Here is a 245,000-nt window from a genome sequence, read left to right on the forward strand (position 1 = left end):
ATGACTGTCATTGGTTGGTGTCTTACATGGGTAAGGCATCCTGAACCAGGGCGACAGTGTCATGATGTCCCCTCGGGCATCAGTGCGACCTTTGTGTCCATAGCGATCAGGGTCTCTTGGCAACAGGTCGGTCAGAGTGAGGACATAACAGACGAACCACACCAACATGATGGCAAGGATGATCTGAAAGAGGGCGGAGCAAAGATTCAAATTACGTCATCACTGACATCATCATCGATTTGTGTTTATCTTTATTTACAGGAAACATCTTGAAGATCTGCACTCTGGTGGCCCTCAGGCCTTTCTTCCTGCTATACACAGGAACAGGAAGTGATGTCGTCCTTAGGTACTGAGCAAACAGCACCATCAGCAAAATACACCTGCAGAGAGAGAGAGAGACAACTGTTTGTCCCCCCAGTGTGCTATATTCATGGATATGTAGTTCACTACAGCAGAACAGATACAGGCGTGTCCACATATCTCACAGTGCTGAGAGGCCCCAGTGGGACCCAGCTCGGTCTCCAGCAGTTGTGAAGACTGAGAGGCCGATCAGTGAGATGGTCGGCGTGATGGTGAGCGGGCCGATGTACTCCAGCAGTAACCCAGGTAACCCACACAGACCAATCACGAGCTCCACCAGGCTGGACATAATGATGGCACCCTGAATCTGCGAACAAATAACTCTGTCATAAAGCAAGTAAACAAAAAAAATCCACTCCACAGACATGACAACTTGGATCCAACCACGAGGTGCTGCTACTGATGAGTCCTAGAGGACTCTGAAACAGGTGGTACCTGCAGGTGTGGCTCTGGGTTCTCAGGAAGTAAGTGCTTTAATTTCATAGCGAAGCCTGTGAAGTAAAATACATCCTGGATTTGTAGAAATGGTCCAAGACCAAGTGCAGAGTCCTCCTGAACAAGGTTCCACCTGATTCAGGGGTCTGACTTTAGCCAAAATCAGAAACTTTCTCTGAGCTGGAAGTTCACAGGATTCTGACAGACCAGCACTGTCCAGACTGCTGGTGTCTTCCAGGAACCAGTTCAGGTTTAGGTCTGGCCTCTCACCGTCCTCAACCCACTGTGCCCACTGGAAACTACCTGCTGAGGAGCAGTGATCGTACCTCTCTGATTCGAGGCTTCCAGATGTGTGAGGTGTTCAGGGGAAGACTCCAGTTCCCATAAATCTCCTCTGTAAAGGAAAAAACAAATCACATGAGAGCATGTTGTTTATTTACAAAAACCAGTAACAATCAGAGAGACTTCCACCTTCACTGGGACACCTCCACCTGTCCAGACTGAGGATTGCCTGAGCAGGAATGAGGAACGCAAACGCACTTGCCTGAAAGAGAGGAAGTCTACACACAAACACACATAACTGTCAGACTCCGCCCACTCGCCTGACTCCTTAAGTCTTACCTGACTCCCTCAGACTCACCTGACACCCACGGTGGTCTGGATGAGAGTCGTGATTCCAACAGTCGTGAAAATGGTTCCAATCAGCTGACTGATGGTGCTTTGGTCTCCACCAACACACATGGCCTCAGCCAGAAGAAACGGCACAGCCACTGTACCACTGAAGCACGTCAGGTAATGCTGCACAAGGTAAAGCAGGTAACATTCACCTGTTACAAACTTCAGACTGGAGTCAACAAGGTAGCTATCCTAAAAATTTTTCCTCTAACCACCACCAAACCTGCACCAGTGATCAAACTACAAACAACCCCATCCAGTATTCCAGTTTAAACCAGTTTAGAAACAGTTTTGCTTTCTTTCCTTTTTCTGGTTTCCTTTTCACTGAATGGTACAGCAAATAATTCAGTTGTGCTTTTGGCATAATGACAATAAAACATTCTTATTCTTACTGTTTAAACCAGTATAATCCCAGGTTAAACCCAGTAATCATTGTTTAAACCAGTATAATCCCAGTTAAACCCATTTTAAACCAGTATAACCCCAGGTTAAATCAGTATAATCACAGGTTAATCACAGTAATCCCAGTTTAAACCAGTATAGTCCCCGGTTAAACCAGTATAATCCCAGGTTAAACCCAGTAATCCCAAATTAAACCAGTATAACCCACGGTTAAACTAGTATAATACCAGTTTGAACCTAGTAATCCAGTCTAAATCAATAATTCATGTTGAAATGTCTTAATCCCACAGTAGTCACATTTTCTTCTGTAATTCCAGTCTCACCTGTAATCCCAGTAGAATACACAGGTACCATGGTGGGACATCTTCAATGGTGTAAATCATGTCTGACCCCACCCTCTGCGCATCCATTGGTTGCCTCTTTTTGCTCTTTTCTGTCCTTGGCAGGTTAGGTTTATTGGGTTTGTAGCCCCTCCCCTCATGACTCTGATTGGACAGACAGAAACACCTGGTTATCAGGTGCAGCAAACATCATGATTCACTTATTAACCATTATCGATTATATATTTGTTGCTATCATTAAACAGATGTCAGAAGTCAAAACAACACTAAAGAAGAAGAAAGAACAGAAGATGTCCTTTCTCTGCATATCACTCCAGGTCCCCACATGGAAGTCAAAGGAACACACACATGTTCTATCTGAGACAGGTCACAGTGACCCTGATTAACCTGTAGACACAAAAACACCCAGTAAATTAGTCTGAAAGGATCCAGGTGTTTCCAGGTGTGCGTCAGTACTTGTAGTTGTACGGAGGTCAGTTTACCACACCTGTTGTTTGTAGGTCAGTGCTCACTGTGTGTTATCACAGTTCAGTATACCCTTTCTTTAGCAAACCTGCCCTGCTATACTTGTCCTACACCCCACCTGCTAAACTCAGTAAAACAAAACTGATCAGTAATGACTTTACCTGAATGTCGGCTTCCATTTCACCTGCGGCTGTTTGACTTCGAGCAGCAAACAGAGAAAGAAAGTTCAGTTTTAGAGTCTCAGGTGAAAGTCCACACAGATTAACAGGAATTATTAACCATCACACACACACACGAGGACTCCTGTCTGTGTGAGAGCCCCGACCTGAGCATAAACCTGTCTGTGTGTGGACCCCCACCTGATTATACACCTGTCTGTGTGTGGACCCCCAACCTGATTATACACCTGTCTGTGTGTGGACCCCGACCTGATTATACACCTGTCTGTGAGTGGACCCCCACCTGATAATAAACCTGTCTGTGTGTGGACCCCCACCTGATTATACACCTGTCTGTGTGAGAGCCCCGACCTGATTATACACCTGTCTGTGTGTGGACCCCAACCTGATTATAAACCTGTCTGTGTGTGGACCCCGACCTGAGCATAAACCTGTCTGTGTGTGGACCCCCACCTGATTATACACCTGTCTGTGTGAGAGCCCCGACCTGATTATAAACCATTCTGTGTGTGGACCCCAAACTGATAATAAACCTGCCTGTGTGTGGACACCCCCCCCCCCCCCCCCCACCTGATTATACACCTGTCTGTGTGTGGACCCCCACCTGATTACAGCCCAGACCTATAAAACTGGTCTGGCAGAAGACAAACAGAGTCATAGAACCACATGCACCCAGTATAAACAGTAAAACAAGCAGTATAACAAGTACGTTACTTAACATAACCAGTAACAACTGATAACTAGATATTCTTCAGCTAACGTATAGGTAAGACACCCAGTATAACCATTAATTATAACTACCTGTACAACTTCAGACTCACCTGTATAGCTGCTGCTGCTCAGCTGTAGGTTTGAATGTTTCACATTAATGGTAAATGGCCTGTATTTATATAGCGCTTTACTAGTCCCTAAGGACCCCAAAGCGCTTTACATATCCAGTCACCCACCCATTCACACACACATTCACACACTGGTGATGGCAGCTACATTGTAACCACAGCCACCCTGGGGCGCACTGACAGAGGCGAGGCTGCCGGACACTGGCGCCACCGGGCCCTCTGACCACCACCAGTAGGCAACGGGTGAAGTGTCTTGCCCAAGGACACAACGACCGAGACTGTCTAAGCCGGGGCTCGAACCGGCAACCTTCCAATTACAAGGCGAACTCCTAACTCTTGAGCCACGATCGCTTGCATTGATGAAATGTGGCATTTACTTTGAAAAAAAAGGCACTTCCTGCAGATTGCGTCCAATAACCCAGTGAGAGCAGTTTGACACATGCAACCTTTTATTGCATCTTGTTTACAACTTTACAAGAAGAAGAATTTCCTGTTTGCATCATTTTAAAGACATAAAAACATGTGAGAAGCAAACTTCCAGGTAAAACACAGGTGTACCTGTGGTTGTCGTGGAGACGCTGTCACAGCATAACACTGTTTCCAATCAAAACTGAGCACACCACCTGTTACAGCTGCTATGTTAGCAGTGTCCATCTGCTTGCAGCCTCTGTGGCAAGCTAAGCTAACACATCTCTGCTTCAGGTGTGTGGAGGGGTGGAGCCTCAATGCCAGGTGAGTCTTCAAGAGGACAGTGCATTCACGTGCAGCAGTAAAGTCTGTAAATCTCGGTGACATCACTCCTTAAGCTACGAGCTGATTAGTTATTGGCTGATTGTGGAATGACAGCTGATTGGAGGACGCAAATTATAGCATTTAATGTCACTGATCCAAACCAGGTATCCATGGAAACGGGCAGTGTTCAGACCAGATCAATACATTTCTTATAAATATAAACTCTTTACTTAAATAATTATTGATTATTAATCATCTGTATCCATGTGACGATCCAGGCCCGCCCACAGACTCTCAGCCAATCACAGCGCAGGATACTCAGTGTCAGCAGCTCTTCAGCGTTGTGCTGCAGAGAGAGAGAGAGAGAGTATTGATTAGGATCACCTACTCAGACAGGGCAGCTCCCCTGTGATGTTAAGCAGGTGTTACACATCTGTGCTGATTGGCAACCAGCATGGACACGCCCGCCAAACGCTTTTAGCAGCGGTATCACATTCTCAGGTGATCAGGTGAGTGCCTGACACAGGAGATCATCAGCCTCACTGACCTGTGATACTTGCTACTGATTAACTATTCGGACAGAAGGCACTCGTTTTTGACTTCCTGTTAATAAACCTGGATTCACAAACAGGAAGTGACCTCATCGTTATGACCATTTTCACTTATTGCATGGATCAATATGTTAATGATCAGTGATTGGCTGAGTGGCACGTTAACGACATGTAGTGACTGAGAGTCACCTGCAGGTGGCGCCTCCTCGTTGTGGCAAGTCAGGCACAAAATGACAAATTTATTCCAGCAGAGCTGATCTCTGAGTAAAGTCACATCTGGATCTCGTGTTTTAGTCACAATAGCACAGAAAACACGTCCGAGGTGTAAAGTGAGGACATTTTAATAGAACTGTGGAGGCAGGACAGTCCGTGCGTCCCCGCTAACATCAGCCTGTGAGCCGAGGACAGCGGCTGGTCTGGTCTGAGGGTTCCAGCTGCTCAGCAGGCCTGATGCTGCAGCTGGACTCTTTGGATAGATGCAGTCGGCAGGTTAGCATCGTCCTGCTGTTTTTATTGTGAATAAAATATGAGTCCATGAGACTCTATTTAACTGACATTTTACTCAGAGAACTCTGGTTCTACATAAAAAAAAACAGTCCCGGTGTGTCTGTGGGAACCAGTTTTTACTGGTTAACCAGCTCTGGGCTTTAGATAATAGATAATAATGCAAATCATGTGATCAAACTGAGACAGGTGAGCTGAAACCTGCAGAGTCAGAGGACGTGGACACAGATGAAGAGTGAGCCTACCTATGTTTTCTTTCAATCAAGAATAATGATTCAAATCAATAACAGTTATTAATCTCTGATAACAGCTAACACTAGCAACACACATCAGCTTGAGTAGCGGTTGTAGTTTTTGACAGGATCAGAAATAAGACCATCAGAGGGACGGCTCCGAGTGAGAGAAGCTGATGGTCTGAGCATGTGCAGAGGAGGGAGGGTGGAGGATGAAGGTGGAGCTGCAGGCAGGAGGAGGAGCTCAGAGGAGGATCATGGATGCAGTGAAGAAGGACATGCAGAGCGGCGGTGTGACAGAGGAGGTGGATGAGCCTCTTATCCTGTGAACTAAAGGAATTAACCACCACCACCTGACCAGCGAACCGACCAATCAGCCAGAGGCAGATTAGAAAACGAGAGGCAAATGTGGGCAGAGTCTAGGGGCACCTGAAGGACGAAGAATAATGAGGAGGAGATCAAAGAATCAGCTGATTAGTTTACCATAGTGTAGCCGGACCCACCTCTCCAGCATTTAGCCTGAGCCTGGCCTGTCACTCTGCTTATTGATCAGTGGTTTCGTCTGTTGATTGGTTGATTTATCAGTTTATTGATTGGAGTATCTGCTGTGGTCCCAAAGCTGACCCTGACCACACAGGTGTGTTTTTAAATGTGACTGTGGTTTTTCAACCTGCTGGCACCGTCTGTGGTGATGATGCGATACTGTTGGTTGTCATGGTGAAGCTAGGGGTCTGTGTTCTACCCTGGTCTGTGAGGGGTGGGTGCTGACTGACAGAAGACTGACACACTGTGACCCCTGACCTCTCCGGGAGCAGCGAGCGTCACAGATTTATCAGAACAGCGCCCTCTCACGGGGTCAAAGGTGGACGTGGCTTCAGTGACATCACCTGGCGGTCTCTGAAGTCCTGTCAGAGGCGTGCTCAGTGTCACCATCTTCATTTTTAAAACTGAACGGATGTGACACTGCTCGCTGATTGGCTAATGATTCGTCAATTACATTGTCTTAAAAGGCTGAAGGAAAGCAACTGGACTATTATTAATAATTTGTTACTATTATTAGCATCAATACTAATATTAAGATGATAGTGGATGAACAACCTGCCTAAGGGACCAGCCCCAGAGCTTTACACGCTTAAAGAAGTCCAGTCTCCTCCTTTGACGCTCTTACACCAACAGGAACCCGCCCAGCCACACGCCATCCACATCGTTAGCCAATGAGCTTTCCACAGATAATCCTTTTTAAACATAGTGATACTAACCCCCATAAACTGAGCCGGCAAGAGTTCACAGAGGTCAGAAAGCTGTTTACCCCCAGATGTAACGTCCTTAGCTGTTTCCAGGTCCAACCTCCGCTGCAGGTCCCAAAGTCAAACGAACACAGCAGCATCACTGAGAGTTACAAACTGTCTAAATTCTTTCCTCTGTAATAAAATCATCAGCATTGCTGCTTTACCAGGTGTAACAGTTAAGTTTAACGTCCATGAAAACAGAATGTATTAAATTTAACAGAGTTAGAAGTTAGCAGGAAGTTAGCTCGCTAGTTTCCACATAAACATAAAAAATAAAACGTACAGCTCTGCTATCACTTCCAACATAAATGAAGACAGAAAACTAAACAGCAGTGATGTTTGTAGGGTTACTGAAGTTGGGCTAGCTGGTATATAATGATGTGCTACGTGATCGCTAGCTACACAGCTATGTTAGCATGATAAACACAGTGAAACTGGAGGATGAACGCTAACTTTTTTCCACTCAATGGGTCAGGAACAAATGCAATCGCATGGCAGGATGCTGTAAACAGACCAAACTTCAGTCAGGAGAACTGAGATAATCCATCCACAATACGAGGTTAGTCATTCATATACTGCTGCATGGGCTGCAGTTACATCAGAGGGGTTTAAACGGAGCTTTAGAATGAACAGCGGTAATAAAAATCGAGAGAGGCCGACAGTGATCACTGACTGTTTTTAGGGGCTTGTTCAGATTAAACAGAACAAAATACAAAGCACATTAAAAACACAACAGGCTTAATAAACGCAGAGGAGTTTGGACCCGGAGTTCATACATCACCACGTAAAGACCGGATAAGTGATGACGTATGAACCATGAATCGTTTTGTAACCATGGCTGTCACCATCAGGTGGGCTCCAGAAGAAACGCGGGTTGAAGAACTTCGTCGCTGACGTTGTTTTTCAGTGGCGGAGCTCAGTGATTGGATGCTACAGGTAACTGTGCCGACCTCTCAAACACTGACCCAGACCAGAACCAGGACGCCGATCAGCTTTATCTACACTGAGTCTGACTGATAACAGCTGATGGTAATAACACGTGAGGACGCTGTGTTCACCTGCTGCTACCTGCTTCACCAGCCGGGCTGGTCCAGCCTCAGGTTTGATCTAGAGGCACCTGCGACGAAGCTAACGGACCTGAGCGGCACACTCACTGGAACAAGGGCGTTTAGGATATCAGTCCTGGATTTTTGTTTCAGGGTCTGCGGGATCTGTGAACTAAAGGAATTAACCACCACCACCTGACCGGCGAACGGACCAATCAGCCACAAGAGGCAAATGTGGGAGCAGCTGTGGAGACCCGTTTACCAAACATCTGTTTGCAGGTGAGAAAGTCCAAGGTCTCCGCCAGAGAAACACCACAGAAGAAGAGTGGAAATGATGAGGCGAAGGTCAGAGAAGTTTGAGCGTTTATTCAGATTCAAACAGGAAGCAACACATGTACACACTGTTCCCGTTATTTTGTCCAGCAGGACTCTCTGATCTGCAAACAGACGGTAAACAGTCTGACAGCAGAGAACCTTCATCACCATCATCACCATCATCATCAGAGAGCGTTGGGCCGCCCGAGCAGCCCGGGGCCTCGAACGCACCGTCCTGACAGCGGCTCAGCACGGCCACGTCTGGGGCCCCGGGCTGTGGGTTGGACCTCACTTTGTTCACAGTTTATTCAATTCTGTACGGAAACGAAGTTTCTAGAAAAAAAAAACAAGTTTTCAGTCTATTTTATCAACAGGAAGTGACATCACACCGCCAGCCACTCAGATCAGTCAATCACTACGAGGAACTTAATTAGTGTTTATTAATACTGTGACATCATCGCTCTGTCAGCCAACCATCAGGCTAAATTATCTACATAACATTTCCCACGGTGCGGAAAACTGAAACGCCGCCAGTGACTGAAGATAGCCCCGCCCCTGACAGATCCCCCTCCCCCCATAAATGTGAAACACACTCATCATTGTCCATCAGTCATTTTTAGCTCCTCCCACCTCCTCTGAAAGGGCGGGGCCTGTCTGAAAGGGGTGGGCAGTGAGGATGGGGCGAGTGGGCGGCGGCCGATGCTACGTCTCAAACTGGGTAAGCAGCGCCCGCACCTCCGGTGTGAGCTGCTTGGCAGCGCTGGCGGCCTCAGCGATGGCGCGGCGGTACGGGCCCTTCCGCTTCCTGTCGAAACGCGACTGGAACGTCTCCAGGAAGGGCGACAGCTGTGCGAGCGGCAGGAAGGACGTGGTGGGCGAGCCGAACCACGACACACGCGCCTCCTGCTGCACCGCCAGCCCCGTATCGCCACGCCGCGACACCGTAATGCCGAGCACGCGCGCCGGCCACCACGGGAAGCCGTAGATCTTCGCCCACACAATATCGCCGACGCACACGGTGCGGCCGTCCGGGAGCGGACATTTTGAAACGGCCTTGGAGAAGACGGAGGATGACGATGACGAGGAGGAGGAGGAAGACGACGTGGAAGACTTACGGCGCCTCTTCAGGTCGTTGCCCTCCTCCCCAACGCCACACTGCACTTCCTCACCATTAGCTCTGAGGGGAGGGCCAGTTGGCGGAGAGGAGGGTGGGCACCGTGGAGCTGAGGAGGGGGAGTTATGGGAGGGAGAAGAGGAAGAGGGAGGATCTCCGGGTGGGGGGAGTTCAAAATTGTCTGTGGAGCTACACTCTGAGGGGGTGGAGTCTAGAGAAGAGGAGGAGGGAGGACCTCCTACTCTCCCCTCAGACGCTGCCTGCATCTCCGCGGCAACGCTTCCCATACAGGATGGCGTTGGGGGAGGAGCAGTTACTTGAAGTGGGGGCGTGGCTGTGGATGGGTTGGGTGTTGAGGCGGGGCTTAGTTCTGGTTTGGGAGGTGATGAGCGAGCGCTGAGTTTGGGCGGGGACGAGGAGGAGGAGGAGCTCTGTGCCTGGCTGTCGTCGGTACGATACCTTTGGGGTTTGAGGCGCATTCTGGGTGGAAGCGGCGTGCTGGCGGCAGCGCTGAGGTGCTGCAGGCGCCGGGTGAAGTGGACCTTCTGGTTGTGGTTCTGCAGGGTGGCGGCTCGGGTCACAGCCTTGGGGCGGTCCTGGTCCTGGTCTTTGTGCCGGCGCGGCGGCGGCGTTTGCGAGCTCCTCACCAACGTCTTGAGCACCTGCCGCGCCTTGGAGCGGTCAGCTGACCCTTTGGTCAGAACCTTCTTAGAGTTCAGCTTCAGGCGCATGCGGCTCGAGGTCGCCGAGGATGAGGATGAGGCCACTCCCCTCAAAACGCGGCGGGAAGAGGATTGTGACGAAGATGACACACGTATCCCTGATGACGAGCGCCGGTCGGCAGCCGGGGGCCGTCCTTTGTCGTCACTCCTCAGACGCTTGACCTCAGCAGAGATCGGTCCTTCTGCTACCTTCCGCCGCCGCGAAGTCTCGTCGCCCCTCAGGTCCACCGGCCCCCGCCGTGTCTCCCGGTGCCCGCCTGACGCCACCACCCCTTTGCATTTGTCGCAGAGTACCTGTCGGGGGCGGAGCTTGATGGCGTTCATGATGGAAGTGGGCTCTTCGCAGCGGTAGCGCCTCTTTGGCCGTTTAATCTTGCGCGGCGGCGGCTGAGGTAAGGCCTGGTTGTAGGTGTCCCTGATGAACAAAGGAGGTGGGTACGGTGCCCCCTCCTGAAACAGCGGTGGCGGTTTAGAGGTGCAGTCCTGAGGAGGGGGCGGAGCAGCGTTCTCTTCCTTTTTGATGGCCGGAAAGTCGTTGCTAACCGGCAGTGGCTGCTGGAGAGACGTGGGAGGTCGACTCCGGTCGTCCCGGCGTGGGAACACGGTGATGGGAATCCCGTACGGACCGAACCTGGAAGCAAACATGGCGAGCATGAGACTCTGATGCAGCCAGCGCATCACATATGGAAAACACCCGGCAGTAATCGGTCACATGTGTAATTACTGCTCGTACACATGCAGTACTGTGCAAAAGTCGTGAGTCACCCTCATTTCCTCATATTCAGACCCCGCCCCCCCAGTGTTGAGTAAGAATAAACAAACAGTAACTGACAACAATGATTTTTAAGTAATGATGCAGACAAATCTCTGCAGCACAACGCTCAGCAAAACGCAACGAAAAGTGATTCAAGACTTTTGCACAACGAAAACAACACTGTATGTGTTTATACATAAGAAACCACTGTGAAAACACCACTGTGTAACTGTGTATCTGTGGCTATGAAGGTTATGGGTGGGTGATTATGCATCAGTACTCACTACACGGATGAAAAAGTGATGTCAGAGGTCTGTGTTTTATCACCTGGTGACCTGTCTTAGTCTCCCCCCCCCCCCCCCCCCCCCCACTGAGCAGCAGAGCGCTGTAAAGACACTCTCATTCTTGCTTCTGTCCTATATCCATCACCAACCAGGTCAAAGGTCAGCAGGTAATGATGCTCAGGTGTGTCTGGCTAACACTGCAGCCTAATCAATCCCCGCAGCCGTTTAACGAGGAGCAGGACGCTCCTGCAGGGCTGTTTACCTGACCAATAACCTGTTCATACAGGTGAGCTGGACACATTTAAATCCTTAAAACAATGACAAATAGAAATACTAATCATTTTTGATTGTTTCTAAACTACCTCATAGTTCAGGATCAATCACTAATCAATCACATCCATCCTCTGCTGCTAATAAAGTTTCACCTTTTTGAAACGTCCATCAGGACCCCGGAGAACACCTTCTCTCCCAGCCGGAAAGACACCACCAGCGCGTCATCGATGACGTGGTCCAGGCAGACACGAACCTCGGACCCGAGACTGAGGTCCAGCACAGAGTCAGCTACGACTCGATCCTCGGCGGCAGGCTCGGTCAGCAGCCGCCGTTTCGGTGAGCGGCAGGGCGGGGAAGAATCCCTCGGGCCTCGGGCAGCCAGCTCCTCGGGCCCCGCTGGGTCCGGGTCCGGACCGTCCGCCGTCTCGTCCAGCACAGTGTCCGTCGCGGGCCTCCGCTCCGCCTGCTCCAGGCTCGTGTAACCCCGGCCCGCGGTCTCGGCTCGGTCCGTGGTCTCGTTGGTGGTGGGTTCGGCAGGTTCGGCCAGAGACAGGCCGGCCTCGGTGACGGGCGGCGCGGCCGGGAATGAGTGCAAGAACACGGCTGAGGGCTGCGGGTCCGGGCCGCGGTACGCCTCCTGCGCAGACACGTCTCCGCCGCCCTCCGGGTCCGCGGGCAGTCCGGGGGAGAAGCGGTCCGCGTTGACCCGCTCCGGCGGCCCGGAGCCGCTAGCTTCGTCGCTCTCCGGATGCGCGTTTCCCGCCGCGGGCTCCAGCTCCGGCCTGACATGGCGGCCCTCCGCGTCCCCTCCGTCCTCCGCCCGCATCGCGCCTAGGTCCAATGCCGGCCCGGTCTCCTGCAGTCCCTCGCACTCCGATCGGGCTCCCGGGAGACCCGGTCCCGCCGGGCCCTGCGCTGGCGGGCCCTCGTCGGTCGCTGTTGTTGTCGGAACCGCCGCAGCTCCTGGCTCTGCAGCCACGGCCGCCATTTTCTTCCGCTGTGCTGCCGAGCGGAGCGGAGCCCCTCCCTCCCGCAACACAGGCCAACGGCGCAGGCGCACCGCCATTCGCCGACACCCCTGTCAATCAAATGGGACGGGGCAAAACTTCGTCTCTGATTGGCTGATTATGTCAGAGCGTGGTAAGGCTGTCAGAGGCCGCCAGGGGGCGTGTATCTTTGACGAAACAAAAACATGAGGAATAACCAACGCAGAGCGGATCGATGTGTGACCACAGAGGCAGAAAAAGGAGCAGAGACAGCATCACGGAGGTGTCAGTAATCACAACACCGAAACCTGTGATCGACAAGCACCTGATCAGCGGGCTCTCTGCTCTGCGTCAGTGGCAAACATGACCGTATAGGATCACATCAAACACATTCCTATACTTTAAAGCTCTGAACAACAAGTAGCCCTATACGTTTCTGAGGGTAAACGTCTGCCCTCTCTGAAATAAAACTTTCTGTTTGTACGTCCGGAGCCAATCACAGCCCTGATCTAAACACAGTAATCTGCTTTCATGATCCTGAATAACAGCGCCACCGCGTGGCTGCTCAAAGTCTCCCTGAATGCTTGAAAACACAATCACGAACTCTTCAACCTTCCTCCAGCTGTCTCTATACTAAAACTGACGTTTCCTGCCTTTTGTGACTTTATATGACTTCTTTGTTCTACTGTGAGTGAAAAAGAAGTTTACCAGACTCTGTTGTTATTTACATTTTGATTCAATTCAGTGAAACTTTATTTATATAGAACCAAATAACCACAGCAGTTGGCTGAGAGTGCTTTATACTGTGGGGTAAAGACACAGAGTAACCCCAACCATCATACAAGCCCCTGTGAGCGACTGTCGGATTAAACAGATTCATATTAAGTGAAACTAACATGAGAGCGTGAAGAAGACACACTCTGAGCATCACACACTGTGACAGTTTCACACTAGGACCGTTGATGTGAAGTCTGTCAGATAACCTTTGGTCCTAAATGACTGTAACATTTATCTTTCGGGGTCAATTCTACTCAGTTTAGTGTTAAAATTAACAATGAAATATGTGAAAATATTACATATTGACACTGTTCCGAGTAATCTGATTACACGTTGCTTGTCTTGTGTTTCTATGGTGTATTGATAGTCATGTGCTTTTGTGCTGAGGTGTTTTTTCTGTTATCAAACTGTTCTCCCACTAGGAGCTCAGTCTGAGTGGAGTTTTTTTTCTCCTCCTCTTACCTCATGTAGTGTATTTTCGTTGTTTTTTCCTATCAGCCTACCTTCTGACATGTCTGCCCAATGTGATGTTTGTGTAAAGTTGGTCAGAAGGTTCCTTTGTAAGTGCGCATGCGCCATTAGCGTGCTGCCTGCTGTAACCCTAATTTCCCTCGGGATGAATAAAGTATTCTGATTCTGATTCTTTAATACTTCATTTTTATTTCTCTGGGGTGTCAAGTTTTCATATTGATCCTGTGATAAATCTGTGCTCTAACCCAGCGGTCCCCAACCCCCGGGCCTCAGACCGGTACCGGTCCGTGAGTCGTTTGGTACCGGGCCGCGAGAGTTGAGGCTCAGGTGTGAAATATGTGGTTTTCAGGGTTTTATCGGTTTTCAGCGTTATTTTGTTATCGTTTTTATCGTTAACTCGGTTTTCCTGGGTCTTTTCACGTGTGTTATGAATAAATCTTCTTTTTTTCGGTACCGGTACTAGTTTTATTTTGTTGTATTTATCCGCGACACCTTAAAGGCCGGTCCGTGAAAATATTGTCGGGCATAAACCGGTCCGTGGCGCAAAAAAGGTTGGAGACCGCTGCTCTAACCTATATGATGGGAGGAAACCCAAAGCTACAGGTTACAGTAGCAGCATTTATCGTGTCATCTAATGAACAAAGCAGTAATTTAGCTGTTAAAACTATGCCATTGGACATGTGGAAATAATATTATGTCAGCAGCATTTAGAATAAATACATAGATAACATTTAAAAGGTGAAACTGAATGAAAAGATAAACATCTGAACTGTTAGAAACAGTCAGCATGTAGCTACTCGACAATATCTTTAAACTGATGAGTATATGCTGCTAACATGTTCTCACACGACATCAGTGAAACTATAAAGAGCTATTTAGTGGAAAAATACCTATTAAACGATGTTACCAGTATGGGAATGTTAACTTACCTGACTGTGACACCTCACCAGGGAAAAGTCCACGTGGGTCACAGCTCTGAGCCTGCCCACACCTGTAGACTGGTACTAATCATAATACTGTGTGGAATTAAATCTTCACTTTACACTGACTTTTAACTTCACTATTAGAGCTGATTTACTCCTGAGTTTTAAGTGCTCTATCGAGGTTAAAATAGGTTTCCTCTAAAATACTGACATTCCATTTTTTACTGTGTAGGAAGACCCCAGTAGCCTAGAGCTACTGCAGCATAACTAAAGGAGGATTCAGGGTCACCTGATCCAGCCCTAACTATATGCTTTAGCAAAAAGGAAAGTTTGAAGCCCAATTTTAAATGTAGAGATAGTGTCTGTCTCCTGAATCCAAACTTATGTTATGCCTCCTGATGATACTGCCTAGGGTAAGCATGTATAATGTAAACAGAATTGGTCCTAGCACTGAACCCAGTGAAACTCCATAATTAACCTCAGTGTGTGAAGAGGACTCTCCATTTACATGCACAAACTGGAGTCTATTAGATAGATATGATACAAACCACTGCAGCACAGTACCTGTAATACCTACAGCATGTTCTAATCGCGCTAATAGGATATTATGGTCAACACTCCAAAGGTTGATTCTGTTCATCTGGACGTAGCGTTTTCAGTGGGAGAAACGTTTCGTCACTCATCCAGGTGACTTCTTCAGTCTCAGCTGACTGCAGGGTTCCAATCTTATAAACAGTACATTTCCAAAATTACTGAAACCAGCCCCACTGATGGAACAATGGGCTGGGAGGTCAGTTCCTTGATCATTAGTATGCAAATTCTCATGACCATTGATCAACAACCACTGATCAATGGCCATGAGTACCATTCACCCACAATAATTATTTTATCTGAGCTGAGCACTAAATCAGATAAAAAGTCTGAGAAATCAGACAGAGACTGTGTAAGGCCCAGGTGGACAATAAATGATAACGAATAAGACTGGTTTTTGAGTTTTACAGCTGGGATGGACAAGGCTAAGCATCAGGCTTTCAAATGAGTTAAACGTCTGTCTGGGTGTTTGGTTGATTGATAGGCTGGTGTGGAATTATTCAATTCAGTTTTATTTACACAGCGCCAAACCCCACAACAGTCGCCTCAAGACGCTTTATATTGTAAGGTAGACCCTACAATAACACATACAGAGAAAAACCCAACAATCATATGACCCCCTATGAGCAGCACTTTGGCGACAGTGGGAAGGAAAAACTCCCTTTTAACAGGAAGAAACCTCCAGCAGAACCAGGCTCAGGGAGGGGCGGGGCCATCTGCTGTGATTGGTTGGGGTGAGAGAAGGAAGACAGGATACAGACATGCTGTGGAAGAGAGACAGAGGTTAATAACAGATATGATTCAGTGCAGAGAGGTCTGTTAACACATAGTGAGTGAATAAGAAACACCCAGTGCATCATGGGAATCCCCAGCAGCCTACGTCTATTGCAGCATAACTAAGCGAGGATTCAGGGTCACCTGGTCCAGCCCTAACTATATGCTTTAGCAAAAATGGTAAATGGCCTGTATTTATATAGCGCTTTACACATCCAGTCACCCACCAATTCACACACTGGTGATGGCAGCTACATTGTAGCCACAGCCACCCTGGGGCGCACTGACAGAGGCGAGGCTGCCGGACACTGGCGCCACCGGGCCCTCTGACCACCACCAGTAGGCAACGGGTGAAGTGTCTTGCCCAAGGACACAACGACCGAGACTGTCCAAGCCGGGGCTCGAACCGGCAACCTTCCGATTACAAGGCGAACTCCTAACTCTTGAGCCACGATCGCCCTTTCAAAGGAAAGTTTGAAGCCTAATCTTGAAAGTAGAGATAGTGTCTGTCTCCTGAATCCAAACTGGAAGCTGGTTCCACAGAAGAGGGGCCTGAAAACTGAAGGCTCTGCCTCCCATTCTACTTTTAAATACTCTAGGAACAACAAGTAGGCCTGCAGAGCGAGAGCGAAGTGCTCTAATAGGGTGATATGGTACTACAAGGTCATTAAGATAAGATGGGGCCTGATTATTTAAGACCTTGTATGTGAGGAGCAGGATTTTGAATTCTGGATTTAACAGGAAGCCAAAACAGGAGAAATCTGCTCTCTTTCTAGTCCCTGTCAGGACTAGAATCGATTCTCACATTAAAATATCGATATTTTAGTAATTTAGGGTAAATTTGTAGTTTATCATTAACAGGAACACAGTGGAAAGAACCTATTTCATTCGGATTGTCTACATTGGAAGGAACTACTTCCTCTTCCGCCTTTCATAGACATGTGCGAAATGTATAAATGTGTCGCAGCCCCTTGGTGTGCGCACTCACAACAATGGCTGAGCGTAAATGGAGTCATGTGCGGACGTATTTTACATCCACAAACGTAGTTTGTGATACATGTGGCAAGAAAGTGAGATGTTGTGGCAACACCACAAATTTGTCAGACACAGAGTAAATCATATCACAGAATATGACGAGCTTATGTTGAGGCGAACTGAAGAGGAGGAGAAGGACAGGTGCTGCTGGGGCGAGACAGACGTCTCTCACGGAGTCCTTTAGTGCTGCAGGCAGGCAAGGTGTTCAAATAGGCACAACTTCAGGTTTTTTATTTCTATATGATGAACTTTGCATTATTAAGTGATAAGAACAAGTAATCTGATGTCCTGTAATCATTATGATGCTATAATTTGAGATACAATAACTAAAATAAGTTTTTGTACAAAGTATCAGTATCGGATCAGTATCGTCGATGCCACCCTGAATATTACTTGGTATCGGATCAGAAAAGAAATCAGTGGTATCACACATCACTACCGGTCTCCCTGTTGGAGCTCAGTCTGGGGGGAGTTATTTTTTCTCCTTATCTTTCCTCGTGTGGTGCATTTTCCATTGTTATACCTCTCTGACCTGTCTTCCCCATGTGATGTTTTGTGTCATGTATGTGTGTATGTGTGGTCGGAGGGTAAGATGGCGCCGCCATTGCGTGCAATAGGTCGGCAGCCTCATGAAATTATGGCTAATTATGAAATTTCCCCTTGCGGGACTAATAAAGGTATCTTATCTTATCTTTATCAACCCTAAGCTTTTAAAACAGCTGCAGACAAGTCTGAAAGTAATCTGATTACATTCGATTATGATTTCACACATTGAGATTCAGCCAGTACACTTTTAAAAGGTACAGTTTGAACCTGACCACCTGACTCAGTCTCAGGGGGTCTGACCAACACCTCCACCACCCTCATCACCTGCCTGTTGCACACTTTTCAGGGGTGTTTTGTCCAGTCAGGTTAAACTCAATGAATGTCACGGTTTGACGTCTTCATGGACACTTTGCTCTTTGTTTACCTGTTGCCATGCTGACCTGTGCTATCACAGCTCCACTGATGATGGCTTTTGTGGTTGTAGCTCAGGAAGTAGAGCAGGTCATCAACTAATTAGGAGGTTTGTGTGTTGATCTTTGATTGCTCAAGTCTGCATGCCAAATATCTTTGGGCAAGATCCTAACCCCGGGTTTCTCTGCGATGGATGCATCACAGTGTCACTGTTACATAGAGAACACGTAAGCATAGAAAAAGAGCTTGAGGTTGAATAAGTTGAATAAAGCTTCTTACACTATATAAGAACCACTTCCATTTCCAAATTAGTTTAGCTCAGGTGAGCAGTCAGAGTGGATCAAATGGATCTTTTTTTGCCCTGTAGTAAAAACTTTATCTTACCCAGCAGTGCTGGTGTACAAAGCTGGCAGCTTTCTTCCTGAGTGCCAGCTAATCAATATTCTTATATTAAATTTATATTGATGAGGAAGAGCTTCCCACACAGGAGCTCATTCCTGAAGCCTGATAGTCAAAACTCAGGAGCAGATTAACATCTTTATTAATGATGGTTCAATACAACAGTAATGAGAGTGTTATTAATTATTGATCATTATCACTGTCTGCTGTTCTGATCTGATCAATTACATGAGATCAATCAATAATCACCAGTTAATTTACTCTAGATATCTTCATTGGTCTGTATCTTAAAAACACCTGATTGGTCAACAGTCAGTCCCCTTTTGATTGGTCCTGATGGTGTGATGTGGCAGCGTCTTGTTGGTCAGAGCGCATTGAGGCCACTTTCTTCTGCTTCCTTGAGCTCCTTTAAAGCCACGCACTCCTGCTGTGAGGCGCTGCGTCTGCCAGACCTTTACAAAGACAGACATGTGATTACTCATCTTTAATTATCAGGTGATCGATCAGTCTATGAGAGAGCAACAGTAGGATGTTAGCATCGCAGCTAATTAACCTAACACAGCTAGTGATGCTAACACAGCCACTGAAGCTAATTTAGGTACCAGAACTGGAATGTACTTTTTCACACAAGTTCGCGTTAATAATGGAGTAAATGGAGAGAGATGGTCCTTTGGGTTTGAAAACTCATCAGATTGACCTCTATCATTGCGTCCCTAACCTAACCTGTTCCACAGGGCTCAGTTTTGGGTCCATTATTGTTTTCTTTTTACACGCTTCCTTTAGCTGGCATCATTCAATCTTTTAGTGACATTATTTCATTTCTATCCCGATGACATTCAGCTGCATATGTCCTTTAAGCCTCATCAGCTGGGTAGGCTGTCCAATCTAGTCTAGTGCTTAACCCAGGCTTCTGATTGGCTTTCTAGCATCTACTGTTTCTTTCATTTAAGGAACATTCTGAAGACTAAAGGGGGCGGAGCCTTTAAGTCTGTGGAACAGTCTACCACCACAACTACATTTGGTTGACAATGTGGATTCTTTTAAAAAGCAATTAAAACTTTTCTGTTTAAACAGGCCTTCTGTTGATCAATGCTTGTTTTGTTTTTTTAAGCTTACATTTTTATCCACGTGTCACCTTTTGTATTGTCTGTGTCAGGGGCCACGACTGGCCCCCGCCTTAATATGCAAATTTAATGTTAGTGCGGCCCACGAGTTTGATATGTAAGACACTTTACAGTGTTGTGTGTGGAGCTGAACGAACCTACCAATCACGGTGGGATATGGATCTCGGGGGCGGGACATCGGCGGGACTTGATGCAAGCAGAGAAACATTTCTCATTGAGTGAAACGTACAACAGCGTTGCCCTGGACTGTTTTCTTTTCTGTGCCTGGCTGACTGCCTCGTTTCGGCACACGCGGACATTCGCCCCAGCGTGCTGCGTTCACAACACTTCAAAAAAGTTGTTTTTCAAGTTGCTGCCCGGCGGGATATTGTACATATATATATTTATATAAGTAAGCTGCGCCATAAAAGAAAAGTAAGGATGCAGCCTAATTTACTCTGCAGTCACATAGCGACGCGGTAACCCGGACTAATTATAGGGTCGTACCGTAATGTGTGGGTCGATGTTTTTTATTTACATCACTCTGTTTACATTGCCTCACACATGAACATTACATATATTGCAATATAATGTAAAAGTAGTCAAAACAAAAAACATCAACAACACCCCTCCCTGAGCCTGGTTCTGCCGGAGGTTTCTTCCTGTTAAAAGGGAGTTTTTCCTTCCCACTGTTGCCAAAGTGCTTGCTCATAGGGGGTCATATGATTGTTGGGCTTTTCTCTGTATCTATGAAGCGCCTTGAGGCGACTTATGTTGTGATTTGGCGCTATATAAATAAAATTGAATTGAACAACAGCTGATTTGTTATGTGTCACAGTGTCATTTCTGCTTCTTTCTCCTGTAACAACAGGATAACAGTCCATGAGCAGCCTTTTTTGCGCTCGCTATCATGTAGTTGCCCTCTGTGTCTCCCTTTGTGTAACTGTGTTTATATTGTGATGTTAGTTCTGGTACCCTGCGCTCCGTGTTTTCCTCACCCCGTCATGTGCTGCTCCTTGTTCTCTCTCCCTCTCCAGGTTGCCTCTGTGTACGTCCCGTGTTGTGTTGAAGGTTTGTGTCTGGTGTCAGCACCTTCACTTTGTGTCTTTCCCGTCCTGTCGCGTGTAATTATCCTCAGCTGTGATCCCCGTGTGCTTCCACTTCCCTCATCACCTTCTGTGTATTGATGTCAAAGCCTCCCTCTCTTCCGTGTCGCATCATCCCATGTGTGTGATTCTCCCTGTGTCTCCTTGTGCACATTATAATTAGTTTTTCCCAGTTTAGTTTTGTATTGTTTGTATGATCTGTTTCCCACCGTAAAAGCTGTGCTTTTGAGTTTAAGTTCCATTCCTGTGAGTTTGCGTTTAGGTCCATTCCTGCCTGCCACACAGCCCAAACATGACAGAAAGGTTGGTGATGAGCACCAACAATTTCAGGAAAAGTGGGAAATGCAATGTTTCTTTGAGTTCAGGGGCACCCCGACGTGTCTTATTTGCACAGAGAAAGTTGCGCTGCACAAGGAATACAGTTTGAAATGTCATCACACAACTAGACATGCTGAGGTGGATGCAAAATACCAGGGAGATGAGAGAGCGAACCGGGTTGCCAGTCTTAAAACAGATCTACTGAGGCAGCAAGATTTCTTCAAGAAAGCAACCAAAGAGAATAATGCAGCAGTCGGAGCCACGTGGTCAGTAAGATGATTGCTAAAGCAGGAAAGCCATTCACAGAAGGGGGATTTGTCTAAAAGTGCATATTGCAGGCTGCAAATATAGTCTGTCCGGGAAAGAAAGGTCAGCTTAGCAACATCAGCCTTTCTGCCAACACCGCAGCAGATCGCATTTCTGACCTGTCAAGTGACATTTATGACCAACTGTGTGAGAAAGCCAAATGCTTCAGTGTATACTCAGTTGCTCTTGATGAGACCACAGACATCACCGACACTGCCCAGCTCCCAATGTATGTCCGTGGTGTTGATGACAGCTTTGAAGTGATGGAGGAGCTGCTCACAGTAATTCCAATGCATGGCCAGACCACCGCTCAGCAGATATTTACAAGCTGTGTGATGCCATTGAGATTTGCCATGGAAGAGGTTTGTTGGAATAACAACAGATGGAGCGCCATCAATGACAGGGAGGAAACATGGACTGGTGGCACTTCAAATAAAACTGGAAGAGTTAAAACTGTTGTGAAATGCATCAACCAAATCAGATCCAGGGGCTTACAGCACCAAAGGTTCTGTGCTTTTTTAGAGGAAATGGAGTCAGAATATGGGGATGTGCTCGACTTCACTGAGGTACGTTGGCTCAGCAGGGGAAATGTATTAAAGAGACTTTTTGAGTTGAGAGCAGAAGTGAAGCCTTCATGGAGAAGGATGGAGTTAGTGTTCCTGTGCTAACTGATCCCAAATGGCTCATGGACTCAGCTTTTCTTGTTGATATGACACATGAGCTTAATGCACTGAACAAGACGTTACAAGGCCAGGGGCAACTCGTCAGTGTTGCCTATGACAACGTGAGAGCATTCTCCACAAAACTGCGCTCTGGAAAGCTCAGCTCTCTCAGACAAACCTTTGCCATCTCCCAGCATGCAAGGCACTCGTGGATGCAGGAAAAAAAGTATGTTGATGTCATTTTGAGGCTACAGGAGGAATTTGATCACAGATTTGCTGACTTCAAGACAAACAGAGCCACATTTCACATTTTTGCGGACCCCTTCTCCTTTGATGTGCAAGATGCCCCTTCTGTTCTTCAAATGGAGGAATCATTGAGCTGCAGTGCAACTCTGAACTCAAAGTGAAGTTCAGGGAGGTGAGTGGAAAAGCAGCTTGGGCAACCTTTGAGAGGATTGAGCCCTAGTTTCCCTCGGCTTTCCCGAATATTCAAGCAGACCATGTGCCTTTTTGGGAGCACATACTTGTGCGAAAAGCTCTTCTCCACCTTGTACTTCAGTAAGTCCAAGTACAGGTCCAGAACTACTGATGATCATCTTCAAGACATACTGAGGGTCTCAGCTGCTTCTTCCCTCGGGCCAAATCTGGCTCGGCTATGCAAAGAGCTGCCAGGTCTCTAGCAGCGAGGAGTAGGCAAGAGAAGCCAGAAGAGCAGTTCATGTTCTCCATGTTCCATTCATGCAAAATACAACGACTAGTGACATAAATGGTTTTAATTACTTTTTTCTTGATGTTGGCCCTGGCTTGGCTAAAGAAACTTTAAAAACTGGACACCCTCCTAAAACTATTAATGTAGCAAACTCAATGTTAATGAGGGGTGTAGATGAAGAGCAAATTATTGATATAGTTACATCTTTTAACTCCAAGAAATCGACTGTGGTGGTATTAATATGGACTTAATTAAAGATATTATTGGATGTATTGTGAAACCATTTACCTACATTTGTAATCTGCCATTACAAAGTGGCTTATTCCCTGATAAGATGAAAATCGCAAAGGTAGCATATAATATATAAAGCTGGAGATAAACATCTTCTCACAAACTATCGGCCCATCTCTCTACTACTGCAGTTCTCTAAGATACTGGAAAAAATATTTTACAATAGATTATATGACTTTATCAAAAAAACAATGCACTATATGAACAGCAGTATGGATTCTGACCCAAAAGGACCACAACACGTTCCTTAATGCAGTTTATACATACAGTAACAATTGCTATTGGAAACAAAGAATATGCTGTCAGAATTTTTTAGATTTAAAAAAAGCATTTGATACCGTTGATCACAATCTTTAACTTAAACTATGTACATGTGGGGTCAGTGAGGGGGCATTATCATGGGTTACCTTAAAAACCGTAAACAATTTACCCAAATAAATGCCATAAAGTCAAAATTGTGTGCGGGGTTCCACAAGGATCAGTTTGGGGGCCGCTGCTATTCATGTTGTACATTAAAATTTAAACTTTTTCAAACTATGCAAAATTGCAGAATATTTTTAAGGTTATCTGCTATAAAAATCCAGGCCAGGAAAATCTGCTTCATGTTTTTCTGTTTTATTCTCAGTTACTTTGACACAAAGGCCTCTGCTGTGATGCTCACGCCTCTGATGAAGTCTCACATGTATCAGTGCTCATAAATGATCAGAATATTAATATTTCTGACTGTCTGAGGCAAAACTGAATCGAATCAAATGGATTGTAGAAATCAGTGATGGTACCCAGCCCCAGTGAGCAGCCTAGGCCTGACAGAGTGGATGTAGCTGTGGGTAATAAGAGAAGATGAAAAGAACGATTGATAACTTTTTTGTTAAGGCCTGATCCGTCTGAAGTTCACAGCCAGCTCTGACACAGAGCCATCAATCTTTGAACGCTGAAAAAGCAGCAGTGTGTCCAGAAACACATTATATGCTGCGATGAATGCCCAAGTGTCCCCTCCCCCCGCTGCCTTTCAGCGGCAGGCAGCAGCAAACAGGTCGTCAGAGGAGCCGATGTGATCATTAAGAGAGCCAAAGCACTTTAAGCACAAGCACTTTTTAACTTATCTGTCTGGTAGAAATGTGCTCCAAATAAAGAACTTTGTGTTGACAAGATTGTTAGTGAATCATTTATAAATCAGTATTGTCTGTATGGACAGCAATTCCCCCAATAAAGTGCACATGTAAAACTGCGGTGTAAAGAGATGCGGTTTAAAAATTTGGGTGCGCCTAACTTTTGTGCCGGTGCGCCTAAGAAAAAAGTTAGGCGCACCAGTGCAACTGTGGCAAGCCCTGATTCTGCAAAAGAGAGTAATAGGGATGAAAAATAAAACTACTGCAAGAGAACCATCAAATCCACTTTTTGTCAAATTAGATATTCTCAAATTTAAAGATTTGGTCGCCCTCAGAACTGCACAGTGTACAAAGCAGCAAATAAGTCTTTGCCCCACAATGAGACCGAATACTCCTGACCTGAAGGACAAATGTAAAATATCACAGTATCAGAGGAGTTAGTGTGTGCAACACCTGCACAGGTGAGATCAAGAAAAGTACATAAAACTCACACGCCTGTTTAAAAAGAATAAATGCATGAATATAGGAAATCTTCCTGTCAGTGACTGAGTCGTCTCATTGTGTCCTCATTTTTATAGGTCATTGTCAGAGTACTCCAGGATGAAGTGTTCATTCAGGTGTTTGTCACATATATGTGAAATACGCTCAGAGATTAAGTTAAACACAGGGCGCTTAGTTGATGTAAACATGTAGTTTGTTGTTGTTTTTGTTTACGTGCTGAAAATTGTTTTATTTGTGTATGTTCATGTGTTGCACTTGTACATAGTGAAACATGTATGGATCCATTAATGTTAATTATGGATTTGAAAGCAATGAAATTTGAAATAGGGGGTGGGAACAGGAAAAGTGTAAACTTCATCCTGCTGCTTTTATGTGCAGACATAGATATATACATGAAAACTTGATTTGTTTTTCCTCTTGTTATTTCACTTATATTTGCATGTCTGAAATAATAACTGTGTTCAGGAGAAGGTTAAAGAACTGTTAATACAAACATTTGAATGTGAACAGCAGATATAGAAGACTGAAGAATTGGTCATGGTTCCTGTGACTCAGTGTTTGAGTTTGGTGGGTTTGTGATTTATTTTGGGTTTATGAAGGGATTTAAGTTCTAGGTCTGTCACCTTTAAGTACATTTCTATGTTTCTAGCTCTGTTCTGTGGTTAATCTTAGCTCCCTTCTGTTAGATTGAAATTGTTAAATGTTGCCATTGTTGCACTTAAACGTGTAAACCGTGCCTTAAACTGCGTGGTTAGATATTCTTCTGTTCGTCTGACACATCTATGATGCTGGAGGAGGTAATCAGCTGTAGCTGTTTAACTACAGGCACATTCTGAGGGATGGTCACTCCCAGCTATTTAGGGGCTCGCCTACGCTTGTATATGATGAACCATTAAAGTTAAGCCGTATACGGGTGTGGGGAGATGGCCTTTGGATAACCAGGAAATGTGGTTAACAGTTGTGAGCATATATTGTGTGGCAGGAAGACACACACACAGAATACAGACACTGATGTTGTTCAGATATGCCTGCTCAGGAATGTCACATGTAGTTGTAAAATGCATACTCATGAGCGTAACCAATAAAAGCAGCCTGCAGAGGGAAGCTAGTTGAAGTAGTTCGGAGGCAGCTACTTCCCTTGCGGCAAGTGCAACAAAGAGCGCTGTGCGATCTCGTTCTTGAGTGAGTGCCTGTTTATCCAGCAGTTTCAGGAAAATATCCCTGACACTTTCTGTGATCCCTGAAGGTGGCTCTGGTAAAGCTAGCAGATAGCCGGTAGCTTACCACCTGGCCTCCACGTCCTCGATGGTGTCAGGCAGCGGCACGTTGAGCGTCTCTGGCAGGAAGCAGGCGAAGCAGCCGGCGAGCACGGCCGAGCCACCGTACACCAAGCTAGGCAGAGCAGGGAGTACCTGGGAAATGTCGTCCCATCAGTAAAGTGTTTGCCTGTATTGATGACCTCGATCATATTCAAAGGACGGTTAGATTAGTGACATTACTTCATCTAGGATGAGGACGGCGGGCGCTGCCATGCTGCCAATTCTTGCCATGGTGGAGACGAAGCCCATTCCCGTCTGCCTGAAAGCACAGGCACACATCACATGATCTAAATGTTTTTACGTATGACATAAAACAGACATGCAAACAGGAAATGACATGATGTAGCAAGGAAACAAATCATTTAGCTTATCAGAGTAAGAAGAATTCTGATAAGCTTCTTATGTTTGGCATTATGCTAACAGAGGAGAGTCGCTCTGAGAGACTGCTATGACACCACAGACTGGGATGTGCTCCTGAGCCCACATGGTGAGGACATAGAGGGGGCGACACACTGTCTTACAGACTACCTCAACTTTTGTGTGGACACAGTCGCCCCTGCTAAGACGGTACGGTGTTATCCTAATAACAAACCGTGGGTAACACAGGAAGTCAAAGCTGTCCTCAACATGAAGAAGAAGGCTTTCAGGAGCAAAGTGAAGGAGGAGATGAAAGCAGCACAGCGGGAGGTGAAACGCTGCCTGAGGGAAGCAAAGGACACCTACAGGAGGAAGGTGGAGCAGAAGTTGGAGAGGAACAATATGAGGGAGGTCTGGAATGGTGTGAAAACCATCACAGGCCACAACACCAAGAAAAGCACAGTGGGGGGGACTGTGGAGAAGGCAAACGAACTCAACAACTTCTTCAACAGGTTTGACCAGCCCACAACCCCCCCACCCTCACCCCCACCTTCACTACAGAGTCCTCTCCCCACTCTCCTGCCTCCCTCGCTTCCCCCCCTTCCTGACACCATGACACCCCCCTCCTCCAATCCCTCTCTCAGCAGCAAGACATCTCCCCCCCTCCCCTCCTCCCAAACATCTCCCAGTGTCACAGTGGATCAGGTCAGGAGACAACTGAGGAAGCTTCGCCCCAGAAAGGCAGCAGGCCCAGACAAGGTGTGTCCTAGGATGCTAAAGGCGTGTGCTGCTGAACTTGGGGAGCCGCTACAACGAGTCTTCAACCTCAGTCTGCGACTGGGGAGAGTGCCCGCCCTATGGAAGACATCCTGCATCGTCCCGGTCCCCAAAAGGAACCGGCCCAATGAGCTGAATGACTTCCGACCGGTGGCACTGACGTCACATCTTATGAAGACTCTAGAGCGACTCTTCCTCAACCTCCTCCGACCACAGGTACAACATGCCCAGGACCCACTACAGTTTGCATACAAGGCGGGTGTCGGAGTGGAGGATGCCATCCTGTACCTCCTACACAGAGCCCACTCACACCTGGATGGGGGAAAAGGCACGGTCAGGATACTGTTTCTTGACTTTTCCAGTGCCTTTAATACCATCCGGCCCTGTTTGCTTCAGGAAAAACTGAACAGGATGGAGGTGGACCCCCGCCTGGTGGCTTGGATCTCTGACTACCTCACCGACAGACCACAGTACGTCAGGCTGAAGGACATCACGTCTGACACTGTGGTCAGCAGCACAGGAGCACCACAGGGAACTGTGCTGTCCCCTCTTCTCTTCACCCTGTACACCTCTGACTTCTGCTACAACTCTGAATTATGCCATATTCAGAAGTTTGCAGACGACACAGCCATCATGGGGTGTATCTGGGATGATCAGGAAGAGGAGTACAGAAGTCTGGTGAGGAACTTTGTCGCATGGAGTCACACAAACCACCTGCAACTCAACACCTCAAAGACTAAGGAACTGGTTGTGGACTTCGGGAGGTCCAGAGAAGGTCCACTGCCGGTTCAGATAAAGGGGGAGGAGGTGGAGGTGGTCAACAAGTACCTCGGGCTGTGGGTGGACAATAAACTGGACTGGTCATGCAACACAGAGCACCTGTTTAAAAAAGGCCAAAGCCGACTGTACTTCCTCAGGAGGCTGAGGTCTTTTAACATCTGCAGGAAGCTCCTGAGGATGTTTTACCAGTCGGTGGTTGCTGGAGTACTTTTCTATGCTGTGGTGTGCTGGGGGAGCAGCACAGCAAAGAAGGACTCATCCAGGCTGGAGAAACTGATCAGGAAGGCTGGCTCTGTGGTCGGCATGAAGCTGAACACTCTGGTGACAGTGGCAGAGAAAAGGACATTAAAGAAACTGATGGACATTATGGACAATGCTGGGCATCCTCTGCACACGGCCATAAACAATCAGAAGAGTCTGTTCAGTGACAGGTTGCTTCTCCCCAAGACAAGAACTAACAGACTTAAAAACTCCTTTGTCCCACACGCCATCAGACTGTTTAACTCCTCTCTGGAGGGGAGAGGGAGGGGAAACAGGAAACAGGAGGACAAAGGAGGGGGGGGACAACTAAGCTCACTGTACAATACCTTGTGCAATACTTTTTGTAAATAGTCAACAGTGCAATAGACTCAATACTTGAAGTGTGTGTGTGTTCGTGTGTGTTCGTGTGTGTTCGTGTGTGTTCGTGTGTGTTCGTATTTCCCAGAGGACCCACCCGAGGGATTAATAAAGTTCTATCTTATCTTCACACACTGAGGTGAATTATGGAGGTCCACGCGGTTCTGAGCGTCACCATCTGCAGGGTTTGTTCACCTGCGTAAGCTAATGCTAGCTCTGCTCCATGCTAATCCCAAAAGCTAACCAGCATTAGACTCATAAACACACGTTGGCCGTTGGTAATTACAGCTCAGTGCACTCATCTTTAACGTGCTGATGTTTATTTTTAACCAATCACCACGTTACGCAGATAGTGTGAAAACGTTTATATAAAGTTTGTGACTGAACAGGCTGCAACACTTACGCCGTGTTCTCATTATTAAAGCAACTCTACCCTCCACAACAGAAAAAACAACAACAAACTAAACAGCAAACAAACAAACATGTAACTTCATAAAAACTGATACCACATCCATTTAAAAACCAAAAGAGAATTACACATTTTCATACTTAGTACTCTGCCGTTCAAGCCCAACAACAGAAACACATTTTTGTCTGATTCCTGCACTGAAAAAACAAACTTTATACACAGTTTAGACTGTGTCATTTTCACTGTGCTTTAGAGATAATAGTAATAATAACTCATTTAAGTTTCATAATGTGGACTATGGAAACAGTGTGATGGTAACAGCCAGCAGGTTAATAATTTGTATTGCCCTTGTTTGTAACATAACTTTGAATTATTATTCAAAATGTCAAAGTTCCACACAGTAAGAAAAATAAGGAAGCATAGGTCAGCATTAAATAATAATAAAACAACAGTGCTCTCCCCCCGTCAGCTGGTAATTTAGTTTATAGAGTGCAAGGCAACATGTCTGAAGGTTCTCAGCCATCAGGTCATCGCAGTCTGGACTTCTTTAAGTTGCTTGAAGATCTTTCAACTGAGAAGCTTCTTCAATTCTCAGATGAAATGTTAGAGAATCCCAGTTTTTAAGCCCCGTGGGAGTGTCCCCTAAGATGGTCCTGGACCCACTATTGATCAGCGTGCGGCCCTTCAGTCTTTATACAGGGAGTGCAGAATTATTAGGCAACTTGTATTTTTGAGGAATAATGTTATTATTGAACAACAACCATGTTCTCAATGAACCCAAAAAACTCATTAATATCAAAGCTGAATGTTTGTGGAAGTAGTTTTTAGTTTGTTTTTAGTTTGAGCTATTTTAGGGGGATATCTGTGTGTGCAGGTGACTATTACTGTGCATAATTATTAGGCAACTTAACAAAAAACAAATATATACCCATTTCAATGATTTATTTTTACCAGTGAAACCAATATAACATCTCCACATTCACAAATATACATTTCTGACATTCAAAAACAAAACAAAAACAAATCAGCGACCAATATAGCCACCTTTCTTTGCAAGGACGCTCAAAAGCCTGCCATCCATGGATTCTGTCAGTGTTTTGATCTGTTCACCATCAACATTGCGTGCAGCAGCAACCACAGCCTCCCAGACACTGTTCAGAGAGGAGTACTGTTTTCCCTCCTTGTAAATCTCACATTTGATGATGGACCACAGGTTCTCAATGGGGTTCAGATCAGGTGAACAAGGAGGCCATGTCGTTAGTTTTTCTTCTTTTATACCCTTTCTTGCAGCCACGCTGTGGAGTACTTGGACGCGTGTGATGGAGCATTGTCCTGCATGAAAATCATGTTTTTCTTGAAGGATGCAGACTTCTTCCTGTACCACTGCTTGAAGAAGGTGTCTTCCAGAAACTGGCAGTAGGACTGGGAGTTGAGCTTGACTCCATCCTCAACCCGAAAAGGCCCCACAAGCTCATCTTTGATGATACCAGCCCAAACCAGTACTCCACCTCCACCTTGCTGGCGTCTGAGTGGGACTGGAGCTCTCTGACCTTTACCAATCCAGCCACGGGCCCATCCATCTGGCCCATCAAGACTCACTCTCATTTCATCAGTCCATAAAACCTTAGAAAAACTAGTCTTGAGATATTTCTTGGCCCAGTCTTGACGTTTCAGCTTGTGTGTCTTGTTCAGTGGTGGTCGTCTTTCAGCCTTTCTTACCTTGGCCATGTCTCTGAGTATTGCACACCTTGTGCTTTTGGGCACTCCAGTGATGTTGCAGCTCTGAAATATGGCCAAACTGGTGGCAAGTGGCATCTTGGCAGCTGCACACTTGACTTTTCTCAGTTCATGGGCAGTTATTTTGCGCCTTGGTTTTTCCACACGCTTCTTGCGACCCTGTTGACTATTTTGAATGAAACGCTTGATTGTTCGATGATCACGCTTCAGAAGCTTTGCAGTTTTGAGACTGCTGCATCCCTCTGCAAGATATCTCACTATTTTTGACTTTTCTGAGCCTGTCAAGTCCTTCTTTTGACCCATTTTGCCAAAGGAAAGGACGTTGCCTAATAATTATGCACACCTGATATAGGGTGTTGATGTCATTAGACCACACCCCTTCTCATTACAGAGATGCACATCACCTAATATGCTTAATTGGTAGTAGGCAGCACGGTGGCACGGTGGTTAGCACTGTTGCTGCACAGCAAGAAGGTCCTGAGTTCAATTCCAACATCAGGCCGGGGTCTTTCTGTGTGGAGTTTGCATGTTCTCCCCGTGTTTGCGTGGGTTCCCTCCGGGTACTCCGGCTTCCTCCCACCGTCCAAAGACATGCAGCTTGTGGGGATAGGTTAATTGGATAATCCAAATTGTCACTAGGTGTGAATGTGCGAATGAATGTGAGTGTGAATGGTTGTCTGTCCCTGTGTGTTGGCCCTGCGACAGACTGGCGACCTGTCCAGGGTGTACCCCGCCTCTCGCCCTATGACAGCTGGGATAGGCTCCAGCGCCCCCCGCGACCCTGAAAAGGATAAGTGGAAGCGAATGGATGGATGGATGGATGGATGGTAGTAGGCTTTCGAGCCTACACAGTTTGGAGTAAGACAACATGCATGAAGAGGATGATGTGGACAAAATACTCATTTGCCTAATAATTCTGGACTCCCTGTACTGCGGCTCCGTGGTTTGGGAAAATAAATTATAAGTATTTAGCTGAAGTGTATTTTATTTGAGTTCGTTCTTTTTTTAACTTGTAGTTCTACATTGGAAGATTATCGTGATCTTGAAATATAAAAATAAAATGATATTTTATTATTTTTCATTGCTCAAAATTAGAGTCACACTCGCAGAAGCTGGTATATCTGCCGAAACGCCGTGCATTTATCGAGGTAGCCCAAGTATGGAGAAATGTAAGAAAAGAAAAATATCTGAGGAAAATAGAACATTTAATGATGCCTGGGCAGATTCATTTGCATTTACTTCTGACGAGAACGGCCTACCAGTATGTTCAGAGGTTCAGGAGTAGAAGTCCCATTGAAAAGTGCTATAGAAATGCAATCCATTATTATTATTATTATTATTATTATTATTATTATTATATCACGGCAGACCCAACGATGTTTACATGAACATGCTTTACAGCTTCTCTTTATTGGCCACTTTTCACACGCGGTTGCTGTGCGCATGCAGCTGGTCTTATTTCCAGCACACAGTCCGACACATAACACAACAGCAGAGAGAGCACCGACTTTAAGGCAGGTGTGACCACCTCTCTTGCAGCAGCACTGCAGACCACGCCCCACCATACACATTAACCAGGCAAAATAAATATTTATGCAGGTATTTTGCAAATATTTATTATTCATTTTTTAGGAGCATAGTGCTTTTTTCCAATTATTTTTAAAATTCAGGTCAAAGCCCAAAAAGGATACAAGGATGACGGCTCAGTCTTTGTTTGCTAAATTTAAGTTCATCTTTTTAATTAATTTAAAAGAGACCTTCCCCTGGATGTTTTTCTTTTTTGTTATAATTTTTTAAGAGTTCAAAATGTGTTCATTACATAAATAAAATTTTATTTTCTTTGTAGCACTTCATGGATTTCATAAGCAACACACTATAGTTGTTTAGCATAACGGTAAAAAACAATGTAAGATAAGATAGAACTTTATTATCTTATCTTATCTTATCTTACATTGTTTTTTACATGTGTGCAGTGTTATCTTTGTTTTAGATGTCAAAAAGTATTTGCGGCTCCCAGTTTTCTTTTCCGTGTAAACCGGGTCCAAAAGGCTCTTTGGGTCTTAAAGCTTGCTGACCCCCGAGTCAAGGTGTGAAAAAGGGTTTCGGGTGAAACCGTTGTGAGACCCTGCCTCATCCTATCAGTGAGTTATTGAGATGAGTCACATGACCCTGGCCTAGCTGTGATGTTTAGTATTCAGACCAGTGGTTATGAAGTCATCAGAACAGGAATATTACTCAAACTCATTAATCATTTGTTTCAGCAATTTGATCCTGTAGATATGCGTTTTTTGTTAGGTAAATTAACATTATTTAATATTAAATATGAGCCATTGGTTTTATTTAATCACCTGATAACAGTTGGGTACAGCTCACCGGTGTACAGGTAAACGGTGGTGAAGGAGGCTGAGGTGAAAGCTTTACCCAGGCAGGCCAGCGTGGTCCTCAGAGTCTGCATGTCTGTGGGGTTAGAAACGGGATTGGGAATAGGACCAGGATCAGAATTCAAGGCAGGGTCAGGATTTTGTTCAGGTTCACGACAGGACATAGGGTCAGAATTAGGGTTAGGATTAAAGACCTAGATCAGTGCCAGAATCAAAGATTTGGGTAGGAATTAGAATTAGTATTGAAATTAGAATTGGGATCATGGTCCACATTAGGATCGGGGTCAAAATCAAGACCCAGACTTCAATAGAGATTGGGACTTAGATCAGGATAAAGATCAGAATCCAAAATTAGACTCTGGGTCGGAGTCAGGTTCATGTTCAGGATCAGAAATAGGATCTGGATTAGAATCAGTTTCAGACCAGGATCAGAATCTGAACTGAAATCAGAGTCAGCATTAGGATTGTGACTGGGATCCTAATTAAGATCAGGGTCATGATCAAATCCAGGACAGGGTATAGGAATGGATTGGGGTTATGTTCATATCAGGGTCGAATCACGATTCAGATTGGGTCGTTGTCAGAATCCAGGACCATGATTTGAATTAGGATTCTTTTAAAAAATTCAAATTGGAATTAGAATCGGGATCTAAATTAGAATCAGGAACAGGGCAGTATCACAGTCGGGATTAAGATTACAGTTCAGATTGCATCAGGATCAGATTCTGGATCAGGATCAGGGTTGAATCAGAATGAGATTTGGGATCACAATCCTAAATCAGTGTTATGATAAATTTGGGGATATGGAATAGGATCTAAATCAAGATTGTGATCAGAATACGGATTGGGATCAGTTTCCGAATTAGAATCAGGGCCAGGGTCTCAAATAGATTCAGAATGGGGATCAGGATTAGGATGTACCTGTGGGGACAAAGATGTTGGCAAAGATGATGGCGGCAGAGAAGAAGAGACAAACTGCCTGAGAGACCCGCCTCCCCAGGTAACTGAGTATTCCCAATGCAAACAGTTTGGCGGGAATATCTACAGCTCCAAAGATGATCTGCATCAGGTAAATACTCACCTGCAACAACAAACAACCAATAGGAAGGAAGTACAGTAGATCCAACCAATAGGATGGGAGAAGAAGTTTAAACAGGTGTACTGAAACTTCAGCAGGTAAGTAGGAAGACAGGTATCGGGTTGCTCACCCCAAACTTCTGGAGGTCCATCGCCAGGCCATAGTATGCAAAACTAGTAGAGAACCTGCACAGAGGTGAGTACACAGGTGTACAGGTGGATACAGGAGCTTCATTTTATTTAATAAAAAAAACATAAAACAGATAGAAGAAGCAGGTAAACAGAAGAGCAGGTAAATGGGTAAACAGGTAAGCAGGTGAGACAGGTGAGCATATGAGCAGGTGTATGTCTGACCAGACGGCCATCAGACAAATGGAGATGCGTCTCATCCCCGGGGTCCTCAGCAGGTCGAACACCGTGAATGTTGAACGAGCCGACTCAATCTCTTTGTTCATGTGAGAGTGGAGCACCTGCAGTCACATGGGACAGAGCTCAGCATCTGATTGGAGAAATTGCACTTTTACACAGGTGGCCAGGTTACCTCAACAGTGATCTTATCGATCATCTCTGATTTCCCGTTGATCCGAGCAACTCGGTGAAGACTCTTCAATGCGTCCTCAGAGCGCTGGTTCAAAACAAGCCATCGAGCTGACTCTGAGTACCACCTGACCAATCAGAGCACAGAGAGAACTACCTGACCAATCGGAGAGCAGAGAGAAACACCTGACCAATCACTGTCCTTTTTTTAAGTCTGACTGACCAGCTGTAGGCGAAGAACAGGAAGTTAGGTGCACAGACAACCATCTGCAGCTTCCTCCAGTCTCTCAGCCAATATGCAAGCCCAGCCAGGACCATTTGACCAAAGGTGAAGAAGAAGGAACTGAGTGTGCCGACTACTGTCCTCGTCTTGGTTGTGATCCACTCAACCTCTGAGGAGACACTCAGTTAGGAAGACAGACAAGTGCCCAGGTGGACAGTTAAATAAGGAACCAGGTAGACGGGTACTTAGGGAAACTCCGTTAATGATGATCCCAGACACCGCCATCCCACTCAGAAACCTGAAGATGCAGTAGGTGGAGTATGTGGGGGAAAGGGCGGAGCTACAGCCAAGCACAGCAAGTTGCAGGTATGACCAAATCAGAACGGACCGCCTCCCAAACCTGAGAGATAGACAGAAGGAGTCGGATTGCACTGCTAACCTGAGACAATGAACAGGTATACACAGGTAACTCTCACCTGTCAGATAAGCTGCCGTAGACTATGGCTCCCGTTAAAACTCCACCCATATAAATGGTTTGAATCATTTGTTTGAGAGGACGGAGGGAGCAGACCAGACTCCACTGTGACACACACAGGTGAGAGATTGATAGGTAAGAGACAAGTGACCTCATTAACATATCTGTGGCAATGCGCGCTAATAGGCTCGCCGTGTGCCTGCCGCTACCTCGGAGACGGTGGTGGCGAGAAAGTCTGATTGCTCAAAGGTCCATCCGTCAATGCAGTCTTCGGTCTCTAGGTGGCTAACATTAGTGGAACTGTTAGCAGCTAACAGCTGCCACTGAGGATTTGCATACCTGGACAACAGGTGCAACAGGAAATGATGTGACGGTCAGGTTAATTATTTAAACAACTGAGGAGAAGGAAGAAAACCTTACCTCCTGCAGCGGGCCAGTCTATTTCCTGAAGAATCAGGAGGGATAAACATTTTCAGCAGCTGCTTCTCATCCACCTGAAACAACCAATCACATTCATCCATCCAGATTTATTGATTTAAGGAAGTAAAATTGAGAAAACTAAAGAAATGGGATCATAGTGCCTGCACTAAAATGCCCAGACAGGTAGACAGTCAGGCTGACAGGTCACCTGGTGAAGGTGCGACAGGTTGCTCAAGCTGTGATTGGCTGGTATGCTGCAGTAGTGAGTGGGGACTCCAGAGACAAAGTTGTTTAGCAGGTTCTGACTCGCCATCAGCAAACCAGGTAAACTGATCAGGGTCACATGGATCCACTGGTACCTGCCAAACCCACCAACCTTGCCATAACAACAGGAAACACATTAACCCTAACCCTACACACCTGTATGACACACCTGGACAGTGAAGTTATTTCTTGCATAGGAGGAATTTAAGTGTCTCACCTCATCCAGCAGCTCAGCGAATCCCATCTCAGCAACAACAACAAATAGCAGCAGGTATCTTCAGGGGCTTCCAGGTGTTCTCAGGATCTGAACTTTTGTTCCATCAGAACAAACCTGACAAGAAACCAAACAGCAGACCTGAGCAGGTGTTTGGGTCAAAGGTCAAAGAGTGAAAAACATGAAAACAACTGCTCCGAGTTTCTTCTCGAGTTTAAAATTGTGAAATATTTGCATGGAGTCTGGTAAGAGCTCTTAAAGGATTACAGTCTGCAGCTGAGGAGAATGCAGAGGCAGAAAGAGGATTTACTCAGAGTACTTACAGAGGCTGCCGGACGGCCCGCTGCCGGACGGCCCGCTGACGGAGGGGCGACTGACGGAGCAGGCAGAAGACAGACTGAGAGGAAATGAGTGACTGGACATTAATCAGTGACTTTAGGACACTGTCTATTTTCCTAACTTTGTGTTTGTGTTAATGTTTGTGAGACACTGGCGACATCGTCAAAGTCACCACCAACATCACCACCAACCAAATAGACACCTTCAGCAGGGAGGAAACGATCACACTGTAGCACTCCATCAGAGAACTAATGCGGTCTGTGCTCTGACAGCGACCCGAGTATTTTAATAAAGAACAGGAAGACTGGAGCAGAAGATCAGGAACAGGAACATAATCATGTATCAGTAATAATACGTTTGTATCTCAACGAGTCGAGAAAGAAAAACTGGATAGAACACAAAAATTAGACAACAATTAGAAGGATTAGACATTTAGATTTTCAAAATAAAATACTTTATTGGGGCTCTTAGTCATACTGTTGTGATTTCAAAATAAAAGTCCATAACAGTTCATCAGGAAGTGTTCAAAACATCTGAAAACTGTGGAAACTTGTCCCCCCCCCCGTGGAGTCATCTGTTTTCGTGTCCTCGCTCCTCACTGAGCTTCTCGCTGGAATTTGTCCAGCAGTTTTTGCAAACAATCATCTCAGCAGGTTTCCGAATGGTGGCGGCAGCAACTCATGAACACGCTGTGACACGTGTGTCAGTGTCCCAATCAGGGCGCAGCAGAGCAGGCGACTTTACAGTGTTTATGAAGCTGCAGAAAGACTGACACAGGTCAGAGGTCACAGCGTGAGATGTTTCTTCAGTCACACAAAAACTCTTGAAACTCTTACTGCTACAACTACACGTTTCTTTTCCAGCTATTTATTAATGAGTGACTTATATATATATATATATATATATATATATATATATATATATATATATATATATATATATATATACACGTGTGTATATATATATATATATATATATATATATACACGTGTGTATATATTGTACTATTCTTAGTTAGCGTATTGTCTGTCTCTTTAATGTTGGTTTATAATGGAGCACTGTAACAAAAAGATAATTTCCCCCAGGGATCAATAAAGTATTCTGATTCTGAAAAGCCTTAAAATGAAACCGTCAGTATGCCACACCAGACTCCATTTAAAAACTGTCTGATTTTAGATTTTATTCAAGCTCAAACTGCTCCTTCCCGTCAGTCTTAGTTCACATTCAGGCTCTGATCAAACAGACCAGACTCCATTTAAAATCTGTCTGATTTTAGACTTTGAATTGAAAATAAACTGAATTGTTCAGTTCATGTTTGGCTGTTTCTTTCTGTGACAAAGTTTCTCTTTGGAAATACAAAATGTCTCAAACATGAAACTGTTTCTACCGAGTTTCTACTGATCAACAAATCAACCAACCAATCATAAATCAGTCTGTGAGCTACGGGACAAAAGAAATGTTTAGTGAACATCCCAGTCTGTGTATAGGTCATTAGTGAATCTGCCTTGTTCACGATGACTCGACGTTGTTCCCGTCACGCTTCGCCGTCTCTCAGTTGATCATTACCGACCTCTGTAATCATCCATCACACTCAGTCTGAGTAACCCTCAGAGGTCAAACATACGTGTTCAGGTTGGTTTCCAGCAAAGAGCCCTACTTTGACACCGTCACAGGTTTATCTGTGGCACGGCCTTTAAAGGAGTGTCCATAGTGCCATCCTGTGCCTGTACAAAACATGACGTCACCTGGTTGGCGCTAACTAACGACTGAACCAATAACTGAGAGGTAAATAAGAACTGTAGAGGCTCGTCGTTGTGTCTCTCTGATGCTGTCGGCGGTTTCTCGCTGTGGCGAGCTGCAGTGAAACACGTGAATCCACTCATTAGCTGTGATGTTCGGGTCTGTAGACTGAATGAATCAGTGTGGAGGGGAGCCTGTTTGAGTCAGGTGGCCCGCTGGTTAACCTGACTACACTGTCACGTCCTTTACCGCCACAAGACAGCGCTAAACATGCTCCAATAACTAGTTAGTTATTTCTTAAATCCAGCTTCACAGAGTTAAACCTCTGAGCTGTGAGCGAGCCTGAACACACACACACACACACACGTTTCACTGACATGTTGGACTTTGGTCTTTAAAAGAACTAGGCGTGCTCATTCAGTTTGACTTTATTCACACAGAAACCAGAACACCAACGGTCCCTGAAGGCATCGTGGTGGCTTCAACAACACCTCATTGTCAGGACAAACAGGAATGATCAGACTGAAGGATAAATATGAAGCTAAGAGCAAGTAAATATATCATGGACACACACACACACACACACACACACACACACACACACACACACACACACACACACACACACACACTTAAACTACAAAAATATAAAAACAAGTTAAAGAAACAAAACAACAACAAAAAAACAAACACATCAGTCTTCCAATCAGACGCGCCACCACTTCTCCCAGCACCTCTCATTGGTGGATGAGCTTCACAGTGTGGTGAGAAACTCTCTGACCTGCAGACAAAAATTAAGTCCTGTTACCAGATTACAAAAGCCTTTCAAAATAAAACCACCAGGTGAAAGTTAAATGAGAATTAAATACAAGCACAGAAAGATGGAAGCAGCACATACATGAACAAACAGCCAAACATGGAAGAATCTGACATATTTTACTGTCACTTCAAAGTATACAAACTTTTGCGCAGGTCACAGAGTTTACACAGTTTATTCAGTTACTCTCAGGAACGATGTTCAAAAACAGATTAAACACATGTTAGGCGTGTTGCTTTATATAAACAGGCACACGTCAGAATATAAAATGCAGCAAAGACTGAGATTTCTATTAAGAATTAAGATACTGATTGTTAAAAACCCCAATAAAAGCTTGATGGTCTTTCCTCTCGTGGCGATCGTTGGGTCTGCGCTTCAGCAGGCCCGCTAGTTCAGAGACGCATCACCCCCCACTGTTTGCTAGCCAACTTCCAAGAAACAGCCTTCCCTGCAGCCTTTTATTCAGTGAATGCAAGCACCACCCATTGTAACACCCACAAATGGTTAAAATCACCGCATGCGTCTGTGTGTGTGTCTTCTTGCCACACAATATATGCTCACAACTGTTAACCACATTTCCTGGTTATCCAAAGGCCATCTCCCCACCCCCGTATATGGCTTAACATTAATGGTTCACCATATGCAAGCATAGGCGAGCCCCTAAATGGCCGGGAGTGGACATCCTTCACAAGATAAGGAAACCAGAATCTCACATGAAACCTGGCTGTAGTTAAACAGCTACAGCTGATTACCTCCTCCAGCATCATAGATGTGTCGGACGAACAGAAGAGTATCTAACCACGCAGTTTAAGGCACGTTTTACACATTTAAGTGCAACAATGGCAACATTTAACAATTTACCCTGACAGTGACGGTACTCCTGACAAACAGAGTCACTCGTTATACAGACGAGGAGTCAATGACTTCTACATAAAAGCAAACAAGAAGTGGTTCACTGGTTGTTTGTAACCAAGAGAAGAAACAGAGCGGTTTGGGACGTGTATGAAAAACAAATAAAACCACCATCATCAGAAGGAAAACCTTCAAAATAAAAGCTCAGACTGACCTTGTCGATGATGGCTTCCTGTTTGATGCGGTCGTTCTTGAAGTCGTCGTTGACGTCCAGGACGAGAACAGGAAGTTCGCTCAAATAATCAAAGTCCAACCTTAATGCAAACACAGGTTAAAAAGGCGCTCCTGAACGCACCGCTGAGGCTCTGAGCACGCTCAGTGGCATATAGTTACCTGAGGTTCCTGTGGTAGAGCCAGGCTTCATGTTTGAAGTGCAGCTGCTCAAGGTACTCCAGAGGAATTTCCTGCTCTTCTTGCCGGCCGCGATGAAGCAGCCGCTGCATGCAGCGCTGAAAAATACACACACAAACACGGCACCTGAAGGCAACCGAAGGAAGGAGAGCCCATCACAGAGGGCGATGCGTTTACCCTGAGGTGGCAGGACTCTCCAGGTTCTCCTGTACGTCTTTACCTGTGGCGGGGCTCTGAGGTAGATGATGGCATCGAGAGCGATGTCGGACTCAAACTGGTTCATTAACCAGGTGTGCCAGTCCTGATACACACTCCACTCCGTCTCCGACAGGTCGCCACTCTCAAACAGGTTTGACGCAAACACGTACCTGTACACACAGGAGTTACATGTCTCACACCTGTGTCTGTGTTAAATGCGTGCGAGTTACCTGTCAGGTGATCAATGGTCATGAGAATTTACATAATTAAGATTAAGGAACTGACCTCCCAGCCCATTGTTCCCTCAGTGGGCTGGTTTCAGTCATTATGTTTATAAGATTGAAACCTGCAGTCAGCTGAGACTGAAGACGTCACCTGATGATGATGAAATGCTACGTGCAGATGAACAGAAGCAACCTTTTGGAGACCTGTCAGGTAAGTTACCTGTCGGAGTAGACGGAGCGCTCGTAGAACTGGACGGGGTTTTCTGCCTGCTGAAGTTTGATTGATGGCGACTGAAGCTGAGCTCGAACTCTGCTCAGACACGCGTAGCTCTGCACACAGGTGAGACTCACTTGAGACAGGTACACATAGTCTGACACACAGTGCTGCTATGGTAGGGGATGGAGCCAGGTGTGTTACCTGGAAGGTGTAGGACCAGCGGCTGGGTTTATCGTACAGCATCTGCAGCAGGTTTCCTCCACTCTTTTGAGATGAGCTCAGCTCCTGCAGGTAAACAAGCAGGTAAACAAGCAAGTAAACACAGACTTTAGAGAATGTGTGCTGCATTCAGGCTCACCAGGTAAACGTCATCGCTGTCATTCTGCACGTTGCACCACTTGCCAATGGGTTCAGGGATGACCTCCCAGTCCTCTGATGCTGCCTGAAGGAGGCGCACAAATGTCGACTTTCCTGCAGCTGGAGGCACACGGGTGAGACACACGGGTGAGACACACGGGTGAGACACAGAAATGTGACAGATCTCTGGTCCTGCCTGATTGGAGGAATCACACCTGTTCAGGTAACCCTGACATGACATGAGCTACTGATGCTCCACACACTAATACAGGAAATCAGCATTAATGCTGATGCCGTAGGACTTCCTGTGTGGGTGGGGCTTAAGAAAAGGACCGAAACAGCTGACTTTTGCAGGACGTCATGTGACCGCAGGATCAAGTAAAACCATGGCAACCATGAGCAGCTGATTCAACCTCTGATTGTCTCTGCTCACACTCCTCACGCTGTCACCTGACCCCAACCTCAGTGATGAGGTCACGTCCTCGCTCTGGAGATCAAAACTCTGACCTGAGACTGAAGAAGTCACCTGGATGAGTGACAGAACGTTTCTCCACAAAACGCTGCGTCCAGATGAACAGAATCAACCTTTGGAGGTCTGACCTCGACTTGCAAACCTCCATCAGTCTGGCTCACCTGAGCCCCGCCCACAGACTCCACATGACCAGCGTTCACCTTCAAACACCTAAAGGAGCAAGCTCCACCTATTTAACACCCAAATTTAAACCTCCGCCTTCTAACCCCAGCAGCACAGCTCCATTAAAAACTGCTGATTATTGATCACAAACAGCTGATTTTCAAAGACAAACAGCTTATAATTGAGTTCAAACAGCTGATGATCAATCGATTATCGTAAGAAATCACTCGGTTGATGGAAACGTCCAGATGATTACTGACTGTTGACAGCAAATTTTGACTATAAACAGCTGGTTATTGAACACAGGGCTGAGTATTGACTACAAACAATTGATTTGCGATATAAACAGCAATTGACCATGGACAGCTAACTGTGACTAGAAACAGCTATTTATCGATCACAAACAGCTGATTATTGACGATAAGCGGGCGGTTTTGGCGCCACTTGTTTCCGTGAAGGCGGGAGGCTCACGGACTTACAGACCCGGGCCTGAGAGCTCGTTAACCGGCGGTCCGGGTCGGTCCCCCGGCTCCGTTTGCCCCGGTCGGTCCGGGTCAGTCGGGGTCCGTGAGCGTCCAGCCGGTCCGGGGGGCGCGCGCCCCGGTGAGCTCACCTATGTTTCCTTCGATGGAGATCTTCTTCTCCTTCCTTTGACGGGAAAAGCTGCCGTTCAGCGGCGGGCTGCGGGGAGGGGGGCACGGCCTCTTCGGGGGGGTCGCCATGTTCACGGATCGATCGCTGATTATCGATTATTGCTCGCTGCTGTTTTGAAACCCACTGACCGGCGCGCGAGATGCTGCTCAAATTAAACTCCGCGCGCATACAGACTTCCGTTTCCGGGGGCGGAGTCACGCATGAGCAGAGGAGGAGGAGTGCAGACTTCCTTCAGTTTCCTTCATGTCCAACATCACACCTGCCTCACTCCACCTGCCTGGCTCTACCTTCTGTTACCTGTGTTCACAGCAGCCTTTCATCTCATCCACAGAAGAGAGAAACACAGTGGGTGGAAACAGTAGCGGTTTTTGAGCGGGGGATTCTCTGGCTGGCTGGAGCAGCATCTAATCACCAACCCGCAAAATAAAAACAAACCAACAAACACGAAAACACCAGACATCATGATACAGACTTATAATTTGCACCGATGTTTTTTCGAAATTTTATACGCGAAAAGTGAGCGCGAGAGCCCTCGGTGCGCCTGCTCGCTGCTGAAGTCAAAGTAAACTTTATTGTCATCTCCGCTACAGACAGTCCAGCATATAGAGACGAGACGACGAGGCTGCAGCTACAGCAGTGCAAGTAAACAAACAATAAATATAAGAAGAGTAAGAGAATAAATATACACTTGAGGACCAGGAGTAAAGGATCAATAACAATTCAAAATCTATGATTTACAGTTTGATGATTTAACCCTTTAAGACCTACCATAGAACCAAGTCTGCCAGAGCTTACTTTATATTTTTACATGGTGTAGTAGCATTTCAAGTTGCTATACATCAATACAACCGTTATAGCCCAAATTTTAATAATATGTCTGCATTAAGTCCATAGTAATTACATAAATTGCAAAAATGTGCAATAAACTACAAGAAAATTTAAAATCTTTTTTTTTACATATATTTCTACTTAGAGAAATTCAAGAGGCTTATCCCTGAAAACTTTAAAAAGAAAAACATTGAAAAAATAAAACTTCAAGTAAAACACAAGCACTTCTGTTAAATTATTGCAGAGTGTCCACATTGTAATTCAACAAAATATCAGTGAACTATTTGGCACTGTCTCCAGCTTTCAGAATAATAAATAAACACTTCTGTTTGGAATAAAGTAAATAAAAATTAGGTTTCAGAATGAAATAAACAATGGACACAGAATGTCCATATTGTTTGTTTGTTAATTTATTTCAAACATGTAAACAATATACAGGTACATTTAGTATGTGGAGTATGTGGCAGGGACTAAACACGATCACAGACTTTAGAGGGAAAACCAGCACACCGCAGACCACGGCCTCTCTGTGTGAGGATCTAAACGTATTCTACGCTAGATTCGACACAGCGAACACCATGAGACCGGACAGTGTGCGCACCGCGGATGACGTCAGTGCGCACACTGTGTCTGAGGAGGATGTGCGAGGTGCTTCAGGAAGGTGAACGCACGCAAAGCTACTGGTCCGGACGGGATTCCCGGCCGCGTCCTCAAGTCATGCGCGGCTCAGCTGGCTGGAGTGTTCACGCACATCTTCAACCTTTCCCTCTCTCTGTCTGTAGTCCCAGCCTGCTTCAAAATGGCCACCATCGTCCCTGTACCCAAATCCTCCACCATCTCCTCATTGAACGACTGGCGACCTGTAGCCCTGACCCCCATCGTAAGCAAATGCTTCGAGAAGCTGGTCAGAGACTTCATCTGCTCTGCACTACCCGACTCACTGGACCCTCTACAGTTTGCATACCGCCACAACAGGTCCACTGATGATGCCATAGCCCTGACACTACACACTGCCCTGTCACACCTGGAGAAGAGAGACACGTATGTGAGAATGCTGTTTGTAGATTACAGCTCAGCATTCAATACCATCGTTCCCTCGAAGCTGGACAGGAAACTGCAGGATCTAGGACTGAGCAGCTCCCTCTGCAGCTGGATCCTTAGCTTCCTCTCTGACAGACGCCAAGTGGTCAGACTGGGCAGCATCACCTCATCCCCCATCACACTGAACACTGGTGCTCCACAGGGGTGTGTACTGAGCCCTCTCCTGTACTCACTCTACACCTACGACTGCACGGCCACTAACAGCTCCAACATCATTGTGAAGTTTGCGGACGACACTACAGTGGTGGGTCTTATCACCAACGGTGATGAGACGGCTTACAGGGAGGAGGTCAGCGCCCTGACCCACTGGTGTCAAGACAACCATCTCACCCTCAACGTCGCAAAGACAAAGGAGTTGATAGTGGACTTCCAGAGGTGCAGAGAACTACACACCCCCATCACCATCAACGGCGCTGCTGTGGAGAGAGTGAGCAGCTTCCGGTTCCTTGGTGTACATCTGGCTGAGGATCTCACGTGGTCAGTACACACAAACAAAACAGTGAAGAAGGCGCAGCAGCGCCTCTTCTTTCTCAGGAGACTGAAAAGATTCGGCATGAGCCCCCGCATCCTCAGGACCTTCTATCACTGTGCCATTGAGAGCATCCTCACTGGATGCATCACCACCTGGTATGGCAACAGCACCGCCTACAACTGCAAAGCTCTCCAGCGAGTAGTGCGGTGCTCTGAACGGATAATTGGAGGTGAGCTTCCCTCCCTCCAAGACATCTACAGGAAGCGCTGCCTGAGGAAAGCGGGGAGGATCATCAAGGACTCCAGTCACCCCAGCCATAAACTGTTCAGACTGCTTCCATCAGGAAGGAGGTTCTGCAGCATCCGGTCCCATACCAGCAGACTGAGAGACAGCTTCTTCCACCAGGCCATCAGACTGCTGAACACGTCATAGACACCTCAGCTTCACTACGGGAACTTTAACATTATGCACTCCATACTGTACAGTAACGCCACTGTTTTGCACATATTCAACTCTGTATATTTTATATATTTTATTTATTGTTGACTCTATTTAATTTGTAAAATATGTGTACACACACACACACACACACACACACACACGTAGAAAAACATTTAGTATACACATCCAGAAATGATTATTATTTTTTTTGCATATACTATTATATATTGTACATATATTTATTAGTTTCAGATTTAGCCATTCGTATATTTTGCCTGTTTATGTTATTGTATTTTGCACAACTCTGTTGCTTGTGAAGCTCGCACACAAGAATTTCACTCGAATGTGCTGTACCAATGTACCTGCACATGTGATGTGACAATAAAAGTGATTTGATTTGAGTAAAGAAAATAAGAGAGAGAAAGTTATACTATACAAAAGTCAATGCATTTCAATATCGCTGCTGTTCTGATTCGTTTACACGTTGAAAGGAAGTGGGAAGAAGTACACACCGATTTAATCCCATAAGTTATCAGTTAATATTTAGTTGCGGTGCGTTGGTGGTTCTTTGTGTCTGGGGATGGGCGTCCAGGTACACACCGGCTCACTCCTTGGCGGCCGCTTATCGGGGCCTGGAGCCTGGGGCTCGCTCGGGCCACTTCGGAGGTGGGGTGCTCCCGGCCTCTCGGCCTGGGGCTCGGTCACTCAGGCACAGCTGGCTGCCGGCGGAGCTCACGGGCGCGTCACTGCAACTCCCCCTGGCTTCTGCTCCGCGACTCCTGAGTGAGCCCTCATCTGGGACTCTCCTCAGCTCTTTCTGGGACAGTGGCACAGCTGCCCCTCTGTTGGTCTTCCTTGGTCTCTTGTGTTCTGGGGGCCTCTGGATGTCTGGAGTCTTGATCTCCTCCATACCTGCTTCATGCCCTGGAGGACGGGGCTGTGGCCCCCCCACACCCTCTAGCAGATCATTACATGAAGGAACCTTTTAAAAAAAACAAGCGCGTCCATGCTCACAGGTGTGCACACGGGTGATCACACCCACAAACTACACCCTTTTTGGCTCCTACCTCAAAGCACACTGTGTTCTGTTGATCTTATGTGCTGCACAATAATGTTTAACATTTAGTATTTACTGTCATATTCCCATATATCATTGTGATGTTGTTTATTCTATTACTCTTGTTCTCTTCTGCTTGTTTTCTTTTTTCTTTCTCAGCAGGTGACCCAGGTGATCGATATATGTGGTTTTTTTTCTGCCCATTCTGTTGGTTTTTGTTTTTTGCCCTTCTCCCCCGTCCCTCTTCTCAGCTGTTTCTCTTTCCCTCTAAAAGAAGAAGAAAAAAAAATATTTAGTTGCTTCCTCATTGATATAATCTGTAATAAAAATAGTGAACAACTATATACTATAATATCACATCATGACATTTTTAAAATAGAGATTCACTTAATTTCAATATTTTCCTTTTCTTTATAGTTTGAGAAGATCATATTTTTATAACTCTTTTTGAACTGTTCTATGTTTTGACGTTGCTTTCATTCCATATTCAGACTGTTCCACAGTTTCACTCCATGCACAGAAACACAAAAGCTTTTCCTTTTAGTACGAACCTTCCCTGTTGTGAAGTGACAAAAAGCCCTTAAATTATAGCTTCCTTCTTTCAACAAGAAAAAACGTACTCTGAATATTACCTGCCAGTTCCTTATTTTTTTCTTTGATTAGAATTTGTGCTGTTTGGAATTTTACTAGATTGGCGATTTTCAATATTTCAGTGCAAAAATAGTGAGTTTGTACGATCCTGTAACCTGCACTGTGGATGATTCGAACTGCTTTTTTTTTTGAAGAGTACAAAGTGAGTGTAATGTGGTTTTATAGTTGTTGCCCCAGACCTCTGCACAATAGCTTAAGTAAGGTGAAACCAGTGAACAGTAGAGAATATGAAGGGATGTTTGTCTAATACCTGCTTTGCCTTGTTTAGTGTTGCAATGCTTCGTGATACGTTGGAATGAATATATCTTACGTGAGCTCCCAGTTAAGTTTTTCATCTGTTATTACCCCCAGAAATTTATTTTCACTGACTCTTTCAATATCAACACCATTTATTTGAATCTCAGCATTTGTATTTAAACTACTATTTCCAAATAACATAAGTTTAGATTTATTCAAATTTAATGATAATTTGTTTTTATCAAGCCAGAACTTCACTTTACTTATTTCATATCCTCCAATAAATTCTGCAGATCATCACCAGAGCAGAAGATGTTTGTATCATCAGCAAAGAGAACCACTTTTAATACTTTGGACACTTTACAGATGTTGTTAATGTACAAGTTGAAGAATTTTGGACCCAAAACTGACCCTTGGGGTACACCACAAGCAATGTGCATACATAAGGAGCAACCACCATATAATTTCACAAACTGCTTCCTGTCACCTAAATAACTCCGGGCCCAATCTAGAGCGACCCCTCTGACACCATAACGTTCCAGATTTCTTATTAATATATCAGGATCTATAGAGTCAAATGCCTTCGTCAAGTCTCTGAATAACCCAGCCACATGTTGCTTTTTGTCTGTAGTATTTGTGATGTATTCTATTGAATCTAATAGTGCCGATGATGTTGGTCTGCTCGATCTGAATCCGTACTGACTCTCGCATCCCCCGGGTGGTTTTCACACAGCTGAATAAACGTCAAACAGAAAACTGATTAAACAGAAGTGTGAGATGGTCGAGTTTACTCCAGTGTCCTGTTATATTTTAGACAGCAAGGAGCAGACGGCCGAGTTTATTAAACTCCACCGAGACAGCGGTGACGCAGATCTGAAGGCTGGACCGTCTTATTTCACAGCCTCGCACTTCCGGCCTTCTCGGTCTTTGGAGGACCTGGCCCACGTAGACCGCGAAGGCCGGGGTCCTCCGAAAGACGTTTTGGGACACAGCTAATAAGAATCAGAATACTTTATTGATCGCTGGGGGAAATTATTTTTTGTTACAGTGCTCCATTATAAGCAAACATTAACAAGACAGACACTCCAGTCCAGCAGGTGGCGGTAGTGCACTTGACGCTCTTTGCTACGCCCATAAAAAGATAAAGGAAGAAGAAGAAGGCTCTTACGCATGCGCAGTGTGTCCTCAGAGTCGGGAGCAGAAAGAAGATGGCGGCGCCCGTAGATCTGGAGCTGAAAAAGGTAGGAGCTCCTCACCTGTGTGTGACTAGCGCGGCTGTTTCACACGTGGTCGAGTGTTTTTTTTCCAGTTTCCGATTTAAACTGCCTACGACCTCGTCTGTGTCCGCGGGACACCGAGACCGTCACGCTCGTGACTTTAACACAGCTGCGCTCAGGCCTTGTGTCGTCACCGTGAGGTAGTTAGAGCCCCTAATGTCATACTGACGCAGCGGAATCATGTGCGAGTGGGTTGTGGGTCTCTGGTGAGACGCCGTGACGTAGGGCTAAAGGGGGCGGGTACTTCACAGTGGGCAGGCTCTGTTACCATGGGGACTAACCCAGGTGCGCTCCGCAGGCCTTCTCCGAGCTGCAGGTGAAGATGATTGACACGCAGCAGAAAGTCAAGATGGCCGATCTGCAGATCGATCAGCTGACGCGCGTTCAGAAGCACGCCAAACTGACGCACGCCGAGATCGCCACGCTGCCCGACAACACGCGACTCTATGAGGGTGTGGGGCGCATGTGAGTCACCTACCTTCAACCTTAACACACCTGAACGTCACGCAGGTGTCAGCCAATCACATTGGTTCAATCATGATGTGTTTCAGGTTCATCCTGCAGTCCAAGGAGGAGATCAACAACCTGCTGACAGACAAACAGAAGACGGCTGACGAGAAGATCAAAGAGTTGGAGGTGCGCATGCACACGCCTCTTCTCATTGGCTAACTACTGATTGACATCACGCGTGTGGGCGTGTTCTGCGTGGGGTTAGGGAAACGTAGTTTTGTCAGGAGAGACGGCATCCATCCCACTTTGGTTGGAGCAGCTCTCAAAATAGGACTATCCAGAGTTGGGACCTGTTTCACCTTAAACTTACTGAACACGGTTGTCAGAAGGGAGTTTTTCCTTCTCACTGTTGCCAGGTGCTTATAGAGGGGCCCTTGGCAACAATCTCAACTATCATGTGACCCCCCTCACACACACACAGAGGGTCACATGATAGTTGGGGTTAGAGTCTTTACTTTAAAAATGAAACACGTTGATGTAACTGTTGTTGTGATTTACACAAAAAAAGGAATGAATTGTCCTGCAGTCTGATTTCAGGAGGTTGGAACAGCGTTGGTGTGCGACACACACACACACACACACACACACACAGAGCTAAGCACTGACAGTATGTTTGTGCTTGTGATTTCCAGCAGAGGAAGGTGTACCTTGAACGCAGCGTGAAGGAAGCTGAGGACAACATAAGAGAGATGCTGCTGTCCAGGAGAGCCCACTGACCATCATCATCACACACACACTATAATTACACTGTAATACACACACACACGCTGTTTCCCGTGTGAGTTTTCCACAATAAAAACTTGAAGACGCTCTGCCTGCTGGTGGGTTTTTTTAGTCTGTGATTTAAATCTTTACTTTGAATTTGATGATGATGAAGAGGAAGACAACCCTGTTCTCAGTGGGTGATCTGATGATTAAAACCAGCAGACGATCATGTGACTGTATGGAACTACGTTTGCCCAAAGGAGGCGGGGTCATAATGTGATCGGTCACTTTGAATCCATTGAAACAGAAGGATTCAAAGAGCTGACCTGAGGTCTGTGCCCTGAGGTCGATCAGGACATGAAGCGATTATATTAAGCAATTATAACTTACCAGATATTTAAAGCTGCATGTCTAACACATGCTTAACACACATGTGTAACTGCACCATGAGTGGATGCAGCGCTAAGCACAGGCCCTGTATTTCTCTGGTTTTATGATGTTCTCAGTGTTCAGGTGATAAATCAGCACATAACTGAGCAGCAGCAGAAATAACAGCTGCAGGTAAACAGCAGCGACCTGATTCATTTGGTCAGAGATTCATCCAAACAGTGAAGATCCTCTGAACGTCGAAGGTCAAAGGTGTTACGAAATCAGTTTTACCCCGGTTCTTTTATTCGTCGAAAGTTGTCATTTCACAAAACCTTTATTCATCTTCATTTAAGCATGCACTTCTAGAAGGGAAGACGAGGCCGGTGTGTCCCTCTGCAAAAAATCTTCACTGCTTTGTCTGTGAAACACAGTTTTGTAGGGGCGACCCCATCATAAAACCCCCCACGGTGTGCTGCAAACTCTGTGTCTATGTGCACGAGCACATGAATGCCTACATGTGCGCGTTCCCACGTGTCCCATGTGAGTGCTTGTGAGTGACTGTGTACGCATACCTGTGTGTATGTGTGTGCACATGAGTGAGTGTGCGTGTGGATGTGTGTGCGTGACAGTTAAAACACTGTGGGTGTAGGTGACTCCCTAGGTCATAAAACCCATCTCCCTTCCAGACCACAGTTATCCAGTTACAAATGTTGAGACCCCCACCCAAACATCCTCTGGGGAATTTCCACTCAGCATTAACGCCTCTCTGTTTTACTTTCACAGTTCAAGTGGGGGAGGGGTCTCCTACAATCTACTCCTAAGTTCACGACACAGTGAGGCCTTTATTATATTAAGGGCAGTGTCTCTACAATAATTCTACATTCTATGTTAACACATTTCTAAACTCTAAAATCAGCTAAACACTCCTACAAAGGTCAGATAAGCTGCCGGTGTAAGATGAAGCTGAAAGAAACGCACATTTACCTGGACAGGTGAGTGACATCAGAGCCCCGACTGCATGAAACTTTCTGAGAGCCAGCCCACTTGTTCATGTACGTGTCACCTGTGTATCCTCGGACTGTGACGCCCACCCAGCCCACATCCTGGGCTTTCCACTTATGTCATGTGACCAGTTTACCACCTCCTTTCAATCAAAACCGCCGACACACCAACAAGAGGAGAGGTTAGCAAAATACTCTCCCTCTACTACTATTGTTACCATAGTAACTACATGTAGTGGTGTTTATTACATGGTTATTACCTGTGAAATTGTCTTTCTTTGAATGTGAGCTGCAGCGGACACCAGGACAGGTTCAGTGCTGCTGTTGGAGTACAAAGGTGAAGCAGAGGGTTTTGTACACCGCAGCAGAGGGAGGTTCAGACTGGATGAAGAGGAGGAGTAACGCCTGGTCTAGGAGAACACGACGAAGAGGAGGAAGACACAGGACTACCTGACGAGGAGATTGACTCGGGCGGGGCGGTGCTCGGTGGGCCAGCACGAACTGTGTGCATCATTTAGTTCCAGGATAATGTATCCAGCGTAGTATCACATTAGATTACTGTGTTGAGAGTATCCGGTACTTCAGTACTCGTGTGAGCCTGAAGTCCGAGAACACTGGAGTCCGATTAAGCACATGGATGATAAACTGAAGGTTTGGCAGCTGCTCCTCAGACCCCGCTGTCAACAACAAACACCACCTGCCAACACAAAGGTTTTCTTTGCCACGTCAGTACATGTGGTTGCCTCCACTGACCAGAATTATCAGCAGGACAACGATGGTAGGTTAGCAGGCAAAACCTCCTTGCCTACAAGTCTCTGCCCCCACTGCTGCTAATGGTCTGGGGCTGGATTGTCTGTGGAGTGACCAGAGACTGGTGCTGCAGTCGACTTGTGATTGGTTGGATCGGTTCCCACAGGAACTCACATAAGCTTTGATCTATATTTCACAGCCATCGATCTCAGAGTCTTCTAACAACTGGAACCACAGTGAAGGACCAAGTGTCACAGCCAATGAGGCGCCAGGAGAGGAGCATCAGTGATGGTGGAAGAACTACGTCTGTTCAGCTAAATATACAGGTTAATATCGTCCTGGTAGCAAACAGCAGAAAACAAGAATAATGAAGATTTTTGTTTTTTCATCTAATTAAAGGTTTTTAATGACACCCTAACACGGGTGGGGAACTCCAGGCCTCGAGGGCCGGTGTCCTGCAGGTTTTAGATGTGTCCTTGATCCAACACAGCTGATTTAAATGGATAAATGACCTCCTCAACATGTCTTGAAGTTCTCCAGAGGCCTGGTAATGTGATTCAGGTGTGTTGACCCAGGGTGAGATCTAAAACCTGCAGGACACCGACCCTCGAGGTCTGGAGTTCCCCACCTCTGCTCTAAAGCTGTAAAGTGGTCCAGTTTGATTTTCTAAATTCAGCTGTAATTTCAAACCAAAGTTGTCCTTTTGTTGTTGTCCACTATAGTCCTGTGTGTTTAAAAAACACATTATAAGTAGTTTTTAGGCTCAAAAAGAAATCACACACAAAAAAAGTGGAAGGTACTCTTCTTCTTTGGTTTCCAGGAGCTAATACCGCTGTTAGAGGCGGGGCTTGATGTCAGACAGGAAGTCACCTGCTGTCAGGATAATTAAGTCTAATCAGGTTATTGTGTCACAAACAGCTGATCCATCAGAGCGCTGACACTGAGGTCAGCGAGTGCTCTGTACCTGTCTTCATGACCTCAGTCTGTGGCCACGCCCCTCTGCAGGACATGTATAGGAATTTCTTTTATTTATGTATTAATCACATTACTTTATTGTATGATACCTTGGTGCCACTGGATTTTAGCATGTCTCACACTCATGCAGTTAGACAAATGGTGGGGGTGTAGTAAGGAAGTTGGTGGGAGCAGACGACTCCACAGGAAGAATCCTTTGTGTCTTCGAGGACTCTGGGAGGCAGCAAGGGAGTGTGACCCTTAAGGTGTGAAACAGCTGTGTACTGCATTTTGTTCCTGGAGAAGGCATTTAACTGAGGTCAAAGGAGCTTGCAAAGAAAAGCGTCTGGACTTCTTTAAGTTACTTGAAGACGTTTCACCTCTCATCCGAGAAGCTTCTTCAGTTCTAAGGTCAAATGGTGGAGAGTCCCAGATATAAACCTAGTGGGAGTGACCCCCCACAGAGGGACAAAAGGACCCCCTGATGATCCTCTAATCGCCTGAGCCAAGGTGGGAAACTGGGTGTGGGTCCCAATCAGCCAGAGTTTCGGGTGAGCTCATTGTGAAACCTGGCCCCACCTTATCATGTGATTTCCTGAGGTCAGATGGCCCAGGATGTGAGTGGGCGTTAAGGCGTCCGGGGAGGATCTCAAAACTGGATTATAGATGGCAGAGAGTTTGTGTCGTAAACCCCGCCTCTGTTCAAAGATGGTCGCTCACAGTGGACATAGATGGCTTCTTTCACTCCTCTCAAACCATCTGTCCTCTCTGATGCAGATGGACTGCTGAGTCTTGTCCTGTGGAGGTGTGGATTATTGACCGCCTTACATATCACCGCCTTTACCCAGGGGATGCCATACCCTGCATTTACGGACTTCCTAAAATCCACAAGGAAGCTGTCCCACTCAGACCCATAGTCAGTAGCATAAACTCAGCCACTTACAACATTGCTAAACACCTTGCTACCATCCTTGCACCTCTCGTGGGGAACACCCCACACCACATCAAGAACTCCACTGACTTCACCGACAAGGTCCAGAAACTTACCCTGGATCCAGATGAAACCATGGTGTCCTTTGATGTAGTCTCTCTCTTCACCTGCATACCCACCACGGAGGCCGTGGAGACTATCAGAAAACGACTACAAGAAGACAGCTCGTTGGAAGACAGGACCAACTTCAACCCCGATCAGACCTGCACACTGTTAGACCTCTGCCTCACCACTACATATTCAAATACAACGAAGGCTTCTACAGACAAAAACATGGCTGTGCCATGGGCTCCCCCGTGTCACCTATTGTAGCTAACCTTTACATGGAGGAAGTGGAAAGGAAGGCTCTTGGCTCTTTCAAAGGAAGAGTACCCAGCCACTGGTACAGATATGTGGACGACACCTGGGTCAAAATCAAGACACAAGAAGTGGAATCCTTCACTGCGCACATTAATGCTGTGGATAAAAACATCAAGTTCACCAGGGAAGACACAAAGGACGACTGTTTGCCTTTCCTGGACTGCGCCGTGCACATTGAAGAGAACGGCAAACTCAACATCGAAGTTTACCGGAAGCCCACACACACGGACCAGTACCTCCTCTTTGACTCCCATCACCCTCTGGAACACAAACTTGGAGTAATTAGGACCCTACACCACCGGGCAGAACGTGTTCCCTCTAAGCCTGAAGGAAAAAAGAAGGAACACACACATGTAAAGGAAGCACTCAAAATGTGCGGCTATCCTAAATGGGCGTTCTTAAAGTCAGCAAAGAGGCACAGAAAAGAAGACCAGACACCAGCGAGGGAGGATAAGAAGGACAGACGCAACAACATTGTCATCCCCTATGTAGCCGGTGTATCAGAGGAACTCAGGAGAGTTTTCTCCAAGCATGACATCCCGGTGCATTTCAGACCCAGCAACACACTCAGACACAAACTGGTTCACCCGAAAGACAAAACGCCAAAACACAAACTTAACAATGTGGTGTTTGCTGTACAGTGCAGCGGGGAATGCTCAGACCTCTACATCGGAGAGACCAAACAGCCACTTCACAAGCGCATGGCACAACACAGAAGAGCCACCTCCACAGGACAAGACTCAGCAGTCCATCTGCATCTAAAGGTCAAAGGTCACTCTTTCGAGCATTTTTGGACAGAGAGGACAGATGGTTTGAAAGAGGAGTGAAAGAAGCATCTATGTCCACTGTGAGCGACCATCTTTGAACAGAGGCGGGGGTTTACGACACCAACTCTCTGCCATCTATAATCCAGTTTTGAGATCCTTCCCAGACGCCTTAACGCCCACTCACATCCTGGGCCATCTGACCTCAGGAATTCACATGATAGGGTGGGGCCAGGTTTCACAATGAACTCACCCGAAACTCTGGCTGATTGGGACCCACACCCAGTTTCACACCTTGGCTCAGGCGATTAGAGGATCATCAGGGGGTCCTTTTGTCCCTCTGTGGGGGGAAACTCCCACTAGGTTTATATCTGGACTCTCCACCATTTGACCTTAGAACTGAAGAAGCCTCTCGGATGAGAGGTGAAACGTCTTCAAGCAACTTAAAGAAGTCCAGATGCTTTTCTTTGCAAGCTCCTTTGACTACGATGACCTGGATGACTGAGAACCTTCACAGACGCATTTAACTGAGAGCCATGCTAGGCTCAGAGAGACTCTGCTGACCTGCCCTGCGGTCATGCAGGGACTTCATCAAGCTTGTTTTTTTCTGTTCTTTGTGTTTGATTAAAGAATGTTAGCTACTGCTCACCGCTCGTCTGCAGGCTTTATTTAAACGGAAAACTTCCACAACAGACAACAGCCTGTCTGCTTACTTTATTAATAAAGACTCACAGCTGGAACTGCTTCAGCACAGAGGAGGGCCTAATCCAGCTCAACACCGTCAGAGGTAACTGCGGTGACGCATAGAAGCTCCAAGTTAAGAGTTTCATCAGAGCAGCTTAAATCAGACAGAAAATGAATGGAGTCTGGTTGGAACAGATTACCTTTCAGAGGTTTTTTATTCCTCTTCATTAAGAGTCAATCACCAATCAATAACCAGTCCGTACTGGCTTCTTCATGATCAGTAACTAAACTGATCAGCAGACAGGTGAACCGCTGCTCTGTGGTGTGATGTCACAGCTGTGAGCAACGACATCACTGTGACATCATCACCTGTTGTTGTTGTTGGGGTTCTGGATGAAGTTGATGGAGTAGGCGCCGCTGGCGGCGTCCTGGTTCACCTGGAAGTTGTTGGTGGAGAGTCCGAACGGCCGCAGGACCATGTTACCTAGGTCCTTCAGCTTACCTGTGGGTCAGAGGTCACAGAGATCACAGCTCCATTGTATGTCTAATGTATGGCTTTTATTGTGAAAGGACTCCAGGCCCTGAGCTATCAGGCTGCAGGCTTTTATTGTTTAAGTCGCATCTCTGTAATGTGAACAATCAGAGCCAACAGCTGATCAGAGTTCATGTCTGATCTGTGTGTGCCTTTAAAATCATGTGGATTGATCATGTGATTTCATTTCAGTCTTGTCACCGATTGGCTCCTCTCACCTGTCACAGGTGATGTTATGGCTGAAAAACACTGTCTCCACCTGAACAAGTACCAAGCTGCATGTCGCACCGACAGGTACGTACCAGACAATCATGGATGATTGATTAATGGTGTGTTCAGGTGCAATACGTACTAAGCATCTCCTCCTTCAGCTTCTCGTTCCTCTCCTGGATCTGTAGAGGCAGCCTCTGATAGAGACACACAGGTGGACACAGGGTGGGAGACACAGGTGGAGGGAGAGAGAGAGAGAGGTCAGCTGTGTAAGTCTGTTTTTCGTCCCTTTCACGCCTCCTTAGCGCTGACCCCTGACCTCAGAGGGGGCTGAACCTGAATAAGCACAGGAGGCCCTGGTAAACCCTACTGGTCGCTCTGCACGCCACTGTGACACCATCAGACTGGCACAGGAAGCTGCTGTAGTCGCCACGTTAGACGGAGGAGAAGAAGAAGTCAGAACTAGAAGCAAAGTTTGAAGATCTGAGACACTGTCGAGTGTTTGTTTCAACGATTTTTCCACAGACTGCTGCAGCAGCTCTGACCGTGTAGGAAACGAGGAGGCGTTTCTCTTTTACTGGCTGAGGTGTTTTTGCAGGAGGTGGCGCAGAGCCATTGCAGGGGGGGTCGTGGTATGAATGAAAACAAAACAAAACAAACAAACAAAACAATGTTTGGACGCAGCGAGCATAATGAACATTGTTTTGATGGGGCTCCCACACAAACACAAAGCAGAGGATGAAGCATCACCAGATATGCTTCCAAACCAGCTTCCTTCCAGGCCAAAGACTAGAACGTGTGATGAAGCATATCTCGCTTTAATACAGATTTTACTTGCTGTCAAATCTTGTTTATTTTAGGTTGTTTTGTTTTGACCCGTTGTTTTCTGTCTGTCACTGACAGTAAACTGCAATGAAGTTTGAAAACAAAATATGTGCGTGTGATAGGAGGATGTGTTTGTGCAGGGGGCCTAGCAAAAAAAGTTTGGGAACCACTGTTTTACTGAGTGAGGAAGCTCTGAGAGTTGTGACTGTCTTTAACAGGGACGGATCAGAGGTCATGCACGGTGATGTAAACATGCCAGACTCAAGTAAAAGTGACCAGGTGCGCCTGCAGCCCCAGCGGATACACTCATCAAATAAACTGTGTTTGAGACGTGTAGCAGCTGCTTCAGTTTAACCAAAAGGCATTTCCAGTGGAAACTGGCCGACGTATCCCCACCATAACCATGTATAATATCCACAAAACTTAAAAAGCAAAGTCGAACTAAAACGTACTAAAAATGTCCTCTGTACCTCAAGATGGCGCTGGTGTACGTGGCTGCTCGTCTGTCGCTGTCAGTTTTGTTTGTTTTTATATTGCTCCTGTCGTGTGTTACTCAAGAAATCGGGTCATTACTGGTGTACGATCGCCAATCGCTTCTGAACCTCCGAAGTTCTGGACAAAATACAGCTCCATTTTCTAACGGAGGTCAGAATTCATGGTGTCCGCTGCTGTCACATATCCCAACTTGCCTATGCCGTGCTGTCATGCTACCTCCCCGGCGAAGCGTCGGGGTAGGCGCAGTGGTCGGCTGGTCAAACTCAAGATCTCTTTGGTGCACCATCTCACTACCGTCAAAGATTATTTCCTGGAGTTTTTGTGCACCGACGTTTCCTGGACCCCGTGGGTTCCTGCCTCATCCCTGTGGTCTGCCAGGATGATGCGCCGCTCCTCCGTGACCCCTGTCCTCCTCGGCTCAACGTGCGCCGGGCGAACCTCGACAATCTGAGGCCGCTGTGTCGGACTCCCTGTGCCGCTGGGGCTTTTACCTCATCCCCGGCGCCTGTCAGGATTGGGCTGGTAAACGCCAGATCACTCGTGAACAAATCTTTTATTCTGAATGAGTCCGTCATCTCCTGGAAATTGGACTTCATGTGTGTCACGGAGACTTGGCTTAACACTGGTGAGTCCAGTATTTTATCCGAACTTTTACCAGCGGGTTGTTCCTATTTTAACACACCAAGGACATCAGGGAGAGGAGGAGGTACGGCGGTTGTTTTTAAAAAGGATTTTAAATGTAAACAGTGTGTTTTACAGCCCTCGTCTTCCAGTTCTGAGCTCACGTGTTTTGAAGTTCTAACTCTGTGCTCTTTGCTGTTATTTCTCGTCCCCCTAAATACAATAAGAATTTCATTAATGACTTTTCAGAATTTCTAGCTGGGATTCTGCCCAACTATGATCATGTTCTTATTGTGGGAGATTTTAATATCCATGTCTGCTGTCCTGACAAACCTCTGGTGAAGGAGTTTTTAAGCCTCATTGACTCTTTTAATCTGGTCCAGTCCGTACCTGGTCCCACACATGAACACGGACACACACTAGACCTGGTCTTGTCACACAGTCTACCTGTGTCTAATGTGGAAGTGACTGACACTGCTTTCCATATGGCTGTATTATTTGATGATGTGTTTTCACACACTACAGCTCAAACCGGTGCTCCTGTTCACCGCTGTCAGATTATTAACCCTTCCACTGCTGCCCAGTTCTCCTCTGCTTTTAACCAGCTGTCTATCCCTGCCGATCGTACTCCCTTGGACACAGAGAACCTCAGCTCCTGGTTTCAATCTTCTTGCCTAACCATTCTGGACTCTGTGGCACCATTAAAAACCAGGAAGCCCAAGGCTAAAACCGATCCTTGGTTTAATGACGCCACTCGGGCTGTGAGGAGGGAGTGTCGTAGAGCTGAACGCAGATGGAAGAGGGACAAACTGCAGGTGTCTCTGCAAATCCTAAAGGACTGCTGGCGCCTCTATCAGGATACGGTCAAAGAGGCTAAAAGAAAATACTTCTCTAAGATCATTTCCTCCAACAGTCACAATCCACGTGTTATTTAACTCTACTGACTTAGTCTTAAATGCTCCACAAAGTGGCTGCTTGGAGGCCTCTCATAAACTAATGATTTTATGTGTTTTTCATTGAGAAGGTTGCAGCCACGCGGGCACTCATGAGTCCGACCCCTCTGTCTCGATCCCTTGCTCTGCTGTTTTTAACCAGTTTGAGCCTGTGACTCTTTCTTATTTAGAGGATGTGGTCGGCCACCTGAGGCCCTCTGGTTCCCCAAATGATCCTGTCCCACCACAATTTTTTAAGGAGATTTTTCCTAGCATAGGCCAGGCTGTTCTTACTGTTATAAACAGCAGTTTAATATCTGGTGTAGCCCCTGCTCATTTTAAGCATGCAGTAGTACAACCCTTGCTTAAGAAACCTGCCCTGGACCACACTGTGTTGGCTAACTACAGGCCTCTCTCCAAGTTGTCTTTTATGTCTAAAATCTTAGAGAAAATTGTTTTTTTTTAAAGGAGAATGGTGTCCTAGAGGTCTTTCAATCAGGTTTTAAAAACTTACATAGCACGGAGTCAGCACTCTTAAAGGTTTTTAATGATATCCTCCTTTCCTGTGACTCTGGTAATCATGATGTTCTTGTCCTCCTTGACCTAACAGCTGCCTTTGACACTGTAGACCACCGCATTTTACTGACTCGCTTGCACCATCTTGCAGACATTCGTGGTACTGCTTTGAAATGGTTTAGGTCTTATCTTTCTGACAGAACTATTAGTGTTAACTTTTCTCAATTTTAGGGCCTCTACTTTTTTCATTATATTTACAGCCCCTGGGAACCATCCTCAGAAGGCATGGAATATCCTTCCACTGCTATTAAGCCACTTCTAGCATCTCTAGAAGACATTAAATCTTGGATGTCCCTAAACTTTCTAAGATGTAATTCAAGCAAAACTGAGGTGATTCTGTTTGGTCCTAGTGGACCTTGTGAACCCTCCGCTATTGATTTGAGACCCCTGGCAGAGTATTTTAAATCTGTTGTTACTAACCTGGGTTTTAAGATGGACAGTGATTTTAAATTAGACAGTCAAATTAGGGCTATTGTCAAGTCCAGTTTTTATCATTTAAGGCGTTTGGCAAAGAGAAGACCTATTTTATCCAGGCTGCATTTTGAAACAGTAATCCATGCTTTTATTCCATCTCGTTTGGCTTACTGTAATGTGCTGTATTTTGGAGTTAGTCAGCGTCTTCTCTCTCGTCTGCAGCTGGTCCAAAATTCTGCTGCACGACTTTTAACCAGAACTCGTAAAAGAGAGCAAATAACTTCCATCCTGGCTTCACTCCATTGGCTGCCTGTATATCTTAGAGTTCATTTTAAAATTCTCATGTTTGTTTTTAAATGCTTAAACCAGGGCTGCCCAATCCCAGTCCTCGAGAGCTACTATCCTGCAGCTTTTAGATGCATCCCTACTCCAACACAGCTGAATCAAATGGTTTGATTACCTCTTCAGCATGCCATCATGTTTGGCAAAGGCCTGATAACAAGCCATTCATTTGATTCGGGTGTGTGGGAACAAGGATGCATCTAAAAGCTGCAGGACGGTAGCTCTCGAGGACCGGGATTGGGCACCCCTGGCTTAAACGGTCTTTCCCCAACTTACCTCTCTGAGCTTCTTCGTCCTTACCTACCCCCCAGGTCTGCTCCTGGAGGTACCCAGGTCCAAGAGGAAGCTCAGAGGGGGCGGGGCCTTCTCTGCCCCAGCACATTAGAGAGGCCCCCTCACTGTCCACTTTTAATGTAAAACCCGTTTTTACTTCTTGGCTTATGACACAGTCAGACCCTGATTTTATTGATTTAATTCTTATGTGATGATTTTATTGTTTTAAACGTTTTTATATTGTCATCCGATATATATCGTTATATCGAACAGCCCTACGGACTCGCGTACTTGAGAATTGAGAAAGGGCCATTGTACCGGTATTACCGTGAACTGTATAATATAGCCCAGTCCTAGCAGGGAGGCAGTTTATGTAAGGTGTGGTTACAGGGGGCGGGAGCCTGCAGTACAGGGAAGGCGATGTGACGCCATACATACGTACACATTTCTTTCTAAACACGACTGAATCCACAGAGGAACATCCTCACAAAAACAAGCTGAGTTAGAGAATGACTGATGGTGTCAAACAGATGGTGCAGGTGATTCCAGCTGTTCTCCCTCACAGCAGGTGTTTGATTTCACTTCCTGACAGCGCCCACATCGTCTGAGGCCTGCCCAGAGTCTGTGTGTTCTCCAAGCATCAAACCGGGGACCCTTCACATGTAAGAGTTAAGCTGTTAATCACCACAGGAAGTCTATAAGATCTGCACCAACACGAGCGCTCTTCTTCTACAGAGAAGTAACCTCAGCAGGGCTCTGAGAACACTCTGACCTGGCGCCGTCATGAACACACTACAGCAGTTACCATGGTGACCTGCCTACACGACAGACAAACTGCATCAGCCCACAGACATCCTTAGTTTGAGAACTTTCAGTGAATTTACATTCATCATGATTTCACCTACAGAGTACTCCATCAGCCGGTCATCTCTTTAACGGGTTCACTTCCTGTTTCTAAAACTCCGCTAACTGGCATCACAATTTAAAGACTGATAAATTATACAAATGAAATGGAGATTTCATGTAAACTCCAGCTTCTTTGGCTTTTAGCCCACATTTTAGGTTTTAACATTGAACAGAGCTTGCCTGGTTCTGCTTTGTCCCACAGTCAGTGAACTCACCATGGCCGCCTGCCTGGCAGCAACATTATTTGGGTCTCGTTCCAGAACCTTCTGGTAGTCCTCCAGAGCCTCGTCCAGCTTTTCTGTCTGCTCGTAAAGCTCCGCCCTCCTCAGCAGCGCCCGCAGGTAGTCAGGATCCAGCGCTATTGCTATGGGAACCACAAAGCCAATCAGTCAGTACAATGAATAATTATTACACAGCCGCTGCTACCCAGGAGGGGTGTGATGTCATCGCTCACCTCTGCTGCAGTCTGAGATCGCCTGCTCCTTCAGATCCTGACAGAGACACACACTGTAAGCACGCCGCTAACCTGTTAGCACGCAGCTAATGGCATTACTGATAACTGATCATTGCTAACATGCAGTGTTTTGCACGTTTCAAACTTTTGCTCTCATTGGTCGATCAGGAGGAAACGCCCACCTGCTGCAGCACGAACCTGGTGACTCGAGCAAACTGCAGTCGCAACATTAAATGTCCAGCGGCCTAATTTGGGGCTGTGTGATGCCCACGCACAGGGCATCACACAGGAAGTGACACAGGAAGTAGAAAACGTTAGGGGGGTACCCAAGTTTCAGAGGGAAACGAGCGATGTTTACAGCGTGTGGACGCTTCCTCCTGATTGGATGAGGTGTATCTGTGTGCAGAGCCACAAAAGGACTAACCAACACAAAGCTGTGTTAGAGGTGAAGCAGGTACTCATAGAACCAGACTTCTGTCACACCGACGGCTCTACATCCTTCATGTTAGCAACGATACTGGCATAGAGCTAGCGTGTTTATAGCATGTTACCAGGTGCAGCCTTGCGGCGGCTCTGTTGGAGAACAGCACAGCTCGCTCTCTGCTGAAACAGACGGGGCACACAGACAGCGCATCCGTGTAGTTTCGCCCCGCCTCCGCCCAGTCTGTGGGAACAACAAGCAAATGTTACACACAGAGCCCAGAGCAGGTCACCACGGTAACAGATCAACATGTATGACATCACCATTTCTGAAGACGGCTCAGTTTCCTGATGAGCAACAGTAATAAATAATATTGATTGCTCCAGCAGGTCAGACTGAAAGTGATCATGTGATCAAGTCTCTGTCATTCAGCTGCAAACACAGAGCACACACCTGAACACGTGTTCATCCAATCACATTCATTCACCCTAATCTGATTTCACGTCTCCTTCATCAGGCCGTGGGAGAGGAATCTTTCACGTTTCCATGGATACAGGTTAAAGTCTCACAGTGCAGGCGGCAGTGCTGAGCATGCTCAGACACAAAATCGTTCACGGCAATCAAAATTTATTTTCCCGCCACAGATCACCAGATTCTGCTGGTCTGAGTCAGAGGTCGTTCAGGGTCAGAGGTCACACAGACTCTCACCTGTGGTTTAGGCGGCTCTCAGGGTTCGTGTTTGTGTGAGATGAGTCACATAATCCATACTGCCCTTTTTAAATGGGTCAGAAGCAGCCAGCCCCGCCCCTTTCATTTGACCGTGTACGGGAAACCCTGATAGTGTGACCTCTGACCCCTTGCAGTATGCAGGAGCTCCACAGTGCTGATCTCACAGACTCACCTCCCCTCTTAAAGTGGGCGTTTCCCGCCTCCTTCAGACTGATGCTCTGCTGCCGTCGACTCTGAAAAAGAAGAACTCTGATTTACCACCGTGTGCCGACACCTAAATGTCTCTCAATGCAGGTACTGGTCAGCAGGTATTACCTCCTTCTCCTCCTCGGTCAGCTCCTTTTCCACCTCCCTCAGGTAATCATCATCAAACTCTACGGCTGGGCTCACCTCCTCCTTCAGCTCCGTGTCAGAGTCATGCAGGGAGTCTCCATCTTGTTGCTCCTTCACCTCCTCCTCTTCCTTCACCCCGTCTACCCCCTCCTCCCCCTGCTCCACATCCTCTGTCTCCAGTGGAGCTTTCACCTCCTTCTCGTCCTCCTCTTCCTTCAGTCTGTCTCCCCGCTCCTCTCCCCGGTGTCCTTCTGCTGCCTCCCTCTCTGTGTCTCCTCGTTCAGTCTGTGTGTGTTTAAAATGAACGTCCTGCTGGCTCTCCTCTCCTCCTGCAGTGGGGTCAGGAGGCTCCAGCGTGTCCGGACAGTCATAGAAGTCCTCCTCGTGCTCCTCCTCCTCGGCCCTGCTGTGTCTCTGTATGCCTCCTCCGCTCATTCTGAAACTCTGAGCTAAAATAAAAATTTAACAAACTGATTAGAGGCCTGACCTTTGACGTCACACAGAGCCAGTGTTAGCCAGCTAGCTGCACTGAGCTAACAGCTTCAGTTCCTGCTGAGCCTCACTCTTCTTCTGTGGCGATCAGCTGATCAGCTATTGAAGGATCGGCGCGATTCGCGTCTGCGTCACTTCCTGTTGATCAGCCGGTATCGATCACTGGTCAGGTTTCTGTTTGTTTACTAAGGAGCTACATGCTAACAGCTAAGCTAACGGTCAGCTGGGACTCTACACGCACGTGTCAGTCGTAACTATGTCACGGCTCTGCCTGACGTCATCGAGGTGACAGTCCGTTGCATATCGATAACCACAGAAACGTTAAAATCAGCTGCTTTTCGGTCTCACCTGTAAACACCGGTGAATCTGCGCGACCACGCTCACTGACGTCATTTCCTATACGAGGAACGCTTCCGTTTCCTATTTAAAGTGTCCTGTAGGTACCGCCCCCTGCCGGAGGAGTAGTTTGGTCTTTTTTATTTTGATATGAACTTTATTTGACTATCCAGAGTTGGGACCAGGAAGCAGAGTTGCAGTCTTACACGCCTCTCTGCAGCTTCTCTCCTCCTGCTACCCCCCAAAAACCCATCTCCATAGAGACTGTGTCAGCTCCCAAACAGACAAAAAACAAACTAAAAACCAGCAAAAAACAACTTAAACATAAAAATTCACAAAGAAAGAACAATACAGTATCCACATCTGAACCAAAGAGTAGAACAGTGAAATGTGGATTATTAAATATTAGGTCACAAATGTGTTTAAATCCTGCCTGTTGATTTAAACAGGCAGGAGAAGGTACAGAGGGTCGGAGTAAAAGACGAGGACACTCTTCATGTCTGTCTCCACGTTGGTTGAGTGTGGAGTAAGTGCATATGAGAGCATGAGGGTGGGAATGATGTTTGTATCTGTGTGTGCCTGTATGTCTGTGTCTATATGTCAGGTTGGGTATCAGGCGCCACCTCTCTGGGGACATCTCAGGCCCTCCAAGGTTTGGAGGTTTATCTCCCCCCACCACCACTTCCCCTGCCAGTGGCGGACTCCCTCAGGTGTCGGTGCGTTGGTGGTTCTTTGTGTCTGGGGATGGGCGTCCAGGTACACACCGGCTCACTCCTTGGTGGCTGCTTATCGGGGCCTGGAGCCTGGGGCTCGCTCGGGCCACTTCGGAGGTGGGGTGCCCCCGGCCTCTCGGCCTGGGGCTCGGTCACTCAGGCGCAGCTGGCTGCCGGCGGAGCTCACGGGCGCGTCACTGCAACTCCCCCTGGCTTCTGCTCCGCGGCTGCTGAGTGAGCCCTCATCTGGGACTCTCCTCAGCTCTTTCCGGGACAGTGGCGCAGCTGCCCCTCTGTTGGTCTTCCTTGGTCTCTTGTGTTCTGGGGGCCTCTGGATGTCTGGAGTTTTGATCTCCTCCATACCTGCTTCATGCCCTGGAGGACGGGGCTGTGGCCCCCCCACACCCTCTAGCAGATCATCACATGAAGGAACCTTTTAAAAAAACAAGCGCGTCCATGCTCACAGGTGTACACACGGGTGATCACACCCACAAACTACACCCTTTTTGGCTCCTACCTCAAAGCACACTGTGTTCTGTTGATCTTATGTGCTGCACAATAATGTTTAACATTTAGTATTTACTGTCATATTCCCATATATCATTGTGATGTTGTTTATTCTGTTACTCTTGTTCTCTTCTGCTTGTTTTCTTTTTTCTTTCTCAGCAGGTGATCCAGGTGATCGATAGATGTATTTTTTTTTTCTGCTCGTTCTGTTAGTTTTTGTTTTTTGCCCTTCTCCCCCGTCCCTCTTCTCAGCTGTTTCTCTTTCTTTCCCCCAGTCAAGTCTGTCCCGTATTCAGTAAGTGAAAATAAAATAAACAATAAAAGGTGAATCAAATGGACCATTACGGCAAGGCTGGGATGATCAATTTGGTAAAGTAAATCCGTTGGGCATCTTTCTTTGCCTTTAGACAATAATTCTGATGCAAAAGAGCCAAACGGGACAGGCAAAAAAAAAAAAGAAAAAAAAAAAGAGGAGGACACTGGGACAGGAGGAGGTGCAGAGGGTCGGAGTAACAGAGGAGGACGCTGGGACAGGAGGAGGTGCAGAGGGTCCTAGTAACAGAGGAGGTGCAGAGGATTTGAGTAACAGAGGAGGACGCTGGGACAGGAGGAGGTGCAGAGGGTTGGAGTAACAGAGGAGGACGCTGGGACAGGAGGAGGTGCGGAGGGTCTTAGTAACAGAGGAGGTGCAGAAGGTCGGAGTAACAGAGGAGGACGCTGTGACAGGAGGAGGTGCGGAGGGTCTTAGTAACAGAAACTAAGCATACCAAACCAGTTATTGTCATTCATCACAAGGATTCAATTTGTTGAATTTCATTTATTTTGTTTAGACTGATACAAACAGAGAAGAGATTTTAGAATCACAGATTTGATATTTTCTCTGCATTCAACACATTTCTGTTCTGGTTGTTACTGATAAACATAAAAAGTTGAACGCATCTTTTTGGTCACTGTGTTCTGCTGCCACCTGCTGACAGAGTTGGATATTACGCCATAATGAAAGTTTTAGAATAAAATCTTTATTTCATAGACTTGATTAATCAGATCTTTATTTGAAACAATCAAACTTGATTGATTTCTCTTTGGAAATGTATTTCCATCTAGTCAGCTGTTAGTGTGTCATGTGACTCTTTTATAATCGGAACACGTGGAAGGTCACAGTGGATCTTTAAAGTGTGATGAAGAGGAGGAACGTCGGGTCTGAGCGACCCAGGAAGCAAAGGCTGAGACTCGAGCATAGACTCCGGGTTTCTGAGGAAGTCCACAGCCTGCGCCAAATGAGGTCACGCCTGTGAGGAACCAATCAGAGAGCAGCGTTCCGTCAAACCTAATGTGAGGCTTATATCTATATTCTGTGTGTGTGTGCGTGTCTGTGTGTGAGACACCAACCAATCAGAGTCCAGCTTCCATCATCCAGACACATCAGAGGACCACCAGAGTCGCCCTGAAAACACCACATTTAAACTTACACACTTACAGCTTACAGACCATCAGCACTGAGAGCACAGCCTGAGAGTCACATCCATGTTACAGGTTCATCCTTTACTCAGTACGACATGCAAAAGAATCAGAATCTGAACACTTTATTAATCCCTGAAGAAATGATGTGTTTACAGTCACTCTGAGACGATAAGAGGAACAGGCTGAATTATATAATACAATGTGTTATAGCGTTACAAAATATAAGAAAGAGCTCTAATATATACAAATAAGTCAATTATAAATATCCAGAATATTACTGTGTGACTGACATTTGACTCTAACCTGTAAAACTTTGTTATTTTACTGTGGAGCGTGTGCAGATAGTGAGGTTGTAACTACTGCACTGTGTGCTGTGCATTAGATGGAGGAGTTGTACAGCCACTGGCAGGAATGATTTCCTGTGTTGTTTAGTAGTGTATTATGGGTAATCTCAGTCTCCCACTGAGCGTGCTCCTGTGAGTGGCCAGCATGTGGGTGGGAGGTCCAGCATTGTCCTTATCTTGGACAATATCCACCTCTTAGACACCACCCTAAGGGAGTCTGGCCCCACAACATTACTAGGTTTGTGATCAGTTTATTGAGCCTGTTGGCATCGGCGACCCCCAACTTGCTGCTCCAGCATGCAACAGCAGAGAGGATAGCACTGGCCCCAACAGACTCATAGAAAATCCTGAGCATTGTCAGACAGATGTTGAAGGACTTCAGAGAGTCTGGCCCTTCCTGTATAGTGCAACGGTGTTTTAAACCCAGTACAGTTTGTTATCTACATGTGCTCTAAGGTATTTATAGTCCTCCACCATAAAAGGGGGTCATACGTTTGCTTGTCCTCCAAAGACTGAACTATACAAACTGAAGTGAATGCTGCAGTACTTCTATATAAAGAACTGCCGTTAGGTTCAGACGCTGCACATGTACCTTCATCTGTCCCTGCAGTCTAAAGAAGAGCTGAGGAGGTGACATGCAGAGTGTGTTGTTCAGATATGAATGGTGTCCTCCTTCGGTGTACAGTAACCTGATGACATAGGGTGGATGTTTAAGGGTTTCTGACTCAGCCCAGCACAGAGTAACCACCATTCGGGTGGATACAGTGGGTGAGAGTGTGTAAACATCTGCATGAGCTGAATAATGAATTTGATATTGTAGGAAAGTTTTTTTTGCATGAGTTTGAACTATCTGAACGGTAAGTACTGGGTAACACCTTCTCCTCTGTCAGTAAGTTTTCGTCAGTGAGCTGAGAGTTATTCAGGGTCTGTTTGGAGGGCTCCGGTTGGTTCTTCCTGATAAAGGCTCTGAGTTCTGGTCACTGATTAAATTGATGATGTTTAGTTCAGGACCTCTGAGGGTAAAACCTTCATTCTTTTAGCTGGTTCACCTCAGAGGTTCTTCTCACCTGTCTAACAGCCCTCCACCTTATTCTCTGTCTCCACCTGTCTACTGAGGTGATGAAAACTCTTTTTAAAGTTTTTACAGCTTCTCCTACTCTGCGACACTGAGTTGAATGTTTGTGCTGTTGTTGGAGTCAGAGGATCTAGAACGTTCCTAGTTTTGAATAAGCTGAAGCTTTAGGCCTAAGACTTTAAGCTCTGATCTTTTGGTGCCCAAACGTTAGCATTACCCTGTCTGTGTTATGGTGGATGTTTGGAGTCCAGGTGAGAGGTTACCTGACAGGAGTCGACCCCTCCCTCTTGGTATCCGGCACAGAGCATGCTGGAGGTGATGGTGTACTCGGGTAGCTGCTGTTGACACAGATCCTGATCCACCAGTGGAATCTCGGCTTCCTGGAGAACATTGGGGAGAGAACCTGAGAGAGAGAGATAGGAAGTGAGAGTGACTGCTAACATGGACTCTACAATAAAGATGACTGCAGTGGTGTCATCCAGTGGTTTTCAAAGTGCAACAGCCCCAACATTTTGGGGCTTTTTTGCTTCAGAGAGCAGACATATTTGTACAAGAGGGTAGCGTGTGTTACGGAATAAATATATATTCTTAGTGCTTATTTTCTGTTTATATTGTTTTATAGAGCACAGTATAGAAGAAACGGCACTTTGAGTTATAATGTGTGGTAAAGGTCACAGAGTACTGTGTAAGACAGGAAACTCTGCACGCTTTGTGCAGGCCTGCAGAGTACAGGAAGTGAAACTAGGTAGAGTGCAGAGCAGGAGTTGTTTTGATCGAAACTATGTGTGACTATGTGTGACGTATAACAGAACTATATTATACGCATTTGGCTTGTAATGCTATAGATTTGCTCAGGATTTGGCCTGTGCTCATCCCTTTCCGGAAAGTAATGCTTGAATAAAATAATAATTATTTTTGACCACACTGAGTCGGAGTCTTTCTCTGTCAGTAAAAGAATATCAAAGAACCGAATTTGATAATTGGTGCTGTGAACCTGGATTCTTTTATGGCAGAGAGGACAAATTTGGTCCAAGGTGGGATCGTGAAATGAGGCGAACAGAGGACCGGTCCAAATTTAAAGGTAGGTAATGTAATTAATATTTTAATTAATTAATATTTGTTTTAAAAAAAAAAAAGCAAAGTGTGCGTATTGGATGAATTCTAAATTATCTGTTCGCCGAGTTAATGATCTTCACCATTAAATTGGCTCGGTAGTGGTGAAATTAAACTAAATTATAAAATTGTTTCAGTAGATTTCTGGTAAATGTCCATGGTGATTTTGGGGTAATTTGTGACAATAAAAGTAAAGTCTGGGGAAATATCTAATGAAAATTTATTGCTGTTAATTTGGGGTAAATTTTAAAGTTGATGGGTTGTGTGTAATGTGAATTGTGTTGTGTCAGCCAAGAAAAACAGATTAGAGTAGGGAATTGAGCATTTGTTTCAGGGTTGGTCCCTTTTGGTCAGAAGGCTAGGCCTGGACATCAGTAAACTGGTGGTTAGAGTCCCAGTTAAATTAATTTCAGGACTGGAGTGGGACTCCTAAGAGTGCACACAAGTTCAGGGGTGAGAACCCCCCCCCCTTGTTTTGGATGCAGGGCAAGGTCCCGCAGTGTCAGGTCATCTCAGTTAGCCACTGCCAAGACTTGGGACTTTGGTTAACGGCCAGTGGTCAGGGACCACTTTCTGTGCATTGTTTGAGTGAAGAGGCCGGGCCTCAGGCGTGACCACCTCAATGTAGAGTGGCGGGTGAAGCGAAGAGAGCCGAGAAAGTAAAGCTTCCGGTCAAGCTGCGGGAAACGCTTTTAAATTAATATAGGACTTAGAAATCTGACAGAAACGGGTTAATTGATCAGCAAGGTGAGACCTGGGCGTATAGGCTTTTAAAGTTGTCGAAATTGTGTAGGAAAACTGGTACCAGGGAAGATGATGTAAAGTGTGTTATGGAAATGGAAATAATGTATCTTGGCATTTGGTGTCTTTATAAACGTGTGAATATATGAGGGAAGTGTAAAATTGTTCTTTGGATGAATGGTCAGAAGTGCATGTTGTTTTGAAAGTGTGATAGAAAAGGGTGTGGCGTGTGTGTGAGAAGATTTGTTAAATGAGTTGAGTGAAGTGTGCTAAAATGCTGCTGAAAGGATTGTGTGAATTGTGCTGCAGAGCTGCGCTAAGAGAATGTTGACGTGTGTTGACAAACTGTTAATTGTGCTGAAGATTTATGCTAAAGGAATTCTGCTAATTATGCTGAGGACTTTGATGCGAAGGATTTCTCTTGGTTAATGCTTGCAAATGTAAAGAGCTTAGTATATATATGTGTGAAGCTGTTCAGCTTGCGTGTGTGGCTGAGGGTGCATTCTTTTTATATAAAAATGAGTAGAATTACAGAGGGTACAGTATATAGAGTGTGAACATAAAACAAGAGTTCGATTAGGCTGTAGAAATTGATGAAAATGCAGTGAAGTGTGTGTGTGTCTGTAAGAAGCACAGAAGCACTGGGAGAGTGTGTGTGTCTCTGACAGGAAGTGAAATGTTTGTAGGCAGTGTGCAGGAAATTGCCTGATGTGTGTGCAACGTGAGAGAGAGAAAGATGTCTTAAAATCTAGATAGAAGAATTAGAGAAATGAAAGGAAATGATATTAAATAAATGTCTTAGTGTGTTAATACAGGTGCCCATGGACTTGGCTCAGCCTCGTGGAACAGTACAGCGGCCAGAACAAAATCATAGTTTAACTTAATTGGGACGACAAACAGTCCAGGCTTTGGCTGAAATTTCACAGCTTCACCGCTCATCCTGTCCTTATCCTGAGAAGAAGCTTAAAGGATGGTCAATCTCTTCCTGAAGACAGACAGAGCAACACCGTGAACTTGAAGAATTAACAGCAGGCAACAAACAGACAGCAGGACTGACCTAAAACACTGAAGGGTCCAGCAGAAAGTAATGCTTGAATAAAATAATAATTATTTTTGACCACACTGAGTCGGAGTCTTTCTCTGTCAGTAAAAGAATATCAAAGAACCGAATTTGATATGTGCTAACTTATCAGCTGCTAACTTAGTTATAAGACTGTAGGTGAGCATGATATCACTTGCTCAGCAGCAACATCCATTGCTTCAGTCTTAGCTGCTGCAGGTTAAACCACTCCAGCTCCTTTTTGCTTGTGTTAATGCTAGCACCATTTTGCTGTATCAACCTGCCTTTACCATACTATAAGACTATTCCTTATTCAATTCAATTTTATTTATATAGCGCCAAATCACAACAAAAGTCGCCTCAAGGCGCTTCATAGGTACAGACCCAACAATCATATGACCGCCTATGAGCAGCACTTTGGCGACAGTGGGAAGGAAAAACTCCCTTTTAACAGGAAGAAACCTCCAGCAGAACCAGGCTCAGGGAAGGGCGGGGCCATCTGCTGTGATTGGTTGGGGTGAGAGAAGGAAGACAGGATAAAGACATGCTGTGGAAGAGAGACAGAGGTTAATAACAGATATGATTCAATGGAGAGAGGTCTGTTAATACATAGTGAGTGAGAAAGGTGACTGGAAAGGAAAAACTCTCTCCTATAATAACACTTAGTTCACAGGTGACCCCTTTCACTCCGCCCACCACCTGTTTGACCTGCTGGTTGGTGCCTCAGGTCAATCAGCTCATGTCCCTCCAGACTCACTAACAGCTTCTTCCCCTGAGCCATTCGGACTGTTAACAAACACTATTCCCCACACCTTCTCCTGCCCACCTGCCCACCAATCTGAGCCATGGTCTGAGTAACTCTCATCACTCAGGCCACTAAGTGGTTAGGGCAAGTCCTTTTGCACTACTTTCAAGCACTTTGCAACTTGTTCTGTATTTTGTACCTTTCAATTGTTTTTTTTTCTCTTTTTTTTAGGAAATATATTTCTCTTGATTGTTCCCTAATCCTGATTGGATCTATTTTGAATTGTCGGAATTACATCTTGTTATAATAACCAGTACAGTTCTGTTTCATTCATTCCTATTAAATATTATCTGTAGGGAGAATATTGGAGAATATGTAATTCAAAATACTATCTTCCAAGCAGAGACAGAATTTACAATTAACCTGAATAAAGCGTTTGTTTAGAGTTTGTGCTGCAGATGTGGAAGCATTGTACATCCCAATCCAGTATCATAACAAAACTACATTATTTTAGCAAAGAATTATAAGAATTATAATGTTACTGAATTTACGTTTACCCTTAGCCAGCAGTTTTAAATTTCCCTCAATGTCGCCCGCTCTGGCCCCTGGAGGACGATTGACTATGGTTGCCGGTGTCTCTAGCTTCACATGTCTGAGAACAGAATGACCAATTACCAGAGTCAGTACGCTACCTTCGGCTGCATCAGCTACAGGGGCTAGCTACGGGTGAATGAAGGGTGCGAAGCCGAGTCTCCAATTCAGTAATCCTGGCCTCCAGAGCTGCAAATATGCTACATTTGTTACAGGTATCATTACTGCCAAAGGAGGCCGAGGTGTAACTGACACAATGAGCAGGAAAGTGCAGGAGGGACAGGTGAAGAGGCCATGCTGCTAGCGAGTCGGCTACGAGCTAAGCTAAGATAGAGAATCAGTAAAGACACAGTGAGTGAATACTTTGGCTATAAATTAGGGAGTGAGTACACAGAGAGTGTGCTTCGGATGAAGCACGTGAAGATTATACTATGAAATAATTTATCTATAAGTTTTTAATTAAATTGCTACACAGACAAGCTACACAAAAACACCACTGTGTGTTGGAACCAATGACTGTATAAAACCAATGACTTTTATACAGTCACTGGTTGGAACAGAAACAGGAAGTGATACTCTACCGCAGAGAGCGAGAAACCAAGTAACAGCGCCACCCAAAAAGGTAATCATAATAATAAGCCTTAATTTAATTTAAATACGCAAGTTATAAAAGCATCCTCCCCCTGTACAGGTGTTATGAAGAAGTTCATTGGTAATGAACTTTATGATAGAGAACAGGTGGACCTGTACAGGACGAGACTGTGGAGGTCAAAGGTTGTGCAACCTGGTGCTTGGTTACCGTCAGTGTTTCGGCCCCAGCCAGCGATGAAACATTTTCTTCCTGCTGTGAAATTCTGACCTTCAGGTGGTAAACACACTGGCTGGACCCACTCTGAAACACACACGCACATTTATCAGCGCCCTGCAGCCTGCCTCCACCCATACCTGTGTTTTTGTGCCGTTACTGACGGGTGAAGTTGATTGGCTGCTGTAGATGCATCATGGCGATGTCGGCCTGTTTGGTCCGTCTGTTGTACTGCTCATTGAAGATGATGCGATCGACTTGTCGGGTCTGAACAGCCTCTGAGGTTTGATCATTCTGAGCGTGAAGACCGAGAACCGCCGACCATGATTGGAGGTCAACGTTCTTCCTGCAGAGACAGACGTGCACCTATGTCTTCATGTCCAACATCAACATTAACACTTGTTAGCGCCCCATGCAGGCAGCAGCTGTGAGCCTCTCACCCATAAACGCAGTGAGCCGCAGTCAGCAGCCAGTCACTGCCAATCACTGAGGCTCCACAGGCATGACGTCCCTTCCACTGAAGAGACACTATCCACGGCCATGCACCCTCCTCAGCATTAACCCCGCCCACCACTCGGCCAGCACCTGACAGTTAGAACAATGTGACTACAGTCAGGCTGAAACACGATCAGGATCATGGGTTCAGGTCATTCATACTCTCACCTTCATCACCAGGTGTCCTGTGCTCTGATTGGTCTGCCTCCCTTGAGACATTTGTGACCTGACGGACTCCACACGCTGAAACACGTTTCATTTCATACATAAACATAAATTCACTGAGCCTGAAACATGTCTGCATTTCTGAGAGTACTCACGCTGGTTATTACAGGCCAGTGACATCACTTCCTCTCTGTGGCAAGTTTCACTGTAACACAACAAGCATTAACATCCACAAAGAAGGTCATGAAAAAGACCTGACCCAAGAGCATGTTTTGTGAGGTCAAAGGTTAGGGAAAAGTGGCAGAGTCCTGTACATCATATTTCTTGAAAAAGTTGTCGCCCCCCCAGCTTCAGTTACACCTCAATGACCATAATCTCTATGAACAATTTCAGTCTGGTTTCCACCCCAATCATAGCACAGAAACTGCTTTGTTAAGGATTACCTATGACCTTCTGATGGCAGCTGATTCTGATCTCCTATCCATCCTCATTTTTCCTGGTCTTAGTGCGGCGTTTGATACCATTTCTCACAATATCCTGCTGAACCGGTTAGCATCCATTAGCATTAGTCATACCCCCCTTGCCTGGTTTGCCTCATATCTCTCAGACCGCACTCAGTTTATCCAATTGAAATTACACTCTTCATGTCTCTGTCCTGTCTCTGCTGGTGTGCCACAGGGTTCAGTATTAGGGCCTCTTTTATTCATCATCTACATGCTCCCTCTTGGTCATATATTCCAAAAATATAATATCAATTTTCATTGTTATGCTGATGACACCCAGATCTACATTTCTTCTAAACCCGATTCATCCCTCCCACCTACCTCCCTCTCAAACTGTCTTATTGAGATTAGATCATTGTTCTCCTCCCATTTTCCTAAACCCAACAGTAATAAAACAGGTTTTACTTGTTGGCACAGCCTCTATCTTAACCAAATCCCACAGTTTTTCCATTAACACTGAAAATACTTCCACTTACATAATATTAACTGACTCCGTCCCTTCCTTCCTCCCCATACTGCTGCCATCCTCGTCCATAGTCTTAGTACTTCCTGGACTGATTACTGTTGTTCCCTCTTATTTGGTCTCCCTAATAAATCCCTTCATAAACTTCAACTTCTTCAAAATTGTGCAGCTCAGGTCTATTACCCCAATTCTTCAGCAGCTTCACTGGTTATCCATAGAAGCCAGGATAAACTTTAAAATCTTACTTCTCACATACATTTAGGAAAACTCACCTAAATGTTCATCTCCTCTACCTAAAGGACCTTTTAGCTTCTTTTAATAATGCTATCAGAGATGCGAGGGCTGCCTATTTCTTACATTTGGTTACAAAGAGCAGAGGTAATCCTAAGGTGCTTTTTAACACCATTAGTGACATTGTTACTCCTGCTCTACCTGTGGCTCCTATTTCATCTAATGAAGACTGAACATTTTCTTTATTTTCTGCTTGCAAAGATTAATAACATAGGAATAACTTCTTGTCATTCAGCACCTGTTATCTCAATCTCCACCCCATCTTGGCCCGTCATCTTGGATACTTTCTCTCCTGTTTCACTACCTGAGCTGGTAAAACTAGTGAATTCAGTGGAAGCATCCTCTTGTCCTCTTGACACTGTACCTGCATCATTATTCAAAAATGTCTTCTGGTTATTGGTCCATCTGTGCTCACTCTAATCAACTCTTTACTGGCGTCTGGTATAGTTCCAGTTTATTTAAAAAAATGCTGCTATTCTCCTGCTTTAAAAAAGACCTCAGCTAGACCCCTCTGTTTGGAGCAGCTACAGACCAATCTCCAAAGTACCGTTAATCACTAAGCTTCTAGAAAAGGTTGTGGCTAAGAAACTTATAGCGGCTCTGGACAAACATAGCATTTTTGATAAGTTTCAGTCCGGCTTTCCATGAGCTCACTCCACAGAAACAGCTCTTCTTTGGGTCTGTAGTGACATTTTGATGAGTAATGATGCAGGAAAATACTTGGTCCTCCTAATGTTGGACCTCACATCGGCTTTTGACAATGTTGACCATCACATTCTCCTCGAAAGGCTTAAACACTGGGTTGGTGTATAGGGTACTGCCTTGGAGTGGTTCTCCTCATATCTACGTGACCGATCTTTTTCTGTGGTGGTCTCCGGTTTTAGGTCATCCTCTACCTCCCTTACTTATGGTGTCCCTCAGGGTTCGGTTTTGAGGCCTTTATTGTTTTTAATATATCTTCTCCCCCTCCAGCACATAATGGGCTCTTTTGAGGACATGTCTTATCACTGTTATGCTGATGATATTCAGTTGTACATCTCTTTTAAGCCCCAGGATTTATCTAAGCTTCAGCTTCTGAATGATTGCTTAGATTCCATCAAACGTTGGATGGCTGCAAATTTCCTCCAATTCACTGAGGGGAAAACTGAAGTCCTCATATGCGCTCCGGACAGATTTTTATCCCAGATAGTGAAAGCCCTTGGTCCTCTCTCAGTGTATGTTAAATCCTCTATCAGGAATTTAGGTGTCACTTTTGACTCGACTCTCACATTGGATGGGCATGTGAAATCTCTGGTTTGTTTTTATCTTGTTTTTATCACTTAAGAAATGTGGCTAAGTTAAGCCCTATTTTAACTTGCCCTGAACTGGAGATAGCTATACATGCATTTATTTCCTCATGCTTGGATTATTGTAACTCTTTGTTAATGTGTCTAAGCAAAGGTTCTCTGGATCGTCTGCAGGTTGTGCAAAACGCTGCAGCTAGGCTCCTGACAAAATCCTCCAAGTATTCACATGTGACACCATTGCTATTTCAGCTACACTGGCTTCCTGTTAAATTTAGAGTACATTTTAAGATCCTGGTCTTGACATTTAGAGCCTTGCATGGACTGGCACCAGCCTACATCTCTGATCTGCTACAGCCCGATGTCCCTAGCAGGTCCCTGAGGTCATCTGATCAGGGCTTACTTGCTATAAAACAGACTAAGATGAGAACTAAGGGTGATATGGCTGATTGTGACCCACACCCATTTTCACACCTTGGCTCTCATCAGGGGGTCCTTTTGTCCCTCTGTGGGGGGAAACTCCCACTAGGTTTAAATCTGGGACTCTCCACTATTTGACCTTAGAACTGAAGAAGCTTCTCGGATGAGAGGTGAAACGTCTTCAAGCAACTCAAAGAAGTCCAGGCGCTTTTCTTTCCAAGCTCCTTAGACTACGATGACCTGGATGACTGAGAACCTTCACAGACATATGGGTGATAGAGCTTCTGCCACTGTGGCCTCAAGACTCTGGAACTTTCTCCCTCATACATTAATAACTGTGGACTCTGTAGTTTTTTTTAAAAAACAACTAAAAACTCACCTTTTTAACAGTTTTTGGTTAAATTTCTGCCTGCTTTATATTGAGTGTTTTACCTTTTGATATATTTGTTATCTTATGTGCAGCACTTTGTGATTCTGTCTAGAAAGGTGCTATATAAATAAAAAATTATTTATTATTTATTTATTATTTATAAGTGTATCCAAAGCTTGTCCTGATCTGCTTCATATCACCACTGTTTCCCGCCCTCTCAGATCCTCACCTCCTATTCATCTTGTGGTTCCTGCTGCTTGTCTTACCACGATGGGGAACAGAGCCTTCGGTTCAGCTCCCCAGCTCTAGAACTCTCTTCCACCAGCCTCAAGAAATGCAGACTCTCTTCCCTTATCTACAGCTCAAAACACATGTGTTCAAGCCTGCTTATTCGCTTTAGTGCTGATTTTGTCTGTTGTCAAGCAATTTTAACTTATTTTATGTATTTTAATAACTATTTTCCTTTTTAGTTTTTCTTTTGTAAGGTAACCTTGGGTTTCTGAAAGGCGCCCTAGTTCTGGTTTGGTTCTGGTACCTGATGTTGGTTTTCAGTGTCCCATCATTGCTGATTGTGATGAGAGCAAACGGCGAGTCTTGTGGCCGAGCCGGCAGGAACGAGGCCTTCCCGGACCTGCAACAAATACCAGATCTGAGTCTACGGGCCTCTTCAACATTTCCTGTTTCTGTTGGAACCTTCAGTCCAGCTGGAACAATCAGGCTCACCTGACAGACAGATGTAAGAAAAAATTAGCTGTTCTTCAAAGTTTCCAGGATTTCTGTATTTAAAAATCAAACTGTTTAACACTCAAACAGTTTGACTAAAGTCCTCAAGTTTCCAGAGAGAAGTAGTTACCTGTATCCGAGGTACTGACAGGTGAAGTTAGACAGTTGAGAGCTCCAGGTGTCAGTGCACACCGTGAACAGAGAAGAGACAATTTGAACCTGAAGCCGACTGGAACCATTTACCTGCAACATAACTGATACACAAATTTCTTAAAACCTGAAGCAGAACAGGTGCTGTGGACAAACTGGGGTCACGTGACTAATTTAAGATGTTAGAGAACTTCCTTGTCACTGTCTTTAGTGAACATCTGCTCGATGAGCTCATCCACCAACACCCACCAACACCAACCCACAAACACAAAAAACTCCTACCGACATTAAACTATATAAAATATTTACAGATGATTAGATTCTGTTTTGATTCACACACTTTGGGGGCAGCATGAAATCAAAATGACCTGATACTGTGTATTTATTATCAGTATTGATTATGAGTGACTTACCACATTTGGCTTCATCAGAGCTGTCGGGACAGTCGACCACACCATCACACTGATTGTTACCATGGATGCAACTTCCTGTCTGACACTGGAACTGACCATCAGCACACGGAGCTGTTCAAACGTCACATGAGCTGTCAGTAATCAATCAGTACATCTTTTGTCATGTTTACGTACCGGCAGGCAAGGAGAGAAGGACCCAAAATGCAGGTTTCAGTGAGGCGAAGTAGAACTCAAAATAACCGCTTTATTAGCAGGTAAACAGCGGACCAACTAAACTGGGAAAATACAAACTAACAGGCAGATACACACGGACGGAAAACAGAGTACAGAATGAAGGTGAGTAGACATTAACGATGCGACAGAGAACAAAGGTAACACAGGGCTAATATACATACGGCAGTAATCAAGGGATGAGGCAGAGGAGGGGAACACACCTGGGAGAAATCACAGCTGACGAGACAGGGGAATAGTAAACTGAGCACACTCACATAAGACACAGACCTTCACAATAAAACAGGAAACCCAGACACAGGGAACCAGACAAGATGCTGAACTGAACAGACAGATTCGCAAACAGACGGGGTGACGCCATAGACAGACAGAGATACAGACGCAGACTCAGAGGCAGACCAAAGAGAACTCAAACAATAATAATCATCATAATAATAAACTAGAAAATGATAATAATAAACTTAAAGCGCTGGGTCACCGACCCAGGACCATGACATCTTTGCTGTCTCTTCACGTGTGATGAGCTCACCTGGTGACCCCAGGTTGACCCCAGAGGTGAAGTTGGCTCTGAATCCTTTCCCAGAAACTGAACTGTCTGTATAGAACCACACTGTAACTTGATTGGCTGTTGAGAAGAAGTCATGGGTGGGGCCATTTCCTGTGAGGACAGCTGGGTAAGACAAAAAGAGAGAAGTTATCACTTGGGTCAGCGTAAAATTCACTTGGACGTCTTCTGGTGAGGATAAAGCTGCAGAGGATTGTGGGTAAACACAACCTCACCCAGTAAGGTGGAGTTAGGCCCCGCCCCATCCCGCACTTCCACCATATCACTGGATGCTTCAATGTCAAAGTCCAGGAAGTGGAGCTGAATATTGTGACCTTCCCCAGCATGCAGAGTCCACAGACCTGCAACAGAACAGCATTATGAGTAATTACAACCTGCTGCCAGGTAAAAACGTCACACGTTCTCAAGTGAAACCAGTGATCATGTGTAAATACAGGTAGGCTGAAAGCAGACAGGTTTACTCACACTCTGCCCCATTCCCATAGGATTCTGGGTAGTTTGGTGTGTTGAATGTAGAGTTTGGCTCCCAGAGGTCAAACGGGCCTCCACAGTCAGCTGGACCGATCAGAGAACAGAGGTAGCAGAGTATCAGCATCACAGGTGTGTCATTTGATTGTTGGTTTTTTCTCTGTGTGTATTACTGTAGGGTCTACCTTACAATATAAAGCGCCTTGAGGTGACTGTTATGATTTTGTGCTGTATAAATAAAATTGAATTGAATTGACTGGTACAAAGGACAATTGCTGACATCATTAAATTATCAGGCAAAAGATTCAGTTTACCTGCTATATCTTATCTGTATGGAAGTATGGTTATTTCTCACCTAGTCTGTGGTGGGGGTTCTCAGCTGGTATGTGGGTGGGGTTTGTTTCTCACTGCAAGCTCTGCATGCAGCGCTGCGGGGGCTTTTTGTTTTCCTCTGCTGGGATAACTTGTTTGGACACACCTTCTCATTTAATAGTTTTTCTTTATTTTCATGACTGTCTACATTGTAGATTCTCACTGAAGGCATTAAAACTATGAATGAACACATATGGAATTATGTAGTAAACAAAAGTATGAAGTAACTCCAAACATGTTTTATGTTTTAGATTCCTCCAAATAGCCACCCTTTGCTTTGATTACTGCTTTGCACACTCTTTGGCATTATCTCAAGGAACTTGAGGTGACTGTATATCAAAAAAAAATTCTGGTACTCTACCAGAGGCCTGAGAGCTTCAGGGTCCTGCAGTATCTTACCTGTTCCTAGGACGGAGATCTCTGATGTTGTTTCTGGGATCTGTTGGAGCCACTCGCCCAGTTTGGGGATCACTGAATGGTCTGATAACCACTGGGACCACTGTTACCTTCACCCTCCACATCTTCTCGAGCTCTTCTCTGAGCCCTTGGTACTTCTCCAGCTTCTGGTGTTCCTTTTTCGTGACGTTGCTAAAATTTGGTATAGCTACATCTATCACTTGGGATGTCTTCCTCTGCATGTCTACCACCACTATGTCCGGTTGGTTAGCCATCACCATTTTGTCCGCCTGTATCTGGAAGTCCCACAGGATCTTAGCTCGGTCATTCTCCACCACCCTTGGGGGCGTCTTCTGGACCTCCAGACCATATTCGGCATAGATGTTCCTGTACACTATGCCGGCCACTTGGTTATGGCGTTCCATGTATGCCCCGCCTGCTAGCATCTTACACCCTGCTGTTATGTGCTGGATTGCCTCAGGGGCATCTTTACACAGCCTGCACCTGGGGTCTTGCCTGGTGTGATAGACCCCAGCCTCTATGGATCTTGTGCTCAGAGCTTGTTCTTGTGCTGCCATGATTAGTGCCTCTGTGCTGTCTTTCAGTCCGACTTTGTCCAGTCACTTTTAGAATTTCTGGATATCAGCCATCTCCGCTATCTGCTGGTGGTACATACTATGCAGGGGCCTGTCCTTCCATGAAGGCGCCTCCTCATCCTCCTCAGTCTTGGGTTTCTACAGCCTGAGGTATTCACTGAGCACGGCTGGGGCCATCTTACTGATGTATTTGTGGATGTTTGTTGTCTCATCCTGGACCGTGGTGCTGACACTCACCAGTCCCGGCCTCCTTCCTTCCGCTTAGCGTACAGCCTCGGGGTGCTGAACTTGGGGTGAAACCCTCCATGCATGGTAAGGAGCTTTCTTGTCTTGATGTCAGTGGCTTCTATCTCCTCCTTTGGCCAACTTATTATCTCAGCAGGGTACCTGATCACGGGCAGGGCGTAGGTGTGCTGACTTCTTAGGACTTGCCTGACCCTCTGCATGTGTCTGTTCATCTTAGCCGCTATGACACGAGCTTCCACGTGGTACTGAGGCAGGTTATTGGTCGGTAGTTGGAGGGGACCGATCCCTTCTTGGGGTCCTTGAGGATCAGGACTGTCTGGCCTTTGGTTAGCCATTCTGGGTGTCTCTTGTCAACTAGCAGCTGGTTCATTTGTGCTGCCAGGTGCTCGTGGAGTGCAGTCAGCTTCTTTAGCCAGTAGGTGTGAATCATGTCATGGCCTGGTGCTGTCCAACTCTTCATACTGGAGACCCTTTCTTGGATATCTGCCACTGTGATGGTTACTGGACCCTGTTCAGGGAGGTTGCTGTGGTCTGCCCTCAGTTCCACTAGCCACGGAGCATTGCTGTTATGGGTTACGTCCTTCTCCCATATGCTCTTCCAGTATTGTTCCGTCTCCAGCATGGTGGTGCTGTTCTCATATTGTTCCCCTGCAAATGAGAGTACACCTTGGCTGGTTCTGTGGAGAACAGCTGGTTTATTCTCCTGCCTTCGATCTCTCTGGTGTACCTCTTCAAGTGGGTGGCCAAGGCTGTGAGTCATTGCTTGGCAGTTTCCAAGGCCTCAGGTATGGACAGCTTGCTGTACTTCTTAGGCACCTTCTTCATCGCACTTTTCTGCAGCTCCGATAGTTGGCTAACCTCCCTCTGTGCTACCTTGATCTTAGCCTCTAGCCTCCTTCTCCATGCTGCCCCATGTGGCTGTTCAACTTATATCCAAGCATCTCATTGATCACTGTTGCCGTGGTGTAGATCAGCTTGTTAGTGTTGATAATCGTGGCTGTAGGTATCATCCGTAGTGCTGCATTAACATCATCTAGCAGACCTTCTGAGGGCACTTCATGTAGTCTTGGTAACTGGCTATGGGGGGGCCGTGGTTTCAAGCTTGGCCATGATCTTTCAGGTCAGTTCCTCTCACACTCAACGATCCTTCTTTTGTCGCAATTGGGGCTTAGTACCCAATCTCGGGTGGGGGTGATGATATCTCCCCCCTGACCTGGCATCCTGACTCCTCCTTGCCGTAGCATTTGTGTTGTACCTCGCCAATCTCTAGCTGTGAGAGCAGTCCCTTCTTTCGAATGTTGGAACACCAAGCTAATAGTCTATCTATCTATCATCCATATGTTAGATTATAATATTATTTTATGCCATGTTATACCCCTAATTAAAGATTGTGAATTATTATGTAGTTTTAGTTTGCATTATTCTCCTGAATTAGAAGAAGCTGATAACTATTGCATTAGTTAAACTGATTTGCATTACATTAAACTGCTGACTTGTTGTGAATGAATGATATTGTTTTATGATGCATTATACTGCTGAGTTATAAGAAATCTAATTTGTCTGAGTAGAAGAGAACAGAGTGTGCTGGAGTTTTCTGCCCCATTTCAGCAGGAGCAGATAAACAGGGAGCCAAGGTCGTAGCTTAGGCGCTGTGTGAGAGAAAGCATGTGAATGTTTAGGCTTTGTATGATAAGGTGGAGGCACCAGAGGCTATAAAAGTTTGAGCAATGCTCCACCATTTTGAGATTTTGAGGCTGTCTGCATCAGTGTCCATCTCCCACGTGTGTGATCATTAAATCATCGTTTGACTCAACCCGACCGGACCAGTGTTGTTATTGTGGTTTTTTCTCTTGTCTCCATCCCCAATATTTTGAACCTTAACAATAACTATAGATAGATAAATACACACGCCATCAAACGATTTAACTCCCTGCTGCAGGTGCGGGGGAGGGGAAACAGGAGGACAGAGGGGGGCGGGACCAACTAAGCTGCAGTGTTTTTTGACTTACAATAGTTGAAATGTGCAACAAACTTTGGCTGTCTGCATCTCATCAATGAGTATATTTCACTAGTATTCTGATTTATTCTTATTATATATTCTGTATTTATATATGTGTGTGTGTATATATGCTATAGTTTTATGCTAATGTTCGTACTCTCTCATTCCCCTTTATTTGATATTCTAACTCTGCAACTTCTGTCGGTGTTCTGCTAATCTAATCTAATCTGATCTAATCTGATCTAATTTGATCTAATCTGATCTAATCTACTTGGTATGGGGAGGGGGGGATTTTTTTCTCACCTGGTATGGGGGATGTGGTTGTTGGAGGTGGTACATTGGTGGGTTCAGGGGGGGCGGGCCCACAGGCATCAGAGGTCAGTGTGATGTCATCCAGAGCAATGTCATTCAACATCCCTCCTTTCTTCAGAGCTTCAAACGCCACCTTCAGAGGTCAGAGGTCATGCCAATGAATCACTTATTGATCACCTGACTGATCTGTGGACTTCCTGTGTGATTTCACTGACCATAGCCTCTGATGTCAGGTTAAGGGTCACCTGGCCATAGTTCCAGGTGTCGCCATAGTCACCATCTTTCTGGAATATGGTAACATCAGATTCCATCAGCAGCCGGACTCTGAGCTGGTGAACATCCTGTCCAAACATGTGGTACCTGCCCACAGAGTTATTCACCATAATCAGATCACATCTGTACGCTGATTGTGCAGTTTAATTCAGAGCAGCTTAAAATACCATGTAAGGCTGCCACTAAATTAACAGATTGCTTGGACAGGTTGAACACTTAGAAATGTAAAAATACATAAAAATGTTATGTAGAACTGTGAGGATCACTCTTCAAACCTTTGATCTGATTTAAATAAACACAAGGTAATTAGGAAGATAGAACCTAGCTGGGGAAAACAAAGCACAGGTGAACTAAATCAGACTAATGAGATAGGGGAAGGAAAGCGGAACACAATGCACACTGGACAAGAGACTATCAAAATAAGACAGGAAGTAATGAACACAGTGACCCAGGCCTAGAGACACAAACTTGACCAGAGACAGAAGCCAAAAACACAGAGACAAGACTGAGGGTACGGAATAGGAATACAAAGGACCATGACAATGCCAGCCCACTCAGCTGAACCCACTCACCTGATACCCTATTATTAGCAATCAAGAGGCGCTCTATCTTCAACCGGGTCAAGTTGAACTACAAACACCACCAAGTGTGGTTCAATTTCTTACTCTTAAAACCCCCAAATTACTATCCAAAATATACAGAATGCTTTCTAAAACAGATGAATCAATATCACTTCCTATTGCAAAATGGGAAGCGGATTTATCAGTTAACTTAGACCTAAACTTCTGGTCTCAGATTTGCCTAAAAACCTTTCATCTAATTAGAAATCCCAGTCTTCAATTAATTCAATAAAAAATACTACATAGAGTGCACTATACAGGTTATCGGATGTTCAAGATGGGTTATACGTCTACCAACAACTGCTCACACTGCCAAACCAATACACCGGACAATTATATCCACGCTCTTTGGTTCTGTCCACCAGTTCAGAAGTTTTGGCGCGAGATATGTGAAGACTTATCAAGAACACACATGCATCAACACTACAATGTCAAGGGAAAATCCACGGGCGTTCAAAATAACATAGGCTCTGACTCAGTTTATCGCTCTGGATGATCAGCCACTGTCAGTCGTGGAAAACATAGGATTTTGCCGTCTTCTCAGCATACTCGAGACGCAATATGAGATTCCCAGCCACCCATACATCACGGGCATAATGGTGCCAACACATTTTGAAAAGGTAAAAAAAACACATGCATAATCTCATGCATCAGGTTTCAGCCTTAAGTTTCACTACAGACATTTGGACAGGCAGTGTGCGCTCGATGTCACGCCTCAGTTTAACGGCGCAGTGGATTGATGAGGAGTTTGTTCGTCATCAAGTCACACTACATGCAAAGTCGTTCAGGGGCTCGCACACTAGCTAAACCATCGCAGCTGCTTTTCAATAGCATGCCCCAGATGTGGGATATACTGAAGACGTCCATCCACATAGTGCTCCGGGACACCGCAAAAAATGTGATAAAGGCCATGAGTGATGGTGAGCTGCCCAGCCTACCTTGTACTGCTCACACTCTCCAGCTGGTTGTTCATGAGGGCCTTCTGTCACTGAAGAGTGTTGCTGATGTGGTGGCAGTTTGCCGCAAAATAGTTGGACATTTTAAACATTCTGCTCTGGCCAGCTCCCGTCTCAAATACATTCAATTACAGATCAACCAGCCTGAGAAACGGCTCCAGCAAGCTGTTCAGACCCACTGGAACAGCACGTTTTATATGATACAATCATTGATTGAGCAGAAACGGGCTCTGGGAATATTCGTGTCTGAATATGGACTCCCTGATACGCTCATGACTCACCAGTGGACATTACTGGAGAAAGTGATATCTGTTCTGGGTCCATTCGAGGAGTTAACTTGAAAAGTCAGCTCTGCAGATGCAGACATCACTCCAGCAGTCACAGTGCTCCACAGATTTCTAACAAGGAAGACTGATGAGGACCATGGGATCAAAGCAATGAAAGGAACCTTGGCTGCAGCTGTCAGGACGCGGCTCACTGATGTGGAGGAAAACCCACTCTATAGCATCGCCACTCGACTCAATCCCAGGTGAGTGTGTGCCTGTGTGTTTACCTTTGACTGTGTGTGACTGTAATTGTGTGACTGTGTGTGAATATGACTCTATGCAACTGTGTGTATCTGTGACTGTGTAGTTAACTGTGTGAGACTCCAGCGTTCAGATTGGCTATCTATATGTGAATATGAGTGTGTATGTATCTGTGTGTGACTGCAAAAAAATAGGATGCTAACCTATTGTCAGCTAACTTTTTTCTTTCTCTGTTTTAAATATAAACATCGTTTTTTTTTCCAGCACCATAGCTGCTGGAAATGCCAAAGAGATTCTGCAACTTGAGCTGCTAAGGTTGCCTGGAGACAAGCAGGAACATCATGACCTGAATGAACCACCTTCAAGAAAAGCACGCAGTAACCAGCCCACTACTAGTCTGGACAGCATGTTTGATGAAATTGCTGATTAGGCACCAGCATCGGTGGGCAGAGTTGTGGTAGGTTCTAGTGTAGACTTGGAGACGTATCTTGGAGAGGCCGCAATTTTACGAGAAGACAAATCACAACAATAAAAAATGTTATGTGAATCTGAAAGCTGTAGACAGCACTAAATTGTTCACTGTTATTTTGTTTGGATATATGATGGATATTCTGCAATCATTTAACAGAAGTGTTTATTTTATTCTGAAACATAATTTTTATTTATTTTATTCTGAACAGAAGTGTTTATTTTTCAATCTGAAAGCTGGAGACAGTCCGATATAGTTCACTGATATTTGTTGTTTAAAATGTGGATACTCTGCAATAGGTTCATTAATGTTATGTCTGAAAGCTGGAGACAGTTCAAAATACTTTAGTTATTTTGTTTGTTTGTTTACAATATGGACATTTTGCAATAATTTAACAGAAGTGTTTATTTTTTAATTGAAATTTTATTTTTCTGGTCATTTTTATTAATGTTTTATTTTTTATCAGCAGAGAATAAAATAAAACCTGTCCTCCAATTCACTGAATTTTTTTTCATGTGTGTGGTGGAAGTATTGGTTTTTGTACTTGTTTTTGGCAAGTAGTCAGATCCAATTTTCGCTATTGTATGGGTTTAAAAAGATTTGTACTTTTTTTCTACAGTTCATCCTGGCTTTTTTAGTTTTTCAAAATGAAGCTTTAATGTGCTTCTGTTGTGTAAAAGGTCTCTTTGTAGTCAACAGGTTGCCTTTGCAAGCGGTGTCATGTTTGCTGGAGTTAGATGACACATTTAAAGTCTGCATTTTTCTCTCTGAAGTTTGGCATTTGCGGGGCAAGACTAAAGCTAGGAAGATTATGATGGACCTCTCCCATCCCAACAATGGACTCTTCTCACTGTTGAGGTCTGGGAAGCGCTTCCGCTCCCTCAAGGCCAAAACAGAGAGAATGAGGAGGAGCTTCTTCCCCCAGGCTATTCGGGCCTGAACCAGGTGTAGGACTGGACTCTCCCACACATCACATGACCACACGCACTCTGGTTTTTCTTCATGCACACTTCCTATAATTTATAATCTCTTTCTGCTATTTGCACATTTTTTTTTACTGTAAATTTCTAAGTTAAATCTGTAAATTTTGGATAACCTGTAAATTGTAAATACTGTAAAACCACTGTCATTTAATGGTCGGGTATTGCATTCCACAGCTACAAGCATTTCACCTCATGTCATACTGTGTATGGTTGTGTGTGTGACAAATAAAATTTGAATTTGAAAAAACTCGTTTGAATTACTTGTTCTCTTTTAAAGAACTGTCATCCTTGCAGGCTGATTCTACATAAATAGATGATATCACATGAGTGCCCAGTGGTGTAATTTAACAATGATATTTTGTTACCAGAAGCTCAGACACATGGGCTGCATGGATGGAGTCAGAGGAAGGCTGTCGAGCCTGAAGCTCTTCTCCCATTGGCCAGGACTCTTAGAAGTGACAATGTAGAAACCTGATGGCATTCAATACAAACTGATTAATTGGAGTCAATCTTTAAATCATACTGACTGATGATTCAGTAGTAATGATCTCCACGTGAAACTCACCTGAGCTGTTACCCAGCGTGTGGTCGACACTTGGGCCAGTTAAAGTCGGAAAAGTGGGGCCTCTGATTCGAAACCAGTCCCCGTTATCATCTTGCTGCTGCCTCCAGAAACACATGCCCTGCTCGAAGTTGCAGGTGAGCTTCTCCTCGTCTACACACAAAAACACATCAGGTAAAGGGAACGCTCAGAGAACTTGTAATAGTCTGTTTATCACATCTTACTTGACAGCGTGGAAATGTTGGCTGCACTGTACGTGGCTATGAACCCTGACAGATTGTTGATATCATCAGAGGTGAACTCCACAGTTGATTGGTCGGTCAGCAGCCACACATTTCCAGGAGAGGTGGAGCCTGAGAACTGAGCTGCCAATCATTAAAACAGGAGGTGAGCCATAGGGTTAAGGATAGCAGTTGTGGTCTGTTCAGACTGACTGTGGGATTCACCTGTGAAGACTTTGTTTGGTCCCACACCTTCATAAAGCCTCAGAGTGTCGCTGTTTTCTTCAGTTTCAAAATGAGGGAAGGTAACCTGAACTGAAAGTCCGTCATCAACCCTGAAAACAACACAACTCTTTATTAGTGAATGAAAGAGCTTGTTTTAATGTCTGTTTTACAAAGAACTCACCATTCATGTGTTGGGGTGTGTCTGTTACACTGAGTGTTATTCAAATTCAAATCAAATTCAAATTTTATTTGTCACACACACACAACCATACACAGTATGACATGGGGGTGAAATGCTTGTAGCTGTACAATGCCCGACCATTAAATGACAGAAGAAAAGTTTTACAATATTTACAATTTACTACAAAAATTTACAAATTAACTTAGGAATTTACAGTAAAGAATGTGCAAATAGCAGAAGAGATTATAAAGATTATAAATTATAGGAATTATAGGATTATAGGAAATGTGTGGTGGTGCGTGTGGTGACGTGTGTGAGAGTCCAGTCTTATAGTGACGTGTTTGGGAGAGTCCAGTCCTACACCTGGTTCAGGCCCCGAATAGCCTGGGGGAAGAAGCTCCTCCTCATTCTCTCTGTTTTGGCCTTAAGCGCTTCCCAGACCTCAACAGTGAGAAGAGTCCATTGTTGGGATGGGAGAGGTCCATCATAATCTTCCTAGCTTTGGACTTGCACCGCTTGGTGTAGATGGACAGCAGGTCAGGGAGCTCTGATTGAATGATGCGTTCGGCTGAGCGTACCACCCTTTGCAGATCTCGTCTGTCCTGCTTGGTGCTGTTCCCAAACCAGGTGCAGATGTTTGCCGTCAGGACGCTCTCGATGGTGCAGGAGTAGAAGTTCTTGAGCACCTTCAGTGGCAGATGGAAGTCTCTAAGTCTTCTGAGGAAGAAGAGACGCTGCCGGGCTTTCTTAACCAGGGTGTTGATGTGACAGGACCATGACAGGTCCTGAGTGATGTGGACACCCAGGTATCGGAAACTGTCCACTCTCTCCACTGGCGTGCCACTGATGATGAGGGGTTTGTAATTCCTCGCCTGCTTTGTAGTGAAGTCCACGATCAGCTCCTTAGTCTTGCTGATGTTTAGGAGGAGGTTATTCTCCTGGCACCAGGTCTCCAGGTTCCTAATCTCCTCCAGGTAGGCCGTCTCGATGTTGTCGGAGATCAGGCCCACAACAGCAGTGTCGTCAGCAAACTTGACAATGGAGGTGGTGTCGGATGTGGCTACACAGTCATAAGTGTACAGTGAGTACAGCAGGGGGCTTAAAACACAGCCCTGAGGAACTCCAGTGCTGAGTGAGATGGAGGGGGAGACTTGTTTTCCCACCCTCACTGATTGGGGTCTGTCTGTGAGGAAGTTGAGGATCCACTGACACAGTGATGAGCTGAGTCCTAGATCCGTCAACTTGGTGAAAAGCTTAGAGGGAATTATTGTGTTGAATGCTGAACTGTAGTCCACGAACAGCATCCTAACATAATTCCCTCTGCCAGTGTCCAGGTGACTCAGGGATGTGTGGAGCAGGTGAGATATGGCATCGTCTGTGGAACGATTAGTCCGGTAAGCAAACTGAAGTGAGTCGATGGTGGCAGGAAGTGAAGAAGTGATGTGATCTCTCATCAGTCTTTCAAAACACTTCATCACAATTGAAGTCAGTGCTACTGGACGGTAGTCATTGTGGCAAGCGGGCTGTTGTTTCTTTGAAACAGGGACAATAATGGACTGTTTGAAGCACGTGGGAACCACAGCTTGGGCCAGGGAGAGGTTGAAGATCTCCGTGAACACCGGTGCTAGTTGATCAGCGCAGGCTCTAAGGACCCGGCCAGGGATTGCATCTGGTCCTGCTGCCTTCCTGGTGTTCACCCTCCTGAAGGTGTTCCTCACGGCATGCTCTGTGATGACGAATGCATTTTCTTCACTGGTGCACTCCGAGCGCGCGCAGCCGTTTGTTGTTTTAATTGCTGCGGCGTCGAAGCGAGCATAAAACGTGTTCAGCTCATCAGCCAGTGAAGCATCTGCATTCATCATTGAAGAAGCTGGTCGTTTATAGTCCGTTATAGTCCGCAGTCCTTTCCACAGGCTCCTAGAGTCGCACTGTCGTAGCTGTGACTCTAGTTTTTCCCCGTAGCTCCGCTTTGCCTTTCGGACCGCGCTGCGCACGTTGTAGGACGCAGCCTTGTATAGGTCCATATTACCGGAGACGAGCCCTTCATTGTAGGCAGCGGTGCGTGATCTCAGAGCGTCGCGGATGTTTTTATCCACCCACGGCTTCTGGTTGGGAAACGTTCGGATGATAGTTCTTTCTGCTGTGTCGTCCGCTAGTTTCCCGATAAATCCCACAACCGCTTCCGTAAACATGTTGATGTCATCAGAGCTGCGCCGAAACATGTCCCAGTCTGCGTCATCCAGTGCGTCCTGCAGCGCGGCCACCGATTGGTCCGTCCAGCGAGCGACCTCCCTCCTGATTGGTGGTTGCTGCTTTAGCCTTTGTTTGTAAGCAGGTATGAGGAAGATGGCGGAATGGTCCGATTTTCCAAATGCCGGCAGGGGCTGAGCCTTGTAACAGTTCTTGAACAGGGTCTAGCAGTGGTCTAATGTCCTCGTGGGGCAGTTGATGTGCTGGTGAAGGTTGTGAAATGTCCGTTTGAGATTCACTCTGTTAAAATCTCCCATAACAATGAGTGTGGCATCTCGGTGAAGTGTTTGTTGATGTGTGAGAGCCTCATGTAGCTCACATAAGGCATGTTACTGTGTGTGTGTGTAACCCATGTGAAATACAGGGCTTCAAAATCCCTTTTTGTAATCTAAGGCTATAGCCTGTTATTGTCACAAGGGGGCGCTGTGATGCAGTCTTGTGTTCTGATGACCTTGCGTCTAGTGCGCAGGAAGTATTACCTCTCTCTTCCTGTGAGATTTTCCCTCTGATGGCGGTCAAGTACGTGTCGGAGCGCATGGAAAAAGTATCTTGGTGTGCAATACTGCAACCCGGTTAATGAGACCAGATTGTTTTACGTATAAATGCTAATAAGGTACTCTTTTATTAGGCCCCGAACTCTGACCACAAAGGGAATAACGTCTGTCAAGTTATTTGTGTCTGAAAATCCCGGTGAGTCACGTGCTTTCGTTAGCTACCTGTTAAGTTAGATAATGTATTTCACTAGCCGATTCAGCTCAGAAACCTTTGAACAAAAACCAATCGGGAGCTATGAGAATCTGGCGTGTTGTTTCACTTCTCCTGTTGTTCTTTACAGTGTGTTATAAGTGTTGAATGCTTTGAGCTAAACGATGCCGATGCTAGATGCGATGCTAGCTGCTAATAGCTGTTAGCCACCCCACCCCACTGAAGCCATATTCCGATCGGGGAGGTATTCAAGTAGAAGCAATAGCTCTGTTTATATTAGAATGGTTATGTCTTAATAGATATGAGCATATTTCAAGTTTAATAGTATTTGCACTGAATTAAGTTACATTTTCTTGTAAGCCTTAAGGATGAATGTCACTTTCATTGCTATGACTGTTTACATTACTGTTTAAGCTGCTGATGTTCAAAGTCAAAGTCAAAGTCAAAGTCAACTTTATTTGTCGATTCTGCCACATGTACAGGACATACGGAGAATAGAAATTGCGTTACTCTTCAATCCCTAGATAAATAGCAAATGAACATTTAAATATATTTAAATATAAAAGTGATTAAAAAATGCAAGTAAAATAATTAAAAAGTAAAAATTTAAATAAATACAATTTTACATATAACAAGAAAGCTATATAATATACAATATAATGGGTAAGTGACATTGAGTGTAAACCAGGCAGAGTAGTGCAAATAGGCAAATAGTGCAAATGGAGATTTAGTAGTGTACGGTAAGAGAAAGTGTAACAACAAAGTCTTATGAGGTAATGGCAGTCCAATGCTCCACAGAGTGACTGGTAACTGGTGCAGGCCAGTGAGTGAGTCAGAGAGTGTGCGTGTTTGTGTGTGTGTGACAGAGTTCAGTGAGACCGTGGAGGAGAGAGGGGAGAGGGGGCAGAATCGGGAGGGAGTTAAGCTTCCTGACAGCCTGATGGATGAAGCTGTCCTTCAGCCTGCTGGTCCTGGCCTGGAGACTCCGCAGTCTCCTCCCCGACGGCAGCAGCTTGAAGAAGCTTTGCATTGGGTGTGTGGGATCAGCCGCTATGCAAAGGGCTTTTTTAGTGAGACGGGTGCTGTAAATGTCCTGGAGGGAGGGGAGAGAGACACCAATGATCCTCTCTGCAGCTCTCACTATGCGTTGGAGGGTTCTATGACAGGACGCATTGCAGGCTCCAAACCACACAGTGATGCAGCTCGACAGGATGCTCTCGATGGTGCCTCTGTAGAAAGTGTACATGATGGGGGCTGGTGCTCCTGCTCTTCTTAGTTTGCGGAGAAAGAAGAGACGCTGCTGTGATTTCTTGGCCAGTGCTGTGGTGTTGTACGTCCAGGAGAGATCCTCTGTGATGTGCACACCCAAGAACTTGGTGCTGCTCACTCTCTCCACAGACGCTCCGTCAATGGTCAGAGGAGCATGTTGGGTGTGCATTCTCCTGAAGTCCACAACAATCTCCTTCGTCTTCTCCACGTTCAGAGAGAGATTGTTGTCAGCACACCACGTGGCCAGGCGTCTCACCTCACTTCTGTAGTCGGTCTCATCCCTGTTGCTAATGAGACCCACCACCGTTGTGTCGTCCGCAAACTTGATGAAGAGGTTGGAGCTGTATGATGGAGTGCAGTCATGGGTCAGCAGAGTGAAGAGGAGGGGGCTCAGCACACATCCCTGCGGGGCCCCCGTGTTTAAAATGATGGTGCTGGATGTATTACTGCCAACCCGTACTGCTTGAGGTCTTCCGGTGAGGAAATCCAACAGCCAGTTGCACAGTGAGGTGTTGAGCCCCAGCTGGACCAGTTTTTGAATGAGCTGTTGGGGGATTATGGTGTTGAATGCTGAACTGAAATCTATGAACAGCATTCGAACATATGAGTCATTTTTGTCCAGGTGTGTGAGTGCCGAGTGGAGTGCAGTGGAGATGGCATCATCGGTTGAGCGGTTGGGCCGATAGGCAAACTGGAAGGGATCCAGGGAGGGGGGCAGGACAGTCTTGATGTGTTGCATGACTAGTCGTTCGAAGCACTTCATCAGGATGGGAGTAAGTGCAACAGGACGGTAGTCATTAAAGCAGGAGGGAGATGACTTTTTTGGAACCGGAATGATTGTGGTGGCTTTAAAACATGTGGGGACGACAGCCTGGATGAGTGATATGTTGAAGATGTCTGTGAAGACATCAGTGAGTTCCACTGCACAGTCTCTCAGTACACGACCAGGAATGTTGTCAGGACCCGGAGCTTTACGTGCATTGATCCTGCTGAGGGATCTCCTCACGCTGTCCGGTGACAGAGTCATCACCTGGTCACCAGGAGGGGGTGGGGTCTTCTGTGCAGTGGTGCTGTTTTGGACTTCAAAGCGAGCAAAGAAAGTGTTCAGCTCGTTCAGCAGGGGGATAGTGCTATCACAGGTCTGTGGTGGGGGCTTGTAATCTGTGATGGTCTGAATGCCCCGCCACAGGCTCCGTGAGTCTCTGCTGTCTTTGAAGTGATGAGATATTTTCCTGGAGTACTGTCTCTTAGCCTCTCTGATGCCACGGGAAAGGTTGGCCCTAGCTGTCCTCAGGCTTGCCTCGTCTCCAACTCTGAAGGCAACATTCCGAGCTTTCAGCAGCCTGTAGACCTCTCCTGTCATCCATGGTTTTTGATTGGCCCGGACAGTTATGGTTTTCGTGACTGTTACATCCTCAATACACTTGTTGATGTAGGCAGTAACAGTCTCTGCGTACTCCTGGAGGTCAGTGGTGTTGTTGTAGGTGGCAGCCTGCTTAAACATGTTCCAGTCTGTAGTATTAAAGCAGTCCTGTAGAGCCTCTGAAGACCCCTCTGGCCACACTTGTATCCGCTTACGAACCGGTTTGGTCACTTTAACGAGCGGTCTGTAAGCAGGCATTAGCATGACAGTGATATGGTCTGAGGCGCCGAGGTGGGGGAGGGGAAAAGCTTTGTAAGCTCCTCTCTGGGTGGTGTAAACAAAGTCCAGTGTGTTATTTCCCCTTGTTGGAAAGTCTATGTGTTGTTGTATTTTTGGAAACACGCACTTTAAGTCTGCATGATTGAAATCCCCAGCCAGGATGAGAAAAGCATCAGGATGGGCTGTCTGCTGCTCACTGATGTGCTGGTACAGTTCATTCAGTGCCTCACTCCTGTTGTTGACATTGGAGGAGGGAGGGATGTACACAGCGCACAGGAGTATGGCTGTATATTCCCTCGGTAGATAGAATGGCCGGCACTTAATAACCATTAACTCCAGCACTGGTGAGCAGTGTTTGCAGACCGCAACAGCATCGCGACACCAGGCATCATTGATGTAAACACAAAGCCCTCCCCCGCGGGTCTTACCTCCCGCGACGATGACTCTGTCAGCACGGTAGCATGTTAGCTGGTCGAGCTGAATGGCGCGGTCCGGGACACTGTCGCTGAGCCATGTTTCCGTGAACACAAAAGCACAGCAGTCCTTTACATTCCTTTGAGATGAATGTAGCAGTCGGATGTCGTCCAGTTTATTTTCTAGCGAGCGTACGTTGGCCAGAACGATAGAGGGGATGGCGGGTTTGTGTGGGCTAGCCGCTAGCCTAGCTCGGATGCCACCGCGCTTACCCCTCTTCTGCTTCCTCTCACACCGCTTGAGGCGCATCCATTGTGGGCGAAGTGCGGGAGTGGGGGTCGGTGATTGAGTAGGCCTTCGGAGCAGACCCAGATCTTTCAGCTTCTCGGTGTCCACAGAGTTTAACTTAAAAAGTTTGTTTCTGCCGATGTCGAGAAGAAGTGTTCGGGCATATCCTCGCTTGCACACAGATAGACGCGACAAAGACTTACAAAAACACTGCAACTTACAGGACGAAAAACACGAAAAAGTAGTTTGTTCGGGAGAGAGAGAAGCCGCTGCGTGTGCACGCGCCGCCATGTTGTTGTTGTAGAAGATGTTCTTTGTTGTGATATAATAATATCACAACAAAGAACATGATACTGGTACAAACAAGTTACTGTAACTCGTGTAACTTGGTAAAGCTAAAGGGAATGCCATTTGTGATTAATACATTTGGAAAAGAAGTTAATGAGCTCATGTTAAGAACACAAAATGGGAAAAGAAATTGATTGTTCTGCACTGTTTGTGTAGATTGGTTTTTTTGAATACTAGAAGGATTCTGGAGAACCACTGACGGCGAGAACAGCCCAAATGAGATCCTGGATGATCGTGAAATGGTGTGGCCAGCCATGCGATCGGATTGTGGGATTTGCCTGAGAAACTGATTCAAGCAACCCTGGATTACAGATAAGCCCTATGCACTACTTTTCCTACCCGGATAATAGGGTTTGCACACTGACAATTCCCCTACAATACACCTGTTTGGGTTTTCAACGACTTTAAAGGACAATTCAGACTGGACAATTCAAACTTCACAACAGGAACACTTTAATCTGTTTCATTCATTCCCAAGAGCTCTGATACTGTTCAGTATAAATCTTCCATTTAAATGTCTTTATTTTGTTTTGTTTTACATGTATTCACCTTTAAAATGCACTATTAGTGTGCAATTTGGGTTATTGTGTTGTATATGTATATAAATGGTACTGAGGCAATAAAGGTCCCAGTTATTCACTTCCAAGCCAACTCCTTTTGTGAGTCCCCAAAACAAAACCTCCTCCTGAACCTAGTAAGATGTCTAGGGTCTCTATTTGAAGTGAGAGTGTACTGGTCCTGAGTAGAGGCGCTACACAAAACGTGGCGAGCCAGCCAGGAGGTTTAATTCCTTTTATTTTGGAAGTTGAGCAACTGGTGCTTTCATGCCTTTTGGGTCAAATCATTACAATTGTCCATGACATTCTGGGTTGGAGCAATAAGACAACATGGATGTAATCCAAAGTGAAGGTGTCAAAGTACCTAACTCTGTCCTAGTAGGAGGGTTAACAGGCGATGAGGTTGACAATGAGGTTATTGATTACTTAGGGCAGTTTGGTTCTATTGGAAGAGTAATCAAAGTAACTAGCACAGAGGCACAGTTTAAAAACACAGCCATTGTGGAGTTCCAATCAGGTGAACCAGTCCAGTTCCTTAAGGATAGCTTGCCTTGCAAAAGACAAAGCCGTAACCCAAGTGTTGTCCATCATATCCAGCTTCTGTCTGCGCTGTATGCTGCAGACAGGGGTTCATGTTTAACCCATTCTTACCTAACTGAACTGAAAGGGCTTGCTAAACTGAGTGGTGCAGATTTTGAGAAGGTTTTACTAGATGAGCTGGCCAGAATGAAGAAGTCCACTGAGAGTGATCCCGCAGTTGGACCAAATGTAACAGTGCCTAATCAGAATCTGCAGCTCACTAGTGACACAGACCAAGATGAACCAGCCATCATAGAGCATCAAAGTCCTCTTAAACTGGGCAGTGATTTAACCCACTTGCCTGAGCATGACTCTCACTCATCCTCTCCAAGTGTAGAAGTGACTCCCTCGCACAGAAAAACCACTATCTACTTACCACCTGAACAGCTCACTACACCTGAAGTACAGAGAGTAGTAGTTGAGCATGTCATTAAGAACAATGAAATGCCTTCTCAAGGTCATGCAAAGCTCAGGCCCTTCTCGGGGAAAACCCCTTGCTCTACTTTCGAAGCTGATTATGATACGTGGCGCAACAATGTTGAATTCCACCTCATAGATTGTACCATATCTGACAAACATATGGTAAGGAAAATAGTTGAGAGCCTTCTTCCACCAGCTGCTAACATTGTAAAGCACCTTGGTCCTAACGCTTCTCCCCATGACTATCTCAGCCTTCTTGACTCAGCGTATGGTACTGTTGATGATGGGGATGAGCTTTTTGCCAAATTCCTGAGCACAAACCAGAACTCAGGTGAAAAGCCTTCTGCCTATTTACAGCGGTTGCAGATAACCCTGAGTAAAGTCATTAAAAGAGGTGGCATCACTACAAATGATTCAGATCGCCAACTGCTTAAACAGTTTTGTAGAGGTTCCTGGAACAACAGCTTGATCACAACCTTGCAGCTTGAGCAGAAGAAGGACAAGCCACCTTCATTTCCAGAGTTGCTCCTCATGCTACGTACTGAGGAGGACCGGCAAGCGGCAAAGTCCAGCCGAATGAAACAGCACTTAGGCATTTCTAAACCTAAGGCACATTTGAACTCCCTTGAAGTAGGAGAGTATGTCACTGATGATACAGACGTATCAGCTGTTAATGATAGGCTAGTGCCTTTTGATGCACATAAGTTAGAAAGGAAACTTGCAAAGCTACAAGCCCAAGTGGCTTCACTGAAAGCATCAGCTATTGACAGTTCAAGCCAGAACTCTGACAAGCCAAATAAGAAAACCAAACCTAAGTTCAAGATTCTTCCTAAAGAGAAATCTGACCCAAGCGAGACTAAGCTCACTAAGAAGCCACGCCCATGGTACTGCTTCAGGTGCGGCGAGGATGGTCATATTGCTGCCTCTTGCAGCAATGAACCAAACCCTGAACTAGTTGAAATGAAACGTAAGGAGTTCAACCAAAAACTACAAGTCTGGGAGGAACAGAATATGTCAGCTTTAAACTAAAATCAGTTTCTGGGGAGGGACTACCAGGAACTGAAAGTAATCATGAAAGTCCCAAACTGGAACCTCAGAGCAAAGCATCTTCTCTCTCTCGTGCAGCACGACCCCAGATTAGGTTACCCAAGGGACTTGTAGGACAGAAATGTACAGCAAATGTTACCGTGTCGGGAGTCAATTGCAGTTGTCTCCTTGACACTGGGTCTCAGGTGACCACAGTATCCGCTTCATTTTACAACACCAATCTTTCAGAACATCCCATTCAGCCTATCAGTGGCCTGGATGTTGAGGCTGCTAGTGGCCAAAATGTTCCTTACTTGGGATACATACCCATCAGCCTTAAGTTTCCAAAAAGCTTTATTGAAACTGAGCCTGAGGTTTCTAGCCTTGCTTTAGTAGTACCTGACTTACGCTCTAACTGTGACTTGCCTGTGCTGATTGGGACAAATGCACTTGATGTTCTGTACGACGAATATTGTCAAGGTAAAGATCCCAATGATTTGTCGTCGGTCTATGGTTACAGGCAGATCCTCCGTACACTCAAGGTCAGGAGAGAGATAAACCTAGCCAGAAACGATGGCTTTGTAACTCTTAAGGGCAAGGTGCAACATGTAGTACCAGCTCAAGGGAGGGTCCTCCTTGAAGGCTGTGTCAGATCCAGCAGTGCTGGTGAATGTGCCATTGTTGAACAGCCAACGACATCCACCTTACCAGGGGGAATTTTTGTGGAGTGCTGTCTTGTCACTTTGCCCAAGAAGCATCCTCATAGGTTACCTATATGGGTGAGAAATGAAACTGAGCATGACGTAACACTGCCTTCTAGATGTGTCATTGCAGAGCTCCATAGTCCTGCAAAGATATATGACGAATCACCCATTTCAACCAAAAATGATGACACTGTGAAATGTTGTAATGTTACTGCACAGCCAGTTGATGAACCTGCTCACCCAGATTTGACATTTGACTTTGGCAATTCTCCCCTCCCGCAGGAGTGGAAAGAGAGGGTTACCCAGCGTCTAAGTGCCTATGCTGATGTTTTTGCCCAGCATGATTTGGATCTTGGACATGTATCTAAAGTCAAACATCACATAAACTTAAAGGACGAAGCACCCTTTAAGCAAAAGTCCAGGCCAATCCACCCAAATGATTATGAAGCTGTGAGGAAGCACTTGCAAGCACTCCTTGATGCAGGAGTAATCCGTGAATCAGAGTCCCCTTATGCTTCACCGATTGTGGTGGTTAAAAAGAAGAATGGAGAGGTCCGTCTTTGTATTGATTATCATAAGCTCAATGCGTTAACAATACGAGATGCGTACGCACTTCCAAACCTTGAAGAGGCTTTCTCAGCCCTTGCTGGATCCAAATGGTTTTCAGTAATGGATCTCAAGTCTGGTTATTACCAGATTGAGATGGAGGAATGTGATAAGCCCAAGACAGCTTTTGTGTGCCCCTTGGGATTTTACGAGTTTAACCGTATGCCCCAGGGGATCACCAACGCTCCCAGCACCTTCCAGCGCTTAATGGAACGGTGTGTGGGCAGCCTCAATCTGAAAGAAGTTCTGGTGTTCATAGATGACATCATCGTGTTCTCCAGCACTTTGGAGGAACATGAAACCAGGCTTCTACGTGTCCTTCAGCAACTGAGAGAATATGGGTTGAAACTTTCTCCCAAAAAATGCTCCTTCTTCCAAAGTTCTGTGCGATACCTAGGACACATCGTGTCTACCAAAGGTGTAGAGACCGATCCTGAGAAGGTCAGAGCTCTCAAAACCTGGCCAAGACCCCAGACGCTCAGTGACCTCAAGTCTTTCCTAGGCTTTGCAGGGTACTATCGATGGTTTGTGAAGGACTATTCAAAAATTGTCAAACCCCTGAATGATCTTACCAAAGGCTACCCACCATACAGGAAGGGCAGAAAGGTGACACCCGGTCCTAGCGGATACTTGAACCCTAAAGAGCCTCTTTCCAGCCGTTGGACACCTGCTTGTCAGGAAGCTTTTGAGGTAATCATAGAGAAACTGACATCAGCTCCAGTGCTTGGATATGCTAACCCAAAATTACCATACGTCCTCCATACTGATGCGAGCACCTCTGGGTTAGGGGCAGCCTTGTATCAAGAACAGGATGGTGAAGTGAGGGTTATTGCCTACGCAAGTAGAGGACTTTCACCCAGTGAAAAGCGGTATCCAGCTCATAAACTGGAATTTCTTGCATTAAAGTGGTCCATTGTAGAGAAGTTCCAAGATTATCTCTACGGGAACACATTCACGGTTTTAACGGACAACAACCCATTGACCTATGTTTTGAAGTCAGCCAAGCTTGATGCTGCCAGCTATCGCTGGTTGGCCGCTCTCTCCACCTTCGACTTTAATATTAAGTATCATGCTGGTAAGAGCAATCAAGATGCAGATGGCCTCTCTAGGCGGCCACATGATACTGTGGATGATGACTATGCTTCTCTTGAAGAAAAAGAGCGAATGAAACAATTCGCTTCCCATCATCTCTCTTCATCTCCCAACAGACAAGATGTGACAGCTGACACATTCAGTGTCTTGTGCCACCGTCATCTCTTAGGTGAATCTGACAATAGCCTACCTTCTATCACTTTGGTAGAGTCCCTTGCTCTACATACCGATGCGGTGCCAGACGTCTACGCAGATGATGGAACATTAGGTTGTTCTGTCATACCTACCTATAGTGAGGTAGAACTCCAACAGCATCAGAGGTCTGACCCAATTATTGGGTATGTGGTCAACATGTTAGAAAATGGAGGTGAAGCAAATTCCAATCCTAACTCTGCATCCTTAGAGCTTAAACTAATGCTCAAAGAGTGGAAACGTTTGGAACTGAAAAATGGTCTCCTCTACAGAACCCGCAAATCAGGTGAAAATGTCACCTTTCAGCTTGTCGTCCCTGAGTCTTTAAGGTCCACCATTCTCACTTGCCTTCATGACGACATGGGGCATATGGGTTTGGAAAGAACCCTCGACTTGGTTAGGTCAAGATTTTATTGGCCTAAAATGGCAACTGATGTAGAGAGAAAGATTAAGTCTTGCGGACGTTGTGTTAGAAGGAAGACCCTTCCTGAAAGAGCAGCACCTCTTGTGAGTATCCAAACAACCCGTCCCATGGAACTCGTATGCATGGACTATTTATCCTTGGAGCCTGACAGTCACAACACCAAAGACATTCTGGTCATAACTGATCATTTCACCAAATACGCTGTTGCTATGCCAACAAAAGACCAAAAGGCTACAACAGTTGCGAAGTGTCTTTGGGAGCAGTTTCTGGTGCATTATGGTTTTCCTGAGCGCCTGCTTAGTGATCAGGGCAGGGATTTTGAGTCCCAACTCATTAAAGAGCTCTGTGCCCTAGCTGGTATCACGAAGGTGCGCACCAGTCCTTATCATCCACGGGGAAACCCAGTTGAACGGTTCAACCGAACTCTTCTTGGCATGTTAGGAACTCTACGAGACAAAGAGAAAACTCATTGGCGCGATTATGTGAAACCACTAACTCACGCCTATAATTGCACCAAGAACGAGACCATACGAGTTAATGTTTGGTCGCCAGCCAAGGCTTCCCGTGGATATTGCATTCTGCCTGCCAGTTAAAGATGGCTCTCCTACATCTCACTCTCAGTATGTGAGAGCTCTGAAGGCTCGCCTTCAAGAGAGCTATCAGATCGCTGCCAAAAACTCTCAGAAGGTTGCTGAACGGAATAAACGCCGTTTTGACAAAACTGTCAGGGAGTCAACTTTGGAGAAAGGTGATCAAGTGCTAGTGCGGAACCTGCGACTTCGGAATAAACACAAACTTGCAGATAAGTGGGAGTCAACCATGTACAGAGTGGTGGAAAAGATGGTAGACCTACCTGTGTATGTTGTACAGTCTATGAATGGAGATGGTCCTATTCGAACTCTTCACAGGGATCTCTTACTCCCTTGTGGTGACTTATCTGAAGCTGAGGAAGTTGACCAGGTCAAGCCAAAGAGTTGCAGGCCAAGAACGAGGCGCAGTCAGCCTCTGTTACTGGAGGAGCAATCAGAATCTGAAGATGACTCACCTGTCTATCCTAGGCAGTCTTCTGTCATTCCTGGAAAGTTGGTTCAGGTGTTTGAAATCCCGAAGAGACGACAGCAAACAGGAAAAACAGTACCGGAGGGTAGCTGTATACCAGCTATGCCAGCAGACTGTGTAAACCCTCAGCCTCAGGATGGGCCTTGCAGAGGCAGCTCCCCTTTGCTGCCTGCAGAGCCTGTAGGGGTACCTCCTGAAGTAGCTGAAGGAGAGGAGCCAGATGTTGTGGCTGAGCAACACCCTACTGAAGACGATGTAACTTTACCAACTATGACTAATCAAAAATCAGCTGTGGCCGAAGACAGCATTGATGTACCGTCCATTGATGTAGAGGCTCCTATAGCTATGGAAACCATTGATCTGAACCCACAAACCCCTGAGGTAGCTCTGGAGCATAAGGAAACTGTTGACAGTGGAGAAAAAAATAACCATGTTCGTAAGTCAGAAAGGACACGTCGACCACCAAGGCGCTTCCATTATCCTGAGTTGGGAAATCCCTTAATTTCCTTTGCGCAGAGCCCCATAGAGAGCTTTAACCAAGCACTTTATACGATAGGTGACTATGAGAGTTCATCTGTAGACCACAGCGTGACGCATGAAGGGGCTCATGCTGGGTCAAAGGGGGAGGGTGTAACCCATGTGAAATACAGGGCTTCAAAATCCCTTTTTGTAATCTAAGGCTATAGCCTGTTATTGTCACAAGGGGGCGCTGTGATGCAGTCTTGTGTTCTGATGACCTTGCGTCTAGTGCGCAGGAAGTATTACCTCTCTCTTCCTGTGAGATTTTCCCTCTGATGGCGGTCAAGTACGTGTCGGAGCGCATGGAAAAAGTATCTTGGTATGCAATACTGCAACCCGGTTAATGAGACCAGATTGTTTTACGTATAAATGCTAATAAGGTACTCTTTTATTAGGCCCCGAACTCTGACCACAAAGGGAATAACGTCTGTCAAGTTATTTGTGTCTGAAAATCCCGGTGAGTCACGTGCTTTCGTTAGCTACCTGTTAAGTTAGATAATGTATTTCACTAGCTGATTCAGCTCAGAAACCTTTGAACAAAAACCAATCGGGAGCTATGAGAATCTGGCGTGTTGTTTCACTTCTCCTGTTGTTCTTTACAGTGTGTTATAAGTGTTGAATGCTTTGAGCTAAACGATGCCGATGCTAGATGCGATGCTAGCTGCTAATAGCTGTTAGCCACCCCACCCCGCTGAAGCCATATTCCGATCGGGGAGGTATTCAAGTAGAAGCAATAGCTCTGTTTATATTAGAATGGTTATGTCTTAATAGATATGAGCATATTTCAAGTTTAATAGTATTTGCACTGAATTAAGTTACATTTTCTTGTAAGCCTTAAGGATGAATGTCACTTTCATTGCTATGACTGTTTACATTACTGTTTAAGCTGCTGATGTTCTTTGTTGTGATATAATTTTGATAAAATTGTTGATACTGGTACAAACAAGTTACTGTAACTCTTGTAACTTGGTAAAGCTAAAGGGAATGCCATTTGTGATTAATACATTTGGAAAAGAAGTTAATGAGCTCATGTTAAGAACACAAAATGGGAAAAGAAATTGATTGTTCTGCACTGTTTGTGTAGATTGGTTTTTTTGAACTACTAGAAGAATTCTGGAGAACCACTGACGGCGAGAACAGCCCAAATGAGATCCTGGATGATCGTGAAATGGTGTGGCCAGCCATGCGATCGGATTGTGGGATTTGCCTGAGAAACTGATTCAAGCAACCCTGGATTACAGATAAGCCCTATGCACTACTTTTCCTACCCGGATAATAGGGTTTGCACACTGACAATTCCCCTACAATACACCTGTTTGGGTTTTCAACGACTTTAAAGGACAATTCAAACTTCACAACAGGAACACTTTAATCTGTTTCATTCATTCCCAAGAGCTCTGATACTGTTCAGTATAAATCTTCCATTTAAATGTCTTTATTTTGTTTTGTTTTACATGTATTCACCTTTAAAATGCACTATTAGTGTGCAATTTGGGTTATTGTGTTGTATATGTATATAAATGGTACTGAGGCAATAAAGGTCCCAGTTATTCATTTCCAAGCCAACTCCTTTTGTGAGTCCCCAAAACAAAACCTCCTCCTGAACCTAGTAAGATGTCTAGGGTCTCTATTTGAAGTGAGAGTGTACTGGTCCTGAGTAGAGGCGCTACATGTGTTACAGGGACCTATTAGGACATCCTGATATTAATGAATTACAGTAAATGGCCTGTATTTATATAGTACTTTACTTAGTCCCTATGGACCCCAAAGCGCTTTACACATTCAGTCATCCACCCATTCACACACACTGGTGATGGCAAGCTACACTGTAGCCAGAGCTGCCCTGGGGTGCACTGACAGAGGCGAGGCTGCCGGACACTGGCGCCACCGGGCCCTCTGACCAGTAGGCAGTGTTGGGGAGTAACTGAATACATGTACCGCCGTTACGTATTTAAAATACAAAATATGAGTAACTGTATTCCGTTACAGTTACCGTTTAAAAAGGTGGTATTCAGAATACAGTTACTTTGTTGAAATAAATGGATTACACTGCGGTACTTTCCTGTTTCATATTGTCGCGGGTCAGGACTGTTTGGGTTTTGTTTGACAGCTACGTTCTGTTGTTCCAGGCGGCAGCGTTACGGTTGCCATGGTTACAGGGCGATGCTCTCTCTCTCTGCGACTGTGTGTTTCCTGGGTGAGAGAGTGCCTTTTCGTTGTTGTTGTTGTTGTGCTAAGCTAACAGGCAGAATGCTACAAGCATAGCTCTAAAGAATGTAGCATCATGGGCAGTGTAGTCCGTGCTGCAGGGAGAAGGGACTGCCATACACGTTATGTGTCTGTGAGCGCGAGGAGGGAGAAAAAGGGGAGTGGAAAGGTACGAGTTGTCATCGAGCAAAAACGGGAGCTGGAAGCATGTAAATATAATAATAACCACTTCAGCCAAGAAGAGTGCCTGACGAGCCCAGTTGTAAGTAAGCTATTAAGACTCGACTGTACACCGTGTTCCTGTTTTCCTCCGAAAACAATAAGTTCCGTTGGAGCCTTTCAACGCCTCTCTGTCTCTCGCAAGAAAAGTTGACCCACACAACAAAGTAAAGCTATTTTTCGGCTACGAGCCGACAGGGACCCCGCCGTATTAGTCAGAGGTCCCTTTACTACAGTTTGGAGTCGCGGACCTTCAGTAATAGTAATAAATCACACAGCAATAGTACATTCATGTTGTTGTAAAAAGCATGGTAATATATTAAGTAATCCAAAGTATTCAGAATACGTTACTGTCATTGAGTAACGTAACGGAATACGTTACAGAATACATTTTGGGGCATGTATTCTGTATTCTGTAATGGAATACATTTTAAAAGTAACCTTCCCAACCCTGCCAGTAGGCAACAGATGAAGTGTCTTGCCAGTGGTTTGTATCATATCTATCTAATAGACTCCAGTTTGTGCATGTAAATGGAGAGTCCTCTTCACACACTGAGGTTAATTATGGAGTTCCACAGGGTTCAGTGCTAGGACCAATTCTGTTTACATTATACATGCTTCCCTTAGGCAGCATCATTAGAAGACATAGCATACATTTACACTGCTATGCAGATGACACCCAGCTCTATCTGTCCATGAAGCCAGATAACACACACCAATGAGTTAAACTGCAGGAATGTCTTAAAGACATAAAGACCTGGATGGCCGCTAACTTTCTGCTTCTTTTTTTTTTTTTTTTTTTTTCTTCTTAAATGACATCAGAAACAGCAGTATGCGACATTACGTGATGGAAGAGCTTCAGTTCATCCTTTGTCTTTTTTTTTTTTTTTTTTTTTTTTTTTTTTTTTAATAAATAGGACAGGGGGAATGAATGAGAGAAAGAGGGGGAGAGAAAGAAAGAAAACCAAAGGGGAGAAGAGACGGTGAGAAGGGGGGGGAAGAGAGAGAGAAAAAAAAAGAACTCCTGGGTCACCTGTATGGAGAAAAAAAAAAAACAAAACAAAAAAAACAAACAGAGGAGACAGCAAACAACAAAGAGCAACATAATAATAGAGAAAACAAAGCACCATCACAATAAACTAGCTAGCCATAGATATCAATATTACTAAATAATAAACGATATTGTGCAGCACGCAAGATAGACAGCGCACAGTGTGCTTTGAGGTAGCAGCCAAGAAAGCTTTAGTCCGCGTCTGTGAATACCCATGTGTGCATACCTGTGTGGATCAGCATGCTTGCATTCCAAAGGTTTTTCCATGTAATGATCTGCTAGGGAGTGTGGGGGGGCCACAGCCCCGTCCTCCAGGGTGTGAACTTTCTGCTTCTTAATTCAGATCAAACTGAGGTTATTGTACTCGTCCCTAAAAAGCTTAGAGATATGGTATCTAACCAGATTCTTACTCTGGATGGCATTACCTTGGCCTCCAGTAACGCTGTGAGGAACCTTGGAGTCATTTTTGACCAGGACGTGTCCTTCAACGCACATATTAAACAAATATGTAAGACTGCTTTCTTCCATTTATGCAGTGACGCTGAAAAACTAGTTCATCCCTCTAGCAGATCATTACATGAAGGAACCTTTTAAAAAAACAAGCGCGTACATGCTCACAGGTGTACACACGGGTGCTCACACACACAAACTACACCCTTTTTGGCTCCTACCTCAAAGCACACTGTGTGCTGTTGATCTTATGTGCTGCACAATAATGTTTAATATTTAGTATTTACTGTCATATTCCCATATTCAAATTCAAATTGAAATTCAAATTTTATTTGTCACACACACACACAACCATACACAGTATGACATGGGGGTGAAATGCTTGTAGTTGTACAATGCCCGACCATTAAATGACAGAAGAAAGTTTTACAATATTTACAATTTACTACAAAAATTTACAAATTAACTTAGGAAATTACAGTAAAGAATGTGCAAATAGCAGAAGAGATTATAAAGATAAGGATTATAAATTATAGGAATTATAGGATTATAGGAAATGTGTGGTGGTGCGTGTGGTGACATGTGTGAGAGTCCAGTCTTATAGTGACGTGTTTGGGAGAGTCCAGTCCTACACCTGGTTCAGGGCCCGAATAGCCTGGGGGAAGAAGCTCCTCCTCATTCTCTCTGTTTTGGCCTTAAGGGAGCGGAAGCGCTTCCCAGACCTCAACAGTGAGAAGAGCCCATTGTTGGGATGGGAGAGGTCCATCATAATCTTCCTAGCTTTGGACTTGCACCGCTTGGTGTAGATGGACAGCAGGTCAGGGAGCTCTGATTGAATGATGCGTTCGGCCGAGCGCACCACCCTTTGCAGATCTCGTCTGTCCTGCTTGGTGCTGTTCCCAAACCAAACCATATATCATTGTGATGTTGTTTATTCTATTACTCTTGTTCTCTTCTGCTTGTTTTCTTTTTTCTTTCTCAACAGGTGATCCAGGTGATCGATAGATGCATTTTTTTTCTCTGCCCATTCTGTTGGTTTTTGTTTTTTGCCCTTCTCCCCCGCCCCTCTTCTCAGCTGTTTCTCTTTCCCTCTTTCTTTCTCCCCAGTCAAGTCTGTCCCGTATTCAGCAAGTGAAAATAAAATAAACAATAAAAAGTGAATCAAATGGACCATTACGGCAAGGCTGGGATGGTCAATTTGGTAAAGTAAATCCGTTGGGCATCTTTCTTTGCCTTTAGACAACAATTCTGATGCAAAAGAGCCAAACGGGACAGGCAAAAAAAAAAAAAGAAAAAAGAAAAAGAAAAACTAGTTCATGCATTTATTACTTCCAGGCTGGACGACTGTAATTCATTATTATCAGGATGTCCTAAAAACTCCCTGAAAAGCCTTCAGCTAATCCAAAATGCTGCAGCAAGAGTCCTGACAGGGACTAGAAAGAGAGAGCAGATTTCTCCTGTTTTGGCTTCCTGTTAAATCCAGAATTCAAAATCCTGCTCCTCACATACAAGGTCTTAAATAATCAGGCCCCATCTTATCTTAATGACCTTGTAGTACCATATCACCCTATTAGAGCACTTCGCTCTCGCTCTGCAGGCCTACTTGTTGTTCCTAGAGTATTTAAAAGTAGAATGGGAGGCAGAGCCTTCAGTTTTCAGGCCCCTCTTCTGTGGAACCAGCTTCCAGTTTGGATTCAGGAGACAGACAGTATCTCTACTTTCAAGATTAGGCTTCAAACTTTCCTTTTTGCTAAAGCATATAGTTAGGGCTGGACCAGGTGACCCTGAATCCTCCCTTAGTTATGCTGCAATAGACGTAGGCTGCCGGGGATTCCCATCATGCATTGAGTTTTTCCTTTCCAGTCACCTTTCTCACTCACTATGTGTTAACAGACCTCTCTGCATTGAATCATATCTGTTATTAACCTCTGTCTCTCTTCCACAGCATGTCTTTATCCTGTCTTCCTTCTTTCACCCCAACCAATCACAGCAGATGGCCCCGCCCCTCCCTGAGCCTGGTTCTGCTGGAGGTTTCTTCCTGTTAAAAGGGAGTTTTTCCTTCCCACTGTTGTCAAAGTGCTGCTCATAGGGGGTCATATGATTGTTGGGTTTTTCTCTGTATCTATGAAGCGCCTTGAGGCGACTTTTGTTGTGATTTGGTGCTATATAAATAAAATTGAATTGAATTATCCCAGTTTTAATCTCTTTACATTTCCTACCAGTACATTTTAGAATTTATTTTAAAAATGTAATCCTTGGAGTTCAAGCTCCAGCCTGTATTTCTGAACTTCAAGGACCCTACATCTCTTGCAGTTTTAGATCTTCCAGTCAGAAACTGTTACAAGGTGTGAAAAAAAGTCATTATCAGCAGAGGTTTCAGGTAAAACCATTGTGAGACCCTGCCTCACCCTATCATGAAACTTATGATAGTGTCTGGGATGGCATCTCAAAACCGGATTGTAGGAGGCAGACCTCTTTCAATCCATCTGTCTTCTCTGTCCAAAATCTTTTCCTGTTGATGTGGCTCTTCTATCTTGTGACTGTTTGGTTTCTCCAATGTAGAGTTCTGAGCATTCCTCGCTGCACTGCACATACACTGTGTTGTTAGGTTTGTGTTTGGGATGAACCAGTTTGTGTCTGAGTGTGTGGCTAGGTCTGAAGTACAGTGGGATGTCGTGCTTGGAGAAGACTCTCCTGAGTTTCTCTGATAAACTTGCTACATCAGGGATGATGATGTTGTTCTGTTTGTCCTTCTGATCCTCCCTCGTTGGTGTCTGATGTTCTTTTCTGTGCATCATTGCTGATTTGAATGCCTTGGAATGCCTTGCCTCAAGGCTTAGAGTGAACATTTTCTGCCCGGTGGTGTAGGGTCCTGATTATTCCAAGTTTGTGTTCCAGAGGGTGGTGGGAGTCAAAGAGGAGGCACTAGTCTGTGTGTGGGCTTCCGGTAAACTTCGGTGTTGAGGTTTCCATTCTCCTCAATGTGCATGGCACAGTCCAGAAACAGCAATCAGTTATCCTTTGTGTCTCACCTGGTGAACTTTATGTTTTTATCCACTGAGTTGATGTGAGCAGTGAAGGATTCCACTTCTTGGGTTTTGATTTTGACCCAGGTTTAAAAGGGAGTTTTTCCTTCCCACTGTCACTGAAATGCTTGCTCATAGGGGGTCATATGTTTGTTGGGTTTTTCTCTGTATGTATTATTGTAGGGTCTAACTTACAATATAAAGTGCCTTGAGGTGACTGTTGCTGTGATTTGGTGCTGTATAAATAAAGATAAATTTCATTGAAAAAGTTGATTTGAATAAGGGCTCGGAAATGTTGTAGGTGGCTGAGTTTATACTGGTAGAAATGGGTCTGAGTGGGACTCCTTTGTGGAGCTTCAACTTACATGTTATAGCATAGTATGTAGGGTGGCTGTTGGAATTTATTTTTTTATCTTTAAGGCTAATATCTAACAATTAGCATCCCATATTTTGTGCTTTTCCCCCCCACTGCACACAGTGTATAGTAGAATAGTTTTGGAATCATTCTCATACTAACAGACAGGGAGAGGGCCATTCTTTGGGCCATAAACCTACTGAAATACGCTCTACTCCCATTCTTTAACTGTACAGGCATGACCGGATGACAAGAGGTGGTTGTCATGGTAATGGGAGTGTTGCCTGTAGAATGGTCATCTCAAAATAAGGAGATGTCGGGAAAGTTGCAGAAGAAGAAACATGAGCCGACATCAGACCTAAGGCCACCCTCAACTCTTTTGATCAACCATGTTAACACTTTGTTTTTTTGACCTGCAATAAAAAGTGTTTACTGCATGGGGGCGGCAGCTTTTTGTCTCTGAGCCAGAGAGGACATCCATGGCTCCATGTAAAACAATTTAAAATTCTAACAATTTTCATACTAAGTTGTGAAAATAATTGGAGCATATTTTTCTTCGCTATCATAAAAAGCCTAACACGGTCAATGCCTTTATCTTCTTCAAGTTGTTGTAGGCAACTGATGACTGTCTTTTTGTGGGATGCTGTTTTAAGGCTTCATAGGTATGTTTGTCACTGGGGAGTGTAGTATTTTCTGTGTGATTATCAGATTTGTTTGGTGCACCTCCCACGCTCAGGGAAGTGACAGCCTTCTTTTCTTGAATTGTGAAGTTAGACAGAGGAATTATTGCAGTGGAGAGAGTAGCTGAAACCTTCATCGTGATTTGCTCTGTTCAGGTTGTGTTCATTTATTATTCCCTATGGTTTGATGAGATCCACTCTGACCAACTGTTTTTGTTTGCAGTGTATAACATTTCCAAAGTTGCCCTTCTTTTCCTTTAATGTCTTGGACCATCCAAGCCTTGATCCGAACTCTTCCACGGCATGCATTTTTTATTTCTCTTTGATATTTGGGCATATTGGGACCCGATGAATGTAAAAACAAAGAATTACCAGATGTTTTTTTTACCTTGTTTGTGTTTTTAAGAAAAATAAGAGCCACATATGAGGATATTCGTTTAAAATTTTGATAGAACAGTAGCAGTATAATGTCCTCGTAACCAAAATGTGATATCCACATATGTGGACGCCAGGTCCTAGGAGGTTAAAAAAGTAGGGGAGGAGTGTTTTAAGGCTGATTTATCTTGTTCTGGAGTACATCTATTTGTTAGGTGTGGCTGTGTGCAGACAGGAATAGGACCCAAGGTGCAGACTCCGGAGACAGTCGTGAACTCAAAAAGGCTTTAATTTGGTACTCAAAATATAACATAACTGAAAAAACTCAAAACAAACTTAAACTGGAGGAATGACAGAACACACAGCTAGGAAAACGGTAGATCGCGACACGGACACAGAGAAACACTGGGCTTAAATACACAGAGGGAGCAATCAGGGAATGGGTAACAGGAGGGAAACACAGCTGGGACAAATCAGAACTGACGAGACCAAAGAAGCGTAAACTGAACACACTGAGATAAGACACAGACCTTCAAAGTAAAACAGGAAACGCATAACACAGACTGAACAAAGACACAGACTCACATGCAGGCACTACAAAGGGAACAGAGACGTGGGAACAGGGCAGACACAAACACTGACTGAACACGGGGATATAGGAACTTAAGATACACATAGACGCGAACTAGACAAGGGGATGCAGGTGATAGGGGAGACAGAGCAACTAAAGACGACAGAGACATAAGCCATAAGACAGAACTCAAAGAAACCAAAAACTAGAAATTATAAATAATAACATAAACTCAAAAACCCTGGGTCGACGACCCAGGCATCCTAACACTATTGTGAAATGGGCCTGTCTTATCCTTTTTCTGAAACCTGACTGAAACTTTTCAAATAAGCCATTCCTCTGCAAATGACCTGTTAGCAATTACCCTTTCAAGAATGTTTGATATGAAAGGAAGGTTGGAGGTTGGCCTGTAATTAGCTAATAATTATAATTGGTATAATTGCCGGGTCTGGAGATGGTTTTTTTAAGTAACGGTTTAACTACTGCCAACTTGAAGGCCTGTGGTACATAACCGATTATTAGAGATAGGTTGATCATATTTAAGATTGAAGAATTAATTAATGGCAGGACTTCTCTGAGACCCAGACCGAGGACATGCTGGAGAGATTGTATGTGTCGGCTGGCCTGAGAACGCCTCGGTGTGTGTTACAATGTGTGTGTTACAGTGCGTGTTACAAAGTGCGTTATAGAGTGTGCGTTATAGTGTGTGTTACAGAGTGTGTTACAGTGTGTGTATACCAGTCTAACCTGATGATCCAGCGACAGAAGCTGCTGCTGTTGTATTTGTCTGCCTTTGATGAACTGAACAACCCGCTCGGGCCCCTCAGCACAAACTGTCCGTCACATGCTGTTGCTATAAAGACAAGAGTGATGACATCATCACAGGAAGTTAAATGTTTTTAATGAACACTGTGCCCAACCACGTCTATCCCATGTGTACTGTGCCCAACCACGTCTATCCCATGTGTACAGGAAAGCATTTGTGGAGATGTTTCTTTAAGAGAGCTTCTGCTTGTGCTGTTTACTGTTTGGGATTAAACTGGGTAGTTTCAATCAGAGAGCCATGGTTACAGTGTAACAGCACAGTCTATTCTACGCTCTGGAAACAAGTGGACCTTTTACATCAACACAACAGACACTAAACTGACCAAAGAGACAGCAAACACAGGAAAAGTGCCCAGTGACATACTGATGAGTTATACACAGCTGCTGTTATTAAACCAGTGAGGCAACCTGGTCTCAGAGCTAAAGCACAGGAGGCGCTGATGGTCTTTATAACAGCGCTCTGAATGCACCACAGCAAAGCCCAGTGCTACTCATCCTCCTGATCATCTCCAGACCATCACACAGACACACACACTCACTCTCAGTGATTCTGCACAGGAGCTCTACAGGTAAACCTCACCACAAACGTCAGATATAAAGAGAAATCGTCACTGACCACAGAGAGCATCAGTTTCATCAGAGGCATCAGGACAGTCGTCCACTCCATCACATAGCTGACTAGTCAGAATACACGTCATCTCATCAGCACAGGAAGTTTGATAAGGGCCACACGTTCCTACAGACATGAGCAGAAAAATGTTAAAATGTCTGCATGAACATCTGGAAGGATGCAGCTGAAGGGGCATCACCTCCTGTAGGGTTGATGCTGGTCCCTGCAGAGGCTGTTGTTCCAGATGTTCGAGATGCAGTTATAGCTGCAGATGTTGTTGCTGCAGATGTTGTTCCAGATGCAGATGTTGTTTCAGATGCCGTTATTTCTGTAGATGTTGTTCCAGATGGAAAAGAATAAAATACAATAGAATAGCACTGTATTGCCAACAAAATTATGGTTGCTCCACACTAATTGTGCTGGAGTAAAGTATAAATAGGAGACAGGAGAAATATATTCTATCAAGAGAAAGGCACACATTGCAGAACAAAGTGCGTGGAAGCAGCATGGAGAAAAGACTTCGACTGAGTACCAAGTCTGTGTGTGTTTCCTGAGTGATGAGGGTTACACAGACCAAATTCAAATCAAATTCAAATTTTATTTGTCACACACACACAACCATACACAGTATGACATGGGGGTGAAATGCTTGTAGCTGTACAATGCCCGACCATTAAATGACAGAAGAAAAGTTTTACAATATTTACAATTTACAGGTTACTACAGAATTTACAAATTAACTTAGGAATTTACAGTAAAGAATGTGCAAATAGCAGAAGAGATTATAAAGATTATAAATTATAGGAATTATAGGATTATAGGAAATGTGTGGTGGTGCGTGTGGTGACGTGTGTGAGAGTCCAGTCTTATAGTGACGTGTTTGGGAGAGTCCAGTCCTACACCTGGTTCAGGCCCCGAATAGCCTGGGGGAAGAAGCTCCTCCTCATTCTCTCTGTTTTGGCCTTAAGCGCTTCCCAGACCTCAACAGTGAGAAGAGTCCATTGTTGGGATGGGAGAGGTCCATCATAATCTTCCTAGCTTTGGACTTGCACCGCTTGGTGTAGATGGACAGCAGGTCAGGGAGCTCTGATTGAATGATGCGTTCGGCCGAGCGTACCACCCTTTGCAGATCTCGTCTGTCCTGCTTGGTGCTGTTCCCAAACCAGGTGCAGATGTTTGCCGTCAGGATGCTCTTGATGGTGCAGGAGTAGAAGTTCTTGAGCACCTTCAGTGGCAGATGGAAGTCTCTAAGTCTTCTGAGGAAGAAGAGACGCTGACGGGCTTTCTTAACCAGGGTGTTGATGTGACAGGACCATGACAGGTCCTGAGTGATGTGGACACCCAGGTATCGGAAACTGTCCACTCTCTCCACTGGCGTGCCACTGATGATGAGGGGTTTGTAATTCCTCGCCTGCTTTGTAGTGAAGTCCACGATCAGCTCCTTAGTCTTGCTGATGTTTAGGAGGAGGTTATTCTCCTGGCACCAGGTCTCCAGGTTCCTAATCTCCTCCAGGTAGGCCGTCTCGATGTTGTCGGAGATCAGGCCCACAACAGCAGTGTCGTCAGCAAACTTGACAATGGAGGTGGTGTCGGATGTGGCTACACAGTCATAAGTGTACAGTGAGTACAGCAGGGGGCTTAAAACACAGCCCTGAGGAACTCCAGTGCTGAGTGAGATGGAGGGGGAGACTTGTTTTCCCACCCTCACTGATTGGGGTCTGTCTGTGAGGAAGTTGAGGATCCACTGACACAGTGATGAGCTGAGTCCTAGATCTGTCAACTTGGTGAAAAGCTTAGAGGGGATTATTGTGTTGAATGCTGAACTGTAGTCCACGAACAGCATCCTAACATAATTCCCTCTGCCAGTGTCCAGGTGACTCAGGGATGTGTGGAGCAGGTGAGATATGGCATCGTCTGTGGAACGATTAGTCCGGTAAGCAAACTGAAGTGAGTCGATGGTGGCAGGAAGTGAAGAAGTGATGTGATCTCTCATCAGTCTTTCAAAACACTTCATCACAATTGAAGTCAGTGCTACTGGACGGTAGTCATTGTGGCAAGCGGGCTGTTGTTTCTTTGGAACAGGAACAATAATGGACTGTTTGAAGCACGTGGGAACCACAGCTTGGGCCAGGGAGAGGTTGAAGATCTCCGTGAACACCGGTGCTAGTTGATCAGCGCAGGCTCTAAGGACCCGGCCAGGGATTGCATCTGGTCCTGCTGCCTTCCTGGTGTTCACCCTCCTGAAGGTGTTCCTCACGTCATGCTCTGTGATGACGAATGCATTTTCTTCACTGGTGCACTCCGACCATGGCTCAGATCGGTGGTGGGTTTGACAGGGGTGCGGTGTGGGGAGGTAGTGCTTGTTAACAGTCTGAATGGCTCAGGGTAAGAAGCTATTTGAGTCTGGCGGTGTGGGACTTGACTGACATGAGGCACCAACCGGAGGGCAGTGGGTCAAACAGGTGGTAGACGGGGTGTGAGGGGTCACCTCTGATGGCCCTGGTTTTCCTGAGAAAGGAGGCTCTGGGGTGTTTGAGGGCAGCCAGGGAATTTTTAGGCAGTGTTATGACCCTCTGCACTACCTTTCTGTTCTCAGTCGAGGCCACTGAGTACCAAACACCAGGCAGGAGGAGAGCATGCTCTCCACTGAGGAGCAGAAGGCCAGCAGCAGCTCCTGGTTATTCTTCCTCGGGACACGGAGGAGGTGCAGCTGCTGCTGGGCCTTCTTCACCAGGGCGATGGTGTTGTGGGTCCAGGTGAGATCGGCAGGGAAGTGGGTGCCCAGAAACCTGAAGGTTCAATTTAATTGTATTTATACAGCGCCAACTCACAATACCAGTCGCCTCAAGGCACTTTATATTGTAAGGTAGACCCTACAATAATAAATACAGAGAGTTTGAAGTTTGCAGCTGCTGTTGGGTGTTGGGGGGGCTCTGGGCGTTGTATTGTATTTAGTGAGGGCTTGGATGCCTCTCCACCCTGGCAGAGGTTGTTATCAGTCAGGAAGCACTTGTCATCCACAGTTTTCAGTTAGGATAAACCCAGATGACTTGGTCGCTGTTACATTTTCTAAACAACACTTCATGGAGAAGAACAGACCAAGTGAAGGTCTCCAGGTCCTGCTCCTGAGATCATCATCTGGCCATGATTTAATGACCTGGGTGCTGGGAGAAGTCTGTTTCCTGAGGGGGGTGTAGGCAGGGATGAGGAGCAGAGAGAGGTGGTCAGATTGTCCCACGTGGGGAGGGATGTCGCTCTGTAGGCTTTGTTGCTCTGCATTGCTTCGTAGATGCAGATGTTGTGTTGTCAGGGCTCTCTGTAGAGACAGTCAGAGCTTTACTCTGAAATCACTTTGTTTGAATGTGAATCAGAACCTGGTTCAAAGTCTAATTTGAGCAGCTGAAGAGGAATAACCCATGACTCAGGAGGAATAAACACATGAAGCCGTCCCCACCAGACTGAGACTTTTCTCTGCAGAATCCCGAACATGAACCTGTGAGAACCTGTGAGAACCTGTGCAGGTGAGTCGTGCTGTCAGTGTTTTAGTTTAATGTGTCTGAATGTGAACATGGGTACAGCATTATTACCCTTCCTGTGAGAAATGTTGGGTGGGGGGGGGTGGAGCCTATCACAGCTGTCACAGGGAAGGAAGCAGGTCATAACAATCCACTGCATAATAATCATCATTAAAAAAAGTAAACTTAAAGTTAACCTTCAGTTATTTACTGGTAAAAAAACAATAAAATAATCCTTATTGGAGACATGTGTGTCAGGTTTGTTTGGGTTAAAGTATGATGGATATCATCTCAGTGGAAGCATCACAGGGCGGGTGCCAAGCACGCTGAAGTCTCCAGTACAATAAAAAATATTGGTATTATACAAACTAATGACATAAACAAAAACATCAGCAAACATCACTCACACGTGTCCCGTTTAACTCGCTGTTGGGTTGTTTTTGTTGCCTTAAAGCTCAGACCTGCACAGGTTCTGTTTTTATCTTTTATGTTCAGCACGTTGAGTGTTTGCATCTCTACTTTCAAGATTAGGCTTCAAACTTTCCTTTTTGCTAAAGCATATAGTTAGGGCTGGACCAGGTGACCCTGAATCCTCCCTTAGTTATGCTGCAATAGACGTAGGCTGCCGGGGATTCCCATGATGCATTGAGTTTTTCCTTTCCAGTCACCTTTCTCACTCACTATGTGTTAACAGACCTCTCTGCATTGAATCATATCTGTTATTAACCTCTGTCTCTCTTCCACAGCATGTCTTTATCCTGTCTTCCTTCTCTCACCCCAACCAATCACAGCAGATGGCCCCGCCCCTCCCTGAGCCTGGTTCTGCTGGAGGTTTCTTCCTGTTAAAAGGGAGTTTTTCCTTCCCACTGTCGCCAAAGTGCTGCTCATAGGGGGTCATATGATTGTTGGGCTTTTCTCTGTATCTATTTTTGTACAATCTACTGTACAATATAAAGCACCTTGAGGCGACTGTTGTTGTGATTTGGCGCTATATAAATAAAATTGAATTGAAAATTGAATTGAATTGAAATTGAGTGTGATGGAATAAAACTGATATGAAATGTTTGGAGGTCTGTGAAACCACCAGAACATGTAAACTTAGGCTTCACATCTTTCACCTCCAAATTAACAGCTGTTATCTCTGTGACATCACACTGTCATGGTTTCGGCTGTGTGGCAGCCAGGAATTGGACCCAAACGCAAACTCACGGGGACACGGGGGATAAACTCAAAAAGCACAGCTTTATTGCTGGAAAAACAGTTCATAAGTTATAGAAAACTAAACTGGGAAAAACTAAATATAACGCTCACCAGAAAACACAGGGAGAATCACACACAGCATGAGGGAGATGTGGACATAAATACACAGTGGGTTAACGAGGGAAGTGGGAGCACACGGGGAACACAGCTGACACAGATAATCGTAACGAGACAGGGCAGGAGGGAACACAACATGAGGCATACTGACGAGAGACTGTCAAAGTAAAACAGGAAGTACACAGAGGTTCAGACAGGAGGAGAGAGAGAGAGCACAGACATAATGGGCTGGGGAAAACATTGAATGAAACACAAGGAGGGGAGACGAGGGCTCACAGATACAGAGGGGCAGACAGGGGGTAAAAGTCACAAGGGGAAATCAACATTAGGAACAACTTAACAGAGCAAATGAAGAACAAAATACAAGAATACATGAAAACTAAGAATGCTGGGCCAGCATGGCCCAGGATCATGACACACACACTCACCTGTGATGCTGATACTCTTTGTGTCGATAACCAAAACTCCACCTTCGATCCCCTGAAGCCCTGCCCCCAGCTGCTGCTCCGCCTCCTTCACATCAATCAGCTGACTGAACCGGAGGGAGAAGGTCACGACCACGCTGCCCCGACTGACGACACAGATCAATAACGAGCATCAATAAACTCGTCATCAGATTTATTAACAGCAGATTAAAGGAACTGATCGATAAAATCAGTTGGGTTGATCAGACATCTGACCTGAAGTCCTGAATCCAACACGACTCATACAGCTGCTGGAGCTCGCTGGTGCTGAACGCCTCAGACACCTGCCGACCAATCAGAGGTGTGTGTTACTTTTCAAGCTAAAACACAATAGCTGCTCCATGAACCTGCTGTCTTTCCACAATACACGCCACTGGCATCTGATTTTTCAGGAAAAAACCGACTGACAACTGTTTTTTCAAAATAAAAGCCTGGGGTCTGACCAGCTGCTGCACGTCGTAGGCCAGAGATTTGAACTGCGGGCTGCTGGAGTTCTTCAACTCTTCGGAGAACACGGCTCCCTCCACGATCGCCATCCGTCCCATCAGCTGCACGGGCTTGGTGGCGCCTTTGCACACAAACAGGAACATCATCGTTATAAAACTTCTGGAGTGATCAGCTGGTTCAAAGCAGACTGCGAGTTTACCTTTGGGCTTCAGGCTCAGCGATGAGACCACGGCCAGGCCAATGCAACAGATGAGCAGAAGTGACGAAACGACGATGAGGAGAATCTCCAGAGATAACAGGCGCCTCTTCATCCTGCATGATCGATACACAATCAATACTCGATCAAACCTATCGATATAATGCCCACCAGGTCACGAGCCACCTCTCTGAGCTCAAGTGTTTCACACTAAAAATGAAGACTTTCCTTTCAAATTAAAACTCCTGCATTTGTCCGCAGACTCACACAGAACCATATTATTCCCACCGTGTACACACAGGAAACACAGAAAACAGAGTAGTGCGCTGCGGCCTGGCCCACAGGATATTACAGCATACATATTTATACACAGAATAAGCTGCATATAACCTGTGCTGCTGTCTGCTGATGGGTTTTATCGTTTTAAACTTCCTGGTTCAGGCTCTCTGGTGTTATCAGCTGCCGTGTTCACTGTTTGAATGAGTGACGCTGTGACTCATTCAACTAAATTCACACTGACAGTAAAGACCGAGATCTGTGTCTGCTACTCTTTGTGCGTAGTACATGTCAGAAACACAGATTCATGGGTATGAAGTTCCCGCGGTCACATTTTAAACTGTTTAGAGGTAAAAGATCTCACCTGCTGCAGACCTCAGATCAGCTGCTCCTTCTCTTTTTCTTCAGGCGTGCAATGACTCGGAATCACAGTGAACGTCTGACTGTAAATCTGATCTGTGATCAGCTTTTATCCAGCTGGAAATGACTAATGACTCATTATCAATACGACAGCTGATAATTAATGATCAACAACACGGGTGCTGTTTGGAGTGCAGAGCCAAAGGAGAAAACACACACACACACTCTCACACACACACACACACACACACGCACTCTCACACACACACACACACACACACACTCTCACACACACACACACACACGCACGCACGCACACACACACACACTCTCACACACACACACACACACACACAAGCACAGTCTCACACACACAGACACACACACGCTCACACACACACACACACACGCACGCGCACACACACACGCACAGTCTCACACACACACGCTCACACACGCACGCACGCACACACACACGCACGCACACACACACACGCACAGTCTCACACACACATGCTCACACACACACACACAAAGAGTGTGACCTCTGCTAACCCTGGACTCAGGCATTCTAGGTTATTACTGTACTCCGGTTCTCTGAAGCAGAGGGGCTGCTGTGGACCTTTACAGCTTCCACAGGCCTCAGGCGAACAACATGAACCTGCAACATGATCAGTGAAGAACAGAGCTTCATTAGTGAGACCCTGTCTGTAGGTGGATGAGATGAAATGGAAGAAACAGTCCTGAAACAGTCCTGAAACAGCTAATAACATAAGAAAAACAGTTTGTGTGTCCATTGTAAGAGAAAGAAGAATGATGTTAATAAAGGCACAACACAAAGGAGGCACTGCAGCATGAATCAGGCTTTGGAAGAGGCCAAAAGAGGCTCTGCACACCAACACCTGAAGTAGCTGGATGCTACCTAGCTGACTTCACAGCTGACCAGGAGAAGAGAGGTCAACTAACTCTGACACAGCACCACAAAGAGCCAAAGGTCACAAACCAATGACAGGAAGAAGTTCATGCAGAGATCTGACTTTAATGACCCCGCAGAGGGCTGATCCACCAATCAGCTCACAAACACTAATGAAGTTTGTAGTAGGCAGACTTCATCATCATCATCATCATCATCATCATCAGGAAACGTGTGAGGTCTGAAGGAGCTTCAGGAGTTTCTTCCTCCTGACACAGATAACTCAGAGGACGCTGACACTGGCTCCTTCCTCCTGTGACTTTATCACAGTCTAAAGTCCAGCTGCTGTAAACCTGTCAGGTAATCTACCTTAATCTGGCCCCGCCCCCGCACTTACCTGACAGCTGGAACAGAGACTCATTAATCACCAGCAAATAAAGATGTAATTAATGAAAGCGGTGTGATGAAGCTGTTCAACGACTGTTAAAGTTTTACTTTATTGTTCGTTACCTGTTCATACAATAGGCTCTGCCCATCAACACTGAACACTGTGTCTGTGCTTATCACAGGTAAAAACAGGTAAACAGAATCACTGACGGCACTCGTGTGTGTTTCCTCCTCTTGCTGCTCCTTGTGAAATCATCCAGAGCAGGTGACAGGTGAACCAAATCATCACAGAAACTTTATTGTTACACAAACATCATACGAGCATCGGCAGGTTTACCACAAAATACACAGCGAGCACTCAGAATGCGCATGGAAGCAGCAAACAACCCAACACGCTTAGAAACGTGGCTCACGTTACACACAGCTGTGAGGTTGGACGAGAAAACAAATGAAAGCAAAACTAATTTTAGATATTTTACAGCCAGAAACATCAGAAGAATCAGAAACAGGACGGTTTGCAGAAAAATGATCATCCACCGTCACGACTCGACTCTCAGCATCAGAGATAAAAAACGCCCACATCTGGAAACGTTCAATGTAAGTTTAAAAAACAAAATCAGAATCAGAAGATCACACAGAGTTTAAAGCTTTGATCCGCTGGTGTGACACAGAGTTTGGTTGGTGCTGCAGTTTGTCCATAAAGTTTTCAGCAGTGAGGATGAGTGTCCTCAGCCAGGAGATATGACCGGGTTCTCAGTTCTGATTGGACGAGAGGTTCAGGACAGCTGGTAGATGTTCGGCATCTTTGATTCCTTCTCCTCGTCGTCGTCCTGCTCTGAAATCGGGACATTTTATTGTGATGTCATGGTTTCATCTCAGAGTCACACACAGTTCAACCAATCAGGACAGACTGTGACTGAAATCCAGAGGGAGAAGTCAGAGGTCATGGCGTGGTCTCATCAGAGGTGAAGGTGTTTCTGACATTAAAACTCAGTCATCCTATCAAATATGTGAACACCTGATTCACAAGTTCAACAGTCAGGAGTCATTTTACTGACACAACTCGTGAAGGAAACTTAAGAGACCTCTCTCTCATCCCTTCATTAACCAGGAGACAGTCTGAGCAGATCTCAGATCTGCCGAATTAAAACCTGTTTGGAGCTGCATCATAATGTTCCCATAACTTTATTTATTATTATTTAGTGTATTATTTAGTATACGTTTTCATGAAAGCCAAAGGAAAGCCTGGGTTCAGACTTTATTCTTATTTCTGTTTTACAGGCGCTTCAGATCCTCCATGCCTTTACTGGTAATAATACACACACAGCTCAGATTAATTTATTTATACAGAGCCAGCTCACCTCAAGCTGCTCAACCCTGGGAAGACCCAACAATCAGCTGATCCCTATCAGCTCTGAGCCTCCATGTTAGCATCAAAACATCAGCATGACTGAGGACCACAAACACACGGCTCACGTATCACAGATAAGCTCCAGTAAAGAGCCGCAGGACAGACCTGAAGCCTGGAGCACAACACCAGGGTCTGTAGTTTGAAACTCACAGCTTCTCCGAGGGTACCATGAAGGCACCGCAGGTGTGTGTGAAACCTTTATTTACCTTCTGATGGAGAAGGTGATCTGACTGAACACAGAGAGGACTGTGACATTTACTGCCTCTCTTATCATCACAGCAGTTCTTAGCTGAGCTAACATAAAAAGGGTTTTCCTAATAACCTGATACACCTGTGTCAGGTAACAACACAATGAGGCTCTGACTCACTACAAACACACACACTGTTAATGATTAATGACTGCATTAATCACAACATTTCTGATTGACTTCAGTTCTACAAACTCATCTCTATAAACACATAACAGTCCCAGAAGGCTTTGTTTGTGGTCTTTGGACCAATCAGGCTTTGGCTTCAAACCTGTGAGAAGCTCAAAAGTCATTAATGCGCCCAAACTCATCTGACTGGGACTCAGCTTTTTACTCGCTAAACACTGATCACGTGATTACATCTGCACCCCAGGCGACTTCATGATGGTTAAAGACTCTGACCCTGCAACTCTATCACAGAAACAGGTGAGCTCACCTGGCTTCTCATCCTCTCTCTTCATTGTTTCTTCTTCTTCTTCTTCTTCTTCTCTGCACTCGTCGATGTTCCTGTAAGTCGGCTGAGGACACAAGAAGAAGAAAGATGATGAGGCACAGCCTGTCAGACGACACAGAGGGCTCGTAGGCCCTTCACATCCTCACCTGGTCGCTGTAACGTGATGACATATCATTGGTGGAGGGGAGAAGTCTGCTGATAAGCTGACCAATGGTTTTGAAGGTGGGTCTGTGGGTGGGCTCAAGGCTCCAGCAGAGCTTCATCAGCTGATACCTGCAGAGACAGGTGAGCGTCACTTTCAAAACAACTTTATGAGCACTGACACGAGCATCTGTGAACTCACATCTCCGCCGGGGCGAAGTCAGGCTGCTCCATGTGGCCGCCATCTTTGATCATCTTGTAGAAGTTGGTGTCCACGGCAATGTTTGGGTATGGGCTCTTTCCTGGACAGGTGAACAGAAGACTGTCTCAGAGAATGGCTGCTGAATGTCACGTACTGCTCATCACCAGAGCTGAAATGTGGTGAGGTGGTGCGTGGTGTTGCCATGGTTACCCAGAGAGAAGATCTCCCAGAGTAAGACTCCGTAGGACCAGACGTCGCTCTGCACTGTGTAGACGCACTGAAAGATGCTCTCTGGAGCCATCCACTTCACTGGGAGGCGGGCCTGTCAAAATAAAACAGCGAGTATCAAAATAAAACACAGTGATTGTTAAAATAAACAGCAACGAGTATCAAAATAAAATATGAAGACTGACATTTCCTTGAACGATGTAACTGTCATCATTGCGAATGTCTCGGGCCAAACCGAAGTCGCAGATCTTTGCAACATGACGATCAGTCAACAGGACATTCCTCGCTGCTACGTCTCTGTGGATACACTGAACCACACAGGTGAGGCGCACAGGTGAAACAATGGTGATTGTTGTGAAAAATGATCCCATGTGAGTGTTTCCTTACATTCCTGGTGGACAGGAAGTCCAGACCCTGAGACACCTGGTAGGAAAAACTCATGAGGTCACTGACTGAAAGACCATCTGTCTGCACACCTGTGAGAAAGACAGTGAGATGAGTTCTTTAATTGCCATAAATGTAAATTATGTCAATTTGTTTAATTTATTGTCATTATGTATGTTATTTATTTCCTTTATTTATTGTTGTTCCTTTTTGGGTAAGAACCATGTTACATTCTATGTTGCGCACAGGCCCCTTTAAGTGGCACTAAGGGAAGTTAAGAAAGCATGTACAAAGAAGCTAAGTTGTAAGTTAAATAAGTCACAAGAAGGATTAAATAAGCTGTTTCAAAGTGAAAGGCAGCTGTAAAGAAGAGAAAAAGAAGTCTGGAAGTGTTTTGTTCAGTTTTTGTTCCTGAAGCGGACTCATTCCCTCATGGTTGCATGATTGTGCATTTGTTAACTTTGGTTTAAATCTTTACTTACAATATTTATGTTTGATCATTCAGTGCATTTATGTAATGACAGTTTGATGGTAGATTTTATGGTGGTTTGGAGGAGAAGTGTGACTGAAGAATACATCCATCTGTGAACGAAGAACCGTGGTGCCGTGTATTACCTGGAGGTAAGTTCAGGTTCTTACCCTGGTGTGTTTGCCCCGGACTCAGAATTGGCTGCATCTCCTGATACTCCGAGCAGCATGAGATCCCGCTGTCACTGCAACACATATTGGATGTTACACATCAGCTGGGGTTTGAACAGGTAATGGTGGGGCTGCAATGAAACCTAACCTGAACTTCTCAACAAGCATACCTGCCAAATACGGAATACACTAACCCTAGAGCGTACAGGTGTTAGAGCTGGCTGATCTGTCAGTGTGAAGCAGCGTGATCTGCCTCCGACTGTTTGCTTTACTGTTTACTTTGGTATTAACATCTGATCTGTTCTAAGTGATTCACAATCAGTAACTGTAGGTGTGCTGAGGCACACTCAGCCTTTCCTTTCCTCTAAAAGGCTGTGATGATAATAAAGTGCACAGGTGTGAGCAGCATGAAAGACAGATGCTCTGAAACTGAGAGGCGTCACACCTGCGGAGCCTGGCGTGCTGGGCCGCCATGTTCTTATAGAAAGCCTCTTCCTGTACTTCATCCACAGTCACCATGGATGCCACGATGTCCTGAGCCCGACCCCGCAGGAAGTTGAGCAGGTCGCCATGGCTACAGTACTCTGTGATCATCAGCATAGGCCCTGGATAGTCAAAGGTCAGAAAACCACAAGTTGAAATGACTGTCTTTTATTCAGGCTTTTCTTTTTCTTCTTTGAGTCTAACAGCTGAAATGATGTCCACGTGATAGACCCCCCAGGAACTAGGCGCTTCATTTGAAGCACACTTTGGCTTAAGTTGATGAGCGGCTTATTTCCAGACTGCAGAGGACGGCAACCACACAGCAGGGAGTGCTATATTTTTAGTGTAATACAGAGCATCAGCCTCTGAGATGGAAATCAAACCAAACCTGCAGTTCCTCTGGCATCCGGCAGAAGCAGCAGTGAGTCACTCCCCATAGACTCACATGTTAAAATTTTACAGCAGAAATAAACATGTTTACAGCCTGATACACAGAAGTCATAACACCTGTATGAGGGCAGATTGTTTCTATAACTCACCTGTTTTAACTGTATTCAGACCTTAAGTTTGCAAATTTTCACAATGAATCTTTGACCTACAGTCTACAATCAGTATTTAATAAACATCATCATCACCCCCACGAGTACAGGCTCCCAGCAGGTTAACGATGTTGTCATGGTAGCCGAGATGGCTGAGAATCTTAAGCTCAGACATCAAAGCCTCCCGTTCCTCCGAGTGAGCGCTTGCTGTGGACAAACAGGTGATACATTGGATCATACAACACGAACAATACGATGATGATAATGATGATAATGATGAGGATTGTGATTATGAAACTCTGCATACTAACGTTTAAGCATCTTGACAGCGACTCTGGTGATCTTGTTGTCAGTTTCCAAACCATACGCCGTGGCCTCAACAACCTTCCCGAAAGCCCCAGAGCCCAGGATGGGACCTGAAAGACAGAAAGTCGAGAACATGAAGAAGAAGCCGGAGAGAGGAAGGCTGAGGAGTCAGATCCTCAGTTTGAAGGTTAAAGTGAGCGTGAGCCTGATTCTGTTTGAACTTTCTTCGTGTTAAAAAGGGGGTTCTCCTTTCCCACTGTCACCGAATGCTTCACATTACAATACAAAACCTCAAGACGGCCATCATTGTGAATGCTCCCTGATTAAAACCCAATGTTTCGTACCGAGGCGGAGTTTGTCTCGGGGAAACTCCCACTTCTGATTGTATGGCAGCTGGGTGGGGTCAACAAAGGTGTAGTTGTTTCCATCAGTGCTTTCGATGATCTTCCAGCGGATCTCATACTTGGGTTTCTGGCAGAAGAAGAACAGCAGGTGAAGATTGTTTATTAGTCATCAAGCTGTCAGTCCAACAAGCCTCTGATAGGCTTCACCCACTCACCCACCTCCCTGCTTAGCTACAACAAAAATGACTGATCTCTGACCTGGTGAGCTCTACAGGAGGATCAGTAAATTTACCTGTCTGCACTTGTAGAAGAGGACCAATAGGAGCAGGAAGAGGACAGCGGTGGCACTCAGAACTCCAATCAGAGGCGGAGTGAAGATGATTGGATTCCCTGTAGAAAAGAGGAACTCAGATGAATCTTTATTTAAACCAGTTTGATAATGAAAGAGATTTAACTGCTACCCGTCTGATTAATCCAGTTTTATTCCCCCACACTTACGATGATGGAAGACCCGCAGAGACTCTCCCATGAGGTTGGAGGCAACACACTCCACAGTGACATCATCATCAGCTGACAGGAGGAAGTGGGACCTCACCTCCTCACCGTCCTGTGAGGTCACACTGGCCTGAGAAACCTCATTGGTAGCAATGTGTGCACACCTGTAAGAGAAGCAACATTTTTATTTTTAAAACAGCGCCTCCCTCAGGACAGATTTCACATGATTCTGCAGCCTGTAGCTGGCAGCGCCAGCATACGTACGAGGGCTGGATGCCAGGACAGGTGAACCAGAGAATTGTGGGTAGTGGATATCCTGAGCTGTTGCATGTCAGAGTACTGTTCTCCAAAGTGATATCAGTAGTCGGAAAACCTAAAATAACAAAACTGTTTTCTCAGACTTCAGAAAAGACAAAAACAGAGGTATAAACATCAGCTGAGAGCTTCTTTCGGGATCATGTGATCAGAAGAGGATGAGAAAACAGCACAGACCGTGCCATCTGGAACGTTTCAGACATTCAGCGACTTCTGTTAAAGTAGATTAGACTGCCCTCAACATCAGAAAATACCACTAAAAGGAGAAACTGTGTATTCAGGTGTCTTATAGTATAGCATGCGACTAGATGTCAGACTGTGAGAAGCTTGCGGTGAGGAAGAACGTGATTACAAAAGCTTTCTTACGGTAGACCTTGAGGTCGATGGTGTGTGAGCCACTGAAGAAGGAGTTAGAGAAATGAAACAAGTATTGCCCCCGATCCTCCGGACGCATGCGATGCAGCAGCAGGGTGGCTTCCGAGCTGCAACATCAAAAATACTGCCTTAAAAAATGTTTACACCATCACTACCAACTTAACAAGCCCTTGTACAAACACTACCACCTCAAAGGAACACAGAATATTCCACCTAGGAAATACCACCTTAAAACACTGAGGCACTCCTGACAATAGAGTGGGAGTAGCCTGTAGCCATTGCTCACCTGTAGCTGTTAGCAGCGTAGCTCTCCTGGTACACCGTACTGTCATTGTTGATGAGGTGTGTGGGTGTGGTCCAGCGCTGGCTTGTGATTGGAGGATAGGCCTTCAGCAGGAAGGTGAGGGCCACATCACGACCTTCGTGAGCCTCCACCCTGCTGCTGCCATTAACTTTAGCGCTGCTAGCTCTGTAAGCACTAACATTAGTGATGGGTTCCAGTGACCCACCACTAACGTTAACCTGTATTTCATCTGCTGCAGGCAGGTGTCCTCTGACCTGTACGTGCTCACTTGTCTGAAGGTAGATTCTTAGGTAAGGGCGTTCTGAGGAAGAGGAGATACTGTTGGTGGATGTGTGTGACTTTGAACCTGCATTCTCATTCTAAGGCAATGAGTGTACAAACATTAGGTTAGAAACGGTGCAACCAAAATGATCAAAAGTGTCCCCCCCAAACTTTGTTTGCTAGGGCCCGCTATGTTTTACAAGAATACTACCCCCCCAACCCCCGCACAAATACATCCTCCAACCACACACACACATATTTAGTTTTCAAACTCCATTGCAGTTTATTTCACACCTCAAACCTTTTGTAAACAATTAAACCAGTGCTGTCAGCGTTAATCTTGTTAAAATTACGCTAATGTCATAACCACATTAACGCGTCAAATCTCCGTTAGCAAGTTAATGCGGATCACTCCGTGTGTGGGGCTGCACGGCATCAAAGCGTTAGCACGGTTAGCTCATTAACGCGTTGGCGCACGGGGTGATCTGTGTTAACTCGCTAATGGAGATTTGCCACGTTAATGTGGCCATGGCGTTAACGTAATTTTAACAAGATTAACACTGACAGCACTAAATTAGTAAGTAAAAGTAAACTGCAATAAATTACAGGTTGTAATTAAATACACCACTACCTCTTTTGAAAACAGAAAAACAAACCATCTTTAATTATTTTACGTATAGTTGTTGTTTTTTGTTTTGTTTAGTTTTTGTTTTTTACTGTGTAAGAATATTCAACACTGCTATCAATACATTTCTGTGCAAAATGGGTTCAAAAACATAAACAACTGTAGGATACTGTTTGTCTGTGATTTGAAGCGGGGGAACAAACTGTGGCAGGATCAGTTTACTCCATTAGACATGGAAGTAGTGATGTTTTAGTTTATCAGTAAATGTCTTAACTTACCTAGCACCTTGAGCTGGATGGTTGCTGTGGCGACCCCGGCCTCGTTAATTGCCGTACACATGTACTGTCCATTGTCCGTTTGGGTGACCTCAGAGATGCTCAGAGTGCTGTTGATGTACAGCCGCCTGTTACCATAGTAACGACTGTTAGTGGCTTCCAGTTTCTGAAATGAACCAAACAACCAGTCAGCACTTGGAATATTAGGACTGAAAACGCACAGGTGACCTCTGATCTCTCACCTGCTTTCTTGGGTCTGTCCAGGTAACATTATAGAAGTGGGTGGGGTTACTGCAGAGACAGGTAACCTCAAAACGCTCTCCTACCAGACGGACAAATTCATCCTGACTAACAGACAGGGAGGGGGGGTGGCGCAACACTGCATACAGACAGGTGAAGTCAAACAGGTAATCAGATAGGTATACAGACAGACAGGTGTATAGATAAACAAGTGTAGAGATAGACAGGTGTTACCAGGGAGCACCAGCAGGTTCACGGGCCTGGATTTGAACTGTCTGCCATCCTTCCAGCCTGAACACACGTAGCGGCCATTGAACAAAGCCTTCAGGTCTCGGATTAGGGCTCCTCTTCGAGGATCAAAGGTCACGTTCATGGCGGTTGGCAGGTTCCTCCCGTCCTCTGATTGAAGGGTGAGATTTGTTACCAAGGGGTCAGTCAGTAGACACTTGAACAGGAAGTCCTCACCCTCCTTGAGATGGGGGATGCTTCGACGGGTTTCAAACACTTTGGAGAGATCTGCTGGGTCTGAGAGAGGGGGATTATGGAAAACTGGAGGTCATTCTATGAATGAGTTCAGTCTGGTCACATTTGTATTAAAAGTATAAGGAAAAACCAATATCACTAACTAAAGGAACTTCAGGAGGACTACTGATCTTACCTGTGACATACAGGTGGATCCAGCTGTTCAGGTGCGCCAGGCTCTCGTTGGTGTATCTGCAGGTGTATGTTCCAGTGTGCCTGGGTGTAGCACGTTTGACCTCCACAGGGTCTGGTAGGTTGCCCCGATACACCAGTGGAAATGCAGTGCTGGTCCAGTGAACTGACCCGTTACCATGGCAACTGAGGCTGAAATTGGTGCCAGCAGTAAGAACTCGATCAGATTTACTTGGAAGGAAGTCAGAATTTAGACGGATCGATGGTGGATCAGGAGGTTCTGAAACAAACAGAAAGACAACTGAACCCATCAAACACAGCGGTCACAGAGCACACACCTGAATATACCTGAATAGTACAGGGTGGGCCATTTATATGGATACACCGTAATAACATGGGAATGGTTGGTGATATTAAAGTCCTGTTTGTGGCACATTATATGTGAGGGGGCAAACTCCTCAAGATGGGTGGTGACCATGGTGGCCATTTAGAAGTCGGCCATCTTGGATACAACTTTTGTTTTTTCAATAGGAAGAGGGCCATGTGACACATCAAACTTATTGGTAATGTCACAAGAAAAACAATGTCCTAACCTAATGTCCTAACCTAATCCTGATGTCCTAACTCTTAACCTGTAATTTTCAATTTTGTATATTTATATTAATCTGTAAATTAGCAACTTTTGTACATATCTTTACATAAACACCTTGATTTTGCATACTCTGTATATATTATTACTGTGACAGTGTTGAAACCACTTGCACTTTAAACTCTGATTACACCCACACATAAGCACTGCTTTACTTATTTATTACTTTCTTTTTAGTTGTGTGAAGGGAACCTGCAAAGTAAGAATTTCATTCCTCTGCATAACCATCTGTGTTTTGTGGTGTACATGACAAAAACTTTTTCAATCTTGAATCAGAGCTGAGTCACCTGATTGGACCTTTGTGTCTTTTAAGAGATTGGCCACCCAGCAGGTGAGTTTGGACACTAACACTTCCAGTCCGCGGTTTGTTTGAAAACAGAGTTCCAGTCCTGACATTCGTCAAACACAGACGAGGGAACACAGATGCCTCAGACAGTCGATACGGAAATGAACACGCAACTTCTGTGAAACATCATTTACAGCTCGGGGATGGGAACAGCAGAGCTTACGGATTCCACGTGGATTTATCCCTAATCCTTTATTGGTCAGATTTTGTGTGTCAGCTCCCATAACCTGGAACATCTAGCTCTGTGTCACCTAGTCACATTCACGCAGTTTTTCATTGGTGAGACGAACGTGTTACGGTTTGATGAGTTATGTGTATAAACTGACCTGCTTGACATTAACATGTAAATAAAACCAGAGTGAAACCCTGAGAAACGTTTATGAGACGACGATGCACTTCTGAGTCTCTTCAGGGCGGGCAGATGTTATAGATGTTAGCAACATCAGTTTAAAGTGGGTCTCAATAAAAGTACAAACACTGAGAAGAGGATACAACACAACTTTATTTAAAATCAGAGAGGAAACCACTGAAATCATCTGATTTAACACACAGGAGGTCTGTTAGCTGACTGATCCACTGATTAACTGACAGCAGGTTTGTTAGAGCGTTACTGGTTAATATGTGATGTTGTTCAGCTAGAACAAAAATCATTTGTTGTTTGATAGGACTCTTATTGGCTGGTTAACAATGTGTAATTTCATCAGAAAAGATGATATCAAAAAGGGTCAGAGAATCTCATTTGCTGGCTGGTGTCTTGGTGGTCTCCTGCAGGTGTGTGGCGATGCGAGATGTCTGCAGCAGTAAAGCTTGATGGTTTTCAACCAGCAGGCTCTGGTGACGAGCCAGGTTCTGCAGATCCTGGATCTGCTGCAACCCCTGAGACATGCAGACAAGGTTAGACTGATCTCCTCAGCAGATACTGAGATTAAAAATGGCTAATCAATGCTTCTGAATGACTTAATCTGGGTGGCTCTTTGCATACTTGGTCTGTAAATCTTAAACAATGCAGAACCAGAACTTCCAGCACTCAGACAAGCTGTATTAATTTAGTTTAAACTAATATTAATAAGAATGCATCTGAACTAAATCTGAGATATGCTCATCTAAAATCAGCTAAACCTGAGTTAGAACTGTGATGACGTATCTGTAAAAATCCTTGGCTAAATTTATGATATACCAAACGTGCGCTAATCTCATCTCAAATAAACTCAACAACATTAAGTCCAAGATAAATTGAACTAAAGCCGGGCTAAAGCTGGACTCGCCTGAGTTCCCAGGGTGCCAAGCTGATCGACCACCTGGGCCTGCTGTTTGGCCGCCTCCGTCTGGATCTGGACCAGTTGGGTCAGCAGATTCAGGACCTCCTTCCTCCACGTGTCCTCATGTTGCTGAGTCTGGATTAACTCCAGCAGTCTTGAGGTGGAGCCCGGACCGGCAGGGTCAGTGTCTGATTGGCCAGGAGACTGGGCTGCGCCCATCATGATACCAGCGGGTGGGATGTCATGGAGATCACCTGGAGTGAAGACGCCTGAAGTCAAAACTTCAGTTTTTTTGTAGAGCAATCCTATTCCTGTGACTTTCAAAATAAAAGCCCTATTTTATTAAAAGTTAAAGTGTGAGAAAAAGTTGGAGGACACGCTGCTCGTCCTGTGATGACCCCCCCGACACTACACCATATATTTTCAACCGGAACATTATGGTTAACAGGTGGATAGCTGCACAGCAAACAGCCACTTACTGGTAAAGACGAAGTGGTCAGTATATCCTGGTTTAACATGAACTCACTGCTGCAGCACTACAGTGATGGCCATTCACTAGTTAGTTTCAGTGTCCTTATTTTCCTCTGAGGTATCAATTCTGTCACTAGTAACAAGAGGTGGGCAGAATCTTACTTTACTCATTATTCAAGTAACGAGTAAAGATTCAAGACTCACAGCGTTTATTGTCATGTGTACAAAGAAAAGCATTTGTCTGTACAATGAAATTCTCTGCTGTCCACACACAGATCCCGGTTAATATGTACAATAGGACTAGGACAGATAAAATACAAATAGTATAAATAAATAAATGGAGACAAAAAATTGAAGTATTAAAAAGATTTGTGTGCAAAAAGAGCTATGTAAGGCATTACTATTGCAAAAAAGTAATTAGATTACTATTTTTTTCCCCATAAGAGCACTGCGTTACTGCGTTACTAAACCGGGATTTTGTTAGTGAGAGTGTCTCATGACAATGATGTACAAGCATGTGACGTTTGTGGCAGCAACAGACGTGTGCAGATCAACAATGGATAATATGGAGTGCAGGAGAGAGTACGACCATGCAGCGTTTAAAGCGTGGATTTACTCACATTACTTTGAGTTTGATTCTGTAAAAAGTGAGAAAAACATTAGCGTCCACTGTACACTCTGCATGGGAAGAAAACTTCTTTCTACAGCAAAAAGTTAAACTTCAAATCTGAGCAAGTACTGAGCATGCTGCCACGGGAATGTGAAATTCACAGAGAGATCCCCCCACTGACATGACCGCTGTGGTACTGCTGTGGCAAACCTCCACCCGCCCCACTCCTGCTAAACAGGTGACAATAGATTTCGGAGTTGCTGAATCGTTGATTTTATTTATTTTTATTATTATTTATTATTATTATTAAATGTGTAATACAAAAGGATAATACAGGAATGCACAGATATCAACACACCATAGCACAATAAACACAGACAGCAACATGGGAAAGAGTTCCAGTGTGTACATCTGATCTGGGACCGCTGCAATCTTTCGACTGCACCTCCAACTGACCTGATGTCCACATCAGAGGGGAGGTAAGCGTTGGAGGTGGCGTTGGATCCGGGGTAGGGAGGGTGATGCGTCAGTGAGTGCTTATCAGTATCAGTATATATATGTGTGTCCATAGTTCAGCTGAGACAGTGTCCTTCGCCCTGCCAGGCTAAGTAAACAGTCTTCCAGCCAACCCAGGTGAACAGCTGGTTCCGCTTTCTTAATTCTCCGATAAGTCAGGGCCAAGCCAGCTCCGATCAGCAAGAACCCTGTCATCATGGTTCCAAATAGGTAGATATCTTCAGCGTCCTCGATCGACAGTCCCGCCAGGCACACGATCCTCTGCCACCCGTCCATCGTGTATCCGGCAGGGAAAGTCCCTCCAGGGCACTCGGGCTCACCCGAGCCCAGACTTCTCGTTGAGAAAAGGGTGTCAATAACATTCAGAGACCAGTTGATCAAATCCATAATTCTCTTTAGGTTTTAGAGACAGACTGTGAGAGAGTGTTCAGGGAAAGTAGTACACACGAGACAAGACAAGGACATAAGAACTAAGCAGGGAAGATAAGGGAGAGGAGAAAAGTCCGTCCGCCTCCTCCGAGAGCCAAAAGGAAAGCTGTGCACTCTGATTTAAAGGTGAAAAGCACCTGAGCAGGTGAGCAGAGCTGCAGAGTCCAGAATCAGCTGACACGGGTGTGTCACTGTGAGCTCTGAACACTAACCCCCATTGTCAGCACACAACAGCGTGCACAATCAAAATTCAGAATCGCATTTATTGGCCATGTATATGCTCAGACACATACAAGGAATTTGGTTCTGGTAGATGGTGACTCTCAAGCACAACAATGTAAATCTCAACAATGTAAGCAACACAATACACCCACACACACACACACACACACACACACACACACACACACACACACGTGTGGATATATACATGGTACACATGGATACACAAACATACACAAAGCTGTGTAAACCAACCATAAATAACCAATCTAAATCTTATATACATAAACTACAGGATGACAGAAAGGAGATGAAGTGGAATGAGTACTACAGAACATAAGGTGCAGTTGCAGTCTGGCAGTGGGAGCAGTGTGGCAGGTCAACTGTTTAGGAGGGAGATGGCGAGGGGAAAGAAACGGTTCCTGTGTCGGGTGGTCCTGGTCTGCAGGCTTCTGTACCGTCTGCCAGAGGGCAGCAGGTCAAAAAGTCTGTGTCCAGGGTGTGAGGGGTCTGTGATGATCTTCCCTGCCCGTTTCATGCTTCTTGAGAGCTGTAGGTCCTGGATGGAGGACAGGGGGGTGCCGATGATCTTTTCTGCTACCCGTGCAGTCCGCTGCAGGCTGCTCCTGTCCTGTTTAGTGGCTGCACCATACCAGACTGTGATGGAGGAGCACAGGACGGACTCAATGACTGCAGTGTAGAACTGGATCAGCAGCTGCTGTGGGAGACTGTACTTCCCCAGTTCTCTCAGGACAATCGGCACACACTGCAACGTGTGCTTCATAGGGACAAACACAATAGGAAAAAATGTATTTTAAATAGAAAAGGCGGACTGAGTTTGGTGTCACGTTTAACACTTTATGACCAACCACAGAGCTCTTTGCATCTTTACATGTTTACATGCTGTGAAATGCTGCAGCAAGAGTCCTGACAGGGACTAGAAAGAGAGAGCAGATTTCTCCTGTTTTGGCTTCCTGTTAAATCCAGAATTCAAAATCCTGCTCCTCACATACAAGGTCTTAAATAATCAGGCCCCATCTTATCTTAATGACCTTGTAGTACCATATCACCCTATTAGAGCACTTCGCTCTCGCACTGCAGGCTTACTAAAGCATATAGTTAGGGCAATAGGTGGCAGCAGATGGCCACCCCTCCCTGAGCCTGGTTCTGCTGAACCTTTGTAATTGTCCGAGCTCATCCACTCCACACCATGGAATCCTCGACCACCTTACTGAGGGCTGATCATCTTCACTAACCTGCCAGCAGTTGTTTTCCTCTCCTTTGAGTGGCGATATCACTTGGCGTTCGCTCTCTCTGCGCCTGTCTTCATCCTGTCTTCCTTCTCTCGCCCCAACCGGTCGCAGCAGATGGCCCCGCCCCTCCCTGAGCCTGGTTCTGCTGGAGGTTTCTTCCTGTTAAAAGGGAGTTTTTCCTTCCCACTGTCGCCAAAGTGCTTGATCATAGGGGGTCATATGATTGTTGGGCTTTTTTCTGTATGATTTATTGTAGGTCTACTTTACAATATAAAGCACTTGGGGTTGTTGTGATTTGGCACTATATAAATGAAATTGAATTGAAATACAGTTATACCCTCGCTACAACGTGGTTCACTTTTCATGGCCTAGCTGTGTTGCTGATTTTTTTTTTGGTTTCATTCTTTAATACTGGACTTATTTTTCTATGAAGGTTTGAACTTTGAGAGTGTTTAAACATAGGAAAAGTGTGAAAATGTTGATGAGAGAAGTGTATAAAGTGTGTAGTGAGGGGTTTTACAGCCTTAAAACATCTATAATAATTGTAAAAAAATAAACATTGCAGATTTCACATATTGCCAGTTATTTTTAAAATGTAACTCCGGCGACATACGAGGGGTCACTGTAATCACATTTTGAGCGGTTCAGCTTTGTACAACCTTCATAACTCAAAGTGTGAAAGAAGTATCTACATAAAATGCTAAAAAGTGAATAAACCACACAAAACAATGTCCACACTTTTAAGCAGAGAAAGTTTGATTGTTCACCACTTCATTTTTATAAAATGTAGCAAAACCAAAAACACAATGCAGAACAATGAATGTGATCAGTGCCGTGACACAGGCACAGCCTCAGGGGGCTGTTTCCTGCACAGGTGTGTTCCCAGACCCTGACTCATCCTGGTCTCCGACCCAAACACCACCGACACCACCCAGAGACTCAAAACAAAACTGAGCGGCGAGTGAAACAGGACGTGAAGCCGAGGCCCGCGGTCACACGATTTACACGAACATCACCTGCTCGCCGTCACAAACATAGCCTCATGTCCACAGCCTCACATCCACCGCACGTTACAGAACATAGTAATTATAATTCAGCACTGATGATTTTACACATCTGTCTGTATCACACCTGTGACCCAAGAACAATGCAGTGATTCAGGCTGGAACAAAGGCTGGTGTGTATGTGTGTGTGTGTGTGTGTGTAGATTCCACTTCATACAGCATGCCTCATTCACAGCAACACTTTCTCCTATGCTCGCTAACACTCACATTGATACTCTGATGGAGGCATTGGAGCAACTCAGGTCTCATATCTTGTCCAAAGATATTTGGTGTGCAGACTGGAGGGAGCCAGGGATCGACCCACCGTTCTGCTCAGTGGATGACCTGCTCTACGTCCTGAGCTACAGCCACCCTGTAGCTGTGTGTAAGTGTGTGTGTGTGTGTGTGTTCTGTGACTGTTTGTTAAGTTTCAGGTTAACATCTGCTTGTGCCTTTCAGTGCTGATGGAGTTTTTCCAGATGTGCTGCTTAGATTTTCTCCGTGTGTTTTACAGCCTGACAGTGTACACCACCTCAGCTCTGCTCATTTAATCTGACACTCAGGGGTCAGAATATTAGGAACACGCCCTGATCCAGCAACTCCGGCCTGCTGGATCAGGGCGTGTTCCTAATATTCTGACCTAATAATCGAGCGGTGCTCTGATCGATAAACAAAGAAGGACATTTGTCAAGCTTCATGTGACAGTTGGAGACTCACATCATCGAGTTTCGCAATCAGAGCGAAAAAACAAGAAGTGAAACTTTGAGCGTGTCTGTGTGTCTGTTCGTGTGTGTGTGTGTGCGTGGGTGTTTGTGTGTGCGTATGTGTGTGTCTGTTCGTGTGTGTGTGTGTGCGTGGGTGCGTGTCTGTGTGTGCGTATCTGTGTGTGCGTATCTGTGTGTGCGTGTCTGTATCTGTTTGTGTGTGTATCTGTTTGTGTGTGTGTCTGTTTTCTCCTCTGGCTCTGAACTCTGAACAGCGCCAGTGTTATTGATCATTAGTGTAATTATCAGCTGTCGTTTTGATAATGAGTCATTATTCATCTCCAGCTGGATAAAAGCTGATCACAGATCAGATTTACAGTCAGATGTTGTGTGTGTGTGTGTGTGTGTGTGTGTGTGTGTGTGTGAAGGTCAACACACACTCGCACAGTAAAAGCTAACCCTGACAGGAAGTAGAATCCTTCCTGAAGTCTGCTGGTAAAAGTGTTTTTAAACCACACCAACATCCACAGATTGGGCAACTCCAGAGTTTCTGCAGATGGTGTCTCACACCACCACCACCACCATCATCATCATCATCACCGCTAACAAAGTTGGATTCCGTTCTTACACCAAACACAGCTTAAAGCAGTGTAAAGCAGCTCCGCACTGAGCGCGCTCTGTAACGTGAAATCATTTGGTTTTTCATCGAGGTTGGAGCAGCCCCTCCTCTCTGGTATAAATGTGAGTTTGGACTGGTTTTACTGGTTTCCTGATCTGAAGGTTTCACTGAGCCTCAGCTCTGAGGACTCGCAGACTTCCTTTAAACCGCTTCTTCACACTGGCTTTTCTTACTTCGATATGATGTCATCATTTTACCATCACTTTGACGGCTTGCTCTTGACGTTTCTCTTTACTTTGATCCTATTTAGTCACCAGCTGTAGTTAAAGGCCACGTGTAAATTATTCTTTACAGGCTGTGCCCCGCCTTCGTCTGACTATGATGAAGCTCCACAGGTGAGCTCGGCAGGTATGGAAATAGCTGTGCAGTTTGCTGGAGCTCACCCCCACTGGGCAGATACATTTGTGCAGGTGATGAAGAGCACACGCTGCCTGCTCTTTTAAACCCCACTGCAGAAACAATAATGATGCCTGTTGCCTAGCAACCTGCGCCATCTTATATTAAAGAATACAAACTGATCACAAACAAGCAGCTGCAGCAGAGATGACACCTGACGAACTTTTTATCTAATTTTTTGGCACGTTGAAATGAATGGACCACATTACAAGTGTGGTTGCCAGTTTAGCTCACCAGGGTGAGCCATGTTTTAGCTCAGTGAGATGAGCCGCCCTTCTGAGAGGGCCGGGTTCGAATCTTGCCCATGCCCATTTCTTTTCAACAGACAGTTCAACTTTTCACCTCTTTTCAGCAGAAAATTCTGCTTCTTCATCTCTTTTCAGCAGATTCCACTACACAGCATTCACACTGCATTTTCACAGGAAATGCAGCTTTTTCTAGTTTACTTTGACTTTCTTTTGTTGGTTTTTGTTTATTTTTCTTGTGATTAGTTTTGGTTTTATTTGCTTATTTTTTGTAATTCAGCTGAATTTCTTATTGTGTGAGTCTTTTTTTGTGTTGGTTGTTTAGATTTATTATACTTTATTTATTTATTTACTTCTTTTCAGAAGTAAAGTTAAGTTTACATTGGTGTTCTAGTTTAGATTAGTTTATTTGTTTTTTTAACCTTTATCTTACTTTGAGCTGTTCTTACTTCATTTCAGTTGAATTGTAGCGTTTGCTTTCATACTTTAATTTACTCCATGTTGTTTGTGTTAGTTTTCATTTACTTCAGTCTCGTTTAGTTTACTTTTTAAAAAATTGTTAGCTTGCTTTTGCATTATGATTTGTTTTTAACTGTGGTTCATGTTTACGTTGCTTTTGTTTAACCTTTTGTTACTTTAGATTTCTTTGACTCTTTTTAGTGCAGTCTAGTTTTAAAAGACCTCAGCAGCTTTCACTGCATCTGAAACTTGGTATCTCCACCGGGCCTCTTGTTTCAGGAACAGAAAGTTGGGTGTTTGTCAGAGAATTAAAGTCAAACACGTCAAACTGAACTGTCTCTTATTTATTTATTTATTTTTATGGTCACATTCATGTTACCAGTGACTGATCAAAGACTTCTTACATCAATGAGTCTGAATAAGATTTAAAGGGAAAAACACAAGTTTGTTCCATGAAGAGCTGACCGAGGCCGCTGTCCTCTCAGAACTGAGAGGTCAGGAGAGTTTGTGTGGACGCAGAACTGAATCACACCGCACAGACGCTCCAGTAACCCCTGACAGCAGACACACAAACGTCAGAAACACAAACGTCACACACACAAACACACAAACGTCAGAAACACAAAGATCACACACCCAACGTCAGACACACAAACACACAAACGTCAGACACACAAACATCAGAAACACAAATGTCACACGCACACAAATGTCACACACAAAAACACACAGACGTCAGACACACAAACATCAGAAACAATAATGTAACACACAAACACACAAACGTCAGACACACAAACACCAAACATCAGAAACACAAACGTCAGAAACACAAAGATCACACACCCAACGTCAGACACACAAACGTCAGAAACACAAAGATCACACACCCAACGTCAGACACACAATCACAGAGACGTCAGACACACAAACGTCACACACCCAACGTCAGACACACAAACATCAGAAACACAAATGTCACACACACACAAATGTCACACACAAAAACAAACAAACACACAAACGTCAGACACACAAACACCAGAAACACAAAAGTCACACACACAAACACACAAACGTCAGACACACAAACGTCAGAAACACAAACGTCACACACACACAAATGTCACACACAAAAACACACAGACGTCAGACACACAAACATCAGAAACACAAATGTCACACACACACAAATGTCACACACAAAAACAAACAAACACACAAACGTCAGACACACAAACACCAGAAACACAAATGTCACACACACAAACACACAAACGTCAGACACACAAACGTCAGAAACACAAACGTCAAACACACACAAATGTCACACACAAAAACACGCAAACAAACACACAAATATCAGACACACAAACACCAGAAATACAGACTTCGGAAACACAAACTTCAGACACACAAACTTCAGACACACAAACACCAGAAATACAGACTTCGGAAACACAAACTTCAGACACACAAACTTCAGACACACAAACATCTGACACGCAAACGTCAGACACAGAAACATCAGAAATACAGACTTCGGACACACAAACATCACACACGCAAATATCACGCACACAAAGACAAACAGGTCAGATACACAAAGTCAGACACACAGACACACAAACATTAGACACACAACCTTCAGACACACGAACATCAGAAATACAAAACGTTGGAAACACAAACTTCAGACACTCAAACGTCAGACACACAAACGTCAGACACACAAACTTCAGACACACAAACTTCAGACAAACAAACATCAGACAAACAAACATCAGAAATACAAACTTTGGAATCACAAACATCAGACACACAAACACCAGAAATACAAACTTCAGAAACACAAATGTCAGACACACAAACTTCAGACACACAAACTTCAGACACACAAACGTCAGACACACAAACATCAGAAATACAAACTTTGGAATCACAAACATCAGACACACAAACACCAGAAATACAGACTTCAGAAACACAAACTTCAGACACACAAACTGCAGACACACAAACACCAGAAATACAAACTTCGGAAAAACAAACTTCAGACACACAAACATCAGAAACACAAACTTCAGACACACAAACACCAGAAATACAAACTTCGGAAACACAAATGTCAGAAAACAAACGTCACACACACATACATCACACACACAAAGACAAACAGGTCAGATACACAGAGTCAGACACACACACAAACTTCAGACACACAACCTTCAGACACACGAATGTCAGACACACGAACGTCAGACACACAACCTTCAGACAAACAAACGTCAGACACACAAACTTCAGACACACAAACTTCAGACACACAAACTTCAGACAAACAAACATCAGACACACAAACATCAGACACACAAACTTCAGACAAACAAACATCAGACACACAAACATCAGACACACAAACTTCAGAAACACAAACTTCAGACAAACAACCTTCAGACAAACAAACGTCAGACACACAAACATCAGACACACAAACTTCAGACACACAAACTTCAGACACTCAAACGTCAGACACACAAACATCAGAAATACAAAACGTTGGAAACACAAACTTCAGATACACAAACGTCAGACACACAAACTTCAGACACACAAACTTCAGAAAAACAAACTTCAGACACAAAAACTTCAGACACACAAACTTCAGACACTCAAACGTCAGACACACAAACTTCAGATACACAAACGTCAGACAAACAAACTTCAGACACAAAAACTTCAGACACACAAACTTCAGACACTCAAACGTCAGACACACAAACTTCAGATACACAAACGTCAGACACACAAACTTCAGACACACAAACTTCAGATACACAAACGTCAGACACACAAACTTCAGACACACAAACTTCAGACACTCAAACTTCAGACACACAAACTTCAGACACTCAAACGTCAGACACACAAACTTCAGACACACAAACTTCAGACAAACAAACTTCAGACACAAAAACTTCAGACACACAAACTTCAGACACTCAAACGTCAGACACACAAACATCAGAGACACACACTTCAGACACACAAACTTCAGACAAACAAACATCAGAAATACAAACTTCAGAAACACAAACGTCAGACACACAAACTTCAGACACACAAACTTCAGACACACAAACGTCAGACACACAAACATCAGAAATACAAACTTTGGAATCACAAACATCAGACACACAAACACCAGAAATACAAACTTCAGAAACACAAACGTCAGACACACAAACGTCAGACACACAAACATCAGAAATACAAACTTTGGAATCACAAACTTCAGAGACACAAACACCAGAAATACAAACTTCAGAAACACAAATGTCAGACACATAAACGTCAGAAATACAAACTTTGGAATCACAAACTTCAGAGACACAAACACCAGAAATACAAACGTCACACACACATACATCACACACACAAAGACAAACAGGTCAGATACACAGAGTCAGACACACAGACACACAAACATCAGACACACAACCTTCAGACACACGAATGTCAGACACACAAACATCAGACACACAACCTTCAGACACACAAAACATCAGACACTCAAACGTCAGACACACGAACATCGAAATACAAACTTCAGACACACAAACATCAGAAATACAAAACGTTGGAAACACAAACTTCAGACACTCAAACGTCAGACACACGAATGTCAGACACACAAAGACAAACAGGTCAGATACACAGACACACCAACATCAGACACACAACCTTCAGAAACACAAACTTCAGACACACAAAGTTCAGAGTGAGAAGATCCAACCAAAACCTCTCATTGAGTCAACGATCAACAATCAGTAATGATTGGCTAACAGCTTGTGAGGTCGTCAGACCGAGCGGACATACGAGGTTTTCACTGTTTGGAGAAAGTGCTGCAGTTGGGAGGTTTCAATGGGGGGGGGGGGGGGGGGGGGGGTGTGCTGAAACCTCAGAGAGTCAGGAAACACATTTTCTTATTTTTACCAGAGACCACAAATACACACACGCACACACACAAAGGGACTGTGTGTCTGTGTGCGTGTGAGGGTCTCCTCTGTCCCACTTCCTCGTTTTACTTCTCCTTCTCTGAGGACTCTGTGGGAGTGGGGTGGAGGCCATGGAGGAAGCGATCACCACATGTTTACGCCGCTTGGACGCGACTCAGCGGAGTGTCACAGCTCAGCGCTGCGTTTAAGGTCACAACAAAGAGCTGGGAAATGATTGTCCTCTCCTCTGAGGGTGGAGACTGAACACACTGAACAATCACACACACACATACACTGCTGCACTTTTGTTTGATTTAATAAAATATTTAAAAATTAAAACACATTAAATCACAGATCACCACGTGTAACACCATCACGAGTCACAGCACACGGATGAGATTTATTGATTTCAGTGGTTTGTTTCAGCATTTTTGTACTTCATCAATCTGTCTGTGTGTGTGAGAGTTTCTACTATCAGAGTAGAAACTGATCTGGAGTTTCTACTAAAACGTTGGAGGTAGTTCATAAGAGATCACAGGACGAACCTAACCTCAGCAACAGGACTGCTCTCAGCATCGACCAAGTGTGTTTAAACTGTGTCTTCATTCCACCTACTTCACATACAAGGGTCAGTTTTACAGGCAGAAACATGGGTGTGCCATGGGCTCCCCAGTTTCACCCATCGTGGCCAATATGTACATGGAAGAAGTGGGAAAGAGGGCTTTGCTATCCTACCCTGGAACACCACCAATCCATTGGTTCAGATATGTGGATGACACCTGGGTGAAAATCAAATCTCAGGACGTTCCACATTTCACGGATCACATTAACTCAGTGGACCGACTCATCAAATTCACCAGGGAGGATATGAAAAGTGGCAGCTTAGCCTTCTTAGACTGTGAGATTTCCATCAGTAATGGGGGACATCTAAAAGCTGACGTGTACCGTAAACCTACACATACGGATCAGTATCTAAGGTTTGACTCTCATCATCCACTGGAGCATAAACTGGGTGTCATCAGGACGCTACAACACAGAGCGAACACCATCCCCACAGACACAGCGGCCAGGGAGGCAGAAGAACATCAAATCAAGGAGTAATACAGCCCATTGTTGTCTGTGAAGGTTCTCAGTCATCCAGGTCATCGTAGTTTAGGGAGCTTGGAAAGAAAAATGTCTGGACTTCTTTAAGTTTCTTGAAGACGTGTCATCCAAGAAGCTTCTTCAGTTGTAGGTCAAATGGTCGAGAGTCCCAGATTTAAGTCCTAGAGGAGTGTCCCCCAAGGGTGTCATGAATCCCCTGTTGATCCTCTACATAATTGCACAGGTCAAGGTGTGAAAGTAAGTGTAGGTCACAATCAGCCAACGTTGTTTGGCCATTGTCCAACAGTGCTACTGGTTTCAGTCAAACAAATGTCCTGTTTAAAAGGTTGGAAACCTGCAGACAGCTGAGACTGAAGAAGTCACCTGATGATGATGAAATGTTTCTCAAACTGAAAACATTCAGATGGACAGAATCCGCTTTCTGTGCTGACTCCAGGTCAGTTTAACCCTACTGTAGGAGGCTGTGTGAGGCTCTGTTTAACATCCATGATGTGCAGGAGCACAGATCATAATGCACAAAGTGCATTATGATCTGTCTCATAATGCACAAAGTGCATTGTGGGTAAACGCTCAGGCTTGTACCAGCGTGTAAGACAGGTGTCTGCTCAGCACAGGTGAGCACGTGAGGGGTCTGCTTTACTCTACAGCATTTATTAGAGAAAGAAACATGTTTAAAACTAACTATTCTGTTTTTCTTTATTCAACTGATAATAAAGCAAAGCCAGAAATTGCTTCAGTGTCTAAAGAAGAGGCAGCTGATTATTGATCACTAATGTACTGATGTATTGATTGAACATCTGTAGGCAGGTGCGACTGCTCTTCCTGTCAGCCATGAGGAGTTCAGGGTCTGGATAGAGGTCCTGGTCCCGGGTTTCTGTGCTGTCTGTGTCTGTGGGCACGGTAGTGTGGGTGTGTGTCCTTCAGCTGCTGAAGCACAGCAAACCCTCCAACCTTCTTCAGGTTTAAGGCGGTGCTTACTGCTTTACAACTCACTTAAGTTTGCATTATTAGGGGCGTGGCCTCTTCGACTGACAGGTGGATGGTGACACAGGTGACTGCAGCTGCTGGCTGTCTGCTAGCTTCACCTGAGCAGGACCTCTGAACATGTTTGTGCTGCTGGAGCATTTTAATGACATCATGTGACCAATAACATGGCTGTTGTGAGGGCACTGTAATAACAGAGGACTTAGCTGCAGGTTACTGATTAGCAGGTATTCTAACAGCTGGAACATTATAACTTTATTTAAAAAAATAATTATAGAACTTGAATTATAAATTTTACAAAAACGAAGCAGCAAACAAGGGAAGTGAAGAAGACACAAACACAGAAATCACTTCAACTTTCAGCAGAACTACAGACCACGCTGACAACACTCCAAGCATCATGTTCATGGAAATCACTGTTTTCAGGTAGAAGCGCTGACAATGATCCAATCAGAATCCAGAGGACAAAAGCACTAAACATGACCTCCTAATGAGGACTGTGACACCCCCGCCACATGTACGTTAACCACCGCTGCACAGACACGTTATTAGTAACCTGGGTCTGATTCCACGACATCATTTAAAAAGGAAAATATCAGACGTTAAAGCAGCCGTGCTGTTCCAGCCGTGACCCGGTGACCCCGGTTCTGACTGAAGCTCTGTGCAGACGCTGCTGTGCACATTTGCTTCCTGTGGTTCAAACAGCAGTTTAACTGTCCACAAACTTTTGTCCTGCGAGCGCTCTGAAAGCAGCGCCTGGTTTCCTGCTGCTGAATGGCGAAAAGCCACAACAATAAGAGCCTGAGGTCACATGACCCACGCAGTTGGTCAACAAAATAAAAACTTTTTACAGCAGGTTCACGAAACAAAGAGCAAAACACGTGTTTCATGTCTGATATTATATTAAAATCTTTTCTCTTTCAGAGAAACAAACCATCAGAAAATATAAAAATGATAATTTATAAAGTACTTATTAGTTAGAAATATTAAAACATCAATCTGAGCAACAAATCAGCCATTTTCATTCCTGTTGCTCCAGTGTTATCTAAAAGAATAATATACATGTGATAATTGTGTAATAAACATGTAATAAACTAATGACACCATTACCAAGCTGTAATAACATAACAAAATCTTAAAATAAAATGAATCCTTTAAAACCTGAACCATGAAATAACTGCCAGAAGTCTTTAGTTTTTTGAACTTTCAGACAATATATATAAAAATATATCAAACTTTAATTTGTATATAAATGAATTTTCAGTTGCACCATATTTGCTACATAAGCCATATTTTTGCAATTTAGTCATTAAAAACGTGTCATGTATAATGTTTTGAGGGTAAAACAAAGTCACACTGATGATGTAGAAGTCTCAAAAAGTCACAAAAACACATGAATCAGATACGATACGCCGGGCTTTAAAGAGTAAAATGTTAATTTCAGGTCATGAAAAGATTAAATGTGTCGTAAACATTTTTAATAAAATATTTGTTTTGTTCATTGAACATCACTGATCGATGTTTGATTAAACAAACAAGCTTCCTGATGTTATTGATTTGATTATTAATAAGTGATGTTACTAATGTAACTGTGATCTGAGACCAGTTTCAGGTTTTCCTTTTCATCACTTTGAATGTTTCAGAGTCTTGTTTCTGTTGTTTATTTACAGTTTGTTTTGGTAAACAAAGAGTAAACATAAACAGATTTGTTTTCTTACCTCCTGCAGAGCGGCTCAGGGCGATGAAAAGCAGCAGACAGTGGAGCCACATCTCTCTCTCTCGCTCAGTGTTGTTGGAGCTGAAGTCAGAGTGAATCTGACTGAATGAGTCCAACTTCCTCCTGAAACACCGAGCGCTCAGCTGCCCCTCCCCTCCTCCTTGCATCCAATCACAGGAGGGGCTCAGTCCTCTGAATTTGATCCACAGGTAACTTCAGCTGGTTTCTGTACTATCAAATTGGTTCACTTCTTACCTGGACCATCACCATGGTAACTGATGCTGCAGACCTGACTTGGGGCCCGTTCTTCGTACCTCGCTAAGTAGGTTAGCTGGATTAGATTGTTGACGATTTCGCGTGATCCTGGATCGTTCGGTTCCCCGAAGCTCATCCGGGACTTGCTGCCATAGCAACAGAGCTGTAAGCGTAAACCTGCTCGGGAGCAGGCTTACTTTATGTAAACAGGATTAGATCGCGGCCACGCAGGTATGTCCGCTTCATTTATACGAAAGCAACAGCGATATTCCACCACTGTTTCACCATAAATAAATAACATCAATGTAACCAAAGATAATGCAGCACTTGATCCATTTATTGATTTCACACAGATACATACAGGTCACTTCCTAAAAAAGGGGAAATGTACTATTAACATTCTATTACATGTATGTGATTATTACAGATGTAAGTCATATTTCACAGTAGTAATTGTAAATTACTTTGTGTAATCAAGATGAGAGACCACGGCTATAAAAGCGAAGGTGGATTTGGGAAGCCCGTCGCAGCCATGTCCTGTCCGTATACGCGAGCCACCCATTGCGGAAGGTGCAAGATTGATAAGGAGAGTCCTCAGAACTCAGCGTATATTGCGGGATAGACAGGATCCTTTAGCTCAGCGCGACAGTGTGCTCATTGAGAGATATCGATATTCCCATGAGGGTATTATTTACTTAACCAACTTGTTGACGAGGGGGTGCAGGACCACCACCTGTCTTTTTTTTGCTCTGCCCTTTTCTTGGTTGCTGTTATGAACAAACAAACAGATTATTTCAGGGTCTCTTTTCAAGAGACGAAAAGCAATATAAGTGATAAATATTACCATTCTGTAGAATATTCTTATATTTCACTTTTACCTGTTCCCATGTTCTAGTGGGTCCTGTTGTGGCTCTAATGTGTAAGGGGATATAATATAACATAATATAATATAATGTAATATAATATAGTGTAATATAATAAATCTACCCTACCGCCTACTGGTGTTGGCCAGAGGGGCCGATGGCACGATATGGCAGCCTGGCTGCCAGTGAGCAGCTTCCGGTTCCTTGGGGTACATCTGGCTGAGGATCTTACGTGGTCAGTACACACAAACAAAACAGTGAAGAAGGCGCAGCAGCGCCTCTTCTTTCTCAGGAGACTGAAAAGATTCGGCATGAGCCCCCGCATCCTCAGGACCTTCTATCACTGTGCCATTGAGAGCATCCTCACTGGATGCATCACCACCTGGTATGGCAACAGCACCGCCTACAACTGCAAAGCTCTCCAGCGAGTAGTGCGGTGCTCTGAACGGATAATTGGAGGTGAGCTTCCCTCCCTCCAAGACATCTACAGGAAGCGCTGCCTGAGGAAAGCGGGGAGGATCATCAAGGACTCCAGTCACCCCAGCCATAAACTGTTCAGACTGCTTCCATCAGGAAGGAGGTTCTGCAGCATCCGGTCCCGAACCAGCAGACTGAGAGACAGCTTCTTCCACCAGGCCATCAGACTGCTGAACACGTCATAGACACCTCAGCTTCACTACTGGAACTTCAACATTATGCACTCCACACTGTATATAAATGCCACTTGTTTTGCACATATTCAACTCTGTATATTTTATATATTTTATTTATTGTTTACTCTATTTAATTTGTAAAATATGTGTACACACACACACACACACACACACACACACACACGTAGAAAAATATTTAGTATACACATCCAGAAATGCATATACTATTATATATTGTACATATATTTATTAGTTTCAGATGTAGCCATTCTTGTATTTTGCACAACTCTGTTGCTTGTGAAGCTCGCACACAAGAATTTCACTCACATGTGCTGTACCAATGTACCTGCACATGTGATGTGACAATAAAAGTGATTTGATTTGATTTGATTTTGGCTTCTGTCAGTCTGCCCCAGGGCAGCTGTGGCTACAACCGTAGCTGCCTCCACCAGTGAGTGAATGTGAGAGTGACTGAATAGTGGCATTGTAAAGCGCTTTGGGTGCCTTGAAAAGCGCTATATCAATCCACTCCATTATTATTGTTATTATTAAATCACTTACGAGTTTAATTTGTCAGCAACTTTCTGCCAGCCCTCTCTCCTTGCTTTCGCAGCCTTTGCAGTGTTCCCTTGCGTTCTGATTAAACTCTGAAACTCCTGAAATCCCTCAATCAAGAGTTCTTGCTCTGCTGCCGAAAAATACCGAGCGCTCTCCTTCGACATTTTCGCCGACCAATCAGAGGGTTGCCGATCAATGTTTCTACTATCGATGCGTAGCCCCTTTTACGACACCCAGTGATCTCACATTACTTCATCCAGCTGTACTAATCGTCAACAGCAGGTGTGTTCGGAGAACCGGATTAGCGAGCTCACAGTTAGCGCGATGATTTGGTCTTGGGTGTGTCATTTGATCTTGGATGTAGTAAGCGACGTACGAAGAACGGGCCCCAGGTGTGGAGTAGGTAATGTTTGCAGTATAAATTACTATGGTGATGCACCTTTGAGTACAGATACAAGGGTCAAGTTCTGCCTCTGGGCTACAAACAGAGCTTTCCACCTGGATCCTGATCCAGGACGCAAGTTCAGATTAAACTCTGACTTTGTTCATCCGGAGATTAGATGAAGTTGTTTAACAGACTCTGCCAGGTGATCCCTCTGACTCCTCCCCTCCTGCTCCACCTGAAGCAGCTGACTGAGTTCATAAAACAATAAAGTTTCAGGTAGACATCAGTTTTCTCTATCACAGCTTAAATAACCAATCAGACGTGAGGACTGACAATAAACCGAGCGGGTGGAGGGAGTGTGACCCCTCAGGTAACAGCGAGACTCGGCATCCTCACCCAGTGTGGGACAAATGGTTTGGGCTGCAAAAACGAGCGGCCTGGAAATAAAACACAAAAGCTTCTGAAACAAGCCGAGCAGACAGAACCCACCCACAGAAGAACCGTCCACAGGAAAAACAGCCACAGCAAAAACTGTCCACAGCAGGACCCGACCTGAGTCACAGTGAGCTGATTCATGGGTTCATGCTCGGCGCCCAGTGTGAATGGTGGCGTTCACTCAGACTGATGATCTGCAATCTCCTGAGGTTATGTGTAATAAGTTTCTTAATTTCTTTGTGGATAAGGTTGCCAGTTTGAGATCCTCCACTTTATCTTCTGTTGGCCTGGCTGTGCATGTTCCCCGTTTAAATTAATTGTTCTACCTGAACTAGAGAAGCTTGTGTTAACTGCTAACCCGTGTGGTTCTCCGAATGATGTCGCTCATCCCCGTTTTCTAAAAAAAGTGTTTCCTGCTGTTGGACCACGTATTCTGAACCTAATTAATACCAGCCTCTTGTCAGGTCAAGTACCAAGCGAGTTTAAGCTTGCAGTTATTCATCCCTTACTTAAAAAGCCAGGCTCAGATATTTCAGTTCAGTCAAACTTTAGACCCATCTCTAAATTTCTTTTTCTGAGTAAGATCTTGGAAAAGGTTGTTCACACTCAGCTGATGGATTATCTAAACAACTCTCAAATGTTTGAAGTTTTTCGGTCCGGCTTTAAGCCGTTTCATAGCACAGAGACAGCTGACTGCTGCATCTGACACAGTGGATCACGATCTGCTGATCTCTCGATTACAGCTTTGTGTGGGCATTTCTGGCTTGGCACTCCTGTGGATAAAATCATATCTCTCCAACAGGAGCTTCTGTGTTAAGTTGGGCTCGTCATCGTCCTCTGTGGCCCCTCTGCCGTGGGGTGTACCACAGGGATCTATTCTTGGGCCATTACTGTTTAGATTGTATCTCCTGCCACTGGGTGCGATCTTTCGTAAACACAAAGTGTCATTTAATAACAATAATAATGCTAATAATAAATTTTATTTATGAGCGCCTTTCAAGTCACCCAAGGACACTTTAAAATAGGATAAAACGGGTTAGGGTTAGGCGCCCCAGCCAGGCGCGCCAGCGTTCACTCAAGCCGGAAGTCTTCAATTTCATTTATATGCTGATGATTGCCAGCTTCATTTTCCTTTCAGTCATTCTGATAGCTCTCCAATTAGACTCCTGCTTGATTTCCTTAGTGATGTTAAGTCATGGATGGCTCAAAACTTCTTAAATTTTAATGAACGTAAAACGGAAGCAATTCTGTTTGGCCCGAATCGTTCCTCTGATATCCCTGATGTTGAACTTGCTGCTCTGACCCTTCACCTGAAGAGCTCGATTACCAATCTTGGGTTAAAAATCGACTCTGCACTTACCTTTGATGGTCACGTGAATGGGGTGGTGAAATCATCATTCTATCACCTCAGGCGTCTGTCGAAGGTTAAACCTTTTCTTTCAAGGCATGATTTGTAGACTGTTATCCACGCTTTTATAACCTCACGCTTGGATTATTGCAGCTCCATTTTAATAGGGGTTGGGCTGGCCACTCTGACACGCCTGCAACTAGTCCAGAATGCTGCGGCACGGTTTTTATCTGGTAAAAGGAAATTTGAGCACATTACTCCGGTTCTGGCCTACCTGCACTGGCTTCCAATTGAATTTAGGATTCATTTTAAAGTTCTTTTATTGGTTTTTAAATCTTTAAATGGTCTGGCACCTGCATATTTAGAAAGAAAGAAAGAAAGAAAGAAAGAAAGAAAGAAAGAAAGAAAGATTTGTCTGATTTGCTGAAGCCCTATGTCCCCACTCGTTCGCTCTGGTCAGCTGAGCAGCTGTGGCTCTCAGTCCCCAAATCACGGCTGAAACTGAGAGGAGACCGAGCGTTCTCTATCGTGGCTCCTAAGCATTGGAATAATCTTCCTCTTCACATTAGGCGATCGACATCAGTGATGGTTTTTAAATCCAGATTGAAAACGCATTTTTATTCACTGGCTTTTGACTCAGTGTTTGACTGACTTTACTTATATTTTATTGTTTTCGCTATGTTTATTATTTTGTCGTATTTATTAATTCTTATGGTATCTATTATGTTTCTATTGTTCAGCACTTTGGTCAGCCTTGTATGTTTTTAAAGTGCTATATAAATAAACGATGATGATGATGATGTTTGGAGACGATGAGGTCGACGTCTAGCTGAACACACACCTCTGTGGTTAACATGATTTCTTACCTGCCTCAGTACACCCGTGTGCTCCTCCCTGCTCGTTGGTCAGTGGTGGTTCGCTCCTTCAGCAGATTAATGATGGCGCCCACGTCACTGAGAGGTCGCATGCTGCAATTCCTGCTTGAACCAAAGAGTGGTGTGAGGTGGTTGGAGTAAAGGTCCAACAGGTGGACCAAACCATCTGCTTTGGGGTTATTGTTTCCATGGGTTCCCCTCTCTGTGTGTATGGTGGTGTGGTTGACTCGGGCTCTGTGGTGAGGTCAGGCGGTCAGGCGGTCAGCTGACCTCTATCTGATATTAATGTGGTTTTTGGCATGTTTGGGGGACCAGCACCCTGCTGGGAGCGGCACACCTGTACCTGTCAGCTGGTTTCCATGACCACAGGTGGACTCATTGTAGGGCCTGAGGTCTAGTTTCATTAAGGCAGAGTCTGTGTTACTGTCTGTGAAATAATGTCATTATTCTGGGACTTCCTGTGGTCAGCCTCAAACCTGCGGTTGCTAAAATGAGCAAAAACCCTGGAAGCTGCTCGGGGATCCATGGTGTGACGACAATCAAGATCTTAGTAGGTTTTCTTGGGTTTAATGAGCTTTCTCACAGTTCAGGGAGTAAACAGCGGTAACGTGGAGGTCCTTTAACCCCTTGCCTGCTGCCTTCTAACACAATATTTTAACTTTGCGGGATAAATGAGGAAGAAGCTGAGTCACAGCGATTCTTCTTTTCACAGGAAACATTTTCAGACATTCAGCACATTTCTGCCCTCCAGCTCTCCAACAGGAAGCAGAAGAAATGCAGCTGGCACAGAGGACGTGGCTTCCAGGGCTCTGAGGTCCCTTTATACTGAGCTCTCACCTGCAGGGGGAACCTCCTCCTCCACCTGCTGCAGGTTTCTTGTCCTCACGTGCTGACACTAAGAGTTTTTTTCTCTTTGTCACCTCCCCTCTGCATGTATTATTGTAGGGTCTACCTTATAAGAGATGACTGTTGTGATTTGGCTCTGTATAAATAAAATTGAATTGAATCTGGTTTAAACTTAAAAACTCAAATATTCTTCTCCACCACCAGCACCTAACCAAAAATAAGAAATCCTGAAAACTGCAGTGCCTCTGGTGTCCAGCAGAGGCAGCAGTGAGTCATATACTCCAATGTTAAAATAAACATGCTCACAGCCTGATACACAAACTGGTCTATATAGATACCAAAGCAGCTTCATGTTCAGAAATTGTATTGAACTTGGCATTATTAGGGGTGTGGCCTCTGTGACTGATGTGGATGGTGAAACAGGTGGCTGTAGCTGCTAGCTTCACCTGAACCTCCACCTGAACATTGGAGGTGAGCTGACTGTTGTTGACCCTGATATGTGTGTGTGTTGTGTTTCTCATGAGGAAGCATCAGAACAGTCTGATCCACGAGTACATTTTAATGGGAGCTTCAGTCCTGACACGGGCCAGCAGTTTGGATATACAGATAGAAAAGTCAGAGTACATGAGGATACTAAAGTTTATAAATGTGAATCAGGACCTGCTGCACACTCAGCACACTCTGACTCTGTGACCTAAACAAGCTTTGCAGGTAAAAAGGTTACACAACCTCCTACAGTCCATACTCAGGGCACAGGAGCCCCTCTGTAGAGATGCATGGGTTATTTAAACCCTGCCCCAGACTTTCAGGCAGGTGAAACCTTCACAGACGACTCTCCTCCTCAGGCCCCACAGCTTCCTGTCTGTTCTCTGATGATGTCACTTCGGGAGAGTATGAGATGGCGGGAGAGTCTGACATCGAAGGGCTGCAGAGAAAACACAGCATCATCTCTATCATCCTCACAGGCATCGTAGCCTGCAGGATCGTACCTGACCGCATCACATGGTTTCGTACCTGACTGCGTCCAGCGCAGCGCCACCGCTGCTTTCAATTGTGACTTCGGTAACGGGCAGAATGTAAGCGACATGCGAGGAACCTGCCTCTACTGGCTCCGCCTCTGGCCTATTTACCTGAGAGGTGGCACTTGCTGTGAAGAAAGGGGGCGGGATTTGTTTTAAACTTCTTTAACTTTCAAAAGTGACCTGTCTGTGTCTGAGGGTGTCTGTATGTGTGTCTGTCTGTGTCTGTGGGTGTCTGTATGTGTGTCTGTCTGTGGGTGTGTGTGTGTCTGTATGTGTCTGTCTGTGTGTGTCTGTATGTGTCTGTCTGTGCGTGTGTGTGTGTGTGTGTCTGTATGTGTGTCTGTCTGTGCGTGTGTGTGTGTCTGTATGTGTGTCTGTCTGTATGTGTGTCTGTGTGTGTGTGTGTGTGTGTGTGTCTGTCTGTGCGTGTGTGTGTGTCTGTATGTGTGTCTGTCTGTGTGTGTCTGTATGTGTGTCTGTCTGTGCGTGTGTGTCTGTATGTGTGTCTGTCTGTGTGTGGGTGTGTGTGTGTGTGTATGTCGGGGCGACCGTGGCTCAGGGGGTTGGGAATTGCATCTGTAACCGGAAGGTCGCCAGTTCGATCCCTGGGCTCTCTGTCCTGGTCGTTGTGTCCTTGGGCAAGACACTTTACCCTACTTGCCTACTGGTGTTGGCCAGAGGGGCCGATGGCGCAATATGGCAGCCTCGCTTCTGTCAGTCTGCCCCAGGGCAGCTGTGGCTACAAACGGTAGCTTGCTTCCACCAGTGTGTGAGAGTGAATGAATAGTGGTATTGTAAAGCGCTTTGGGTGCCTTGAAAAGCGCTATATAAATCCAATCCATTATTATTATTATTATTATGTGTGTGTGTGTGTGTGTCTGTATGTGGGTGTGTGTGTGAATGTGTGTGTCTGTCTGTGGGTGTGTGTGTGTGTGTGTCTGTATGTGTGTCTGTCTGTGGGTGTATGTGTGTCTGTGTGTATGTGTGTCTGTCTGTGTCTGTGTCTGTGTGTATGTGTGTCTGTCTATGTGTCTGTGTCTGTATGTGTGATTTTGTTTTTGTATGTGTGTCTGTGTGTGGGGGTGTGTGTGTGTCTGTCTGTGTGTGTGTGTGTGTGTGTGTCTGTCTGTGTCTGTGTGTGTGTCTGTCTATGTGGGCGATCGTGGCTCAAGAGTTGGGCGTTCGCCTTGTAATCGGAAGGTTGCCGGTTCGAGCCCCGGCTTGGACAGTCTCGGTCGTTGTGTCCTTGGGCAAGACACTTCACCCGTTGCCTACTGGTGGTGGTCAGAGGGCCCGGTGGCGCCAGTGTCCGGCAGCCTCGCCTCTGTCAGTGCGCCCCAGGGTGGCTGTGGCTACAATGTAGCTTGCCATCACCAGTGTGTGAATGTGTGTGTGAATGGGTGGATGACTGGATGTGTAAAGCGCTATATAAATACAGGCCATTTACCGTGTGTGTGTGTCTGTATGTGTGATTTTGTTTTTGTGTCTGTGGGTGTGTGTAAATCTGTGTGTGTGTGTGTGTCTGTATGTGTGTGTCTATATGTGTGTCCGTGTGTGTCTGTCGGTGTGTGGGTCTGTGTGTAATTCAGTGTGTGTGTGTCTGTGTATGTATTACTGTGTGTGTGCGTGTGTGTCTCTGTGTGATTTTGTTTTTGTATGTGCGAATGAGTGTTACCGCGTGTGCTACCGTGTGTGTTACTGTGCGAGAGTGTGTTAGCGTGTGTTACTGTGTTTGTGTCTGTGTTACTGTGTGTGTTACCGTGCGTGTCCTCCTGCTCCTCTGCACCTCTGGATAAACTCTGCTTGTATCGGTGCACAGCTGGATTTCCTCCCTTCAGGAAGTCTTCGGCAATCTGCAGGTAACGCTGACACACAACAACATGATCAGTGTCTCCTGGGTCAGGTGGTGTGTGATGCTTACCTGAGGCAGGTGTTGGTACCTGTTTATAGTCGTCAGTCAGCATGTTGCCCATTGCGATGAGCAGTAAAGAGAATGAAGGTCTGGACTGAGGTTTCTCTTCCCAGCAGCGTTTCATCACGTCGTACCTGCAGACCGAAAAGTGCAGAGGGTCATGCTGAGCGTTGTCACAGGAAGCTGATGTGTGCGCCTGCATGCGTTGTGTCATACATGTCCTCAGGAGCGTGGTCGGGTCGACTCATCCTGTATCCTCTCTTCAGAGCAGAGTAGAATTCCTGGGTCATGGGGAGGTCGGGGTACGGGCTGCAGCCTGGGACCAAAACACAGAAACCCTGTGGTGAGGGGGCGGAGACGAGGCTGACAGTAGTGAGCAGACACACCTGTCACAGTCGACCAGAGGGAAGTGTGAGGCTGAAGGAGATCTCACAGCGACGTCTGGACCTTTGTTCTTGTTTTTGATTGAAATGTACAATAAATTCCCTTTTTTCTCTTTGATTAAAGTTAAGTCTGTTCTTCTGGGCTGTGAGGTTGCTGGTAATGGTTTGTTCCAGCTGCTGGATCTGTTTCCTGGTTTTGAACTGGTTTCCAGTTAATGACCAATTTACAACTTCAAATTAAAACTGTGTGTATAACTTTAAAGGGTAAAGGTCAGCAAGAAGAATCAATAAACTTCAACCAGTCCACCCCCTGTTAATGGTAAATGGTAAATGGCCTGTATTTATATAGCGCTTTTCTAGTCCCTAAGGACCCCAAAGCGCTTTACACAACCAGTCATCCACCCATTCACACATACATTCACACACTGGTGATGGCAGCTACATTGTAGCCACAGCCACCCTGGGGCGCACTGACAGAGGCGAGGCTGCCGGACACTGGTGTGACAGACTGGGTTACCCAGAGAGAATATCTCCCACAGCAGAACTCCATAGGACCAAACATCGCTCTGCGAGCTGTAAATGTTCTGGAAGATGCTCTCTGGAGACATCCACTTCAGCGGCAGGAAGCTCTGAAACACACAGGTGGGTGCACAGGTGAACACCTGACCTGATGATGTCAGGAGCCCTCAGTATAGTTGACTGAACTGGTTAACTAACGTTTCCCCTGGCGATGTAATCCTGGTCCTTCAGCAGGTCTCTGGCCAAACCAAAGTCACAGACCTTCACCAGCTTCCCCTCGCACACTAGAATGTTCCTCGCCGCCAGATCTCTGTGCACACACTGAGGGACACACAACACGAATACAGATAAATAGGTAAACAAGGTAACATGTGAGTACATCAACTGGTCAACAAAACCCTCGTATCTCAGTATCACTTCCTGTTCCTGTTACATCGCACAGTGGTGTCTTGATGCACGCTCATGCTCCAAGTAAGGAAATCCCTAAAGTTGACTGCGTTCATCTGGACATTTTCAGTGGGAGAAATGTTTCATCAGCATCAGGTGACTTATTCAGTCTCAGCTGACTGCAGGTTTCAACCATATAAACAGGACATTTTAACAGTGACTGAAACTTGCACCACTGAAAGAATTGTCAAGGATGTTTGATATGAAAGGAAGGTTGGAGATTGGCCTATAATTAGCTAAGACTGCTGGGTCTAGAGATGCTTTTTGAGTAAAGGTTTAACTACAGCCAGCTTGAAGGCCTGTGGTACATAGCTGATTATTAGAGATAGGTTGATCATATTTAAGACTGAAGCATTAATTAATGGCAGGACTTCTTTGAGCAGACTTGTACAGGCCTCTGGAGTGCAACCAATTTGGTCCAAATGCGACCAAATTTTTCAATGGTGCGACTAAAAAAAAATCCTAGGTTGCACCAGTGCGACCAACTTTTCGAGTAAAAAAATAAAATAAAAAAATTCCCTGCAACACATTATGCCCCTATCATGGTCTAAACCAATCAGAGATAGTCAGGGGCGGGACCTCTCTGAATAGCTTGAATAAAGCGATATCGATTCATTAAATCCTGAATCGACTTTTAAATATTACTGTATTTTGCCAGAATTTCAGGTTAAAGCTCTCAGAACTATTTCAACAACCACCAAACAGCAAATGAGAGCAGGTACACGGATTCTGCACAAAGAAGTAAACACAGAGCAGACCCGACGCATCAGAATCAGCTTTGTCTTTCTCGGCTTTCTCACCCGACGGCCATTGAGTTTACGTGTTTTTGCGCTGATTCTGAGCTGCAGGTTTTGTCTGTCTCCAACCAAAATTCACTGACTAGCAGCAAAAGAAGATCCAAACTATGATTCACATTTGATAAATGTCGTCATTTATTAACTCTTACTTTTGCTGTTTTGCTTCCACCACGATAAAATCACACTTCATGCACAGTTCTCTCTCTCTCTGTGTACTTCAAGAACAGTTTCCCATCTCAAATCTCTGTTTTCTGCATTATTCATTCGCTTATTACCCACCAGTCTACCGTTGCTTACAGCGCTGCCGGCCGCTAAAAACCAGGAAAATCTCCTTCATGTTTTTCTGTGTTTTATTCTCAGTTTCTTTGACACAAAGACATCTGCTGTGATGCTCACACCTCTGATGAAGTCTCACAATTGTCAGTACTGATAAAGGATCAGAATTATAATATTTCTGAATGTCTGAGACAAAATTGAATAGAATCAGGACTTTGTGAATCGGAATCGAATGGATTGTAGAAATCAGTGATGGTACCCAGCCCCAGTGAGCAGCCTTGGCCTGACAGAAGTGGATGTAGCTATGGGTAATGAGAAAAAATGAAAAGAACAATTGATAACTTTTTTGTTAAGGCCTGATCCATCTGAAATTCATAGCCAGCTCTGACATTGTCTACAATATCACCAAAGAGAGCCAAAGCACTTTAAGCACAAGCACTTTTTCAGTAACTTATCTTTCTTGTAGAACTGTGCTCCAAATAAAGAACTTTGTATTGACAAGACTGTTAGTTAATTATTTACAAATCAATATTGTCTGTATGGACAGCAATTTCCCCCCCGAAAAAGTGCACATGTAAAACTGCGGTTTTAAGCAATGCAGTTGAACAATTTGGATGCACCTAACTTTTGTGCTGGTGTGCCTAAAAAAAGTTAGGCACACAAGTGCAACCGTGGCAAAAAATTTGTCTAGAGCCCTGCTTGTAGGAATGTGCTAGTCTAATTTGGTTGTATGAGGTCAACATTGACCTTCTGTGTTGTAAGTTATAATGGCTGCACAGCCATTAAGGATCAAATCAGCTTCTAAATAATTTTCTGGTTTTTCTCCCTCTGGATTTTTGCTATTGAAAATAAAAGTTGGACTGACTTGCATTTAATTTGTGTGTAAGCAAAATTTAAAATAGTATGCTACCACAAATTGTTTTTTTTAATTTAGTAGCACTTGAAATGTTTGCCAGTGAGTAAACAATTAGTATTGCATAGTCAAGAACATCAATTCATTCTTAGTACTCTGTACTGTGTAACAAGAGGTGTCCTCCTACCTCTTGTTACCCCCGTTTCTGTTTTCGTACTTTTTATTTTGACTGTTGTGTGCTTTTTATTCTTGTTTTAGCTTTGTGCCTCTCTGAGAATAACACATTAATCACATATGATCGGCTAACTTGGTTAAATTTCCAGCGACCGCTTTTTCATGAGTCGGATCCACATCGGGATTTTGGAGACGCTACACTGCTGTGTACCTGTCTGCCTAAACAATCTGCTTGCCTCCACCCACCCTGTTTAAGAGGTCCATCAGGAAGCGTAGTAAGCATTCATTATAAATAATCTTTTCCTTACTCTACATCTGGATGTGTTGTTCCTGACCGAAACTTGGATTTGCTCCAGTGAGCTCCTTTCCAGATGAACAGAATCAAATTTTTGGAGGCTTCTCCAAACTTCTTCCCCCTGACTGTGTTTTTTTTTCAGATTACCAAGACTCACAGGGAATGGTGGAGCCATGGTCTTTAAAAACAAACTTACATTTCGGCGACTGCCTTCTCCCACCTTCTCTAGCTTTGAGGCTCAATTTTTAACCTGGTGTTCAGTCTGCGTCTCTCCGAGTTCTTTAGTTTTCCCCAGTTTAGGTTTGTTTACTCCCCGCTCTGCTCATCCTGTTTTTGTCACCTTATCACCTCTGTAAATAAACTTTCACTCGCACCCTAGCCAGTGCCAGCATTTTGGATCCTTTTCTCAATTCACCACATGACTGCTGCGCAGCCGTGACATGTTTTTTGAAGGCCGAGAAAGATGCCAAGCAGATTTACTTTACCAAGTGGATCATCATGGCCTTGCCATATTGGTCCATTTAATTGACCTTAATTATAATTGTGTATTTATTTTATTAGATTTTCGGTTGTTACAGACGGGACAGACATGACTGGGGGATAGGACAGGGAGAAAGAAAGAAAGAAAAAGATGGAGAGAAAGAAAAATAGAGGGGAGAAGAGATGGTGAGAAAGGGGGGAAAACAAAACACCTGGATCACCTGTATGGAGAAAAAAAACAGAAGAGAAAACAAGCAAGAAAGAGCAACATAATAAATACAACACTATCACAACAAACTAGCTAGCAGTAGATAACAGTAGATACTAAATATTAAATGTTATTGTGCAGCACACAAGATCGACAGTGCACAATGTGCTTTGGGGTAGCAGCCAAAAAAGGTGAAGTTTGTGTCTGTGAACACCCGTGTGTACACCTGTGTGCACACCTGTGTGGATCAGCATGCTTGTATTCAAAAGGTTTCTCCATGTAACGATCTGCTAGGGAGTGTGGGGAGCCATAGCACCGCCCCCCCAGGGCATGAAGCAGGTATGGAGGAGATCCAGGCCCCAGACATCCAGAGGCCCCAGAGTACGAGGACCCAAGGAGGACCACCAAAGGGGCAACTGTGCCACCCTCCTGGGAAGAGCTGAGGAGAGCCCCAAACGAGAGGTCACCAAGCAGCCACAAATAGACACTCTACACACATTCACACTCCCCAAACATATTCTATATCCCAGGTCCAGGTACCCCCGCATCCCAAACCCCAATCTGATGGCCAGCACCTCCTCCCAGCACCCCAGCCCTGACAGTTAACAGAACGGGTGTGGGAGAGGACCCCAAACCGCCCTCCACCCGCTCTTATGTAGTGTTGCTGCGTGCTGTTCTAAAGTGCAATTCAAACACAGGAGGGCATGGTGCTGCTGCCAGAGAGCAGCACGGCTCTTCCCAAAAACCCTCAGTGTCTATATGCATTTAAAATTGAGGGTAGGGCACCAGCACCAAAGATGGGTTTGAATACACAGACCATCCTCTGGAGCCTGTAAAACGTGCCCACCCCCAAGGACCTATATGTATGTGTTATGAGAGTATGAGTAATGTGGATGTCTAGTTTGCAGAATAAAATTGAGGCACAGGTGGCCAGAAGGGGACAGAGGGGGAGTGCCTCCCCTGCACCCTGGTGACACACCTGCACCCCAAGGCCCTGCATGTGTGGGTGAGCGTGGTGGAGCGTGGTGGAGCGGGAAGAGGGAGGCAACTGAGGAGGATGGGGAGGGAAGGCCAGCTCCCCTGCTGACCCCAGTAGGCACCCCCACACTCTGGAACCCACCCACCACCCTGTGCTTTCTGACTTACATTGACTGCCTATTAAATTTCGTATCGATTTCAAAGTCCTGTTGCTTACTTTCAAATGCCTAAACAACCGGACTATCTTACTGACCTCCTCAGTCTTTATACTCCCGGCCGTTCATTGCGATCATGTGGACAGATACTCCTGGCTTAACCCAGGCACCGTCTGAAGACTAGAGGTGACCATGCCTAGCACCATACCTCTTAATAGTCTCCCTGTTACCATTCGTGCCTCTGGCACCATTCAATCTTTTAAAGCACGCTTGAAAACTTAATATTTAAACCCGCTTTTTTCCCTTGTTAATTCTCATTTCTTAATCGCTGCATCTTTCCCTAGATTATTATGTATTCTCCCTATCTCTACTCACTAATGATTTTGCTTGTCCTTCATTTTACTGTGTTTTTAATTTTTCATTGCTCAGTATAATGATTTATTGTCTATTGCTTCGTGAAGCACTTTGTGTACCCCTGGTTTTAAATGTGCTATATTAATAAATTTGTATTGTATTGCAGTGTACTTGCAATGAATAAGTTGTCCTAACAGTCATCTTAAGTAAGCTTCACTTAGTTTTTTTGAGGCAGAGTTTGCATAATTTTGTTAAATTCTGGGAACTAATGAGGTTGTACAGTGTGTAAGGCAGAGTATACTAATGTAACCCAGTGAGTTTACACGACTCAGTAATGCACTACAACATGTTATTGTTAATTGGGATTTATCATTACTCTGTTAATCACTGAGTTGATCAAAAATAAATCAATAATAAAAGATAAATACTATAAATATAAGAATAAAACTAGAGCTGGGCGATAGAACGATAACGATATGTATCGCGATATAACTTTTACTCGTTAGAGAAATTAAACTATCGCGATAGACCTCGCCGCTCTTGTCCTCTTAAAAAAAAAAGAAAAAAGGTCAGCCAATCCAAATTAAGTAGCGCAGAGCCGAACCAATCACAGCCGCAGCATCACGTGACTTGTTACGTACAGCACAAGTGCCAAGCCGCACATGTGTATTTGTTTGGGAAGCAGCCAGCCACCGTACCGCCCGGGTAATGGAGGAAATGAGTGCACCGACTAGAAAAATCTACCGAGCGTGACCGAAGAGAAAACAGATGATGGTTCCAATGCCGGAGAGATTGTCGAATGGAAGAGCCATAGAAGCTCCGTAGTGTGAAGGTATTTCGGCTATTTCAAGTTTGACAAAAAACAGAGTAGCGTGCACTGTAAATTGTGCCGAAAGCAAGTCTGGAAATACAATAAACTGGTGCATGCGTCACACTGTGCGCCACGTTATTGTTTCGGTGAAATGAATTTCTACAATACTGTTACTGTTAATTCTACTCTCTGCAGTGTTTAAATGCTTACATATACACACAGTTACTGTCCGTCCACACATACGACTCGGTTCTGCTTCTATGCCCCAGCTTTGTTTACTTTTTCCCACCGAGGCTTCTAGACTTCTGATTGGCCAACATTTCTGCACGGTTAGGAATCTAGCGCCACCTGCTGCTTTGGCATGTTCATAGCAGCGTTTTCCTTCATTTCTGCCTTTATGTGTGGACGGGATTATTTTTTAAAACGAAAACGGAAAATCTCAGTTTTCAAAAATACCCGTGTACGTGTGGACACGTCTCTGACTGGAAGCGCTAATTCGTCATTCGGCTTTTGTCAGACTAAAGTAACTGTTAAAACTGTTTGAAAAGCTCAGCTATACAACAAGGAGAGATTGAGAATTTCCTTTTAGTTCTCAGTTTATTTGATATTGACAAAAGTTAGTCAGTTTTGTCTGTTCTTCTGTAAAACAAACTAAGATTTATTTTTAGAATTAATATTTTGTTTCTAAGTGGAATTGACAATTTAGTCTGTTTCGTTTGTTCTGTTTTGAAACTTAAACGCTTTAGCGGCTGCCTTTTGTGTAGTTTGCAATATTTGCCTTTATTTATCTGAAAAAGTCTCATGTTCCTTAAGTACATCTACCCTGTTGAACTTCATCCATCCATTCGCGTCCACTTAATGGATGAACTTATTATGGGAAATAAATATTTAAATAAAAACAAGCTGCTGATTATTTCACATTTTACTTGTGAGCAATGGCACATTTAAATCTTACAAATATAGTTATTTGGCTTATATCGTGATAGATATCGTTATCGCCTGAAATGAAAAAAACATATCGTGATATGAAAAAATCTTATATCGCCCAGCTCTAAATAAAACCCAAAGAGTATATTTAACACCCCTACTGGTTAGGAAGGAACAAGCCCCGCCTTCCCCTGCTCTGTACCGTCACATGCTCAGACACAGAGAGAGACGGAGGAGCACGAGACCATCGCTGGTTTTCACCGCCAAGCTTTTCGCTGGAAAATAACTATTAACTTGATAAATTGAGCAAATATCCATACCGGGGATCTGCATGGACCTTGGAGAAACGGACCTGATTTATTGTGAACATTTTGGACCTTGAAACCATCGCGGTGAGTCAGAAGCTGTTAAGCTAACCTTGAAGCTAAAAAGCTAACAAGAAGTTAACAGGGAATATAATGGCCCGATTTCAATGTTGTAGATCTGCGCGGGAGCGGATGAAGTGGACAAGATCCTCTCTGAGAGTTGAACAAGATCCTCTCTGAGAGTTGAACAAGATCCTCTCTGAGAGTTGAACAAGATCCTCTCTGAGAGTTGAACATTAGAAGTGTGCTGGTGAGTTAAACTGGGACTGGGCGAATCAGGGTAATTGAAAAGCTAACTAGCCTAATGCTCATAGCTGCAGCTGTAGCTGACCACGTTTTCACTGTGGGAGAACACACGGGGTTTCTCACGGAGTTCAGCCATTTTGAGCACTCAGCTTGTGTGCTGATGATGTTCTAGTATTACTTGTTGAATATTAAATGCACTAAAATTAGATGATGGAATAAGTTAATGTTGATCTTAAAGGTCATGAATCTACTTTATTTTGTTACATTTGATGCTCGAGCGGCACTGGATAGATGTCCGTGTGTATTCTTACTGTGCTGATACGTTACCACATACTGTAAAACTACAGCCTGTGAGTTTTTGTATATTATTTTGGTAATTCTATTTTGTACATTGAGTGTAAATAATATATTGCTTCATTGCTATGCAGTGTAAAGCAATGCTCCTGTAATTCAGTTAAAGGGCAATGCTGTAAAAAAAAAAAAAAAATCTACCATAGTTTATGGTTTATTTCTGATCTCTGATAGAAATGTGCACATTGATGATAGAATAAGCTGATTGTGATTTAAAGATTGCATTCATGATTAAGATGCACTGTATATACTATAGTTAGAAATTAGAATTAATGTTTTGTGCTTGTTTTGTTATAGCACTTGCATTATTTACACATATGGCCATGTATATCATTAGAGTGTGAACTGAATTAGTAATAGTCCTGTTTTTTACAGGCTAGGTTTTCTTTTTTGGGATCGTGAGACCTGGATCTCTTCCTGACGAGGAAGATGGCGAGCCTTTCCCTTTGAACTGAACCACAGCCATTCCGAGTTGGCCCAGAAGGGCAGGTTGCTCTTCTCTCATGAACAATTGCAACAGTGCGGTAGGATGAAATCGCACCAATCACAAACTTTTGACCTGTTGGGTTTGACTTGACTGAACACTGACTATTAAGCCGGCAAGACTGACATATCTGTGCTCAGATAGGATTCTGATTGTTATTATTATTGCTGTCACTGTATTATATTTTATGTTTTCATTCCTGTTCATGAAATGCTGTTAAATTGTTGCTAAATAGTTTAATACAATTCATAGCAACTTTACCTGTGGCTCCAGTCATTCTTCTCCACGCAACTCACTTTATCCCCCCTACGAATCTAGCTATTGGAGCATTCTCTCCATCTTACTTTAATTTCCCCTACCCTATCCTGTACTTGGCTACACTAACAAAGACTCGGAAGAGAGAGACTTAATGTTTAATAATAAAAATAATAATAACCATGAAGATGATAATAATAATAATATAATAAATTTCCCTGTTTTACTCTTTTGTGCTGTTGTGCGTACTATATATATATTTTGTGTTTAAATTGCTGGTTTTTAGTTTGTTTTTTGTCTGTTTGGGAGCTGACACAGTCTCTGTGGAGATGGGGTTTTGGGGGGTAACAGGAGGAGAGAAGCTGCAGAGAGGCGTGTAAGACTGCAACTCTGCTTTCTGGTCTCAACTCTGGATAGTCATATTTTGGGAGGTTGGATGCCATCTCTCCTAACAAGACCAGGTTTCCTACAGAAAGTTTCCCAATTATCTATGAAGCCCATATCGTTTTTTGGACACCACTCAGACAGCCAACAATTTAAGTGAACATCTGGCTAAACATGGCACTCCTGCAGAGGTGGATAGTAACGAGTTTGATTTACTCTTTTACATTTACTTGAGTACGTTTTTGAAAAAAAGAAGTACTCCTAGCAGTACCTTTATTGCACCATACTTTTTACTCATACTGGAGTACATTTGTGAAGAAGGAGCTACTGTTATTCTTCTATATTTGGCAATATTTGACTCATTACTTAAAAAAAATGGTAATTAATTTCAAACATTAGATAATACTAGAAATAACAGATTGTGCCACCAGTGGAGTTTCCTGTACCTCTTTCACCAATCAGATGTAGGCATGCAGTCACATGACCAGTTATTCACTATGGCGGGCAGAGTGGCCCAAGAAAGAAGAAACACATAATAACATGGGAGAGGCAACCATCTCCGCTAGAATTGAAGAGGATGAACACCCTTGGCCTCAAATACAAAGAATGTTTCGCTTACAAGAACAGCTTTATAATGCGGTGACTTCAGTGTGAGCCACAACAAACCAACATTTCAGCATGAAAAAACTCAACTTGTCTAACTGTGTCCAGGTAAGTTTACTCTAAATTTCTTTTTAGCTGTGGCTAGGTGGTAGGGCTGGGCGATATATCAAGTTTTTTAAAAATATCGATATATTTTCATACGAGATATAAGATGTGATAATATCGTTTATATCGATATAGTCTATGTTACGTTATAATTATACTTGTGGAGCCGCAGGTTTGCCTCTCTTTCATCCACTTTTGTCTCTCCTTCACTGAACACAACTCCCCCTCCCCCATAGTTTCACCTGCAGGCAATGACAAGATGAAAGCGGAAAATCTCCGTTAGCAAGTTACCGCGGATCGCCGGACGGTGTCAACGTGTTAGCGAGCTAACCTCGCTAACGACATGCAGCCCGGAGGAGCTGCACGGCCTAAAATCCTTTCATTTTCTCAAAACTCGACAGTGCGCCTTATGTATGAATTCTGGTTGTGCTCACTGACCGCGAACCGATTTTATGTGGTACACAGCGCTCAGCAATCTGTCAAAAAATGTTTTAATATGACTTTGCTAAGCTACGGAGCTGCACCGCTTGATGGATTGTCGGAGAGTTACGGCTACCGGGGAGGAGCCTCGCGGAGTGATACTACTGTGCTTCAATGTAATATTACCGTACTGTGTGTGTATAAGGACCACAAATGGCACCTGTTCAGAGACGTGGTGCAGCTGTGAAATCTGTCTCTTTGTTATTATGCTCAGCGTCTATTAGTTTACATTTTGACTGCACAATTGTGAGCTTTTTGTTATGCACAAAAACAACATTGTTTTATTTTATTTATGGACCATGATTATTTAATAAATGCTGATAATTTATTTTTGAGTAATTTCTTCATGTACATCTACGCTGTATGTAAATAAAAGTGCCCGTGTGACATCTGGGACACAGTGTGACTAAGAACTCTCTTTTTGTTCTTAACTTATGGCTTTAAAAAAAAAATATCGAGATATATATCTTATGTCGCCATCCAGCTAAAAAATATCGAGATATGAATTTTGGGTCATATCGCCCAGCCCTACTAGGTGGACTTCAGTCTAATGTTGTGTCAACAACTTTTTGATATGTCTGTAGTCCAACACACATGAATTAAATGGCTGAATTGCCACCTCAGCATGCAGTCAAGTACTCGCTAATGACCTAATAATTTTATTCTGGTGTGTTGCAGTGAGGGCATGTTTAATAGTTTTAGGACACTGGACCTCCTTGGCCTTGTTCACTTCTTCCCTGTGGAGAGGTCCGTCACATGACTGCGGGGATATGGAGGCGGTTTCCTCCTTCCTTCCTGAGTTTGACCAAACTAGAATCACATCATATTTTCGGCGCCACGTTGTGGTGAGATAAGTTTGAGATAACCTATCACCCACAAACTGTGTGAGCTATAAGCTAACAGCTAGCCTGGTTAATGAAGTTAGAGTTCCACGCAAATGTAAACACAGCTTGTCTCTACTGCTTTAACTGTTAAAGTGTGTGAATGTGTGTGTGTGAATGGGTGAATGACTGAATGTAGTGTAAAGCGCTTTGGGGTCCTTAGGGACTAAGTAAAGCACTATACAAATACAGGCCATTTACCATTTAAATCAGAAGGCAATGCTGCGGTTGACAGGGTTTATTATGTGAAACAGCAGCTTTAGTTTAAACAGCCTGTGTTAGGAGGCTAGCTTCATCCGTCTCTAGGGATGGGTATTGATAAGATTTTAACGATTCCGATTCCATTTTCGATTCTGTTTAACGATTCGATTCTTTATCGATTCTCTTATCGATTCTTTTTTTTTTTTTTTTAAAAAGGAGAACACTAAGGTCGATTAGCTCAGAGCTTTGTTTTATATCTTCTCTTTGAACAAGATAGAAATTTAGGAGTAACATGGCCTTACAAACCCAACAGTGAGATCTTGAGAGATCCAGCCTACGGCTCTTCAATGGGGTGTCACAGGGTCCCCAGGAAAAAAAAATTGTAAATGTAAAATAATAAAATAAATATTCTTGTGAGACATATCACATATTGACGGGGTCGGGTTATGTTAAAAAGTATAAATTGTTATACTTTGTTCATTGGTTCAAAGGTACCCCACACTTCTTTTTTTGTTTGCTTGTTTGTTCTGGTGTATTTTTCATTTGAACTGTTACTCTGCCAGAGTACTCATATTTACAAGATGGCATTGAACGCCCCATTGGTGTATCAGGAAAACTATTTTGTACATATGTTCCTTGAAGGGGATTGAAGTCGTTCTTTTTTCCACCGCAGCGAAGGGCTAGGAGTAGGAGAGGAGCTGCTGTATGGTTTTGTTATCGAATCGATCTGATTGTGAAATAAAGCATATGCAGTGAGAAAGCAACTCCAGGAGTCATCCCTGCCTTAAAGCTGCAACATTCTTCTGTAGCAATAACAAAGTATAACATAAATTGTTCTGTGGCAATTACACAAGAATATCCAGTAATGTCCCTGCCTACAATTAAACACATTCACTTACCAAAAATCGGGGGCATCTGCTGTGGCAAATGGGTGCAAGCCTTTGACCACAAACTTAGACACTGCTCGGTGACATTAGTCTATCCTGGCCTGAAAGGAGACGCTACCGGTAGACTGCAGCGAGAACTGCCAGCGAGCGCCAGCCAGACTCTGTCTCTCTCATCATGGTCACCTACATGTACAGTAATGGCAGGTCTTGTAATAAGGCAGATTGCGCTAACATAATATGCACTGTTAGTTGATTATTTACCTGCCGCATTAACGGGAGAGGACGTGCAAACGTTAGCGCTGCTGCTGGGTTGAGAGTCACGAGTCCGGAGCGGAATTAAAAACGCGTGTCATCGCGTGTTTTGTGAGCAAATGCTTTTGCATATTCGTAGTGTTTCCTCCCTTAAATGAAATATCTACTTTGCAAGTTGCCCTGTTGTCATCGGTTCTCATAAAGTATAATCAAACTTTTGAGCGTTTGAGCCGCTTAGGCGCCGTGTTTCCTGCCAGGTAAATGACGCTCCGCAACGTGGTGACGTCATTCGGGGCGACTGGAATCGATAAGGGAATCGTTTGCAAAAATGGCAAACGATTCCAAGGAATTGAAACAGTGGGAACCGGTTCTCAACAAGAACCGGTTTTCGATACCCATCCCTATCCGTCTCCCTTCCCTTTGGTTGGAAGGGATGGGGTTTCATCTTTTTGCAGCCAGTCACGGCTTTCATCACCGTCTTTCTCGTCTTTCCCTGGAGTAACAGCCAAAACGTGCAAGGAGGATCTATTAGCTAGCACTGCTTAGCCTTGCATACGTTCCTATTCTAAACTTAATCTGGAATTCATTGCAAACTGTTTGTGCGGGATATGAATGACAACATTTTGTTTTTCAACAAGAGTTAGTAAAAAACATCTCCAGTGTGACAACATTTTTATGCCAAACATCCGCAGCTTGGCAGGCTATACAGCACTGTAATGCCCAGACCTCATTCTTTTGAAAACCATACATCTTTCCACAGGTCTGAACTTCATCAGACATCACCTAGACACAGAGCTGGATGAGGCCAGCACAAACAGCAGCCTGTCTGATGAAGATGACTTCTTTGGATCCATGGGGTCAGGAAAGCCAGGAGCCGAGTAGCAGGAGAGGTACCTTTCATATCTGTTTACTGGAGGTGTGAATCTATTGCATGTCTTTCCCCACATCAAGAACCTGTCATTTAAAATCAATACAGCTCTTCCTGCATCTGGAGCTTGTGAAGGACTTCTTAGTAAGGCTGGACTCCTGTTCACTGTTAAACAGTTACATCTCCACAGCAAGAACCTTGAGAGCAAACTGCTGCTGAAGCTTAACCATCATTTCACTGAGCGAAGAAATGGCACATTTTTGCTAAATATGCAGAAATAGATGCACACCCATATAGTTTATGGTAAAGTAAACTGGCTTCTATGTACATGTTCTAATGTTTTCTCTGAGGCTACTGTACCATTTGGATTAAAAGTGACTTTAAAGTCTACAGCACATTCTTATCACTGGATATGGTTTGCTCCGTTTATATATTTATATTATTTATTGTATGTATTGGTTAAAAAGTTTTATGTTGTGAAAAACCGAAATCTGGAAATTAGAATTGTTGTGCCTTAATTGGGGCCCGAGCCCTGAGACCGCGAAGGCCCTTTTGTATCTGTTTCGTTTATTAATAATAATAATATTACTATTAATAATATTTAGTGAAAACAAAAGCACAAGTTTACCATGCTCAAAAACTCATGAAATTTTGCACACATGTCAGGTCTGGTGAAAAATTACGTGTTTTAATGGTTTCACATATGAGCATTGCAAAATGGTCTGGAGCGCCACCTATACATTGTTAAATGAAGTCCCAAGAACACAAACTTTGAGCTACATGAATAAAATTTTGCCCAAATTTTGACAAACAAAAAAGTCATGAGCCCATCAATGCAACGCATTTGACATTGGGGAGAGCGCCACTTAGTGGGAACAGGAAATGTCATGTTTTAAACTTTGGTGTGCAGTATAGAAATTAGTGCCCTCAGCAGCCTTAAATTTCTCTAGGAAAGCCTTAAGGAGTTGGTCTTGGGCTGTATTGGGGCGATCGTGGCTCAAGAGTTGGGAGTTCGCCTTGTAATCGGAAGTTTGCCGGTTCGAGCCCCGGCTTCGACAGTCTCGATTGTTGTGTCCTTGGCCAAGACACTTCACCCGTTGCCTACTGGTGTTGGTCAGAGGGCCCGGTGGCGCCAGTGTCCGGCAGCCTCGCCTCTGTCAGTGCGCCCCAGGGTGGCTGTGGCTAGAATGTAGCTGCCATCACCAGTGTGTGAATGTGTGTGTGAATGGGTGGATGACTGGATGTGTAAAGCGCTTTGGGGTCCTTAGGGACTAGTGAAGCGCTATATAAATACAGGCCATTTACCATATTGGAAACTGTGAGTTTTTAGCAAAGGGCGTGACCCCAGCAGCAGGGCGAACATTGATGTGTCGCCATGAAGACCAAAATTGCTATAACTTAAAGGAATCCAGTCTGATTGCCCCCAAACTTCACAAGCAGGATAACACTCCCACCCTGAACAGACTGATATGCACATTGTCAGAAATACTCAGAGCGCCACCTAGTGGGAACAGGAAATGTCATGTCTTACACTTGGATGTACTGCTCCTCACATGATGATCAGATTCATCTGAAAAATGGTGAGAATAAACATCAGTCCCCAATGATGTTTCAGTGTCATAATTATATTTAATTTTAATAACTGTACAGTACTCTGATTTTGGTAACTATTGTCCTTGATGTAAATATGTAAAAAAATTGTATGTTACTGCTCTGTGCCCTGTGTACTGTTTGTTTGTGTATGTATTTTTCTTGCTGCTGTTACAACTGAATTTCCCCTTGTGGGACAATTAAAGGATTACTCCTATTCTATTCTAATTGTGAATTTAAATTGAATGGCGCACCCGTGTGGCAAGGCGATTCACCATGATTCACCTCTGTCAGTGCGCCCCAGGGCAGCTCTGGCTACAATGTAGCTTGCCATCACCAGTGTGTGAATGTGTGTGTGAATGGGTGGATGACTGAACGTGTAAAGCGCTTTGGGGTCCCTAGGGACTAAGTAAAGCACTACACAAATACAGGCCATTTACCATTTTTACCATGGAACATGATGTAGCTTTTGAGGGGCTTGGAAACCTCAAAAAATCTTGAAATCTGGCACACACCTCCAATGTGAGGAAGGCTTTCTTTTTGTCTGATCATTTTCATTAAATATTGCAAAATGGCTCCACAGCACCCCCTACAAAACTTCAAAATACCCTTGCCCTATGTTTGATTTTTGACTCTGAAACTTGGGAAGTTAATGTAAGATATCAAGATGTACAAAAAGGTGTCTTGGAGCAGTACCTCAAATCCAACAGGAAGTCAGCCATTGTCAATTGAAGGTGTAATTTTGGTGACATTTTTTCCTCTTTTCAGGCCTCGTACTTTAACAACCTCCTCCTAAGGATCTCATCAGACTGATGTGATTGTCAGTGAATGGAATCTAAAGATGTTTGTGATGTTATATTGCGAAGCATTTTACGTTTGGTGAAATGGCATGGCCATGGCGTCACGCGGAGTTTTAAGCACCCGCCAAAAAGCACGAAACTGCTGTCATTCAAAGACACAATGCCCAGTCTCTCCCAAACTTCACAGGCATGATGAGAGCCAAGCTCAAAAATGTTTGATATGCCATTTCTCAGTAATGTTTAGAGCGCCACCTAGTGGAAAGAGGAAATGCAAAGTAGAGTATAATCATCATTGAACAAAATGAAATTTTATCTTGTTCTTCTACGCGTTAAATCCATCAGTGTGACATTAGATAGGACCTGCTGGGCGTAGGTGATGGGCGTGGCTCGACACGCCGGGGTACGAGGGCCGTCTTAACGCTGCTTGCAGCTTTAATTTGTTAATGTTTTTAAATATATTCTTTTGGAAAATACTAAAATTTGTGTATTTATTGTCATAGTTCTCAGCATCTGGAGAGAGTGTGGTGTGTTTTTGTCTCCCACCAGGGCGGAACTGGACTTTGCTTCCCCACCTCTGAACCCACCCTTAATGCACACGATTGGCTCATTCACACTGATTCTGCTCTAGCTTCTCATCACAAGCATTATTCCTGGCAGACTACTTAAGACGGCAGGAGATGCTGCTTCCTCGCTGGATCGTCACACTACCTAGCGTCAGTGTAGCCTCTTTACTCTTACTTGAGTAATTTTTTGAATGACTACTTTTCACTTTTACTTGAGTAACAATATTTTAAAGTAATGCTACTCTTACTTGAGCACAATTTTGGATACTCAACCTACCTCTGCACTCCTGGGTGAAGCCCACATTGTTTTTGACACCACTCAGACAGCCAGCAATTTAAGGAGAAGATGCGGCTAAACATGCCACTCCTTGTCCAATTGGGGAGGGGACCAGAGAAATCTACAGAGTCCCACAATTGTTTTGGCAAAGTTACACACTGATTCAATATTGACTTTATTGACCTCTGACTGACTTAGCTAGTAATCAGACACTAATTGTACTCACTGCATCCACAAAGCCACCAGCATTGTGGAGCATCCCACGAACTCTTCACTCCGCTGCAATGGCTCCCTGTTATATTCAGAATTCAAAATCCTGCTCCTCACATTCAACGTCTTAAATCATCAGGCCCCATCACCTATGGTCATGTGACAGGTACATACTGAACAATTTGCGTTTATGAGTGTTAGTACCTTTCTAGATGATAGGAAGTCCATAGCCTGAACAATCTGGTAAGAGAAGCTGATGAGATCATTGAGGCTGAGGAGAGGACTGTCACTGAGGAGCAGCGATGATGCCTCCTGCTGGTCTGAAGTAGAACAACACCAGTTAAACCAGAGATATCCCATACTTGTCCATGGAACAGCTTCTTAATATGGATGTTCAGTGACTTGACTCTGCAGGTAGGAGTGTAGTGTGTCCACATATTTATGGCCATAACTGTGTGCAGCCATCACCTGCAGGCGTGTACGGTGTCTCGTATACGGCGGGTTCGATGTCGGCGTAGCTGAGCTCCTTCATGGCAACGTACTGAGCGCTCTCCTCTTTGTTCATGTCTATGTAACCTCCATCATTGTCACTGTGAATGAGCCGGTGAGTCAGCACTGGACAGAATCTACATGTGTGTGTGGCTGTGGGTGTGTGACAGACCTCTTGGTCTGTGTGTCTCCATGTAGAAAGGTATGTTTGTTCCTCTGCAGGTAGTTCACCAGGTCTCCATGACAACAGAACTCAGTGATCAGATAGACGGGACCTGCACAGGTGACATGTCAGGATTAAGTTAGCATCAGTTTGAGTATGGACAGCATTGGAGATGGTTTAGGACTAAGACTTGGGTTAGAACTAAGTCAAGTATCTCCATAAATTATAATCCCAGGATACTGCAGATAACAAGAACAGCTCTGTTTAATCTCCGCTATGTACAGTCGGTGTGCCTCACCTGTTCACTCATTAGTGTTGGTCATAATCAGTCATGGTTAAGTTGGAAACTTGTAAATAAATAAAAATAAAATTACTTACTGTAGGATAGACATTAGTTTGTGAATACTCGGGAAAAGAATAGTCTAGAAATAAATGAGGATTAGAAGAGGATTAATTCTGTATTTGCTTGGAATTATGTCTGGATTATGTCTTAATGCATGCTCAATCATCCAGGTAAGTAAATCTCCAAAAGTTGATTCTGTTCATCTGGACATAAAATGGTAAATGGTAAATGGCCTGTATTTGTATAGCGCTTTATTTGGTCCCTAGGGACCCCAAAGAACTTTACACTACATTCAGCCATTCACCCATTCACACACTGGTGATGGCAAGCTACATCGTAGCCAGAGCTGCCCTGGGGCGCACTGACAGAGGTGTAGCATTTTCAGTTTCAGAAACGTTTCGTCACTCATCCAAGTGACTTCTTCAGTCTCAGCTGACTGCAGGTTTCCCAAATCTTATAAACAGTACATTTGCAAAATGACTGAAACCAGTGAAACCACTGAAGGAACAATGGGCTGGGAGGCCAGGTTCTTCAGTGGGCTGGTTTCAGTAATTATGCAAATGTACTGTTTATAAGATTGGGGAAACCTGCAGTCAGCTGAGACTGAAGAAGTCACTTGGATGAGTGACGAATTGTTTCTCCCACTGAAAACGCTGCGTCCAGATGAACAAAATCAACCTTTGGAGATATGTCTGGATTTGTTTAAGAATGATATTAGGGTTATATGAAGAACACTTTGGGATTAAACAAAGATTATATCAGGAGTAAACTGAGACCTCCTCTCGTGCAGGCTCCCAGCAGGTTGACAACATTCAGGTGAGGACCGAGATGAACCAAAACCTTCAACTCTGACATCAGAGACTGAACTGCATCACTTCTCGCTGCAGAAAGACAGAGTCAGTCAGTCAGACAGTCAGACAGACGGGTAGATAGCCCAACCAACAGAAAGACAGAGAGACAGACCTACAGACAAACAGATACATTCAGACAGACAGACAAAAAAAAAACAGTCAGGAAGAGTTTGTCAGACATACAAACAAACAAGAGACAGACAGACAGTCAGAGTGTCACAGACACACAGCTAGACAGTATGTGGTGCTGTCATTTGGTGTTGGTTCTCTCTGTGGTAGAGTATCACTTCCTGTTCCATTTGTGTAGCTCACCTGTGCAGCCAATTTAATTAAACACTTACAGATAACATTTTATTTCACAGCATAATCTTCACTTACTTCATCCAAAGCACAGTCTCTGTGTACTCACTACCTAATTTATAGCCAAAGTATTCACTCACTGTGTCTTTACTGTTTTGCTAGCTTAGCTTAGCTTATAACGCACTCGCTAGCAGCATGGCCTCTTCACGTGTCCCTCCTGCACTTTCCTGCTCATTGTGTCAGATGTTTAGTTACTCTTCTGCGTCCTTTAGCAGTAATGATACTTGTAACAAATGCAGCATATTTGCAGCTCTGGAGGCCAGGATTACTGAATTGGAGACTCAGCTTCGCACCCTTCATTCACCCGCAGCTAGCCAGGCCCCTGTAGCTGGGGCAGCCAAAGATAGCGTAGGCCCCGCTAGCTATTCCCCGGCAGACCCCAAGCAGCTGGGGAAAGAGGGCGGCTGGGTGACGGTGAGGAGGAAGCATTGTCTTAAACAAAAGGTCCAGGTACACCACCAACCTGTTCATGTGTCTAACCATTTTTCCCCACTCGGCGACACACCCGCTGGGGGTCAAACTCTGGTAATTGATTATTCTGTTCTCAGACATGTGAAGCTACAGACACCGGCAATCATAGTCAATTGTCTTCCAGGGGCAAGAGCAGGCGACATTGAGGGAAATGTAAAACTGCTGGCTAAGGGTAAATGTAAATTCAGTAAAATTATAACTCAGAATCAGAATCTGAAAAACTATTAATCCCAGAGGTAAACTGAGTTGTCATAGTAGCAAATATACAATAACCAACAAGCACTCATATAAAATTAGTGTAGAAACAGAGATATTGATAGATAAATATACAAATAGGTGTAACCCAGTTTCTAAAATCATCTAATTTCATGTTCATTATTTCTGCTCTTATAGTCCTTCTTTAATGACAGTGAAACAAAATCAATATATTTATGTAAACCTAAAAGGGACGCAGATTTATATATGTGTTTTGGTTAAACAAGAGGTTTTTTTTTTCCAAGTGTTGATGAGCTCTGATGAGAGCCTATTGTTTTATTCCACTCCTCTCGTGTAAGCCAATCGGTAAAGCTCTAGGTAGCTCTTGTCCCTCTTTAGTACCAGCTCCCAAGTTTTAGTGTCTTGCTTCTACAGCCGATCAGAGCAGGTGGGCTAAAACATTTTTATCGGTAAGCTCTAACAAGTTAAAAACCATTTAAACTGATATTGTTCATGAAGTACAGTTTTGTGTTTGCTGTCATAGAGGACAGAGCGACACCTTCCTTATACTGTTTTGATGTCAATCGGTTATTTTACTATGCTCAGTAATGGATATGTGGAGGTAATTTTTAGTGTATTTCCACTTGTACTATTAGGCCTATGGTACGTGAAGCACATCTATGTTAATATTCCTATTCGTAGACTGAAGTCACCTGTTTACATGTTATTGAAATTGATTATATGCACTTTGTTCAGTTTCTGATAATTTTTTGCATATTATTCCATTTCTTAAAAGGAGTGATATACTTATTTATTTGGGACGAATCCAAGGACCAGTTCAGCGATTCCAAATCCCGGAGTATTCCAGTGTTCATTGGAGCCAACCTGAGATTCTAGTGGACAATACACATATGTGCGCACACTCTTTTGCACATTGATGGACTGCAATCCTGCACTGTACAAGTAATGCGGTAGGACAGACAAACACACACACACACTTCTCATTGGACAGAACTTTGTTGCAATACATCCATTTGTCATGGGCCCCACTGGTACCATTTGGACCTAAAAGACTCATTCTTTACTTGTGCACAATTTAATTTAATTTAATTTATTTTTTTGCTACTTTGGGGGAAATTTTATATACTTCAAATCTTTGTTAAAATGTGTTGTAATTCTGTGTTGTTTAAAAAAACATCTTTTTAAAAAAAGGCTTAAATCACTAAAATTTCCTTTAAGCCACACAACTGTGCTTTGTCTGGTTTCTCTGTCATTCATTTCTCTGTACCAGAGCTCTAAGAGTCATTCTTACTCTTCTGATACTAGCCGATATTACTAATCACCTTGGTTATTATCCATTGGTACTGTATATAAACCCACATAAGTGCTACATATAGGTATAAATAGGGGTGGGCGGTTTAAATGGTATACGGTAGAAACTATATAAATCTGGCCAACAGTAGGAATTTTAACTATACCGCTCTACCGCAATAGCACATGTGTGTCATCAAGCTGCGCCTGTTTTGGTGGAAAGCATTGCAGCGGCTGCAAGCAATATCATCTGCAAATTCTGCCGGGTGACAGTAATGGCAAAGAGACGAAGCACGTTTGGAATGTGGTGCAAGCCAAAAACTGCTCTTCTTCCACTTCTTTACCATTGATTCATTAATGCTGAATTCTGTTGAAGGAACCTGTTGGTGAAACTGCTTTTCAATTCAATTCAATTTAATTTTATTTATATAGCGCCAAATCACAACAAAAGTTGCCTCAAGGTGCTTCATAGATACAGAGAAAAACCCAACAATCATATGACCCCCTATGAGCAGCACTTTGGCGACAGTGGGAAGGAAAAACTCCCTTTTAACAGGAAGAACCCTCCGGCAGAACCAGGCTCAGGGAGGGGCGGGGCCATCTGCTGCGACCGGTTGGGGTGAGAGAAGGAAGACAGGATAAAAGACATGCTGTGGAAGAGAGACAGAGGTTAATAACAGATATGATTCAATGCAGAGAGGTCTGTTAACACATAGTGAGTGAGAAAGGTGACTGGAAAGGAAAAACTCAATGCATCATGGGAATCCCTCGGCAGCCTACGTCTATTGCAGCATAACTAAGGGAGGATTCAGGGTCACCTGGTCCAGCCCTAACTATATTTTCACACTGGCTGTAATGACACCCAGGTTATGTCAATCGGAGGTCACTAAAATCAATATTGAATCGGTGTGTAACTTTGCCAAAACAATGTGGGACTCTGTATTTTTCTCTGGTCCCCTCCCCAATCAGACCAGGAGTGACATGTTTAGCCGCATGTTCTCCTTAAATTGCTGGCTGTCTGAGTGGTGTCAAAAAAACGATGCGGGCTTCATAGATAATTGGGAACGTTTCTGGCGGAAACCTGGTCTTCTTAGGGGATACTTTGGATGGAGCAGCTCTCATTTCTAGAAATCTGGCCAAAGTATTAAACCCCCTCAAGATGGCAGCACATACGGTAGCACATAGGTATGCAGCAGCACAGCGCTCCCAACTACTGTGCACCTTTTTGGGTTTTTCATGCCTTTTCTTTGCTCCTTCCTGCAACTCACTGATCACTTTCAGTCATCAGGAACTAACAGACATCAGCCTCGGCCTAAGCCTCGACTTTACTTTGGATTGAAATTCCACCAACTTGTTCAGGATTCTACCAGGGGGATAGGACAGTCAACCATGTGTATGGTGACATGAAGCAGATGATGTTCTTCTCCAACTATAGGACTGTCTTGATCTCACAGACTGGTCCATCTTTGAACAGCAGGGTCCAGAGACTTTCCATCAGTGTGTCCTTATCATTTCCTTACCCTAAACATTTCCTGATAACATTTACATTTACAATAATTGATTACACAGCAGCGGAGAGTTGACTTCATCACAGTAGATGACTTTCTGAAAGTGCTGTAACTAAGTTTAAGAATATAATCCACCTGTGGCGGACCACTGGAGGGCTCCACTCACACCCAGTTCTCAGGAAGTGTTGTTGCTGTGTTTTGGAGGGAAAAGTATTCAGTTGTGTGGTGATGAGTAATAAACCAGCAGTGTTAATCGAGAGCTCTCGTGTCGTCTGTGTTTACCTCCACACACCCACTGTTATCATCTTCAATGCCCTGTACCAACACAGAGCAGAGCAGCTACCTGAACACTACTCCAACAGAGGTCGATCATCTTGCTATTAACCTCCTAGGACCTGGCTTCCACATATGTGGACATCACATTTTGGGTTATTTAGACCAAAATACTCAATTTTGCTCTAAAACTGCCTGATATCCACTTACGAGGACATTATACTGCTACTGTTCTATCGAAATTTTAAACAAATATCCTCATATGTGGCTCTGATTTTTCTTAGAAACAAAAATTAGGTAAAAAAAAAATCTGGTGATTCTTTGTTTTTACATTCATCGGGTCCCAATCAGCCCAAATATCAAAGAGAAATTAAAAATGCATGCTGTGGAAGAGTTCGGGTCTTAGGAGGATAATTTTACCTCCTCACTACGTACGACTCTGGATACTGTAGCTCCTGTGAAAACTAAGGCCTTAAATCGGAAGTACCTGACTCCGTGGTATAATTCTCAAACACGTAGCCTAAAGCAGATGACTCGTAAGCTGGAGAGAAAATGGCATGTCACAAATTTAGAAGCTCATCATTTAGCCTGGAGAAATAGTTTGCTGCTTTATAAGAAAGCCCTCCGCAAAGCCAGAACATCTTACTATTCATCACTGATTGAAGAAAATAAGAACAACCCCAGGTTTCTCTTCAGCACTGTAGCCAGGCTGACAAAAAGTCAGAGCACCGTTGAGCCAACCCTCCCTTTAACGTTAACTAGTAATGACTTCATGAACTTCTTCGCAAATACGATTTTAACCATTAGAGAAAAAATGACTCATAATCATCTCACAGATGTAACATTATCTACAGCTACTTTCAGTACCATTGATACTCATTTAGAGTCTTTTCTCCAATTGATCTTTCTGAGTTAACTTTGTAAATATTTCTTCCAAACCATCAATGTGTCTTTTAGACCCCATTCCTATAAAACTGCTCAAAGAAGTCCTGCCTTTAATTAATGTTTCAATCAATTTAGTTCAATTCAGTTGTATTTATACAGCACCAATCACAACAACAGTTGTCTCAAGGCACTTTATATTGTAATTTACACCCTACAATAATACATACAGAGAAAAGCCCAACAATCATATGACCCCCTATGAGCAAGCACTTTGGCAACAGTGGGAAGGAAAAACTCCCTTTTACCAGGAAGAAACCTCCTGCAGAACCAGGCTCAGGGAGGGCTGTGATTGGTTGGGGTGAGAGAAGGAAGACAGGATAAAGACATGCTGTGGAAGAGAGACAGAGGTTAATAACAGATATGATTCAATGCAGAGAGGTCTATTAGTGAGTGAAGAAGAAACACCCAGTGCATCATGGGAATCCCCGGCAGCCTATGTCTATTGCAGCATAACTAAGGGAGGATTCAGGGTCACCTGGTCCAGCCCTAACTATATGCTTTAGCAAAAAGGAAAGTTTGAAGCCTACTCTTAAAAGTAGAGATAGTGTCTGTTTCTTGAATCTAAACTGGAAGCTGGTTCCACAGAAGAGGTGCCTGAAAACTGAAGGCTCTGCCTCCCATTCTACTTTTAAATACTCTAGGAACAACAAGTAGGCCTGCAGAGCGAGAGCGAAGTGCTCTAATAGGGTGATATGGTACTACAAGGTCATTAAGATAAGATGGGGCCTGATTATTTAAGACCTTGTATGTGAGGAGCAGGATTTTGAATTCTGGATTTAACAGGAAGCCAAAACAGGAGAAATCTGCTCTCTCTTTCTAGTCCCTGTCAGGACTCTTGCTGCAACATTTTGGATTAACTGAAGGCTTTTCAGGGAGTTTTTAGGCCATCCTGATAATAATGAATTTCAGTAGTCCAGCCTAGTTTTTCAGCGTCACTCTGAGACAGGATATTTCTAACTTTAGAGATGTTGCACAAATGGAAGAAAGCAGTCTTACATATTTGTTTAATATGTGCATTGAAGGACATGTCCTGGTCAAAAATGACTCCAAGGTTCCTCACAGTTTACTGGAGGCCAAGGTAATGCCATCCACGGGGTAACCGTGGTTCAGGGGGTTGGGAAGCGCATCTTGTAACCGGAAGGTTGCCAGTTGGATCCCCAGCTTTGTCTGTCCTGGTCATTGTGTCCTTGGGCAAGACACTTCACCCTACTGGTGTTGGCTGGTGGGGCCGATGACAGCCTCGCTTCTGTCAGTCTGCCCCAGGGCAGCTGTGGCTATAACTGTGGTTTGCCTCCACCAGTGTGTGAATGTGAGAGTGACTGACTAGTGGAATTGTAAAGCACTTTGAGTGTCTAGAAAAGCGCTTTATAAATGCAATCCATTACTATCCAGAGTAAGAATCTGGTTAGATACCATATTTCTAAGATCTTCAGGGCCGAGTACAATAACCTCAGTTTGATCTGAATTAAGAAGCAGAAAGTTAGCGGCCATCCAGGTCTTTATGTCTTTAAGACATTCCTGCAGTTTAACTCATTGGTGTGTGTTATCTGGCTTCATGGACAGATAGAGCTGGGTGTCATCTGCATAGCAGTGAAAATGTATGCTATGTCTTCTAATGATGCTGCCTAAGGGAAGCATGTATAATGTAAACAGAATTGGTCCTAGCACTGAACCCTGTGCAACTCCATAATTAAACTTCTGTGAAGTGTGTGAAGAAGACTCTCCATTTACATGCACAAATTGGAGTCTGTTAGATAGACATGATACAAACCACTGACAGACAGACAGTCAGAGAGACTGAAAGACAGACAGACAGCTACGTACGTTTGACCATCTTCACGGCCGCCTTTGTAGAATGAGAATTAATCAGACCAGAGATGGTTGCCTCAACAACACGTCCGAAAGCCCCTGAACCCAGCACCTGTCCTGAAGACAGAGAGGCAGATGGGGTTTCTGCGATGATAGAATGACTTTCTCATCTTACTTCAAACTGCAACTTACTCCAAAGCTTAAAGGTCAGTAACATAGTCTTTAGATGTGGAACGATTCAGTCCAAATGTGAATTTCAGCTTTGATATAAAAGAATCTGATAAGGAATTGAGTTTTTATACACAGTTGTCCCATTTTTTCTCAGGCTCAGGTGTGATTGGACAGTATCGTGGTTGGTTGAGTTTCTTGATGACTTTCTTGATGAAATCAAAGATTTGCAGTTTGTTCCAAGTGCTCATTGGAACATTGAATATATTCTGCAGCATGAGGAAGATCTGAAAAACATCTGAAACACAATCTCCCAGGGGAAATTTCTGTTTACAATCAGGAAACGCCTTCATGAATGGCCCAGAATCCTCAGCTGCACAATCATCAATCTTCACACCTAGTGGAGGTAGGATGAGGGTCACTGAGAGTCAAATTGCTGAGACAGAGCTCCATAGATAGCAGATCAATAATCACACTGAAAATTATGTGAAAACAATCCAGAAGTGTTTGAAGGCAAAAACAGGTTTATACCTGTTTGGAGCCAAAGACAAAACCCAGGACACAAAGACTCGTGCCGTGTAAGGCACAATGAGGGAGAGACATTGATGAATTAATCTCATTGTTACATAAAATATGGTTTTGCAGTCTTACCAAGAACTACATGGTCTCTGTCTATTTCCCAGGTTGGGCTGTAGGGCAGCTGGGTGGGGTCGAGGTAGGTGTACTGCTGTCCATCAGGACTCACAGACTCGATCACCTTCCAACGAACTTCATAATGAGGTTTCTACACACAGAAATAAAACGGAACCAAATACTTTGGTGGATTCATGAAGTTACATGAACATGCAGCAAATATTTGACGGTCCATGCAACAGTAATGGAGCTAGTACTACTGTTCAGCTAGACGTTTATTTCATCTGAATACTAACTTTCCTCCATAAGATGATGAGGATGATGAGGAAGATGACAGCAATGATGACCAACACCAGGACTACTGCTAAGACCACCACCTGAGACAGGAGAGCTGAACACAGATAACATAAGAAATGTTAGAAATAAATACAATAATTTACCCTAAACAACAAAAAAACAAACAAAACCTGCCAAAAACTGTAGGATTAATTATTATTTTGTTTTAATATTAACTTTTTTTAGCAGGAGGCTTGACTTTATCCCTCTCACCCAGTACTGATCATCTTTTCTTGTGGGTTTATCCTAAATAGAGCTTCTCTTATTGAAAGCAATTTTATTTATATAGCGCCAAATCACCACAACTGCCTCAAGGCGTTTTATATTGTAAGGTAAAGAAGCTAAAGAAGAGACAGAAACCTCCAGCAGAACAAGGCTCAAGGACCGGTGGGGGTGAGGGGAGGGTGCCGGTTCTGTCATGATGCGGAGTCTAGTGACTCCGTGTTTATGTTTGCGATTATTGATATTGTTTCTGGTTATTAATGATTTCTAGTGCTTAGATGTTCCTGTGCCTCACTTTTGTTCCCTCTTGTCATCCCTGTTTCTACTTTCGTGTGCCTCCTGTTTTACTTTGACAGTCTGTGTCGGGTGCCGGTTTCTGTTTTGCTTTCTCCATGTCTCATCTTCTTCGATTAGTTACAGCTGTGTTCCCTTCCTGTTCCCTGTTTCCTCATGTGTGTATTCTCCGTTGCTACCAGTCAGATCGTCTGTTCATCGTCCCCTGTGTATCTCCACCTGCATTTCCAAGTTTCAGGCTTTTCTTTGTATTTGTCAGTTCCCTGTTTGCCTCTGGGTTTTTTGTTTTTTTTTTCCCGCCAACAATTACGGCTTGCTTTTTGTTAAACATTCACCTCCACTCCATGTGTCTGCAATTGGGTCCACCCTCTAACCCCGCCACGGTCTGCCAGCTCAGACAGTGACAGGTTCTCCTGGCTCTTTAATGAATGAATGAATGAATGAATGCTTTATTGGCCATATGCAGGTTGCCCCACAGAGGAATAGGACACCCCCCCCCCGACTTACACACACAACAACAAGACAACACAAGGGAATACAGTCGGAGATCGGCAGCGTTGGGAGAATAACACTGAAAAAAATTACACAACATTGGGAAAAGTACAAGAGGAAAAAAAAGAGACCTCTTCACACGCTGGGCAACCTATGGGAGGACAGCATGAGAACAGGAAACAAAAAAAAAAAAAAAAAAACTCTGCACAGAGAGCACATTAATGTCCACATCACAACATCAGAGCACATGACAAGCCACAGGGGATGGATAGGGGGGTGGGGGGTGATTCGAAGGAACACAGCAGTCGTCCTGCACCATGCTACCATTTCAGCGCGGCACGCAGACCCGCTGCCTTCCCCCGCAGGAACAAGCATCGAAGGCGTTTGGAAGGGAGGGGGATGAGTGCGTGCTTACCAGTGTAAGTGTATGTGTGTGCATGTCCATAGTTCAGCTGAGACAGTGTCCTTCGCTGTATCAGGCTAAGTAAACAGTCCTCCAGCCGATCCAGGTGTCCTTCATGGGGCGGGAAGAATAATCATCACACAGTCGTTATCAGGGAGTTGTTTTGGTGGGCTCCAGCCTTGGGCCTGAGCAGCTGGCGCCGTGGTGTCCAAATGTAGAATATTGTTGATTTCTCCTTTATGCGAGCAGCGAATTTAGCACTCTGACACTGGGGCCTCGATTTCCCGTTGGAGCGCTGCGAGCCTCCCCATGATGGTATCAAGCTTCTGTTCCGTGGTGTTGTCATTCTTTTGGTTCTGAGACCCCACACCTGCAGTGAGCCGTTCTGCGATGTTATCCAACTTTCGCTCAAGGGTGTTATTGTGAGCAGGCCCCTCTCTGATGTATCCCATCATACGCTCAATGGTGTTAGTTTGAGTCTTCACGGCAGCTGTAAGCGTCTCCAAGGTGTTAACCATGCTGCGTTCGGCGTGGGAGGCCGCGCCTCGTCCCATCGCTTCAATTCCAGCGGTCAGCTTAGGGGGGGTTTGAACAGCTGGTTCCGCTCTCTTATTTCTCCGATAAGTCAGGGCCAAGCCAGCTCCGATCAGCAAGAACCCTGTTATCATGGTTCCGAATAGGTAAATATCCTCAGCGTCCTCGATAGACAGTCCCGCCAGGCACAAGATCCTCCAGGTTTGCCACCCATCCATCGTATATCCGGCAGGGAAAGTCCCTCCAGGGCACTCGGGCTCTCCCGAGCCCAGACTTCTCGTTGAGAAGAGGGTAAATGGTAAATGGTAAATGGCCTGCATTTGTAGGGTGTCAATAGCGTTCAGAGACCAGTTGATCAAATCCATAATTCTCTGTTAGGTTTTAGAGAACGACAGTGAGAGACTGTTCAAGGGAAAAGTAGTGCACGCGAGACAAGACAGGACACAAGAGGCTAAGCAGGGAAGATAAGGGGAAGGAGGAGAGGAGAAAAGTGCGACCGCCTTCACCGAGAGCCAAGTAAGAGAGCCAAGCCAAGTAATATTTCAGGTTCCTCTTTTTAGCAGAAGATTTGACTCTGTCACATCCAGCACTGATCATCGTCCTCTGAGGGTTTTCCTAACCAGTGCTGCTCTCTTTGTTGAGGCCTCAGTTCTTCTTCAGTAGATTTTCTTTAGAAATAAATTCTTCTTTGTCTCTCTGAGCTCCTCCTGAGATGTTTGAGTCTTTGTACCAAACTCAGTGAAACTTCAGCTTCTGATCATCTCCTCCATGTATCTGCAGCACCTTTATTCAAAGTATTGAACATCTGGCAGGAGATCCCGATGTTCACATGCTGACCAGATGAGTTATGGTGTGTTAGTCTAAGTCACAGCATGAGCTTGTCTCCACTTCTCTAGTCACATTTCACTTTTCATCTCTTCCTTCATGCATTCAGCCACTCCTGTGACCTCTGTGATGGACAGGAGCTCTGAGGAGCTCTTTCTCCTCTGTCAGCAGCTGTTTGTGTGCTCAGGATGTGGACGATGTTTTAAAGCAGACATCTGAAGACAGTGTTTGAATGAACGTTCTGCCTCAGTTCCTCAGAGAACCCGCCTGAGCTCAAACGCCTGCAGCATGGATACGTACAGCTGGAGATGACTCGCAGGTCCTTCGCTTGTCTGCCCACCGAGTTTGTGGCTTCACAGCGAACGGCCGACAGAGAGCTGAGAGTCTGGAGGGTCAGCATGCTGTGTACCTGCACAGGTAGAACAAACACACACAGAGCCACCGGTCAACTTAATATGTTACTGTTTCCCCTCCCTTCTGATGACATCACTCTCTTGATGTCAGTGGTTACCTGGGTGACACCTCTCTCTGCCACCATAGTAATGTTCTCCTGTAGCGTCATGCCCTCTGAGTCTTTTGATTGGCTCCTCCACTCGCCATTCAAATGATTGCATCTGCAGTAGGTTAAAGGACAGGATCACCATGGTAACACCAATACTGTTACACTATGTGTGTGTGTGTGTGTGTGTGTGTGTGTGTGTGCGTGTGTGTGTGTGTGTGTGTGTGCGTGTGTGTGTGTGTGCGCGTGTGTGTGTGTGTGTGTGTGTGTGTGTGCGTGCGTGTTTACCTGTGTGAGCTGGAACAGGTGTACCAGGTAACAGAGGGGGGTGGAGCTCCCTCACTCACACACAGCACAGCGTTACTCCTGACCTCTGACAGGGATGTGATCCTGGGTGGAGCTACACACACACACACACGTGTTATTAAAAAGTAAAATGTGCCCTCTGTTTAAATGCATACACAGATGTCTGCTAGGAGGCGGAGCCTGAGGTCATGTGATAATGTTACTCCTCAGCTCACACAATACACTCGTTACTGAGCATGCACACAAAAGGTCTGTAAATGACAGCATGATGTCACATGATGTGGCATACACACCTGGTGGCCATGTGGCTCACCTTGTACCTCCAGGTTGAATGTAGCCTCTCTGATGTCGTCATCATTGGAAATAGTTGCGGTGTAACTTCCTGTCTGATCCATCTGCACGCGCACCAGCGTCAGTGTGCTCACATACCTAATCAATCAAACATTTAGCTCCTCCTCATTTTAGCAACCATTAGCACATATGCCAGGGCTGTTGCATTAATAAATACACTCGGGGGATAAATCACTGCGAAAACACAACCCTCAACTATGCAATATTTTCTTTTCTTTTTTCTTTTTAACTGTGCAATATTCTAAGGTCTGAAGCACTGTGCGGCAACCGTATTCTCACTTGTTCATTCTTATATAAAGTCTTGTACATACTATATTTATTTATTTATTTGTTTATTTGTTTAAAATGTATTGCACACATAAACTTCTTTCCTTTTAAAGTGCCCTTTTTTCACTTGTGCTGAATGGGTTTGCTTACAATTTTTGTTGTTTGCAAACACAATGACAATAAAGATTCTGATTCTCCTCATCTGAGGTCTGACCTCTGACCTACCGGCTGTCTGACAGGTGTGTGGTGTTGATAGTAGTGGTTTCTGTGGCAACAGATTGGTTCTGTCTCATCCAGATGATGGTGGGGGCGGGGTGGGCGTCAATATCTACACTTAATTCCAGCGTGTGATGGAGGAGAGATGACACATTGGTCTCACCTAAGGGCCACAGGTAAACATAACCTCGGTCTGCAGAGACATGGAGAAACACACTTTACATGTGTGTGTCTGTTCTATGTGTGTGTGTGTGTGTGAGTGTGTGTGTGTGTGTGTGTGTGAGTGTGTGTGTTTGCTGACCCAGCACTGTTATTGTGATATTTTTCACCACAGTTTGTCCCTGTGTTGTCTCCTGCACCGTGCAGCTATAAACACCTGCAGGAACAGTACGTCATTATTTCCCTCAGCACAGTTTCTCAGCAAGCTGCACACCTTTACCTGAGCCACCGAGCGCCCTACCTGAATCTGCCACTGTTGCTGCAGTGATGTTAACAAAGGAGCGGATCTGATTGGGCAAGAAGTCCGTCAGCGGCTCAATTTCCTGCAAAGAAAAATCATCATAGTTAGGTGACACCAGACAGACAGGTACAGACAGGTACAGGTGGGTAAGCAGACAGGAAGGCAGACAGATACCTGTCTGCGGGGGAAGCCCCAGGAGAAGAACACCATCTCTGTGTCTCTAACTGTGCAGTTTACTGTGAGGACCTCGCCCTGCTTCAGCACACTGCTGGACACCGTCAGGTCCACTTCCATTACCTTTGGGACTGAAATACGCAGGTGCACAAAAATGATACAGGTAGCAGGGGAGACAGGTAGGAATATGACTTGTTTATGAATGAATGGCAACCTTTCAGCATAAATGTGAACTAAACATTATCAGAAGGTAGACAGACACAAACCTATAATGCTGAAGACGTAGTACGTCTGCGACTCCTTCTCCTCAGCTCCGTTTGTGGCGATGCACATGTATGATGTGTCATTGAGGTGACCCGTGAAGCCACGCCCCGGCTCATATGTCATCCCGCTTACCAGCCTCCTGCTGGGGCGCTCGTACAGCGAGACATTGAGGTTCGGGTTGGACACCATGCAGGGAATTGTGCCTTCCTCTCCCTCCTTCATCACCACACCCAGATCCAATGGGACAAACCATTCATCAGGACCTGAGGGGGGAACAGGTAAACACGGAACATCACGAGGAATGCAGGTACTCTTAGAAAAATTATGGTTCTTAAATGGTTCTTCAGATGTCTTCATGGTTCTTTAAAGAACCATCATACGTCAAAGAACCTTATTATTTTGTAGATGGTTCTTCAGCTATTACAAATGGTTCTTTAAAGAACAAAAGGTTCTTCATCCTTAGCAATCTAAGTTTGATGGTGTAAAATTGCATAAATATTTATTTACTATAATGAGGCTGTGAATTATACTGTGTGTTTTGTTTGTGTGCATGTGTGTGCGAAGGGGGAGGGCGGGTTACCTGGTGATTACCCTTTAAGAGCAGATGGTAGGAAACTGAATATTCAAATAAAAGTTAGAAATACTTAAAAATATACTGGTGGCAGGGGTGGGGGCCAAAGCCTAAAGACCCTACCCCCAACACCCCTAACCCCGCAAACCCACTGATCACAAATAATGTGGTAATAGAATATGGAATTTATTATTAAGACATTTATGAATGTGGTGAGTTAACAAACAGTAGGCACAATACACACATTCAAATACTGTACTTTAGTTTTACATTTTAATAAATTATTACTATTTTTGGCTTTAAGGCATTACTTTTGAGATTATTATATATATTAGAAAATATAGCATAATGATAATACTAGTTATTGTAAACTTTCCAAACCACCCAACAGTATGTAAGTGTGTAAGTCAAATTATAAAATACAAGTAAATAACAATTGCACAACAGAATGTCAATGTAATGAACATACTTATGTGTTCATTACCAACACAGTTACTTAGTTTTGACAAAGCACACTGCTTAGGTAAATGATCTGACTATATGAGCAATTTGTGAATATGTGTTTCAAGCCAAATGACAGGTCGAGAGAGTGACGTTAGAACACTTTGGCTTCTAAAATATGTGGTTCAATTGCGTGCTGCGTACATAACGTAATGTCAGCTAGACCGATATTAAAATTTATAATATTGTTAAAGTCACTAAAATGGCGCCTGAAGCCTGTTTTGACATGAGCTCTGTGTCTGCTCTAGAAACTCTGAAATTCAGTAGAGCTGAGCCGTACATTAAATACTCACATGAACCTGTACTTTGAATTCTGGAAGAGCATGAAGGTGCGTCTTTGACTGTTCCTGTATAACTTATTTTCGGACTAGTTGACAAGTTATGCTCCAGTCATTTGATGTTTCCAAGATAGATGTCCTTTTGTAATATAGTTAAATTTTCTTTGCATATTTCATTTATCCACCATCATACATTAAGCCAAGAAGAGGTCATTATACTAACAAGAGGTATCAATGCTGGGGCAAAGTTGAGCACGGGGTTAAAGTTTGTAATCCAGCCAGGGTGTAAATATCACTCAGCAGCCAGTCGTAGTGATGAAGCAGGTAGCATCAACACATAAATCTTCCCAGCTTAAATCACAAGACCAAAAAGCTGTAGATTTTTCTTGTTTGCACAAATTAATCCAGATTCACACTAATTCTGTTCACAGCTCCAACAAAATGAGGAAGAGGAGGGAGAGAAAAACAATTAGATTGAATTACAATTGGATGGAAGTCGAGGACAAGGAGAAGGAAGCTTAGGATGAGGAGGAAGAGAAGCAGCAGGAGCATCTTTAGGGATCCCTATGATGTCATTGAGGTTTGTTTCATTAATATGGTCCTCTCACAAAGAAAGATGACTTGTTTTAGTTCACCTACTTCCTGTATTAAATAGTGATGTGCAAAACGTTGTGGAAAACCACAGAGCACACACGTATAGTGCATCTGCAGGTAAATGAACATCAAATCTCTAAGACAGACTGAAATCTGTATATTTATCACCCTTATGATAAAACCCATGTCAGTCATTGGTTTATGGACTTTGTATTTTGAAGCCTCAGCATTTGCTATGTGGGTTTTTGTGAGCCATTTGGAACCCTATTAGGATGAGGGATCAGAATCTGGAGTCGTGCACACTACTGTTTCATTTAGTGTGTATCCATAAGATTTGTACAGCAGATCCAAGTTGTGCCTTGAAAACAGGAACGTTGTCTGCATAGAGGAGAACTGTAATAGCAGGCTTGTACAAAGTGAGGCTTTGTGCTCACATTTGCTGCAAACACTCGTTTTAATTCTGTCTCCGTTTTGATGAAGAATTCAGTTGAAATCAGGCAAGAATGGGACTTTCTTTTACAATGCGTTCTTGTGAATTGATTGTGTATCGCATACATTTGATTTAACTTTCTGCAAGACAACAGTCGTCCTCTAGCCAAAACAGTTTTCCAAATACCTCCACATGATCAAGCCTGGAAAAGAATAGCAAAAATGCAAATCACAACAACAGTCACCTCAAGGTGCTTCATAGATACAGAGAAAAACCCAACAATCATATGACCCCCTATGAGCAAGCACTTTGGCGACAGTGGGAAGGAAAAACTCCCTTTTAACAGGAAGAAACCTCCTGCAGAACCAGGCTCAGGGAGGGGCGGGGCCATCTGCTGTGATTGGTTGGGGTGAGAGAAGGAAGACAGGATAAAGACATGCTGTGGAAGAGAGACAGAGGTTAATAACAGATATGATTCAATGCAGAGAGGTCTGTTAACACATAGTTAGTGAGAAAGGTGACTGGAAAGGAAAAACTCAATGCATCATGGGAATCCCCGGCAGCCTACGTCTATTGCAGCATAACTAAGGGAGGATTCAGGGTCACCTGGTCCAGCCCTAACTATATGCTTTAGCAAAAAGGAAAGTTTGAAGCCTAATCTTGAAAGTAGAGATAGTGTCACGACCTGCGGGGTCGGCAAGGCACTGATCAGCAATCTCTCTCCCCCTCCCCTGTTTTGCCGGGGCGGAACTCATGGCGGGTTCACGCCCTCGGCCCACGCCCTCCCAGATCATGCACACCTGGGCCTCATCAGACCAGCTGGTATATCAGAAGGAAGAGATCAGCTGTTCAACGCTGGATTGTTGTGAAGACTCCTGTCAGTACACGTCGAGCCCTAGTTTCCCACACTTCCGCCTCAGAAAGTAACACTTGTCTCTCTGTTCTAGATTCCCCGGACCCGTCCCCGTGTTTCCCCGTGTGGAGCGTGTAAGAGGTGGCTGGTCACTAGCGGAGAGAGGTTGGCGTGAGCGTGTGCGTGATCCCCTTGTTTTCCCTGGAGCCCTGGAACCCGTCCTCGCACATCTTGTATATAGCACTGTCCTCGCACTGCCTGTAAATACACTTGGTGAAGATTTTTGTGAATAAACTGTCTCTGTTACAACGCACTCCGGAGTGCTGCGAGTGGATCCTCAGAGCAACCCGTGACAGTAACAATCCAGCCATACTATGGATCCAGCGGACTCAGCTCTACAACCCACCCCTCCTCCAGAAGCCGTGTTGGAGCGACACGAGCAGATGCTACAACACATTAACCAACAGCTGATCGCACTCACTCAGGCTCTCGCTCAGCACGTTCCGCTGCCAGGTCCCGCTATGCCACCCCCGTCTGCTCCTGCACAGCCGCCGGCCCCGGAACACTCCACGCCACCAGCCCCCGCTTCCGCGGAACCCCTGGAACGAGCTCTACCGTCACCGGAGCCATTCGCTGGTGAGTTCCACAAGTGTGCTGGTTTTCTAACGCAGATTACGTTGCAGTTTAGGCAGCTGCAGCGAATGTATGAAAGTGATGGAGCTAAGATAGCCTTTTTCGTTCAGTTACTCCGCAGTCAAGCCTTGAACTGGGCCCAAGCAGTGTTACGGACTAGCCCGGAGATTACCTATGCTGATTTTCTCTCAAAGTTCAAAAGTGTGTTCGAAAGGGGCACCGGAGCTGAGGCACGGGCCACCGTTTGCTGAACTTAAAACAAGGAAGACGGAGTATGGCGGAATTCTCTGTGGAGTTCTGGACACTGGCTGAGGAGACGGGATGGGGGCAGCCTGCGCTGATAAGTACCTTATTGAACAATGTTTGTGATGTCCTTAAGGGCGAACTGTTAATGAGGGAGCTGCCCAAGACTCTATCGGAGGTGATCGCCTTATGTGTTAAGGTTGATGAACATTTGAGGGCGCGTCACCGCGCCAGCAACTACGGTTCCCAGAGGCCTGTGGGGCGTGCGGAGTCAGCTTCCGGCGGAAGCGGAAGTAGCGATCGGGAAGTGGACCGCGGCGACGAGCAGGAGCAACCCATGCAGATCGGACGCTCTCAACTCTCCCCGGAGGAGAGGGCACACAGATGGCGATCCGGTGAGTGCTTTTACTGCGGCCGCAAGGGCCATCTCGCCATGGTCTGTCCTGCTCGGCCAAAAGACCCCGCCCGCCGGTAGAAAGGAGGATACGGGTGGGCGAGGTCTCCTTTTCACATTCTCCTTCACGCTTCATGCTAGCCGCTAAAGTGACTGTCCACTCTGCCTCTCACTCTCTTCAGGCGCTGATTGACTCTGGTGCGGAGCAGAGCTTCATAGATGCTTCCCTGGCTCTCAAACTTAAGATTTCCGCACGGGCATTACCCCACTTGTTGCAGGTCACCGCTTTAAACGGTCAACGTCTTCCCGACATAACTCATGTTACAGAACCCGTGTCCCTAATGCTGTCTGGGAATCACACTGAACTGCTGCAGTTTTATGTCTTTGAAGCCCCTCTCACGCCCCTGGTGCTAGGATTTCCATGGTTACGCCAGCATAACCCCGTGCTCGACTGGAGGGAGGAGAGGGTTCTGGGGTGGGGGGAGGAGTGTCACATGACCTGTTTGACAGCAGCTACTCCCGTTAAAGCGGCTAAACCACTACCACACGAGCCCCCTGACCTTTCAGCTATCCCGTCAGAGTATCATGATCTCAAGCAAGTGTTTTGTAAGGACCGCGCCCGCTCTCTTCCCCCTCATCGCCCGTACGACTGCAGTATTGATTTGCTCCCGGGTGCACCCCTTCCCACTAGTCGCTTATACAGTCTCTCTCAACCTGAACGTGAATGCATGGAGAAGTATATTAATGAATCCTTGGCTGATGGACTGATTCGCCACTCTTCATCCCCTGTGGCTGCCGGGTTCTTTTTCGTCACTAAGAAGGATAAAAGCCTTCGGCCATGTATTGATTTCCGGGGTCTCAATACCATTACTGTTAAGAATAAATACCCTCTGCCGCTCTTATCCTCCGCCTTCGAACTCCTGCAGGGGGCGACCATTTTTACTAAGCTCGATCTGCGGAATGCTTACCACTTAGTCAGGATGAGAGAGGGTGACGAGTGGAAAACGGCCTTCAACACGCACCTGGGCCATTTTGAATACTTGGTCATGCCGTTTGGACTGACTAATGCTCCAGCTGTCTTTCAGAGTCTAGTCAATGATGTTCTCCGAGATTTCATCGATCGTTTTGTGTTTGTGTACCTTGACGACATTCTCATCTTCTCCCGCTCTCTCCCGGATCATGTACATCACGTCAGACAAGTCCTGCAGCGCCTCCTGGAGAATCGGCTGTTTGTTAAAGGGGAGAACTGCGAGTTTCATGTGAGTACTGTGTGGTTTTTGGGCTACATCATTGAACGGGGCGATTTAAGAACCGATCCAGCTAAGGTACAAGCAGTCTTAGACTGGCCCACGCCGCCTAACCGTAAGCAGCTTCAACGGTTCCTCGGTTTTGCAAACTTTTATCGGAGGTTCATTCGTGACTACAGCAAGATTGCTTTGCCACTAACCCGTTTAACTTCCCCTAAGGTGCCTTTCTGCTGGGATGATCAGGCTCAGGAGGCTTTTTCCCGGCTAAAGAAACGTTTCGCGTCGGCGCCCATCCTCCGGCAACCGGATCCCAAGCGGCAGTTCATCGTGGAGGTGGACGCCTCGGATGTAGGGGTCGGAGCAGTTCTCTCCCAGCAACTAGACGGTAAGCTCCACCCTTGTGCTTACTTCTCTCGTCGTCTCTCTCCTGCAGAGCAGAATTACGACATCGGGGACAGGGAGCTGTTGGCAATCAAACTCGCCCTGGAGGAGTGGCGCCACTGGCTAGAGGGCGCAACAGAACCCTTTGTGGTATGGACTGACCACAGGAACCTCGAATACATCCGGTCGGCTAAACGACTAAATGCTCGACAAGCCAGGTGGGCTCTGTTCTTTACCAGATTCTGCTTCACCATCACCTACAGGCCCGGCTCCCGGAACGTGAAACCCGATGCCCTTTCCCGCCAATTCACCACCTCAGAGGACCCCACCCGTGAGGCTCCCATTCTCCCTCCCACGTGCGTTATCGGGGCCCTGTCATGGGAGATCGAGTCCGCCATACGGGAGGCCCAGCGGGCGGAACCGGATCCAGGTACTGGTCCCCCGGGAGTGCTCTTTGTTCCCACGTTGGTTCGCTCACGAGTGCTACAATGGGCCCACGGCGGAAAACTCACCTGTCATCCGGGCGTTCATCGCACCGTCACCTTCATCAAGCGGTTCACCTGGTGGCCTACATTGGCCAAGGACGTCCAAGACTTCATCGCTGCCTGTCCAACCTGTGCCCAGAATAAGCCGGTCAACCAGCCTGCTGCCGGCCTACTTCATCCCTTGCCTACACCAAGCCGCCCCTGGTCCCACATTGCGGTTGACTTTGTCACTGGTCTTCCGCCGTCATCAGGTAACACAGTCATCCTCACCGTTGTCGACCGTTTCTCTAAAGCTGCCCACTTTGTCGCTCTCCCCAAGCTCCCCACTGCCCTGGAGACCGCCCGGCTTCTGTCAACTCATGTGTTTCGCCTCCACGGGATCCCTGCTGAAGTGGTCTCGGACCGAGGCCCACAGTTCACGTCACGTGTTTGGAGGGAGTTCTGCGCCTCCTTGGGGGCCCAGGTTAGTCTCTCGTCAGGTTTTCATCCACAGACCAACGGTCAAGCGGAACGGGCCAACCAAGAACTCAAAACGGCTCTCCGTTGCTTGACGTCCACTAATCAGACCACCTGGAGTGAGCAACTGACGTGGGTGGAGTACGCTCACAATAGCCTTACCTCGTCGGCCACAGGCGTCTCCCCGTTCGAGGCCTCCCTGGGGTACCAACCTCCCCTGTTCCCTGCCATCGAAGGTGAGCACTTTGTGCCCTCTGTTCAGCAGCACCTGCGGCGGTGTCGGCGCGCGTGGCGGGCCACTAGAGCTGCCCTTCTTCGCACGGCGGACCGGAACAAACGGCAGGCGGATCGCCGCAGGTCCCTGGCCCCGGCCTACTCACCTGGACAGAAGGTTTGGCTCTCGACCCGGTATGTGCCTCTCAGGACGGAGTCGCAAAAGCTCTCCCCCTCTTTCATTGGCCCGTTCGAAGTGGACTCCATTGTTAACCCCGTTTCTGTGCGTCTCAAGCTCCCCAGGACCATGCGTATCCACAACGTGTTTCATGTCTCGCAGATCAAACCTCACTGTTCCAGTCCTCTGTGCCCTCCTTCCGGACCCCCTCCGCCCGCCCGGGTCGTCGCTGGCCGTCCGGCCTTCTCCGTGTCTCGGATTATGGACGTCAGGCGCCGGGGCCGTGGCCTGCAGTATCTTGTGGACTGGGAGGGCTATGGCGTTGAGGAGCGTTCCTGGGTCCCGCAGGCGGCTCTGCTGGACCGGGCCATGGTTCGGCGGTTCCATGAGGCTCACCCTGGGAAGCCTGGGGGTCGCCGGGAGGCTCCCGTTGGCGGGGGGGTACTGTCACGACCTGCGGGGTCGGCAAGGCACTGATCAGCAATCTCTCTCCCCCTCCCCTGTTTTGCCGGGGCGGAACTCATGGCGGGTTCACGCCCTCGGCCCACGCCCTCCCGGATCATGCACACCTGGGCCTCATCAGACCAGCTGGTATATCAGAAGGAGGAGATCAGCTGTTCAACGCTGGATTGTTGTGAAGACTCCTGTCAGTACACGTCGAGCCCTAGTTTCCCACACTTCCGCCTCAGAAAGTAACACTTGTCTCTCTGTTCTAGATTCCCCGGACCCGTCCCCGTGTTTCCCCGTGTGGAGCGTGTAAGAGGTGGCTGGTCACTAGCGGAGAGAGGTTGGCGTGAGCGTGTGTGTGATCCCCTTGTTTTCCCTGGAGCCCTGGAACCCGTCCTCGCACATCTTGTATATAGCACTGTCCTCGCACTGCCTGTAAATACACTTGGTGAAGATTTTTGTGAATAAACTGTCTCTGTTACAACGCACTCCGGAGTCCTGCGAGTGGATCCTCAGAGCAACCCGTGACAGATAGTGTCTGTCTCCTGAATCCAAACTGGAAGCTGGTTCCACAGAAGAGGGGCCTGAAAACTGAAGGCTCTGCCTCCCATTCTACTTTTAAATACTCATAATGATATGGTACTACAAGGTCATTAAGATAAGATGGGGCCTGATTATTCAAGACCTTGTATGTGATGAGCAGGATTTTGAATTCAATTCTGGATTTAACAGGAAGCCAATGAAGGGAAGCCAAAAAAGGAGAAAAATGCTCCGTCTTTCTAGTCCCTGTCTCTTCTCTTGCTGTAGCATTTTGGATTAGCTGAAGTCTTTTCAGCTAGTTTTTTTGACATCCTGATAATAATGAATTGCAGTCGTCCAGCCTGGAAGTAATAAATGCATGAACTAGTTTTTCAGCGTCACTCTGAGACAGGATATTTCTAACTTTAGAGATGTTGCACAAATGGAAGAAAGCAGTCTTACATATTTGTTTAATATGTGCATTGAAGGACATGTCCTGGTCAAAAATGACTCCAAGGTTCCTCACAGCATTACTGGAGGCCAAGGTAATGCCATCCAGAGTGATACCATATTTCTAAGCTTTTCAGGGCCGAGTACAATAACCTCAGTTTGATCTGAATTAAGAAGCAGAAAGTTAGCGGCTATCCAGGTCTTTATGTCTTTAAGACATTCCTGCAGTTTAACTCATTGGTGTGTGTTATCTGGCTTCATGGACAGATAGAGCTGGGTGTCATCTGCATAGCAGTGAAAATGTATGCTATGTCTTCTAATGATGCTGCCTAAGGGAAGCATGTATAATGTAAACAGAATTGGTCTTAGCACTGAACCCTGTGGAACTCCATAATTAACCTCAGTGTGTGAAGAGGACTCTCCATTTACATGCACAAATTGGAGTCTATTAGATAGATATGATACAAACCACTGCAGCACAGTACCTGTAATACCTACAGCATGTTCTAATCCAGGGGTCACCAACCTTTTTGAAAGTGAGAGCTACTTCTTGGGTACCGATTAATGTGAAGGGCTACCAGTTTGACACACACTTCTCAAATAACAAATTTCCTCAGTTTAACTTAATTATGTGTTATCATTAATAATTAATGATATTCATCTATGTACGGACACTAATTATGTTAATTATTTTTCACCATAATTATAAAGAATGCAAGTAGGAAACATAAATATCAATATGCAACGCTTTATTTCTATATATCTCTGCAAGTATTTACATTTTGAAGTGATCACTTCTACAACATTTTCACTTACCACTAACAAATTTTAACAAATCATGCACTGTTACATACATTATTTTTGTATGTATGTAACATACAAAAAATCAACTTTCAAATTTTACAGAACTTTTCACCAAATTGGCAGCATTTTAAAGCAAATTGTCACATGTTACACTTAACAAACACATTTGTTTTTCAATAATTAAATTCAACTTTGACATGACACTGTAATGTTGCCACTGAGAACATCTAATATGGCTTTCTTTGTCTGTTAGTGGGAAACCTGGCATTGCATGCTGTTCACCAGTGTGTTGTAATCTGGGGTATAACTTGACACTGCAACTCTGAGTGAGTCTTGCAGATGTGCATCGGAGAGGCGTGTTCTGTGTTTGTTCTTGATGAAGTTCATGTCAGAAAAGGCTGATTCACAAAGATAGGTTGAACCAAACAGGCTGGCAACCTTCATAGCTGCTGTGCACACACCACTGTACTTTTCTGTGTCAACAAGGCACCAAAAGTTTGGTGCACCCAGATAGGCTTTGAGGTGGACGTCATTTTGCAGTGTTACAATTTCGATTTCCACCTGTCCAGCATCCAAGCTGAACATTGAACTTAGTTGCTCAGCAATGCATGTTGTGTCCACATTCATGAAAGGATTGGAAACAAATGAGACACATGGCTCAAGCTGATCAAGGTCACAAAACCTGTTCTCAAACTCTTGACCAAGTCGGTTTATGACTTGAGTGTACTTTTCTGCAACTTTGTCAAAAGTCTCAGATGCAGAAGCATTGTCTTTCAGCACCATCTGCACAGAGGGAAAGTGCAGCACCTTTTTTCTCTGTAAATGCACAGAGAAAATGTTCATCTGGGCTTTAAATCCATTTAAAGCACTTATCATGTCAGCAACAGTCTTAACTTTGCCTTGCAACTCACAGTTCAAATGGTTCAGTTTCCCAGTAATGTCTGTTAAAAACGCAAGGTCAAGTGTCCACTCAGTGTCCTCCAGCAGAGATGTGTCTTCCCCTTTGGATTGCATGAACTCCTTGATTTCACCCAAAAGTGACAAAAAACGAAGCAAAATCCGTCCCCTGCTGAGCCATCGGATTTCCGTATGTAGTAGCAGGTCACCATATTCAGCTGACAGCTCCTCCAATAGCACCTTGAATGTTCTGTGCTGTTTAGCTCTGGAGCGGATGCTGTTTATGATCTTCACGACGGGAGTCATGACGTGCTCGAAGCCGATCACCTTTGCGCATAACGCCTGCTGGTGAATGATGCAGTGGTAATGCATGAAGTTTGGGAACTCTGTGTCACCTTTACAGTGAGCGATGAATCCCGTATGTCGGCCGATCATAGCAGGAGCCCCGTCGGTAGTCACTGATACCAGCTTTTCCAACGGTACCTTTTTCTTCGCGAAAAACTCCTTCACCGCGTTATAGATGTCAACTCCCTTCGTAGTTGTCTTTAGCGGCAGTAGTGTCAGAAGTTCTTCTTTTGTGGAGAAACCATCAAATACCATCCGGATAAAGACCATCAGCTGTGCTGTACTGCTGCTGTCGACGGACTCGTCACACTGGATGCTAAACCAACTGCACTTTGCCAGATCCTGATCCAACTGATCGGCCAAGTTCCCGGACATAGCCGACACTCTTCTAACAATTGTAGTTGCCCCCAGCTGGACATCAGAGAGAGTGGAGATTACATCGTTTCCATATTTCTCGTCTTTAAGCACAGTTTTTGCAATTATCATCATTGCTTCTTTGAAATACTCCCCGTCTAAAAATGCCTTCTTTTTCTTAATCATGAAATGTGTAGCTCTAAATGAGGCTTCGGTTGCTTTTTGAGAGTTTTTCACCGGTCTCGTGAAAAAAGACTGCTGTTTGCTCAAACCTGCCTTTAATTCACGGGCCTTTTCCGCTCGCAGTGTTCTGCCCTTTGGGTAGTTAGCATGGTAGCTTGTGTGACACGTTCGGAAATGTCTCTCCACGTTGTGCCGCTTTGCCGTTGCCACAGTTGCCCCGCAAATGAGACACACGCATGAATCTTTCACAGTGGTAAAAAAAAACTCTTCCTCCCATTCACTGTGAAAATGATATGTTTTCTTCCTTTTTTCCGCCATGTTTTCCTCATCTCCTCACCTTTGCCTTTGCTGGTTTTCACGGCAACTGTTTCCGTGGAGACCAGCTAGCACTAAATATTAGATCATGATCTAATATTTAATAATAAACATTTTTTTTTATATATTATCTCTAACAAATTAACACCAATGCAATTGTGATTTTAAAAAAAATAGCAAGAAAAAATAAAAATAGATGCAGCTTACTGGTAAGTTGTTATGGTGAGCTATTTTTAGAACAGGCCCGCGGGCGACTCATGTGGTCCTTGTGGGCGACCTGGTGCCCGCGGGCACCGTGTTGGTGACCCCTGTTCTAATCGCTCTAATAGGATATTATGGTCGACAGTATCGAACGCTGCACTGAGGTCTAGCAGGACAAGCACAGAGATGAGTCCACTGTCAGAGGCCATAAGAAGATCATTTGTAACCTTCACTAAAGCTGTTTCTGTGCTGTGATGAGCTCTGAAACCTGACTGAAACTCTTCAAATAAACCTCTGCAGATGATCTGTTAGCTGTTTGACAACTACTCTTTCAAGGATGTTTGATATCAAAGGAAGGTCGTATTTATTTTACCCTACTCAAATTCAATTTATAATAATGGATTGGATTTATATAGCGCTTTTCAAGGCACCCAAAGCGCTTTACAATGCCACTATTCATTCACTCTCACATTCACACACTGGTGGAGGCAAGCTACGGTTGTAGCCACAGCTGCCCTGGGGCAGACTGACAGAAGCGAGGCTGCCATATCGCGCCATCGGCCCCTCTGGCCAACACCAGTAGGCAAGTAGGGTAAAGTGTCTTGCCCAAGGACACAACGACCAGGACAGAGAGCCCCGGGATCGAACCGGCGACCTTCCGGTTACAGATACGCTTCCCAACCCCCTGAGCCACGGTCGCCCATTTATGATACATTTTATTTTTAAAGATTTAAAAAGGTTCTTTAAAATGCTTTTTTAACCCTTGGTAGTACCTAAAAAACGTACCCCTTATGAGGTCCTAGAGCCAAAAATTGACCACGCCATAAAAAGTGCTATAAAAAGATTATACATTAATATTTTATTCCACTTTAAATTAGCCAATCTTTTAGACCTACTTCTCCTTGAAATATTCATGTCAAGTTTTAATTACATTTCGCGGATTTTAACCCTTTATATCCCGGTTTCGTCACATGAGCGCACTGCTTTTTTTGCCCCAAAAAACATAAAACATTTGAGGTAATATTCAATTGTTATTATAATTAGGCCTTTAGATGGACTAAAGATTGGCACCAACAGTCATTTCGATCGCCTTTTTTTTTTTTTTTCAGGACCAGAAAATGGTCTCCAGGCGGCAAATGCTCCTCCTCTAGGCCGAAATAAGTGCATTCTTGCCGGGGTAAGTCGCGACGATTACCGGGGCACGATCACCGGGGACTCATTTTTGCAGCACACACATCCGATACCACGTGACAACAAATACGTCATTTCCTGTTGACTAAAAAAAAAAAAGCACCCTCATACGGTCCTAGGGGCCGAAAATGGTCCCGCCCGATCAGCGGGCGAAGCCGCTGCTGCACGCCGGAAATGAGGCTTCATTTCCCGCAGGTCTGTCCAAGAAGCCCGCTGTTTTCCAGCAGGGGTCAAATGTGAAGCAAGGGCGCCACCCGGTGGCCAAATAAAAAAATTACAATTCTAAGGTCCTGACTACAGAACAAAAACGAAACTTAAGCCATCGCCACTACGTTAATGGTAATAATTGTGCAGTGAAAAATAGCGTTTATAATGGGTTTCAATGGGGCGATTTATGGCTTTTGGTACTCATGTGGATGTCGGTTTTTAGCTTAGCCACCTTAAGCTAATCGAATAAACGGAGACGGCAATTCTAAAGAAAAAAAAAAAGGGTTGGGAGGTTTGGCTATATTCTATTCAACACAGTGAAAATGGCCTAATATTAAAAAACGCTGTGGATGATAAATGGCCGTAGGTACTACCAAGGGCCATTTGAAGGACCTTTTTTAAAATGGTCCTTTGAAAAACCATTAAAGGTGCCCTAAAGAACCATTTCTTGATGGTTCTTTGGGGCACCTTTAAAGGTTCTTCAATGAACCACTGAAAGAAATGGTTCTTCAAAGAACCATTGTTTGAGCGGTTCTTTGTGGCACCAAAAAAGGTTCTTCTATGGCATCAGGCTAAAGAACCACTTTTGGTTCCAGTTGGCACCTTTATTTTTCTGACACAAACAACAGGAGGAACACACGTTGGAAGATGGTTACCTTGTCCAGGTATAAAGACATCAACATTTCTGCTCTGATCAGATGATGGCTCCTCACAGGTGTATCTCCCAGAATTCCTCCATGTGATGTTAAAGAGATGCAGGATGCTCATGGAGCCTCGATTGTCCAAGAGGACCCCTTCTACTGGCGGGTCCTGAGGAAAATGCCACTTCACCTCACTCCACCCCAAACACTCCTGAGGAGAAGAAAAGATACCTGAGAGAGAGGTACTGGAAGACATCTGAAGACAGAGACAGGTAGGTGTAGAGACAGACAAGTATTACTGACCACTGTGTAATTGGAGTTAGAGGGGACCAGAACTTCAGAGGCGGATGGCAGCAGCTCCAGAGAAACCGCCCCTTCAGGATGAACCAGGAATACACCTACACACAGAGACAGGTAGACATTCAGGTGTCACCTCTAAAATCCTACTGATGCTTTTACGTTATTACTCACCCAAGAGAAACCCCAACAGGCTGATATTTCCTGTTCCCCTGATGGATGCCATCATGGCTGCCAACCCTGAGCAGTGACAGGTGGAGGAGAGGTTTCAAAATAAAAGTCTAACATCATTAAAACACAAAATGGACTTCCTGTGAAGCTCTGATATTTGGTGGAAGCTTTAAAAAAATGCAAATAGTTGAATGCAATAAGTGTTGGATGCTGCAGGCTGTGTACAAATACTGTAGTAATGATTGTCTGCTATTACTGCTCTATATTCCAGAGAGATGTGTTTACTGCATGTCAGTGGCAGCTGGAGACTGCAGAAATAATAAACTCAACGAAGTTACTTTGAAGGGAGGCGTCTAAGAAGCTTCATTAAAGTTTAACAAGTTTATTTAAACCGTAGCAGTCTGGACTTTTTTCATTCCCTGCATTCAGTCGGCGTCTGTTAAATCTGTCGAGGTGACTGATGCTTCAAACAGACGTGAACACATTCCTGTGTGTGTGTGCATGTGTTTTCACACAAAGCAGCCACTCACAGTCATCCCTAGGGACTTCAGCCAAACAGAGCCCTGGTTGATGGAGAGAGAATGAGGAATGCCAGCTGACCACCGAAGAAGAAAATAAACAGCGAGGTATTTCCTGTGGGCAGCAGAGAGGAGAGCAAGCCTCATCTCAGGGTTTAGCCAATCACAGCTCTGAAGCTCTGTGCCCTGACTAATGCTCAGCAGGTGATGTCACCAGTCAGCTGCCGAGTCTTCCTCTTCATCCCTACCTCCACTGTCACAGAGTGTCAAATTTGAGCGTCCAGATTGGTGGCTTCAGTCTCTCTTGTGATGTCACCAATGGAAGTTTTAAAGGGCTTTTTATTAACTCTCTTAAGGCTGAAGAGAGAGGAATGCCTCAAATGTGTGCTTGAGTAAAATTTGCTTTGAAGTACTGATCTTGTGATCAGGTTACTGACCAACAGAAGACACTCTTTTACAGCTGCTAAGTTAAAAGATCACACCATTGTTTTTCCAGCCTGCCGTGTGTGTGTTGTGACTGCTGTGTGTGTTTGGTTCAAACTGACTGTGCAGCACAAAGCTGATCTCAGATCGAATCACCAACATGTTCATCGGCCGACGTTCTTCCAACTGTGTTTTTGGATTTTTGTCTAGTTCGTGCTCAGTAAAAATCACCTTTAAGCAGCTCTGATCAGAAATATGAGCAGCTACAAGACATAGATCGGCAAAGTAGGAGACAGCGAATCTGACTATGGTGATCTATTTAAGTAGTATTCCAGATAGGTAATCATACACCTGTTCATCAACACTGAATATTCTACATGTAATCATTTCATATCCTGTCACACTCACCTACTCTACAGGTGTGCCACCTGCCTGTCACTGCTCCATACTAACACTGTGATCGGTCACCTCAGACCTGTAGCACACAGCACACACGCACTGTAACACAATTAAACTGATCAAACTGCAAACCACAAGATTTATTGTTGGTCAAGTCGATGCATTTGAATGATCAGCATGGCAAACATAAAAACAGAAATCTAACGAGAAGCAGGTGAGGCCCAACAGCAACCAACCACAGTTCAGATAATGCACAGAAAAAATAACCGGATATATGCTCGTGTATGATGTTATTACCACACAATAAGTTTGATCAGAATATTTCTGACACTTAAAGTATTACAAACACCAAACATGTAAGGAACCAAACAGGATGATCAGGTAGGGCTGTTGGATCTGAAAAGTTGATTTTCATAGATTAGACTTTCATCAATAATTCTTCAGTCTGTGCTTTTAAAATGTTTTGAAACAAGTTCAAACTCATAAAAACAGTAAATCTAATGAAAATGAGAATTAGTTCACCAAACCAGTTAAAAACACGCAAACTGAGCAAATACACCAAACCTACAAATGGAAACATCCTACGAGAAGGTTCAAAATATGTTTACACTCATATATGCCTCTCTTCAGCGTCTTATTCACTTCAATTCTTCATGATGAAGAAGAGAACATATGAATATTCTGACTCTGTGGTGACACACAGCAGGCTCTCCCTGAGCCTGGTTCTGTCAGAGGTTTCTCACTGTTAAAAGGGAGTTTTTCCTTTCCACTATCGCCAATGGTGTTGGTTACGTTACTTGAAAATAATAATTAGTTACTATTAGTGATTACTTCTCCAAGAAATTAATCCAGTTACTTTACTGATTACTTATTTTCAAAAGTAATTAGTTACTTTATTACTTAATTACTTGTTAAAAACATGGTACACAACCTGAATACGTAATAAAGCAATAGGCCTTTCTGCTCAATTCTATTTTTTTCTGCATAATCCATCATATAAAATGACGCTTGTATGTCATTGTCAGCTGCCTGAGACACAGGTTTGAAGATGTGAGGTTTAATTAGAGGGAGGATCAGCTGTGGTTCTGTGGTTGCTCAATTTTTGAAGATGTTCTGAAGCTGAGACATGAAGAGGAACCTGCTGCCCAATCAGAGCTCCCACTGTGAGGAGATGTCAGAGTTCAGGAGGAACGTCTCTTACTGAGCCCAGTTTTATTTATCTGATTTTAATCTGTCAGTTTAACCCCAGTTTCACTGGCAGTAAAATACCTTTATAGAATGGTAAATGGCCTGTATTTGTATAGCACTTTACATAGTCCCTAAGGACCCCAAAGCACTTTATACATTCAGTCATCCACCCATTCACACACTGGTGATGGCAAGGTACATTGTAGCCACAGGTGCCCTGGGGCGCACTGACAGAGGCGAGGCTGCCGGACACTGGCACCACCGGGCCCTCTGACCACCACCAGTAGGCAACGGGTGAAGTGTCTTGTCCAAGGACAAGACACGCTGGAAGTTCCGCCCCCTCACTGGCCTTCAGCCTCATGATTGCTGCACAAGCTTCCCTCCATCACTGATCTGTTCAGCAACAAACTGCAGGAGGAATACCACATTCAGGTGCCGATACTCAGCTGAGATTCACCTGACCCACTGCTATGTGCACCAATGCAGTGAAGGTATTGCACACAGGACTTACTCGCAGTACGTACTCCCAGTGCTCACAGTCTTTACTCTCAGTACTCAGAGTACTTATTCGCAGTACTCACACTATGTACTCACAGCTTTTACTCGGAGCACTACTTAGAGTAGTTAAAGTATTTACTTGCAGTATTTACTCACAGCAGCATTTCAGTATTTCTAGTACATGTAGTACTTGTACATAGCAATACTGTGTGGAATCTAATCAGGATTCAGAGAAAGAAAAGAGAGTAGAGTTGGTTCAAACCTTCTGAAGCTGCTCCTTTTCCTTCTCTTCTTCTTCTTCTTTTCACTGTTTGTGTCTCCTCTTCTCTTCAGTTCATTCCAGACGAACGACGAATGGAAACCAACAGACTGATTCACAGTGAGAGAGGGAGACATAGGGCCAGAGTGGAGAGAGAGAGAGTCTGCAGTACTGAGGGAAGAAAACGGGTGAGAGACACAGACGCACATAGAGAGAGAGCGAGAGAGAGAAAGAGCATCTGTTTTCAATCTGTCTCTCTGCCCTCCCCCCTTCTTTGACAGGAAATGAACCGAGTGCAACACACACACACACACTCACACACACACATACTGAAACACACATACAAAAAAGTCAGTTTTCTGTTTTACAGTCAGACTTACTGCTTTGTGTGTGTGTGTGTGTGTGTGTGTGTGTGTGTGTGTGTGTGTGTGTGTTTTGTAGTAGACTTTATTAAACAGAGTGCTATGTGAGAGAGTCAGCTTACTGACTGATCAGTAATAATTGTCAGGGTCCTGGGTCTGAGTGACCCAGGGTCCCTGAGCAGTTTTGGACTTGTCTTGTATTGTATGTATATTTGGTATTGCTGTCCCTCTTCTCCCTGTTTGCGGGTGTGTGTATGTGTTTCTGCAGGCTACTTCAGGCCTGGTGAGTGTGGCTCTGCTGGCGGACTGGCCACATCCGAAGCTCCTGCAACACCCCCTGTTGTTGATCAGGGCTCGTCGGGGGAGCTATTTAGGAGTGTTGGAGCTCCCACCGGCGCGGGATCATTACGTTAGACTCCCAAGTCAGTGTGTGTGTTTAGGAAGTGCAGATCGTGTGTGTGCCCACGGGAGTCAGTGTTTAATGGCTGCCTCTATTGTTTTCCTACAGGAGGAACGTGAAGAGGAAGGGCAGCACGCACAGGGTGCGCTGGTGGGCAGCTCTGAACACCACATCCAGAACACCCTGGATTTTGTTGAGAAGGTGAGAGATGTCATTATGGAGGCAGATGAAACCATGGTCTCGTACGACGTTACATCTCTCTTCACTTGCATCCCAGTCACAGAGGCGTTGGAGGTAGTCCGTAAGAGATTACAGGATGACACCAACCTCAGCAACAGGACTGCTCTCAGCATCGACCAAGTGTGTTTAAACTGTGTCTTAATTCCACCTACTTCACATACAAGGGTCAGTTCTACAGGCAGAAACATGGGTGTGCCATGGGCTCCCCAGTTTCACCCATCGTGGCCAATTTGTACATGGAAGAAGTGGGAAAGAGGGCTTTGCTATCCTACCCTAGAACACCGCCAAGCCATTGGTTCAGATATGTGGATGACACCTGGGTGAAAATCAAATCTCAGGACGTACCACATTTCACGGATCACATTAACTCGGTGGACCGACACATCAACTTCACCAGGGAGGATATGAAAAGTGGCAGGTTAGCCTTCTTAGACTGTGAGATTTCCATCAGTAATGGGGGACGTGTACCGTCAGCTTTTAGATGTCAGGACACTACAACACAGAGCGAACACGATCCCCACTGACACAGCGGACAGGGAGGCAGAAGAACAGCACATCAAGAAGGCCCTGAGTAAACGTGGTTATCCCAGCTGGACTTTTGGCAAAGCGGGAAAGGCTCCTAAAGAAAGCTCCAGCCGATCCAGGAGAGAAAGACAACCGCTGCCCAAGCGAAAACCTGTAGTGATCCCATATGTGTCAGGAGTATCAGAGCAGTTGAGAGGCATTTTTTCTAAACACCGGGTCTCTGTTGCTTTTAAACCCCAAAAACACGCTGCCCCAAAAATTGGTCCACCCCAAGGATCGGGTCCCCTGACACAAACAGAGTAACATAGTTTACGCTGTTAAGTGCCAGGAGGATTGCCAGGATTTATACATCGGGGAAACCAAACAACCTCTGGTGAAGCGGATGGCACAACACAGAAGAGCTACCTCATCAGGCCACGACTCTGCGGTCTATTTACACCTACAGGCCAGTGGACACTCTTTCAATGATGAGGATGTTCACATCCTGGACAGGGAGGAACGCTGGTTTGAGCGTGGAGTCAAGGAGGCCATTTACGTGAAAAAGGGAAAGACCATCTCTGAATCGATAAGGGGGCCTAAGGGTACATCTTTCGCCATCTTACAATGCTGTGATTGCAGCCGTTCCCCAACTCTCTGTGAATGGTACTCATGGTTGTTGATCAATGGTCATGAGAATTTGCATAATTATGATTAAGGAACTGACCTCCCAGCCCATTGTTCCCTCAGTGGGCTGGTTTCAGTCATTATGCAAATGTACTGTTTATAAGATTTAGGGAAACCTGCAGTCAGCTGAGACTGAAGAAGTCACTTCGATGAGTGATGAAACGTTTCTCCCACATAATGTCATATGCTGTGGGAGTGTCTGGTCGGGTGTGGTCCAGGTTCCTGTTGTCCATCCCCTGGGGTGGAGTTGGCCAGCTCATCACCTGCTTCCAATTTCCGGGGCTCCATCTAGAGGGTTTTTAAGCCAGCACTGCCTGCTACTCCTTGCCAGTTCGTCCTGCTACCACCCGTGGTAAACTTAGCCTCCTCTGTGCTCAGACTCTGTGTGCCTGGATCGTGGGTTAATGTGTCCTCCGTCTCCTGTATTCTCCAGATTCATCACCCGTCGTACACACCAGCAGTGCTGGTTCTGTTTCCGTCCCGTTCTCCCGTCTGCCCAGAACCCGAGGACCACACACTCATCTTCTCCTCAGCCTGCCCTCCAGCCCGTACTTCAACCTCCCTGGACACCTTGGAACCTGGACCAGCCTCCCCACACTCTCAACCATCCCTGGAATGCTCCCACGGCAACCCCTTCCCCCCCTAATAGCCGGTGTTTTAGAGTAAGCCCAAGACTCTCCACTAGTACCACTAACCTCTGCCCTTTAATTGTTTCCCATTCAGTAAAACCCTTCTCCTGTGTTTGCAGAAGTTCCCGCCCATGATCTCCCTGTGTTCTACGTCCGTTTCTCCGCCCTCGGGCCTCCCTCAGTTCCTGCGAATGATTTCTGTTAGACCCAGTCTTGTTTAAGTTCCTTTTCCTTTCAATAAATTGTACATGGTTCGAGCAATTGAATCTGCTTTTGAGTCCACTGCATCCTTGTTTGTGACAGAACGAACTGTCCAATAATGGACTCAGCGGACCCAATTCGCGCCGCCATAAATAAACCGGGCGCGGTGTTAGGACGGCATGAACAGACATTGACGTCCCTAATGTACCAGTGTAACGCTATTAGTGAGAAGCAGGAGGAGTTACTCACCAGGTTTTCAGAAATCAGGGAGCCGAATCCGCCCGTTTTCCCCAGTCAGCTGGGACCGTCGCCTGCACCCACCGTTGCGCACCCCGCGATAGAATCGGCTTATCGGGGCATTTCCTCCCCTCCACCGGAGCCTTTCCACGGAGAGTTGGGGCAGTGTGGGGGTTTCCTTTTTCAGTGGTCGTTGTTCATCAGTCGCACGCCACACGCTTTCCCAAATGATGCTGCCAAGATTTCCCATTTTGTAGGGTTGCTTAGGGGTAAGGCGCTCGCGTGGGATGAGGCGTTTCTGTCTTCTCACCCGATTGCCTCATGCTCCTATGAGGAATTTCTCAAGGAATTCAAGTCTACATTCGCTCACCCGATTTCTGAGGGTACTGCAGCTAAGAGGCTGTTGGGACTCCGTCAGGGAAAACGCAGCGTTGCGGAATATTCGATCGAGTTCCGTACCGCTGCTGTAGAAGCGGGTTGGCCAGACGCCACGCTGCGGGGTATTTTCCTACCATTCCTTACCGAACAGATGAAAGATCAGCTAGCTGTACACGATGAGCCGGCCACGTTCGAAGCGCTTGCCTCTCTCGCTCTCAGGATTGATAATCGACTGAGGGAAAGAGACGCTGAGAGGCGTTCCAAGCCCTCTCCGTCTCTGTTTCGGCCCGCGAACACTTCCGCGTTACCCCCACCACATCCGCTAACAACATCCGCCCGTCCCCGCTCTCCTTCCCCAGAGCCTATGCAAATCGGCCACTCTCGGCTCACTCCTGAGGAGTGGGAACGGCGTTTCCGAGCCGGAGAGTGCTTCTACTGCGGAGGAAGCGGCCATCGCATCGCTGTCTGCCCAGTCCGGCCAAAAGGCGTGGCCCGCCGGTAAGTCCGGGGTTACGGGTGGGCAGTGTTTTCAAAGGAGATAAACCCCGTTTTCTGCTGTTAGTTTCTTTAATAACTGGTACTAAGGCTCATTCTTTTCACGCTCTCGTTGACTCAGGGTCAGAGCAAAATTTAATAGACACTGCGGTTGCTAAATCTTTGAACTTGCCCCTCACTCAGCTCGAGCCTACGATCCCAGCCTCTGCTTTAAATAATGAGGTATTCGCTATGATCACTCACCAGACCGCACCTGTCAAATTAGTCACGTCAGGCAATCATCAGGAAAACATAACACTCTTTACCACTTCTTCCCTTGACGCGCCAGTAATCCTCAGTTTTCCGTGGTTGCAGAAGCACAATCCACACATTGACTGGACAGGGAAAAGAGTAGCCAGTTGGAGTCTATTTTGTCTCGCCAACTGCCTTAAATTAGCCTTGCCCTCGGAGGCTTCTGTTTCTCCTCCATCGGTTGTTTCCCCCCCCGACCTTACCGCTGTCCCTCCTGAATATCATGATCTACAAGAGGTGTTTAGTAAAGACAGAGCTCAGTCGCTGCCCCCTCATCGACCTTATGATTGTGCCATTGATCTCCTTCCTGGTGCTCCTATGCCCTCCAGCCGTCTTTATAACCTGTCCCGTCCCGAAAGGGGGGCTATGGAGAAGTACATCCAGGACTCGTTAGCAGCCAGTCTCATTCGTCCTTCCTCCTCGCCAGTGGCCGCCGGTTTCTTTTTTGTTTCTAAGAAGGATAAGTCACTCCGGCCATGCATCGATTACAGAGGACTTAATGCGATCACGATTAAGAACAAGTACCCCCTGCCTTTGATCAATTCAGCTTTCGAACCCCTCCACGGTGCTACTATCTTCTCCAAGCTGGACTTGAGAAATGCATACCACCTCGTCCGCATAAGGGAGGGCGACGAATGGAAGACTGCTTTCAACACTCCTCTGGGGCATTTTGAATACCTGGTGATGCCATTTGGCCTCACCAATGCCCCTGCAGTCTTCCAAGCACCTGTGAATGACGTGCTCAGGGATTTCCTGAATGTTTTCGTGTTTGTTTACCTGGATGACATTTAGATTTTTTCACGATCTCTCGAAGAACATCAGGTGCATGTCCGGAGCGTGCTGCAGCGACTATTGGAGAACCGTCTCTATGTAAAGGCCGAGAAGTGTGACTTCCATGCCTCGTCTGTCTCATTTCTGGGCTACCTACTGGCGGGAGGGCAGGTGAAGACGGACCCTGTAAAGATCAAGGTAGTGGTGGAGTGGTCCGTCCCTGATTCACGCAGACAGCTACAACAGTTCCTTGGTTTCGCAAATTTTTACAGGCGCTTTGTTAGGAACTACAGCCGGGTGGCTGCACCCCTCTCTCGCCTCACTTCCTCAAAGGTCCCCTTCGTTTGGTCCCCCGAGGCTCACTCAGCCTTCACCATGCTCAAACAGCTCTTTACATCAGCTCCCATTCTGATCCATCCTGACACGAGTAAGCAGTTCATAGTGGAGGTTGACGCTTCAAGTGTGGGGGGGGGGGCTGTGCTGTCACAATGGTCTGGTCCACATGGCAAGCTCCAACCCTGCGCCTATTTTTCTCGACGCCTTTCTCCTGCCGAACAAAATTATGACGTAGGGGATAGGGAGCTCCTAGCCATTAAATTAGCTTTGGAGGAGTGGTGCCACTGGCTGGAGGGAACGGAACACCCGTTTATTATTTGGACAGATCACAAGAATCGAACTTATCTCAAATCAGCAAAAAGACTGAACTCCCCCCAGGCTCGGTGGTCTCTCTTCTTTACCCGATTTAACTTTGACATTTCCTATCGCCCAGGTTCCAGGAATCTCAAACCTGATGCTCTGTCCCGCCAGTACTCCTCGGACTCAGAGCCCCGGGGCCCTGAGCTCATTCTCCCTTCCACCTGCAGAATTGGCTCCCTCACCTGGGATGTGGAGGAGGCCATACGCCAGGGTCTACGAGGTGAAACCGATCCGGGAACTGGCCCACCCGGTCAGCGTTTTGTGCCCTCTGCCGCCCGGTCGGCTGTGATCCACTGGATCCACACAGCAAGGTTTACTTGCCACCTGGGAGTGAGTAGAACCACAGCGCTATTGAAGAGGTATTTCTGGTGGCATTCCATGGACAAGGATGTAAAGGCTTATGTGGCAGCCTGTTCCATTTGTGCCCGTAATAAGACCTCCAATAGGCACCCGTCTGGCTTACTCCAACCACTGAGTACCCACATAGGCCTTGGTCTCATATTGCATTGGATTTTGTTACCGGCCTCCCAGCTTCCTCAGGGAAGACGGTGATCCTGTCCATAGTCGACCGGTTCTCCAAAGCGGCCCATTTCATAGCCCTAGAAAAGCTACCAACGGCTACCGAGACCACCCAGATCCTTACAGACCATGTGTTCCGACTTCATGGCATACCCTTAGAAATTGTTTCTGACAGGGGGCCCCAGTTTGTCTCCCAAGTGTGGAGAGCCTTTTGTTCGGCCCTGGGTGCCAAGGCTAACTTGAGTTCCGGTTTTCATCCACAATCCAATGGTCAGACTGAACGTCTGAACCAGGAATTGGAATCCGCTCTTCGCTGTGTAACGTCACAGAACCCGGCTACCTGGTCGTCTCAGTTGCCTTGGGTGGAATACGCCCATAATTCTCTCACGTCCTCGGCGACAGGCTTGTCACCCTTTGAAGCCTCACTAGGTTATCAGCCACCGTTGTTCCCGGAGAATGAGACGGAACTGGCCGTTCCTTCTGTCCAGCACCACCTTCGACGCTGCCGGCGGGTGTGGCAGAGGGTTTGACGGGCACTCCTCACGACTGTCGACCGTCAACGGGACTATGCGGATCGCCGCCGCTCTGTTGCCCCAACTTATCACCCTGGACAACGGGTTTGGCTCTGTGCTAAGGACATTCCCTTACGGTCACTTTCTTGGAAGTTGGCTCCCCGTTACATTGGCCCCTACGAGATCGCTGCTGTCGTCAGTCCCTCGGCAGTCCGACTCAGGCTCCCAGCTTCCTGGCGCGTCCACCCAACGTTTCACGTCTCTCGGGTCAAGCCGGTCCGTAGCAATCCTCTGTGCCAGCCATCCGTTCCCCCACCCCCCGCCGGGCTCGTGGACGGTCACCCGGCCTACTCGGTCCGGCGGAACGTTGACGTGTGCCGCTGCGGTCGTGGTGCCCAGTAACTAGTGGACTGGGAGGGTTATGGCCCCGAGGAGCGTTCTTGGGTTCCCTGGTCGCTCATCCTGGACCCATCCCTGATCTCTGACTTTTGCTCCTCCCTTCGCAGGGCCCAGTCCGGGCGGTTGCCGGGTGGTGACCCTTGAGGTGGGGGTGGTGTCATATGCTGTGGGAGTGTCTGGTTGGGTGTGGTCCAGGTTCCTGTTGTCCGTCCCCTGGGGTGGAGTTGGCCAGCTCATCACCTGCTTCCAATTTCCGGGGCTCCACCTAGAGGGTTTTTAAGCCAGCACTGCCTGCTACTCCTTGCCAGTTCGTCCTGCTACCACCCGTGGTAAACTTGGCCTCCTCTGTGCTCAGACTCTGTGTGCCTGGATCGTGGGTTAATGTGTCCTTCGTCTCCTGTATTCTCCAGATTCATCACCCGTCGTAAACACCAGCAGTGCTGGTTCTGTTTCCGTCCCGTTCTCCCGTCTGCCCAGAACCCGAGGACCACACACTCATCTTCTCCTCAGCCTGCCCTCCAGCCCGTACTTCAACCTCCCTGGACACCTTGGAACCTGGACCAGCCTCCCCACACTCTCAACCATCCCTGGAATGCTCCCACGGCAACCCCTTCCCCGCCTAATAGCCGGTGTTTTCAAGTAAGCCCAAGACTCTCCACTAGTACCACTAACCTCTGCCCTTTAATTGTTTCCCATTCAGTAAAACCCTTCTCCTGTGTTTGCAGAAGTTCCTGCCCGTGTTCTCCCTGTGTTCTACGTCCGTTTCTCCGCCCTCAGGCCTCCCTCAGTTCCTGCGAATGATTTCTGTTAGACCCAGTCTTGTTTAAGTTCCTTTTCCTTTCAATAAATTGTACATGGTTCGAGCAATTGAGTCTGCTCTTGAGTCCACTGCATCCTTGTTTGTGACACATAAAGCTACGTCCAGATGAACAGAATCAACTTTTGGAAATGTCAACATAGTTGTTTCTTTGCAGGAAGGTAGATAGCCTTTGGGCCAAGACACTGAAGAAGCTCTTTCCTTCTACGTTCAGCAGACTGATCTGACGAAACTGGCTGATGGATGAGGAGTTCTTGTCCTTAGGGATCAGAATACCTCCTGCTCTCCGCCAAGCCTTTGGAATCGCTCCTTTCTGCCACGCTACCTTCACATACATGGTCTTAAATAATCAGGCCCCATCTTATCTTAATGACCTTGTAGTACCATATCACCCTATTAGAGCACTTCGCTCTTGCTCTGCAGGCCTACTTGTTGTTCCTAGAGTATTTAAAAGTAGAATGGGAGGGAGAGCCTTCAGTTTTCAGGCCCCTCTTCTGTGGAACCAGCTTCCAGTTTGGATTCGGGAGACAGACACTGTCAATGGAAAATTGTATTTAGTAGTCAGTATAATCTTTTAGTGATATAAGTTTGCATATGGTAGAATGCTGCATGTAAACATTTGTGTGTAGAAGTATATAGTTGGTGACATATTGAAAGAATGTGTCATCCTAGGAGGTCTGTAACATTCTAGGATGTTCACCCCCACGTCCTGGGAGCATGAGAGAGGTCGCACCTTGTTTTATTGTTTTATTGTTTTAACATAGCTATGTCTGTTTTAGTCTAAGTGCCTTTTTGTCTAGATGAACTGCTGGACTTCTTCACTGTGTTATCTAGGGTGAACCATCTAGGGTGAGGGGGAGATTACCCTCTTCCTGACCAAGGATGTACCTTTTGTGCTTTCATGTTATATGACCCTTTGATCAGCAGGACACACACACACACACACACACTGAAGTATAAATAAAGACCGGGGCAGTTTCTTAGCGCGAGTCTCAGTCTGGAGGCTGCCCTTGCTAGCAAGAAGTTCTGTGTGTTTCTCTTCTCTGAGTCTTTACTGAAGAAGTGTTTTAGAATATTTTCCCTAACAGACACTATCTCTACTTTCAAGATTAGACTTAAAACTTTCCTTTTTGCTAAAGCATATAGTTAGGGCTGGACCAGGTGACCCTGAATCCTCCCTTAGTTATGCTGCAATAGACGTAGGCTGCCGAGGGATTCCCATGATGCATTGAGTTTTTCCTTTCCAGTCACCTTTCTCACTCACTATGTATTAACACACTTCTCTGCATTGAATCATATCTGTTATTAATCTCTGTCTCTCTTCCACAGCATGTCTTTTATCCTGTCTTCCTTCTCTCACCCCAACCAATCGCAGCAGATGGCCGCCCCTCCCTTAGCCTGGTTCTGCCGGAGGTTTCTTCCTGTTAAAAGGGAGTTTTTCCTTCCCACTGTTGCCAAAGTGCTTGCTCATAGGGGGTCATATGATTGTTGGGTTTTTCTCTGTATCTATGAAGCGCCTTGAGGCGACTTATGTTGTGATTTGGCGCCATATAAATAAAATTGAATTGAATTGAATTGAATCAGCTTCCACGGGTATTTGAGAACTTGTGGGGTGTTTTTATAGAGCCTATATGAGATGCCATTAGGTCCTTGGGCCGATGCTGCTCTTGCCTGCTTCACTACCTTCTCCACTTCACTCCATGTATGTGGTCTTATGTCCATTTGGTGTTCAGGTGCCTGGATAGGCAGCATATCACTCAGAATGGTGACTGGCTCATGCCTCTAATCATCAGAGTAAGTTTTCCTCAGTTGATCTTCCATGTCTTTTATGGGCATTTTGAGGCACCCACTCTTCTCTTCAGCAAATAGACTCTTAACAAAAGTTGTATGGGTTGGTGTAGAAAAGGGTCCTTGTCCGTTCTTTCTTCTTACGTTGTCGTCTGAGGTGTTCTGCTCTTTGGAGCTTTGTAAGTTGTTGCTTTATTTCCTCCTGCAGGGCAATGAGTCCCTCCCTTTCTGTCTCATAGGCCCCCCTCCATTGTTTCCTCAGTTGTCTTCTGTCTTTCACTAATGTATCAACTTCCCGCTGAATCTGATCTTTCCTACTTTCCATCTTCCTTTCCCTTGCTGGTAGTGGTTTGGCTAGACTCAGTGTTGGAAGATTCTGTTGGCCTTTTCTGGATGAGCTCTGGACTGGAACGCAGTGTTGATTGTGGCTGGCTAACATCTATACACAAATGTGTTCCTAGCTGTTGGTGGCTAAACTCCAAACTAGGGGCTAATATTAAATGGCCGGGCCCTGAGCTAGAATCTAATATTGAGTGTGGCTGGCTAAGCTCTAGACTGGGAACTGCTACTGGTTGGATTTGACTGAGTTCCGATCTGGAGACTATGGGGGACTCTGTATGACAATGAACTTCGAAAAGGGTGCTGATATCCTGAGGACTGTGGGGATTCTCCTGCCTCTGGACTTCAATCGACTGATTTGACTTCTTAAAAAGTATGTGTTAAGGAATTTTTATTGTTTTATTTGATTATGCTTCAAATGTTATGTTATACATATTTCACCAGACACAGCTTTCTGTTGAAACAGGAAGCTGACCCTGTGACGCTGACAAGAGATCAGTACAGAAATACATATCCGCAGAAGTTGACTTGCATTATATTATTCTTAGAAATTGACCTGCAACACACATACTCTGTGACACACACACACACAGATTGCATGCAGACAGACATCAGGACCTGCGTGACAGGAAATGTGATTATATTTGCATATTGACGATGTAACCTATAAAAATAAACGAATACTGCAGTTCGGTGTGATTTGCTCTGAGCTTTTCACCCGTGCAGCAAGTTAACCTACACAAGTGTCTCATTGTTGTTTATTCACCTGACTGTTTGTTAACTGTAAATCTCTGACAATGTGTCAATGTGAGGCCCCTTTCTCAGCTCGCTGAGGCACTTCTTCCTGCCTTGGTGGATTTTAAGGACCATGTCAGTAATTAGTTTTGACCAGCCACAAATGCAGTTCTGCAGCTAATAAATAAAACTAAATTAAGGCTGATCTTACTGTATGTACTGTACACTTTCTCTTCAATCAAAGAAATAAGCAAAACATTTTTGAACAATGACCTGTATTTTTGAAAATACTACACAGTTGTAACAATGGACTTTCAATTCAGGCTTCCAAAATATACATGAGTCATATTTGTACAATGCATCTCTTGAAAAACATTCCACAACATTCCTCAAAGTTATCTGCTGTAACCTGAATTCAACATTGTGGGGTCTTATGACATTGCGCTTATGTAAAAAATAGTTTTTTAAATGTAAGAGCCATAAGGTAATATGGCAACAGGGGTGTAATTATTAAAATGACACAAAGAAGAGACTTAAAATAACATTATAACCCACAGGCGCACAACCAAGAGACCTAAACTGATTAGTATTGGCTTGCTTCTATTACTAAACATCACAATCACTAATACTAGATGATGCAATCTGTTTGTAGTGGTGCACCTTGGGAAAAAAATTGCAAACTGGTGAAATTGGTGCAAGGCACCATTTCCATTGAGAAAAATGGACATTCAAAGTTTGATTTTTTTTTTTAAAGAGCCATGGCTTGAAAAGTGAAAACTGCAGTAATAAAGGACCCAAGTTGAAAAGTGCCAGAAAAATAAGTTTCACTATGTACTGCAACTTTACCAGTGCTGGCTTAAAAGAAAGGATGGTACATATTCGAAGAGGTAAACATGTTGTTCCCACATCATAACTGGAAAACTGTTCAATCGTACAGTCTGGTCCTGAAAACCTGGGCCTTCTTTGAAAGGCTGTTCCTTTTGAGCTCCATAACCAGTTTCTATAATACCTCGAAGGTATACTTTTCCAGTGGGTAAGTGAGGTTCAAAGTGTACATTAGTCCAAACAGCATTGCAGCTGCTAGGGTATAGTTATCCAAATCCTGCCAGACTCTCTGGCCTTCAAGGACTATCCCGATGTCCTCAGGGCTGCCATTGGCATCTCTTGACTTTATGATGTAAATTCCCATGTGTCATGGTCGCTGTGTGGCAGGCAGAGGTGTGGACTCGAGTCACATGACTTGGACTCGAGTCAGACTCGAGTCATTAATTTTATGACTTTAGACTTGACTTGAAAAAATGTTCTAAGACTTGTGACTTGACTTGGACTTTTACACCAATGACTTGGGACTTGAATTGGACTTGAACCGGTTTACTTGAAAAGACTTGATATTTTACCCCAAATATAAAATTTAACATGCATATTATATAGAGATTGAAAATGTGACGTCATTCACGGGTAGAACCGCAAAGGATTCTGGGAACTCGTGGCAAGCGGTACTAGCGCACGCAGGCTTTCAATTAAAATCAGTTACACAGCGATAAAAAGAAACACAAAAATGGCAAGAAGCTGTTGTATCATTAACTGCAATAGCCGGTCGCATGACAGCCACGGGAAGCCGACGGGTAAAGAGATCGGTTGTTATCGGATTACGTCGTTGAAGAGAAATTGTTCGAGCCATGTTTCCGAAGTAACAAAGACGCGACTGGATTGCAGCCATTCTAAGACCAAATATAACGTCCCAGAACACTCCAGCTCACAGGTTAGTCTGCTCCAAGCATTTACACGAAGGTCAGTGTTTTTTAGTAGTTAATACGTCATTTTCATAACATAATTAGTGATATAGGTTACAAGCAAGTCTGGCGCTGAACAGAAATTGTCGCGCTATGCTCCTTTATTTATTGTGCATAAATAGTGAATTGTCCTGACACAATATTGCGTTTCGCTTCTGTTATTATGGTACATTGACAAAAACATATACTTTTATTCACAGGATAAAACAGGTTTTTTGTATCACTAATTGCCCAGTACGATTACAGCATACAATATTATTGTCACTGCTACATTTCTGTGATGGGTACCAGAAATTATTTCCACTGCTAATTAATTACCGTTGAGCTCAAAGGTCCTATTAATAAACGGTTAATGAATGTGTATTTATGACGACAATTTGTGAGACTGGTAAACTTATGATACGTACGATGGTCTTTCGTTCTACACGGTGCATTTCAAGGTCCTGTACCCATCCGTCGGTAAACTGTACCTGGGCTTGTTGCAGTGACCTGAAGTTACTAAACTTCATGAGTGTATGCGCTCACTCCAAGAACCGTATGATTATAAATATGCATATAAATATGCTACAATGAGATAGCTGACTTCATCTAACTAGCAAATGTTGTCCAGGCTACGTTGGTGATACAGTTTTTTTTAATGTGTATGATATTTTTGTCATGCGATTTTAAAGCTGGTCCTACAACCGCATCCAAGAATAACATGCAGCGTATCTCAGAACTGTCGGTGAAAATTATTCTTGGAGCTAAGTTTAATTGAGCTGCATTTTAAAGAGGTGCAATTTCACAATTTGTGTATATTTTCTACGTTCACTTTTGTCATGTGTTGAGAAAAACACAGATTTAAAATTACATGGTCTAATATTTACATTTAGCATAACTGCAACATTATTTTTTCGTTGTTTTTTTTTTTAAAGACTCGAAAGGACTTGAAATTCAAAGTTTCAGACTTGTGACTTGACTCGGACTTTTACACCAGTGACTTGAGACTCGACTCTGACTTGCCTGACATTACTTGAGACTTGACTTGAGACTTGAGGATAAAGACTTGAGACTTACTTGAGACTTGCAAAACAATGACTTGGTCCCACCTCTGGTGGCAGGCAGGATGAGGACCCAAAATGCAAACTCACGGACTCAGGGGATAAACTCAAAATGCAGCTTTATTGCTGACAGGTGACAAACAAAAGCAGTGATACCAAAGCAATACAAAACTAAACTACACTGGGAAAAGCTAATTGTAACATATACCAGAAGACACGGGGAGAACCACACACAGCATGAGGGAGAACGCGACGCCGAACAGAGGGAGACGCAGACAGAAATACACAGAGGGTTAACGAGGAAAGTGGGAACACACGGGGAACACAGCTGACACAGATAACCATAACGAGAAAGGGCGGGGTGAACATAACACTGACGGGAGACGGGCAGAGTCAAACAGGAAGTACAGAGGTTCAGACAGGAGGAGAGAGAGCACGGGGAAAACACAGACATAACGGGCTGGGGAAACATGGAATAAAACATAAGGAGAGACGAGGGCTCACAGATACACAGAGGGGCACACAGGGGGTAAAAGCCACGAAGGGAAAACACTTAGGGAACAACACAACAGGGCAACTCAGGAAACATGGCCTAAATAGGGAACAAAATACAAACATACAAGAAAACTAAGAATACTCTGCCAACATGGCCCAGGACCATGACACCATGGTTGTTTCCTTATTAGATCGTTGGATAATGGCTTCATCTGTGGCCTAGTAAATGCAGAATTCCAAAATTTAATTAAACAGAACACTGGTCAAAGAACATTATACCAAATCTTATTTTAATCTGTGTCACTATTCCAAAAAATGTTAACATTAACACATTAGGTGAAAAAAAATGTATTCATTACAGCATGTGATTTGAGTCCTCAGAATGCTCAAAAAGGTAATGCATTTCTGAAGTGAAATCTCCATGCAAAGAAGCAGAATACTGTCAAAGCATAGAGAGGTGTTCAACTATGAACTCCACACATACTTCTAATGCAGGTAAAAGAAAAAAAACAACAAAAAAAAACGCACCCATGGTAAATTGTGAAAATCCCAGGTGATTCCTGGCATAGAGTGACAAGCAGCATTTTGTTAAAATTATTATTTTCCCTAAAGTGTATACAGAAATTAATTTTTTTTCTTACCTGGGCCGTGGGCTCCAGAATGTTCTGAAGTCTTCTTCCTATTTGTCCTCCTCGCCTTTTGAAGACCTTTATTAGTTTGTCAGATAGCACATCTATCTGCAAGAGTAATCTGGACTGCAGTGGCATGGTGGTAATGCGCTTAAACTCTGCATTTATCTAAAAAGAGAAGTTGTCACATAAAAATGCTGTCAAAATCTCAAATCTCACAAGGTTACATCCACACAAAGTTGTTATTTTTTGTCATATTACTATTTATTAGCTATGGGTCCCATGTTGCTGAGCAGTTCCATAGTTGCCCTTACTTCCATACCACCCAAAGCCTGTTTGCAACCACAGCAGTTGCCTCCTTCTGGCCATTTTGCAGTTCTGCCAAATGACCCAGAAACTACATCTATTATTGTCATATAAACATCAAGGTCTTTCATTAATACTTAGTTAAATTAGTTAATTTGACCTTTCCAGAAAATTTACCTTACAGAATGTGAGATAACATATGCAAATCTTCACTAGTAAATAAAAGAATGTTATTAAAACCTTAACTGTAACACCTCTATGTAACAACGCTAGAGAATTGTTCTGAAGCAACACCAATCTGCCCTTCAGCAGGGATAAGCACCATATATCGATACAGAAAAAATAAATTTAACGTATTTATATTGTCATTATTTTTATCTCTTTAAGCCCTCCTCTCAGTCTCTCTATAAATCAGTTAAAATAATTTGTTGGGTTTTTGTGTGTCTTTAACATGTTATCAGTACATTACATTCACTGCCCCAGAACATGAAATAAAGCCCCACGTCATGCACTTCCTCTCCTAATGAGTACTGCCTAGGTGTCATGCCCTAAATAAACCGACTTTAGTGAAACCCCCCCCCCCCCCCCCCCAGCACACACAGAGCCCACCCCATGGCAAACTAGCTTATTTAACTGTTTAACTAAAACATTTTAGGTACAACCAGTTAACTAAATGGACACAAGTTTGTTAGTCTGTATTCACTGAGAAAAAACAAGCGAATGTGACTGGGCACGCACTGAAAAAAGGCTAATGCACATAATATTGTCCTGCAGCTTAAGCTAGCATTATCGTTAGTTAACTTAAGGAATGACTTGTTTTTTCCATTATGTTGCTCAACAGCAATTCATGAGAAAAACTTCCCCATATAATGGATGTTCTCTTCGTTTCCTCTCAAACATGTAGTTTTCAGTTTACCTCGACAAAGTAAAGCTCAGCACCAAACGTAAACGAAGCAACGACAAAAAATGGCGGACCGCCACAGTGAATTTTCCCTCGCAGAACACACCCGGGGGGGTGGGGGGGGGGTGGAGTTTCAACAGAAAACATAACTATTTTCTGTGATTTTGATATGACTGGTTTTAAAAGACTGAACATCCTTCTAAAACAAGTGAAAGGCGTGAGACTTAATTATGTTTAGACCAAAAATATAAATGATTCATGTTGGATATATTTACTGTATTTTTACTAATTTAACAACCTCATCATTGCATTAGTCGCTTTATGCTATAGCATTACGCTTACATTAGCTTGAAGCTCAAGGTCGTCATTTTATTTAATTTCTTTTTCTGGGCTTACAAACAGGACACACAACATTTAGATAACCGTTACACTGAATCTTGGGTCTGTGTTGAGTCTTCCAGCTGCTGACTACAGAAGCTAGATTGACCTTTCAGCATGTTTATAGCGGTTGTGGCTATGTGCTGGTAATGTTACCATGTGTGAGCAGTCACATTGGCAGCAGACATGTTTCAACAAACTAGTCATATCCCAGCCCTACATTAGCTTGTTTAATGGTTAAGACACTGCAGGTACCACCACTTACTACAGACACCGATGCAAGTTTGTAATAGTCTGTTAATTTAGACTGAAAAAATATACAAACAATATTAACTCACATTATATATGTTAATTACTAATTTGCTTATCGCATAATTTCGGTTACCATTAGCTAACTGGAGCCTAACATTGGCCTTTCATGGTTTTCGATAAACAGCCCACATACCTGTAAAATAACAACACCCCAGTAAAAGTCCACATACAGTTGGTCAAAAAAGTATTTAGTCAGCCACCGATTGTGCAAGTTCCCCCACTTAAAATGATGACAGAGGTCAGTAATTTGCACCAGAGGTACACTTCAACTGTGAGAGACAGAATGTGAAAGAAAAATCCATGAATCCACATGGTAGGATTTGTAAAGAATTTATTCGTAAATCAGGGTGGAAAATAAGTATTTCGTCAATAACAAAAATACAACTCAATACTTTGTAACATAACCTTTGTTGGCAATAACAGCGGTCAAACGTTTACTATAGGTCTTTACCAGGTTTGCACACACAGTAGCTGGTATTTTGGCCCATTCCTCCATGCAGATCTTCTCGAGAGCAGTGATGTTTTGGGGCTGTCGCCGAGCAACACAGACTTTCAACTCCCGCCACAGATTTTCTATGGGGTTGAGGTCTGGAGACTGGCTAGGCCACTCCAGGACTTTCAAATGCTTCTTACGGAGCCACTCCTTTGTTGCCCGGGCGGTGTGTTTTGGATCATTGTCATGTTGGAAGAACCAGCCTCGTTTCATCTTCAAAGTTCTCACTGATGGAAGGAGGTTTTGGCTCAAAATCTCACGATACATGGCCCCATTCATTCTGTCCTTAACACGGATCAGTCGTCCTGTCCCCTTGGCAAAAAAACAGCCCCATAGCATGATGTTTCCACCCCCATGCTTCACAGTAGGTATGGTGTTCTTGGGATGCAACTCAGTATTCTTCTTCCTCCAAACACAACGAGTTGAGTTTATACCAAAAAGTTCTACTTTGGCTTCATCTGACCACATGACATTCTCCCAATCCTCTGCTGTATCATCCATGTGCTCTCTGGCAAACTTCAGACGGGCCTGGACATGCACTGGCTTCAGCAGCGGAACACGTCTGGCACTGCGGGATTTGATTCCCTGCCGTTGTAGTGTGTTACTGATGGTGACCTTTGTTACTTTGGTCCCAGCTCTCTGCAGGTCATTCACCAGGTCCCCCCGTGTGGTTCTGGGATCTTTGCTCACCGTTCTCATGATCATTTTGACCCCACGGGATGAGATCTTGCGTGGAGCCCCAGATCGAGGGAGATTATCAGTGGTCTTGTATGTCTTCCATTTTCTGATGATTGCTCCCACAGTTGATTTTTTCACACCAAGCTGCTTGCCTATTGTAGATTCACTCTTCCCAGTCTTGTGCAGGTCTACAATACTTTTCCTGGTGTCCTTCGAAAGCTCTTTGGTCTTGCCATGGCGGCGTTTGGAGTCTGACTGTTTGAGGCTGTGGACAGGTGTCTTTTATACAGATGATGAGTTCAAACAGGTGCCATTCATACAGGTAACGAGTGGGGGACAGAAAAGCTTCTTACAGAAGACGTTACAGGTCTGTGAGAGCCAGAGATTTTCCTTGTTTGAGGTGACCAAATACTTATTTTCCACCCTAATGTACGAATAAATTCTTTACAAATCCTACCATGTGGATTCATGGATTTTTTTTTTCACATTCTGTCTCTCACAGTTGAAGTGTACCTCTGGTGCAAATTACTGACCTCTGTCATCATTTTAGGTGGGGGAACTTGGACAATCGGTGGCTGACTAAATACTTTTTTGCCCCACTGTATATAAAGGGTCTACACTCTTTCTCACTGGTGTGTTAGCTTTAAAATCGTATTTACCTTCAAGTGTAAAACTCCAGATGGTAGTAGATTTTCCAAAGCGAGAGACAAAAATGGCGGACAGTGCAGCCGAGTTTTCCTTTCCAGGGGGGCGGAGCTTGAGGATAAAACACGACTAACTTGTTTCTTTTCAACATGATTTGTTCTAAAAGAATGAATATTCTTAAAGAATATGTGAAAATTAAAAGACAAAAATATGTTTAGATGTGAAATTTAAATTAGTCATGCTGGATATATGAAGTAATTCTATGCAAATTCAACAACCACCCTATTGCATTTTTTTCAGTGTGGGTCGCAGTGGTGGAAAATAGAGTTGTCTGGCTTTAATACCTTCTCCTCTCTTGGTAGTGGATCATTTGTCTCCTTGGGTCACTTCTTCTATGGTGAGTTAGATTGCTTCACTTCCTTGAAACATTTTTTCAGACTTCAGGGTGATGAATCATCAGATTACTCCCTTGTAAGAAGCGCCCACCCACACTCACTAGCAAAATGAGACGTGTTGAATTGGAAGCAAGAATTTCAGCATTTTCCTACTAGTGGGGTTAGTGAGCTAGTTGGTGCTAATTTAATAGGGACATACTGTACTTTACTACACCATAAACATATTAACACTCACAGTGTAAGTGACTTTGAAAGTTTTTAGTGGGGCACCTGATTTAAAATTTATAATTTAATGCAAACCGAGAGACATCCCAATTACATCTCACTTGGGACACATGATTCGAAGTCTCTTTTGTGCCAACAAATATCTCAGCATGTTTCTTTTTCAAGTACCCAACTATACCCCAAATCTACAATGTGGACATTGGGAAATTATGATTTAGAGTGTGAGTTGATAGAAAAATGGTGTTGTTTTATAATTATCAGCGCTTCCTTTATAGAAACTGATTGAATGGGAGGTGATGAAATTTGTCATGAGATTCATGATGCTGTGATCAGCAGTTTGTACATGTCTGCTTAAGTCAGACCAAACCCACAGGCCTCAGACAGGAAGTAGTGTCTTCCTGGTCAGTTAAGTTTGATTTTCATCTGCCTCCACTCTGGTTCTTGGATGAGCTCATGGCAGAGATCTCTTAATATCTGAATTATAGGTGAGTACATTTTTTGTTCCCACATCCTTGACTTAAAACACCTGTTCATTACTGTAAAATAATGTTGAATTAAACTTTTCAGTTTCTTTAAGACAAATAGGTCTCAGTTCCTGTTTAACATCTTTGCACATTTTTGATGACGCAGATCTATTCAGAGACTTGCTACATCCCTATTTAATGCACTGTTTTCAAAGCTGTAGTTTTGGGTAATGGACCTGTTAAACTTTAAACTTAATCAAAAATTAAAGTAAAAGATTCTTTTCTGTCTCAATTCTGTATCATCCAAACAAGTCATAATACCTACCGGACCCACTCTGAGTCTTATTCTGTGTTTTCTTTTTCTAACTGTAACCAAATGTTTTCTAATGCACCACTTCTTGGGTTTCTTTCTACAATAATTTAAAGTCTCTTCTTATGAAGTAAAGTTTATTGAAATAGCGTGAGTAATTTAAAGAAATACATTCATTTCTTATATAATTTCAATTGAAAAAGTACAGGGTCTCTACAGTAGCCTTTAATGCTTGGATGAGAAGCGGTAACCAAAACGTTTGTTTGGACTAGTGCTTGCATTATATTCATATATTTCTTTTCTCTTTTTTTTAAACATAAAATTAACAAGTCACATTAGATAGTAACAGATATTAATAAAATATTAGATAAAGAATTCATTAATTTCAATGTTTTTTTCTTTATATTTACAATACAGCAAAAAATACAGTATAATTACTGACACAGTACACTGCACTTGCTCCCAATTTTGTTCCATTACATTTCTCGTGTCTGTGTTTACCAGATTATATGTGCAACTTATTTTCCCCATTCAACAGTAGCAGACTTTATGCTTTGATTAGATTTTTTTTAATGACAATTATATTTATATAGTACTATATTACATCAAAACTGTATGTCGTTAGCACAGAAAATAAAGAAACACAAAAAGTAAGTTTACAATCCCGTAAGGCAGTGAAAAACATCAGAATGAAACAAAAACAGAACAGAACAAAAAAACGTAAATAAAAAGGTTTTTGAATGTCCACAATCCCTGAATGGTAAATGGCCTGTATTTGTATAGCACTTCACTTAGTCCCTAAGGACCCCAAAGCGTTTTACACTACATTCAGTCATCCACCCATTCACACACACATTCACACACTGGTGATGTCAGCTACATTGTAGCCACAGACACCCTGGGGCGCACTGACAGAGGCGAAGCTGCCGGACACTGGCACCACCGGGCCCTCTTGACCACCACCAGTAGGCAACGGGTGAAGTGTCTTGCCCAAGGACACAACAACCGAGACTGTTGGAGCCGGGGCTCGAACCGGCAACTTTCCGATTACAAGACGAACTGCCAACTCTTGAGCCACGATCGCCCGAAAACAACTTGGAAGCATACTTTTTTCTGATTCTGGTAGCAGTTCAAAGATCTCAAGCTTATTAGTTTGTGAAGAGATTTTAGATCATCAGAGAAAAGTGAGGACAAACAACTATCTGTCATATTCATAAGAATGGTGGAATATAGAGTTATTCTTTATGACAGCACCAAGTCGGAGCATGTACATGTTAAACAGTAATGGACCAAGGACAGACCCTTGAGGAACCCCTGAATAAAGTTTTATTTTTTCAAATCTAAAACTGATGACTGAAAAATAAACACTTCCACCCTTTGGATACGATGTGAGCCAATCACCACATAGAACCACTAGAAACCACGTAGAATCACTAGTGATCAATCTTTGCTCACTAGTGATTCTATGTGGTTTTTCTTGAAGTGGTGTGGTTACCTCACATATAAAGGAGGCAGGGAAAATGTCTGACTTTAGGAAGATGTTAAACTTCTTTTAGATCTTCAGATTATTATCAGTAGTATTAAAAGCAGTAGTAGTATTAATAGTTTATCAGGGATTAATCGATTATCAGTGAATAAAATAAAAGCAGAATTAGACTGGTTATTGTTTACCAGTTGGGAGATGTAGGATTGTCTGGCTGATTTGTTTTTCAGTGTTACAGCAGTAGATTTTTTTATAGACTATAAAATTGGTTTGTAAATTGTGGATTGCATACATTAATAGATTTTTACAGGAGTGATGTGGTCAATAGTTTGATAAATTGCATGAAAGTTGTCCATCATTTAATCACATAATAACAGGACAAGTAATGTGCAATTTGAAAAAGGTTCACTATTTTCTTTCAAACAGCCATATCACAGTCTAACAGGAGGATATAAGATAAGATAAAACTTTATTAATCCCTCGGGTGGGTTCCTCTGGGAAATTCGGATATATAGTACTTGTTATGGGTGGGATGGGGGGTTCATGAGGAGCAGCCCCAAAAGCAGACTTGGGAGAGAAAACGAAGTATAACAAAAGGCGAGCTCTTTAATTAAGGCTGATATCCAAGCAGAAAAACAAGGCAAGGCAAACTGAGGCAAAAGACTGAACTGAAACCTAAACTGGGATCAACTAAAGCTAAACATGTAAACTATGACATGAACATGAACATGGCCTGAACAGGATCATGCAAAACTATGACATGAGGTAAGCAAACAAGAGCATGACCATGATGTCATGATCCTGGGTCATTTGATCCACCGTTTTGAATTTTAATGTATTTTGACGTTTATGGTTTATTTTTAAGTTCTTCAGGTTATCTAAGTTCATTTCTATTATGCTTGGGTTGCCGTTATAGTTTGTTTTTTCTGAGATTCCCCTCGTGTCTTCACCCCTGTGATTATGTCTCAAGTCTGACAAGACAAATTACACAGAGGAGAAGAAAAGTCTAATAACTAAGGAGACATAGTAAACAAAGTAAAGTAAAATTTAGTAAAAATATAGTAAGACAGCAGGAATAACGTCAACACTTTATAATGTCAAAAACTTTATGTTAAAACAAGTGACTTATGACAAGGAAATCACAAATGAAATACAGTGGTCTCTCACTATATCGCGGTTCGCCCGCCTAGCTGTTTCGTGGATTCTTTTTGTGTGCAATTTTGCATGCTTTTTTTTTGTACAGCACATTGTGTGCTGCGTCCTGATCGGCTGTACACCAAGCTAAGCACTAAGCTTGTCAAATTTACATAAATCTTCGATCGCTAGCAGTGTGACTCTGAAGTTCTGTACTGTATGTTTGTAGGTTTTCTCTCCAAGAAACACATCAATGTCGATGAAACTCTACTCCCATGTTCAGATCCTGAAAACAGGGTTTGATATTTGATTTCATTCTATAATACTAGACATATTGTTGTATGAAGGTTTGAACTTTGACAGTGTATAAAATAAAAGAGAAAAGTGTTAAAATGTTCATGCGTGTTTGAAAAAAGTGTATAAAGTGTGTAGTGAGGGGTTTTGCAGCCTTAAAACATATATAATAATTGTAAAAACAAAAGCTGGCTACTTTGTGGATTTCATTGCGGGTCATTTTTGGAACATAAGTCCCGCGATAAAAATGAGGGATCACTCTAATAAAAGTTTATGATGATCATAATTTTTCTGAACATCACAAAAATATATTTCATAACTTGTTAATAATCAATTATCATATGACCACAAAATATGATCACTAATAATATGCCAATAGCATCGGGTGATGACTATAGGTGTTAAGACGGAAATTAAAACGATGGAACAATAATTCATAATGCTGTGCTGTTGCCATTTTAAGGAAAAAAAATTTTTTTTAGACCAAAATGTCTTTTTAAACAGCTGTTTTTGTGTGGTTGTGTGTTTGTAAGAAAATCTGTTGTCACGGTTCTGGGTCAGTATTGACCCAGCATTCTGAGTTCTGGTCTATTTCTGAATGAACGTTTTGTTTCTCTGGTGTTTTGTTGATGATGATGATTATTATTGTTTGAGTTCTATGTGTTATATTCGGTATGCCTGCTTATGAGTCTACGTCTGTGTCTCTGTCTGTCGTGTGCTTCCTGTTTTATTTTGTAGGTCTGTGTCCCATGTCAGTGCGTTCAGCTTTGTGCTCTCCCTGTATCATCAGTGTAATCAGCGTCAGCCGTGTCTCCCAGCTGTTTCCTCTTCGCTCCGTTCACCTCTTGTATTTAGTGTCTGTGTCTTCCCCTACTCGGTGTCGCGTCGTTAACGTCTGTTCATCCTCTTACCTCCTCCATGCTGTGTGTTTGTCATGTTCCGGTTCTCCAGCACCACTGTTTGTAAGTTTTTGTTCAGTTTTGTGAGTCATAGTTTATAGTCATAGCTCATGGTTTTGAAGTCTAAGGTGTTGTCATTTAGACCCAGAGTGGCTGCTGTGTGAAGATGCACCTGATTCTCAGAGTCAGGTGCATGCTGAGCATGCTGAGTTAGACATTGTGTAAGCCTTTGTAAGTTGATTCAGATTCTTTTTGAATGAAACTTTATTAGGTATTGTTTGTCTAAAAAAGAAACATTTGCTTAAAATCACCACAGCACACCATTATTATTATTGAGTCATTTAAATTTCCATCTCACTATACACACACACACACACACATATAGATAGATAGAGATAGAGAGATATATAGAGATAGATAGATAGATAGATATATAGATATATAGATAGATAGATATATATATATATACACACACGCGCGCACGCACGCACGCACACACAGAAAAAGAGAAACAAAGTAGAAGAACATATTGCAAATTGTTTGGTCTGAGTAGAGTGAGTGTGATGAGGGATAGTCAGACCATGGCTCAGACTGGTGGGTGGGATAGTGATTTAAGTGTACTAACTGTGTTTTTCCTCCATATATCAAATTAGTTTTCAGCCATGGGAGACTGGTCTTACCTGCTGACACTGCTACACAAGGTCCAATCTCATTCAACTATAGTGGGCAAGATCTGGATGAGCGTCCTCTTCCTGTTCCGGATCTTTGTCCTAGGTGCTGCTGCAGACAATGTTTGGGCAGATGAAGTGTCAGAGTTCTACTGTGACACTCAGGAACCAGGATGTGAACATGCTTGCTACAACTGGAAGTTTCCAATATCCTTTGTACATTACTGGGTCCTGCAGATCACCTTTGTGTCAACTCCTACCCTTGTCTTTCTGGGATATGCTGTACACATAATTCATAAAGAGAAAAAAATGATGGAACAGCTGCAGGATGGTGTTGATGGAATTAAATTAAAGAAACGTAAATATACGGATGATCGTGGAAAGGTGAAGTTAAAAGGGACACTCTTTTGCACGTATGTGACACAGCTCTTTTTAAAGATCTTCCTGGAAGTTGGATTTAGTGTGAGCCAGTTTTTTATCTTTGGTTCTCCATTCATTCACTTAAAGTTCCACTGTAAAATGTCTCCTTGCGCCGAAATGGCTGGTGCCCAGTGTATGGTCTCCCGTCCCACAGAGAAAACGATCTTTATCTTTTTTATGCTTGCAGTTTCAGGCATTTCAGTACTCCTGAATATAATGGAGATCATTTACTTGTGCTGTACAAGGAGAAGAGATAACAGGAAACAGTTTTTATGTGAACAGCATGAACTCAGTTCACAGTACCAGCCATTCAGTGGAGCTGGCCAAAACACAAATCGCCCTCATGGAGGAGTTCCATTGTTCACTCCGCCAGCTCGTGCTAAGACGGGACTCAGCGCTAATGAGAACCACAGTGATTCCATCGTTAAAGAGAAGGATACCTGACAGAAAGGATCTCTGAGTAATTATACATAATCATTTGACAGAATCTGCTCTTATTGAACTTTTTGTAACTAACTTTAAACATAAGAGCCTTGTATGATGATTAGCAATATGAATTATTTCTGTTATGCATTGTTCAGAAATCTGTTTTTTTAATCCACTTTAAAAATATTTAACAATCATTAATAAAAAACTGATTATCATTCCACACTCTTCTTTGTACATTGACACTGGGCAGGATAGCCTATATTCCTGAAAGAAGGAAAAAGAATGTGGCTTAATTGCACAAGGCTGCTGATGTTCACTCCTCAGAGTTCCAACTCGAAATAAGTTCCCGGCTGACTCTACATCCCTTTATACCCTTCCCTCTTTTCAAACTTGTATTAACCCTATCTGTGTAAACTCTTTTTAAGATTCCCTGCATATTTCAATTTAAACATCGTAAAATCTATTGTTTTTAATATGTAACACTTTTAACTGTATTTGTTTTGTGTAAAATATTTTTTGGTGTAAATAAAATGTTTTTAATATTGTACCATATTATAAGCCTTTTTGAATAGAGTGATGTTGATGGGTTAGGAAGAAAGAAAATGGGGGCTCTGTTGCTGAAGGAAACTGGGCACCAATGCACGGGCCATCCTTGCTCCTGACTCAAGGACCCATGTCCCATACTTGCTGCCCTGGAAAACGGGTTTCTTTCACATCCTGAGTCTGAAGTACAGGGAGAGAGGGAAAGAGAGAGAGAGAGAGGGTTGAGTTTGGGGTCTAGGGTCATCCCAGCAAAGGGTTAGGAGAAGGTAAGATGGGTTAGGGGGAGGGGGACTGAGCCTGCCACCTCTGTGAGGCAGGAAACGCACGGGCCATCCCTCCCGAAGGAAACCCACCCCGCTGGGTGTCCCGATTACGGGAAAGCCTCCGCCTTTTCCCATATCGGACAACGGTCCAATCACCTGAGGCCATCCGGTCCTCAGTTTTAAGTCACTGTGTGTGCTTGTCCTTTTGTGTTGTGTTTTACACTGTTGTTGTTTCTGTGTTTTGGGTTCGCCTTTGGTATCTAAATAATTATAACTCCAATGTGAGTTTTTATGAGGCGAGAAATCAATATATAAATTGAAACAGAAAAAAATCAATTTTAAAAAAATGAAAAAAAATTGAAAGAAAATTTAACTAATTAGATCAAAAAACTGGTGTGCCGTACGCGCAACGTTTCGACCCCGTAAGGGTCTTCCTCAGGCGCTTGGCACACAAAAAGCTAAAGAAATGAGGCTGTAATGCACAAGGCTGTGGCTATTGATGTTCACTCCTCAGAGTCAGGTAAGGGGAATGAAACTCCTCCCTGCACGAGGAGGGCAGGAGTGGTGCACGGGCCATACCGTGACCCTTCCCGCGGCCCACCACGTTATCGCCACCCCGTCTTCCGTGTCCGTCACTCTCCAGGTCCAAATTCAGGTAAGTACCTTCCTAATTTAGGCTTCCAGGTAAGTACCGTATCTTTATTATTGTTGTTTTTAATCAAATTGTATTAATTTTGCTTTTCTTACAGGTATTTTGAAATTGTTTTTAAATTGCGTTTAAAGTTTTTTAATCAACTGTTTTTTAATTGTGCTTTTAATAAAGTTTATATTTTTCCAATGATTTTCGTCTCCGTGTTGTTTTTCATGAAATCCGAATTTTAGGTTTTAAATTTGTTTTTTAGGCCATAAACAAACATGAAAATGAATAAAATTTAAATAAACCTCCCCCAAAAATAACAAACTAAAATAACAAACTAAAATAACAAACAAAACATTTTTATTGGTGATGCATGGCTTGCGCTAGCTTTCGGCAGTGTTGTGCCTTCTTCAGGCTGTGCTCATGCATCAGTGGCCAAATTCAAATAAAGGAGACTTCTCTCTGCCCCTCCTTTTATAGGCTTTTTTGACTCCTCCCTACGGTGCTTTGTGTTTTTCCTTTTTTGGTTTTCTGTTTAGTTTTCTTACTCTACTTTCTTTGGCTTAACCCTATCCTTTTCCTTTCCTTTCTCCTTTCCTACCCTTGCTTTGCCTTCGGTTTCCTTTTACTCCTAATTCCTGCTTCCTTTCCTTTGGTTTACATACCGTCCTTTCCTAATTTCCTACATGGCCGTTATTTTTGTTTATTTCTTTGTCTCTTGGCCTTCATTTTAAATTTTACTTGGGGTTCTGTTCCTTGAGGTTAAGGTTAGGGCTGCACCATGGATGGGGCTAGGATTGAAGAAAAAGAACCTGTCCCTCCCGAAGGAGGAACAGGGCGTGCACGGGCCATCAACCCCGATGGTCCACAGCCTCACATCCCTCTACCTCCATAAGTATTTTTTATTTTCAAGGTAAGTATTTCTTTTACAGGTTTTTTCTTTTCAGGTAAGTACGGTTTTTGTTTTAAATTTCAAAAGGTAAGTATTTGTTTTTTACAGGTTCTCATTGTCCGTGTCCGTTACTTTGGCTCGTTTCCAATAAAGTATTTTCCATCCCAATTTGTTTTCTGTGTGGTTTTTTCATTTAGTTTTGATATATCTCTGATTTGAGTTTTTAAGGAAAATCAATAAAACATGAATCAAAACATGAAATAAAATCCCCCAAAATAACAAACTAAAACAACAAACTAACGTAAAATTGAAAAAATTAAATGAGTATGCCCTTGTCGCGACGTTTCGAAGGTGTTGCTTCTTCCTCAGGCGAGGGCATACTGAAGAGCTCTGTATTTGAGGCTCCTATTTATACTCTCCCTCTGATCCCGCCTCCTTGGCTTTCTGTGGCTTTCTTATAATATCTTTTTTAGCTTATTGCTTTTTTCCAATTCTGCCAGACTTTTTGGCTCTCATTTTTCCCTTTTTCTTCCTTTCTTCTTTTCCAGTCTTTTCCTCTTTCCCCTTTGACTTTTCCCTTTTCATCATCCTTTTCTTTCCCTCTCCTGTCCTCTGCCCATTACCCTTCCTTTTGGTCTACATCTGTCCTCTTTCTCTTCCGAATTTTGGGCTACTACAATGCCGACTTGGCTTTAATACTACTCTCTCAACCCTGCTTGGGGAGGACTCAACCCGACTTGGGGAGTAAATTTAGAAAGGAGATGTGACGTTGGGTTAGGCTTTAGGTTTCAGCTGGGGTTAGGAGTACTCGGGCTTCAGATCCAGTACTGGGGTAAGGTTTAAGATTTCATTTCCAGGAAAGAAGTAGAATTAAAGTATCCAAATTTCAGGTTGTTTAGGGCCAGATTAGATCAGGGGGTATATACAATAGGGCCAAAATCCAAATTTAGGGTTAGGGTAGGGGAATTGATTCCTCCTACGAGGGTAGAAGGAAGGTGCACGGGCCATCCCACGGGAGAACCCCCGATCCCTGTCTGGGTTCTCAAGGAAGGGACGTTGGCGTCGCCTTCCGTAGCGGACTACTTGCCACTCGTCCGCCATGACGAGTGGTTTTTAATTTACTATTGTGAATATAAATGAAATAAAACAAACTTGTTTTTAAACAACTAAAAGAGAGCCCAAAGGCTTCAAAAACCCTTAAAATAAAACACCGTAAATTCGGTTCCAAACAACTAAAAGAGAGCCCAAAGGCTTAAAAATCCCTTAAACTAAAATACCGTAAATTCGGTCCCAAACAACGAAAAGAGAGCCCGAAGGCTTAAAAATCCCTTAAAAGAAAACCGTGTATTCGGTTGTTTAGTATAAACAAAAATAAAAAATTCTGCAAACAACTAAAAGAGAGCACCGGGGCTTGAAAATCCCTAAAAACAAAAAACCGTGTTTTCCGGTTGAAAAAAATCAAACGTGCCTCAGGCAACGTTTCGACCCTAAAAGGTCTTCCTCAGGCCTGTGAGGCACGAAAGAAAATAAAACCAACAAAAATCCAAGCGCTCCAAACAATGGCTGGCTGCTGGAGATGTGCACTGTTCGGCTGTCGAAAGCAGAATGAGCTCTCTCTCCTGCCTGCGCTCCTTTTTAATCCTCTGGTCTGTTGTGTGATTTAAACCGTTCGTTTTAAATGTTTTTCCAGTTCCCCTGTGTCCTATTAAAATTAGGGCTTGACATTACACTAAAATGAATTACACAACATGAATTGAAATTATACACTATTTAAATTAACTTATTTATTTATTTATTAGCGTGAGTACCTTTTTAATATTTGAGTGTATAATTGTATATTTATACTTTGACAGTACAATAATGAATTTACTGTCATTAATTCAACCCCTTTTCAGAAGATTAAAATATTTAAATATTCCAACCTGATATTAGGGTTGGACATAAAGCCAATTGGGGTTATTAGGGGAAGGGGAAAGGTTAGGGTTAGGGGTTAGGGTGTGGGGAAAGAATAGGCCCGGCTATGCCGGAACCTAGGTGCACGGTCCATCCATGGGACTGGTATTGGTGCCCCCTGATCAAAAAATTACCCTAAGCGGGTGTAGTGCACTGTGGTGGGCCATTCGCGACGTTTCGGCTTCTCTTGAGCCTTCCTCAGGCTGGCCCACCCGCTTTTGTGTTCTGTTTCGCCACTCTTGGCCTTTTATACTTTTCTTTTTCCTTTCTGTTTTTCTTAACTTTTTCTGTTTCTTAGTTTTTTCTTTACTCTCAGTTTTTTCTGCTTTAGCTCTCCCTTTTTCAAACTTTTTCTGTTCTTTGTTCTTTCTGTTTTTTTTATCTTTCTCTTTGTATTTCTGTTTGTGCTTTATTCTTTCTTTTGTTCTTTATTCTTTCTGTTTTTCTTTATCTTTCTCTTTGTATTTCTGTTTGTGCTTTAGTCTTTCTTTTGTTCTTTATTCTTTCTGTTTTTCTTTATCTTTCTCTTTGTATTTCTGTTGTTCTTTAGTTTTTCTCTTGTTCTTTATTCTTTTTCTTGCTCTTTATTCTTTCTCTTTATTTTTCTGATGTCCTTTTCTTTATTCTTACTTCTTTAAATGGCACCCCCTTCCTTTTAGACATCCCGTCCTGTGTTCTGTATTTTTCTGTTATGGCACCCCCTTCCTGTAAATCCTTTCCTTGTGTACTGTTTTTTCTGACTTTCTTGTCCTTTGTTCTCTTTATTTAGGCTTTTAAGTGTCCCTTAGGGTTAGGGCTAGAAGGGGAGGGGGGAGGGGGGCAATGGGGTTAGGGTAAGGACAGGGTAGTGGGTGGGGGGCTAGGGTTAGGGTTAGGGTTTAGGGGTTAGGGGAAGATAAAGTTGGGAGACCGGTCCCCGAAGGGGGCCGGGCTCCAATGCACTGTCCATACCTGCTCCCATCCCGGGCGGCAAGGTCCCCCAGGGTTTTTCCTCTTTATTATAAGCCTTATTTTATTGTATTATCCTATTACTGTCTCATTAAATTGACATTATTGTATATATTAATTATTTTTAAGGTAATATTTAAGGACACATCATCAGTAGTGGACCCTGGAATCATCGGATGTTTCGGCCATTAACACTAGACATCCTCCTCCAAGGAAGGCCCTCCCAAGGTTGATCACGCCTTGGAGTGTGTCATCAATTAAATAAGATAATAGTAATTAATTAATGCCTTTCTGGGCTTTAATTTTTAAAGTTTTCAAGAGGCCAATTAGGCCCTGTCAGGTTCAATCGCCTTTTAGAGAATTAATTAGGCCCTATTTGGGTTCATGGCAATCTGACGTATGTCCGTGACTTTGAGAATTTCACTCAAGAGCTACCCCGGGCGGTCTGCACTTGGGGGGACGAAGGCAGTGTCCAAAGGTCGCCTGCGAATGCCCCAGCCGCGGAGACGTGGAGGTCTCCGATTGATTGCATGTCTGCACTTGGGGGGACGAAGGCAGTGCCAGAAGGCCGCCTGCGACTACCCCAGCCACGGAGACGCGGAGGTCTCCGATTGATTGCATGATCCCTATGTCCTGCTTAATTCACAATTATTAGCTTTAAGCTTCTACAAGTTAGGGTTAGGGTTAGGGTTAGGTGTTAAGTAAGGAACAGGCCACCAGCAAGCTGGTAGCCTGGCGTGCACGGGCCATCGATGGGGCTGGGTGGTGGTGTCCCTGCCCTGGTTCAAAAAATTACCCATATCTTGGGTTTAGTGCACTTTATTGGGCCTTCGCGACGTTTCGGCGTAGTTTCGCCTTCCTCAGGCTGGCCCAATATGTTTCTGTCTGTTTGTTCTCTGTGTGCCTCTCTTGGCTTTTATACTTGTGTTGTCTCCTCCCACTTTTAGGTTTTCTGTTTGTATTTCTTTCTTAGTTTCTCATCTGTTCTTTCTTAGTTTCACACTTGTTTTTACTTTTCTCTCTTTTTCTCTTACTTGTTTTTCTGTTTCTCTTATTTGTTTTTCCTCTTCTCTTATTTGTTTTTCTGTTTCTCTTATTTGTTTTTCTTCCCCTCTTATTTGTTTTTCTGTTTCTCTTATTTGTTTTTCCTCTTCTCTTATTTGTTTTTCTATCTTTATATTTCTCTTCATTTTCTCTTTGTTTTTATGGCACCCCCTACTTGGTTTGACATCCCGTCCTATTTCACGTATTTGTTTTTTCTTTGTCTGTCTCTTGTCTTTAAGTTCTCTTTTTATGGCACCCCCTGCTTGGTTTGACATCCCGTCCTTTGTTGTTCATGTTCTCTTTGTTTTTCTCTTTCTGTATTTGTTATACGTGGCTTCTTTTTTTACTTTTTCTGTTTTTACGTGACTTCATGTCTTTCTTTCTGCTTTTCTTTGACTCTCTTGTCTTTCTTGTCTTAATTGTTTTTTGTTTTTTATAGGGACCCCCCTGGTTAGGGTTAGGATTTGTTATAGGGCAGGGGCACCCCCAACCCCACGAGGCACTGGCTGGTTAGGTGTTAAGTAAGGAACAGGCCACCAGCAAGCTGGTAGCCTGGCGTGCACGGGCCATCGATGGGGCTGGGTGGTGGTGTCCCTGCCCTGGTTCAAAAAATTACCCATATCTTGGGTTTAGTGCACTTTATTGGGCCTTCGCGACGTTTCGGCGTAGTTTCGCCTTCCTCAGGCTGGCCCAATATGTTTCTGTCTGTTTGTTCTCTGTGTGCCTCTCTTGGCTTTTATACTTGTGTTGTCTCCTCCCACTTTTAGGTTTTCTGTTTGTATTTCTTTCTTAGTTTCTCATCTGTTCTTTCTTAGTTTCACACTTGTTTTTACTTTTCTCTCTTTTTCTCTTACTTGTTTTTCTGTTTCTCTTATTTGTTTTTCCTCTTCTCTTATTTGTTTTTCTGTTTCTCTTATTTGTTTTTCTTCCCCTCTTATTTGTTTTTCTGTTTCTCTTATTTGTTTTTCCTCTTCTCTTATTTGTTTTTCTATCTTTATATTTCTCTTCATTTTCTCTTTGTTTTTATGGCACCCCCTACTTGGTTTGACATCCCGTCCTATTTCACGTATTTGTTTTTTCTTTGTCTGTCTCTTGTCTTTAAGTTCTCTTTTTATGGCACCCCCTGCTTGGTTTGACATCCCGTCCTTTGTTGTTCATGTTCTCTTTGTTTTTCTCTTTCTGTATTTGTTATACGTGGCTTCTTTTTTTACTTTTTCTGTTTTTACGTGACTTCATGTCTTTCTTTCTGCTTTTCTTTGACTCTCTTGTCTTTCTTGTCTTAATTGTTTTTTGTTTTTTATAGGGACCCCCCTGGTTAGGGTTAGGATTTGTTATAGGGCAGGGGCACCCCCAACCCCACGAGGCACTGGCTGGTTAGGTGTTAAGTAAGGAACAGGCCACCAGCAAGCTGGTAGCCTGGCGTGCACGGGCCATCGATGGGGCTGGGTGGTGGTGTCCCTGCCCTGGTTCAAAAAATTACCCATATCTTGGGTTTAGTGCACTTTATTGGGCCTTCGCGACGTTTCGGCGTAGTTTCGCCTTCCTCAGGCTGGCCCAATATGTTTCTGTCTGTTTGTTCTCTGTGTGCCTCTCTTGGCTTTTATACTTGTGTTGTCTCCTCCCACTTTTAGGTTTTCTGTTTGTATTTCTTTCTTAGTTTCTCATCTGTTCTTTCTTAGTTTCACACTTGTTTTTACTTTTCTCTCTTTTTCTCTTACTTGTTTTTCTGTTTCTCTTATTTGTTTTTCCTCTTCTCTTATTTGTTTTTCTGTTTCTCTTATTTGTTTTTCTTCCCCTCTTATTTGTTTTTCTGTTTCTCTTATTTGTTTTTCCTCTTCTCTTATTTGTTTTTCTATCTTTATATTTCTCTTCATTTTCTCTTTGTTTTTATGGCACCCCCTACTTGGTTTGACATCCCGTCCTATTTCACGTATTTGTTTTTTCTTTGTCTGTCTCTTGTCTTTAAGTTCTCTTTTTATGGCACCCCCTGCTTGGTTTGACATCCCGTCCTTTGTTGTTCATGTTCTCTTTGTTTTTCTCTTTCTGTATTTGTTATACGTGGCTTCTTTTTTTACTTTTTCTGTTTTTACGTGACTTCATGTCTTTCTTTCTGCTTTTCTTTGACTCTCTTGTCTTTCTTGTCTTAATTGTTTTTTGTTTTTTATAGGGACCCCCCTGGTTAGGGTTAGGGGGTTAGGGGTTAGGGTTAGGGGGGGTTAGGGTTAGGGTTAGGGTTAGGGAGAGGAAAAGTGTTCCGGCCCCCGAAGGGACGCGGAGGTGCACGGTCCTTCCCTTGGGCCCTCCCGCTACTCCACTGCCTGTTACGGCCACCAGGCACAAGACGCCGTCCCCGGTACCGTACAGGGATCCAATCCTGGTCCTCATCCAGGTAGACCATTATTGTCTCGTCTGTGATGAGGCCTTTGTTATCTAATAATAAAGTTTTGTGTGGATGATGCAGCCTTTGGTATTATAATTTAATAAATTTTGTTTGTTTGTTATTTATGAATGGAGGTATGAATGATAATGTATGTAATTTATAGTGCAAAAAAAATGAGAAAAAAAGAAAGCGTTTGTTTTTTTTAAAAAAAATAAAAATAAAGAAAAAATGGGTTAGGGGTTAGGATAATGGTAATGGCCCCGTCCCCCCTGGGGGGGACCAAGGAATGCACGGTCCTTCCCTCCTGGGCCCCTCCCACCCCGGTCCCCTAAAAACCAGTCCTGGTCTCGAGATTGGGGTCGATAAGTGTCGGGCCGCATACGGGAGCGACCCCTCCTCCCATAGCGGACCTGCTGCCACCCTTCATCATCCATGATGGAGGGCCAAGTAAAGTTTTTCCAATATTTTTTTGTTTTTTTTATGTTTTTTTTAATTTTTTTAATTTTTTATTTTTTAGAAAAAGCAAAAAAAAGAGAATAAAACTCCTAAAAACTAAAAATGCCCTGAAAAAGGTTCCAAAAAACTAAAAATGCCCTGAAAAGGGCTCAAAAAAAACTAATCGTGTGCCACTGTGGCGACGTTTCGACCAATTGTGGTCTTCTTCAGGCCTGGGCACACTCAAAACGAAAATAAGCCCGCTGCAGAAAAAGCGACTGTCATCGTCGAAGGGCAGCAAAAGAATGAGCCTGGCCTGCAGGCTCACCCCTTAAATAAGCTCTGGCTCCGCCTCAACGGTTTCTAAAGTTTCAACAAAAAGAATAAGAAAAGGAAACTCCACATTTCAAATAATTTTTAAACGTTTTTAAACCTAACCCACAGTATTTAAATGAATTAAAACTACACCATATGAACTGACAAGAACTAAATGGCGTGTATATACATAAAATAAAATTACTATTTACAGAAAAGGTTTTAAACTTAATATTTACACATCCATGACAAGTATTTATTTATTTATTTATTTATTTTTTTGTTTTTATTATTTTTTTGTTTTTTACACATTTTTGTACATATGTTCCACCAAGCATTTAACAAAATAGTGGGGGACGGGGGAAAGGGGAAGGGGATGGGACTAGGGTTAGGAATAGGAGTAAGAATAGGGAAGGGGATTAGGGTTAGGATATAGGACAGGGGTTAGGACGATAGGTTAGGGTTAGGGCTAGGAGTGGGAAGTGGTTAGGGTTAGGGTAAGGAAACAGGATAGGGGATAGGGTTAGGATTAGGAACAAGGGAATGGTTAGGGTTAGGGTAAGGGAAAAGGATTGGGGTTAGGACATGGGCTGGGGTTAGGGTCAGGACAGGGAAGGGGTTAGGATTAGGGTAAGGGAAGCAGGTGGGGGTAGGAAGAGGGAACGGGGTTAGGATAGGAAATGGGGTTAGGACAGGGAATGGGGTAGGAACAGGAATGGGGAAGGGGTTGGGACAGGGGTAAGGAAATAGGACGGGGTTAGGGCCAAATCAAACGTAAGCCAGACTCCTAGGCCGGACAAGTTCGGTCCTGGCCTCCCAACCAAACTCACTGCCATTTAAGGTTCAGTCCAAGTGGTTCCTTCGTATCCAACCAGTAGACCCACCGTCTTTCCCTGGCCTTCCGCTCACCATGTGTCCAAGTCACACCACCTTGAATTCCCGCAATCCGAAGTGCCTTGAATCCGTGTGAAATAAAATGGTTAACCAAAGGAGTCTGGGTTTGTGTTATGTGTAGAACGTCAGCTACATTCTCATCCCAATCGTGTTCTTCGTCCCACCGACATACTTTTTCATTTCACAGTTTATACAACAAATCAAATTATAAGTTAAATTCCGCCGACCAACGTACAACCACGGCCTGTGCTGTGTCCCGGTTCACTTTTCTTAAAGACTTTCCCTTTCAGTCTAGAACTCATCCGCCGGGAGCGGGCTGACAAAGGGCTAATTCTTGTCCGGACCGTCCTGATCTTTCCCGTCAGTTCCAACATGTGAGGTTGTGGGGTAGACACCCCACTTGGCTCCTCCAGAGCTAAATCAAAGTCCAACAGACCAACCGCTTCAACTGACTCATCTTTCGGATCCCCGTGGACTTGAGCGTCAACCGTGACGACTCCCGCAGGAAGTCGGACCAGCGGTTCCGCGGCCCCCGACTTATCCACACTCGGACTTCCCCCACGGACCCTCCGGTCCCTCAGTGGCCGAGGGTGGGCGCCTCCAAGCGGTGAGGACTCCGTCCCAATCTGGTCCCAAGAGTTAACTTCAGTCGGACTGTCCTCCTGCCTCCGCATTGCCCCTTGTCCCCCCTGTCCCCCATCTGTACGAGTGGATTGTTGGTGTGTTGCAACCACCTCCTCCTCAAAGGCCACCCGGGAAGGATCCTCTTGTGTGTTCCTGCGTGTCAATATACCCCGTGTGGGTGCGTTCCTCTCTACGGGTCCGTCACCCTGTTGTGGATCTGTAATGGTTGACCCGGTTGTCCCACCCGTTTGAGGGCTACCATCCGGACCCATGGCAGCTGCCACCAAGGCTTCAGCATGCTCCACCACGTCCTGAGGCAACCGTGGCAAGTTACGCCGAGTCCACCGTGTTGCAACGTCAAAGGCCACCTTCCAGTCCACATCTGCATCCAAAACCAAACCCCCCAACGCCTCCTGCAAGGCAGTTTCATAATGATCCCGAAGAATCAACATGGTGGCGTGGCCCCAGTTTTTGGCATTACCAAGGATCATGTCAGCCGTCTTGGCGTTTGGGGCTGCTGGCTTAATAACACCAGCCAACATGTCCACCATTCGGGAGATCATTTGGGGTGGAGACCTCTCACCATTGACATTTCGTAAATGGTGCACAACCTTAATAATCTTTTTCAATTGTCGCACCAATGCCCCAAATTTGGGGTCCACAGACGTGTTGTTCTGCTGTCTCATCGGCTGAGGAAACTTCCCCTGCTGCCTAAACCAAGGTCGCCGGAAAAAATCATCATCACCGGCACTGCCCCCCCATCCGGGGTTGGCATGGCGAACCACCTCCGCATAGGACCGTTGTTGTGGCACCCAATCCCTCGGCGGCATGGGAAGAAGGCGACACGGGAAGGAAGGAACCCTTTCGAAGGGAGGCACAGGCTGGTTAGGATAATGGTAATGGCCCCGTCCCCCCTGGGGGGGACCAAGGAATGCACGGTCCTTCCCTCCTGGGCCCCTCCCACCCCGGTCCCCTAAAAACCAGTCCTGGTCTCGAGATTGGGGTCGATAAGTGTCGGGCCGCATACGGGAGCGACCCCTCCTCCCATAGCGGACCTGCTGCCACCCTTCATCATCCATGATGGAGGGCCAAGTAAAGTTTTTCCAATATTTTTTTGTTTTTTTTATGTTTTTTTTAATTTTTTTAATTTTTTATTTTTTAGAAAAAGCAAAAAAAAGAGAATAAAACTCCTAAAAACTAAAAATGCCCTGAAAAAGGTTCCAAAAAACTAAAAATGCCCTGAAAAGGGCTCAAAAAAAACTAATCGTGTGCCACTGTGGCGACGTTTCGACCAATTGTGGTCTTCTTCAGGCCTGGGCACACTCAAAACGAAAATAAGCCCGCTGCAGAAAAAGCGACTGTCATCGTCGAAGGGCAGCAAAAGAATGAGCCTGGCCTGCAGGCTCACCCCTTAAATAAGCTCTGGCTCCGCCTCAACGGTTTCTAAAGTTTCAACAAAAAGAATAAGAAAAGGAAACTCCACATTTCAAATAATTTTTAAACGTTTTTAAACCTAACCCACAGTATTTAAATGAATTAAAACTACACCATATGAACTGACAA

At 44.6% G+C, this 245,000-nt stretch overlaps 10 protein-coding genes, 2 long non-coding RNA genes and 1 pseudogene across 18 annotated transcripts in view; 2 read left to right on the forward strand and 11 right to left on the reverse strand.

The window, feature by feature from the left end:
• Nucleotides 1-2,932, reverse strand: part of slc23a1 (solute carrier family 23 member 1) — a 12,479-nt gene extending 9,547 nt beyond the window's left edge. Inside the window, exons 1-8 of the mRNA XM_085290116.1 lie at nucleotides 2,840-2,932; nucleotides 2,196-2,357; nucleotides 1,436-1,593; nucleotides 1,267-1,355; nucleotides 1,122-1,189; nucleotides 486-667; nucleotides 260-380; nucleotides 27-183 (exon numbers count right to left, since the gene is read on the reverse strand). Coding sequence (XP_085146242.1) covers nucleotides 27-183; nucleotides 260-380; nucleotides 486-667; nucleotides 1,122-1,189; nucleotides 1,267-1,355; nucleotides 1,436-1,593; nucleotides 2,196-2,357; nucleotides 2,840-2,857 — 955 coding nt within the window. The 5' untranslated portion in view covers nucleotides 2,858-2,932. The remainder of the gene's footprint in view (nucleotides 1-26; nucleotides 184-259; nucleotides 381-485; nucleotides 668-1,121; nucleotides 1,190-1,266; nucleotides 1,356-1,435; nucleotides 1,594-2,195; nucleotides 2,358-2,839) is intronic.
• A 5,465-nt stretch (nucleotides 2,933-8,397) lies between these two features.
• pwwp2a (PWWP domain containing 2A) lies at nucleotides 8,398-12,579 on the reverse strand. Its single transcript, XM_085290120.1, has 2 exons — nucleotides 11,666-12,579; nucleotides 8,398-10,833 (listed from the first exon to the last, which is right to left on the reverse strand). The coding sequence occupies exons 1-2, from the start codon at nucleotides 12,577-12,579 to the stop codon at nucleotides 9,069-9,071; spliced, it is 2,679 nt and encodes an 892-aa protein (XP_085146246.1). The 3' UTR covers nucleotides 8,398-9,068.
• Nucleotides 12,580-18,551: 5,972 nt separating this feature from the next.
• oatx (organic anion transporter X) lies at nucleotides 18,552-36,517 on the reverse strand. 2 transcript variants are annotated; one of them, XM_085290121.1, is made up of 16 exons: nucleotides 36,443-36,517; nucleotides 36,123-36,236; nucleotides 35,850-36,017; nucleotides 35,642-35,715; nucleotides 35,431-35,560; nucleotides 35,223-35,326; nucleotides 34,992-35,146; nucleotides 34,747-34,915; nucleotides 34,528-34,651; nucleotides 34,341-34,456; nucleotides 34,118-34,172; nucleotides 33,831-33,990; nucleotides 32,877-32,985; nucleotides 26,031-26,109; nucleotides 25,816-25,943; nucleotides 18,552-18,878 (listed from the first exon to the last, which is right to left on the reverse strand). In XM_085290121.1, exons 2-16 carry the CDS (start codon nucleotides 36,147-36,149, stop codon nucleotides 18,791-18,793), a joined length of 1,686 nt encoding a protein of 561 aa, XP_085146247.1. In that variant the 5' UTR covers nucleotides 36,150-36,236; nucleotides 36,443-36,517; the 3' UTR covers nucleotides 18,552-18,790. The 2 variants fall into 2 exon arrangements, with proteins under 2 accessions (XP_085146247.1, XP_085146248.1); XM_085290122.1 differs by lacking the exon at nucleotides 36,443-36,517 and having other exon boundaries at nucleotides 36,123-36,394.
• Nucleotides 36,518-38,610: 2,093 nt separating this feature from the next.
• Nucleotides 38,611-42,753, reverse strand: LOC146566452 (deoxycytidine kinase 2-like). The gene is made up of 8 exons (XM_085288023.1): nucleotides 42,522-42,753; nucleotides 41,276-41,394; nucleotides 41,119-41,202; nucleotides 40,921-41,030; nucleotides 40,499-40,646; nucleotides 40,261-40,376; nucleotides 40,082-40,181; nucleotides 38,611-38,979 (listed from the first exon to the last, which is right to left on the reverse strand). Exons 1-8 carry the CDS (start codon nucleotides 42,628-42,630, stop codon nucleotides 38,953-38,955), a joined length of 813 nt encoding a protein of 270 aa, XP_085144149.1. The 5' UTR covers nucleotides 42,631-42,753; the 3' UTR covers nucleotides 38,611-38,952.
• Nucleotides 42,754-45,480: 2,727 nt separating this feature from the next.
• LOC146566453 (uncharacterized) lies at nucleotides 45,481-49,236 on the reverse strand. 2 transcript variants are annotated; one of them, XR_014894223.1, is made up of 2 exons: nucleotides 49,105-49,236; nucleotides 45,481-46,728 (listed from the first exon to the last, which is right to left on the reverse strand). It is a non-coding gene; the product is annotated as an uncharacterized LOC146566453 (long non-coding RNA). The 2 variants fall into 2 exon arrangements; XR_014894224.1 differs by lacking the exon at nucleotides 49,105-49,236 and adding an exon at nucleotides 48,518-48,657.
• pfdn1 (prefoldin subunit 1) lies at nucleotides 48,478-49,948 on the forward strand. Its single transcript, XM_085290123.1, has 4 exons — nucleotides 48,478-48,590; nucleotides 48,925-49,091; nucleotides 49,178-49,262; nucleotides 49,769-49,948. Exons 1-4 carry the CDS (start codon nucleotides 48,558-48,560, stop codon nucleotides 49,850-49,852), a joined length of 369 nt encoding a protein of 122 aa, XP_085146249.1. The 5' UTR covers nucleotides 48,478-48,557; the 3' UTR covers nucleotides 49,853-49,948.
• A 5,962-nt stretch (nucleotides 49,949-55,910) lies between these two features.
• Nucleotides 55,911-64,895, reverse strand: ttc1 (tetratricopeptide repeat domain 1). 2 transcript variants are annotated; one of them, XM_085290127.1, is made up of 8 exons: nucleotides 64,618-64,895; nucleotides 63,760-64,226; nucleotides 63,617-63,677; nucleotides 62,846-62,958; nucleotides 62,295-62,331; nucleotides 62,056-62,204; nucleotides 56,599-56,653; nucleotides 55,911-56,216 (listed from the first exon to the last, which is right to left on the reverse strand). In XM_085290127.1, the coding sequence occupies exons 2-8, from the start codon at nucleotides 64,210-64,212 to the stop codon at nucleotides 56,080-56,082; spliced, it is 1,005 nt and encodes a 334-aa protein (XP_085146253.1). In that variant the 5' UTR covers nucleotides 64,213-64,226; nucleotides 64,618-64,895; the 3' UTR covers nucleotides 55,911-56,079. The 2 variants fall into 2 exon arrangements, with proteins under 2 accessions (XP_085146253.1, XP_085146254.1); XM_085290128.1 differs by lacking the exon at nucleotides 64,618-64,895 and adding an exon at nucleotides 64,341-64,611.
• Nucleotides 64,896-66,633: 1,738 nt separating this feature from the next.
• tmprss15 (transmembrane serine protease 15) lies at nucleotides 66,634-120,349 on the reverse strand. Its single transcript, XM_085290129.1, has 28 exons — nucleotides 120,282-120,349; nucleotides 119,645-119,757; nucleotides 119,442-119,566; nucleotides 119,215-119,282; nucleotides 118,963-119,105; nucleotides 113,902-114,030; nucleotides 113,709-113,828; nucleotides 113,015-113,120; nucleotides 89,058-89,167; nucleotides 88,836-88,976; nucleotides 88,615-88,764; nucleotides 88,415-88,520; nucleotides 84,437-84,581; nucleotides 84,213-84,354; nucleotides 80,298-80,387; nucleotides 80,048-80,173; nucleotides 79,797-79,937; nucleotides 79,037-79,147; nucleotides 78,604-78,727; nucleotides 78,286-78,381; nucleotides 74,576-74,625; nucleotides 74,424-74,498; nucleotides 74,201-74,345; nucleotides 73,925-74,106; nucleotides 73,755-73,847; nucleotides 68,969-69,108; nucleotides 67,215-67,269; nucleotides 66,634-67,114 (listed from the first exon to the last, which is right to left on the reverse strand). Exons 2-28 carry the CDS (start codon nucleotides 119,754-119,756, stop codon nucleotides 66,981-66,983), a joined length of 3,159 nt encoding a protein of 1,052 aa, XP_085146255.1. The 5' UTR covers nucleotide 119,757; nucleotides 120,282-120,349; the 3' UTR covers nucleotides 66,634-66,980.
• Nucleotides 81,030-83,760, reverse strand: LOC146566457 (uncharacterized; annotated as a pseudogene).
• Nucleotides 120,350-121,668: 1,319 nt separating the features above from the next.
• LOC146566458 (macrophage colony-stimulating factor 1 receptor 2-like) lies at nucleotides 121,669-147,676 on the reverse strand. Of its 2 annotated transcripts, none has more exons than XM_085290130.1 (22): nucleotides 147,586-147,676; nucleotides 130,505-130,780; nucleotides 130,081-130,371; nucleotides 129,849-129,985; nucleotides 129,610-129,772; nucleotides 128,428-128,746; nucleotides 128,133-128,248; nucleotides 127,716-127,824; nucleotides 127,455-127,615; nucleotides 127,249-127,346; nucleotides 126,957-127,083; nucleotides 126,618-126,722; nucleotides 126,403-126,513; nucleotides 125,730-125,889; nucleotides 125,285-125,358; nucleotides 124,649-124,737; nucleotides 124,447-124,569; nucleotides 124,244-124,355; nucleotides 124,034-124,133; nucleotides 123,837-123,963; nucleotides 123,673-123,754; nucleotides 121,669-122,407 (listed from the first exon to the last, which is right to left on the reverse strand). In XM_085290130.1, the coding sequence occupies exons 1-22, from the start codon at nucleotides 147,635-147,637 to the stop codon at nucleotides 122,331-122,333; spliced, it is 3,009 nt and encodes a 1,002-aa protein (XP_085146256.1). In that variant the 5' UTR covers nucleotides 147,638-147,676; the 3' UTR covers nucleotides 121,669-122,330. The 2 variants fall into 2 exon arrangements, with proteins under 2 accessions (XP_085146256.1, XP_085146257.1); XM_085290131.1 differs by having other exon boundaries at nucleotides 121,669-122,412.
• Nucleotides 147,677-154,343: 6,667 nt separating this feature from the next.
• LOC146566459 (platelet-derived growth factor receptor beta-like) lies at nucleotides 154,344-207,279 on the reverse strand. 2 transcript variants are annotated; one of them, XM_085290134.1, is made up of 28 exons: nucleotides 207,125-207,143; nucleotides 204,367-204,469; nucleotides 203,840-203,905; nucleotides 203,672-203,766; nucleotides 203,384-203,579; nucleotides 189,360-189,620; nucleotides 189,094-189,224; nucleotides 188,920-189,001; nucleotides 188,761-188,835; nucleotides 188,469-188,652; nucleotides 187,939-188,054; nucleotides 187,608-187,719; nucleotides 187,332-187,434; nucleotides 187,121-187,229; nucleotides 184,011-184,105; nucleotides 183,733-183,865; nucleotides 182,929-183,030; nucleotides 175,967-176,071; nucleotides 174,857-174,959; nucleotides 174,664-174,785; nucleotides 174,400-174,515; nucleotides 157,837-157,959; nucleotides 157,637-157,748; nucleotides 156,953-157,052; nucleotides 156,765-156,870; nucleotides 156,584-156,689; nucleotides 154,817-154,949; nucleotides 154,344-154,727 (listed from the first exon to the last, which is right to left on the reverse strand). In XM_085290134.1, exons 3-28 carry the CDS (start codon nucleotides 203,892-203,894, stop codon nucleotides 154,625-154,627), a joined length of 3,078 nt encoding a protein of 1,025 aa, XP_085146260.1. In that variant the 5' UTR covers nucleotides 203,895-203,905; nucleotides 204,367-204,469; nucleotides 207,125-207,143; the 3' UTR covers nucleotides 154,344-154,624. The 2 variants fall into 2 exon arrangements, with proteins under 2 accessions (XP_085146260.1, XP_085146258.1); XM_085290132.1 differs by lacking the exon at nucleotides 204,367-204,469 and having other exon boundaries at nucleotides 207,125-207,279.
• A 13,834-nt stretch (nucleotides 207,280-221,113) lies between these two features.
• On the reverse strand, nucleotides 221,114-225,904 carry LOC146566460 (uncharacterized). Its single transcript, XR_014894034.1, has 3 exons — nucleotides 225,803-225,904; nucleotides 222,088-222,243; nucleotides 221,114-221,665 (listed from the first exon to the last, which is right to left on the reverse strand). It is a non-coding gene; the product is annotated as an uncharacterized LOC146566460 (long non-coding RNA).
• Nucleotides 225,905-226,813: 909 nt separating this feature from the next.
• LOC146566461 (gap junction Cx32.2 protein-like) lies at nucleotides 226,814-233,061 on the forward strand. 2 transcript variants are annotated; one of them, XM_085290135.1, is made up of 2 exons: nucleotides 226,814-226,893; nucleotides 231,646-233,061. In XM_085290135.1, exon 2 carries the CDS (start codon nucleotides 231,655-231,657, stop codon nucleotides 232,522-232,524), a length of 870 nt encoding a protein of 289 aa, XP_085146261.1. In that variant the 5' UTR covers nucleotides 226,814-226,893; nucleotides 231,646-231,654; the 3' UTR covers nucleotides 232,525-233,061. The 2 variants fall into 2 exon arrangements, with proteins under 2 accessions (XP_085146261.1, XP_085146262.1); XM_085290136.1 differs by lacking the exon at nucleotides 226,814-226,893 and adding an exon at nucleotides 229,224-231,055.
• The last annotated feature ends 11,939 nt before the right edge of the window (nucleotides 233,062-245,000 follow it).

Source organism: Mchenga conophoros, linkage group LG10 (genome assembly GCF_057382185.1).
Source record: "Mchenga conophoros isolate Kocher_MC1m ecotype Shallow Benthic linkage group LG10, M_conophoros_male_GT1.1, whole genome shotgun sequence".
In the NCBI taxonomy this organism is placed as follows: domain Eukaryota; kingdom Metazoa; phylum Chordata; class Actinopteri; order Cichliformes; family Cichlidae; genus Mchenga; species Mchenga conophoros.

Excerpts from the sequence above, each read along its gene's own strand:
- tmprss15 (XM_085290129.1), bottom strand. The coding sequence starts at position 119,756 with ATGAAGAGGCGCCTGTTATCTCTGGAGATTCTCCTCATCGTCGTTTCG. Across the intron at positions 79,148-79,796 it reads GGTCAACCTGGGGTCACCAG|CTCCGTGTGCTGATGGTCAG; the intron begins GTGAGCTCATCA and ends ACGTTTGAACAG. Across the intron at positions 67,270-68,968 it reads GAGGGGTCGACTCCTGTCAG|GGCGACTCTGGTGGTCCTCT; the intron begins GTAACCTCTCAC and ends TGGTGTTTTCAG.
- LOC146566458 (XM_085290130.1), bottom strand. The coding sequence starts at position 147,637 with ATGTGGCTCCACTGTCTGCTGCTTTTCATCGCCCTGAGCCGCTCTGCA. Across the intron at positions 127,347-127,454 it reads TCTGCGGGTCTTCCATCATC|GGAATCCAATCATCTTCACT; the intron begins GTAAGTGTGGGG and ends TCTTTTCTACAG. Across the intron at positions 127,084-127,248 it reads TCTTCTACAAGTGCAGACAG|AAACCCAAGTATGAGATCCG; the intron begins GTAAATTTACTG and ends TTCTTCTGCCAG.
- oatx (XM_085290121.1), bottom strand. The coding sequence starts at position 36,149 with ATGGGATTCGCTGAGCTGCTGGATGAG. Across the intron at positions 35,147-35,222 it reads TACGGCAGCTTATCTGACAG|GTTTGGGAGGCGGTCCGTTC; the intron begins GTGAGAGTTACC and ends TCTATCTCTCAG. Across the intron at positions 18,879-25,815 it reads GAGGACGTGGAGGCCAGGTG|GTCTGGCAGACGCAGCGCCT; the intron begins GTAAGCTACCGG and ends GTCTTTGTAAAG.
- pwwp2a (XM_085290120.1), bottom strand. The coding sequence starts at position 12,579 with ATGGCGGTGCGCCTGCGCCGTTGGCCTGTGTTGCGGGAGGGAGGGGCT. Across the intron at positions 10,834-11,665 it reads CTGATGGACGTTTCAAAAAG|GTTCGGTCCGTACGGGATTC; the intron begins GTGAAACTTTAT and ends GTTTGCTTCCAG.
- LOC146566452 (XM_085288023.1), bottom strand. The coding sequence starts at position 42,630 with ATGGCGACCCCCCCGAAGAGGCCGTGCCCCCCTCCCCGCAGCCCGCCG. Across the intron at positions 41,395-42,521 it reads CTCCATCGAAGGAAACATAG|CTGCAGGAAAGTCGACATTT; the intron begins GTGAGCTCACCG and ends GTGTGCCTCCAG. Across the intron at positions 41,031-41,118 it reads GCTGGTCCTACACCTTCCAG|AGCTACGCGTGTCTGAGCAG; the intron begins GTAACACACCTG and ends ACCTGTGTGCAG.
- LOC146566461 (XM_085290136.1), top strand. The coding sequence starts at position 230,768 with ATGCCTGCTTATGAGTCTACGTCTGTGTCTCTGTCTGTCGTGTGCTTC. Across the intron at positions 231,056-231,645 it reads GTTCTCCAGCACCACTGTTT|TTTTCAGCCATGGGAGACTG; the intron begins GTAAGTTTTTGT and ends ATATCAAATTAG.
- LOC146566459 (XM_085290132.1), bottom strand. The coding sequence starts at position 203,894 with ATGATGGCATCCATCAGGGGAACAGGAAATATCAGCCTGTTGGGGTTT. Across the intron at positions 174,786-174,856 it reads GGAGACACACAGACCAAGAG|TGACAATGATGGAGGTTACA; the intron begins GTCTGTCACACA and ends GCTCATTCACAG. Across the intron at positions 154,950-156,583 it reads GGAGCAGGAGGACACGCACG|CAAGTGCCACCTCTCAGGTA; the intron begins GTAACACACACA and ends CTTTCTTCACAG.
- pfdn1 (XM_085290123.1), top strand. The coding sequence starts at position 48,558 with ATGGCGGCGCCCGTAGATCTGGAGCTGAAAAAG. Across the intron at positions 49,092-49,177 it reads TATGAGGGTGTGGGGCGCAT|GTTCATCCTGCAGTCCAAGG; the intron begins GTGAGTCACCTA and ends GATGTGTTTCAG. Across the intron at positions 49,263-49,768 it reads AGAAGATCAAAGAGTTGGAG|CAGAGGAAGGTGTACCTTGA; the intron begins GTGCGCATGCAC and ends TGTGATTTCCAG.
- ttc1 (XM_085290127.1), bottom strand. The coding sequence starts at position 64,212 with ATGAGCGGAGGAGGCATACAGAGACACAGCAGGGCCGAGGAGGAGGAG. Across the intron at positions 63,678-63,759 it reads TGACCGAGGAGGAGAAGGAG|AGTCGACGGCAGCAGAGCAT; the intron begins GTAATACCTGCT and ends CTTCTTTTTCAG. Across the intron at positions 62,205-62,294 it reads GATCTCAGACTGCAGCAGAG|CAATAGCGCTGGATCCTGAC; the intron begins GTGAGCGATGAC and ends TGGTTCCCATAG.